The sequence below is a fragment of the Mirounga leonina genome, unplaced genomic scaffold, assembly GCF_011800145.1.
Source record: "Mirounga leonina isolate KUSES-001 unplaced genomic scaffold, KU_Mleo_1.0 Mir_92, whole genome shotgun sequence".
Lineage (NCBI taxonomy): Eukaryota > Metazoa > Chordata > Mammalia > Carnivora > Phocidae > Mirounga > Mirounga leonina.
In genome coordinates this window covers 8,212,160-8,470,388 of record NW_023270852.1, presented here as the reverse complement: position 1 = coordinate 8,470,388, position 258,229 = coordinate 8,212,160, and the positions used below count along the sequence as shown (strand labels likewise).

At 46.0% G+C, this 258,229-nt stretch overlaps 5 protein-coding genes, 1 long non-coding RNA gene and 2 other non-coding genes across 15 annotated transcripts in view; 5 read left to right on the top strand and 3 right to left on the bottom strand.

Annotated features, from left to right (window-relative positions):
• The window catches only part of STK33 (serine/threonine kinase 33), a 158,485-nt gene extending 155,623 nt beyond the window's left edge, over positions 1–2,862 (bottom strand). For both annotated transcript variants that reach the window (XM_034995438.1, XM_034995437.1), the window contains exon 1: positions 2,594–2,862. The gene's annotated coding sequence lies outside the window, so the exon portion shown is untranslated. The remainder of the gene's footprint in view (positions 1–2,593) is intronic.
• Positions 2,863–2,976: 114 nt separating this feature from the next.
• Positions 2,977–4,817, top strand: LOC118004211. Its single transcript, XR_004677513.1, has 3 exons — positions 2,977–3,205; positions 4,306–4,374; positions 4,493–4,817. It is a non-coding gene; the product is annotated as an uncharacterized LOC118004211 (long non-coding RNA).
• Positions 4,818–16,189: 11,372 nt separating this feature from the next.
• On the bottom strand, positions 16,190–72,950 carry TRIM66 (tripartite motif containing 66). The gene is made up of 21 exons (XM_034994922.1): positions 71,977–72,950; positions 65,537–65,843; positions 49,851–49,951; positions 48,248–48,395; positions 47,255–47,387; positions 46,820–46,936; positions 45,436–45,550; positions 44,720–44,866; positions 42,476–42,593; positions 40,170–41,071; positions 38,655–38,816; positions 27,173–27,694; positions 26,820–27,012; positions 24,304–24,364; positions 23,711–23,885; positions 23,146–23,435; positions 22,540–22,666; positions 22,097–22,171; positions 21,577–21,729; positions 20,941–21,159; positions 16,190–20,204 (listed from the first exon to the last, which is right to left on the bottom strand). Exons 1-21 carry the CDS (start codon positions 71,980–71,982, stop codon positions 20,145–20,147), a joined length of 4,131 nt encoding a protein of 1,376 aa, XP_034850813.1. The 5' UTR covers positions 71,983–72,950; the 3' UTR covers positions 16,190–20,144.
• Positions 72,951–74,532: 1,582 nt separating this feature from the next.
• RPL27A (ribosomal protein L27a) lies at positions 74,533–78,101 on the top strand. The gene is made up of 5 exons (XM_034994924.1): positions 74,533–74,582; positions 74,975–75,038; positions 75,478–75,553; positions 76,617–76,791; positions 77,927–78,101. The coding sequence occupies exons 1-5, from the start codon at positions 74,580–74,582 to the stop codon at positions 78,053–78,055; spliced, it is 447 nt and encodes a 148-aa protein (XP_034850815.1). The 5' UTR covers positions 74,533–74,579; the 3' UTR covers positions 78,056–78,101.
• Positions 75,718–75,848, top strand: LOC118004365. Its single transcript, XR_004677558.1, has one exon. It is a non-coding gene; the product is annotated as a small nucleolar RNA SNORA3/SNORA45 family (small nucleolar RNA).
• On the top strand, positions 77,688–77,818 carry LOC118004364. Its single transcript, XR_004677557.1, has one exon. It is a non-coding gene; the product is annotated as a small nucleolar RNA SNORA3/SNORA45 family (small nucleolar RNA).
• A 4,901-nt stretch (positions 78,102–83,002) lies between the features above and the next one.
• Positions 83,003–232,961, bottom strand: DENND2B (DENN domain containing 2B). 6 transcript variants are annotated; one of them, XM_034995459.1, is made up of 22 exons: positions 232,926–232,961; positions 232,547–232,680; positions 185,905–185,993; positions 137,225–137,329; positions 119,024–120,265; positions 115,504–115,640; positions 107,294–107,445; positions 105,563–105,778; positions 104,531–104,627; positions 103,888–103,932; positions 102,711–102,895; positions 101,085–101,194; positions 100,799–100,868; positions 98,007–98,084; positions 97,276–97,416; positions 93,179–93,327; positions 89,444–89,621; positions 89,095–89,136; positions 87,974–88,085; positions 86,964–87,203; positions 86,015–86,101; positions 83,003–85,382 (listed from the first exon to the last, which is right to left on the bottom strand). In XM_034995459.1, the coding sequence occupies exons 4-22, from the start codon at positions 137,302–137,304 to the stop codon at positions 85,348–85,350; spliced, it is 3,396 nt and encodes a 1,131-aa protein (XP_034851350.1). In that variant the 5' UTR covers positions 137,305–137,329; positions 185,905–185,993; positions 232,547–232,680; positions 232,926–232,961; the 3' UTR covers positions 83,003–85,347. The 6 variants fall into 6 exon arrangements, with proteins under 6 accessions (XP_034851350.1, XP_034851352.1, XP_034851351.1 ...); XM_034995461.1 differs by lacking the exon at positions 185,905–185,993 and having other exon boundaries at positions 232,926–232,955; XM_034995460.1 differs by lacking the exons at positions 232,547–232,680; positions 232,926–232,961 and adding an exon at positions 232,333–232,508.
• A 24,753-nt stretch (positions 232,962–257,714) lies between these two features.
• Positions 257,715–258,229, top strand: part of AKIP1 (A-kinase interacting protein 1) — a 7,294-nt gene continuing 6,779 nt past the window's right edge. The window contains exons 1-2 of one of the 2 annotated variants that reach the window (XM_034995066.1): positions 257,715–257,794; positions 258,012–258,229. The exon at positions 258,012–258,229 is cut by the window's right edge and continues 10 nt beyond it. In XM_034995066.1, the coding sequence (XP_034850957.1) occupies positions 258,018–258,229 (212 nt within the window). In that variant the 5' untranslated portion in view covers positions 257,715–257,794; positions 258,012–258,017. The other variant, XM_034995067.1, reaches the window with a different exon arrangement.

Here is a 258,229-nt window from a genome sequence, read left to right as displayed (position 1 = left end):
AAAGAAAGAAAGAAAGAAAGAAAGAAAGAAAGAAAGAAAGAAAGAAAGAAAGAAAAACACTAGAGATCCTTTCTCCATTTTGAGTCTATTTTTGTGGATGGTGTAAGAAAGTGGTCCAGTTTCATCCTTCTGCATGTGGCTGTCCAATTTTCCCAACACCATTTGTTGAAGAGACTGCCTTTTTTCCATTGGACATTCTTTCCTGCTTTGTCGAAGATGAGGTGACCATAGAGTTGAGGGTCCATTTCTGGGCTCTCTGTTCTGTTCCATTGATCTATGTGTCTGTTGTTGTGCCAGTACCTTAACTGTCTTGATGATTACAACTTTGTAATAGAGCTTGAAGTCCGGAATTGTGATAGCACCAGGTTTAGTTTTCTTTTTCAACTTTCCTTTGGCTATTCGGGGTCTTTTCTGATCCCATACAAATTTTGGGATTATTTGTTAAAGGGTTAGTATCCAAAATCTATAAAGAACTTATCAAACTCAACACTCAAGGATTAATCTAATCAAGAAATGGGCAAAAGACATGAACAGACATTTCTCTAAAGAAGACATACAAATGGCCAACAGACACATGAAAAAATGCTCAACATCACTCAGCATCAGGGAAATACAAATCAAAATCACAAGACCTCACACCAGTCAGAATGGCTAAAATTAACAAGTCAGGAAACGACAAATATTGACGAGGATGTGGAGAAAGAGGAAACGTCTTACACTGCTGTGGGAATGCAAGCTGGTACAGCCACTCTGGAAAACAGTATGGAGGGTCCTCAAAAAGTTAAAAATAGAGCTACCCTACAGGAGGGGAAGAATGAAGCGGGGGAAATCGGAGGGGTAGACGAACCATGAGAGACGATTGACTCTGAAAAACAAACTGAGGGTTCTAGAGGGGAGGGGGGTGGGAGGGTGGGTTAGCCTGGTGATGGGTATTGAGGAGGGCACGTTCTGCATGGAGCACTGGGTGTTATGCACAAACAATGAATCATGGAACACTACATCTAAAACTAATGATGTAATGTATGGGGATTAACATAAGAATAAAAAAATAAAATAAATTTAAAAAAAAAATAGAGCTACCCTACAACCCAGCAATTGCATTGCTAGGTATTTACCCCAAAGATACAAATGTAGTAATCCGAAGGGGCACCTGCACCCCAATGTTTATAGCAGAAATGTCCACAATAGCCAAACTATGGAAAGAGCCCAGATGTCCACCCACAGATAAATGGATTAGGAAGATGTACACACACACACACACACACACAGCCATCAAAAATGAAATCTTGCCATTTGCAATGATGTGGATGGAACTAGAGGATATCATGCTAAGCGAAATAAATCAGTCAGAGAAAGACAATTATCATATGATTTCACACATATGTGGAATTTAAGAAACAAAACAGAGGACCATAGAGGAATGGAGGGAAAAATAAAACGAGACGAAACCAGAGAGGGAGACAAACCATAAGAGACGCTTAATCATAGGAAACAGAGGATTGCTGGAGGGAATGGGGTAAATAGGTGCTGGGCATTAAGGAAGGCACGTAATGTAATGAGCACTGGGTATTATATAAGGCTGATGAATCACTGAACTCTACCTCTGAAACTAATAATACACTGTATGTTAATGAAATGAATGTAACTAAAATAAATTTTTTTAAAAAGGACCAACTTTTTTTGTAACCTCAGTGCCAATTGTAACCTCAACGCCAAGCATGTAATAGATCCTAAATAAATGTTGCTAAATGAAAAAACAGAAACGAACAAAGAAACTCTAGAGATTTACGGGGGCTAGAAATTTAAAGGTGTGAAGCAGCCGTGTACTGGTTGTAACCTGAAGCCATGCGCCTGGGGAAGTGCAGAAAGCAAGGGAGAAGTTTAGGTTCAAAAGCTGTTGGTGTTTCTCTCCATTCACAGAGCCCTCCTCCGACGCACGACCACCCTATTTTCCAGTTGGATATTGGAGCTGTTTGGTGGTCAAACAAAAAAAGAAGGTCTGTCTTAGCTGGTGCTGTGGGACCAGGAGGATGAAACCACTGGTAGCATGCAAATATCCCTAATGCCTAACTCTCAAGTGCTTTACATTCATGGTTCGCAAAGCAGTTTGACAGGCTCCAGCAAGCCCACGACTTTGTCAGAAATTACAGTCTGCACTGTCGGATGAGGAAAGAGGTAAGAGTGCTGAAGTTACCTTTCCACCTAGCCAGTAAGGGGCTGCTCGTAGGCCATACTAGCTCCTCGAATTGCATCTACTGCGTGCAAGAGGCTAGATCCAGTGCTGTACCATATAATGAGGCCCTACCAGGAGCCAGGCGCTAGGAGATTAAAAAAGAGAGAGAGGGGCGCCTGGGTGGCTCAGTCGGTTAAGCGACTGCCTTCGGCTCAGGTCATGATCCTGGAGTCCCGGGATCGAGTCCCGCAGCGGGCTCCCTGCTCGGCGGGGGGTCTGCTTCTGCCTCTGACCCTCCTCCCTCTCATGCTCTCTGTCTCTATCTCATTCTCTCTCTCAAATAAATAAATAAAATCTTAAAAAAATAAAAAAGAGAGAGAAACCTGTAAGGACATGCTCCTTTTCCCAAATCACACTTACCCTACAGTCAGTTCGCTTTAAACCTCCAAAAAGGGTCAGGTCCCAGGATGGGTGAGGTAAGAAGGTGGAGCTGAACGGGACGACCCCACACCTCGGACACCCGGGGAAAATGGGGTCCCAACGGCTGGGCCCGGGGAGACACTGGGAGGGGAGGCGGGCCCGCCCGCAGCGGGAGGCCCTGCGGCCCGTTTGCCGGCGCGTTGCCATAGCAACGGCCCGGACCCTGCGCTGCGGCGACGCGGGAGGCCACTCACCCTGCCCGGGGGCCGGCCGGCCGCAGAGGGGCGCGCACGCTCGGCGGGGGCGGGGGCGGGGAGTGGGGGGGCAGCCGCGGGGGGCGGGGCCGGGGGGGGCAAGCGCGGAATTCCGCCCCTGGAGAAACTTGGCGGCCGGCGGGGCGGCCGCGGAGAGGTGGACGGGGGCCGCGCGGGGACACGGCGCGGCGGCTGCGACGAAGCCCCTTCGCCCGGCGGCCGGGCTGGGGAAAGGCGCCCGCGGGCCCGGCGCGCAGTCCTCTCGGGAACCGGCCGCGGAATCGTGGCTCGGGGACGGAGAGGCGGCCACCCGTGACACGAAATGAAAGCTTGCTAACAGTGCCGTCCCGGCACCGAGGTGAGGCCCAGCGGCGGTTCCCAGGCGGAGCTCGGGCGGCGGGGGCCCCCTGGGCGCCCCGCGGCGCGTGCGGAGCTGGCCCCCAAGATGGAGAGATGACCCCGCCGTCGGGGCTGCGCGGAGGCCCGGGGCGAAGGGTGGTAGCGCTCGTCGCCGACCCGAGGACAATTCCCAGAGAGAAGTTGCAACTCTCTTCCTACTGGCCTAATTATTTCAGGCAGATATCCTGTAAAATTATTTGATTAGTAGCCAATAACTCGGTACAGCAGGTCCATTCATTTTATTGCTTAGAAGTGGGGCTACCTTTGGCAACTGGTTCACGCTGTCAGGTTCCTTAGAAAACTCAAAGTGGCCCGGGGGGGGGCGGTTTACTTTAACTTCAGTTTTGCAAATTTAGCAAGCGTAAATAATCCCCACCACATCCTGAACTGTAGAACTTTGGGGCCTTGTTCTGGAGAAATACAGAACTGTTGTTTAACAAGGGTCTGGAATAGCCTGCAAGAATTTTCTCCTCGTTCTTCCCCCTCAACGCTGCCCCATCCCAGCATGAGTAGTGGCACAATGTCCCACAAAAGAAGATGAACTTGGCCATCTGTTTCATTTAACTGTGAAGTGTACAGATTTCTCTTTAATCAGCAGCGGTGATTCCAGATCATTACCAAGAAATACATTTGAAATGTTTACCTCTTTTTTTTTCAAATTCAGTTTCTTAATTATATTTGAATAAACAAACTATAGCTGAATGTCATAAACACTTACCCCCATTCACCTAACCGCAGTGAGAATGTCAATTATGTATTCATTAACTTAATAATTTCTGTCTTATATTCGGAGCTTATCCAGCATGAAGGTGGTGTTGTCATAAAGCAAAATAATTTTTTATATTAAATAAAAGTTTCAAGAATATCCTCTGGGGTCAATATCAGTTTGGGGATACTTTATGACTTTGAGAAAAAGGTTTGGATTACTCTCAAACCTCCAGAATTTACCTTACATGAAGAGTCCTTGCCTTCAAATAAAGATTCAGCAATACCAAGAGGGTGTGTCAATGTACCCAGGAGAAACCAGTCTGAATATGGCATTTCTCTTCTGTGTCACAGAATTCTCCCCACTCTGCCCAATGAAAAGCCTGGTTGAGAGAAACTGCAGTTAGGACAATTATTTGAAAGGTATGCAGATGACCCTTCCCCTATGTCGTCTCTGGGTTAGTGAGTCCCGAACCTGACTACCTATCAGAGACATCTGGGGAGTTCTGTTTGTTTTGCTTTATCTTGTATTCAAATACAGGTTCAGGTTTGAAGGTTACACTTACAGGAATTCTGATTCGAGAGATCCCATGAAATCATTTTCAAGAGGTCTTCAAGTGAGCGTGATGTCAAGCCAGATTGGAAACCACTGGACTATATTTTAGCCTGAGTCAAGCCAGACAAAGACCACTTTATCATCACCCTTGCAAAATTGCCCATACCAAGTCATGCTTTATCGTTATGCCATCTGCTTATATTAAGAAATGCTGTTAAAGGGCGCCTGGGTGGCTCAGTTGGTTAAGCAACTGCCTTCGGCTCAGGTCATGATCCTGGAGTCCCTGGATCGAGTCCCGCATCGGGCTCCCTGCTCGGCGGGGAGTCTGCTTCTCCCTCTGACCCTCCCCCCTCCCATGTGCTCTCTCTCTCCTCTCATCCTCTCTCTCAAATAAATAAATAAAATCTTTAAAAAAAAGAAATGCTGTTAAAAAAGAAATACGACATTATTTTATAACTCTGTAACAGAATCCTACCAGATTGCCCATCCCAGAGTTTCCCAAACTTTTTAGACCATAATCCACCCAAAGAAATACATTTTATGTTATCATCCAATACATATGCACCTATACCTTTAATAACTGAAACAAGTTTTATAAAATATCCATACCACATGCTATGCACCCAGATATTTTTATCTCTTTTTAATGTTGGTTTAAGCCCATTAAACAGTTTCTTCACCCCCTACATGAGTGTATTTAAAAAACAGCAGAACGGTGTCTTTTTCTGGAAACTAGCCTTGGATCCTCAGACAAGGTAACTAGGCCACCAGGCTACAGTCGATTGCTCCAAGTAGGTACCTGATTCAAGCTGAGCCAATCATCTCTCTCTCCCAGGAATTTGGAAGTAGGACTGAGAGATTTCAGTTTTTCTCTAGGTAGCTAACATGGAAACAGAGAAAATCAGTTGATGTCCACAGACATGCTTCCCACCACATGGCCTGGAGAAATACAGAAGACCAGGCTGCAAGAAAAATGTGAAAAGAATAGGAAGGATGAAAAAGATCCACAAAGAGAAAGGAAAAGAGACCAAAGAGAGTTCTGACAGTTTTCTATCCCCGATCCTAGTATTTCCTGAAATGAGCTGCATTCCTAGAATTCCATGGAATATTTCAAATCTTTATATTAAAGTGCCCTCTTTTGCTTAAGCTAGTTCAAGTGGCTGAGTGTCTGTTATTGCATCCAAGATGGATCTAATTATACTAGTTTTATACGGCTGTTGTAACAAATTATCATAAAGTTGATGACTAATACAATCACTCTATGTTCCTTACAGAAAAGTCCACACAAGAAATGTATTTCCATCCTGAGTGCCAGAAAAAAAAAAAAATCTTTTTCCCCTTGAAGCACTGACACCTCTTTTCCTTATGAAGAAAACATACCGTGAAATCGGTCATACTTCCCGGCTCACCTTGGCTTCCAGGAAGATAGGAACGAAAGTTGCAGCTCAACTCTGATAACTTTGCTGAACATTATGGCTTGCATACCAGCATTATGACTTTCCCGTGTTCTCTCTCTTCCATTTTCCCTCATTTCTACCTTCATCTTTTTGTATTTTTTCCTTGTATTGACTGTATTATTTTAAGCTGCTTCCAATACCGTGCACGTACTATTTCCTCTACCTACAAGGATCTGCCCCATACCTCCCCAAGGCTGGTTCTTTTTCATCATGTAGATTTCAGCCCACTAGCCACCTCCTCAGGGAAGCCTTCCCTGACCCCTATATCTAAAGTAGTCCCACCTCGAAAGTCAATCACATTACCCTATGTTGTCATCTTAACATCACCTAAAACAATCTTGTTTATTTTCTTTCTTTCCTCACCAGAAGTTAAGCTCCAACCTCTTTGCTTATTGCTTGTTCCCAATGCTTGGGACAGTCCCTGGCACTTAATAGTTATTTAATAAAATATCATGGCATTAGTAAATGAAAGAATGGAAGGAAGGAAGGAAGGGAGGGAGGGAGGGAGGGAGGGAGGAAGACTTTGTAGAACATGGTAAAATATAGACGAATAAATAGGTAGATAGGTAAACTGGACAAATAGACAAATATTCATTTCTAGTGTGCAAATATCACTAACATTTGTAGAGAGGACTCAGAGAAACTACACGAGGAAATAAAACACAACTCCCTAAAATGTGTACATATAGGTACTGGGTTTTCCCGGGAACACTTGATGTAAATGCCTTAGAGAAAAAATTTTTTTCAAAGTTTTCAAGTGGCTCGAGGCAGCTACATTAAATATTATGGTTAGTTACCCTAGCTGAAGTCGTCAGTTCTCGGTAAGGTAATGGATTGCAACACCATGACTACCAACGTGACAAACTCTCGATACTGCCAAGGGAACTGAATCTATTGCAGGGGTCATTACTACACAACAATCTTCTCTCAGTCCCTTCCAGTAATTATTAATGTCACTGCTGGCCACAAGCATTATATGCTGTTTACTTAAACCCTCCATGTGGTAACGTCATTGTTAAAGTGCAATATCAAGTTTCTTGTCATTTAAGGAAGAGGGATCAGAATTGAAGTTTGTCACTATAACAAAACATAGAAGCAATTAGTACAGTTTGTTCCAGGGTTTGCTGGCCCTGTCAGTAAAAATTCCAAAGTTTGGGGGGAAGGGATAGACTTCAGTTTTCTTAAGCCAAGAAGAGTTGCTTTATGCATTAATTAATATGTATCTCTCTTATTCAAAAGATTTCTGAGACACTCAACATCACAAAAACCATCCTATAATTTTTCTGTTCTATAAGATAAATTCAGAGATGTTTAGATCATTATGTGTTATCTTAAGATTTCTTGAATGGGTGCATGTCCTTGAAAAGTATATAATGCAAAATGTAACTTTTTCTTAATGAGATCTATCTTTAATTATTGGTAGGATCTACCAATTTATACAAATCTTTCCATCTTTTCTCTTCTCCTACCTTCACAAAAGTAGAGGTGTACCTTATCCCCACGGTTCAAAATGAAACATTTGACAATTAACTCAGTTTTTCTGATTGACTGAGGATGTCTGACCCAGCCTCCTTATCAAATAAATCTAATTAAAGGTCAGGTTAGTGCACACCAAAACTAAATTAATGTTTATGGACTGGAAGACTTGACATTGTTAAGATGACAATAATCCCCACATTTATCTACAAATTCAAAATTTCAGATGCCTTTTCTGCAGAAATTGACAATCTGATCCTAAAATTCACAGGGAGATGCAAGAAACCCAGAGCAGGGAATACAATATGAAAAAGAAGAACAAAGTTGGGGGGCTCACAATTCTTAATTTCAAACTTACTATAATGCTACACTAATTAAGACTGCCAGACTAGGGGCATCTGGGTGGCTCAGTTGGTTGGGCATCTGCCTTCTGCTCAGGTCATGATCTCAGGGCCCTGGGATCGAGCCCGGCGTCAGGCTCCCTGCTCAGTGGGGAGTCTGCTTCTCCCTCTCCCTCTGATCCTCCTCCCTACTTGTGCTCTCTATCTCTGTGTCTCAAAATAAATAAAATCTTAAAAAAAAAAAACAACACTGCCAGACTGGCATAAGGATAAACATATAGAACCAATGGATAGAACTGAGAGTCCAGAAATGAACCCATGCATCACTGGTCAATTGACAAGAGTGCTAAGATAATTCAATGGGGGGAAGAATAGTCTTCTCAACAAATGATGCTGGGCAAACTGAATATCTACATGAAAAGGAATGAACTTGAACCTGTACTTCATGCCATACACATTGGCATATCCATACAATGGAATTTATTTGGCTATAAAAAGGAATGAAGTACTGATACATGGTACAACATGGATGCATCTTGAAAATATTGTGCTAAGTGGAAGAAGTCAGATGCAAAGGTTCATATATTGTATGATTCCACTTACGTGAAATGTCAAGAATAGGCAAATCTATACATAGGGAAAGTAGATTATGTGGTTGCTAGGGACTGTGAAGAGGTGGGGAATGGTGAGAGACTGCTAACAGGTATGGGGTTCTTTTTAGGGTGATGAAAATGCAGACTCGACCTCCCTCTCCTCTGAGAAGGTCTGGGTGAGAGTCAGGCCCAGGCAGGTCCCTGCATGGGGATGAAGGGATGAAGTCTCTCTTATTCACATTTGAAGTGTATGGAGCCCGGGCAAACACCACCAGAAGTCATCCCAGGAAGAAGTGCAGGGTCAGACTTGGGGCCAGTGTCCTACCTCCCTATCACCAGACATCCCATGTTGCTGATTTAATGCAAAGGAGATCATTGGAAGATTGGAAGGACTCCTGAGGAATCAGGGGTGTCCAGCATGCCAGACTCAGGAGAGAAAACGGATTGTGTCACTTCCAAGAAACTGTCGGCAGAGGGAAAGGATAGTGAGGCCCTCCCTGTCCCAATACTGCCAAGGCTCTTCCCATACCCAGCCCAGTTGAGCCCCCCAGGTACCAGATGCCTCGTCAGAATGGCTGGGGAAACCCAGCCTGAGCCCGATGACTTCCAACGAGCTGATCCCACAGATACCCTCAGGCCCCAAAGGCCAGAGTTGGAGTGAAGACAGGACTCAGAGCCTTCCACTGCTTCTCCACATTCCTTACAGAGGCCTCAGCACCTTTCCCAGCCATGGACAGAGTAGTTCTACCTCTTTGCAGCTTCAGTCTCAGCCTCAGGGGCTGGAAGCCAAACTTAGTCCTTTCAGGAGAGAATGACTGAAGCAAGGGACAGCAGAAGACACGCTCGAGTGAGGCAGGACGCCAGCTCTGAATCGGGCAGCAGAAACAGGGCAGGCAGAGAAGGTGCCTGCAACCACCATCCTTCACTTTGGTTTTGCTTCTTACATGTTTTTCTGGAAATAATTTCAGTTACAGAAAAGTGGCAAAGATAAAAATAATAAAAATAATATCCAATAGTAACAAGAATAGTTAAAAAGTAAAAATAGTAAAAAAAGAATCTTTACCCAGATTCACTTATTAACATTTTACCCCATTTGCTTTATTTATATGTATATATACAAATATATAATTTCTTTCTAATTTCAGTATATAAAGTATATACTCCCAATATATAATACATACTTTCTATATTTAAATATACATATAAATAAATATATATATATTTCCTGCACCATTTGAGGGTAAGTCTCATACACTATGGCCTTTTACTCCTAACTACTCCAGTGCATATTCCCTAAAAATAAGGATATTCCCTTATATACCGTTACATAACAACAGTACAGTAATCAGCTGTAGTATATTTAACATCGATACACTAATGTAGTCTACTGCCCATATTCCAGTTTTGTCAGTTGACCCGATAATGTCCTTTATAGCATCTCCCTCCACTACAGGACCCAGTCTAGTCTCAGGTATTGCATTTTGTTCTTTAGCCTCTTTTAATCTGGGACATTTTCACAGTTTTTCTTCATTGTTTGTGACACCATTTTTTAAAAAAATCCAGTCCCCTATCCCCTGGCCCTTATATGACATTTCTCATTTTTAGCTTGTCTGATGTTTTTCTCATTAGATTCAGGTTGTGCATTCCGGGCTTCAATACTGTATAAGTGATGTTGTGTCCTTAACAGTGTATCACTTCTGGACTCACAGCACGTCCATCTGTCCTCATCCGTGATGTTTGTTTGGTCACATAGTCAAGGTGTGGATTTCTCCACTGTCTAATTACTGTACATTTTTTCTCCCTCACAACTAATGGGCAGTCGGTAGAGAGACAAGACTGTCAAATACCCCGCTTCTCATCCAAGTGTGCCTCTGGAGTTTGCCTGTACCCACTTTTTCCCTTTCCCTAGAGCTAAAGGAGCGCCGCTGGCGCCACCTAGGGGCTTCCGGTACATGCAACAAGGGGAATGCACTGTGCGTCCTCTCTCACTCCTGCCACCTGCCTGGTGCCCAGGAGCTAGTTCAGCCTGAGACATTTTGAAAGAAGAGCCTATAGAGACCTGAGTCACAGAGCCTGAGTTCTAGTTCTAACATCGCCACGAACTCATGAGGGACCTTGGACAAGTTCTTCCCCTTCTCAAGACTTCGGAGTGCCCGGTAAAATGGGAGGTTGGATGACAAAGACCTGAGCCACTCATTCATCCAACACATAGCTATTGAGCAACTATAGGCACTGTTCGAGGGTCTGGGCTAGATTTCTGCTCTCGGGAAGCTTACATCAGATGAGGGGTGATCCAGACAATAAGCAAGAAAACAAGTGACATAAAAGGAAAAATAATATAGTAGTAAGTGCTAGGATGACAATAAAACAAGATTGTGAGAGAAAGTGCTGGGGGTCCACTTCAGATTGGGTGGTAGGACAAGCTCTTTGAGGAGGGGGCTTTGAGCTAAGACACACAAGATCATATTTGAAACATTCCATGATAAAAGCTTTTATATATATATATAAAAGTGTATATATATATATATATACACACACACACACACACACACACACACATACAATATAACTTTTTAGTGCAAAGTTTGGAGAAAAGACAAACAACCACTGGCAACATTCTAATATATTTATATCTTTTTTCTTTTATTTTATATATAATTCTGTGTTCTGCTTTTTTTTTAAATTGGCATCATCTCGTATTTTCCATGATGCTGTTCTAGATGCATGCTTCATATTTCATTTATTAAATTTTCCCTTCGCTTCCCAAGAACAGTGTAATGAACACCCATATACCCCTCATCTACCTTTACCAATTGGTAACTTTTTGCCACATTTCCTTTAATAATACAACACAGAGTTCTTCTGAACCCTGAAGAGTTGCAGGCAACATGACCCTTCATCCCTAAATACTTGAGCATGTATCACTGAAGAACAAAGCCATTCTCCCCTGTAATCACAGTTCAAATTATCACGCTCAGGAAATTTCATATTAATACAAGTTACGGACACATACTAAAATTTTCCCACTTGTCCCAATAATGTCCTCTACAACTGGGTTTGTTTGTTTGTTTTTTGATCTAGTATCTAGTATTTGATCTAAGTACCAGGTATTTTATGTAGTTGTTCTTTTCTGTATTATACACTTAAAACTTCTTAGACAGGAAATTTTGTCTTAAAGTGAAATGATAGAATTTTAGTGCTTAGTTTTGAAAATTTAGGCCATTCTAACTGCTAGTGAAAATCAACCCAGTCTAACTAACACTAAAGACTAGACAGTGTTACCCTCCTGTCCGGTGGGGAGACTGCATGAAAGTTTCAAACAAAACACAGAGCAGGATTGTTCAGTGAGCCTTGGAAATATTATTCATACAAAAGCATCTTTTAAGAGGCTGTGCTTCAGAAGGTGTTATGATGTTCTATAAAAGGTAATCTACTCTGCAAATCTGTTTGCTTGTATTAATAATTTATTCCTCTTTTGATAATTTTTTAAACTGACGTCTCTGCTGTCAGAAATAAGAACTTTGGAATTTTCTTCTCCGTTTATGCATCCCATTACTCTGTTGGATTCTTAATCCAAACGAAGACTTTGAGAATCTTTGTCTCATTTAAAGTATACCCTATAGACTCCTTAAATATAATTTAAATTATATTCTATTAATTATTTAACCATTTTCTACAGGCTTTTCATTATTTTTAATACTCTACTATAACAAACCTTTATAATGCCTAAAAAACATAAAAATTTAAAATAACAAATTCAAATAACATAAAAAATAAGTTTTTAATATCATCAAATATCCTGTTAGCATTCAGCTTTTCCCAATTATCTCATGATATTTTTAGTTTCTTTAAATCAGAATGTAAGTAAGTTCCATACTTCGCAATGGGTTTATATGGTTTTTAAGCTCTCTCTCTTTAAAAAAAAAAAAAAAGATTTTATTTATTTGACAGAGAGAGACACAGTGAGAGAGGGAACACAAGCAGGGGGAGTGGGAGAGGGAGAAGCAGGCCTCCCGCCGAGCAGGGAGCCCGATGCAGGCAGGACTCGATCCCAGGATCCTGGGATCCTGGGATCCTGACCTGAGCTGAAGGCAGACGCTTAACAACTGAGCCACCCAGGCACCCTGTTTTTTCTTTTCTAAACCAGGTTTTATCCATGCAACTCTATCATAATACCATCCCATTAGCATGGAACATGTGGATGCATGGAAGAAATCTAACAATAATCTTGATTCAGAGCTGATACTTAAAAATATGGAATGCTTCATGAATTTGCATATCAGAAGCAGTGATGTGTACAACTTCCAAGATACAGGTTTTGAATGAAATTGCTTATTTCCACTTCCTCTCTCTTTACCCTTCCTCCAGACAGGAACACAGATAAGCTACTGCTCAACCACTTCAATCCCACAGATGAAAGTGACACCCTAGAGAATGGTAAAAACAGACCTTATAAAGAACCTGGGTTCTTTGACAATCTCACAGAGCAGAGCCATCTACCTACCTTAATCTGTTTGCTTACCTCTGGGACTATTAACCTGAAAAAGAAATACATTTCTATTTTTTAAGCCCCTTTCTTTGGATCTTTTTTGTTGTCATTACAGCAGTTGAGCCTATCCTCTTATACTGAAAACAGAGCTTTATTTCCCCCACTGGACTGAAAGGATATTCCTAAGCTTCCTGGGGGTTGCTGTACCCCTGGCCTCCATCTGTGTAGGAGAAATATTGTGAAATGGTTATAAAATTAACAAGGGTTTAACATTTAGACACTGAATAGATATTTATTTAGGTTTTCTTATTTTTAAATTTTCTTAGGACTTATTTTTATCAGGCCCTGAATACTCTTCCTATACTGCCCGGTGGATAAAACAATCCACAGGCCATGTGTGCAAAAGGAAGGGGTCTGCTGTAGGCCTGCCTGCCAGTGTAGGGCTTGCTCTGGGGAGTGGGCTTGCTATAGCAGCTTGTTGTGGAAGCTGAGGAGTGGGGAGTAGTCAGGCTGTATGTCCCTGGGACCTGGAGAAAGACAGCATTGGAGGACAAACATAGCAGAAAGCTCGGAACAGGCATGGGTAATGTTTTGGGTATTTGGGCCACTCTGGGAAGGGTGGGGGTCAGAGAGACTTCCAGGTCTCGTCTTAAGCATTAAAAGTGATGATCATCTGGGGTGCCTGGGTGGCTCAGTTGGTTAAGCACCTGCCTTCGGCTCAAGTCATGATCCCAGGGTCCTGGGATCGAGCCCCACGTCAGGCTCCCTGCTCAGCAGGGAGTCTGCTTCTCCCTCTACCTCTGCTTCTCCCACCCACTCATGTGCGTGCTCTCGTGCTCTCTCTTCCAAATAAATATTTTTTTAAAAGTGATCATCCTTCCTTGAAACACAAACTTCTCTGATACCACATCCCCCTGGTTTTCTTCCTAGCTTCCGAGATAGAGACTACATAAGGAAGAATATGTTAAGGGTGCTGGGGACTGGCTAGTATGTCAGGTGACATCGAGACACCGAAGTGTACATGTCCAATAGACAGCAGGACTCTGGAGCTCAGAGAGTGGGTCGCTGACTTGATGAGATTCTCCGAGATCTCTGCATCAGTTAGGGTGCTTATTTCCAATGAAAAGAAACCAATTCTGGTTCATTTAAGCAGAAAATGATTCTATAAAATATTTGTTGAGAGAGTTCACAGAATTGTTGGAAAAGCGAGAGAATTAGGAGCTAATGGGTCTACTGTAGAAACCAGCACTGCCATCAAGCACCAGGGGCTTCAGTTCATTCTGCTGCTCTCGCTGCCATGGAAACCTTGCCTCACTGCAACCAATACCATCACCACAGATGTCTCTGTGGTCCCTGGTGTTTTTCTTGTTGTTGTTGTTGTTTTGTTTTTTTTAATGACTACCATTAGACCTGTATCCTAGCTACAGGGCATGCTGATAAATCAAGATTTTAATATATTTAGCTACAGTGGTGAAGAGTGAGCTCTGCTTCCCAAGACTCCTGAAGTGGGGAATTCTGCCCAAATAGGAAAGGGGTTCAGATTCTGTGCAGTCCAAATGAATGAACAATATTCAAAACAACGTCCTTCTCCCCCAGATGGCTAGAAACCACAGGCGTAGACCAGGCAGAGAGGAGAGCTCAGGCTAGGTGACTGGGGGATGGCACTTTATAAAGGACATCCTTGAGGTATGAAGTGCCTGGAAGTGGTGGGCACTCAGAAGATGGCTTTCCCCTAACTCTGCCTCAGACTCATTGCCTGAATCTTGAGGAATGGGCTGTGTTCGTGCAACAAGAAGCGCAGAGTTGAGTTCTTCCCTGGATGGAAGGTTTCCCAGTCTATTCTTGCCCACCTTGTGTTCTTCATGATGTGGAGTCTAGGGGCAAGAAGACCATGAAGTAGGTTCGACCATAATTACTGAAGAAACACTCCAGGACACAATTATTGGTAAAGAAAAGTGCTATTTTTTTAATTTGTTCTTGAATGTGTAAGTCCTTTTAAGATCAGTGACATTTCCCTTTACAATATTCCTCCCTCCTGCCCTCAACCACTTGGGATCCAATGGCCACTTCTGGAAAAGGCCCAAGAGGAACTCACCCTAGATATCCAAGAAAGAGGTGCAGCTTGAGGAATGGGCATATGGCTCAAGAAGCAGCTCAAAGCTGCTTTCCTCAAAGCAGCTCAGTCTAGCCTGTGAGTCCCTTTGTCCTGCCTTGGCCAAGACTCCCCAGCTATGTCCTACCCCCATTAATTGCTCCCGGTGGGGCCTGAGCTTTAGAGTTAGAATCACTACCACCAGCTTTCCAGTAGCACAGCCTCTGAGAGATCACTGTTTTCAACCCCCTCCCCCAACCAACTTCATAGATGGGGAAACTGTACCCAGTGTCACATGGCTCATAACTGGCAGAGCCAAAATTGAGGTGTTCAGCATCTCAAATCAGGTCACTTTCTACTATCTCACCCCACCTCCAAGAAAACACCCGACATCTGCGTCCAGCTCTAGGAACAGCTGGAGCATGCCGGGGCTGATATCAGTACAGATGGGACAGACCTGGCCAAAAGAGGCCCAGCTGAAGCAAGGGATGAATCCCGGCACTTCTCAGTTTTCCCTCGACCAGAACAATACCAGTGGCAGACAGCCACCCTGCCAGGATCCTCCTCCTGACCAGTAGCACAATGACCCATGCATGGAAACGTGTTTTATCATGATCCCCAGTGCCTCACCAACTGTGGCTGGCTCTAACAGGTATGGGGATCATGGCGACGAGCTGCCCACCAGCCTGGGAATCCCATTTACCAAACTGCTTCTTGGTAAGACTCAATCCACATTCTCAGGCTGATTTGGATGGGACCTCTTGGCGAACATAGCTAAAATCTGTCTCCATACCACACTGGCAAAGGCAGAGGGAAAGGCTTGCAGATGCTATCCTCCCAGGAGAGCTTATAAACATGACTGGCATGGGGAGAACAGAGTCCAGGGAGAGAAACGGACTCAAGGAAAACAGGCGGACCCAGAGGGTGGGGGGCAGGAACAGCCAGGCTTCCTCCTGACGGCCCAGTGACTGAAGAGGGGAGACCGCAAGGAGCTGCAGATGTGTTCCCTTGTCAAGACTTCAAGAAAGGCTCAGCCTATGTGGCCGAGAGGTAAGAGAATAACCCAGACACCTGCAGTGTCAGAAAAGCCATGTGGGGCGCCTGGGTGGCTCAGTGGGTTAAGCGACTGCCTTCGGCTCAGGTCATGATCCTGGAGTCCCTGGATCGAGTCCTGCATCGGGCTTCCTGCACGGCAGGGAGTCTGCTTCGTCTTCAGACCCTATCCCCTCTCAGGTGTTCTCTCTCTCTCATTCTCTCTCTCTCAAATAAATAAATAAAATCTTTAAAAAAAAAAAAAAGCCATGTGAAGGGGTTGTCTCAAAGAGCAACGGGTGGGTGGTGTGAAATGTGGAGACGTCAAGACAGTTGAGGACTGAAAGGTATTCTTTCGATTTGGTAACTGGGTGGTCACTGGTGACTCTTATGAAAAGCTGTGGAGGGTTGAAAAGTGAAAAGGATTAATGAAAAAAATCCTTTTTTAAAGAAACTTGGCTAATAAGGAAAATGGGTAAGGGGCAACCGACTCTAAGAAGCTTTGTTTTAGTCTGGGGGAGACCTCTGCTTGTTTGGAGGCTTTGTGGAGCCACTGATGGAGAGGGAGGTTGAGGCCCCAGGAAGTGGGAACGGTGGGATAAGGGATAAGTCTTGGAGGCCATAGAGCAGGATTCAAGAAACAGAGCACCAAACGGGAGCAGAAGGCAAGGATCTGCGGAGGGATGCAGACACAGACAGATGGGAGGTAGAGAAGAGCAAGTGGGCAAGGAGGTTCTCACTTTAGGGACTCTGTTCTGTAAAGTAGGCAATGGGGTCAGTCACTTGCTGAGAGCAAAGATGAGGGGCATGGACAGATAGCAGCATAATTACAAGCCAAAGATATACCCATCAATGTTGACAGCCCAACTGAAGGTGTCAACTATGAAGCTGTCATGCTTAGCAACCCAGGAGGAGGGATCAGAAAATAAGCAGATGCCAAAAATGGAGAACGGTTGACAGTTTCAGGGCAAGGTTTGAGTTGGGGAGGATAAGAAAGTTCAGGATCCTGATAAAAATGTTCGTGTGTGATGGGCCACGGGTTTAGGCTAGGGAGAGGAAGCAGCCCAAGTGAAGGCTGAGACAAAGAGAGGAGGTCAGGGAACTGGGCTAAAGGAGCAGGCAATTTCAGTAAACAGCAGTGAGGGAGTGGGAGAAGAGGAAGCATGGGGGAGATGATCCCGAAGGAGCAAAGTCTCATTTCAGGAATTCAGGAGAGAAGACTACAGGTGACATGACATCACGGAGTGAAAGAGAGCAGAGCAGAGCCTGGGAACAAACGAGGAGAGGTCTAGGTCTCAGGAGCAAGGCAAAGACCTGTTGCCACAGTGAGCCAGAACCCACCAAATCTTTGAGCAGAGCCTACAGAGGGTCAGGCAGCTGCCACTGTGGGAGGGGGACCTGCAGAGGGGGTGTAGTTGGCAACTGCTAGAAGTCAGGTAGGGCCAGCCTACCCATGTTCTGGAAGAGTACTGCGCAATTCATCCTGCTCCAGTTTTTGCACTAAAATCCCCCTCATATCCACTGAAGCCACTCTGCTCTCCTATTCCTCAGCACATCCAAGGAGCCCCATTTCTCCACTAGGACTGCATTCTGTACTGTGAGGACCCAGAACTCACTGTATTTCCATTTCATGACTTAGTCAAGGGCCAAAGGACTTGACTGACTTCAAAAGGGGCCATTATGGGAGTAAGTCAAAAGCAGGATCAGCTCAGACATTAGCAAATAGCCAATGAGGTCAGTCACTCAGCTAGCAGCTTTTTCTTTTAATTTCTAAAAAGTCATGTTCTGCTTTCTGCATGCAAAAACAAAATAAGACCATGACGCAAAATGCTGGTGTTAAGTCCACAGGAAAAGCCCGGGGAGGGGGGGCAGTGGTGTGGGGTAACCAGTGCAGGGGTGGTGTGGTGGGTCACAGCCTCGCCCCCTTGCAGGAAAGGACACCCTACGACTGCTCAGGTGCCGAAAGTGGGCCTCTCAGCATGCAGGGTCTCTGCGATGGGAAAGGAATATGTGACTCTCTACCACATTACTAAGATCTCCTGGCCCAGCACGCTATACGTAACAGAAGGGAAGCCAAGCAGTTAGCCAGGCAATTCTGCTTCGTATCTGTGGCCTCCAGTTGGTCCTGTGGAAGGATCTCAATCAGATTTGAGGCTGACACAGCCCTTACCTGACTGTCTGGCACATAGCACCATGATGCTCATGCAGGGGAGGTGGGGGTGGGGGGCCACAACAAAGAAAAGATGACCAAGAGCATAAATTAGTGAGGTAAGTACAGAGAGAACCTTGCCAAGTCAACTAAACAGGGGAAAAGATTCAAAAATTGAAAGGGAAGTAGCCAATGCCCAATCCAGAGAGTCATGTGCGCCCCAAAGAGCAGAGGGCTAGGTCTAAAGATTGCCTGGCTACTGGCTCATTAAAGACTTAGTTACCCCAAACTCGGAAACAGGACTATGGAAGCCCATCTGTGCAGGAAAGCCTGGCAAGGGCTGATGAAAGAATGGTGGGCCAAGGGCGTGGTTGGCTCTGAAGTGAAGACAGCCTCCCAGCCTGGGTGTCGAAGGAAATGAGCAGTACCACCAACTGACAAGGAGAGAAGAAATATTTTCTCCGAGCAGAATGTTCCCATTGACAAAGGTCCTACACACAAGAACTTCCTTAAACTTCATCTCTTAGCAAAAATAAAGCCATGACCTAAGACTCCCTTGAAATTAGCCAAGCCACGACTAGACCAGAGACAGCGGCGTCTGCAGGCCAGGCCACGGGAGTGCCGGCTCTGCAGCTCCCCCAGCATCATCAGCAGTAGCTTCCTTCTCAACTGAGTCCTTGCTGGCGAAGTAGCCTGACCCCCAGCAACTGCCTGGGCCTCCTCCTCCCAAACACCCCGCACGGACCATGAAGAGCCAACTCCATCCGAGATGCAGTCTGGAATTCCCATGCCTGTGGCTTCCAGAACATTTCCCTCTGCATTCTTAGTTGCTTCAAGGTCACCAAAGGACTCTGGCTCCTCACCTCTCAGTTTTCCCCTTCTCCACCCTAGACAGAACATCTCCCCATGAGCGGTTGGATCGGGCTCCTGGTTCACCCTCTGGCCTTCTCCAGCCTCCAACAGAAAAGGGTTACCATTAGAGTCTTGGCTTTTTCTGGGCTGCGGGCAGCCTGGGGGCAGGCGAGTCAGAGCACTCACCTCTGATCTTTGGCTCTGTGAAAGTGGGGAAGCTGGGGACTAGGATCTCTAAGAGGAGGAGAAGCCCAGCAGGGTGAGCTGGTTCTGGGTCAGCCTCCTTGGCCAGCCCCTGCCTCTCAGGTTTCCCAGGTAGACTCAGAGTCCGAACCTCCGAGTGGAGACACCAAAGGGATGGCCACTGACAGTCACTCCTAGGAAGGCAGATTCTGACACTGAAGAAGAGCTATGAACCCAAAGTCAGTGGCACAGAGGACAGGCTCTGCCAGTGAAATCTGAGCCTGAAGCTGTCAGCGGCCCCTGCACAGCCACCCGGCCCCGTTGAGAAGGCCATACCACCTAGAGCACAGCAGCCACCTAAGTCAACATCGGGAGAGGGGGCATGAGAAACAAATACCCTGAAAACCGTTAGAACCCAAATAGGCACCAATTGAGACCTCTGGCCTCTAGAAGCCTCCATTACCCTGCGCAAGGCAGCGTCCTGTCCCGGCAGGCCAAGCAAAGGCAAACAGTGACAGTCTTTGGCTGTGCTGGGCCAGGGCTCATGGGCCTGCCGTATGTCAGAACCTCTCTCCCTTCTTTTCCTCCCCTCGAGGCCCAAGAGGACTTCAGATATATACATTGCTCCCGAGCCCTGCACGCTGAAAGGTGAGAAAAGTCTGCTTTCCTCAGCAGAGAGAGTCACCAAGGAAGTTAGGTCCTCCCGAGCCTGACCGGGCGTGGGCTCATCAAGTGGACCCTACACATCTGATTTTTCTGGTAATCGGGAACACCTCCCTCTTTGCTGTTTATTACTGAAATCTTCTCTGTAGTGGATGCACTATGGCTCCCAAATGAATGCTGTAAAATGCAAACGGCAAAGAAGAGCACTACACAGCTCGACAAGACTCGTCTCACATCCACGATCCGAAGAGAATGAGCTGAAAGGTGGGGAGGAGTGGTCGACAGGATGGGGCACCAGCCACCAGGCTGCTCACACCTGGGAGACACTGCTGGCCAGGCGGAAGGACATTCGTTTTGCTCTTTCGTTCTCCTGAAAGGAAAAAAAAATGTGTGGCATTAACATGGCCCAGTGTAACACCTGTCAACGTGAAGGCCCAGTGTCCAGACTGGGGCTCCCCAGAGCCCAGGTGTTCTACTCTAGCCCAGGAATGCAACAGCCACTACACACTACGGTGTGCCAAGCACGGTACGCAACAGGGGGCGGCTGGTCGGGCCCGGCACCCAGCAGCCAGGCGGGGCGGTTCCGTGGAACGAAACAGTACCGAAGTGATGTCTCGAGTCTGCCCATGTAGGACCAGACCCAAGGTCAGAGGAGCGCTCTTTGCTGCGAGCAGCACCTCTCCCTCCTTCTCTACACCAAGGGGATGGAAATACGCCTTCCTTCCTCCCAAACCCAAGCTGAGATCAGACACTGAGACCAGGTGTTTCTCCTCTCCTGGGGATCACAGTACAGAATAACCAGCACTGAGCTGCGAGTCGGGAGCCCTGGCTTCTCGCCCTGATTCTGCTGCTAATTGGCTGGGTGACCTGGGCAGGTACATCCACCTCTCTGAGTTTCAAGTCTCAGCGGTAATCGGACTTACTGAGCCGCACGCTGCCCTGCCTTCACCTTAGACTAAGGGGCTGGGAGCGACGGTTCATTGTCACCACTCTCCTGTGCCTCCCGAGCAGTCTGGCTTTAGGTTGCCCTGTCCGTGGTGCTTGGGTGCCCCCTGCCTGCCCAACTACCCCCCGCACCTGCCCACCACCGGGCAGCAACTCTTTACCATATGTCGCCGCCGCCTCTTGGGCTGGATGCCCTCCTGCACATAGGGGGGCCATGGGAAGCCCTGGGGAGTGGAATACCCACTCTCGCTAGACACCTCCTCGGAGTCTGAGTCCTCCTGCCTTGGCTGGGCAAAACGTTTCTCCGGGTAGATCTCCTTCAACCAGCCCTCAAAGAACACTTCCAGGCAGCGGCCGGCCTCCGCAACTTCTGAGTCAGGCTGAAGGGGAAGGAGAGCAGTGATGGTCTGGCCCATTTCCGCCAGCCCATCTCTACCTGGCCCCTCAAGAGCTGGCTCTACAGAGAGCACAAAGCCTGGCTGGTTTCCTGGAAGTCTAGAATGGGACATTTTCTCCTGAAGACTCAAGACAACCAGTTTAGTACCATCTCTCAAAGCAGAAGTGGCCCTGACAGTTACCCACAGATGGCCAACCACTACCACTGCCCCCTGCTTCCTCCTGAGTTCATGCTGAGACCCAAGTGCAGGAGAGCGCTCATTAACACTCACTACGGGGAGCCCCACAAAGTCTGCTCCCAGGTCCTCATGGCAACTCAGGACCAAACCTGATATCCCCATCCAGCCAGGAGTCTCGGGGTCCCTGGGAAATAGGGGAGAGGGAAAACAGGCAAGACATACATAATTAAACTTCGCACAGTTCCAGAACATGAGGCGGACGTCGGACACCACCTCCTCTGGGGTGGTGTAGTGAGCTGGGTCCTTCTTTTGCAGCTTCCTCCGGATGATCGACAGGTCCATGGGCCTCTTGATAATCTGGTAGTAATGCCGGGCCTTGGGGGAGGAAAGAAGGGGAAGCCAAGCAGGAAGAGAGAAAAAGTGGAGGTACAGATAAGGAGGGAAAGATGGAGAATGAGGTGGAACAGAAGTGAAAGAACACAAGAAAGGGAACGGCAGCAAGAAGAAAAGTGGAGAGAGAAGACAAAGGGAAGGGGAAAAGGAGGACTGGCTCACTGTCCAGTCAGGTGTGGCGCAGCGGCCGTGGGGTTGGGGGCTGTGGTGGCCACAGCGGGGTCCGCTAGCCCAGGCACGAATTAACCCGACTTGCAGTGGCCATGTGCTGAGCCCGCCCCGGGTACCCCTGGGACCCGCCCCAGGCCCAGGACCTCGGGAGCCGGCAGAAACGGGCGGCCCTCCTTACCAGCGGGCTAACGGGCTCGTGGAAGGGCAGGCTGAGGCTATTGCAGCACAAGGACAGGACCAGCTTTTCACACTTCTGCAGAAACCAGAAGGCAGCAGGTTACTTTGCCCCGGCCCCACCTCAAGAAGGACTGAAGAGAGTGACCCCGGAAACTCCAGCAGGGTCTGCTCTGTCCCGCAGGGCATGGGCCCCCACCAGAGGAAAACATTTGGCAGGAGGGGGTTCCCTGCAAACACCCACGGGCCAGGCTGTCAGGCATCGCTCAGCAGAGTCGCTCATGCTCTAAGGCAAAAGACAAATACCTCCGGGTATTTATGACCCATACCTTCCACTCATATGTCCTACTCATGGAGAGGCTTCCCATCGCCTCAGAAAGGCCTCAGCTGCTGGCATAGGGAGGCTGCCACAGGCAGGAAACATTGTCCCCAGAGACCCCTCCCTACCTTCTGGTCACAGACGCTCAGGCCAGGGGTGGCCCGCATCCCAGGCTGGCAATAGCGGGCATTCTCACAGTCGTATTCCATCTCGGGCTGGGTCAGGCTGCGGCACAAGGTACACACCCAATCTCCCCTGCAGAGGCAGGTGAGGCCCAGTGAGGCCTCAGCACATGGCCCAGAGCCACCTCCCCTGTCCCTCTGCTCCAAGATACCCAGGGCGGCGGGGGGGGGGGGGGGGGGGCTGGCGGCGGAGGCGCAGTGGCTTGGGAGACTCGGTCCCTAGCCATGCCCTGTAAGGAATGGCTTCCTAACCACCAGCTTGAAAGAAATTCAGTAACTCGGGATGGAGTGAATCCAGAAAATCACAGGACTCAGCAAGGGGCTGCGACAGGAGTATGGGGACAAATCTGTGTGTGTAGGAGGAAGAAAGGAAGCCACTCAAATCTCAAACATCGCCTATCAGTGCGCACAAGGCACACAGTAGTGGGGCCACTGACTCCCAGCCTGCAGTTCACAGGGGCCCAGACCAGGCAGGAAGCCCAGCCCAGGGAGCTGCGCGGGCCTGGGAGAGGCCTCCTGGAAGAGCGCCCTGCGAGGACCCGCACGGCTCACCCCGGGAAGCTGAGCAAGGCTGGCAGGTGGCAGGAGAGGTGGAACACTTTGGGGCAGCGATCACAGCACAGCAACTCCCCCCCATTGAGGCACACGGCGCAGAAGTCCTCGTTCTCTATGGGTACTGGGGGCCCCTTCTTGGCTCCAGGGGTCCGAGGAATCAGTCTTTGTTCCTCAGGAGATGCGCCCTCCGCCTCTGGGGGCTGCTGCCCAGCCAGAGAAGTGACAGTGACCTTTCTTCCCCCCAGACTTGGGGCCTGGACGGCATTAGGCAGGTTGTTCTGGCTGACCTTGGAGAAGAAGGGAGTCGGCAGTCAGAGCACAGCACCAACAAGTTGTGGAGGGTGGGAGAGGATGGACTCACCAGGCCCCCGGGCCAGCCGAGCCCCAGGAACGCTGGGACAGCCCCCTCACAGCCAGGGGTAAGTCCGGCCAGGCTGCAGCCCCACGCAGACCAGACTCGGGACAGGGCCAGCGCCAGAGCCGGAATTCTGACAGAGGCAGAGAGAGAAGAGGGGCTTCCAGGGTGGGCCAAGTTCAAGGACAAGACAGAGCAGAGTGGTACCTTAATGGACATGCTGGAGGACTCAGTGCCACACTCAATGATCAGCAGGAAGCTCCCATCCTGCTCATTCTTCTGGGGCTTCAACTTGAACACCGGCATCTCTCCTGAGGAGGCCGCACAGATCTTGAGCCGCTCCAGCCGCACGTAGGGAATCTTAGGCTCACTACTGAAGGGCCTGTGGCAAGAGAGACACCTCTGGGTCTCTGGAGGAGCCTCCTCTGACCCCAGCCTCTAAGTCAGCTCCTCCAAGATCCCACATGCCGCTACTCCAGATCGCAGTCCCACCCTGTGCTGGCCCACGTTTCACTCTCCTGCCCCAGGGGAGCGCTTTGCTCAAAGAAAGGGGAATTCCTAAAGAGGGAGGACCTCACACAGAGTACATGCCCCCTGCTGCGGGAGCCAGGATACCCTCCCACAAGATCCCAGACTCCCAACCACACAGATCCCACTTGAGCATCTGGGAGTTGAAGAAGATGGTTGCAGGTAAACTTCTGCTTCTAGTTAAGTCATCAAGGATGCCGACTTCCTGTGCCAACCTCCCAGGACATGAAGTTGGAGGGTGAGAGAGGGAGATTGGGCCAAGAGCCTGTTACCTGATACTCTGGTTCTCTTTTGCATCCAGCTCCAGGGCTCCTTGCTCAAAACTCTCATGCTCTAAGGCAAAAGACAAATACCTGTGATGTACATTTATGACCCATACCTTCCACTCATATGTCCTACTCATACCGTTGGCCACACACCTGTCACACAATTGTTACCCACACTGTAATCATTCATAATGGTGGCATCCTACCATGGCTCTCCTTCCTGAGAGGGGAAGAAGGTCACCTTCTTTTAAAAAGACAAACAGGGACACCTGGGTGGCTCAGTCGGTTAAGCATCCAACTCTTGGTTTTGGCTCCCGTCATGATCCCAGGGTCCTGGGATTGAACCCCACGTCAGGCTCCACGCTCAGTGGGGAGTCTGCTTGGGATTCTCTATTTCCCTTTCCTCTGCCCTTCCCCCCACACGCTCTCTCTCTCAAATAAATAAATAAAATATTTAAAAAGACAAACAGAGGGGTCTCTGAGTGGCTCAGATGGTTAAGCATCTGTCTTTGGCTCAGGTCATGATCTCTGGGTCCTGGGATCGAGCCCACGTTCGGCTTCCTGCTCAGTGGGGAGCCTGCTTCTTCCTCTCCCCTACAACCTCCCTCCCTTACTTGTGCTCTTTCTCTCTTTCAAATGGGAATAAATAAAATCTTTAAAAATAAATAAATAAATAAAAAGAAAAACAGATATGGGGTGCCTGGCTGGCTCAGTCTGAAGAACATGCGACTCTTGATCTCTGGGTTGTGAGTTCAAGCCCCATGTTGTATGTAGAGATTACTTAAATAAATAAAACTTAAAAAATATTTAAGAAGTTGGGCGCCTGGGTGGCTCAGTCGGTTGAGCGACTGCCTTCGGCTCAGGTCATGATCCCAGGGTCCTGGGATCGAGTCCCACATCGGGCTCCCTGCTCTGCGGGGAGCCTGCTTCTCCCTCTCCCACTCCCCCTGCTTGTATTCCCTCTCTCGCTGTGTCTCTCTCTGTCAAATAAATAAATAAAATCTTAAAAAAAAATATTTAAGAAGTTAAAAAGTTAAAAATAAATTTTATTTTATTTTATTTATTTATTTATTTAGAGATTCATTTATTTATTTGAGAGAGCGAGAATGAGAGAGAGTACATCAGAGTGGGGAGGGTCAGAGGGAGAAGCAGGCTCCTCGCTGAGCAGGGAGCCTGATGTGGGACTCGATCCCGGGACTCCAGGATCATGACCTGAGCCGAAGGCAGTCGCTTAACCAACTGAGCCACCCAGGCGCCCCTAAAAATAAATTTTAAAAAAACAAACAGATAATACTCAGAGGCTATCTAGGGATGAGTATTGGGTCAGGTGCTGAGGGGCCAGCTTCTCATCTTCAAATTAGTTCAGAAATCTCTTGTTCTCCATATACTGGTGTTACCTGCTCTCAGCTGTCATTCTGTCCAGCCTCTGCATTTTCAGCCCAGTGCTGGGATTTTAGTACTGCCTGAGAGTCTAGTTCATACTCCATAGGCAAAAGGTTCCCTGCCGCCCTGCCCTGAGTGGTGCAGTGGAGCCTGTGTAGATGGGCAGGAGGCGGTGTGCGGAGGAAGGAGGGAACTAGCATTGACCAAGCATCCACTCGGCACCGGCACTGTCCTAGGCACTTTCCATGGGCAAGCCGGGTCCAAAACATTTAACTGCTTAAAATTTAGGGTCCCATTACTATGCAGTTAATAAGAACCAATCATTGTTCAGTTGGTCTTTCAGTCAGTGCGAAAAAACAAGGAGAAAAATTATTTCCTTTTTGTTTATTAAAGGTATAGGAAATAGAGTGGTCATTATGGACTAAATACGTATCATACACTAAACAGAACAAGTCCCAAATCCTCACTCGGTGGTTGCTTTCAAACTCCCCGACGAGCCCTCGCCTATGACAGAAGAAAGGAAGCCCCATTTGAGGAGGTGGTGTGGGTAGCTGAGAAGAGAATCAGAGCCAGTGTCCACTGGTCCAAATTCCCTTTACTCTGGGGCACAACACGAATCCAAAGGACTGCCGGGCGCGAGGCAAAGCAAGGCCAATTCTCGTTACTACTAGCAAGTGATCTCACTGTAGTTATTTGTCCCGGTGGTCTATGAAGTAGCTATGATTAGCCCCATCTACAGAGAAGGAAACCAGCTCAGAAAGGTCAACCATAAAAAGACAGAACTGGTTTTCTAAGTGACATATACCTGACTCCAAAGTCAGATACGCTCTTTTCCCTAAAATATTTTGCCAAGGCTAGCCCTTCTGAGATGAGTGCTCCCTGCTTCCCCCGCCTCTGACCCAGACCTCCAGAACTCTTTGCATGGAAATGTTACACGAGGCTAAGTCCCGGCCACAGTGAGGGAAACAGAAGAGGTCCCAGTAAGTCAGTTCTGGAGGGAAGAAGTGAACGGAGCCTGAGAGAAACGCTGCTCCCGCCTGCCCCTAGCCTGCCTCCTGCCCTGCATCTGACCCGGCAGTGCTGAGCTCACGTCTGTGGCCAGCACGGGTGACAGGCTGCTCTGCTGACCTGTGCCTCACCTTTTGGGTTCTGGTACTGCTGCAGAGCCATGGATGTGCTGACCGCTGGCGCCAGGGGAGGTTTCTTCACACAGAGGTTAATTGGCTCCTCCAGTTCTGCAGGCATAGCCACATCCTTGGAAACCTCCAGACCCGGGGTTGTGGGGTCTTGTCCCAGAGAGTCAGTGAAGCGGGTAGAATCCTCACTTTCCATCTTTCAAAAGCAAAAGGCCAACCAGAATCAAAGAAATCAAGCGGCTTTGCTGTTAGTAGTCATAGAGCTATGAAGCTAAGGCCAGGATAAGCCCTTCAGGGGCCACCCTGTTGCCCAATGATGAGCAGAGGCAGTTGAATGTCATTTCCCCGGGACTTACCTTACACAGGGCATTCCCAAGAGAGGGGTCAGCCCCATCTGCAGGGCACAGGCTCCCTCCAGCTCGGCCAGAGCCTGGACTGCAGCTGGAACCACTTTCCGGTTGCATGTCAGCTGCTGGAGGCATGCTCTGCAGAGGACAAGTCGCCAGACTCGGCACAGTCTGGGTGAGACCGGACATCGGGTTGGGCCTGGCCGGCAAGTGATTACTTCCTAGGCTTGGGATGGCCTGGGAGGAATCACTCATCAGACCGGGCATGGGCTGGGGCACGCTGCGTACGAGGCTGGGTATGGTCTGCAGATGACTGACTGTCAGGCTGGGCATAGCCTGGTTTTGACCGCTCATCAGGCCGGACACAGTTGTGGGCGTGCCGCTCAGCAGGCTTGGGACCATGTGGGAAGGGGCAGCAGTCAGGCTGCTCACGCTCTGGATCTGTGGCTCTAGGGTCCTTGCCAGCCTGGTAGATGACAGCTCCATCTCCAGCGTGTTGGAAAAGCCCATGATGCTCACTGAAGTGGAATGCTGCAGGAAGGAACACAGGGCAGAGTCAGGCTTTTGGCAGGGGATGGGGGAGGGGTTGAGAGATGCAGCCCGAGAGAGCGCCCATGCTCAGATTTCACTCTGGCCTCAGAGTCTAGGAGCTGCAGGGAACTCAGACGACACATGAAGTCCTATTCCCAATCCCCTATGCCAAGGAGGCTGCTAGGCTCTGACAGAGAGGCGGACACAGACTGAGGACACTCCTGTGCATGTGTGTTTGTGAGACAGAGACGAAACTGTGGGAGAGTGACCACACACACACACACACACAGCCACCATCAGCCCACACGCCTCACCCCCTATCCAGTACCTAGGCAAAGGATCAGACTGTGGGACTGCCCTCCAACGTCACATTCCCCTCTGACTACACCACTAATGCTTTCTCATCCCTTCAGGCATTCCTGCGGGCTAGTTTCTGCTACATAAAAATGGAAGGAAGTCCAGAAGGCTCAAACTCTGATCTGCCTCAGGCCTTCTCTAAGATAATGCCAAGGCCCGAGGGGACCCAATCAGTCCTGGGGAACCTGGGCCAACTCGGCCCTTTACACAGGCCTGTTCAGATCAACTCCAGAACCATTAGCATTAAGGGAAGGCTTTGACCAAGAGATATGAAAGTCTTTCCTAGCCCCACTCGATCTGCCAAAGACCTTCTAACTGGAGGCAGAGAACATCAGAGCAGCTAGGTCTTAATATAACCCAGTCCAGACAATCACTGGATTAGGCCATAACTTCCCAACCCCAAGAATTACTTTCTCCTGTCTAACTGCTTGGTGATGTAGGGAGAAGAGACGTAAAGGTTCACAAAGAGAAGTTAAGACATACAGATTTCTGCACTGGATGCACTCTGTTTCTCAGATTGGAGAAATATATTTGATGGAGGGGGGACAGTGAGAGACTGGTTCTAAATGTAACCTTTAGGAATTTAGAAGTTTGATATCCCTGCCTTTTTTTTTTAAGACTAAAGATAGAACAATTTGACATCTTTTGAAAGTCAAAGGGGAAACAGAGTAAACCTCTCTAAGCTTCCAAAATCAGTGTCTTCAGCCTTTCCCTATGAGTAACATATTCAAATTTCCACAGGAAAGTAAATACTTCAAATATCTTCTCAAGTTTCACTATAAAATTAGCAAAGCCATTTAATGGTGAAGAAAAGGCTGTCCTCACCTCAGTGAATGTCACTCCTAGTCACCGAGTTCAAGTCAGATGCTAGGAGGGGAAGCATTAGTGGGGCATCCCTCCTCCCTCACCCAAGCTAATTCCAAACCTCATCACATTCTACCCCTTAAACAATTCACACATCTTCCCACTAATTCCTCTCTCTATTGCTGGTGCCCAAGCCTGGGTTACACTCCCGTATTTTCCCAGACTACAGCAGTAGCCTCCTCAGTGGAGAAATATTTTCAAAACACAAATCTGACCACATCATTCCTTTGCATGAAGCCCCACAGTGCACTCCATCGTTCTTACGACAACTGTGAAAAAGACTGCCCATCCCCTGTCCTACTCACACAACAACCCTCCCATTCTCTGAGCTCCAGCCACTCAGACATTTTTTTCAAACCCTGAAACATGCCAAGCTCTCCTTTCACCTACAACCTTCATCCCCTTCAAACAGACTGCGTCCCCTCCATGGAACATTCTCCTATCCCTGCCCCTGTACCACTTACATCCTTCTCAACTCAGCTCACCTCTGATTTTTTTGTATCAAAGCCTCTTTTCATTCTGTGGCCCAGACCCCATTCCTCCCTTTTACATTCTTTTAACTCCCTTTTTTTTTTTTTTTTGCTGTATTTTAATAGTTGTGAGACCATTTGATGGATCTCTATTTTCCCCATAAATTGTAAACTCCACTAGGGCATGGATTTTACCTATTTTGTTACCCACTGTATTTCTAAATCCAGGAGCAGTGCCTGGCTGAATAAATGAATTCATGAGCTGCTTAAAATTAAAAAAAAAAAAACAAAAAACAACAAAAATGTGTGACTGTTCTACAAATCTTAAACTAAATAAATAGCAGCTTTGTTCTATTAACAAGGGGGTCTTACGTATTATTGAGCACTTATTACATGCAAGGAAATTTGCTAAGTGTCTTGGGTACATTTCCTCACTGAATCCTCATCACAAATGTTAAAGGGTGGTTGTGAAGGTGACAAGAATGAATCCAGGTAAAGGTTTAGGACACTGTCTGCCACATGGCAGGTACTCAGTGACCCCCAGCTACTGCTGCTGCCCCCCAGTGTCGTGACTGTTAGTGTTGTTCTTGTGGCCCGAACTCAGTAAGGCATCTGAAGCTTTTTATGTAATTGAACACATCACTTTGTAAATTTCCATTTCCCTTTATTTGTGCTCACACATAGAAATGCAACTGATTTTTGTAGATTGACCTTGTACCCAGAGACCTTGCTGAAGTCGCTCGGGGAATTTCTGTGCACACAAATCATGTCATCCGTGACTAGTTAAGTTTTACTTCTTCCTTTCCCTGCATGTGTTTTTCAGCCTTACTCTGCCAGCTAAGTACGGGAGGACCAGGTCAAATGGAAGTAGTAATAGTAGCCATTCTAGTCTCATTCCTGATCTCAGGGGATCCTTTCAATACTTCACCAACTAAGCATGATATGTGATGTGGGATTTTTACAGGTTAAGAATCCAGATCTCCGGTGCCTACGCCACACTCTTGACTGTGGCCTGTCTGTCTAAGCCCTTCTCTGTATGAACTCCCCCCTCCCACACTCTGCGCTTCAGCCTCTGTCCTTCCCTCGCCTGCTCTCCTCGACCTTCTCTCTCTTCCTCTCCTGTTTTTTTCTTATCATCTCTTTCTCTTCTCTCCCAATGCTTTTCCCTTATTATTTCACTGTTTTAGCAAAGTTTATGTGTTCTATTCTTAATTCTCAATTTTAAAGGCAGACAAGCTAAATATAAATGCCCTTTGTCTCCCCAAAGAAAAGTTTGTTTTTTCTATGTTCCTTGGTAGTTCAGTAGTGTTCAATAAAAAGGCTCCAATTTGCTCTACAGTCTAAGTCCTAAGATAAGGAATATCGAGGGGAAGGAGGTCTGGGGAGACTACTCAAAGCGAATTGGGTAGATTAAGCATGGAAGAGCTATCTCAGACATGCCGTGACCTGCCTCCCTTGGCATCCCAGCTGTCCTGGTTATATGCTACCACAGCTTTCTAAGATACTATCTTTCCTTATCTACGGACAGGAATGCCGGTAGATGGCTGCAACCCCTTTTGTAATATATGACAGTCTAATCCTTTGAACTGGTTTCTTTCACCCTTTCCCCATTTGATATGTATATTCCCTGCAGCTCTGGTGGTCATCTCATCTGCCAATGACATAGATGACTCTATGAGATTCTTGGTGCCAAGCATGAAGGGCACCCAGGTCTACCTGGGACAATTCCAATTGTTCCCATTCCAATAATGGTCAGGTGCTATATGTCACAAAATAGGCACAACATTAAATTCCTACAGACAAGAACTCCCCAGATTAGAGGTATGCTATCTCCACCTCTATCTCCAGATTAGAGGCATGATATCTTTGTAGGATATCAACTCCCTTGTCCTGATTACTTATTGCATATCATGAAGTGTGACGTAATACAATGATAGAGGAGGGCATGCAGACTGAGCCATGGAAGAACTATGGAAATTCTATCGCAGTTTATTTTGAGCTGGGCCTGCTGAACCTGCTCCTATAACACCCAGCACACAGCACAGCGTCAATAATATGTCCTAAGATCCTGCAGACTAGACTAGTCTTCCTCATGTCCACATCCACAGCCAACATCCAGGAGACCAATTCTATCAGGAGGTGGGAGGAAGCTCTGGTAGTGGTAAAAAGAACCTGAGAAATATCCATGGGAGAAGTCTGAGAAGGATCTCAGAGAAAATGCAAGGAAAGTGCCAGCCCCACCCTATTTCTACAGGTTATACAAATACAGTGGCATTTCGGGAACATAGGTACACTGTGTGTTGGTATTTTTGATACTTCATTTGGCTCTCTGGAGCGAAGAGGTACAAAATACAAAAAGTAAAGGAACTATTTCTTGTGCAGGAAGAAAGAGAGGATCGAGAACCTCCATCCTACTCTGCTGCCAGGGATACCAGGTGAGTAGGGAGAAGGGGAGGGCCAAATTTCAGGGCTCGGAAAGGAGGCTGGGTCTCCAGGGACTGGAAGGAAGGACGGGGCTTCCTGGGAGCATGCCAGGCTTGGGAACATGGCCGCACTTGACATCTGGTGCCGCACACACAGGAGGAGCTCATCAGTCCATGGAGATGATGCTGCCTGCCCTCTCTAGCACCCAGGATTGTTCAGAGGTCAAATGAGAGGAGGCAAAATGATATGGCCAGGTGTAAGGTCTGTATAGGCAACCACTTCCAAGTTGTCAGCTACATAACAGACACCTCGCCTTCTTCACATACAAAACCTACAGATTTCATGAGGGAAAAATATGTATTTTGAAGTTTGCAAGTGAAAATAAACTATTTTCTCGTTCAGGGGAGGAAGAGAAGTCAAAAATGCCAAAAACATTCACTCCGATAATCAGCTCAGGTCATCGCTGGGGTACGAGGGGAGCTGCCCTGAGCCTCCTCACTTGCATCTCCTTACTTGCTCCTAATTTTCTCTCCTTTCCCCGTAATTGTATGTTCCTATCTCTGTCCCTTTCCTCTTCTTGTTTTTCTTCCTTGATCGCTGTTTGCCACCTGCCTGACCTGTGACCTGTCTGAACCACCTGCCTCCATACGTTGCCTGACCTGTGACCTACCTGGACCGCCAGACCTTCAACCTCTTCTACTAGTCATTATGCAGTTCTTCACCCACCTAGCCTGTCTTCTGTTTGACCTCTGCTCTTCTACCTGCCGCCTCCCTCCCCATCCTCACCATTCAGATCTTGTTCTGGAAGTCAATGTGCTTACATTATTGAGATGATTGGTACATGGTGTTGTCAAAATTCAGAGAAAGCACTGTTCCTTCATTCAACAGAAAAGGAAACTGAGACACAGAGTGATGACACAGATTTCCCAAGCTTATATAGGCCAAAGACTAGGAATCTGGGCCCAGCCTTAAAAATCTACTGGCTGGTCTTGATTTTGTGTCATTAGCCAGAAAGCTAGTAGTCTAGTAAGACATGAAAGAGAAGTCAATAAACAGACACTTAATGCACTTGCCCTGAGTTTAATATAAATTCCAGGTTCTTACAGCAAGATAATATTGCTGGGGATAAAGTAGCACAAATAGGGTGGTGTTCCACAGAAATTAATTTTCCAAATATCTGAAACATACCTCTTTCAGTAAAAAATGCAATTGGCTTTAAAATATCTTGAATAGGAGTACTTCTAAAACTCTACACACCACCTTGTCATAATAGAGTACATGGAGCCTCATGAGACCATTCTTTAGTGACATAAAGGAACTTGGATGGACCTCTATCGCTGGAGTGGGCTGTAGTTCAGTGATGCTTTAAGGCCTGTAGGGCTGAGCCTGTACTTTCACCGAATGACCTCCCAATGTGGCACTTGTCCAGGTGATGTTTCCTGTCTTCTCCCTTGTCATTAGCTGCATTACAGAAGTCCTGACTTCTTGCTTCTACTCTGCTTACTGCTCTAATGTAGGAAAATGAAAATTTCCAGAGGAAACTATATAACTAAGCTTGTGGTCAAGACCTCTGACTAGACACCTGAGCATGGACTTATGATCTCATGCCGAATAGAATGTGTGGGCTTTGTGACTTCTGTTCTCGTTGCTGCTCTGAAGCTTCGCCTGCTCACTTCTGGTTTTAGGATTTTGCCCCAGTAGATAGAATTATCACAGACTGACCACCCTGTAAACATACAGAGAAGAAGGGAGCAATGACTTGGAAACTGTGTCTTGGAAACACAGAAGGCCTTCACTCTGGTTGAAGGAAACAGATAAGGAGACAAGGATTGAGGTAAACAGATTTGTGAATTAAATCTTGGAATATTTGAGTGTTTCGACAGCTTCAGATCAGGTAGACTGGCTGAACATTAGTAGATCTTCAAACAACTGAATCAGATACCTGAGGAAAGAACTAACTTTCCTAGCAGGTGGTTTCACGAGTTGATTTTTAATAGCAAAGTTGTTGTTCTTAATGACAGTGAGCACTCCCCCCAGCTGAATGAAAAGCTCTTGTACAAATTAAGGCTATTCCTGTGGATGCAACTATGGTAATATATGCTAACTGACCAGAGTCAAATGGGAAAATATTCATGGGTGGTGAAGAGAGAAAAACTGAAGGGTGCCCAGCACCCTGATGATTCAGGGAAGACAGAAAAAGCAAAGAGGATCCCAGAGTCTGAGGGGGAAGGAAGAGAAAAGAATGAGTGGAACCCTCAAAACCCAAGCCTTGGAGACCTAGGAGAATGAGACCAGAGATATTTTTGGCCAGGCCAGTGTAAGGAAATTTAGGGCCCAGGAACAAGGACCTGTTTTCTCATGGACCAGGAGACCTTGACAAAGATCTTGGATTTGGTGAAATGAGTGAGTGAAATGAGTGAGTGAAATGAGGCTAGAACTGAGGAAAGAGCCTAGTTCCTAGAGGCTGTAAAATTCAGGGAGCCAGACCTGGGGAATACTTGGCTGGCCTCTGAACAGGACAGAGCAGATCTCTATACAGTTCTGCAACTGCTGACCAGAACCCAGGCTGTGCCCTAAGAAAGCCTCCCGAGGCCTGGGAGGGTTCTGAGCAAGCTCTGCTGTTGAGGCCAGGCTTTGAGGGAATGATCATTGCTGGAGTTGAGAAGCCATGATTTGGCCCACAGATGTGGATCTGGAGACTGTGAAGGCAGGACACCCTGTATTTCCTTACGTAAGCCGGGATTTAGAGCATGAGTTTAAACAAGATACTTCCCATCTCTGGGCTTCAATTTCCTCCTCCACAGGTTAATGTACCTCTGAGTTATAAGAATCAGATTACGAGCTCAGGCATCAGAGTGCTTTGGTAATGATGTGAATGCTCTTCGTGTGAGTCATTATCCCATCCTCTTCTGCATCACTCTTACTAACATGGACCACAGGAATGCCTACTGCTTAGGCACTATTTGCTAAAAATACATCTCAGACTCCTCTGAAGCCATAAGCAGTATTCTGGTGGTCTCTCAGTCCCCTGTGGGGGATGTGGACCACATGTGAGCAGAAGAGAGGTCCCCCTCGCAGCTGAATTAGGGCTCGGACAGCTCTCTGTGATGCCTACAGCCTTGACTCCACGAAAGCTTTGAGGAGGAGAGCGTGTGTGTTTTTCAGCAGTCGACTTGTTCAGAAATACAGATGAAGTCGTCAAAATGTCTTCCGGTTTCCACGGGGATGTAAGACCTTCTATGGTCACGCTGTAACTGTGGTCTCTCTTCAGGGTGGCTAAACCAAGATGAGGCAACCACGAGGGCCAGACAGATGTCAAAATTCATTCCAGAACACCCTGCTGAGCGCAGGGAAGGTAGTGGGGGAAGCTGCTTCTGAGACTGCAGAGCTCAAGGCACCAGAAAACCCATTCGAAAACTTCCCTATCTCACTTTTCACCAGCAGCTCAGTTAGCACCAACTCGAAAGTACGTGTGCACAGTGGCTGTGCTGTAACCGAAGTCCTCCTCATGGAGATGGAACATCAGTCGGCAGCTCAGAGCGTGAATGAGTCCCTGCGGAACACCCACAGAGGAGCCTGGTGCCGCAGCTTCCTCCGGTCCGTGGCCTTCACACAGACCTCTGACTTCCCCGGTCCTGGCAGGTCAGAACAGGCTCAGGAGTAGGCTGGAGGCTAAAACACTTCGACCAGACAGAGATAACCAGACGAGGCTGGGTCCTAAGCCCTCTCCCTGGCAGGGCCTCGGGCTACTCCAACGAGTGTAAAGAAGAAAATCCAGCAAGTCGGAGGCCAGATGGAGTCCTGGTTCTCCCACTGCAGTGCCCAAGGAGAGGCAATCTAGCCTAGCCCCTGGGGCACTGCCACAGTCAGGAACCCATGCTCTGGTCCTAACTGTGCCAATGTTCTGCTGTATAGCTCCTAGGTGGGTCACTTAACCTCTCTGTGTCTCAGTTTCCACATCTTTCAAAGGGGAATATGAAAGTGGCTTCCTCATAGTACTTCTAGGATAAACAAAGAGATAAAATGGAATAATCCATGTAAAAATCTAAGGGAACAGGTAGAAAAATGCTATGCAAAGTATTATCACATTCAATGATAAGATGCTCAAAATGTTGTTCGGTGTCCTCAATCGTCACGCCCTCCACCATACCCAATCCCAGCTTCAAGGCAATGAATTCCCTCAAAAAGAAAGCCCTTTTTCTTATTTTAGTAGCTTTGGGTCTAACCAGTACCTCTCTCAGCCAAGTAGACCCAAAGGCTCCTCTGGGCCAGGATGGCAACACTGAGGTTCCTTTTTTGGGGAGTCCAAACCATGAAGAGGCCTATAAAACATCAGGAAGGGGCCAGGCCACCTGTCCCTCTGAACCTCTCCCTGAACCCAGGTTAATAAGGGGCAGGGGCAGCTCAAAAAGAACAGTTAAGAGCTCCTAGGACCTTCACTAACCCCACCGCCAACCGATAGCCACACAGTCGGGTGGCATCCCCTGATGCTCAGAGAGCCCTGTGGGCCAACGCATGGGCAGCACAGACTCCACGTTTGCACATGGCTCACCTCCTTTCCTCTGTACTGTGTATAGGAACAGAAGCAAGCCCCATTAAAGAAGCAGCGGCATTTTCTGCATGGCTTCTACTACCCCTTGAGCACTGGCAATCCCCGTGTTTCCTTCTGAACTACTGACATCCAGAGCTAGCTACCTTCTGGGCATCTTCTTATGTAGCTTCCACAGGAGAACACCAACAATTCAAATTTAACTTTTTCCTCCCCCCAAATAGGCCCTTCTTCCCATGCTCCCATCTCAGTGAATGGCAACCCAGTGGGCAAGACAGACCTGGGTGTCAAGCCAAAGGACTTTCTCTCCCTCACTTCCTATCACCAATCAGACTCCAAGTCCAAAAGCTTCTGTGATCTGATCTCTTGAAGTCTACGCTTCCTCCTTATACCCATTGTTACAGGTTCCATTCAACCTTTCCTCGTTCCCCTCTGTACTATTTTGGTCTCCCTTCCTACAGCTAAAGTGACCTTTCTAAAATTTAATTCAAACTATATCCCTCCTTGCTAAGAATTCCTCCCTTCACTCCTCACAACCCCCAAGACTGAATGCTAAACTCTAGAGCATAATTTACAAGGCCTTCCAAGTACTCTGGTTCCATTCCCATTCCCCAGTCCACCTCATGTTCCCACCAGGCCAAGTTATCTGAAACCCCCCTAAGTGCCCCAGGCTTTCTCTCATTTCTGGGCCTTCCTACTAGCCATTCCCTTTGATTATTTAGTCTAACCCTCTCCCTCATCCCCCTTCAGTAGCCTAACTTCTTCATACCTCAGCTTAAAATCATGCATGTCCCCTAGGAAGTCCTCTGTGAACAGTTTTTCCAGTGTTATGTGCTCCTTCTCTACACCCCAGTGACTATCCCAGCACTTTATCACATTTATTGTTGTTGCTTATTTAACTGTCTCTCTACTAGTTTGTAACCTCCAATGTGAGACTCTTATTCACTGATATGTGCCTGACAACTAGGAAAACATCTGGCACACACTAGGAGACAAATCTATATTTTTTGAATATTGAGTGAATAAATAACTGGATGGATGGGTAGGTAAGTAGCCCAAGTATAAAAAGTTAAACTCATGAGAGCCACAAAGGGCCCATTTATAGCATCTCTATGGCCTCTAGGCCAAACCGTTTCTGACAGGGCAGGACAGGCCCAGCACAGACCAAAACCCACCAATACCAGAGGCCTAGCCAGATTTCAAGAGCCACCAGGGATTTCCAAGTTACAATTTCATCTTTGCCATCCCTTACTTTTCTGAAGTCTCTTCTCATGTATCACAGGGATAGACTAAGATATACGTGGCGATGGTGCTGGGGGAAACACGGTGAGGGGCAGGTACACAGAACAGCTGTGGAACTGGGGCTGCAGAGCCAGAGCCTTATTCAGGGCTGAGTGTGCAGGCTGAGGGGTACCCAACACATGACACAGCTTCAAGTGCATGGCTAAGAGGAGGCGCCAGGAGGCCCGAGGGTACCAGACCAGAGAAGGCAACAGGATAGTGGAACAGGGCCAAGAAAGACAGGGAGGGCCAAGTGAGGTTCCAGCTAGGAGGATGACAGGGGGGAGGGTGAAGGGCAGGGATAAGGGGAGGACAGCCGACGAGTTGTGGGGTTCTGGCTGATGGCCAGAGTAAACGAACACCTGTAGCAAGCAGGTAAATTGGTGGACAGGAAGGGCTCCAGCAGCTTATCTTCAAGAGCTCTCAGCAGCCCTAGCTGCTCAGCTACCCCCGGAGGACACCCCTGCAGACCACTCACCCGCCAAACTCCACTGATGCAAATTCTCAAGCCAATCAACTTTGGGTCATGCAGCCACATAAAATATTTTCCTCATTTTTGTTGCAGAGAAAAAACAGTTCAGTCTTTGGATTCTGACAAACCTTGTTTTAAATAAATGTCAGCCCTCTCATGTACTAGCTATAGGGCCCCAGACCTCAGTTTCCTCAGCTAGAAAATGGGGACGGCCCCCTCACAGAACCGTGAAGCCCCAGGCACCATTCCAGGCACAGTGTAAGTGTGTCATAAATTGGCTTTCTTTCCCTTTTCCTTCCCCCTTCCATTCTAAACGAAGCCCAGTTGGTCCCGTTTGAAGTGTGCGTGCGGGAGTGGAAATGGGCGTGAAGGAGGACCTACGCTGCTGACTCATTAGGCCAGAAGGCCTGAGTCGGGGCTGTGTAATATCCAGGGATGGAACGGGGACACTCCTTCCCCCACCCAGTCATCCTCATCCAGGCCCCTGGGGTCTTGGCTGGCAGTGGGTCCCTTGCGGTCAGGAAAAGCAGGCTCCATTAGTACCTTTCTCACCACATTTGGAGAGGGGTGCCGGATGGTGCCATCCAGTGCGGGTGCACCGGGAGCGGTTTCCTCCCCAGGCACCTGGGGCGAGCTAGCAGCCGTATTCTTGTCAAGAGGGAGAACTGGCTTTGGGCCTTCCGATGCCGGGGGCTCCTCTGAAGCCTGAAGGAGCAAATAAGAACTTGGGTGGGTTTTCCCGCAAAGAGCAACAACGGCGGCAAAGGCTGATGCCCACCCTGCATTGCCTATTGTCACCAACTACGCATTGTGAACTGCTGGAAAATTTTTCAGAAAGACCCTCTCTTCTAAACTCTTCGTGAGACTACCTCTTAATATGACAGTCTTAGGACAGAACCCAGACCGAGAATTCTGGGCTAACTCTGTCATATTCACCAAAGCAATCCTAACATGTTTGACTTACATTTCGCCTGTGGTCCTCAATGAACCCTGGACCTTTCTCTGCCATCCTCAGGATGATTTCCTATCTCCTCAAAGGAACTGAGCCTCAGAGGGAGACATTTGAAGCAGGATCTGACATTGTCAGTGCTAAAGCATAAATGGGAGGCCTCATATTTTATAATAAAGTAAAAGTCCATAGAGCTGCTTTGAAGATATAAATGTGATTACAGATTTAAAGGAGACACCACGGGGGGAAAAGTGAGAAAGGATAGGGAGAAGGGGCTAGAATGGGAAACTCTGGAAGAAAAGAAAAGCACGGGTTACGGATGAAGATGTGGAATGCAGCAAAGATCCCAGAGGTACAATCTGCACCTCCTCAATTGGCTCTTAGCGGAGAGAAGAGAGGAGCAGTATTCATCACCCGCCTAGGGAGAGAACGAGGCCTCTCCCACTACAGTCAGCAGACCGGGATCCAAGTCTTGGCTCGGTCACTCAATGTTCTATGATCTCTAGGCAAAGTGCTTGCCCTCTCCAACCCTCACTTCTGTGCCTATAAAAAACAGATGGCAATGCCTACCTAACACTGTTGGTCGGATAAATAATACAGTATATACAAAACATACCTAGCTTCGGAGGTTTGAAACAAATTTTAAGTCTATAGCTATGTGGTGTTACAAAGATGCGGCCCACTAGTATCTGATGCATACCCTCTCTCCACTCCCTCAGCTCTCCCCTTCCATCTGAGAGTCATACGTTCCCCACAAGGGAAGTGGGAGGTTACAAAGATGAGACAGCCTCCCTTCTGTCCCAGCAGTGGCAGGAGTCTGGCACAGCTCAGAAGGTTCTATGGATGGACAAGGTCCCTAGTGTCATCTGGGAGGGCAGGGCTAAGCCAGGCTACTCTGGAGAGTACTGAGCCCAGATCTCTGCCGGGACTACTGTGTTTTCGGGAACTTTCCTGAGATGGGCAGTAGAGTCCAGGGAGGACTTGAAATGTGAGTGCTGAGTTCAAGGCCACCCTCAGATGAAGAAACCGTGTTCCCGTGCCACCCCGTGATCGGGGAGGCTGTTTTTGCCGAGACATGTTCCCTGGCCCCAAGCCACCCTGAGGCTCACCTGCACAGCATCCTCTTGGCTCTGGGACTGGACGGGCGCTGGCTGCCTCACAATGTAGTTGATCTGCCCCACAATGGTTTGCTGAAGATGCTGAGGGGATTTGGTCTGGTTCAGTTGTAGGCTGGGCTGTTGAGCCTGAAGGAGAAGCTCCAGGTCCTTCTGCATCTCCTCCAGCTCAAATTTGTGGTGCATTATATCCACGTTCTGGGAACAGGCAGGCCCAGGAGGGCTGCCACGCTGACTCGAAGCCGGCTGCTGGGGCGGAGGTAGAGGTGGCGGCGGCTGCTGGGGTGGAGGTGGCGGAGGGGGCAGGGGGGGCAGCTGCTGCAGCGGCGGCTGCTGGAAGTGGCTGAGCTTCAGCTTCTGGTGGTGGCCGAACTGCACTTGGATAGAGGGGGTCTGCAAGGGGGGCTGGGCATGGGGCCCTTGCTGAACATCCTGCGGGGGCACGATGCATACGGGCTGGGAAGTCAGCTGCGGCCCGAGCCGCTGGGCTGGGTTCTCGTGCTCCCCGGGCGGCTGGCTTTCCAGCCAGGGCTGCATCAGCTTTGGGGGCTGAGGATTGCAAGCCAGCTCCTTCTCCCTGGGCAGCAGGGGAGAGCACTGCAGAGACCCCAGTTGCTGCAGTGCCATCTCAGAGGGCTGCCTGAAGCCGTGGGCTGGGTGTATGCTGGGTGGGGGGACCTGGCCTTTGAGGGAGGGCGAGGCTGGGGAGCAGTGGGAGCAGCACGCAGAGGAGGAACACAGTGCTGGAGACTGGAACTTGTGCGAGGGGTGGCTAAGAGTCTCTTGCGGAGCCACTGGGGACTGGTGGCTTTGATAAAAAGATGACGGTCCCTGTAAGCTTCCATAAGCAGGAGTAGCTGCCTGGGACAGCTGTCCACCTTCAGTAGTTATACAGCCTGGAAATTCAGAACAGAGAGTGTTTCCAAAGGTAATCTGCACTTGTTGCCCACTTGCCGCTTCCTGCTCCTGGGACCAAAGGACATCATCCAATAAACCTGTACCAGGTGCAGAGATTAGCAAATTCAACCCTGATCTCCAAGACTCGGCCTAGAATGCTGCCAGCAATAGAATGAGTGTGGACCTGTGGGGGCCAGGGCATTTGAGAAATTAGCTCAGCTTTTTCCAGATGCTCAGTCCTCACTCTGTTTGTATCCCACTAGAGAAACCATGGGCTCCTTCAAACAGCACCCACTCCTTTTGAACAAAGACTCAAACAAACAAAATAGACGTTGGGGCTGGGGAGATAGCATGCTGGGAAACTGCAAAGGAGAGAGCCCACCCTGGGACAAATGACCAAGTCTCCAAATATAGGTCTGGGGGGTTGTGTTTTGGGCAAGGAGGACGGAAGTAGTCGGGGAGCCCCAACATCATGTCAGTGACAAGTGCTAGCTTCATCCTGAGGTCTCCCGGGCCTTGCACATGAGTCTCCAGCTCAGTCTTGTGGCTTCTTCAGCTCATTGTTTTGATGAGGCTTACTTGGGGCAAGACTCAGCAACTTGAGGGCCAGAGGTGTGTTCTATTCACCTTTGGTCCCTTAGTGCCCAGCATGGGGTGCGGGCCCACAGCGGGGGCCCACCAAAGGTCTGTTGAATTAAATCAAAGGGGAAAGAGAAGCAAAATATAAACCTAAATATTATGCTGCACTCTGTCAAGTTCAAGGAACTTTCCTGGACATTAACCACCCAGATGAAGGCAGCCAGTAGCCATTAGCATAACAAACCTACATCAGGCCAGCAACACAGGTACAACCTCAAGTTGTCTACACTCTGCCTAAGACTGAACACCAGGAAATCACTGCAGCAGGGAAGCTCAGAAATTATCTGCTTATATCTCAACTCCAAGGGGCGGGTGTGTGACATGGCCCCTTTCCCTCCCTCCCTCCCTCTCTTTAATGCTGATACCCATTTTGTGCCTACACACACGAATACCCCTGTAGGACCACAGAGACACACATTCACCTGCACTGCCATCCAGCATTCTGGAGAACAGGGCCACTGTCTTGTCTCCTCTCCAGCAATGAAACCAAGGTAACAGGGCATTCATGCAGAATGGAAAGCTCAGATTTCAACTGGTCCTGTTACAAGAGTCCTGGGTTGCCACTGCTATTGAAGTTGTCCCCTCTCCCCAACCCCCCCACCCCCAAACACACACACAGAGGTCTGTGAGTGACTCCATGACCACTGGCAGTCTCAGGGAGTGCTTTCTCTTGGGCCTACGCTGACCTACCCAGTAAGCTAAGCAGATGTGCTCCACTCATTTTTAGTAATATGTAAAAGCCCACAGGGTGGGCTCTGGCTCACCAAGGGAAGCCAGCTGCTTGGTCCAGAAGTTAGGCTCCCAGGTGAATCTGATACTCCAGGGGGAGCCCGGATCTGTGTTACAGTTTGTCTCTAGCAATCGCTGCATCTGAAACACAATCTGACAACAGCCCAAAGGTCATTTCTGTGGACGTCGTGCATCTGAATGACAACTCCCTCTCTCTCATTCTTCGGACAGGTTGAAGGGCTTGGAGCCAGGGGTCTTTAGCCTCAGGTCTCCCATATGCTCATTTCCTTGTACCTTGGTACCTTCACATCCCTTCCCCTGCTCTTGTCCCCTCCCCCCACCAGCTGATCCCCTTCCTCTTATCCAGGTTTCTGGATTCCCTATACTCTTATCTGTTTCAGGCCTTGAATGGTTGGTAATTCTCCCTCAGGATTACCTGCCTGGTGGCCCTCTCAAGAGTTCCATTCATTCTACCATAACCTCAATGTAAAAGCCTGCTCTGAGCTCCCCACTGCTGTCCTTTCACCCACATGTAAAACTCCCATCCTCATCAACTGCCCTCCTCTTCCCTCATCCCTTGCATCCATCTCCTATCAACTCTCCCATGTATCCAGGACTTGGGCAAGTGTCCAACTCACCCTGCCAGCATCTAGTTAACCAATGTCCCAGTCACCGTCTTGGCCTCTTCTTCCTCCATCTCTTTAGTGCCAATCACCTTCACCTCTCTGTTCAGTTCGAGTAGCATACCCAGACCTCTTCTCCATCTAGAGACCTTCATCTGCAATGACTGACCCCTGCTCTAACTAGCTCTCACTCTTTCTGAGCATGCTCTCCAGCCTCACTGAACTCCCCAAGTCCCGCTCCATCAGTCCCTAGGGCCAGCCCAGCTTCCCATCATTTCCAGTAACAGTATCACTAGGGCCTAATTCCCTCCGCATCACGACTGTCCATTAACCTTAGGTCAATCCAGCCATCCCAAAGCCATGTTATCTGGGGTCGCTTCAGTGACCACTAACCTCGGGGGCACCCTGCTGTCTTTTTTCTTATCATTTCTTTTCTTGTTGGCTTCCTCTTCCACTATCCTCAGTGATTAAAGTCCTCACTTCTCTCCTCAGTTCCACTTATCCAGTGCCTAACTCTCTTATCACCTCCTACTTCAAAAAGGGTAAGAGACACAAAAAACAAACTGTCCCAAACTGGCACCCTGCCTACCTCCAAACATTATATGGAGACCTTCCTGTCCTCCCTCCTCAGAGGAAGTCTTGCCTTTTATGTTTAGGCTCAACTGGTTCCCTCTGCCTTCTCAGTATGCTCACTCTACCACATCTCTCTTTTCTCTATCATCAACCTCTTCTCCCAAATACACTTGTGCAAATGTCTTCCATACTTAAAATCAATCCCCCAACTCTGTCTGTTTCTCAAGCTACCTTATTTCCTTTCTTTTCACTTCTGTTTCTACTTCCTCCCCTCCCCTCAGTCCCCCCATTCTAGCTTTTCACCCTCCTGTCTTGCTGGGATTTCTTTCAAAAGATCACCTGGGACCTCCTGATTCCCAGATCTCAAAGCTTCTCTTCACTACTCATCCTTTTTTACCTAGGTAGCAACGATAACATTGACAGCTTGAAATTTGAAATTCTGTTAATTTCTGTGCACCACCCCCTCCTACTTTTCCTGCGATCCATCTTGGACTATTGCTTCTCACCCTCCTTCATTCTTCTTCTTCCTCTGTCTATGTTGAGAATGCTAGTATTTCCCTCGGTTCCAGATGTCTTGTCTTCTTCCTTCACACACTCTTCCGAAGTGACACCACCAATACCCCAGTGACTCCCACAATGCTATCCCCAACCCTGACTTTCCTTTTGACTTCCAGACCCATCAGTCGAAACAGATTTTGGACATCTCCTTTGAGATGTCCTGCAGGCACCTTAGATTCAACATATCCCAATATAAACCCCACCAATTTCTTTCAAAATTCTCGCTCCTTCTCCTGGTCTTCACCACCCTCACATCTTAATACCTCAACATCATCCTCAATGCCTCCTTCCCTCTTAGCCCCCATTTAAACACAAACAACTGTCCGTGGGATGTCCAGAACACTGCTAGTGTCCAGGCTCATGCCCAAATCCATGACCTAACACAGAACTACAAAATCTCCAACCTGACTTGCTTGAAGGAAAGCAAGACCATTTCAGTACCTGTCCTTGGCACTGTGGGGTTTGGTAAAAGATACGTTTCACTTACTAACCCAAAAGCAGTGATTGATGAGTTGGAGCTCTTACCAGCTCTTTGCTGAACAGGAAAGGGACACTGGTTTTGCTGCAGACAGCCCAATTGATGAAGTTCTGCACATGTTCAAACTGACGGTTGAGAACCATGATGCTCTGTAACTGCTGTTCCAGCTTCCGTTTTCTCTCGTTAGTAATGCCCTGGGTGTGGACAGAGAAGACAGAGTCCCTCATCCTGTTCTTGGACTTCAGTCTACCTGTTTGGGGAGTCTGGTGGCCCCGTGTCTCAGTGTGAACCCTGATGGGGTCAGACGAGACTGTGCCCCAGAAAGGATGACAGTGGGACAGACTGCTGCCATGGGCGGCAGAGGGACACAGGAAGGAAGGGAGCACGGTGGGTGGATTTTATAGTGCCAATAGGGAATGGGTGATAAATGAATGAGGACATGAACAAACGTCCACATCTCTCGGGCATAACTTGTTTCACGGCCCTCTCTTCTGAGGCTAGAAGCCTGCACAGTCCAGGAAGGAGTTGCCTTAAAGCCATAGCACTGATGGGAGTTTGAACTGACTTTCTGGCCCTTAACAAGCCATGCTTCCCAAATGAGACTGGACATTTTAAGATATAGGGAACAGTAGAGAGCTATGCAAACTGCACATCCGAATCCAGCTCAGGCATCTCTGAGCCCTGGGACTAGTTTGATATGTGCCTGGTTTTTGACCTAGGGAGAACACCAGCCCATCCATATGACCCATCTGTCCTCATATACCTCCAACTCCTCTATGAGCCCGTTGGCCTGTTTGTTCAGCTCATTCATCAGAACCATCTTGGCCATTTTGATTTGGTTTTCCACCTTCCTTTGTTGATGTTTCACCTCAAAAATCCTATAAACAGAACAGGACAGAGCATGGTGAGCTCCTCCCTCCAGGCCTATGAGAGCCTAGAGACAGAAAACATAACAGCCAACAACTTAGAGGCTGCCTATGAAGATCAGGGCCCAGCAGGCACCAAATATAAAGAAATGAGAACCTTCCTCCACCACCCTAACCTTGGTACAACCCAGCCTACTCGATCTAAGTGGGCCAACGGCCTGAAACTCAACCAGGTTTTCTCTAGGTAAAGCTCAGGTCCACACCCAGGTCAACCCAGCAGCTCATTGGTTACACAACATTGGAGATGGCACAGAGAGAGTGAGTCATGTCATCTGTTGTGTTAAAAAGGTGGATATCCATTAAACAATGCCATGCAGTAAAAATAGCATGGGCAGAGACAGAAAGTAGACTAATGGTTGCCAAGGGCTGGGGATATTGTGGGGAATGGGGAATGGACTACTAAGGTGTATCAGTTGTCTTTTGGGAGTGATAAAGTGTTCTAAAAGTAAACAGTAATACTGATTTACACAACTCCATGAATATACTGAAAACCACTGAATTGTACATTTTACAAGGGCAATGTTATGTTATATAACTTATATCAGTGAAGTTTTTTTAAAAAAAGAACATGGGCTTTGAAGTCACACAGATCTGGCTTCCAAATCCAGTTCAGTCACTGACTAGCTGTGTGATCTCAGACAAATCACCTGCCCTCTCTGAACCTCAGTCTCCTCACCCGTACAATGGAGATAATCCAACTCAAAGAATTACAAGAATTGTACAAAATCATGCATGTAGATGCCCTACCCAGTGCCCACCACATGATGAGCTCTTAGTACCTACTAATTCCTTTTCCCACATTAAATATCAATGGTTCCATATCACTTGTAGATTTATACAGAACACACTGGGAAAGGGTGGATAAAGGGCAGATTGCCACTGACTTACTGCATCCTCGTGATAAACCCAGAATCTGCTTTATGCCCTCGTTCTCGAGGACCTACCTCTGGCTATGTCATGGCCACATTCAGAAGGCATGTGCTTAGGCCCAAACTCACACTGATCATCCTGACTGAGCTTGGTTCCATCTACCAAGTGATGACCCAAAGCCCTTTCAGTGGCCACAAGACCTCTAAGTTCCAAGACATATGCCTTCTGGGACATATGCCCATATCTGCTTAACCTCCTGCATTCTTCATAAGTACTACATCTGATAGCCTGGTATCAGGATCCAGGAGGTCAGGAAACATAGCATTTCCAGCATTGGCAAGGCTGTGTTACCTGTCCTCAATTTGTTTTGCAGATGTCTGTAGACTAGATTTCTTATGAGCCACCTGTGTAGTCACACTTTCTAGAAGCATCCTCTGGTTTTGCAAAACTTCTTCAAGATGTCTGCACCTAAAGAAGGAGACAGAGAAAAAGCTGAAGAGGACCGAGTCTTCTGAGCATCCCAGCCAAGCAAGAACCTCCACTGTGCATTGTCTCAGCCAGGCCCACAGAAGCTAGGATTACATCTAGGGAAAGTGCTGAGTCTTGGCCCTTCAAGCCTTCTCCAGAGAAGGCCCACAGTGGAAGCAGAGGAAAAACTTCGGCCTCAGGGCCCCAGACTGGCATAAGCAGGGAGAACATTTTGACATGACACACTGGGAGCCCAGGGCTAGCAAAGCAGAGCCCAGAGACCTCCTGAGCCCCCTTTGGGCAGCCAGGCAGCCACACCTGTGTTCCTTGTGATCCACCATGAGGCAGCTATGGCACGTAAGCACATCACAGGTCTCGCAGAATAGCTTGAGCACTTCCTGTGTGTGTAGAGGACAGTACAAGGCGAAGTCTCCGGAACCACCACTCACTCCTGCCAGAGAAGATAGACAAAGTGGGCTTCTCTTGCTGGGGAAGACTCTCAGGTAAGCTCCACTGAGCAGCCCTCACCCTCAACTGACACAGGGGAGACCCAGAGTTTGGAGGGAAGGTGGTGCAGACAGGAGAGGCCTCTCTCTGGGCCAGTGAGGCTTTAGGAGCCCAAGGAAGAATGCGAGCTGAGCCGGGCAGGATTTGCCCAGCTGTGCAGAAATCACACATCGCCCAGCCCCAGGCGCCCCACTGCCTGCCCACGGCTGAGGAAAGTGCTTGTTGCTGCAGCACGGATCTCCTGCAGAGTGGTGAATCCTCTAAAATTCACCCTAAACCTCTCCACTCACCAGGATGCTGGTGGGGGTGGAATGGGGGGGGGGGCTCCAGGCCAGATCACATGGATCATTAACTCCGGTTCCTGTGGGTGTCACAAAGGTAAAACCCCTCCCACAGTTCAAAGACCGTGGGCAAACACGGTCAAGGAGACTGTCATTTAAAACAAGCGGCACTGGATAGACAAATGGATAAGCCCTGATCTGGGCTGTTTAATTAGGCAAGTCACTAAACAGAAGTGAGGCATGACTGCTCTAAATGGAGGTGAAAGTAGGGAACTCAGCTAGCTCCCGTGATAATTCATGACTACTCCTCCCCGCACATCTTGCTTACAATCCCCCTCCCCTCTCCCTCCCCTCCGCAAGAGAGAGCCCAGCATGAGCTTGTCCTCTGGGAAAGGCTGGGAGGCCACCCCCTACCCGCACCCCCAGTAGGGAAACAAGGTGAGAAAGAGCCACTCTCCAGAAGTCTGCAGTCGGGGTGCTGCTTCGGGGCGTGTGAGCCAGCGAGGACTGCAGGGAGAGCTACCTGGCGGTCCCTTGTGGGCCCGGGAAAAGAGCGGGCCCCCGGGGGCAGGGCTGTGCCGGTGCTCCTCGGTGCACGAGCTGCACAGCCAGCGGTTGCAGTAGGTGCACAGGATGTGCGCCACCCTCTTCTCCTTGCACTCGGAGCAGTTCTGCAAGCACAGAGGTCTGCGGTTACTGACCCGATCCTCCTCCAGGGCAAGGTGGGGGGGGCGGCCTCTGTGGAGGGCTGGGAGCCTGGAGGGCTGTTCCCTGGAGGGCAGTGAATTCTGGAGAGCCGCATGGCGGCTTGTGAAGCAAAGCATCCTCTGTGGCTAAAACAAGAGGGGCCTCAGGGGCTATGCCCCCCAAGTCCCATGCTGCAGATGAGGACACTGAGTAAGTAAGGCAAAGGGGGGCTCCCCGCATATGGGGTGGCGGCCGGTCACGGTCAGTGGGAGATGCTGTGATAAAAGGCCACAGCAAGTGCTAAGGAAGCAAAGTGGGGTTTCCCAGGGGCTCAGCCTTGGAGGTGCCAGGAACTAATTTCATGAGGAGGTGACTTCTGATTGGATAGGGAATGACAAGTAGAAGTCTGCCAGGCAGACGAGAGAGTGAGATGGGAGAGCACAGGCAAAACAGAAAATTCCATGTGCCTGCAAAAAGGGGGCAGCCACAGTTGTGGGAGTACACAGAGAGATGGTCACATATGGCCGAGAAAGAACAAGTACAGACCAACTCTCAGAGCCGTGCTTCCACAGCTGGGGCTTGCTGCGCCCAAGAGAACCTAGTCCTCTCCTAGACCAGATGTTCATTCATTCGGTCAGCAAATATCTTGCAGGGCTGATGTAAAAACATGAGTAAAAAAGGAGATTTGGAAAAAGTTGGCCTATCTGGGCCTGAATAATACAGGCCGTCAAAATGACGTGGATTCTGACAGTGCCCTCGTGCTGGCATCTGACAAACCCACAGTGGGGGAAAAAAGAAGAGAAATACAAGTTTTACTAATTAAACTATGAATTCCTTGAGAGTTAAGAACATGGGTGTCCATCTCCCTAGCACCCAGCCCAGGGCCCGGCATGTACCAGACATTCAATAAGAATTAGATACAGGATCAAGTAAGTAGATTGGCCAAGTGGATCAAATGCAGTGGGGCAAGGGTACCCCAGAGGAGAGAGGAATAGGAGGTGCTAGTCGGTAAGTGATGTGAAATTTTAGAAACTCAGGAAGAAGGTATTAGTTGCTAAATACGGGCAAAATTGAGGAACCCATTTAGTTAAGCTGGTGTTTAAGTTTCAACTCAGCGGGAGAAAAAAAGGAAATAAAAGCTCAGTACTAATATTTTCCAGTAAGAGCTATAAGAGAGAGAAAAAATACCCCCATTTTACTTTCCCCAACTCAAATATTTTGATACTCTGTGGATAGAAGGAAGGAAGGAAGGAAGGAAGGGTGGATGGATGGAGGGGTGGATGGAGGGGTGGATGGAGGGGTGGATGGATGGATGATTAGGCAAATTGATGGGGGAGTAACAAGTCAAATGAAGTGATGGGTGAACAGGTGAATTTATGAACAGGGGCCCCAAAGATCTCTGAAAAGGATCAGCTATTTCTTTACTTGTCTGGACTTACCCTGGCCATCTTGGATCGCCCAGTAGAAGCACACAGAAAAAAATGTTCAGTTACATCCCTGGTAAGGTATACTCGCTTACACCCAGGACAGGAGATGAGTTCTGGGAGAGGGGCAAAAAAGCAGAGTCAGGGCAATATGGCAGATTATACATAAGGCCTAGACATGAGGCTTTTTAATACACAACACCAAGGTATATGCCAATACCACTTATGCCAAAATGAACTACATTTGACGTCATGGCCTGCACTTACCATCTGGGTACTCTGGACATGACCATCCCAGTAGGGGCCAGCCCTACAGACCTCCTCGCTGGTCCTACCTTCCTGCCCTCCTCACAAGCTATTCTATCACAGGCCCAGCCCTGTTCTGGTTCTGATAACTGGGTGCCTTCCTGCTGCTCCCACTCCTCATTCCCCAGCTCTGAGAGCCCAGCTCCTGTTACTGCCTAAGTTCCAGGGTTTCGGTTTAGCCCAGGGCATAGATCTAGCCACTAAGGTTCCCACACAGCAGAACAACTTTAAAGATCTCACAGCTAGAGCTTCGAGCAAGCTCTCCCCAGAGAAAGCAAGGCCTCCCTGCCTGCTCATCTAGGAGGTATTTTTCTCTTACTACCGCCAATACCAATCAGTCTGCCCATGGGGCTCAAAGAGTTTTCGCTGGGCCTTCTCCATCCAGCCATGTTGCATGCACTGCACATGTGTATCTCTCACCTGTGAACATGAACATCTTGTCCTACCCCCTTTCCCTAGAGAAATGTAACTGTCTCCAACACTTTCCTCAGCATAGGGGGTACCGGGACTATATAAGCATCATGGAGACGAGAGTGCTCTCTGGGCCACCTCAAGAGCAGGAAACCCACTGCATGCAAGGAAATGAGGCTCCTGAGTAGGGTCAGGTGCCTCTACCCAGGCATGAGGGCCACCTGGAAAGCGGTGGCTATGGTAGCGAATGCAGCACGACCACCACAATCTTCTCGGCCCCATATCATCGAAATGATACAATGGCAGTTGCAGTCAGACCAACCAAAGTCTAAATACGGGGTTTACCAACGAGTGACCTTGGTTGGGCAAGTCAGTTAATCTCACTTAGCTCCTCTGTTCTCCAGTTTCTTCAGATGTAAAATAGGAAGGGAAAAGAAGAGTTGCCTCGAGGTTTAAATTCTGTAATCCTTGAGAAAGCACCTGATCCTCCACAAATGTTGACTGAATTCAAAAGATTTCTCATATCCCATTCAGGGCAAGGCCAGGACCTCAATTATCAATTCTCCCAGGTGATCAAAGTCAGAGCCGGAGAGGTCAAGCGAAAATATGGCCATAAGTTCTTCTGCCCCTGCATCCATGCTTATCCAATCCTAGCCATTAAAAGGTGGGGTCTATCCTCCTCCCTGGGAAGCTAGGCGGCCTTCGTGACCTGCTCTGGCCAACAGAGCACCGCAGAAGTGAGACTGAACAAGTTCCAAGCCTAGACCTCAAGTGGCTTTGGATTCTGCTCTGCTCTCAGAACTCTAAGATTGTCCACATGGACAACCCCAGGTCAGATCTGCTGTAAGATGAGAGACCAGGCAGACCAATGCCTTGGTTGTCTCAAGGGCTCACTCACAAACCAGTTAGCCCCAACTGACTCACCAGCTGAACCCAGACACAGGAGTGAACACAGCCGAGGTTAGCCAAGCCCAGCCAAGCCTAACCAAGCCCTGAAGAACCACCTGGAGAGTCCCAGTCCAAATTGCTGACCTATAGAATCATCAATAAAATACAGTTTTTGTTAATTACTAATTCTTGAGTGTCTCATAATGCAGCAAAAGCTAACTGATCCTGCAAAAATCAAAATCCACAACATCATGCAAAGTAATAATTCAATACTCTTTCTCCCCTACCCCTCCCTTAACCTCCCCACTGAAGAAACTCTCCTCAGCCTTCACAGAGCCATCTCCTAGATAGTCTCCTGCCTGTCAAGAACAGTGGCCAGAGGTGAAGAAAAATGCTCTTCCCTGGGGAATCAGGTGACTGTCCCTCCCTTCCCCTTGGCTCGTCCCGGGGAGACCCCACTCATCTACCCTCGATTCAGAAATGCTGCTCTATCTGTTGAAAATGATTTCCACAAGGCTTCTAAGCCCCTGGCAGCAGATGCCCAAACATCAGTCTCATTAGCATCATGAAAAAAGAAATAACTGAAGAGATCAGACAAGGCCTCATAGCAAATCCTCCACTGCCCCTGGCCTTAAATGCCAAAGTCCTCATCTTGGTACTCATGGACCCTTCCAAGCTGGCCTTACCTCTCTCTAGTCTCATCTTCCACTTCACCTACCACACACCCTGTGTCCTTGCCAGGGCAACTATCTCTGCTGTCTTCTGAATATCAAACCTCTGCCTAACGCTGTTCCCTCTCCCTTCCTTTTCAGATAAACTCCTATTCATCCTTTCAAACCTGTTTGAATGTTCTACCTCAGAGAAGCAGGGTTGATTTCCCTCAGGATGAGTTAATTATTCCCTCTTCTGGGTTCCCACAGCACCCTGAACAGCCTTCTAGTATGACAAATATCGCATTGCATTTTAACTATCTGTTCATATGTCTGCATACAAAAATAATCCACAATTGGCACTAAAGGATACTGCGTGATTTTTAGCAGATTGGACAATTTTATTTCTTTTGGGTTTGGGTATCCCGTGTGTATTCCTTGCACTCACAGCCACTGAAAGTAGTAAGAAGTCATCTGGAAGCTTTCAGGGTGATGAGAAAAAAAGCCAGCCAGGATGATAAAGAATCAGGTCCAATCCAGAGCAGAGGTGCAGTGCTTGGGAAAGGCTGTGTCCTGGGAGATGTGGGTTCCAGGCCCAGGGCTGGCACTATCTGTGTAACCTCAGGTAAGTGATCCCTTTCCCCCTGAACCTTACTTTCTACCTCCTTAAAATGAAGGGAATAGGAATAGCAGGGAATTGTGGTTTATCCAACCCTCTTCCTCTGCTTCCTGCACCCAAGCATCAGAAATATTCCCCTGGGCAAGACTGGATGGGGCAGAGAGCCAAACAGTGACCTGCCTATCCCCTTTGTGAGCAAGTCAGGGGACAGGCTTATGGCTTAGGAGAGGCCTACATCTCAAAGCTCATCCCACTGAAGTGGGGCAGCTGCAGCAAACAGCAGAGCTGGGGCACCATGGCGGTGATACGAGCAGGTCCCAGGGAGGCTGTGGGGCCCAGAGTGGACACAGAGGACATGGGCTCTCTTTGGGTCACAACATCTTTTTTTTTTTTTTTTAAGATTTATTTATGTTGAGGGGGGGTGCACACATAAGCTGGAGGGGCAGAGGGAGGAGAGAGACTCTCAAGCAGACTCTGTGCTCAGCACCGAGCCTGACATGGGGCTCAGTCTCACAACCCTGAGATCACAACCTGAGCTGAAACCAAGAGTTGGAAGCTTAACCAGCTGCACGACCCAGGTGCCCCAGGTCACAGCATCTTTGTCCAGAAATTCTTATCTTCCTTCAGAAGGTCCCTAACCCCCAACAAGCTGTGTTAACTTTGAGCTTTTGTTTCAAGAGGGTTCCCCATTCTTCAACATGAATACCAAAACAAAATTTTTTTTAATTTTTAAATTTTTTATTTTTTATTAGGCTCCACACCCATTGAGGAGCCCAATGCGGGGCTTGAACTCTCGACCCTGAGATTAAGACCTGAGCTGAGATCAAGAGTCAGATGCTCAACTGACTGAGCCACCCAAGTGCCCCCAAAGTTTGTTTGGTTTTTTTAAAGATTTTTTTATTTATTTGACAGAGAGATAGAGAGTACAAGTAGGCAGAGCGGCAGGCAGAGGGAGAGAGAGAAGCAGGCTCTCCGCTGAGCTGGGAGCCCGACATGGGGCTCGATCCCAGGACCCTGAGATCATGACCTGAGCTGAAGGCAGACACTTAACGACTGAGCCACCCAGGCGCCCTGCCCCCAAAGTTTTATTTGAGATAACTGGGATACATGAACCCGTATGGCTGCAGATATATATATAAAATAACCAAACATCTGCTTATGATATTTAATGCTTAATATTTAATACTTAGTTATTAATACATATTTAAATCACATATTACATAAAATATTTATATACACTTCCCTTTCTCTACTTGGATTATTCAAATAATAGCCTTAAGCTTTTATTTCATACACAGGAATATCAATTCTGAGCAATGTAGAGCCAGGACCCAAAGGCCACACACAACCATCCCTATAGGAAGTGGGGCTTCTGCCTCCCAAATGAAGAAGTCACAGGCACCAGAGTTCTCCTGGGGATCTAGGGGCCTGGGAGAGAAGCTCTGAAAGCCCAAGGTATCCAGTCTGCCTGTCATAAGAGTGAGCACTCTGGTCCCTGGGAGGCGTGGGGCAGATGATTCTCTTACCACCAGTCCCTGCACCAGACCTTTATGTGTGTTATTTCATTCAATCGTCAAATCACCTCTGAGAGGCAGGCATTATCCCCATTTCATAGCTGGGGAGACTGAGACTCTAAGAAGTTGCCACCTGGCAAAGATCATACAAAACAGGGGCAGAGCTATGATTGGAATCCAAGTCTTTCTGATTCTAAAATCCAGCCCTTTCCATTATGCTATAGCTCTCTAATTCAAGTGTAAACAAGGTAGCTTTGTTTTAATTAATTTGATAATTTTATTGTAAGTAAAATATCCCATAATAATGATCAGACTCTAATAATGACCTGAACCCAGCCTTGGATTATGGGAATCCAGAAGGAAGGAGCTGGGAGCCAGCCCCATCTGTGCTTCAGGTTTTAAGAAATACGATCTTTGGGGAAAGGTAGGTGAAGAAGATTTCTCCACCTGGTAATAAATCTGGGGACAGTTTCATATTATAGAACCAGTGGTTCTCAAACTTTGTTACATATTTGAATCCTATGGGGCACTTTAAACATCCTGATGTCCAGTCCATATCAACTAAATTGAAGTTTCAGGAGGTGGAATCCAGGCATAAGTATTTGTTAAAATTCCCCAGGTGGTTACAATATACAACCATGTTTGAGAACCAGCACCTTAGAGCATCCCCTGCCCCTGTACCTGAGCCTGATAGCTCTTTCCCCGTACCATGCAGCTGAGAAGGGCTGGATCACCCAGTTTTAAAGAGGCTCCTCAAAGTTAGGAAACATACGGAATGCAGCTGTGATGTATCTCCCCTCTGGCAGGGAAGGGAGGAGGGCAGATTCCTGACAGACAGCAGGGTGTCCTGATACCTGGGTACCCTGGGGATTGGTGGTGAGTTGGAGGACACATCCTGCCTCCCCTAACTCCCCGCTCCACTGAAGGACCCACAGTCTAAGGGCTTGGGAGGCCGCCTGAGCTTTGGGACTACAACCACTGCTGCTGGGGCCTAGAGTGTGCTGAGCTCAGCACTTAGTGGGGCAGCAAAGGAGGGGGGGTCAAGACTGGGTAATCCACCCTTCAGACATGGACAGCAGCGCCAAGGCAACCTGGGGACCCGGGGCCTAGGCTGGGAGAGAAACCCCAAGGTTTAAGAAAGCTAGCATTGGGTCAGCTCAGCCCACCGGGTAGGGACACATAAACCCCAGACACATAAGCCTGAGCCCGGTGCTCTGCAGCCCACCAAGGGTTAAGAAGCCCTTCATTCTACAGCTCCTGTCCATGACTCCAAGGAACTTTACAGCTGGGGCCCAAGCTCTGACTCCCACAGAGCAGTGGCATCCTCGGAAGCAGCCTGACGCTCCCTGCCAGGTCTCACCTGTAGAACCAAAGCTGGACAGACCTAGCTTTTTGCATGTAGCCAGATCCCTCACCATACAGATGGTGACATGGAGGCTCAGAGAGAGGGAGGGACTTAGCTGAAAGCCACGGAGCCCTTGTAAAATATAGGTACTTCCTTGAACCACTGAGCAGTCCCTGATTACCCACCTCTGTAACCACGAGCAAGACATTCTACCTCCTTATGCCTCTGTCAGTCACTAGGCAAGGAGAAAAAAAAAAAAAAAACCCTCTGGTGGTATCCTCTGGCATGTTGGCCATCCTCACTACCCATTCCTGCCCTCCCACCCAAGGGTAGCCCAAGGTACTAGGCACCAGCTAAGCCCCCCACCACACAAGCCCCTGCAGCCTTCCTCTAGCCCGTAACTCAAAGCAGCAACCCCGTCTAGAAACACACTGTACCCACTCCCGAGATGCCTAGTCCCTGCTAGAAAGACAGACTTCGATCCTATGGGGACTGCTGCTCCTGCGCCTGGCTGCCAGCAGGCTTACCCGTGGCCCTGCTGCCTTGTGATGAGAGCAACACCTGGGAGAGAAGTCAGAAGAGCGACAGGTGAGACCACCACAGGTCCCAGAGGACCGCGCTCACCAAGTGCCCGGGCACACCCACCCTGCGTGCTGCAGCCGACTGGGCTGCAGGCCTAACCCTTGGGAAACTGGGTGCTGGGTGGGGTAAGGGGAGCACCCTGGGTCCTCTCCTTTCTCTGATGCATCCTCAGCCAGGGCTGCATTTCTCCAGCTCACCTGAGACGCTCCTGCAAGAAAAGGTTGGTTGACTCCTCCTGTTCCTGTTTATCTCGAAGGCTCTGCAGCAATTTCCCAAACTGAACAGCAAGAGGGAGACCTCAAAGAGGCGACTCTCTTCCTAGCTGCATCTCCTTCCTAATCCTCTGGGTGCCTTGGAATAGAAGCTCAGAAGGAAGAAAACGAGATTTTCAACTTTCAGGAACTAGCTCTGCCGCCCTCTGCACGGCTCAGGAGGCCATCACTCTCAGCCTTTTAGGACTCGATCCAAAAATCCTTCAGCCCTCCATGTTCCCCAAAATGACAGTGCTCATGTATGGCTGGAATCTGCCGCGATCCGGCAGCTCATTTAAATAGAGCTCATCACAACAACAGTGTTGGTGGAGAAGTGAGTAGCTGCAGGGCCCTGGGGACCCCCTGTTTATACGTAGGAAGAATGATGCAATCTGGGTATCAAAATAGCAATCCAGAACGGAATAACAGGCTCACGCAGCAGCGCGGTGTCTGCACACCCAGAGCTCAAGTTGACACACTCTGTCAGCCCCACACTGCTGCAGCACGCAGATGCCAGGCACACGCTCTCACCGCATCATTTTAAAAATCAGCAGGAGCCCGAGATAGCCCTCCGTGCCCCCGGCACGGAAGGAGGGTGTGGGGGGGGGAGACCTTCGACAGACATTAAAATCTATCTCCTACACACTCACCTGCTCCTGCCACTTCACCTGAAGTCCTTATTCTGTGACGTCACAGTCAGTTGCCATAGTGACCAATTGTCCGTCACAAGTGGAGGATTAGGACTTCGGATGGGGAAGACACACATTTATGATGCACAAAGGTCCTGGAGGTGTCCCTTGGCAGCTAACTCTACCATCCCTGCCCCCACCCTGGGGAGATACAGTCGAACTCAAGCGGGGAGAGAAAAGGGAAGGAAAAGCAGGGTCGAGTTGGAGGGAAGACATTAGGAGCAGGCAAAACTACAAGTACAGGAGAATTGTAAAAGCACAGAGCATAGGAAAATTGCAAAAGCATGGGTGGGGAATGGCAGGGAATATGCTTGGAAAGACTGGCAGGAGAGTAAGCTCCCTGAAGGGCCCTGAATGCTAAGCTAAGGAACTTGACATTTATCCTAAAAGCAGAGGCTCTGGAGAGGGACAGAGCTGGGCTTTATGATTATCTTGATGAACAGGGGACTGGGGAGTCAGGGAGAACTTGTCCTGTTTAGCAGCAGTGGGATCCCGAACAAGGGTAGCAATGGAAAGAAAGGGACAGAAGAGTTGTTTCAAAGAGAACCAACAGGGCATGAGCAAAAAAGGATGTGGGAGGGAGTGGTGGTGTGTGAAGAATAAGGAGTCACATGGAGGGCTGTCAGAACCAGAGGTAAGAGCAGGGAGAGGGTGGGAGAGTGGTTGCCAAACCCCATCTCACATGTGCCCTACTTTCTCTGGTATCCATAGCCTCTTTAGGTCAGGCTGCATCCTGCTTTGCTGGACCAGTGATTCACCAATCTGGAGGGTCTGTTAGAAATCCTGACTCTACCAAATTCAAATCTCTCGGGTGTGGGTGTGGGACCAAGAATCTATATTTTTGGCAAGTTACCCCAGTGATTCTTAAGCATTCAGACCGGCACTGGCTCAAGGACCTGTAAGCTGGAAGCAATGGCCAGGACAACTGCAGGGACCGCCCAACAGGGCTTTCTGCATCCAGTCTTGTCTCCTCCAGTCATTCTTCTCACTAAGCCAGAATAACTTTCCAAAAATACAGATCTGATTGTATTCCACTGATCAAAAATATCCAGTGTCTCCCCACTGCTTATAGAATAGCTGAAATTGGTCATGACCCTTCACAATGTGTCCCCAAATTTCCCTTCCAGAGTTCCCACTGCCTTCCTTCAAACAATCCTAGACTGTGGCCAAAATTAACTCCGTCCTTTTCCTCCTGCCTTGCCTCCATATGCCTCATCCTAATACTATTCCCTCCCTGCAGTTCCCTTCCAGAGTCTGGCCCTGTCTGGCTCCTACACAGATATTCCTACTTGATGCCACTCACAGGTTCAAATCCATCCAATTTCCCCAGGCAGAGCCTAAACCAGTGGTCAGAAAACCACAGCCTGCCCATTTTTATAAATAAAGTTTTACTGGAACACAGTCATGCCCATCAACTCCCGAATTATCTGCGCTGCAGTGACGGCACTGAGTAATGGTAACAGAGCCTGTAGGACCCACAAAGCCAAAAATATTTACTATCTAGCCCTTTACAGACAAAGTTTGCTGGTCCCTGGCCTAAAGCAATGGCTACTTCAATTGTTCTAGCCTCACCTTTGGGGGTTCAATCCTGGTAATGGGGATCCTGCTTATTTCCAAGTCTACCTCCATCCCTGTGTGCTCGAGTTCTGATAACTGGGTCATGCTTGAGCCAACCTTCCATTTGGCACACTTGAACAAGAAGAGGGTATTGCAGGAGGAGGGAACGTCATAAACAGAGGATTGCAGATGTCAAAATGTGAGGCCTCTAGGGGAAAGATTGGTAAAGCTGGTTCATGGAGAGGAGTGACAGAGATGAAGCTCTAAAGTTAGTCTGGAGTCAGATCGGGAAGAGCCTTGAAGGCCATGCTAAGTGTCTGTTCTGAACTGTAAGTAATTGAGAGCCTCTTAGGTAGCTAGAGCTGCAGGCCCACAACAGAAGAGAGTGATCAGGGTTGAAGCTAGAGGATTTGAGAGCATAACGCACAGAGGCAAGAGGTAAAGTGAGGTTAGGCAAGGGGATCCAGAGAGTGTGGGGCAGGGCCAGGTGGCCCATCTGAGCCGGAGTCAGAACACAGGCATGAAAGCTAAGTGATAGGCTGAGGCAGGAGACGGTGGTCCACAGCTTTCAGAGCTCATGTTCATAGGACCACCAGACTGCGAAACAAGCTTTCGGGGCCAAGAAAGAGCCCATATCAGAATGCAGAAGGCACAGGTAGGATGGAACTAGGCTCATCTCATCTGATAGACAGGCACCTCTATTTCTTTCACTTCAAATCTCAAGAGTCAATCCAAGGACTGTACTGACATACTCCATGCAAAACCACTGTCCCCATTTCCAACTGGGTCCGGACAGAGAGACAATGGGAGAACCAAGGGCAGCAGCCTACTCTAGGTCTGCAGTTCCTACTGGCCCTCAAGTCCAGGCAAGCCCTGGGTTGGCAGGCAAAGGAGCTGAATTTTTTTTCAGGCTCTGTAATAACTCTGGCATTCAGCAGAATTCTAAGGCTTTCTGGAATCCTGATGCTCCCTTTATGTAGTAAGGGATCAGAGATAAGCTCCAAAGCTCTTCCCTGCTCTCTAGCCTCCACAGCAGTCAACCATGGCTGGTCCCCCTTGAATGAGAGAGTTCCAGTAGACAAGGGGCCCTCCCAAGACCCTGTCCATCCATCACGGCTACCCTGAACTGAGGGAAGCCTCAGCAAATCTACTCTAGCTATATCCTTCCGAGCAGTGCTGGCAGCAGCTAGCACATCCCCCAGAACGCAGCCTGCCTCCTTCCCCGTACCAGGGGATTTGTTCTCCCAGTAACAGGCACCGTTCTGAGGTGCCAGTGCTACTCCCGGGGCCCTAGAGAGCCAATTAAGGTGAGGAAACTGTTCATGAACTAAAAAGCCATTGTGCTGATAGGGTTTGGGAGCTCCAGCTTCTGCACCTGCTGCACACCCAGCTCAGTCCAGCTCAACTGCCAGTCCTCCACCTAGGAGACTTGAGTCACTGCCCACAACAGACCCCACGATGGTTGGAGACACTGTTCAGCACCTGGACTGAGCAAACAGCAGTCACCTTGCCTTCCAGGCTCCTATAGCTGAGACCTCACCCGCCCCCTGCCTCCCACCCTCACCCCAGGCCATTAGAGCCCCTCCACCTGAGCTCTCATTAAGATCATCATTTCTTTCTCTGACTCTGAGGTTGTAGCATCTTGCATCAGTTCCCTCTCTTTGGATCTTCCCAAAGTCCCAAGGCCTGCCCACTGAGGGACAGAGATTGCTCCCCCTTTCCGCATCTGTAGTTTACAAGAGACATGCTGTCACCCATCATTAGCTTCAGGAAGCATGAGGCCATGGTGGTTGTTTGGGGTTCTTAGAGCTCTCCAAGTCCAGCCCTGAAAGCCAGAGAAGACCTGGGATTGCCCAGTCAATTGGTGCTGGAGTCCAGACTGAGCTCCAAGGGCCGTGACTTCCAGACCAGGGCTCTGCCCACGTCTCGCACGTCACCCACATCGATAACAGGAAAAGTAAGATACTAAACAAGTAGATTCTAAAACTTTGATATCAGAATCAAGGTCTCTCAGCTAGGATTTGTCTTTCAGTAGATTTGAAAAGGAAAAATAATGTCCCTTTTATTTACATGAGGAAGTAAAACAACAACTAGAGCTAGGGGAGTCCTGAGAATTTTGAAGACAAATGCAGCACATAGTAAATGTCAGTTTCAGGCAGCCTGTCCCTTCAGAGCTTGCTACATTAAAGTATCACTTTGCCACTCAGTGGCCAACTTCTCTGATAGAGTTTGACCTGGGACCATTTTCAATTAGGCTGAAAAGCAAATAGTCCCACGTATATTGGCTCTGGTTGGCTGAGTACACCCATTTCCCATATCCAGCCTTTCTGCACAGAGCCCGCAGCTCCAGTCGTCCCGCTGCATGGCTAAGCCATTGTGTGCTCAGCACATGGCTGCCTTCACTCTGATCCCCATCACTAGCTTTTGAAGACCTTGCCCAGCTGGTCTCCTTAGAGGCGGAGACCTAACACAGACACATTTCCTAGTGTGACAGAGTTGCTGGGGTAAAATCTCTGCGAGGCCGTGGCCGCATTAAAGATGTGCACCTGAGGACTCGGGCTGCAGTGCTGGTTCTTTCCTCAAAGATTCTCCATGGAGTCTCCCCATCCATTCAGTGATTCCAGATGAAATCTTCCTCTGAGCAGCGTGCTCACAGTGCAGATCACAAGCTTTGAAGACAGGTTTGACCTGAACTGGCACTTAACAGTTGTTTTAGACCTGAGACATGACATATTCACAACACCCAAGGTTTTCATCTGTAAAATGGGAATAATACCTAATTATAGGGTTGTTGTAAGATTTTAAAAAAGATGATAAAGGCACAAGCACCCAGTACAGTGTCTGCCAACCAGCAGGTGCTTGATAAGTATGTTTGCCCCTTGCAACCTGAGAAATAGAAAGGGCAGCGTCACAAGTAGGACAGTCTGCCTCCCATATAAGAGCCATGGGAGATCTCTGCAGTTTCACTGATTCAATCATTTGTTCAATAAATATTCACCGAAGCCCCCATCCTGTGTCAGGTTCTGTGTTGGGCTGGGGGGTGGTAGAGATGAAAGGCCCAGTCCAGTTAAATCAGATGTCTCCCCTCGTGCCAGGTACCAGCGCAGAAGTGTAGGCCTGGGGAGGCTCCCCTGAGGGATCAGAGCTGAAAATCAGCTGGACAGGCCCTGAGCCCAGGCACCCAGCCTATTCTACACAGCAATGCTCAGCTTTGCCCAGCAACCAGCAGGCCTAGATTTATAGAAGTGGACTTACCCCATGCACTGTTGGCCCATCTGCCTGGAGGCACTGATGCTAGCTTCTTTAGCTTCTACCCATCTCCTCTCTAGCTGCTCCCATATTTTACTTTTGAAAACCCCAGACTGGCAGAAATAGGATAAGCATTTTAGCAAGTCTGGGCCCCTACTCTGCTGGATAAAGTGGCAGTGCTAAAAGCTCTTTCCAAAGAACCAGACTCCCAAAGCCTGGCTTCTCAAATTATGGACCTATCAAGTTCAGGTCTTGGGTCTCTCACTAGACTTACCAGAGATAGACGATAGCTCTCCTTTTCATAAGACAGCTCATTTGGGTACCATTCTTTCAGTTCTTCCAAAAAACATTCAGTAAGCAACTGACATCCACCAGTCCTGGTCCATGGAGAACCTCCTAGAAGTATTGCTTCTTTGCCTGAACTTTACAATCTTCTCTTCACATCCACACCACACCGTATTATTATCATCTGTCTGGTTATCTGCCCTTCAACAGAACAGGAGTTCCTTGAAGGCAAGGGCCCTGTCTTTTCATCTCTGTACCCTAAATGCCAAAGAGCCTGGTACACAGAAGTCAAATACCCGTGAAGAAGACAGACATACACAGACAGACAAACCAACTAACACTCACACAGCATAGAGTCCTAAAATCTCCAAGTAGTCACGGAAGCTGATTCTACTCTTCACCCAAAAATGCAAATATGGAAGGTAACAATGGCCTGGCCAGACCATAGGACATACTAAAGAATATAAGATGCCACATATTTAAGAAATTGCCTCTCTTGTTCCAAATCAGGCATATTCACATCTGACCAATTTTTTTTCCACTTCAGTTTTAAAAGTTCTAAAAAATAGTATTTTCTCATGTTTCTTGGCCTCTTACTATCTCCTATGAGCAGTACAGAATGTTCTACATATACATGATCACTTAATCTTCCTAACAATCCTATAAGGTAATTACCACTACCACCATCCCCGTGTTCTAGGCGAGACAACTTGCCCAAGCTGCACAACTAGTAAGTGGCAGGCAGATTAGAACTCACACTCTGATGCTCAGACATTAACACCAAAGCTTATGCTTTTATTTTCCATTACACTCGGAATAACTTGGCGAATAAACACAATGGTTCTAATAATTGTCATTAGTATGACTTGGTTTTCTGACTTTAGAGCCATACAAAGCCTTGATACATGCATAATTAGTTCATGTTAAAAAAACGAAATGAGATCAAAGACTTAGACATAAGAGTAAAACTATAAAACACTTAGAAAATACAGGGGAAAAGCTTCATGACAATGGATTTGGCAATAATTTCATGGCTAGGACACCAAAAGCACAGGCAATGGAAGTAAAAATAGACAAACTGGACTTAGCAAAATTAAAAACTTTTGCACATCAAAGAACACTATTAATAGAATAAAAAGACAACCCATGGAATGGGAGAAAATATTTATAAATCATGTATCTGATAAGGGTCTAATACCCATAATATATTTTTAAAAACTCCTACAACTCAACAACAACAAAACCCCAATTAAAATGTGGGCAAAACTGAAACTCTATACATTATACAACAACCCTCCATTCCCCCCCCTTACCCCCCAGCCCCTGGCAGCCACCAGGCTACTTTCTGTCTCTATGAGTTTGACTACTCTAGGTACTTCATGCAAACAGAATCATAGACTTTTTGTCTTTTTGTAACTGGCTTATTTTATTTAGCATAGTGTTTTCAAGGTTCATTCATGTTGTAGCATGTGTCAGAATTTTCTCCCTTATTAAGGCTAAATAATATTCCACTGCATGTATATACCACATTTTGTTTATCCATTCATCTGTCAATGGACATTAGGATTGCTTCCACCTTTGGCCATGCAAATAATGTGGCTAGGAACACAGGTGTACAAATATCTCTTTGAGTCCCTGCTCTTAATTCTTTAATTCTCTCTGGATATACCCAGAAGTAGAATTGCTGGATCATATGATAATTTTATTTTTTAATTTTTTGAGGAATGGCTGTACTGTTTTCCACAGAGGCTGTACCATTTTATATTCCCACCAACAGTGTACAGGATTCCAATTTCTCCACATTCTCACCAACACTTATATTTTCTGTTCTTTTTTCTTAATAGTAGCCATCCTAATGGGTATGAGGTGGTATCTTGTTGTGGTTTTGATTTGTATTTCCCTAAAGATCAGTGATATTGAGCATCTTTTTGTGTGCTTACTGGCCATTTGTATATCTTGTTTGGAGAAATGTCTATTTAAGTCCTTTGCCCATTTCTAAATCAGGTTGTTTTTTATTGTTGAGTTGGAAAAGGTCTTTATATAGTCTAGATATTCACCCAACAATGCTGGAACTTTTTAAGACATATTTAAGATTCACCATGTTTATAAATTTAACTTAGGTTTCCAAGTGTCCTTTAAGTAGGAACATTTATTTGCTAGGCAACTGAAATACTTAAAAAGAAAATAAAATACATTTAATTTATAAAAGCAAATATTAGCTAGGTTTGTAAATATGTTCAAATATTAATAAAAACCCCTTTAAAGTTGTTAAAATTTGCTACATTTATAAATAGAGTAAGACGTATAAGTTAAAAAGTTTTAAGGAAGGACGAAATTTAAATTTAAAAATCAGATATTAATTTTAAAAATCAAACTAGATCATCTTTTCTGTGCTCTAAACTCACAAAAGAGCCCAAGGAGGTCACACAGCTTGCCCAAGGGTTTAGAGGGCCCCAAATTCATAGCTAAAGACAACTGCGCTGCTATGATGCTTCAAAGCACCTAGCCTTGGGCTACAAATCACTTTAATAATACTGCAGACAACAAAACAGAGATGATGTTTCTAAACGCTCTCAACTTGTTAGACCTTCTCATTCTCCAAGTTCCTTCAACAGAGACTGAAACTCCGTTACAGGCCTGTGCTAGAATGCTGAGCTGAAGGGACCTGGTTCACGCCTCCAAGGACTCACAGTCCTCCATGAGATTGCTCCCTAGGAAACCTGATATTCGGAGCAAGACACAAGCTCCAGGGCACCTGGGTGGCTCAGTCGTTAAGCGTCTGCCTTCGGCTCAGGTCATGATCCCAGGGTCCTGGGTTTGAGCCCCCCATCTGGCTCCCTGCTCGGCAGGAGGCCTGCTTCTCCCTCTCCCACTCCCCCTGCTTGTGTTCCCTCTCTTGCTGTGTCTCTCTGTCAAATAAATAAATAAAATCTTAAAAAAAAAAATTAAATGGTGAATGGTTCACTAGTCTGTGTGAGTCTGTTCAAAGTCAGTTCCCGACCAGTCCTAGCGGGGTAGCAACTCTCCCTCTGCCTGGGAAGTTTAGTGAATCTGGACAGTGTCCCCTCCATCTGGGGAGTCAGCCAAACCTTGAATCAACACCCTCCCAGATTTCTCAGTTTGCCACCAACTCAAGGAAATCCCAAACATGCCAAGTCCCAGCTTACAAAATAGATATAGTAGGCATCAGGAGGATTGCTTTGTCTCACAGATTCCCCAAAGAATTGCGTTCGGCAATGAGTCTCCCTTGGGCATTTGAATTCTGATTCTTTCTACACCTGAAATTCGGTTCCTATGAAACAGAAAGAGACCGGTTATGTGGAAGGAGGGGAACGGGCGGTACTTTTGTACTTACCATCTGGGACAGTCCCGAGAACCTTGGCCACCTGCCTCAGCTCCTGCACCAAGCCCTGGAAGCAGTCTTTACAGAGCGAATGCTGGCCGGGTAGGAACCGGGCCCCCACATTGTCCAGGTCCTGTAGGCACACCGAGCAGGTCTGTACCATGGCCTCCATCTGACCACTCGTGTGTTTCTGGTCAACGAGTGGCAGCCCCATAAAGCTCATGCCCGTATCGGCGCCCATGCCCCTGTCTGGGCCCGGGGCTCTTCCAGTGATATCCTCAGGTGTGAAGCAGCGAGTAGAGCGAGCAAGCTCCACTCCCTGTAAGTGAATCACAAAGCAGAGGGATTCATTTCTTTTGGGTGGGGGATGTTCCTGGACAGGCCAGGGAGGACTCAGAGCGCTGGAGGCTCGTGCCCTGCAGCCCGCAGGCCTCAGCCTCACAACCTCACTTGAGCCCAGAGAGAGAGAGACTTCAGCATCTCCACCCTAGAAAACAAAGCCTGCAGAGGTCTGCTAGGCTGTGTGTTTCTTACAGGGTTTGTTTGCCTTCAAAAATGTCTACCTGTGCTTCTCTTTATTAGTGGACAAGCTTGAGCCAAGATTTCATTTTGGAAAAGAGAAGGAAATGTATTAAAAGCCAAGTGGTATGCCAGGTGCTTCCTAAGCTTTATCTCAGTCCTCACAACTACTCTTGGAGATAGAGGCATTACGATACTTTTACAAATTAAATAAAGCCATGAGGGACAGGCTGGGGAAACCGAGGCTCAGAGACTTGTACAAAGACAGATGGTAAATAGCAAAGTTCAAATTCAAATTCAAATTCAAAATCAGACTCACATCCTTACTAGTGAAATATTTCTCAAGCTGAGGTCCACACACATATTTTCATGAGTTCCCTCCAATTTTTTTTAATTAGTATTCATTCTGATAAGAAGGTTTTAATGTATCAATATTCTTATCCACCATCATGAGATTTTAGAGGCAGTGCTAAGAGTTCAGGAGCTAATTCACACCATGCAGTATTAGTTTGTCTCAGGCTAATGAGAAGAGAAAAGGGGCAGCCTTAATATGTAAATGATGCATTCTTGCCACGTGAAGGCTCAAGAACAGTGTGGCACGTGGTGATGACTGTTTCATGGTACTTGGAACAGAGGAAGGAGGTGGGGAAATTAAGCCATCATCATCGCGGCAGACGTTGGCCAAACCCAGCCACACGGGGAACACCACATTCAAATTGTACTAGCAATGCAGTTTAGCAACACATCATCTGCAAATGAAATCAATATTGTTAATTTGATTGTTTTGCTTTTTTTTATAACTTGTAAACTGTATTCAGTTTTATACTCGTATAAGAGCAAAAGAAGTGACCTGGTTTTATATTTGTACTTACTTAAGAAAGAAAACAAAAATCATTTAATTCAAATCTGGAGCTCTGTAATTATTGCAGATTTGATTGAACTTTCATTTCAGGCCGTAGTTTTTGAGAGCCAAACCCATTCAGGACAAAGAGTGACAGGGCTAGAGAGGCCCCACTGCTTGGGGGCCCAGCAAAATGTCACTAAATAAAATAATGGATGTACTTTCACCCCTGATTCAGTCTGGGGCTCTAAGAGCACTTACTTCCCAGAGGGCAGCATAGTAGCCCTGTGGAGGTAAGGGTAGTCTGTCTTCGAAGGTTCAAGTGTAGCTGAGTTTATTTCATTAGACTCTGAGAATATCAAACTCTTTGGTCTCGAACTCCTTTACATTTTTTTAATTATTCAGGACCCCAGAGATATTTTATTTATGTGGGTTCTATCTACTGCTATTTACCATATTATAAATGAAAACTGAGATAACTTAAAACTATTAATTCATTCAAAAACAATAAACCTATTACATGTCAACTCGAATAACATACTTTTTAGGAAAAAATTAACTATTTTCAAAAAAATAAATTCAGTAAGAAGAGTGACATCATTTTTCGTTTTTGCAAACCTCATTAATGTCTGTCTTAATAGGAGACCGCTGGAATCCCATACCTGCTTCTGCAGTCAATCTACTCTCTGTCGTTTTGTTTATGGTGTATGAATAAAATCCAGCCTCACGGGGCTGTACAGTTAGAAAAGGTAAGACAATTTTTAATAGTCTTATCAGGTAATTGTGGACATTCTTTGATTCTACAAGTGGTAGCTTCTTAAAGGTTGGTTGTAATGTGGAATCTGAAACTACATCAGTGAACATTTCTTACCGTTACATTAAAATCCACTAGCCTATCTTGCACTGTGAACTGCTCTTTTACCCAGGCATCATTTTATAACACCAAGCATTTGCCATTTGGAAAATACTGGTTCAATGACTTATGCAGATGCTCCAAACATTGACGTTTCATTAGACAATAACAAAACATCATACTCGTTCACATCGCCTCGAATCTCATTGAAAAATTCTTTACGAGGAAGATGTCAGACTCAAATAAAGATGTCAAACTCAGCTATACCTTTACCAGAATTTTAATTTTTGCTGGGAACTCTAATTTTATCATTGGCAACAAATACTGTCAGGTTTTTTTCCTTGAAATGACAAGCTCACTTCATTTTTGAGAAAATAGCTGCCAAATTCCCAAGGCTGAATAACCACAGTCTGTTAGTTGTTCTTTCAAGTAAAGCTGGTGTCGTACAAAAAACAATAACAACAACACAACAACAACAAAACCAGGCTGGTTCAGCTTGCAATTCACACTACAGCACAAGTGCAGTTCCTCACTTTGATAAGTAGAAGTGCTTTATGCATTCTTCCAGTTTCTTCACACGGAATTTTAAAAGCATGTGTGTTCAAGGACTGATATGTAGTGAAACATTTACTGCTTCGTCATGGACACTCCTAAGTGAGACAGGCTTTTCCCTTCCCTTCCCGTCCTTTCTCTTTTCCTGCAAATGCCTGGCAGTGAAGAATACAATGACTTATACCAGCACCTTCGGCTTTTTACACACCATCTCTGGTTTTTGCTCTGGCACCACCAGGCCAAATGCCGACCCAGTGAAAAGGGCAGATAACATCTTAGTATTCATATAAAAATGGTTTTGACCCCATGGACACTTGTGATGCTGTGGATACTTGTGACCCCATGGACACTTGCAAAAGAGTCTCAGGGACCTTCCCCGTCCCCCCTGCCACCCACCCATCCTAGGTCTACAGACGGCACTTTCCAAACCGCTGCGTTAGGCTTTAAATAACAACTCTGGGGATTCAAGGAGGTGGCATGGCTTTCCAACGCCAGTGGGCACTACTCGGGATGAGTATATATAAATATTTCATTTCCGTCTTAGAAGAGCAATTGAAGTGACTCTATGAGGGTAAAGGTTAAATTAAAGGCACAGCCAAGCAATGGAGTCTCTGATTTGAGGACTGGGGAGGGGGGGGTGGTTGTCAAATGACATCTCTTCTATCCCCTTGCTCTGTCTGCTTTTCACTACCCCCTTAGCCCTTCCCTCTCCTTCCTATCTCCTCTGACCTGGGGAAGGGGATAGAGGATGGCAGAACGTACTTAAGCCAGGGGTTGCAAATTCAAATGCCTACAGGGGCCAGCGATATAAATAGTGAAGTACTCCGCCTAAAAGAATGTGGGTCCAGTGTTGCCAAACCTTAGTTTTCCAAAACGCCAGAAATCCAACTTTTTACTTAAACTCTGAAACGTTGGCAACTAATTACATTTTAAAAACATGAGAAAACAGCATGAGTCAAACAAAATATACCAGTCATCAGCCTGCAACCTCTCTTTAAGTCCCGGAGAAACATGGACTAAATGAAACATCATGTGAAAGTCTGGAAGGACAGAAAACCTCACGTATAAAATTACCTTGCTCACAAAATCCTCCTTGGAACACCCCACAGCCTGATCTGGTTTCTACAACTTGGCCAAGGAATAGCAGAGGGAGTCATTCCATGCCACCCTGGGAGTAAGAATTTCCAAAGACTGTTTGCATGCATAGGACAGAACAAATTGATCATCAAAGCAGTACTCCTTTCTGGCAAAAATGGGGAGAGAGACACACTAGGTAATGAGAGAACATCCACTCAAGCTAGACGGTGTTGAGTGTTACATATTACCTGTGTCCCTGTTTACTGTCTGTCCTGGACACAGTCCTAGGACAGGACTTAGTCTTTTTTGTTCACCCTTGTCCCCGCTCCTCACTGCCTGGCACGCATATGTAGTCTCTGAACATAGCATGCACTCAATAAATATTTCTAAAAATGAAAGAATGAATATCAGCGTTTTTCATTATACAAACAAGAAAACCAAGATCCAAAGAGAATATGCTGTTTGTTCGTATCATTTGGCTAACTGGGAAAGGAACCCAAACTTCTGTGTTCTTTCTGCTAATTTTATCATCTGAAATTAAATGAAAACCCAAATATTTAAGCCCTTCCTTATTGTGCTATTGGATAAACTGCCCTTCAGGATCCTAGAATTCCTCTCTTCACATCTTGCTATTCTGAGTTTAATGGCAACAAGGTTTTCCATCCTAGCTTCCAACAAAACTTCTAGGAGTGCATTTTCCATGTAGTACCATGATATTTTTAAAAAATCTATCCAACACAGTATGGAAAGACTCCCAGAAATTAGATGACTTTTACTTTGTGCTGAAGACAACCCTGTGGTCCTATGGATTTTCTTCTAAATGCCATATTGCCATAGATCAACAACTACTGATAGAGGCAAAAAAACAACCACAACAAAAACAAAACAAACAACAACAACAAAAACCCCTGAGCCTGGTGTAGTTGAAAGTGGTAATTATACATGCTGCTGGTGCATAAATTGCTCCAATCCATTTGGGGGGGAAATAGCATAAAATGAATTTTTATTTTACCTTGCTCACAAATGTTAGCAAGGTAACATCTGTGTTAAATGTTCATACCCTATAATAAATATATTTTATTTATTAAATAAAATGTTCATACCCTATAATACAGCAATTTCACTCCTGGGAATTTACCCTAGACAAGTTATTCAATAGAAGGAAAAAACCACATACACACAAATGCTCATTGCATCACTAGTAGCAAAGGACACAATAAGAACAACAACAACAACAACAAAAAAAAACAAACTACAGGAGAAAATGGCTTGGTAAATTATAGTACCTGCTGAAGATAAATTAGTCTTAAGCTGTTAATAATAACAATCATGAAGACCAGGTAGTGATACAGAAGAATGTCATGGTATTAAATACAAGCAAAATACAAAAGGATTTGTGTGCTATGATCATCAGCTTCGTAGGCAGCTATGTCTCCGTGTAGACAAGAGCTGAAAGGTAATATTCAGACATAAAAACAGCATTGGCGGTATTATGATTCAAGATGTTTATACTTATATTTTTTAACATTTCCTTTAATGTTTCACTGGCTTTTCTATTACATGCAATTTTTAAAATTCTTTCCGAAATAAATTTGGATTTCTGAGTTTTTCTAGAATTCTCACTTAAAAAGAACAGAAACCCAGGCTCTTCCCATCTTAAATGAACAATCCTCTACTTGAAAAAGGAAAGCAACATAATATTTCCAAATGTCCAAACCTAAAGATGGAGAGCAAGCAAACAAGGCTGGATCCACCCATGCTGTGGTTGCTATCTGAAGGACTGCTGGAACTCAGGAACCCAGAGAGGAGAGGAAGAAAGAGGGATCACAGGGCCCTCTTCAGGGTGGAGGTGTGTTCATAAGGTCCCCTGGAGAAAGGTCTGGGGTACCAAAAACGTCAGCACATTTACCTGTCTCGCCAGGTTGCTGCCTGGCATTATCTCCCTTCTGCTCATTTCACAGGTATTTTTTGAGGCCCTGACTCTCTGGGGGAGCCCAAATGCCTGAGATGTATGTCACAAGGCCACGCTCTACTTCAAAAGAGATGTCACAGAGAAGCAGGCCTCTCAGAGGTCATGTCTCAGGGTCATGTTCCGTGTGCCTGAGTGGAGAAGGACAGGTCACCAAATGCCTAATGTCTGGATGCTACTCAACTTTGCAGATATAGAACTCAAACTTCCTTTGCTCTCTCAGAGCTAGTCAACCTAGGGAAACTGACCTACACTGATGAACAGCACATGAGCCTTATGTTAAAGCTATAAGATTGCCTTGGGAATGAAAGGGAGCCTGCTAGAAACCAGAGCCAGACAATCGCCCAGGGCATGCCCTCTTCCCTGGAGATCAAACCACCAATGAGAAGAATGTTAGGTGAACACAGAACCCAACACAGAGTGCTGATCCACTTAGGGAGAATTTCCATTCAGATGGATGGCCTGAGGGTTAGGCCTGTAGCTCTCTCTATACCCATGGAACCTGGCAAACCTACCCAGAAGTAGTGCCCATGACCCAGAATCCTACCTCTACCCCCTGGACAGTCTTGGTCCTTGCTCTAGGTCCTCCTTACAGGACACTTGATGGTTACCTTTCATTCCCAGAGCTCTGCCCCGCTTACCTCCATTCACAGACCATGTTCCCAAGGGTAGCTCAGTTTATCTCTTGTGCACCTACTGGCCAGATTTGATTCAAATAGGGGGTGATCTCTTCTTGGGCCTTACCCCCCACTCTCAAGGCCCCTCTTTCTGCTGGTCACAGGCAGTATGTGATCAAGGACTGAAAGACTGATGAAGACCATAATGCTGTGAGGTCAGAGAGGGAGTGGTCACTGAGGTAAAAGCAGATCTGTGGACTGCAGAGTTCTGGGAAGAAGCAGAATATAAGGTGGGCCTTAAAGGTCGAGGAAGATTCAGGATATCTGATCAGGAAGAAGATGAGCACTACAGGCATGAGAAATAGCACCAGCACAGGCAAAGAGGCAGAAGAGATGTATCAAGTCTGGCTGCAGTAGAAAGCTCGGGTAAGAGGAGAAGCTGAAGTTGGTTTGGAAAGGCAAGTGGGCTGTATTCTGTTTGTAATAGGGAGCTATCCAACTTTTTGATCAAGTAAGTGAAAGGATGAAAGTTACGTTTTGGGAAGACTAACCTGGCAGAGGTGTGAAGGATGAAGGGATTGGAGGAGAGTTAGAATGCAGGGTGACTCAAGGTAAGAAACATGATCAGGGTCTTAATGAAGGCAGCGGCACAGGGGCTTAACAGGAGGAAGCAGATTTGAGATGTAGAACAGAAGGATATGGTGACAGTGTGTATTAGGGGAAACGAAGGCTTGGGAACAATTTTCAGGTCTCCGTGACATCACTATCTAGGTGGACAAGGGTGCCATTCGCCAAGATATAGTATAAAGGAGAAGGCACCGGTGAGCAAGGAAGATTGAAGTCTTTTGAACACGTTTACCAAGTTTGTCTGTAGAATGTCCAAGGAATAATAATCAGAGATTAAGTAAATACATGAGTGTAGAGCTCAGCAATAGAGATGTGAATTGAAGCCACTCAAAATAAGCTCACCCAAGAAGATTGTGTACTGTGTTTATTTATTTGAGAGAGAATGAGAGACAGAGAGCACAAGAGGGAAGAGGGTCAGAGGGAGAAGCGGACCCCCTGCTGAGCAGGGAGCCCGCGGAAGATTGTGTACTGTGAAAAGTTAAGAGAGGCAAGGACCAGAGGCTGAAAAAGATCAACACTTAGATGGGGAATAAAGTTAGAAGAACCTGAAAAGACTGAGAAATGGCCAGAGAGTTAGGAAAAAGGCAAGAGTTTCTATAAAGAAGGGAAAGAGGTGAAGTACAACAGCGAGAACAAGTGGTAAAAGGAATGGGAAGAGTTGATTCAATTTGGTATTTGTTTGATGATTTGAGTAAGAGTGGTGTGCCTGAGGGCTAGATTGCAGTGGATGAAACAATGAATGGGAAATGAACAAATGGAGAGAATTCAGAGTACTCTTTTGGGGAGCTTGGCTGTAAAGGAAAGAGCAAGGATGGTAGGTAGAAAGCAGTCAGGGAGAATTTAGGGTATTTTAGCTAAAATATATTTTAGCTGACAGGAACGAGGCAGGGAAAATACAACACAGAGTAATTGAAAGAATGGGATTTTGGACACCGGTTGAGACTTGAGAGATGGCTCGTCCACTGAGTGAGGTGAGAGTAAGTACATTCAGTCACTTAATCATTTTTTGAACATGTACTACATGCCAGGAACTGGGAGTGCGTGGGTAGAATAAAATAATCCTGAACCATTAAGGAATTTGGTTGGGTAGGGAAGACAAATGTGGTCGACAATTAAATGTACTAGGTTGTGTGGGGCACAAGTGGGGAGAGTAAGCAACAATGACCGAATGGGTCAGAGAAGTTTCACAGGGTCGAGGTCAAGCAGGGGTTCTCTGGTCCAGGAGAGAGGATCAGGCCATGTCAAGTAGGTTCAGGTGAAAATTAAAATTTGGTGGTTAGAAAAAGTAGAGTCTGGATTAAAAGGACCATAAAGCAACCAGGTGTATACAGGTCCCTGAAGTATGAAGGATTGTTCAAACTGGGGATGCCCAGGATGATAGCACAAGGGCAAAGGTGAAATTAAGACCGAGCACCCCCTCCGGAATGTGGGTGCGCAGGTGCCGGTGGGTGTTGGACACCTAGGGAAGGACTTCAAAGGGAGCAGAGCGAGACACCCGGTGGGCACACTGAGGGTCAAACAGTGCCTCGCGAATCCTCACTGCGGCCAGAGGACAAGCAAGCAACAGCTACCGCCAGGGCCGAGCAGACCACAAAGAACGCGAGGCGCGGGGGACGGTTCACAACTGGGGCGTTTGGCGAGGAGCTGAGATACGATGGCCTAAGCGGGTTCCAGCGCCAAAGCGCCGCGGCGGCGTGCACCACACAGCGCCCCAAGCCGCGGATTCCGCGACAGCTTTCAGCCTCTGAGCCTGAGGGAAAGAGGACTGCGCGGACAGGGAATCTCGGCCACCACCGCCACCGGGAAGGAGAGGACACCCCACAGAAGGAGGCGGACGGCCGAGCTTGCAGTCACGCGAGACCAGCAAGACCCGCGAGACTCAAGAGACCCCGCCCTAGGCCCGGCCTCCCTGCCGGAAGTGAGTCTTGTTGGCTCCGCCCCCGTTATCGGTACCTCGCGAGATTTCGCAAAGGCCTCCCTTTTCCGTCTGGGCTGCCGACATGGTAGGTGGTTCTTTTTGTGCGTCCGCTTCGTTGGTTGTGCAGGCCGCGAGCCTTACGCGCGTTGCACCCCAACCACCTACCCTTGATCTTCGCCCGGTTTTCCAGGCCGCGCATGGCGAGCCTCAGGGCAGGGTGGCCGGCATGGGCCCCGTAGTCTGGGGCCGCGTGTTCTGCCCGGGGTTCGGATCTCCTGAGACACGCGGGCTCGCGCGCTCGGGCGCCGCCCTGATGAGGCCGCCTGGCCCTGGGCCAGGCCGTAACATCACCTTTGCTGAATGTGACCCGAAGCAGATTCCTGATCCCCCGAGCCTACAGACCCTTCGCAGACGGTCAGATTCGCTCTCTGTCCCACCTCCCTTTGGCCTTATCACCAAGCACCTTTTTCCATACAGCCATCCAGACTGAGGAAGACCCGGAAACTTCGGGGCCACGTGAGCCACGGCCACGGCCGCATCGGTAAGTGCCGGCATCCCATCCTGGTCGGCTTTGAGCTCTCCCCGCCGGGTGCTTACCTAGCCGGGAAGTGGGTAGGGTGGAAGTGGGGGTTCGCTTTGTGCGGTCAGTCGGATTGAATTTGACTGTTAGCGGTTGATTTTTTTTTCTCTTGGGATTCTCTACCGTACTCCACTTTTAAGAGAATTGCACATCAGTTGGGGCGAGGAAATTTGATTGGGGCAAAGTGTTAATTTGTCGAAGGCACGGAATACTGTAGATAGTGCTGTGATGTGGAACATTACAAAGAGATGTTTCACCCGGAAACTTGAGGAAATAGCTGTGCTTAAAGAGGAATTGTAGACTGGGAACAAGGTAAGAAATACGCAAAATTGTGGGAAAAGGAGAAGAATTGAGAAGCTGGAGAAGGCTACGTTAGCCATGTAGCTTTGTATTCTTGCAGGCAAGCACCGGAAGCACCCAGGAGGCCGGGGTAATGCTGGTGGCATGCATCACCACAGGATCAACTTTGACAAATAGTGAGTGTTTCTTGGCCTATACTTGGACTGGCACTGACAGTTTGGAGTTAGGGGCAGAGGGCTGGCTCAGACACCTTCAGTGGGAAGAAAGCCTCTTAACACTGAAAAACCTTGTGTTGCTGCGTTTTACGAAGTTAACATTTGATGCGAACTGAGAACTTGTCATCGAGGCTAGAGTCACGCTTGGGTATCAGCTTATTGCCTTAGTGTGCTAGAGTCCTCGAAGAGTAATTGCTGACCTTATTCACTGGCTGTGACCCTCATGGCATAGTCAGTCACCGGGTTAGTGACATCAGATTAACTATGCACCTGCTAGATTCACTTATGCCCCCAAATTTGCTTAGAAAATCTCTTATTACAAGAATGTGTAGAATTTCCATAAAATGCTGTCAGGTGATCTGGAAGACGTCTGGTCTTGGCATTGTCTCTGACTTTTTTTTTAAAGATACTATTTATTTATTAGAGGGAGAGAGCGCATAAGCAGGGGGAGTGGCAGAGGGAGCAGGAGAAGCAGGCTTCCACCGAGCAGGGAGCCCGATGTGGGACTTGATCCCAGGACCCTGGGATCATGACCTGAGCCAAAGGCAGACGCTTAACTGAGCCACCCAGGTGCCCCGTGTCTCTGACTTTTTCAGTGACTTCTGGTTCCATGAAATAAGGCTAGTCTCCTACTCCTGAACGTCTTTGGTGGCTTTTTTTTTTTTTTTTTTTTTTTTAAAGATTAGTTTTAGGGCGCCTGGGTGGCTCAGTTGGTTGGGCGACTGCCTTCGGCTCAGGTCATGATCCTGGAGTCCCGCATCGGGCTCCTTGCTCAGCGAGGAGTCTGCTTCTCCCTCTGACCCTCTCCCCCCATGCTCTCTCTCTCTCAAATAAATAAATAAAATCTTTAAAAAAAAAAAAAAAGATTTGTTTTAGTTCAACAGTGAATGGAGTACCTGCTATGTCACTGTCGTACACCAGTGAGCAATTTACACTATAACTGGGAGAGATGAACTATGAAGATGATACACGTCACTTCTTAATTGGAGTCAGGTTATGAACGTGATTGCCTTTCTCTTCCTAGTCACCCAGGTTACTTTGGAAAAGTTGGTATGAGACATTACCACTTAAAGAGGAACCAGAGCTTCTGCCCAACTGTCAACCTTGATAAACTGTGGACCTTGGTCAGTGAGCAGACACGGGTAAATGCCGCCAAAAACAAGACTGGAGCTGCTCCTATCATTGATGTGGTGCGATCGGTGAGTGAAGGAGTATTTGTTGACCCTGTGGTCCATGCCTCTCAGAATTCTGGATAATCTAATGTATTTGATCTCCTACCTGGAATCTCTACCCAGTTACCTACTAGACTATTTCATCTTTTGATAGAATTTCCACAGGTAACCAAAATTGAACTGTAGTTCAGTTGTAATTCACGCAAAATATTTGAAGAAGAAGAATCTTTCCAATCCCTCATTCATTCAGTTACTTTGTTATTTCTTGAATGTTTCCCAGTCAGTAATCCCATCCCCACAGTTTCTGCCCTGATTTGTACAGGTTTGCATTTCTGGCCTAAGCCTTTGGCAGTATCTCCCGTCAGCTGGCTCTGGTCCCTCTTACACAACCCTGCTTACAGGAGGCACGGCTCCTGGCCATCTCTGTCCCTTACAGAATAAAATCCTAAGATGTTTGGTTGTTTTATGGATCTGCGTTCTCTGAAAGAGATTTCCGCACACCCCAAAACAGTGATGACAAAGCATTTTTTTTTTTTAATAAATCTGTTTATTCATGAGAGGCAGAGGGAGAAGCAGGCTCCCCACACCGAGCAGGGAGCCCGATGGGGGGCTCTATCCCAGGACCTTGGGATCATGACCTGAGCCAAAGGCAGACACCCAACCAACTGAGCCACCTAGGCGTCCCGACAAAGCATTTTTGTACGTTTTTTGGAGTCCTTGTGTCAGTTTTACCTCCCATGGGTGTAGAGGTAGTCTAAACCCTAAAGGGGCTTTTGGTTAAGTTTTAAATCCCTTGTCCCAGCCTACTTAACAGTCCTTGAGCAATTTTGATGGTGAGGACCTTCTTGGAACATGGTTGGGAATGTGGTCTGTCTTTTTGCTTATAACGCGGTAATTGAATAGGATGGGGTGGGTGTGCTTTGCTTGAGGCTAGAGTCACATCCTGACACATCTCTTGTCCTGGTGTGCTAGAGTCCTCAGAGAGAATCTGCTGGTCTTGATTCACTGGCGAGGGCAGTCAGTGCCCCCGGTAGTGCCCAGATCAGAAACATGCCCTCCCAGCTCCTAGATGGTGTAGACTGGGAGGCATCTTTCTTCATACCAGGGAGTTGGTATCTGCTGTGGTGTGTATTAAAGTTTGTGTTTTTTTCTATTCCTCTAGGGCTACTACAAAGTTTTGGGAAAGGGAAAACTCCCCAAACAGCCTGTCATCGTGAAGGCCAAATTCTTCAGTAGAAGAGCAGAGGAGAAGATTAAGGGGGTCGGGGGCGCCTGCGTTCTAGTAGCTTGAAGCCACGTTGGGGGGGGTTCATTAAATGCTAACAAGTGCTTTTCTCTTCTGGTCTGGGTGTAAAGTCTTTAGCACCCCTACCTCCTTACCTGTACATCAGAAACCCACCTAACAGATTCTAGGAGTAAGGGTATGAGGGCCTGAGACCCTCTGCCAACTCCCCTCAGAAAGTGTGAAAGAGAGCACCAGCACTTAGAGGACTTGGCCCAACACCTAACTTGAACATTTTCATTTATAAAGTGAGAATGATAGCACATGTAGTGGAAAGGCCAGTTTGCATTGTATATTCTGAATTTACAATGAGGGGGAGAACACACCCTTTAACTGTAATATGTGGCTCAAAAGGGGAAAACTCAGGGTTTGTTAGGTTTTGTTAAAGTAAGCTCTCCACCCAACATGGGGCTTGAACTCACGACCCTGATTAAGAGTTAATTGCTCTACCAGCTGAGCCAGTCAGGCACCCCAAAAGGGAAGACTCAGTTTTGATGGGGCACATTCTAAAGAGTGGACAGAGTGATAGGATTAAAGTGATTGTGAAGGATATAATTCCTGAACCTAAAAAGTTTTTCCTCCTTGACCGCCCCCATTATTTACCATACTGTTCCAGAATCTTGAGATGGGGCCCAGCAGTCTGAATGTTAAACACACCAGGGCTTTTACACATGAAAGTGGTTTGGAATCTAAAAAGCATTTGTCAGGATTTATGTATCCCTGTGCATTAATGTTCAAAGAACTACATCATGAAATGCTAAAGAGTCTAGTCTGAAATGTATTTAGCATAGAATTTGGAAAAAGCTAGAAGCTGGAATTGGGTTTTCTAGGGTTTGTATCTCCTACAAAACCATAATGATGACCAATGCTCGTGTGCAGATAGGACCTTCAGATCTCAGGGTAAATTGACTTAACAGTTTTTCTAGTTCTTTCCAAAACTTAGTTTTCTTTGGCCCAAAATAAAAGTTGCTTTCTAGAACCCTGTCCAAAGGAATAGGATGATGCTTAAAATATAACTAGGTTTCGTTTGGCAGTGTTGTTAACATAGTCCTCTGGGGTGATACATGGGCTGGGAACCATGAGTTTCTATGGGACAAGTTTGTGACAACCTTTAGAGGATTTTGCAGACCCTCAAGTAAAAGGAAACTGGACAGCAAACTTAGCTGATTTGGTTAAGTGCCAGGAAGGTTTTACTCAGTTGGACAAACAAATGAATAATTTGGATGTGATCTTTGATGGGCCTGATGGAGAAAGGTAAAACTGGTTGTCCCTTAGTGTCTTTTGGAGGACATCTAATATGGAAGCTGAGGTCATGGATCTGAAATGGGTTGTAGTTAAGAGAATTTAATGTCTAATTGGTTACAGTTAGACACTGAAGATACAAACATGCAGAGTATCTTAAGATTCAGATGGGGTTTGAGTTTTTGATCTAAACCTTAACAGCTGTGTGTGGCTTAAGCTTAGTCCAATTTTCTCATCTTAATTGAGGATTGTGTGGATTAAGTAAAATGGAAGCATTTACTGAACCTTTTTGACTTATATTGTGAACGATTAAGGGGGCAGACAAATTAATCCCCTTGGTCTGATTAAGTCAAGGCAAAATGATCCAAGCAGAGGGAAGAGCAAACATGCTAACCAGTTCAGAAAAGTTAAAATAAGAATGTAGTTAGGGGGCGCCTGGGTGGCTCAGTTGGTTAAGCGACTGCCTTGGGCTCAGGTCATGATCCTGGAGTCCCTGGATCGAGTCCCGCGTCGGGCTCCCTGCTCGGCGGGGAGTCTGCTTCTCCCTCTGACCTTCCCCCCTCTCATGTACTCGCTCGCTCTCATTCTCTCTCAAATAAATAAAATCTTAAAAAAAAAAAAAAAAGAATGTAGTTAGGGACTTGGTTACAGTGGGAGTTGGGACAAAGAAAATGGGAATGAGAAAACGAGGAGTAGGATTCAGAAAACCCAATGGACAGGACTTGGCAAGTGGATAAACTGGGGTGGGGCTGACAGCTAAATGGTTAGGCATGGACAGGTGGGATTTAGTGGACCATACATGAAAACTAGTCCCTTAGTAGCCAGTTTCTTACCCAGCAATTCACTATTAGCATCACTATCCATAAACAGGACGGGGTTGAGTGGGATAATACTCATTCCAATCCTGTATGCTGATGTTAATATTGCCAAGGAAGCCAGGAGGCAAAGCCATACTTTGATGTTACAAGTGAAGGGTGCAGACCTATACTGACCACTTGGCTTTTTTGATGGGACCAACCACAAACCTTACGTTTTGACTTTGTATTTGCGTGAAACGGACCACTGCTGAGATTAATACAGAGTCCACGCTGAGGAAACCAACGAAGCTGCCAAGCTTTGATTAGTCTGTCCTGCACGCACAGAGGCCCACGCTGCTACTGGTCTCTTTAGTGGCTGATACGTGCACAGGGTTAATGGAAGTCCTCACAAAAACGGAGAGCAGAGCTTTGTTAGATGCCCCTGTACCTCCGTGGTCTTCATCCATTTGTTTACCTCTTCAAACCGGTAAAGTCACGTCACCCAGCACATGAGGTTGACATGCTTATTTTCTGTAAGCTTGAATTGCTAAGGATGTCTGTCTGGCCTAATGTACATGTGCTTTAGATACATTTTCATCCAAACCTCGGAGCTGCAGCTCTAACAAGATCAGTTGGCGATATCGGACCCGACCCCATTATCAAAATCCGCTAAATCGAATTTAAGCTTCCAATTCAAATACGCGTATTCTTACTTGATGGCTAAGCCAAACGCAGTCAGCCCCTGGCCTGAAAACAAGCCGAAGGGCGCACCATCGGCGGAAAGCGTGCAGCGTTGGAAGGCGGACGACGAGGATGGCAGCGGCCAGAGCCCTGAAGGGCCTGGCGCTCCCGCGGCTACCCTGTGGTTTACACTGTCCGACCTCTGCGACGCCGTCGCACAACAGCCCTACTGGTCAGCTCCTCTCGCCTCAGGCCCGGAGAACCACTTCCGGAGCGTGTGAGATTCTGGTTCCGGGGTCACGTTAACCTTGCCCACTCCCACGACCGGAAGTACGCTCGGCGCCGGGTCCCTCTGTGGGCTCAGCCAGTTCCGGAAGGGGCGGGGCCGGACTAGTCGCGCGGCGGAGAGACTTTCCCAGGCGAGGCGGAAGGTTAAACTCGGCCGGCTCCCGGTGGGCGTGGGCTCCTTCAGAACTGGGGGCCGGGCCAACCTTGCAGCGCTTGAGGTCGTGCTTAGGCCGCGCTTACGGGAACATGGAAAGAGGGGAATTTCCAAACTTCTCAGAATTAGCTTGTTAATTAGTTGTCCAAAAGATGAGCGCCAGCTACGATGTTCAAGGTACCTTGGACACCTGCTTGTACATACATGGAAATGGAAATGTTCTGGGAGAACATAAAACTGAGAAGGCATTTCTTCATGAGCTGTGGGAGGTGAGGGAGATGTATGTTTTGGTAGTTTGCGTTTCTTGCTTAACCAAATTCATATTTATATTAAAAGGCAATATAAATGGACAGAAAATAATTTCCAAGTTACCAGTAACTTGCCAGTACCGAAAAGTAGTATTTTCTCTTGGTCTAGAGTTTTCATGACTTTTTAAGTGACACCCACTCCCACCTCCATAGGCAAATAAACAAGATGTTTTGGAATGCATACTACCACTTTGGCTCTAGAAACTAATTTTGTGGTATCACCCTTAGTAAGAATAGAAGTTCAAGTGTATGTTTCATTCTGGCTCTATTTTACAGCCCAAGTTTTGTTTTCCCACTTTGTTTTTTAAATATTGTTTATTTATCTTTATAAATAAGTCACTTTGGGTTCAAGTTACAAGTCTCCATGTAAAATAAAGGGTATTATTTTTAGCAAAAATTTGAACTGAGCTGTGATTGTAATTAGAATGATTTGGGGGGAGCCCTAATTCCAGTATGAGCTGGAGTTGGAATAATATGGTTTCCAAGGGCACTCCTTCAAAATATTGCCTTTAAGAAGCCCAGACTCCTCATTTTGACACTATAGTTTACCAGAACATGTGTATTTAGTTAAAAAAAAAAAAAAAAGCATTTAGGAAGATGTAATGGCAGCCCGCCCTGCTCTAAAAGTCACCAAACTAATTAAGGAGAAAACCCAGGGCCTTTCTCGACTCCATAATAGAGGAAGGCTGACATTCCGTAGGCACTGGGACTTCTGGGAGAGGGGAGACAGTATTGTGTTGCCCCTGAGTCATTGCCCTAGGGTTGTCAGAAAGGCAGTTTAAAGAGACTTGCTCTCAATAGTGGCAAAACCATCCTCTAGGGGGGGCAGTTTGGAAATGAATGGGGCAGTTTTTGTTTGTCACAATCATAGAGGGGAAGCAACCAAGGTTGCTGAACATCCTGCAATGTATGGGTTGATTCTAAACAACAAAAAAATCTAGTTTAGGTCTACCTCCATTTTATACATAATAAAAAAATCCCCCTCCCCCGGCCCCCCGTTTTCATATACTTCTCTGTTTTCCAGGATTGCAAATGCTGCTTTAGTCAAGGGAAAGCTCATCCTGTGTTTTGCTCAGAATATTGCCAAAAGTTGTTCAATTCTCTGGGGCGCCTGCGTGGCTCAGTCAGTTAAGCATCTGACTCTTGATTTTAACTCAGGTCATGATCTCAGGGTCTTGAGATTGAGCCCCACGCTGGGCTCCATGCTGGGCACAGAGCCTGCTTAAGATTCTCTCTCCCTCTCCTCTCCCTCTGCCCCTCCCTACCCTCTAAAAAAAAAAAAGTTGTTCGACTCTCTTACCAATGGTAACACTTAGTAGAATCTGAGTTGCTAACACAACACACTTTTATCTGTGCATGTGTAGCTGCTGCCTTCACAGTAATTCTATGTACAGGTGTAAGCATCTGACCTCATTATATATTCTAGTATATTTGTACCCAAGCATTTACATATTTAAATACATGTTATAACAAAATACTTCCTTTTATTTCTCCCCATTTACATGAAAGTTAAGGCGTGTTTAGGTTACATTATCTATGAATTTCATTTCAGGATAGTAAGCTGGTGGGGGGGGGGGAGTTAGAGTATTTGCTGTAGAAAAGGAGAGTGCTGGATCCGACAGGGTTAAGAACCATATATTTAGGGGTTGAGAAATCATGTGAAACAGAACTTGGAAAGAAATCCTGACCACTTTTTGTGAACCCCATGCCAGGCCCCCTGGACACACCCTCCTCTATATTCCCCCAAAGTCTTCTGTACCCTGCCCATAGTACTCACATTGTATGGACACTTGGCAGCCCATCCAGAGCCATTATGTGCCAGTATTGATTTTCTGAATTAGGAAGAAAGCTGTGGCCATCGTAGGAGGAAGGAATCCTTAGGGTTAATCTTAGGTATCTTAAGATTTTAAAGATACATAAAAGTTTCAAAGTTTATTTTAAAAAAAGCAATTTATACCTATATCTCTTGTGATCTGATCACATGTCTGTGAAGATTCTTTGGAGTCATGTTAAAAAAGAGGGGAGTGGGAGAAGGAAAGGAGAAAGAAATAGCACCTTTTGGAAACTGTAATATTATTATTTGATTGTTAAGGACTCTACTTCTATGACTGTCATGAAGCCCAGGCTGGGTTAACAGTAATGAGTCCTGGAGGTAACTACACCCGACCTTGGAATTCCTGGTGATAAGCACTGTCTTCTCTACCTCAGCTGAAAACTCAGATTCATGAGGCCTCAATCTCTGCCTCCCTACTGGAAGATGCCAAAGCCAACTATGTAGGAGGCTTTTTCAGAGGAGAAGACGACCTTGTCTTCCCAGAAGACAAACCCTCTACCTTAGGAGGCAGATAGCAACCTCAAACCCCAGACAGGTTGGGACCTGCGTGGGCCTCAGTGGAAATGGGGAGAAGGAGGGAAGGGAATTCAGGATAGGACTGTCTCCTGTTTAAGTAGGCCAGGGTGGAAGGACAGGAAAGATCTACTCCTTGGTTCAAATCCTGCCAGCCCCAAACTGAATTCCAGTGAAGAGTTCCATTTTACTGCCTCATATCTCAACTTGGAAATTTTCACGGTCTCTGGGTGGAAAGCCTAAGCCACCCATATTCCCCGCCCTGCTTCTCTTCTTGCTTTTCCATGGAATATTGCGGAAGTTTCTGCATGCAAACCTAGGGTTCCAACAGGAGAAAACTAGTCACAGAATGACAGAAGAGCTATAGGCAATGGGCCAGGGTTATGAGTAAGCCTGGGTTGGCTTTCGCTGAGCTTCACCCCACCAGTGTCAGGATACCCAATGATATCTTAAGGGCTTCATACTAAATAGGAAAATGTTAAGATTCACCTAACAGTGGAGTTGAAGCACTGAGCATTCTTTCCATCACTGGGAACACTAAGACAGTCTGAACAGTTGAAGAGGCAAGCTGAACAAGAACAATGACAAGGTATCTTCTAAGACCAGTCATAATGGTTCAAGCCAGAGAATTTGATTTCAGGGGAGGTAAGTGACTCACACTGACGCTAAACTCTCAATGAAGTCCTCAATTCCCTGCATGATGGTGTTTCGTTCCTGATTGGCCTATCTCAGCCCATCCCCCAGGAGAGAGAACTCTAGAAAATGAAGCCAAGGAACACGTAGGGCTCTGGGCCCAAACAACTGTACACTGTTTATTGAGAACACCCGTAGATGGTGGGAAGGAGGGATGCCCTGTACCGCATCGTGGCCACCACAGACTGGGAGCTGGGCCCGGAGAGCACTGGCACTGCCGGGGGTGGGGGGTGGGCTTCCCGTGACTCACTGACCATCACAAAGGTGGGAGAAACAAGAGAAGGCCAGGCCGGAGAGCCTGGTACCACGCTGCAAATGGGGATTGATTGGCCTTTGCCTTTCAAAAACAGAGGGTTGGGGAGGGGGACTACTAGAAAAAAATAGAAACTCTAAGATTAAAAAAAAAACAAAACAAAACAGCATCTGCTCTCCAGGCCCAAGACTGGCAGCAGGGGCCTCAGGCAGGCAGGCCAGGAGCCTGCAGGGGAAGATCAGTGGTTCGGCTGAGACAGTCAGCTGCACATAATTGGCCAGTCGCCAGCACCCAGCCCCTTGGGAATATACAAATATTTACCAGATTCTCTTTGCTTGTTACAAAAAGAGATAAGAAAGCTTACAGCAGATTATTTACAAACAGTATCCTGGGATATCGTGAAGGCAGAGGTGGGCTGGCTTGGAGGGTGGGGTCTGTGGGGGGAGAGCAGCCACAGAAGCCCAGAGGGCCCCAAGCCGGCCCCCTCCCCAGGCTCCAGGCTCGGCAAGGCACTGGACTCCGTTACTGGAAAAGAGGCTTAATTCTTCTTGTGGAGGAACTTCATTTTGTTGCCTGTGGGTCAGAGAGGGCAAGAGTGAGAAGGTTTCAGTATCAACTCCTGTAACAGCCCTAACCCTCTCAGCGGCAGACAGGGCTATAAAGCCTGGATTTCAGCTGTGACGGGTCTGATCCAGGGCAGGGAAAATATGCTAGAGCTCTAATTAGGGCACTGGTATCAATCACTCTGGGGCTGTGGGCAAGCTATTTAACTTCTTTGGGCCCAATTTCCCTTTAAACAGAGACATGCTATGATTCCATGATTTAGCTGGCTGAGCTCTTTGAAGGGAGTAGAAGTTTTCAGAGAAGGGCACTCCGGGACCAAGACCTTTGTAGACCCCTTTATGATCTAGAGAAAAGCTCACTGCCCCTAGCACCCTCATATACACTCAAGAAAGAGCACATGGAAAAAGACCTGGTTTATGTAAGGATCTGTAGTTTCTCCTGGTTCTGCAATTTGGTAAATACTGTGCTAAATGCTCTTGGAGGACTGGGCTGGGAACCTCTTCACCAGGGGATCTCTTACAGTTCTGTCTACAGCCCCAATATAAATACCCACTGGCATTGGTTTAGAGTAGTTTGGGTACAGATCCCCCAGCCCCAGCTTCTTGCTGAACACCTATTTCATCAGTGACCATGCTACTTACCCAAACCTCGGAGAAACTTATTCATCCCACTCTGCTCAGTGTCTGGAAGTTCCTCTAAATACTGTTCCACTCGCTGCTCAAACAGGCCTGCGGAAGAGGAGGAACAGGGAACAGAACCGTTATTGCGGGAAGGGAAGGGGCGGCCTATTGGGCACAGAGAAACCAGGATCTGCAATTACAATTTACGGGAGCATCTTATTAGAATTCAGATTATCTCATCAGAACTATAATTAATAACATCTCACTGTGCTCACTGCTGAAGCAAGAGGCCCTCAGCACCTCCCAGTGCATGTGCCTGAGCTGCATTCCATAAGACAAAGATGCCACTCCTTGTTTCAGAGCTGGGCGCCTTCTCTAGGTCCTCTTAGATCACTCTACCATGTTGTTCCAAAAGGCTTGTTAGACTAAATGGACAGTATTAGTGGACAGAAGATGTAATAACCCTGAGGTTAGACAGAAAGATCTTGAGATGTAAAAAAAAAAAAAAAAAAAAAGTCCTAGAGTGAGCTGAGCTGATGAAGTAACTAGAGACAAGGTGACCTTCTATTCTGAATGGAGGCTGCCACCAACCTCAGAGAGCTAGCTCAATTTTCATCAAGGGCTTCTCCAACCTGTGGTTCTTAGAACCCCCTAAATTGCTCAGTCTGGTCTTTTTCTCTGAAGAAGAAGAGCATCTGAAGAGGGGATGGGCTACCAATGGCACGCTGCCTGGGGTGGAGAGGAGCCCTACCAGCCACAAGGCTCCAGCCTGTGCACAGCCTTGGGAAGGCATTTACTGTGACAGGAGGAGAAGAAAGCTCCCTTGGCAGTTTGTATCAGAAGAAAGGGATGCTAGGAGGCCTGGCTCTAGCTGATGGCTAAGAGCTTCCGTCACGGTGCCCAGTTATTCAGGCCTGCTGGTAGCAGAAGACGGCCCACAGCACCCAACCCCAAGCTCTTCTGGCCTTACCCTTTGCCCGACACTTTCTTAGCTCCCTGTCTTGGATGAAGCCTGCAAACATCTGAGACTCCATAAAAACCTCAAGGAAACGGCGGATGCTCTTGGAGGCCACAGACTTGCGGAAGGCCTCTCGCTGAAAGGCCCTCTCTCCCTTCTCGCTCTGAGTCAGGAAGAGGGAGTAGTGCCCAACAGTCTCCACAAAGAACCGGATAAACACCTCCGACACCAGCCCATTGAGGGTATTACATTCTGGAAGAGAAAAGACAAATCTTTGAGGTTCGGGTCAAGAAACGGTCATCTCCAACCTCCAACCCCAACCTCTAGCTGTTATTGTCTCCCTCTCCCCAAGAGAATTTCTAGCCAGAACCACTTAATCTGTTTTTGAAACTTTATCTCTTGTGCTCCTGGGCTTGTAACTAGCCCCTGAGCTGGAAGGTCAGAAACTGTGCTCTGCACATGGAAGTTGGCAAATATTCACTATGTGAATGAGAGTGGAAATCAGAGACCAGAGGATCACTTTCCCCATACCCGTCACCCTTGGTGGTATTCCTGGACTTCACAAGAAGAGGAAGTTCCCTCCATCTCCTGCAGGGACTCAAGGCAAGGCCCCTGAGGGAGGAATAACTAGCTTCCTATCAGCAAGAAGAGTCTAGGCGTTGCCATATATCTTTGGGTTTTCTTTCTCAAACCTTCTGAGGTAGAGAAGAATTAGAGGGAAGAGGGTAGCTTTCTAGCCTGGGCCACCCTACAAGTGCCCCCAATGTTGTTTATGTTTCTCAACTCCCTCTGACAAACTACCACAGTACTTCTCTCTCCTCAGGCCCATTACTCCCTGAGCCCACTGGTAGTGGGGCTAGAGAATTCTAGGCTGGCTTGAGACCAAGGTCCTATACCTGGAGCCTCATCAACCAGAAGGGTCTGGTGTATAGAAACAGGGTCCTGGTACCATGAGGCCCGGGGCCAGAGCAGAGGGAGTCCCGGGGCCAGAGTTGATTCTGCCTGGGGCAAGCCTCACTCACCATCATCGGAATCGCTGTCAGAGTCCTGGGAGATCAGTTCGTTCTTCCTCTCTAGAGCCTGCTCCAGAGCCGCCTGTAGCTTCCTCGGTAACAGCGTGTCCTCATCATCCATCTACAGGGGAAGGAAAACACACAGTCATCATGATCACAGACACTGACTGAGCACTTACTATATGCCAGGCCATCCGAAGAGCTTAAATATATAATCTTACTCATTCCTCCCCCAAATCCTGATACAATTATCGACCTCATTTTACAATGAGAAGCTGAGCAGAGAGAGGTTAAGAAACTCATCCAAAGTCACACAGATAAAAAGTGGTGGAAGCCATGGCATTCACTGTCCAGGACCAGCTTGGGGTTCCTCGCCCAGCACCCTGATGAAGCCTCCCTGGCTCCTCCATCTCCAGCTCCACGATGGGAAGCAGAGCTGGCTCAGGGCAGGGAAACGATGGCCCAGCCTGTGTCTCAGGTATGAGGTTAGGCTGTCGTTCCTGTCTCTGCATTCTGGTTCCGTGTCTGTACCTTGATCCCTTGTACCCAGGAGTGGCAGCTGTCAATGGTGTGTAACAGACTGTACCTTCCCAGAGGGTACACCAGTGGGTTGTGCTCCTTAGTGGAGAGCCGGGAGGATTTCCATGACTAACAAAGGCTTTCTGAAGTTACAATGATGATTGCAAACCTTGACATTCCATAGCATTCTGTGCATGATGTGTCATCCCCCAGCAACATTTCAAGGCAGGTGGTGTCACCATGCCTGCTTTAGAGATGAGAACTCTGGCTCAGAGAAGTTCAGAGGCCCATCTGACATTGTGTGGCTCAAAGGTGGCAGAGCCAGACCTCAAGTGTTCAGACTTCCAGGCCATGCTCTTCACACTCCCACATTCCCATCACACTGGATGATCCCAACCAGAAAGGCAGATCCTGCTGGGGTCAAGACTTCCCAGATCAGCTTCTCCCTCCCCACCCTTGTCTAGTCTGTGAATATGGAGCCCAGAGAGCTCAACAAATAGGCTGTGAAGGTTGAACAACGTGTATAACAGTATTGGGTGCCTGGGGGCCTGCATCAAACAGGCACCTACCCTAGGGCAGGCCATATTCTCTGGTGTCCTGCTCTTTCTTACCTGTCGGATGAATCGGTCGGATCCCAGATTCACCATCAGTGCCTAAGAGAAAGAGTCATTAGTGACAGTGATGCAGGGAATGAGCCCCTGCAATGCCCTCTCTAGGCCTCCAGACCTCCTGGATTCCCAGAGTCAGACAACAGGAATAACTCCAACCAGGGATAGAGCGCCCAGGGAAAAGGGACAGGAGCTGGGTAGAGAGGCCCAGGGGCCACAAGTGAGAAGATCCCAGTGGTCTTGGTCCCTTCCTTTCCCCCTCTGCCCCTCCCTCCCTCCTGGGAGTTTCTGTTCCTTCGGTCCCTTCCTTCCTCCACCCCTCACCCAGCTGGTCCCCCAGACAATGGCCCACCTCCTCCACGGGCAGCTCCTTCAGTTTGGGGAGGGAGCTGGAGAGCAGGCCAACCAGGAAGGGTGTGGGACAGCAGACGATGTCAATCATGGAGGCCGGAAGGACAGGAATGAAGGTGTGCTGCCAGGAGAAGGGGTAGAGCAAGGCTACCACGGCATGGGAGCAGCTGGAGAGGGTACTGGTAGACAGACAGAGACAAGCATCTGAGCCCAGGCCCAGGACCTTTGGGGAAGGGGAGTTCAAGCATCCTTTCATAGGTTAAACCACCCAGTGCAACAAAAGTGCTGATGGAGTTCAGGTCAGGATCTGACCCTGCAGACTGGTGAAGCCCCCACATTCCCACCACTCAGAGCCTCAAGGACACTGGTACTGACCTTCTTTGGGACTCAACCGAGGAACAGCCATGAAGGTACATAGCAACACTTAAACTCACAAACGACTCACATACATACCGCCAAGGGCCACCCTAATCACAGACAGGCCTAACCTGGTGGGGAAGTATCAGCTCAAGCTAGGGAATATGAAGGCAAGGGGAGCAAGAGTCGATCACAGATTTGTAATGTGTAAGAGCTGGAAGACCCTCAGAGGTTGTCTTATCAATTCTACATGTTATAACTGGGGCCACAGCTACTAAGGGTCAGTTTCATAAGGGGCCAGCCTGGGACACAGTTGTCCTGTCTCCCAGCCCAGTGTCACTTGACTACTCTGCCGTCTATCCAACCCTTCCTCGCTGTAATCGCAAAGAGTAGTCTGAGGACCACTGACCGAGGTGAGGAGCCCGGCACCATTCCTACCAAGCTGAAAAAAGTGCCCACGCCCATGTTTCTTCTCAGGCTCCAAAAAATAACCTAAGGTCTCAGTGGGGTCATCCCTCTCTTGGCCTAGATGGGGCTCCGGGCCTCTAGACCCAGCAGCACTCCAGGACCAGCCATCTGAGCAGAATGACCAATGCAAGAGGGGAGGAAGACTTCTAGGGTGCTAGCTAGAAGGAGCAGAAGTGAGTGTGCACTCCCCATGTGTGTTGAGGGCTGGTGTGGGGCACTGGTAAACACAGGAGACACACCTGGCTTGAACAACCCATCTGCTGGGAGGAGAATCAAAGGCCTTCCTCTGGGGACCATATTATAGATGAGGAGGCAGAGGCCCACAGTCAAGTTCAGTTTTAAGCTTGATTTTCCCACTCTGACCCTCTGCCTCTATTAGTCCCACCTATTAGCCACAATAGACTCTACTTGATGAGCTCCCTCAGGAATTCTCCCCCTTTCCTGACTAATGCCCCACCAGTCAGAGAACATGGTTCCAATCCATGACAGAAACAAACCCCCTTTTCTAGAAGGACCCCTGGATGTTCACAAGTGTTTCATCAGCCAGTGCCTTGCTTGGCTGTCCTGCCACCCTACAGACACCTAATAGTGCTGGGCCTTGAGGCAGAGACACAGGTATCCTGGCTCTGACAGCCCCTCTCCTGGGGACAGCAGCTCCCCACACCTCGAGCAGAGCCATCTGCAGAAGATCTAGAAAAGGGCTGTCTCAGTGTTGAGGGACACACTGATCTCCACCTTCCCCTCCAATAGGCCTGGCTCTTTGGAGACAGAGGGTTTTGTAGAGCCCCTAGGGCTAATCACTGCAGCGCACCCCTTCCATATACTCAGACATCAAAACTAGACCTGGAGGGACAAAGGATTTGTGGACAACCTAGAATGTGAGCAACAGAACGTGAGCTGGCTGGACTCACTAAGCCCTGACCCAGTCCAGACCAGGTGCCATCACTGGGCTGCCCACCCTGCCCCTCTCCAGTCACAGGCAGACCCTGAGGAGAGTGGGTATCTCTTCTTAGACCCAAGAGTGGCAGAACTTGAATGCTGAGCCCGGCAAAGAACAGAGCCCTGGGGAACTTTCTTTCCAGAATGGTGCAGGAATGTGCTCAGAGCCCTACTGGAGCTGGGCTACGGGAGGGGGTGGCAAAGAGGAAGCCCTGAGTGAGGGAATGGAACCTTCAAGAAAAAGAAACCTCAGGGTCTAGGCTTCGGTAGGGACACCACAGTCTGGCCAGACTAGAGCCTCCCTCGTTGAGGGACAGTGAACACGGGTGGCAGGGAGGCAGCAGACAGGGCTCCACCGGGCTGCTGTCCTGAGCCCCTTCCTGAGGGACAGCAAGACACACACAACTGTGGGATACAGAGACACTGAGGCTGGGGCGGGAAGTGAGGGCCATTTTCATTTCTAAAGCGGGCCTTCTCTGGAAAAGTCAGCAGCCTGGCATTTCCTCCTCTTCCTTCTCCTGGGCCAAGGGTGGCCTGGCATCCCGCCCAGTGCCCCGTGAGGGCATGCAGGAGTCCCTTTCTCCTGCTCCCCTCAGTAGCCCCTCACACAGACAGAAAGGAAGACCCCAGAGAGCCTGGGCCTACTGAGGACCAACCTGAAAGAGGACTGTCCTTTTCTGCCCCTCCTATCAGCACCTGGCATATGGTACGGCACAGAGCAGGTGGGTTAATAAATGCCCAAATGACATGAATTAATTCCACCATTCTAAAGAAACCACTTCTTCCCGTGATGGATCCTCTGACCAAAAAAATACGTAACATGTTGCCAAGATCTCATCCTCTACTTGCCTGTCCACTCCCCACATATACTCCATGCTATGGTTTAAGTATTTGTGCCCTCCAAAATTCCTATGTTGAAACCCTGAGCCCCAAATATGAGGTGGGGCCTTCGGGAGGTGCTTAGGTGATGAAGGTGGGGCCCTCATGAATGGGATACATGTGCTTATAAAACAGATGCACAGAGCTCCTTCGCCCCTTCTACCACAGTGAGAAGGCTCTGGCTGTGAACCAGGAAGCGGGCCCCCACCAGAACATATTCATGCTGGCACCCTGAGCTTGGATGCGCAGCCTTTGGAACTATGAGAAGTACATTTCTGTTGTTTACAGGCCACCTAGTCTGGTATTTTGCTATAGCAGCCTGAATAGACTGAGACACTTTCTTGTAAATCTTGACTGCCTAGGAGAGCTCAACTCCTTCCACAACACCCCATGTTCTGTGACCCTTCTACCACGCCTCCCATAGCCACAACCAGATCTTGGCATCTGGAACTCCTCTACCTCTAAAATCATAAATGCCAACATTTCAGACCAAGACCTATGATCCATCCGGCTCTTTTCTTATTCCTCCTAAACCAGCTCCCCTGCCTCACGGGCACCTCCTGTCCCTGGACATCTTTTCCCTCTCCTGGTTTGACTGGCCAACCTTCCTGCAACCACTCTGCTCCCCAGCACCCTCACTGCCTCACCTTGTCCTTCTCCACAAATCCCCAGGTGACCTCTCCAGTCATGCCCTAACTGGCTCCTCCCTGGGGGGCTCAGCGCTCCTCTGACGCCTAGTCAGTGCTCTTGCCCCTTCCTCACGTGGCTCTGCCTAAGAGTTCATCACTCCCCTCAAACTCCGCATCCCACAGAGATGGCCCTGCCTCCCCTCCCAGAGGAAGTGCAGCCATCAGCCAGAAATCTCCTTATTCCACCTTTCTCCAAATCCACGTATTTGCATCTGCACACTCTTGGCTGAGGCAAAAGAAGACATGCCCCACTTCTTCCCTCAGGCCAAGTCCTCCCTTGGGTTCTCAATCCTGCCACACCAATACCACAGCAGCTGGCACATAGTAGGGCTCATAAATACATGTCAGATTAACTAGTGGACGTGCCTTCCCCGTCTTCTTCACCTGGCCCTGCTGGGCCTTACCTGAGCTTATCTGCCACAAAAATGACTCGGCGCTCCAGCAGCAGCGAGGCAAAGATTCGGATGAGCTGGCGCACGCTGAGGCAGGTGAAAAGGCACTCGAAGTCCACGTGCTCCAGCCGGGAATCCATGGGCCGCCGCAGCTCTAACACCTGTAGGAAAGCAAGGGGGGAAGTGGGTCAAGGCAGGCGAGGTGAGTGTCACTCCCGGGAATAGCCAGCCCTTCCCTTGTGCCTTTCTTGGGCCTGGCACAGAGATTAGACAGGCTGATAGAGACAGAGGCCAGAATGGTAGGACAAACATGACCTCTGGAAGGAAACTCGAGCAGGAAGGGGAGAGGACATGGCAACAAGGACACTAGCATTGCCTTCTGAGGGGTTTCCCTCCCCACCCTCCCTTTTCCAGCTTTCTAATCTACCCCACTATGCAATAAGACCCAGTCTCCCTCTCCCCTCAGACCACAGCTCTGTTCCCACAGTACTCAGACACCTAGCCTGTGAGCAAGAGGGCTAACTGGAATGTGGGGGAGGCTCCAGAGAGAAGCAGTTGATGAGCCATCCCTCAGGCTCCCAGGAAAAGGAGGAGAGGTGAATACTCTTACAGATCAGGAGAATAAGGAGACCACACAGCTCCATCTGTGGGGTGCCCCCCGCCCCCTGGTCCATCTCCCCAAGCAGAGGTCTTGGCGCCCATGCTGACCGGATCCCACAACCAATCACTGCTCCCCAGGCCATAGGAAGACCAGCATCTCCATATCCCTGGGCTGCCATCTCTCAGAAGGCAATGCTAATGTCCTTGTTGTCATGTCCTCTCCCTTCCTGCTAGACTTTCCTTCCAGAGGTCATGTTTGTCCTACCATTCTGGCCTCTATCTCTATCAGCCTGTCTAATCTCTGTGCCAGGCACAAGGAAGGCACAGGGAAGGACTGGCTATTCCACCACCATGCCAGGAAGCAGGACTTTATCAGGGCCAGACCTAGCTATCCTCCCTCCAGGGGGGTTGCAAGGCCACTCCCAAGGTCAGTGCTATGCCACAAAAAAGCCACTTCCTTGGGGGCAGCCCTGAGGGTGAAGGGTAGCAATTGACCCTAGCAGTGAGAGCAGGAGGAGCTGCTGACGCTCAGGCCAGGCCTAAGCAGCTACCACAGGGGACTGCCTAGTCTTCTCCTTGGTCTCTCAGCGCATGTGGGCAGCAAGGGTGTGCAGGCCTCCTGCTAAGTAGGGTGAAAACTGACGTCCCTTGCAGAGCCCATGGTGTCAGAGCTCTCTTCCAGGGGCTTTTACCCCACATCATCTCATTTATTCCTCAGGGTCGAAGCAAGGGAAGTTAAACTCCTAGCTCAATATTCATCCCTCTGGCTCCCAGAGAAGCAGCAAACGGGGCACAAGGTGCCCTAACGATCAGCAGACACTATCTTTCCCACCGATGGTGAACTCCTAGAAGGCCCAGGGATGAGCACAATGCCATGCCCACACAAAATGCTCAGGGAATGTGGCCTGAAGGAAACCCACACCACACGGACACCAGAGGCCTCTGTATGAGCCCCCCGTCCTTGTCCCCAGAAGTCACAGTGATGCTCCCCCACACCCCTCCACCCCCAAGAGCCTCACGCAGTCTGACAGGCTCAGCTCTGCAGCACAGCGCCATCCTCCTACGACCCCTGGGGTCCAGGCTCCCTGCAGCGAGTGAGAATTCACAGAAGCAGCTGGTGGGACCTGGGCCTCTTCTCATGCATCCCTGCCTTCAAGGATCGCAGTCCAGTGGGGCCGACTGAGTCAAAGTAACCCCAGCTGTGAGACTGGTGTCCGGACCGAGGAAGCCATGATTCACGTCTGCACGGTGGGGGCGGAGGGGGGGCCCACGAGGGTGGAGAAGAAGGGCAGCAGCCCCAGTGGAGGCAGGGAGTGGTCAGGGCAGTGGCTCAGAGCCCAAGATACTTCGTTTGGGCTGTCCAAGGAGAGAAGGGAAGAGTCTTCAAGGCAAAAGGAAGCAGGGTTCAGCGACAGTAAGCAATTCAAGTCAGAGTGATGAGAAGTGAGGCTGGTGAGAGTGGGGCCGTCCCGAAGGGCTCCCAGGCATGCTGCTGGGCTCTCGGGGCAGGGCCAGCCATCCTGCGCCAGACCTCTCAAAAAGCCTAAAGTCCCTCCAGAGGAGGGTGGGGGAAAAGAGGCTGAGAGAGAGCCCTGAACTGGCATTTGCGCCACTCCCAGCACACCCTGTGTTTCTTTAGTCAGACCCTCTCCTGCTCTCTGTAACAACGAAGTCATTTCTTCTTCCCTCTCCTAAAGCCTAGCACCCACCTCTCACAGAGGATGACCTTCTTTTCCATTTTGAGAAAACCGAAGCTATCAGATGAGAAGCCAGAATCCACAAGCCATGGCCCTTCCCTGCCATCACACAAGGAAGGGCCCATCTCTCCTAACCGAAGCCAGTCCTTCCCTGGATCCCACAGCCCTGCCGCCTCCTCGGCCACAGTCTGACTGTCCCCTCCCTCTCCTGACTATCCGCTTTCACCTCTGCCTCCGCTGGGTCATTCCCACCAGCCTCCAGACGACCATCTTCCACAAACTCCCCCCTTTCAACCACTGCCCTCCCCCTTCCCAAGTCCTCTTCACAACCAAGCCTCTCGAAGAGAAGTCTATGCAGGCTATTTCCACTTTCTCACCCCTCTTCACTTCTCAACTCACTCCACTCAGGTATCTGGGCCCCTCAGTTCCTGCTCCACTGAGATCCACTCTTGTCAAGGCAGCTGGCCATTCCTCATCCTGACCTCACCTGAGCACCCCTTCCTTCTTAAGATGCCCCCTTCCTTGGCTTCCAAGCCACGGCCTGCTATCCCTCCTGTCTTCTCACTCCTGGGGGTTGCTCCTCCTCTTTTGCAGGATCCCCAAACGTTGGAGTTCCCCAGGTCCAAGGAGGACCGAGTCTGGGCTCTCTTCTCTTCCCTATCTACACTTTCTGCTACGAAACATCTTCTCTTGGGTGCCACCCAGGTATCTTAAACATAACACCTACAAAATCCACTTCCCTGCTTCCTCCTCGGAGCCCACTCCCTCCACAGGCAGTACGCCGGCAACTACCCTGAAGCTCGAGCCAAAAAGCTGGGAGTTAGCCTTAAAATCTCCCTAACACTGCATATAAAAGTACTTCTGATCCTAAGTCTAAAACGTATCTCAAATCCACCCACTTCTTACCTCTTCTACCACTCCTTAATCCAAGCTACTATCATATCATCTCCTGTCCTACTGTAGAAGAGCCTAGCAGGTCTCCCTGCTTTCACTCCGATCCACAATCTCCACAGCAGCCAGAGTGAGCTTTTAAAATTATCTCTCAGATCTTATAACCCTGCTTTAGATAAACTCCAAAATCCTTAACTTGGCCTAGCAGGCACACTGTGATGTGGCCCTCGCTGCCTCTCCTGCCCTGCTCACCACCCTTTCAACCATCTTGGCCTTTTTTCAGTTCCTTGTCACTTTGCCGACATGTGCCTTTGCAGGTGCTGTTCCCTCTCTATCTGGAATAACCTTCTCCCATCCACACCCTTCTCTTTCAGTCCCCCTCCCCCACTTCATTTAGCTGACTCTACTCACCTAAGTCACCTTCTCAGAGGAAGCCTTCCCGGGCCCCCTAACCTAGAGCAGGTCCCCTGTCACACACTCTTACTCCCACGCTTGCACTTGGCACTTAAAATGTTCAGGAATTATCTACTTAAAAGCAGACATATGTATTTAATATTGGTCTCTCCCACTAGATTATGAACTCCACAGGGACAGAGCTGTGGCCTACTTCAACTTCATGGCTGCCCCAAGGTCTGGCGCCATCCCTGACTGTGAGAGGGCACTGTCGGTAAAGAGCTGATGAATGAATAAAAGGAGGGCAGGTGGAATGTCGTTGAGTCCAAGCAGGTCAGGGAAGGCCCCCTAGGAGCTGCAGGGAGTTGGGCCCCAGTGACAGTTCTGTCATTCACTTTTCCAGTCCTTACTGATTAGCTGTACACACACGGTGAGCAAGGAAGGGGCCGTGCTCTGCCCCTCCCAGGGACTGCAGCCTTAGCTAGCCCCCATCCATAGTCTGAGAGAAGAGGCAGCAGAAATCCCTACCTCATTGCCAGCACCTGGAAGAAATGTCTTCACTTTGATGGTCTTCCCTGGGGCAGGGAAGGGCGACTCCATGAGACTTCTCATGAAGGGATAGACCAAGGCGGCAGAGATCCCACGCCGGCGCTCCACCTCATCTAGGACCTGTGCCCAACCACCGGCAGCCCGAAGAGGAAGGGTGTCAGGACGCTGCCCTTCCCTACCTCCTGGGCAGAGAAGAGGGCAGCGTGGCATCTGACCAGCCGGGGCCAAAAGCTAGGGGACAGGAGGACTGTCTCGCCAGCAGCTTTACACTCTAGCCTTCCTGCTTCCCTTGGCACTCGATGACTGCTCTGCTCACTAACTCGTCCTTGCCTCACACCCAGGAGCTGGGCAAAGAAAACACCACCTGTAAGTCGGGTCCCTGGGCACTTGGCTTCCCCAGGTGGGCGGGGGGGGGGGTCTCTGTCCCCAAGGACTCCGGCTCTGCCCATGGCCCAGGGTGGACTGCGACATTGGCAGACCATGTTGGTGCAGGAGCTGGGGAGATGCCAGCTGGCCAGATGGGGAGCCAGGCTTTGGAACAGGAAAGAGTCCAAGAGCTCCCTGTACTTGCTCTTGCATTCTCTTGCTCATGCCCGCTCGCTTGCTCGCTCATGCACACAGGTGGTTTTCTCATCTGAGCTGACTATAGATACTCCTGTGGGAGCTGTCAGCTGGGGAAAGGGGAGGGAAGTAAGCCAGAGCCCTCTTACCTTGGAAAACAAGCCGAAGCAGCCAAGGCGGCTGATGACACAGTATACCTCCGGCAACCGAGGCCCTTTCCCACTCGGCTGGGTCGGGATGAGGCGGAGGAGAGACAGACAGATACAGAGAAGGCACGATTACTACATCCGGCTCCTTTCCTGGGGAATTGAGGACTAAGGACTGATCTTCTAGTGGACGACTGCAAACCTCTTCTAAACCGCTACTCAACCAGGCCCCCAGAGAAAAGGCTGACACTCTTCGGGGGCAGGCTTCAGCCTCCACTGGGTCTTCCAGCCCAAGGTGCCAGACTCCTGCCGAGTTCCTCCCAGGAGGCCGCTGGCGAAGGAGGAAGCAGCCTGGCAAAAGCTAGATGGTGATTCGTGGATTTACATGGCAAAAGCTGGGAATCCAGAGGACACAATGGTCATGAGAGGGACCTGTGTACATTCCTCGGAGTAAGCCCCCCTCACAGGGGACATTCTGTAAAACATCCCCATTCTAGGTTCCCCTTGCCTCCCTTCCTTGATCCACCCCACTCTAGTAAGACAAACTGAACAGAGATAAGGGCGGCAAACTACTATTTATTGAATGTTTACCATATCTGAGGCCTGGGCTTGGTACTTTACAAAAAGCCTGAGAGAGATAGTACACGGGCACTATCATCTGCATTCTATAGATGAGTAAACTGAGTTACAAAAAGAAGAACTCATTGCCCAAGGACATGCATCTAAAAGTCATGGAGCCAGGAGTCTGTTTTGGCCTCTGATTTGCTATCTCACCGCTAAAGCATGCTGCCTCCTGACAGGACAGAAGGGAAAGGGACGCAAAGACAGAGAACAGAAGTGTGCTAGAAGAGGAGAACAAAGGAAAAGGGGGATTGAAAAGGTGAGTGGCTGGAGGAGATGTGCCCTGAGAGCTCCCCAGGCCTGGAGCCCCCAAATGCAGGTTGGGGTGACGCCACCAGAGTCTACGTCTCCAGCAAGGGGCTGGCAGGGCTCTGTGGCTGCCTCTGGCTCAGAGGCCTGAGTGTCTGGCAAGGCCGAGTAGGGAGGGAGCACAGAGCAGGTGCTGGCCCCTCATGCAGGCTGCTAAGCAAATGCAGATGGGCCCATTTCAGTTTCCAAACCTGCTGGCCGAATGTCACAGATCTAAAGAGAAGGCAGAATCTGTTTTTGTCCATATTAGGCCTGAAACTCACTCCTCTCTCTTTCCCTCTCCCCCGCCTCCTCTAAAGCCCCAAGTGATTAAATCAAGTATGTGGGATTTGGGTTAGAATCATTGTGTCCAATCTGCAGGAATGCCGAGCTAGTGCCAGCCCCCTTGGCAGGGACCCAGCCCAGGCCCTCTCTGAGCACGCCAGGACAAACATGCTCTTCCCTGGGGGCAGCAGGCCCGCTGCAAAGGAGCAGCTCTGCTCCATCACTATTCCTGCAAAGGCAGCCTTCGGAATGCTCGTCTCCAGGCCCAGGTGAATCTGGGGCATGCTGGCCTCTGCTGGCTCCCCACCTGGGATCTGTACTGCTCCACATTCCCTTAGCCCTACTCACCGGGCATTCAATATCCAAATATCCCCAGACTACCCTTTGGGGCGATCCAAGAGTATCAAAGAACTTAGAGTCAATCCTGGCTCTGTCTCTCACTGGCTGTGTGATCCTGGGCAAGTTATTCCCCCCGAGTCTTGATTTCTTAATCTATAGAAACTGACGGACATAGTACTACTTCATGAACTCTCCCCTAAGGATTAAAGAAGATGACATACCTAAGGCATCCAGCCTGGAACATAACAGGTCCTAAATAATAGTTTATTCCCTTTGTCTTCCCTTCTACATTCAAAGTCTGACCTCCTCTACTAGACTATCTAAAATTCCTTGAGGATTGGATGGGATTCATGTCTAACTCCTTTTTAGGTGCATTTAACATGTTGCCTGACCCTCAACAGGAGTACGGTATGTGTTTCAGAATGAATGAATGAATGAATGAATGGCCCAGAATCCTTCATCTGGGGTCCCTGCCTAGGATCCTTCTCATCTGTGCTTAGACTGGCATCTAGTGAGTCTTTGTCCCATTAAGGCATGAACCATGAAACACTGCTGACACCCCAAACCAACAACATCCTAGTGAACTCCAGGGGAGAGCACAACAGGACTCCCTCTTTACCTTACCTCCATCTGATTATTTCCCAGGACTAATGGGAAGGGAGACGGGGAAGGGTTTCTCTCTCTGTAACATGGCTTATATTTTCAAAATCCTCCCTTTCCCCTGTGTTCAAGGCATCTCTCCCAGAATCCCATAGAAGGTACTGCTCTGTCCCTCCTCGGCCTCCAACACTACCAGACCACGGACAGGATGCCTCCTCACGTCAGCTGGCCAGGTATGGGCATGAGGAAGGTTGTCCTCCACCCCTGTCCGATGCACACACATAGCTGGGGTGATATGATCCCGCACTCCAGCAACAGCACCAGAGCCCAGAGCCCGAGGGAAATGAAGGAGAAGAAAAAGTGTAGGAAAGTTAAAACCATAGGACAGCCCAGTAGGAGGTGATCCACTCTCTCCTCTTACCACAGTTTATCTTAGATCCTGGGGCCTGAGCAGAGGGGTCACTGTGAGTCCTGCCATCCTAGGAGTGCCTCATCCGGGTGCCTGCGTGCGTGCGTGCGTGTGCGCGTGCATGTGTTGAGGGTGGCCTCGAGGAGCACACAAGGAAGCAGAACGTAGAATCCCACACAAGCCAGAGTTGAGGAAGGCGCACACACACATACTGTGCAGCCCAGTCCCCCCAGGGCTGCACGGCTCTACTCACCAGTAAGCGCCTGCAGTAGCCGAAGCGCCTGCTGCCGTCTTCCCCAGTCAGCATGAAAGAGAAGGTCTCACTGGAACGGGGAGGGGCCTGGCGTCAGGGAAGGTCAGAGGACCCAGGAAATAGCACCCCAGAAGAGGGAATGCCCTCCCAGGGAGGAGGTGAAGGGCCAGCTGGCGGGAAGAGCAGAGGCCAGGATGCCGGCATGTCCTGTGCAGTTGCCCCTGCCGTGGGAGTCACGGAGCCGATGCCCCCTTCCTGCCTCCGGCCAGACCGGGCCAGGCCTCACCTGCTGTACTCTGACACAGGGAGCCAGTCCTTGGCATCAGGGAAGCAAAACTGGGGGATGGCCTTGAGCCTCTCCTCTGCCTCCCGCATCTGCTTGGTGGGTCGGTCCAGCTGCAGGGAGAGGGATTTGGGGAGAGACAGATGAGAGAAGACATGGATCCTGGGATGGAGGGGGGTGGCTGAGAAGCATCTCCTCCCCTAAGAGCTTTAGATGGCATCTGGCCAACTGGCATGCTTCTCAGCAGTCCTGTCCCCATTCCCGATTCTTACAGAGAGGTCTGGGTGCGAGCTGAGACATCATTTATTCATTCAGTAGGTGCCAAATGAGTGCTTTCTATGTGGCACCTGGCACTGTGTCACGCGCTGGGGCTACTGATGGAAGACAAAGTGGGTAAGGTCCCTGTCCCTGCACATTCTGGTCAGGAGACTGAGACAATTGACAACGAAATCCCCAAGGGTGCCACAAAGGAAATAAAGAGGGCACTATGACAGAGAGAACTGGACATGGGGATGGATACTTTAGGTATCTGGAAAGATCTCCTGGAAGAGGTACTATCTGGGCAGAGAATGAGGAATGAAAAAAAGCCAGCCACCATGTGTAGAGCTGAAGAAAGAACATTCCAGGCTGAGGCAGAGAGCAAGGAGGCTAGGTTGGCTGGCTGGTGATGGACAGGGAAGGTGTGGTAAGAGGGAAGGTAGGTGGGGGGATGGAGAGTGACAGCTAATGGGATACACAATTTCTTTTTGGGGTGATAAACATGTTCCAGGGACACCTCGGTGGCTCAGTTGGTTAAGCACTCGATTCTTGGTTTCAGCTCAGGTCATGATCTCATGGTCGTGGGACTGAGCCCTTTGTCAGGCTCCACGCTGGGCATGGAGTCTGCTTCATATTCTCTTCCCCTCTCGCTCTCCTTTCCCCTCTGCTCCCCCAACCCTGCTTGCTTGCACTCTCTCTCTCTAAAATAAATAAACTCTTTTTAAAAAAATGTCCTAATATTGATTGTACAACTCTGAATATACTAAAAGTCATTGAATTGTATACTTTACTTTTTTTTTAATTTTTTTTTAATTTTATTTATTTATTTGTCAGAGAGAGAGAGACAGAGACAGAGAGAGAGCACAAGCAGGCAGAGGGAGAAGCAGACTCCCCACTGAGCAGGGAGCCCGATGTGGGGCTCGGATCCCAGGATCCTGGGATCACGACCTGAGCTGAAGGCAGACGCTTAACCAACTGAGCCACTCAAGCATCCCAAATTATATACTTCAAATAGCTGAATTAAACAGTATGTGAATTAGGTCTCAATACAGTGGTTAAAAAGAGAGAAATAAAGTATGAGAAGTACCTGGGGGCCCTTCCGCAGGCCCCTTGCCATCCTTATAAGCAATTTGGGTTTTATTCTAGGCATACTGGGAGGTGTTCTCTGCGCCCTCATCCTCTGAACAAGCACTGGCCCAAACCCATGCCCCGGAAACCCTCTCTTCCCTGCTAGCTGGCAGGCACCATGCTCAGGGCTGTCGCAGCGAGGTGAGTGGCTATGGCAGGAACAGGATCTCTCTTGCCCCAGAGATGGGCCAGGCAGACAGAAGGTGCTAGAGGAGGGGTGGGATGGGGGAGAGATGGCCTCACCTTGGGAAACTGGTAGGAGACTTCAGGGAGGTAGGTGTTTCGAGATGGCTTCTTCTTGAGGGACACCACCACAAAGTACTCAAAAAGCTCCCGCTCCTGCCACTCGAGCAGTTCCAGCTCCAGAGTCCGATAGCTGGGTGCACGCTTCAGCATGGACTGGATGTGGACCAGGCGCTGCGTGTGGGCTGGGGGCAGGGTGTATGTCAAGGCTCAGGCAGGCTGGACCATCACAGACCCCACATCAGCCCCCTTCCACCCCAGTCTCAGGCTCTGCCTCTGTGGACCACCTCTAAGCGCAGAAGCCTGGCCTGACACCCTCTCGCAGCTGGGTCTGGGGCTGAAGTGGCAAGAGCAAAGTGTCTACGCCTGTGCAAAGGCTCTGCCCTGCCACAGGGAGCTGCTGCGCTGGGCCTTCTGGAGCTTCTGGAGGCTGGGCGGGGACTGACAGGACTGCCTAAGCCAGGCAAAACCCAGGCACCCACCTACCCCTGCCTAGTACCAACACGAACCTCCACGAAGGCTTTGTCCTGGGTCCCTCTCAGAGTCCTTGGACTTGGACCCTTTGTCCCTGTCCCCAGCCCAAAGTCCATTTGCCCACTTGCCTGGGGGACCAGTGGAGGACGGGAGGAGGGAGCTAGCTCTCACATACTTTAACCATCCAGGAAAGTCTAGACAGGTTTCCCAGTAGAGAAAGAACAGAGATTTAGCCAAGGCTGCTGGAACGGGAAGTTTCCAAAACCTTTTCAGGGAGGTGTCAGTCCTCCTCTCTATGGATATGGGGCGTAAGTGGTCTCAGGGCCTCCAGAGGACCAGTTTCCTCAGGCTGGCACAATTCTTACAGCCAGGAGAGGTACTTGTAATCTTCTAAACCCACCTCTGACCCTCCAGATTTGCAGCATTTACCAGGCAAATCTAGCACCCAGTTCTTGTGGACAAGACCGTGGGGAAGTCCAGGTGAAGGGGGACGTCTGAGTTCAACCCTCCCAGGGCTGCCTTGCACGCAGTAGGAGGGGACTCCCCTACAGCTCTTAGCTCTGTTGGCTGCTATCCTGCCTGCCTCTTGCCTCTTCAAAGCAGGCCACCTGGGGACGTTGGAACTCTATGTGCAGAAGAAGGGGGGTGACTCTACAGCCAGGGCTGGGAAGGGATTCCGTGCTCTCGGGGAGCCACGCCTCACCTTTGAACCTGTCGTCAGAGTCGCTCTCGCTCTCACTATTCTCATCTGGAAAAGTAACAGTAGGAGTGCACGCTTGCTGAGCCGCTGCCCCACAGCCAACGTTTCCTGCGCCCCCCTCCCAGCTCTTCTCACGAGGGATGGATCATACCTCTTCTGGGCCCCCCTGGGCCCAGGGTCCCTCTGAGCTCAAACCACAGGTGCTAATCACTATACAAACCCCTATCCATCCAGTCCTGCTCTGGGGGAAGCTGCTGAAGGCCTGAGCTGGAGGCCGAGCCAGCAGAGAGGCCTACAGGCCTGGATCACAGGGCCTGCCTCCAGGACGCCAAGATTTGAAATGGGAAACAGACCACAGTTCTCAGTAAGTCTGGCCTTTCCTTTTGCCAGAAGCAGATTCCCACACCCACCTCCCTCATCAGGGCCTCACAGCCCAAAGCCTGAACTAACCCATCCCATGGTTTCCTTCCCTCTTTGGCCCTCCCCTTCTATGGGCCACTTCTTGGTTGGACTCTACCCTCCTAGAAGGCAGGAGGATCCTGGGATTGGCCCACAGAAGGATAAACTAAAGCTAGATCATGCTTCTCCCTGTTCCTACTGCCCAAGGGCCCCAGACACCTGAACCAGCTCAGACATCAAGGCCTACCTCTCAGTGATGCTGTCTCAATGCTGGACATTGACAGTTTTTTTAATCTCTTCTTTCCCCTCTTGGCATTATAGATGGAGTTAATTCTTTGGACAAGCTGGGTGAGGAAAGCAGAGAAGGTGAGATAACCTTAACATCAGCTGCCCCTATTTCCAAGAAGGCTGATTAGTAGCCCTTTCGTTCCCTCAAGGTGCACACTTTCTGCCCTCCCCATACTGGACCCAGTACTGGTCTCCCGGCTGCACTAACCCCAAGTGCAGACAGGCCGGTAGCTCTTCTCTCCCTCGTCCCCCTCAGTGGTCTCCTGCCCCTACACAAGGATGTTAAACTTAGCTCCCCAGAGGAAGGAACTGTGATCAAACTACGCAGGATGGGAGCTTCTGGGTCCCCAGAGTCAATGAACCAACGGAGACAAAGAGCCTCTCAGATGTAATAACAGGAACAAGGACTGGAGCCTTTCCCTCTAGGCTATAACCTGGGGCCACGACAGGAAGGAGCTAAATTCCCAATATACCCAAGCATTGTTTGCAGGCTAAAAATACCATTTGGCTAAATCCTGCCGCTTTGGGCTGGGGATTTGGGTCTGACCGCCTGTGTGTGCAAATCATTGCTGAAAACTCTCAATTCTGCGAGTCAGAGAAAGGAAGACTCAGGTTTGAGTCCTAGGTCCTTCAAAGCCTGGAAGTGTTTATGTGTGCACAGAGCTCTCCAAGTGCACACCTCACACTCACTAATGGGGAGTCTCCTAAAGGACTGGTTTCCGGTCACTCGAAGGCATGGAGTGCTCCTTGGGAGATAGGCCTGCCTGTCCCTCCTCTAACGTCTGTGCACCCACGAATCACTTAATGCATCTTTGGTAATAAGACAGGGAATTAACCAGATGAAAAAGAAAGGCCAGTGCAAGGGCGCAGAATTTATTCAAGGAGAACTGAGGAAGCAGCCCCAGATTAGGGAAGGAGGGGAGGGAGAGAGCTGCCCACCTGCCCGCCCACCTGCCCAGCCAGCCCCAGGCGGCTCCCCTGGGGAGGCTACCTTAGGAATGCGGCGGGCCCTTCGGCTGGACAGCAGCTCACTGGTGGTGCTGAGGCTGTCCTCGTTGAGGCTGGAGGGTGAAGACGGCAGGCTCAGCTGAGCCAGCAGCAGCATGTCGTCATGGCTGTGCCTCTTGGGTAATCGTGGCAGCCGGTGGCTCTTCCTCTCTGACCAGTGCCCACTGCGCAGGGACTGGCTGCTGGGTTTCAAGGAGAGCTGGCATGGGAGAGAAGATGGGGGAGAGGGGTTCAGCACAGATGCCTTGGCTGGCATCCCTGGCTCCCCTGAATCCCACCCTGGAATTTCCCTCTGCCTGGGTTTCCTCTCGTAAGACCTCAGCTGCTAATCAGCAGGTCAGGGCTAGATGAGATATGGGCTTCCATAAAGGAAGCTGAACCACCTCTGCCAGAAAAAAGAAAACAGAGGCTAAGAAAACTGGGCTCTCATCTGAGTGGAAAAGAGAAGGACAAGCGGGAATTCTGGGGGCTCCTCCTGAGCTTTGGGACAAGGCTTAGCCTTTACTCATTATTCAGCCTGGCTGATAGAGCTCATCTCCCTCCCACAGCCCCTGATCCAGTCCTAAAAAGCTTCCTTAGCAGGGGCCATAATCCACATGGCAGCCTGGCCCCGCTCACCTCTTCCAGGCAGTACATAAGGGCTCTGGGCCCTCACTCCCAAAGCCTGGCAAGGTGGGCCTCACAGGTGGCTCCTTCACTGCAGCTGCCCCTCCCCAGCCCTGATCTACTCCCTCCGTTAAAACCAGCATCCTTCTGCCCAGGCACCTTACTCTCTGCAGATCCTGCTCCCTGCTAGAAAGGCAGCACCCCTGCCAACTCGGCCCACCTCCCACCCGCTGTCTGCATCTGGCATCGTCTCTCATCCCTCTTCAGCCAGTCCTCCTTCCTCCCGTCCCCCAGCATCCTCTTCCCACCCAAGCCGGCTGGCCGCACAAATTCAGTGGAAGCCTGTTTGAATACAGCACATGAAAAAGGTGAATCTTTTATAAAAATGATTACATCATTCCAAAGCCAGAAGAAATCATTTCTATATTCTCCAGCCAATGTTATAAAATGTCTAGGTCACTCCATTTGCAAACAGAATTAGAGTTGCCTGGGTAGGTCCGAGAAAGCGCCTCCCCCTTCTCTTGCCTCCTGTCCACCGTGGACAAGGCCAGAATGAGCTCAAGTCTAACGGTCTCCTTTGACTCTCCATCTTTTTTCTCATTCTGCCTTCTATCAGTCCATTCCTTGAATATTCAGTCTTTTATTCCCTCCGATACGAGTAGCTCCAGGTCTGGTAGACACCTGTCTAGCTCTCCAAATCTGGTTCTTGGGCCTATGCCTGGCCCCCAAATGCCAGTACTGAGATCGTTTCTGCCAGAGCTGCCAAATACCAAGACTCCAACCAGGGCCCCGTCTTCCTGCTACCCACAGAAGGGGAGCAGGAACAATGACAGGCCAGGAGGCAGCCGGGGCTCATGCCTCCGTGTTGTAGCACAGAGCTCGAGTAGTAAAGGGGAGAAAGGAGGGCAGGGTGCCCAGGGAGCACCTCTCACTTGCCCACAAGGATTTCAACATGGCAGAAGTCCCTGCATGCAGAGCTCTTTCCTGAGGTCACCTCCTTTGCCAAGCACTAGTGAGGGAAAGAGTGTGAGTGGAAGCAGGCCCACATCCTGGTAGGACAGGCCTCCACTGTGGCCCTTGTGCTGGCCCAAGTCGGGGCTGCCATTACCTGAGTGGGTGGGTTGTTGTACTTCCTGTCCTGAGGACCCCACATCCTGTGCAAAGAGTCCAAGGAGTTTTCAGACAGTTGCTGGGATTTTCGTCCTGCTCTTCGGCTCTTTAAGTCCACATCCTCATAAGGATTCTCCTTGGGCAGATCTCCTGCAGAGGGGGAGAAGTCAGAGACTGGGAGAAGGGAAGGAGGAAACACACTCACAAATAAACAAGCAGAATTCCTGTGAACCAAAGAGAATGGCTTCTGCCTGGCCCTTCAGCCCATGAGTCATACAGCTGCCCGTCTGCAGCGGGGAGGCTACAAACAGATCCCGGCTCCAAGTCCAGAAGCAAACCACCCACCCCCAGTTCAGCTCAGCCTCGTCTGGCCTCTGCTTTATAAATTCAGAGATTGCACAAGACTGGTTCAGCTACCCCTGCCCGTGCCCAGCCAGAGGACAAAGCCAACACCAGGCTTCATTCCTTGGCTCCAGTCCTCCCGCTGTGAAAGCCCCAGAGATGTACAGTTCAAGGTAGGAAAGGCTTTCAGAGGTCACACGGCTGTCCTGCTACCCATGCTCCCTGAGGACGCACTCTGGGGGCTGGGCACGGAGGAACACTACCGAACTATAAGGAGCAGGGGGCTGCCAGGCCTCCCTCTCACTTCCTATACTGTGCACCGACTCTCTCTGGGCAGCTCTGCCATTTGGTCCACAGGTAACCCCACACCAGAACAGGGCTGAGCCAAGTAGTGACAGCTCAGTCATTATCTGCTCCATGCACCGCTCTCACTACAGGGCCAGTCTGTTTCTTCCACCGCTGGCCTCGCAACAAGAGATGGTCTTCACTCCCCTTTTGGGACAAGCCCTCCTGCTGTGACACAGGGGAGGTGTGAAAGGCCCGATAGCCATCTGTGCCAAAGAGGTGAGAGTGGGCAGTTTGGGCTTCTCAGGACTAATGGCTAAGAGCCCTGGAAGCAGGCACCATACGGGCACTGCCAGCAAACCTCAGGGAGCAGAGAGCACAGTCCCTGACCATGAAAGCATCTCCTTCCCAGGGCCCTACCTGCCTGCCCCTTTCCCCACAACACAAACCTGGACTTCCCTACAGCCCAGAACATTGTGCACCGGGTCAGATCCGTGGGCACTGCGAGTGAGCGCGGCCATCTGCTCCCCTTCCCCGGTCTTCCATATCCTCCCTGCCACATGGATGCCCCTGTCTGAGGCTGGGGACCCGGCAACCGGTGACCAACATGTATATGCTACCCTCTACTAGGGGCGGCACACACGAAGAGAACAGGGCTCACTCCTCTTCTCTCTGTTCAGCAGCAGGATGGAGCCTGGTGACCGCTGAGCCCTGCAGATGCCCGGATGTGTCTCACGCCCCAGAGGAGTTCAGATACTACTTCTCAGGGAGCAGGCAGAGGAAAGAGCTATAGGACTAGAAATAAGGCCACTGGGAGTGTAGGCTTTCCTAAGATGGGACACAGGAGAAAAACCAATCCTTAAATGCTTACAGAATTCTCGATTTCCAAAGTCAAGATTCCCCCCAAACTGGGGGTATCTACTTATTACTACCATGGAAAACTACACTGAATTTAGGAAATGCCTTCACAGAGGTAGGGGGAGGGAGGAGGTGTGAAGGAAGGATTTCTGTCACAGCTAATCAAGCTGCCAGGGGAGCAACACAAATCCCTTGAAGGTCTAGGTCAAGAATGGGTCAAGGGCGCCTGGGTGGCTCAGTTGGTTAAGCGACTGCCTTCGGCTCAGGTCATGATCCTGGAGTCCCGGGATCAAGTCCCGCATCGGGCTCCCTGCTCGGCAGGGAGTCTGCTTCTCCCTCTGACCCTCCCCCTTTCATGCTCTATCTCATTCTCTCTCTCAAATAAATGAATAAAATCTTTAAAAAAAAAAAAAAAAAAAAGAATGGGTCAAGATAGGATCTGGGACTGGATGAAGTGATTCCGAGCACCAAGCAGAGTCCAGGCCCCAGCAACTGAACAGACGTTTTCCTGTAACACAGCCATGCTATAAAGATGACTGGTCTCCATTCCAGAGTCCTGACTAAGCAGAGCCAGCCCAGCAACACTGCTCAAGAAGCCAAGCATCAAAACTGGCATCCAGCCTACCCCACTCTGGGCACTTAGAGAGGAGGCAGGAGAGACTCAGTACTTCCTGGTCCCTCTCCAATATATAACCTGTATTGATGACGTGGGGGGGAGGGGGGGAGGCTGGGTCACGGACTCAAGAATGCCAGGACACAATCTTCCTGACCCTTGGGAAACAGGACCAGAGCATCACTGTTCAGATGGGGGCAGGAAGAACATTTATTCCAAGCTCATCAAATCCAAACTTCCTTGGGCTGGATGACCAGCCAGAGTACTTATCATCATCCCTGAACCAACAGGATGACCTTGTCTCAGCTCCTTTCGATCAGAGTTTCTCCAAAGTACTGACATTTGGGGCTGGATGACTCTTGATGATATAGACAGGGACGTCCATGTGGCAGGGAGGATATGGAAAGACCGGGGAAGGGGAGCAGACGGCCGCGCTCACTCGCAGTGCCCACGGATCTGACCCGGTGCACAATGTTCTGGGCTGTAGGGAAGTCCAGGTTTGTGTTGTGGGGAAAGGGGCAGACTCTCCTGTGCATTTGCGGGATGTTTAGCAGCAACCCTGGCCTCAATCCACTAGATGACAGTAGCATCCCCTCCGTTGTTAAGAACCAAAAATGTCTCCAGACACTGTCAAATGTCCCCTGAGCAGATGGACAAATCCATGCATGGATGGACTTGGGGGGAGAGAGGGAAGGATGGAAAGAAGGAGGGGAGGGGTAGGGAGGGAGGATGGGTGGATGGATGAAATTATCCCCCTGCCCTGTTAGGGACCACTGCTTTAGATAGATGTTTCTAGACCTCCTAATAGATTCTGACTGCCGTGACATAACTCCCCAGGCAAACTCTCTTTCCTCCATCCTTCCTTCCTTCCTTACTTCTCCCTCCCTCCTTCCTTCTCTTCCTTCTTTCTTCCCCAGGAATCAGAGCTTTGAACAATGATACAAAAGCCAAAGCTCCAAGAAACAGATGTAGGAGACTGAGGCCCAGGGAAGTAATAGATGCACAACATTGAGGCACATCAATGACAACCTAGGAGAAAACAGTTGGGAACACCAGGGTCTCACTACTAGGGCCTCTGGAAACAAAATTTCAGGAAAGCCTCAAAAGCCTGTTCCTCCTGCCTTCCCAGCCTTAACACCAGCCTCTTTCTTCTTCAGCAATGTTTAAAATCCTCTCTGATAGAACCAGGCCACTCATCACTGCTCCAAGAAATGACTGCTGGCCGCAGCCCAAGCCCTGCCTCCCCAGCTTTCGCTGGGACCTCAAAGCCCTTGTTCACCTGCTACTCTCCATGTCCTAGATTGGTCCTGGCCACCGTTCTGGAGCTGTCTCATGGACGTACTCCCAGTCATCCTTCCAGGGAGTAAGGATGCTCAGGGGATGGGGATAATATGCAGAGACCAAGCAGGCCCCGAGGAGAACCACACCTGAACCTGCTGAGAGAAAATTAATCCCAAAGCAATGGCTCAGAATCAGGAGAGGAGGAAGGCTGGGGAATAGGGCTCAGATCTTCCTTTGGGGGAACAGGACTACAGCAAGGCTGGAGCAGCCACAGCTGAGTGGAGAAACACGGTGAAGAGTTAGCAGGGGCGTGGATGGGAGACAGGAAGCCTGGCAGACCACCAGACTGTCACCTGCATTCCCACCCACACAGATTCCTCGAGGGCGATCCGCACTGACTGCCTGACGAGAGAAGAGGGAGAAGAGGTAGGCCCTCTTCCCCAGAAGCCTGGCTCTGAGCAGCCCCATCTTATCAAGCCCAGCTGGGGGAAGCCAGAGGTCTCAACCCTTCCCAGCTTTGCTGATGAGATATGGAACAAGGGCATCGCCAAGAATTTCTGCTTTGCACTCTTTTAAAGGGGCTTGTCAGAGCCCAAACTTATCACACTGATCCTCTTGAAAGAAGAAAGCAGCCCCACCCAGCCCTGTCCCATTCCTCCCCACAGCTCCTTTGGTCATTAACCACACACACCAAACAGCACTCACACACACACAACTAGAAGAACCAGTTAGGAAAGAGGTGTGTAAGTGCACAGACACTGAGAATTTCTCTCAACAGAATCCTAAGCTTCCTGACCACACCCTGCCTAGGGCCCTGGGTCTGTAGCTTCCCTGTCAAAACCTCTCCTGGTTCCAACCAGCTGTTTATCCTGGTGCTCAGCCTCTTCCCCTCCTTCACACAGTGGAGAAAGGGCCAGGGTAAAGGCCCAACTCCCTCCTTCCTCCGCCAACACACAGCACATCAGATGCGGAGCTCTAAAGGGCCAACTGTTACCCACCCTCCAAGCCTGGACACCTTTCTCTAACTGCCCAGGCACCGTTCCCCTGGGCTGCACCTCTGGGCTGCAGCCTCAGTGTTGTTAGGTACCCTCTGTTCCTTACTACTTTCCAGCCTGGGGACAAATGAGAGAAGATGACAGAGAGCAGAAGCTCAAAAAGCTTTGCACTCAGGCTGACTGGCCCTGTCCCCAGCTCCCATCCCACTCAAGTTCCTGGAAACTCTCCCTCAGCCCCAACTAGCTGATGGGAGTGGGAATCTCTGCAGGAATGCAGTCCAGGCTCCCTGGTCAGGCGCCGAGGCCACTCCACATAACTCCCTAACAAGCTGCTTCCTTGGGTGCATTTTTAAGTGTCAGGCTCAGAATGCAAATGATTATAAGGCTTTGTGGAATAGCAGCATCTTCCAGGGGCAGATGTCAAATTCGACAGGCAAAAATTAACAGCCCTAGGAAGTAAGGCACTAACTTTATTTTTGAACCCCCCTATTGCAAATTAGCAGGATAAACCTCAGCCTGTCTCGGAATATCCCACCCCAGGTCCCCAGGCGTCATGCCTGATGTGGGCGGGAGGCCAACGAATTCCCCAAGGCCCCTCGTTCAAGTCCACTGCTCATAGAAAAGACATGTTAGTTTCTGGGCCAACTGATCCTCAACCTCTAACCGACCAGAAACTCCAATCCAATCAGCTGGTCCCCAAGATGGAGATTTAACATGGGTGCTCCGTGCCCCCCACAGCCCCATTATCACACACCCAAAACAAAGCTTTGTCTGTCCCTGTGCAAGCAAGGCAGCAGAAGAGTTGGTTAATCCAAACAGAACCAGAAATGACCTTAACCTCACAGAGCACAGGCTGGGCCAAGAACAGAAGAGAAGGCTCCTGGGAAGTCCCAGGCACTGGTCAATCCCAGGCAAAAGTGAAACCGACATTCAGAGTTCAGCAACAAGGGCCCCCGTGAAGCCTCTGGGGGGTCCAAATTCTTGGGCCTGTCTCCAGGGAAGGAAAAAGGGATAGATCAACCAGAATCTAAGAGAAAGAGATATTCTCTCTTATATTTCCCTCTAGCCTCCCTGGTCTAGAAATTTAGCCAGTGCTATTGTGGGGGATACAAAGGAGGAAGCTGTGTCCAGGGCAGTGAACTAACTACAGATGCTGAACAGCCCCCCACCCCCACCCTACAAGGCTGAAGCAAAACCCAGGTGCCTGGGTCACTCCCTGCCCTCCTTCCAACACCCTCCCGAGTACTCCACTCCTCCCCTTATCTGCACAATGCTCCAAATCCACAAGCTAGGTGAGTAGCAAAGGAACACACCCCCACTGCAACTTCATCCCATCCTAGCCCTTACCCCTAGCTCTAGCTCATCCGTTCAGGAAGCAGCTACGCTGCTCCAGGATTTCCTTCCCTCCTCATGCAGCATCCCAATGTGGCAAAAAGACCCCTCTACTGAGTCTGGAGCCTGAGACCCAGACACCCTTGCCTCTCTCCTCCTCTTCTCTCTAAGCTGACTGAAGAAAGCCCAGAGAACGGCTCTGTTGCCCAGGACAGCGCCCCCCAAATTCTCATCTTCCCCTGCTCCACCAGACACAGTCCCCAAACAAGCCCAAACAGAGCCTAGGATCATGGAACTCTGGACAGGGAGAAATGGTTAAAGCATCTCTTTCTCTTAGTTCAGTTCCGTTGATGCAAAAACATGCATCTCCTCACCTGAAATCCCTGGACAGCCCAGACGGGCTGCAAAGCCTTGTCAGAGAAGAGGATCACAGAGTGGGCAGAGACCACCATGCTGGGGGAGGGGGCTAAGAACGAGAGCCTCCCCTGCCCACTGCAGCAGCTGCACTGGGTGCTCCCGAGGGCCCTGGGCAGCAAGAACACATTCCGATTTCTTCTCAACTAGAGGAAACAGGAATGTACCCTGCAACGGGAGTGGGGAGGAAGATGGGGTTGTGCCTCTGACCCCCACAGCTCTTGACCTCAACTCTGGGGACCATGTGTACAAAGCTTTTTCCCAGTGTTAAGGGAAAGGCCTCCCTCCCTAAACCCTTTTGCTGTTCTAGGGATCCCACTCCTACAGTCTTCCTGTTATGACCTAATTTTGGATGGCTATATACTACGCACTCCATTCCTGGGGAAGCAGTGCCTTTGTGGATCCAAGCACTCTGCTATTTCCCCAGAAATGCCAGCCCAGCAAGTTGTAAGGAAAAAACGATGAAACTGATGGCTCAAACCAAATGAGGGAATAGATGACCTCCTCTTCCGAAGATTCCCTAGTCTTAGGAGAATCTGGAGGATTCTCCACTAGGGCCACTTCTCTCTCTAATGTGTTAACTAAGACTACAGTCTCCAGCCTCAAGTCCTAACACAGAGATGAGACAGAACCAGAGATGAGAGAGGAGGGGTCAAGTGCAGAAGTACACTGCTTCTCTTCTCTTGAATGATCTACACTCACACACAGCACATTACTTGAACAAAACTGAAGCACCCACTGAAGAGAATGAGGCCAGAATTAAAATGAAAGCCCAAAATAAACCCAACCCACCCCATTCTGTTGGTTTTTCGTTGACCCTGAAACACAGGTTTGCCAACACCAAGTCTTCCCAATTGGAGGACAATTCTCCATGGTACCTTATCTTTCTGACTTTTGAGCAAGAGGAATGAACCATCCAGATTACCGTTTCAAAGGTGTATAGCAAACAACCCCAGAAGACAGAGAGGAGAGTGTCTCCCCGGAGGGCAGAGGCAGATTTGTTTCCTGACCAGAATGAAGATAACATCTCTTTGTGGGGCAGGGGTTGGGCACGTTTGCTAGCCATCCCCTGAAAAGACTGGGGTTCCTTAAGCTTAGAGCTCCTCAGCTGGGACACAGACCCACTGTGCGTACAGTCTCTACCTGGACCTCCTCCACATTGCCTCATGGGACCTGGGAGCAAGGGGAACCCACGTTAACACGGAGCTCATGCTTCCTGCTGTGCCATGAGCAATAAAGTCCTTTGTCTTCGATCCAAGAGTCTTGTGTCTTCTGTCAGCATCTGTGAATCTGGGGAGGGCTAAACTTGTTTGCAAGCAGAGTAAAATCTCAGATGCTTTTTTTTTTTTTTTTTTAAGATTTTATTTATTTATTTGACACAGAGAGACACAGCGAGAGAGTGAACACGAGCAGGGGGAGCGGGAGAGGGAGAAGCAGGCCTCCTGAGGAGCAGGGAGCCCAATGCAGGGCTCGATGCGGGGCTCGATCCCAGGACCTGGGGATCATGACCTGAGCTGAAGGCAGACACTTAATGACTGAGCCACCCAGGCGCCCCTCAGATGCTTTCTTGACACCACTTACTTTAAGGGAAAGTAGGAGACAGATATTAAGGACCAGGCACTGTGCTAGGTACTCTGATAAACATTTTATCTCATTGAATCCTAACAATAACCCCTTGAAGTATTATTACTATTATCATTATCATTGTTAACATCATAACATCATCATCATCACTTTGTAAGAGAAGACAGAGGTCTGAGAAAAGTGATTGCCTAAGGACACACAACTAAGGAAGGACACACAGCTAAGGAAGCCTTGTGAAAATAAAAAAAAAGGATGATGTGTGGTTTTCCCCTTTTTGTGCTCCCAGAAACCCTTTGGGTTTCAGTTCATTCAAGGTTAGGCTTTAATTTCTCAGCTGCTCAGTCTTTGCTAAGCTGCTTCCTCTGGTGCCCATTTTCTTGAGAAGTTCCAGAAGCTGGGCCAGGTCTGCCCACAGTGAATGAAGTGGAACCTGGGAGTGTTCCTCCTGTTCTTGCTCTGCAGCCCCCAGAGACAAGCCAGCCCACCACCTCTGCCATAGCTTACCCACAATATCTTCATAGGCATTCTCTTCTAAAGTGCTTTTGGATCCAAACTTGGGTTGGCTCTCAGTACCATTCTCAGTTGGAGAAGAGGGGTACAGGGACTGGAGACTGGATGCATCCTCAAACTCAAAGGATTTTCTGTAGATAACAAGAGCATGAGTCATTCCAGCAAAACTAGATTCCGACTGCCTTGTTGGGGGAATGGCCACGGGCAACAGCAAAGTCCAGAGGTCCTCCTCACCAACCAGCTACCAAGCAACGCATCAAGATGGATCAAAACTTACCACTCAAATAAGGAGAGAACGGTCTGAGAGGCCCAGACTGGGTGCCTGCAAATAATACCTGTAACAACTCCCACAGCTAAGAAGGGTGTCGTGTGTCAGATGCTCTATCAAATGCCTTGCATGTGAACCTCATTTATCTTCACAATGCTGCTATGAGCTATTGTGCCATTTTATGAATGAGGAGGTGGAGGCTCAGGGAGATGAAATGACAAGAGGCAGGACTCACCCAGGCTGTGTGGCTCCAGGGTCTAAGCTTTGACCTGGGCCTCCAAGTCCTGGAGCATGTCATCCTTGAGAAGCACCTGCCAGTACCACAAGAATAGAGTACTTGTTCTGCCTCTGGAGTCTCCATCACACCTGCACCATAGCAAGGGCCCCTGATCTGAACAGGTGGTAAGGACTCAACAGTGGACGGGTGGTGCCCAGGGCTGTTTGGGGGTCAGGGAAGCAGTTGGTGGTAGGTGGGGTGTTGGAAGAGGAAGGGCTGAGACTTCCAAACAAACCACACTGCTTCTGAGGTGGAAGTAGGAGGGCAATTTGTAGTCAGAAGCTACTTCCAAGAACCAGTTTCCCTTCAGCTAGTCACCTGCTCCTTCCCACCCCACAAATGGCCATCCCCTCTACTGCAGAATTTTTAAACCACAGCTTGTTAGCTCCTCAGACAGCTTGAGCCCAGAGTACTCTCTCCTCCTCTCCTCCATTAGCTAAGGCGTGACCCCAGCTGCATCCTCTCTCTCTCCAAGGCAGGTCCTGGCAAACCCCCGGGGAGGGGGAGAAAGGAAAGGCACTGACTGAAGACCTCCTCCCACCCATTAACACCTCCCTCTTCTTTTGGGTACCATTAGACATCTCAGCCTTTCTCTCTTGTTTAATGAAAAACTCCTGAGAGTCTTGGGGTGCAAGTCAAGAACTGAAGGTGTCCTAAAAGCCACATTCTATGCTCAGCTTGTCTGGCTACTCTGGAGCACTTGACACAGCTGAACACTCTAACTAGCATTCTCCTTCCTTCGCCTTGTATGACACGGTCAACAGCCTCTTTGGCAGTTACTTTCCAGGCTCTTGTGAGGAGTTCACCTTTTCTACTTGTCTTTTAAATGCCAGGGTCTCTCAGAATTCTGTCTTTAGGATTCTCTTTCTCACTCTGTACTTTCTGGGGCCCAAATACTGATGGCCATCCCTCTATCTACCACTCCTACCATGATGGCTCCCAAATCTGTCTCTGACATAGACTTTCCACCCAGTTGAGTGCAGTGGTTCCTGAATGTAGGCCCACAGAAACTGGTGGTCTGAGATCAAGCTCTCATGGATCTACATACAGTGAGGTCAACATCTTTTGCAGGTAGTTCTCAAGTTAGCAAATAAGACACAAATCATGTTCAGCCAAATTACCCTTGAAAATCCCTCAGGAAGACCAACACACTGTCTTGGATTAAGACTAATATTGTCAGTTTCTCCACAGATTTTTTTTAACAGATTTCTTTTTCTTTGGTTGAATACCCAAAGAAATATGGCTTGCATTTTTTTAAATAAAAAGGTATATTAAATATAAGAATCATACCTGACACAATAGAAACAAACTCACCTGCTCCTAGAGGGAATATGCTCACTATGTGAACAGGCAAATAAAACAGTCTGTACTTTTTGAATGGTCTTTTTTATCCCCAAGAGCACAGATTTTTAAATTTCCGAAGTTACTTCTTATGTGAAGTGGCCCTACCATATATGGTGTGTGTGTGTGTGTGTGTGTGTATATTATGTATAAATGTAATGTGTGTGGGAGTATGTGTAAAACCTTCAGGCTGATGTACTCTCCCGCACCCCCCTTTTCCACCTTGCTAACTGCAAATTCTTTGCTCTTCTAAATTTAGTTCAGCAACTCCCTCTATAAGGAGGCTTCGCTCACTCCCCAGCCTAATTTAGCTGCCTCTTCCTTTGGGTCTCTATAGCACCCTACATGGACAGGGATCACGTCACATAGAACAGCATCTAGGATTTATTTGTGCATCTATCTCCTATACCACATCAAGAATGGAAGAATGGAAGAACCACATCTTATTTGACCCTGTGTCCCCTTAACCAGTACAAGGTTTGGTGCATGGCAGGCTCTAGATGGGTGTTTAAAGAAATGGATAAAGAACAAAGCAAACACTCTTGGTAGGCTGTTAAAGACTTAAGAGCCAGTGAGCATGCTGGGGTGAGCCAAAACATAGGATTTCCCTTAGCCAAGGGCTCTTCTGGTCCACGGATCTGAAACTTTCTGATATCTTCCTCTCATGGCTGAACAGTTATCTATATGAGATGGGATATGCTGGATGCAGCCTGAAGTATGGGGTCCAACGGAAGAATCCTGGGAAGGGAAATAAACCTGAATGCCATCTGACTTTGGTTTAGAAGAGAAAGGCAGTGAGGGAGAGAGGGATAGGCCTTCCCAAGGAGGCAGGCTCCCAGCCTACCCCAATTCAGAGAATAAGACGCCAGTCAACCTTCCCAAACCCTAGCAGCTCCAGCTCCCGGTCACTATAGGACAGCCCAGGTAGTCCAGGGTCAGGAATGCGGAGACTGACCAGGAAGACAATGAGAGTGTCAGCACAGGTCATTCTTGGACATGGTGAAGAAGCAGTAAAATGTTCTTCGACTCGTTTTTCCATCAGTCTCCCCTTTCAGGATCCAAGAATCCCCTCTCCCTATAGGCCCAGGGTCCCTAAATGGCCAGGAAGCCCTCAGGAAAGAGAAAATCACCTTAAATGTCTCAATACTACCGTGTTAAGGACAACATGCAGTATTCAGATGATGATTCCCTCAAAGAAATAAGTTTCTAATGCTGGCATTTCAGGTGGTCATGAGGCTAAGATCCTACTACTAGTCTTCAAGGGACTGCCCATTTTATCTAAAAGGAAGGTGGCCCTCCCCCTCCCCCAGGGACCAAGGAAGTTCCAACAGCGTTCAAGACACAGCCCAACTTTCCCCCAAAGGCCAAATCTAGCCCACACCTTCAGTAGACAGCATTTGGAAGAACCATTTTCACCCTCCCACTCACATTTACATATCCTTATCCCGGCAAGAGCAGAACAATTTCTTTTTCATCTAACTCAGGTTACCGCCTAACAAGGATTCACTGCTTCGGGACCTAGGAAGCACTGCTGACTGAGACCCACAATTACAATCCGCTTTTGCATCTTCAAACGAGGAGAAAGCCACTGTGCCCGGCTGTTAAGACACTGGAGGAGCATTCGTTACCTGCTCTGGGACTTGCGGTGACCACGCATGTCCTTCTTGGGTCTCCGGGTGACTGGTGGGGCTGGGGTGGAGGGCAGGGGGGGTGGAGCAGCAGGTGTGGGCGAAGGAGGTAGACCATTGCTTGGCTTATTCTTGGGGTTCTTGTCAGCCTCATATTCAAAGGTGCGCTTGGGTTTGGGGACAGGGTTCACAGCGGGATCAGGGGAGCTCTTTGATGGCAGCAGCTGGGAGCTCGGGCTATTTCCAGGGGTCCCTGGCTTAGTGGAGCCACTGCCTTCCCTCTCCAGGGGTGGGCCTGCCTCCCCCCCAACTCCAGCCACTCCTGCCCGGCTGCCAGTGCTCACACTCGTGCTCCCTGTTGGTTCCTCCAAGGTGCCCAAGGTCCCAGTCTTCCTTCTCCCTCGGTCTACACTGTAGCAGCTGCTGGGGAGCTGGGGGAGTCCCCGGCCTGGCTGCTCCTTCAGGGCCTGTTCAATTTTCTGGATCCGACTCAGCACTGCTGAGCTCTCTCTCCTGCTGCCATGCCCCCTGAGGAAGGCGCTGGGCTCACTCCGGCCCGCCCGTCTCTCTGGCCGATAGAAAGAGTCCCGGACAGGGAGCGCCTCTCCTTCCTCCTCGGTCTCAGGGTAGGAGCACTCTGAGAAGGTCCTGCTCATCCTCCGGAGGCCCTTGAAATCGAAGGCTTTTTCTGAGCTGCAGGGTGATGGCGCCACGCTGGGACAGCCCTCACTGAGCGCCCATTCGCCCCCAGAGCCCTCCCGCTTCTCCCCGCACATGCTCATCCTGGGCGAAGCCTCTCGGCGCCCCTCCCATGCTGAAATCTTCTCCCGGATGCCCAGACTGTGGGCACGGGTGCCAGTGCGGTTCAAAAAGAAGCTCCGTGGGCCAGCTGTTGGCCCTAGGGATGGGGTGCTCTGGGCAAGGGGGAGGCAAGCAGCTACTCCCTCTACATCCTGGGCTACCCCTTGGACGTTCTCCTTCTGGTCCTCTCTCTTGCACACTGAAGGGCTTCTGTCCAAATAACTGAAGTTGGTGGCCTTGAGGGGACAGATGGGTGGTGAAGTGTCTGGGGAGGGAGCTTGAGGATTTGGGGGTGAAAGATCACGGGGGTGCCAGTCCTTGAGGAGCAACCGGGAGCTGGAGCGGCTTGGGTACCTGCAGGCTGACGTTTCACTATCACTGAGCGGGTAGATGGGACTCCTCGGTGGGGAGAGAACTGGAGGTGGAGAGACTGACTGAGACCTAAAAGCAACAAAAACAAAAAAAAGGAAAAGAAGAGAAAATGGCAGTGAGTGGCCTGACAACCAGAGGCATGGCGTTTCGTTTTGGCCCGCTCAGTATCTCTTTCCTGCAGGGCATCCAAGCTCGAAGTACTCTATTCAAGTAATACACCTTTCAAAGCCGTCCTCAAGGGAAGGAACACTGCTTATTCACGGCCGGCCAAACTCAATGGGTCTCTCTGCCCAATTCGATCCCAGAGGCCCTGAGTGCTGTCTGGAACAGACCAGCTCTGTGTCAGGTCAGAGGATCCCAAGAAGCTACATGGGCCAGCTAGAGAACAGTAAGGCCAGGGGTGCGCTGTGAAATGTTTAGCGGTCGGCCCTCTGAAAGAGAAAGCACAGTTCGGTAACATCGGCCAATCTCCGCAGTATAAATACTCCCACTGCAGCTGATTTCAAGCTGCCAACATGGCCCCACGGAATGTGGCACTGGGAAGAAATGCTGGTGATCAGTTCCCAGGAGCTGCTAGAAAGCATCTCAAGCACGCTACTTCCTGAAGTACCCCAAATATACACCAGAGCCCTTTGCTCTGTCTCCTTAACAAACCCCTGTCTCCCGAGACTTCTGTTACCAGCACAGCATACTGCACCTCAGCTTGGGTCTTGACCAGAATTCAGGTCCCTGAGAGTCTCAAAGAATCAGGGTCCCTCAAGAAAGAGTCCTCTCTATGGGGATTAAAATAAGAATAAAAAAAAAAAAAAAAAGAAAGAGTCCTCTCTGCCCCATCAGCGAGGATGCCCATGGGGAGGAGAGGCCAGCTCCTCAGGAGGCTCTACCCTCCAGCAGTGGCCACTTCTCAGCACTAAATCCACTTGCAGGTCTTAGCCAATAGGGGGAAGAGTTCGAAATAACTGGTTTTACACATATTATTAACTCATTTGGTCTTCACGAAAACTCTACACAATTATTATTGTTTATTATTATCTCCACTTTACAAATGAAAACCACAAAGGCACAGAGAGGCTAAATATCTCATCCAAGGTCCCTCAGCCGGTGAGGGGGGAAGCCAGGAAGGAACTTATAAAATACTATGCTGCCCCTCTCAAGAGGAAGCAGTGTCCTCTGCCATCTTTGTGAACTGCCTAGGCTCCCAGACATAACCTGGCAGAAACCCTCAGAGCCCCATGCATAGCCTTATCTCAAATGTAGCATTTATAAGTAGCAGGGACCTCTTCCCCTTCAAGACCTCTAGACCTCTTCCCTACCAGTCCACGATTTCTTCCAAGTGGAAGGACACATCCTCAGTATCTGGAAGGTGCTCAGTGAATGGAGGACAAATAAAGGAAAAGGTAAAGGTGGGCTTATTGACAAGAACCATGAGCAGACTTCTCTTTCAGTACACTTTTCTAATTGTCTGCTAGGGTCATCACTCTCAACTCTCGGCGCTCTCCACAAACAGTTTTAGTTCAAATACAGCAGGGTCTTGCCAACACCGCACACTACGAAGGCCTACCTGACCCTCATGCCGTGGCCCTTAAAGCTGGGCGGGAGCCTCACAGGCTCCAGAGGGCCATGCCATCCACAGGAAGGCAGCCAGCTGCCCTCGAGCCAGCCTGCTGTCACTACTTGCTCACACACAGAAAACTGGAGCTTGGGTGAGTCAGGGATTGGCCGACAATTCCCTGTTGGGTCATAGCCTCTGGCTGCCCCCGATCAACAGGAAACCTCAACATGCTTAAGTTGTTTTTAAAAGGGCAAGTCAAACAAGAGCCATCCCACGTGTACATGGGCACGGATGGTAGAAATGCAGTGCCCAGCCAAGGCAATGACCAAAGAGACTCTGCACAGCAAGGACGTATGAAAGGAATAAGCCTCAGCACTCCCTAGGGTAGGCAGCAGCAGGGCAATGTGCCAAGCTCGAGCCTGGGGAGATCCCAACCTACTCACAGCGAGGGAGGCTTTAAGTCCCTCATTTATTTCATAGAACCATGGATGCCAAAGGTCATCATCAGTCCAGCCCTGCGAGCCAGCAGTGTCTGGACTCCACAAAGGACTCTGTTTCCGTTATTCTCCTTTGGAGGTGGGAGAAGGTGCCGTTAATAGAAAACAACCTGGACATGTGTTTATTCATTCAACAAATACTTAGTGAGCACCTACTATGTACCAGGCCCTGCTCTAGGTGCTAGACACAAGAATAAATAAAAGAGGCAAAAATTCATGTCTTCATGAAGCTTAAATTCTAGTGGGAGAGGAGAGTCATCTAATGAGACTCAGAATCTCTTAGGAAGCCTCTTGTATATGCCTCATCTCTCCAGACATTCTGATATATGCTCCCCTACGGACGAGTCTCCTCAACCCCCAAGGTGAGAATTCACCAGGCCATGAAGCCACTGTATTTATTGGGGGGGGGGGGGGAGAAGCATAGGTGTGTATGGCGTATGGCATGGCTCCCACAGGTGGGAAAGAAATATGGTAAGGATCTCTGGTCTGTCCGATTCCAGCATGGTTTTAGAACAGATGACTCCCTAACTTCCCTTGGTAGTTCCCGCATGGAAAAATCTCCACAAGGTAAGAAATTCTCTCAAAGCCTAAATACCTAGCCTGCTTTAACTAAAGTTTAGTTTCTCTCCTCTCATGAAGGATCAAATAGAGAAGAGACTGGCCCTTCCCTTTAAAGGTGCTGGTCTTTGTATCATTGCTGAGTTTCGGGCAGAGCTACAGGGGCTCCTTGAGCAGCCTCCCCACACAGGCCAGGCTCAGTGTGTTCGAGCAGCTGGGGATGGGAGAAGGGGCCTGCCCAAGCTGACCTGGAGCCTAGTCATCCCCAGGTTCATCACAGAGAAGGCAGCATTCACTCACTCCAAGGTCCTAGGGATAAATTTGTAAACAATATAGATAAGGCCTTGCCCTCATGGGATTCTCACTTGACAGAAGAACTCACTGCTATCTCTCCATGTTTCTGATTCTACCTTTTTAGGAATGTGACTATAAGCAAAGCCACTCATTCTCTCTGAGCTTCCAGCTTCAATTCCTCCAAATTGTTCTGACTATATCACAGGGTTGTCATAATGGGCAAATGAGACTGGATGTGAATTGATATCATATACTGTAACTCACTATGACTGTTAGTTATCATTAGTATTAAGTTCTTCACCAGGTTATGCTAGGCCAGTTCTTCTCAACAGAGGGTAAAAATATTATAAAGCCTTAGGGTTCACATTTCAGAGTAGCCACTAACAAGTTACATGACCTTGAGCCAATAGCTTTATCTCCTTAAACCTTAGATCTGTAAAATGGAGGTTAAAAGAACACACGTCTCAGGGGATTATTGTAAGGAACAGAGACAACACACATTAAGTGTTGAACCCAGTGGCTAACACATAGTACTCGGTTTTAGCTTGATAATTACTAATATTAACAAGGGGCTCACTATTCAAAATAATCACTTGGCAAACTTTTTCAAAGAGCTTACCTTTGTCCTTGGATTCTAAACATCTGGAGTGGAAGAGAAAGGGAGTAATTTAAAATGGCCATAAATCCTTTGCAGCTCATGATATCAAAAGGTGGATCCAATTTTTCTGCCCCTTAAATCTAGGTTTACCTTGTGATTTGCTTTGACCAACAGAATGGAGTAGAAATTAAACTAAGTCCCAAACTTGAGGCCTCAAGAGGCCTTGCAGAATCCCCCTTAACATACCTGGAATGCTACCCTGAGACTGTCATGTTAGGAAGCCAGTCTAGTCTTTTAGAGGATAAGAAGCCATGTGGAGCACAACCGAGGCCCCTACAGCCAGCAGCCAGCCCAACGTGAGCTGACACTTGGACCCAACTGAATCTGGCTACATGAGAGACTCCAGGAAAAACCAGCAGAGGGACTGCCCAGTAAACGCACAGAAACGTGAGAAGTAATAAAGTAATAAACTGTTCTAATAGTAAAATGATGCAGGTGGGAAAGGTCAGCCATGTGTATAATTGGCCTGCCCTATCCCAATGCAGAAATACTGCCCTGAACCTTCCATTCCCATGCCTCTCTCCTCCACTTGCGCACAGAGCAGCCTCTATGGTCTTGATGTTTGGATCTCACTCTCTCTACTAGGAGCTCTGGCCTGAGAATCTCCTCTGAGCACTCCCTGCAAATGGAGCTAGTTCTGTAATCCCAATAATAGAATCAGCTTCCATCAGTCTTTGCCCCAAGTGGAAGGAGGGCTCAGGACAACCTGTTAACCCAGAAAACAAGGAGCCTTAAGGGGGGCACATGATGGAGACTGGCGATGAGGATGCATGGTTCTTTGTGGCAGTGTTCCCATGGCAGGTGGCATCTCCTGAGCATGGTTGGGAAGGGGTGCTCACTCACTCATACGTACCAATCCCCACTAGCTATCTTCCAGTTCCTCAAATGCAGGCTGGTAGTGAAGGATAATTGTCCCCTGTTGGACAGTGGGAAACTGTAGCCACATGAATGGTGGTGCCTGGATCCAAATACATACCAGGTGCTATTTTAGGCATCATGGATCAGCAGAGACTAAAATTAGACAAAGTCTCTCTATAGGTTATAGTCTAGTGGAGGGAGGCAGTGTGGCTTTATTTGTTTAGAGTGAACAGACAATAAACAAACCAACACTGAGAGATGGATATGGAGCCAATGAAGAAGAATAAAAAAGGGAAAAGGGAGAAAGATTCACAGTGAGGGAGATCAGGGAAGGCCCCTCTGCCGGGGACAATGTGAATATAGCCTTAAGGAAGTGAACAATGAGTTTATCCAGGGGACAAATGTTGTAGGCAAAAGGAGCAACAGGGCAAAGGCTTGAGGCAACTACATACTTACTGTATTCTGGGGGCAGCAAAAAGCCCAGTGTGGACAGAGTCGAGTGAGAAGAGGCAGAGGGCTGGAGATTAGTCAGAGAGGCACCAGAAGACCCTATGGACCAATAATAAGACTTGGGCTTTTACTCTGAGAGAGAAAGGAAGCTCTTGAAGGGGTATGAGCAGAAAAATGATATGCTCTGACTTCACATCAGAGAACGGAGTGCAGGGATGCAAGCATGGCAGCAAGGAGATCACCTAAAGGACACTGCAATAATCCAGGCAAGAGATTATTATGGCTTGGATTAGAATGGTAGCAGAAGAGATGAATCTATTTTGAGAGCTGTGCCAATAGGATTGCTGATGAACTGGATAAAAGGTATGAGAGACAAAGAGAAGTCAAGGATGATGTCAAGGTTTTTGGCCTGAGAACCTGATAGAATGGAGTTAGGGTTATAAACCCTAGGAGTCATCAGCAGTATATAGATATTACTTAATACTATATGACCAAGTATGGCTAGTATCGAAAAGACAAGAAATAACAAGCACTGGCAAGCATATGGAGAAAGGGAACCCTTGTGCACTTTTGGTCGCAATGTAAATTTGGTGCAACTACTATGGGAAACAGTATGGAGGTTCCTCAAAAGATTAAAAATAGATGGGGGGATGGGCAAAACAGGTGAAGGGGATTAAGAGGTACAAACTTCCAGCTATAAAATAAATAACACAGAGATGAAAAGTACAGCATAGGGACTATAGTCAATAATATTGTACTACAAGACACTGTGGTGAGCATTGCATAATGTATAGAATTGTCAAATCACTATGTTGTACACCTGAAACTGGCATAATATTGTCTGTCAACCACACTTCAGTAATAAAAGACAGAAAACTATATGACTATATGAGCTCATCTAGGGAGTCAATAGCTACAGAAACCCAAGGCCTGAACTGGAGCTTTCCAGTGTTTCAAAGTCACATAGAGAAAGGAGTAACCAGTGAAGAAGATTGACTGAGAAGAGCATGTAATAAGGAAAGAAGAAAACCATGAAGACTGATGTCCTGAGACCTTCAAAAAATAGGGAGTGATCAACTGAGTCAAATTTGCTAACAATCAAGTAAGGGGAAGACTGAGAAACAGTTGATCATTAGATTTAGCAATGCAGAGAATGCTATGACCTTGGGAAAAGAGATTTTGGTAGAGAGGTAGGAAGGGAAGCCTGACTGGAAGGAATTCAAGAAAATGGAATGAGAAGTGGAGACAAAGAATTCAGGCATCTCTTTCAAAGGGTTTTCCTAAAAGGGGGAACAAGGAAATGAGGTGGTGGGTAGAGGAGAACGTGGTGTAATAGAAGCATTTTGTTGGTTAGCTTGAGCCAGGAGATATGACGCAGCATGTTTGAATGATGACTGGAATGATCCAGTTAGAGAGAAAAGCTGCCAATGCAGAACGAGAGAGGGCAAATGCAGGAGCAATGTCCTTAAGCAGGCAGTAAAGGGGATGGGGATCCCATGCCCATCTAGAAGCATTGGCCTTAGACAGGAGAACCCCTTTTGCTCTCATTCCCACCCACTTGGGCTGAATGTCTTTTCGCATGGTCTCATCCCTATGCTGTTCTATGCTTCCACCACTGGCCTTTACTGCCTCATGTTTTCCAATGCATTCCACAGAGAAGAGAAGAGGTCCAGATTTGTTCTTTGTTTCCCACTCCTTCAAGCATCTGTACCCAGCTCCTTCCTCAAACACACTGATGTACTTAATGACTGAGTCCTATCAATTCTATAACCTTCACCTTTCTCAGACCTGCCCCCTTCCTCCTCATCCCCTCTGCTACTGCTACTTCCTCAGTTCAGATGTGATCTTTCACCAGGACTCTTAAAACAATCTCTTAATTTCTCTCTCTGCCTTCAATCTTAATCCAGTTCTAGTCAGTCCTCTAATCTTCTGACATCTTTCTAAAACACAAAAATCTTCACGCTTGAAACTCCCCATTATCCACAGAAGGAAGTGCAAATTCACTGGCATGGATGACAAGGCCTCGTGATCTGTTCCCTATTTTCACTTTGTCATCTGTCTTTTCCTACATACAATCCCAAAACCACCCACATCAAACTCCCTGCTTTTCATGCCTCTAGGCCTTCACACATTGTTTGCTTTCCCTAGAATGTTGGCTTGTTCCCTTACATATCTCTGTAGCTCTGCTCTGGAATCTCTCTTCACCCTACCCCCTTTCATCCAGGTGGAGATGGCCAAGTTTTGACGCCTCCACTGCACCTGGAAAAATGTCTTACGGTACTTGTAACATGTTATTGGACTAGATTGTTTCCTCACTTGCCTCCCTTCCTAGACGATGAGTGGACCTAGTTGAAGGTGGTGATGGTGTCTTATTAATCTTGATACCCCCTACTCTTTGCACTGCATCTAGAATTTAGTAGGAATTAATATTTATATTGAATGACTAAATGAATGAATAAAAAATAAATAGTTAAAACCTAGGTCTCTTTATGCCTGCCCAGGATATTCACAGACGCCCCCCTACCTCCCCCTCTTTGTCACATATGATCTGAAAAACAACACAAAAAGTTACACAAAGCACTTAGTGCAGACCAGCATTGGCTGTCAGTTCCCAAAAATCTAGAAACCTGGGTTTCCTCTGGTCCCAGTTCCCTCACTTTCCAGATATGCTCCTGGAAAAGTCATCTAAATTCTCTGAGCCTCAGATTCTTTATCCATGAAACAGAAAAAACACTTGCTCTGAGTATCCATATATACTAGCTGTGTGGCTAAAATGATGTACAATTAAAAAGTCCTTGAACACCATAAATAGCTCCAGGGAGGTAAAAGAAATATAAAAGCAAATACAGCACAGCTAAGAGACACCTATGACTGTGCTCTGATCATCTTTTGCTCTTTATTCTAAAAATCCCAGGCTTGCCCCTGGGGAGGCAGATACTGAAACTGGGCACTCATGCCACCACCTTGTCAGCAGGCAGCCAGATCTGCTGCTCATCAGGTGTGGGTGCCAATACTGCAGCATGTGACTGGCCAAAACCAGCATTTACAGGAGAGGGAGTAAGACAAAAAGAAAAAAGGAGAAAGAGAGAAGAAAGGCGGGGGAGAATGCAAAGGAAATTTAAATGAAACAGAGGGGCATGAACACTCACATACAGACAAATATGTAAGACAACTGAGTAGAAAAGAGAGTATGAACTAAGGGTATGGAAAGAGGTATTTAAAGAAAAAGCAACATGTGCCGTACGTGTATAAACAGACAGAAAGTGAGAGTCAAAATGCAAAGTATGTGCCCTTCTCTCTGGTATTGTTTCATAAGAACACAACCCAACCCTTCACTTAGTGATCTGAGCCATTCTCCAGGAACACAGCAGTAAGCATTCATGCCAAGGGATGCCCCATATATTGCCAAGTGCACCCAAGAACTCTCTGGGAGGGAAGGCTATCTTTAGTCCTTGATGACAAGAGGTTTCTGAACTCAGCATGTTCTAGAGACAGGGCTTCTGAGTGTGTTGGTATCAGGAAGATGACCAAGTTGGAGCCAGTTAGGGAAGATTCCTATGGGTCCAAGAAATAGCCCCGGAGGTAACAAGATGGGCTGTGGATGCCATGAAGTGAGCCTGTCTGCAAATTAAGGTTACACGGAGCCCAGTTTCCAATATGCTTAGTCTCTACGAAACAGGTGTCTAGCCTGCTTCCCAATGAAACTGCCTGGGAGTTGGCCATTCACCATTCTAGGGCTGTTCAATGAAGGTGGGCCCTTGTTGACTCAGTGGACATCAGCATCCTCCCACCACACAGTGACTGCCCTAACTCTGGAGATGACATTCTCACTATATTCCCTCAAGGCCATTATCTGAGGCTCCCAAGGAGGAGAAAGGAGAGGAAGGCTTCTCCTGAGTCCCATTAGCAAGCCCAGAAGTTTGCTCCCCAGGCCAGAGCAGGGGCTCAGCTCAATAACTCCCACTGACATCCCACTCTGGGACATGGTCCTGATAAAAAGCCAAAGAACAGGGTGACACTCACAATTTGGCCTTCCTGTTCCCAAAGCAACCTCATCTCAAATGGTTGGAAGCCCTCAACAGGGTCCAGGATAGCCTCATCCTCCAAGTGGGGCTACATATGGACCACCATCTATAGAGACTCTTGAGGTCAGCCATAGCTTGTCAGAGTAAGTAGAATGGTAACTAGGGTCAGAGCAGAAACTGAGTCATCTTTTCACTTCCAAAAGTACATCTAAGAATCTACCAAAGCCATACCTGTCTACCTTCCAGCTGATTTCTAGGGAAGCACAAAGAGGATCAGTGAGCTCTTCTCTGGGTGGGAACCCCAAGTCCTCTAAGTAGTAGCTGCAATGAACACAAGAGTACTTACAAGACAGAAGTCCTCCCTGTGGCAGGTTAAAAATGATGCCTTACAGGAATATCCCCAAAGCCCTAGTCCAGTAAAAATGGGACTGCCCTATGAAGCAGAACCAGGTACTGTGCAAAGCCAACAGGGAGAGAAATGTAGTTCCAGGAAACCATATTAAAGATACTTGTAATGGTTTTAAAACATGGTCCCCCAATTTTTTGACATGCCTCCTATAAAAATCACCTCTTCTCTTGAATCTGGACTCTGCAACTGCTTGACCAATAGAATACAACTGAAATGAATCGGTGCCAATTTTCAGTCCCAAGCCTCAAGAAACCAGCAGCTTCTACTTCCTATCTCCCATGCTGTGAGGAAGCCCAGGCCATGTACCGAGGGTACATATAGGTGTTCTAACAGTCCCAGCTGAGGTTCCAGAAAGAGCTAACATCAACCCCCAGACATGAAGCAAGACATGTCTAGGTGACACCAACCCCTAATCAATGAGTCACCTTACGCCTTAAAGTCTTTCCAGCCAAGATGCCAGACATCATGGAGCAGGGACCAGCCATCCCTGAAGTATTCTCTGAATTCCTAAGCCACAGAGTCTGTGAGCATAATAAAATGGTTGTTCTATACCATAAATTCTGGGGTAGTTATGTCGCAGTAGATAAGTGGAACAGTTTTTGGTACCTAGAAATTTAGTGCTGTTGAAACAAAATCCTAAATCACTGACTTGGGGACTGAGTGACAGGCTATCAGGAGAGGTTACAGGAAAGTAAGGAAAATGTTAGTAGAAGCTGGAGGGAAGGGGACCCTCGTAAATGTTGAAAAGTTTGGTAATTCTGTCCCCAGTGGCGACAAGGAAAATAGGAAATCTACCTAATTCGACGATCCAGCTTAAAGTATCTCTGAGCAATGCTGCAGGTGCGGTCCGACATCTAGCTGCCTACAGTACAAGACAGAGGAGAGGAGCCAAAAAAGGGACTGTTCCATTTTCAAGCAACACGGAAAGGAAACAGAAACGAGAGAGGGCTTTCCGGGTTAGAAAATAACACTTGTTTCTGTCTCTCTAGATAGGAAAAAAATTCTCAAATTAAGAAATGGCTTCCAGATTGTAGTGGCAGTTTTAGTGTGTGTGTGTGTGTGTGTGTATGCGCGTGGGTGTGTGAACTAATCAGACTGTACACTTTAAAAGGTTCAGTTCAAGTTTAATTATCTGTCAATAAACCGCTTTAAAAAAAAATCTAGAATAGGTCTAGTACTAAAAAATCTTTGTCAAGACCTAAAAAAATGGGGCGCCTGGGTGGCTCAGTTGGTTAAACGACTGCCTTCGGCTCAGGTCATGATCCTGGAGTCCCGGGATCGAGTCCCGCATCGGGCTCCCTGCTCGGTGGGGAGTCTGCTTCTCCCTCTGACCCCCCTCCCCTCTCATGTGCTCTCTCTTTCTCATTCTCTCTCTCAAATAAATAAATAAAATCTTTGAAAAAAAAAAAAAGACCTAAAAAAATGGTTTCAAGCATTCCTCTGAGAATCTTACAGACAGACAGACAAAAGGCCTTCTAATGATTTGAAGGGTGGGCCGTGCAGATCCTCTGTAAATGGTAAGGCTTCCAAGACTCGTGAGAACCCTTGTCCCCGAGCAGTCTCCCAGGGAACCCAATGCGGGAAGGGGCTCACCGTGAAGTGATCTGTACACGTGCCTTCTGTCCACTGCAGTGGGTTATAAAGGGATTCCGAAGAAACCCACCAAGTTTTAAATGAAGTATATCGGCTGGGACTGGGAAGCACAGAGACCATATAAAATGAAGGGAAGACTCTGGACATTTGAAATATTATGGGTATGAAGCCGACGGAGAAAACTACTCACCTGCACAAATGGGCTACTTTTGATTTTGATAGAAAAGGAAGAAGGAATCAGAGTCAGGGCAGAACCCAAAGCCCTAAGCGGGGAGCCAGAGACAAGGTAAATGCCTCCGAGGCAATAAAACCACGACTTAGCCAAGGCTTCGGTCACTTGTGTCTCACTGGATATAAGAATTACAATGGGCCAGTAACTGCTGCGTGGCCTCCGGTTTCCCCCTGTGTGAAGAGGGCTATCTACAGTGGTTATTCTGGGCCTGTCCCACCCGGGTATCTTGGGTGGCAGATACATATTCTCTCTAGTTTACAGGTCTTCACATCAAGAGAAATAGGATATCCTATGCTGTGAGGAAGCCCAGGCCATGTACGGGGGGTACATATAGGTGTTCTAACAGTCCCAGCTGAGGAACTGCACACAATGAGAGAAAGGGACTGCACCCAAAGCGTTTCATCTATACCTGAACCTGACTCACATGATGAGATCTTAGACTTCAAGCTGATGCCATTAACAAGATGAGACTTGGGAACTTAGGGGAGAGACTGAGTGTATTTCACATTGGGCAAGGATGTGAATATTTGTGATCAGAGGGCAGACTATGGCAGATTGCATTTTCCAAAGACAGTGATCATGACCTACCCCATCTCACATGTCCTAGCAATGTGAAGTGGATACTCCTCTCATCAAGTGGCAATTATTTTCCCTCGGCTTGTGTGATGTTGTGATTTATAATAAGAAATATAGAATTGGTCTTAGTCTCATTTCTGGCACAGAGTTCCTAAAACCCTTGGAATTGCCTAAGAGATGACAGTGATCAAGGTGTCTTTTGTCATGTTAATGAGTGACTTTTGGACTACACCTAAGCATGGGGGCTGTTTGCTGGGAAAACCAACCTTGTGATTAGAGGGTTGGAACTTTCAGTTGTTCTCCTCCCCAGAACTCCAGGGAGGGGAGACTGGCTGGAAGTTGAATCAGCCACCAATGGCCAATGATCTCATCAATCGTGCCTATGTAACTGAAGCCTCCATAAAAACCCAAAAGGGCAGGGTTCAGAGAAGTTCCAGGTTGGTGAATCAGAATGCTGCCGCATGCCACTATGCAAGGCCCAAGCTCCCCAGGACAAAAAATCCTTTGTTTGAGACCTCGCCCTATGTATCTCTTCATCTGGCTATTGATTCGTATCCATTAATATCCTTTGTAATAAACTGGTAATCTAGTGAGTAAATGGGTTTCCTGAGTTCTGTGAGCCACTCTAGTAAATTACTGAACCCAAGGAGGGGGTCGTGGGAACCTCTGATGTTTAGCCAGTCGGTCAGAAGCACAGGTAACAACCTGGCTTGAGATTAGCATCTGAGGCAAAGGGCAGTCTACAGGACTGAGCCCTTAAATTGTGGGATCTGATGCTCTCTCTGGTAGATAGTCTCAGAATCGGGCGCCTGGGTGGCTCAGTTGGTTAAGCGACTGCCTCCGGCTCAGGTCATGATCCTGGAGTCCCAGGATCGAGTCCCGCATCGGGCTCCCTGCTCGGCAGGGAGTCTGCTTCTCCCTCTGACCTTCCTCCCTCTCATGCTCTCTGTCTCTCATTCTCTCTCTCTCAAATAAATAAATAAAATCTTAAAAAAAAAAAAAAAAAAAGGATAGTCTCAGAATCAAGTTGAATTGTAGGGCACTGAGCTGGTGTCAGAGAATTGCTTAGTGGTACGGGGGAGCACCCTCACACACACCACCACGTTGGAATTGGGGTGCAGAGCTCTTTACCTTGAACTCAGGCAGAACTTTGTTCTCGCCTTAATCAACAGGGTAAAACAGAAAAGACACCATGCAACTTCGGAGGCTAGGTCATTAAAATGTCATGCATTTCTGCCTAGTTCTCTTGAGATGCTCACTCTTGAAACCCAGACATCATGCTGTAAAAGCATGCAACCAACAGAGGCCACACATAGGTGTTCCGCAGCTGAGGCCCCAGCTGACTGCCAGCATCAGTGGTCAGACATGTAAGTGTACAAGTCTTCAGATAATTCCAGCCCCTAGCCACTGAGTCACCAATGCTGCGAGGAATAGAGACAAGCTTTCCCACCCTACCCAAACGGCGATTTGTGAGCAAAATAAATGACTGTTAATGTTTTAAGCCACTAAGTTTAGGACCGGTTGCTATGCGGCAATAAATAACCAGACAAATATTACTGACGTCACAGCTGGATTCTCGGGAGCATCTCAGGTAACAGGGGGCTAAAGCCACAGGTCCTCCGGACAGGTAGCCTGCCACACTCAGACAGGCTCTGCAGCACTATCTTTTACCCACAGCCACCACTCTCAGGAGATTTGCCCTATCTGCTAGCCCTTCCCCTCTTCCTGAAATCGAAGGCAGAGCGTCCAGATCGGTGCCCACTTTAGCAGTGGGACCCCAAGACCTCTCTGGACTTTACCATATTACAAACCAATGCCTTGCTCAGCCCGGAAACCTACAAATGTGAGTTGAAATTATGGTTCCACTGTCAGTTAACTGTGGGTTTTAGCTTCCTCGCATGTACCATCATGAAACTGAATGAATCCCAAGACCCCTCCAACTCTAACGTTCCAAAAGAGTATGTGCTGGGCCTCAAAGAGTTCCAACAGAGTAGGGGAAATAAGACCGCCATGAAAATCCACCCTATGAGGTACTATGTGATAAGTGCCATCTGGAGGCTCCAAACCACGGGTTCTAAGAGTGAATACAGAGGGGAGGGAAATCCTTCTTTGCTGGGTGGCTAAGAAAAGCACTGGGAAGGAAGTAACACTTGCATCTAGACTGGCAGAAATGTAAGGTTTGCATTAGACAACAGTGAAGGATAAGAGTAGAAAGAAAGACCAGGGCTTTTTATGAAAGCCTTACAAGCCAGGCCAAGTTTGACCATATCATACTTGACAATAGTTTTTGAGCAGGAAGATCCCAGGGATGTTTAGAGGGAGGTGAATGGAGTGGTACAATAAAACAACAGAAGGACCAAGAGAGCTAGCCTTGAGTTCTTTCTCCCGTTAGCTTTGTATTTGGAGGGAGCACCTCTCCCTTTCTACGTCTCAGCTTCCCAATCTGTAAAACATGTGGGTTCGACTGAATGAACTCTAAGGTTCCTTTCAGCTCTGCCCTTCTAAGAGTCTGGGGACTGAGTGGAAAGGGAGCCCAAAGTTGGTAAGACCTACGAGAAAGGTACTTTGAGGTACTATGAGGACTCAAATAGCACAGCAGCCTATGGTAGAAGAGGCTCCTCTCCCAGACAGCTAATCAACTGGTCAATAAATAGTTATCATCTTCCACATACCAGGCATTGTTCCAGGCTCAAGGGAGATGAAAAGACAACCAAGAAGTCTACACTTTTATAGGCACCCAGGTTTCTCACACCTCCATCCAGAGGCAAGGTTCCCAAACACAATACTGATAGCCTGAACCTCCAATGGGGCAGTGACCCGGATGCTAGAGGTTCACAGTGAAAAAGCTGTCCAGGAAATCAGCAGGCATGACGAGTCTTCTTAGAACTGCCCCTGCTGCCTGCCAGGCCTTACAGCACAAGTGAAATCTCCTGAGAGCAACACATAGCAAAGTTCACCCTGTTTAGGTGGCTGAATTAGCTTTAAACATAACACTTCCTTGTTTGCAAGTCACCACACTGCTTCTAGTCTCACCCCAGGTCATCAACACCAACATCATAAAACCTGGCTTCTGAAATCCAGGGGAGCTTGGAGAATCTCACCTCCCACTCCCAGAATTGGGATGCAGCCAAATCTTATGAGCTGGAGTGCGAACCATATGTAGGGAGGGTATATCTGGCAGCTGAGGGTGAAGCAACGTGCCCATGCTGCCTCATCAACAAAGAGAAAGGGAAATCTGCTCCAAAAGACCAAAACCTAGCACTTTGGTGGTCAAATGAAAAGGCTTAGATTTCCTCCTACATACCCTGCCAATCAAAACTGGGCTACAGAGGAAAAGGAAGGAAATATATTAGCAAAATACCCATAAAAGTCAAAAAGCAGAATGGAATACAGGATCTTTAACCCATACTGGCTCAGGTGAAGTCTCATTCAAGTTAAGGACACAAACGCAAATACCTATCTTGCCAGTTCCACAGGGTCCCATCTGCCCTTCCCACCAGTTTTCCATGCCCCAGAGTACCTCCTACCCCCAGAGTGAAACACAGATGCCTCTACTACCCCTGGGTTCCTCTGCCTCCATGTGGATGACGTGGGGGTCCCCAAAGCAGCCATCAAGTCAAACACCCAGCTTTCCCAGGCCCTAGCACCCTTCCACTCCCCAACCAAAGTTCCCAATACACCAAGGAGTCTTTTCCCACTGAGACCCCTGGGCTAGTGATGATAAAAAAAAAAAAGGGCCTCAGGTCACTGCGAAACATCTACTGAAAGGTCAGACTAAGAGATTCAGGTGCCAAAGTCGTTAATACAGGTTGTACATGCGTTGAAGAAAGAGAAAGGATCATTCCTCTTTCTCCCCCATTGTCCACCACAGAGCCTGGTGCCTGAGAGGAAAGCCCTCAGAGCTCACTGACAATGACTTCCTAAATGAACTGGTGATTTACTGCCCTCCTCAGCCCAAACAGCAACTCCCAGATATGGCTGGGGGTGAAGACAGCCAGCAAACCCACCAGATGACACTTTCAAAATATCACCCACGGTCCAGCAGTAGCCTCTGAGAGAAGGATATAGCTAGCCACAGAGGCCTGGGACTCCATGCCAAAAGTCCAGGAAAGAAAATTGGAAGGAAAGCAGAAATATGGCAGAAAGGAAGGGAAATGAAGACCTAGAGGGGAGGCTGGAAGAATGCTTTTTTAAGGCACATCAGAGGCTCAGATATTTACAAACATCATCTATCATGTTATGATGGCAAGCATGCCGGGAAGCTAAAGGAAGAGCAATTTTTAAAAATATTTAAAACATGTAGGTACATATTCCAAATAGAAACAGGTACTTGTCGGTGGTCCTGATTCTGCTTTGTGACTTGATGTAAAACCTGCTTCTCCCACTCTAACCCCCACATAGTGGAAATTGGGCAGGGGGGAAGAATATTTTAAAAAGTTAGGCCTTGACTCAAAATTGAGAAGCCCTGGTGAGAGCTATACATCCATCTTCCAGTTCTGGCAACTTTTATCCCATCATAGGAAGGGAGTTAACATTTATTGAGAAGCTTTATGCCAAAAACTATGCTAAGCACTGACATATATTATCTCATTTAATCCTCACAGCAACTCTGTGAGATACTTACTATTATTATTACTTCATAGATGAGTATCCAAGATTTTGGAGGGCATAAGAAAATGCCCTGAGATCTTACTATTTGGGGAGTAGAGCTTGGGTTTGAAGCCAATTGTTTATGATTTCAAAATCTGTGGTTTTTCTATCATTCTACATTCTACTTTTTAAAAAAAGACCAAACCAGGAAAGTGGATTATAGCTGACACTGACTAAAATTCCCCAAGCTGCTTTGTTTACAGCCCAGCCTAAATTCTTGTAGAACTAGACTTCTGCCTGCAACTTGTGCTAACATGCATAACTGTGTCCCCACCCCGACCCCCAGTGTGGTCAACCTCCCTCACTACAGTGTAGCCTAGCTCAGGCACAGGCCCAAGCTGTCCCATCTTAAGGAAAAGGATATAGCCAGGAGAATGTCAGCTGCTTCTTGCTGGCTCCATTCCTGGAGCTCTAGGCTCCTCCAACAGCACAAAGCAAAGTCTGTTTTAGGGTCCCTTTGCTTTCTCCTATGGACACTTATAGAACTGGGAAATGGCATAGATATTAGAGATGGCTTTTGCTTCATAGTCAGCATGAGCTGGGCCCAGATCATTCACCTGGACAACTGTCAGAGTCTTGATGATAAGCATTTATATTTTGCACCCAAGCCATTTGGTTGCCTCTTGATGCCACCCTCCAGTGAACCCCACTTCCCTAGAAGTGCTCCCCTACCCACCTGCTCAGAGTCCCCCGAGGGGCCTTAGTGCCTCCAGCTCCATGGGTGATGCTGGAATTCTTGTTGGCAGTCATGGTCATTTCTGCTCTCTGCAAACCCAGAACCCTGCAAAGAAATCAAGGCCTATTAGCCAAGTTTCCACAGGCAGCCAAAAGTACCTCAAGCATTTCCAGATGACCTCCAAAACTGCCAAGAGGGTTTCTGTGGCAGGTAGCAGGAACCACTTTCCCACATAGATTTAATTCCATGTGTTATAGCTTAAGAGCCTCAAGGGATCCCTGATCTGGGTTAGGCAATGAGTCTGTGAGCTAGCAGATAACTTATCACTTCACAGAGAATGACAAAACTCCATTTCCATCCTACCTCTTCTCATTTTTTAAATATTCCCAAACTTCAAGCGTGCCATAAAGCCTTGGTAAATTCCATCCTATTTGTATACCTCCTGAATAACTATTGATTCAGTGTTTTTCTTGAAACAACTTGAAACTAACTTGCTTATCTTAAAAGATATAACCTTGTTCTATACAATTAATCATTTAGTCACTCAACAAATATTTACTGAGCACCTATGTCCTAGGCACTGCCATCCAACAAAGAATGAAACAAAGTCTCTGCCCTTCGGGAGATTCAATACAGGAAAAACAAACAATAAGCCTGCACATGTCACATGTGTGTGATACATCAGTGTACATTTATGTATAATTTGTATGGTGATGATAAGTGGTATGAAGAAGAAAATGAAGCAAGGTAGAGGAAGAGTGAAGAAGGTCTGTTATTTGAAAGAGAAGGTTCAGGGAGGAATATTCTAATAGAGTAACATTCGAGCTAACACCATAAAGTTATGAACTATCATATTTTTTCTAATATACATTATGGTATTTAAGTACTGATGAAGTGAAAAATGTCCATTCATGTACCATACAGAGTTAGCAAATATATCATTATCCTTTAGGGAACATCATTTTATGTTAAAATAATAAAAGGAAGAAAAAGGTTAAAACTTAAGAGTACATCCAGATTGGAAAGGAAGAAGTAGAATTATCTCTTATTTGCAGATGATATGATCATGTACGTAGAAAATCCAAAGGATTCCACTAAAAAACTTTTAAACAAATATATAAAGTCAGGCAAGTTTGCAGGATACAGAGTAATATTTTAAAAATCAATTTTACTTCTAACCACTGGCAATGAAAAATCTGAAAATGAAATAAAAAAATTCCATTAATAATTTCAGCAAAAAACCCCCCAAAACCTTAGTATTTCTAAGAATACTTAGAAAAATACTTGGGAATAAGTTTAACAAAAGAAATGCAAAGCACGTATATTGCAAACTATAAAACATCATTGAAAGAAATTAAAGAAGACACAAATAAATAGACATCCCATGTTCATGGATGAGAAAATTCAAAATTGTTAAGATGGCAATATTCGCCAAATTGATTTATAAATTGAACAGAATATCCATCAACTGTAGAAACTGACAAGCTGGTCCTAAAATTTTATGGCAATCCAAGGGATCCAGAATAGCCAAAACAATCTTAAAAAAGAAGAATAAAGTTAGAGAACTCAGACTAATTTCAAAACATACTACAAAGCCACAGTAATCAAGACAGTGTATATACACATAAGTATAGAAATAGACATCAAGGGAATAAAATTGAGAGTCCAGAAATAAACCCAAATGTTCATGGTCAATTGATTTTCAACAAAGATGCCAAGACTATTCAATAGGGAAAGAAGTCTTTTCAACCAATGGTGCTGGGACAACTGGATATTCATATGCAAAAAATAAAGTAGGACCCTGACCTCATACCAAAAAAAAAGGAAAACTGGATCTCAGACCTAAATGTAAGAGTAAAAATTTACAAAAGCAAAGCCTAGAAGAAAACAGGGGTAAATCTTTGTAACATCAGATTAGGCAATAGTTTCTTAGATATGACAACAAAAGGACCAGCAACAAAAAAGACATAAACTGTATTATACCAAAATTAAAAACCCTTGTGCTATAAAAATACCACCAAGAAATTTAAAAGACACCCACAGATGGGGGGAAATTATTTGCAAATCATGTATCTGCTAAGGAGCTGTATCCAGAATGTATAAAGAATTCTTTCAATTCAATAATAGAAAGACAAATAACCCAATTAAAAACTGGACAAAGGATTTGCATAGGCATTTCTCCAAAGATATAATATCATCCAGTCAGCTGATGAAACAATCACTAGTCATCAGGGAAACAGAAATCAAAACTACAATATAGTATTATACTTCACACCCACCAGTATGGCTATAATGAAACAGACAGATAAAAACAAATGTTAGTAAGGCTGTGGAGATACTGAAACCTTCATTTATTGCTGGTGATAATGTACAATGGTGCAGCCATTTTGGAAAACAGTTTGGCAGTTCAGAAAAGTTGTACACAGAGTTACCATATGACCTAGCATGATCCACTCCTAGGTTTATATCCAAGAGAAGTAAAAATACTGTGTCCACACAAATACCTGTACACAAATGTTCATAACAGCATTATTCATAACAGCCAAAAAGTGGAAACAATCCAAATGTCCATCAGTGGATGAATGCATAAACAAAATGTGATACATCCATACAACGGAATATTATTCAGACATAAAAAGGAAGGAGAAGTACCAATACATTCTACAACATGCATGAACCCTGGTGCCATTTTTACAAAATGTAGAGAATAGGCAAATCTGTAGAGACAGAAAGTAAATTAGTGGTTGCCAAGGTTGGGTTGAGAGTGGCAGAATAGAGAATGGCTGTGATCAGTATGGGTTTCTTTTTGAGGTGAAAAAAAAGTACTGGAATTAGATTATGGTGATGGTTGCACAACTCTGTGAATAAACCAAAAACAACTGAAATGTATGCATTTTACAGTATGTGAGTTATATCTCAATACAGCTGTTAAAATAAAACTTAAGGGCAAAAAAAAATTTTTTAAGTGCCTTGGAGAGTGGATGTGAGGGAGAACACAATTGAGACACCAAGCATATTTCCAGTGTGAATGTACACTCTGGCCTGGACTAACACCCCTTCATGGAAGCTGAATAGCAGTTCTCACTCTGACTGGCATTCCCATCACAATGACCAAAATGAAGTGCATTTGGATGTGAGAGTTAAACATATTTATTTACAGCCACTGAAGACCTTAATCCTAGAGGCCATCTTACTTATTAATAAGTGATTAGTCTCAACGACAAGAAAACCAAACCTGAGCCTCACTTCTATCCTTCATAAAGTAGAGAAAAGCCTTCTCTACCTGTCGGGGGAGAAAAAATCTTTATAAACCTAAGTATACAGTGATGATGGTGACGATGATGATAATAATGAGGATGAGGAGAAGTCAATCCTGCCACCCGAGCATCTGTGCACACTGGCTCTCATGAGATCTTCTTTATCTGCCCCAGCCCAGTGCCAAGTTAAGCTTTTGGCATATGGCTGTGTGTGCACTAGAAAGAAGGGGGAGAAGAGGCAGCCTCTGGAAGCTTTCCCAGGCTGGTTCTCAGGGTCCTCAGGGAGCACAGTGTTACAAGGAATCAACTGGCTAAGCATCAGCTTTCAACTGTGCCCATGGTAACGATGGTCACAATAACCATCATAACCCATCAAAACAACACTAGACATGCTCTAGCGGCTCCAGGGCAAGTCCTCAGGGAAAGGGCAGAAGATCTGTGGAAAGACCAGAAACTGAAAGATATTAAAATAACATGATAAAAAATATATTCTTTCTTTCCCCGAATTTCCAATCTAAGGAGGGTGGGCCCACTGCTCAGAAATGCTTTTATGTAGTTGAGTATGAGAACACAGAGTCAACTTAGTAAGAAGGAAAAGTACAGATGACTCTGACATTTGCTTGGGCCGAGAAGAAAAATCCTGTGAAGAGGTAACCATGAGAGGAGTGGACCAAAATTTTGTGTGTGTGTCTTTTTTTTTTATTCTTATGTTAATCCCCATACATTACATCATTAGTTTTAGATGTAGTGTTCCATGATTCATTGTTTGTGAGTGGACCAAAATTTCTACAAGGCTCATGGCAAGGATTCTTGATCACACTTCTGCAAGAGCCCAGCTGCAATTCTCAAAAGTAGCCTAGGAGTTCAGGCATCTTGGGCAGGCACTGCTGAGAACCCCAGACAGGCCCACTCAGTAAGAACAGAGATGCCAACTTGTCATCCTTCCTCCCACCTGCACTCTCTAGGCCAGGTCTATCAGATCAGGCAATAATCTAAGGGTTTGAGGTACTAAGGACCAGGCTAACTCTTTACACCTGAAGCTCAGACTTGCGTACTGCACATGGCTGGCTTTCTGGGGGACACTGCTTCTTCCAGGGCCCTAAGAGCAACTCCAGGCTCTCAGGTATGCTTTCAGCCTGACGCCTTAACTAGCCTGACTGCAAGGAGAGAAGATGCTCTAGTTAGGAAGAAATACCCACTGGGCATGGAGCAGAGAAGGGGGCTGAGAGGCTGTTTCGCTAGTTCTCAGGCCCATCGATGGCAAAAACTGCATGTTTAGAAAACGAAATTGTTCAATTAGCATCTACCACCAGTCACGAGTTGCTCAAAAACCCAGCTCTGACAAATTATAGACAACCATCTGAAGAGTCAGGACTATCCAGAAAAAGGACTACAGTAAGGTATTCCTAGACTTGTTCTACAAACTCTGCATTGAGACAAAGAAACTACCATCCCAGGTACTTGAGGTCCAGTGGGAAGAACACCTGACTTGGGGTCAGATAACTAATTCTAACCCTGCCTCTCTCAACTGATAGTTAAGTGACACTGCACAAGTGAGTTTCAAAGACTCAACTTTCTCACTATAAGAGCAATAATAATAACATGACCTACCTCATGTGATTTCCTGGCACACAGAAGTTTAATAAATGGTTTTTCTTCCAGATCATGCTGCTGTAGGTATTTGGAAAGCAACCAGTCCATTCCCGACCTTGAGTCATTTTCAAATTCCCTGTTACTACTGTCATTCAGTCTATTTGCTCTACGCAAGCACTGCGCAAGGTACTAGGATATAAAAACGTTCAGACAGTCCCTGCCCTGGAGGATATAACTATAAAGGGAGAAAAGTCAAGTAAAAAGTGGACCCCAGGAATGCTTCATAGGGAGGTGACATTTGAAGTAAACCTTAACCTATTTGCTACCCACAGTAAGAGGACCTAAGGAAAAGCAAAGGTACATTTATTAAGACATGTTCCTACATTCTTTATGTAATAGCTGAAGTTATAAGCACTTCACAAGTATTAAATCATTTAATCCTAGTAACAACCCTAAGAAGTAGGTACTATTATTATTTACATGTTACCAAGGAAACCAAGGTACAGGGCAGTTAAATAGCTTGCCTCGAGTCACTTGGCTAGAAAGTGGCTCGGCAGGAGCTTGAGCCGATAGCCGGCACCAGCGCCCTAGCTTGGAGCCATGACTCTGTATTACCTCTAATCATCTGCGAATTCAGCTCTCACAGCTCTGCAAGGTAATGACGATACAGGCCCATTTTTCCAATCAGAAAATTTAGGGTCAGAGAGATTAATGACTGGCCCAAGATCACTCACCTAGTGAAGGAACAGAACAGGAATGTGGGTCAGCATCCACTCACTCTCACATCAATGGGGCACCTGTTAAAAATAGAGTCCCAGGCCCCACCTCCACCTCCTGAATGGAAATCTATAGGAGTGGGACCTAGGAATTTGCATTTTAAGCTAGTTTATATCGCCGAAAGTGTGAAAGCTTGTGTCCTACTGCTTTCTGAGGACTTGGAAAGGTACAAAGGGTCACTACTGACCGTCTTCCTAAGGTCTCCGAGCTATAAGCAAAAGAAAGATGGATGTTCGTTCAGTCCCTCTTCGTCCTCCCACCCCTCAGCTTCTTCCACCCTGCACAGGAACCACCGACCCTCAACAACAAAGGAGCAGGTCCAACACGAGGTCCAGTGAAAGCATTACCAATGTCTCCTCTAAACAGTTCCTCAATTTTCAGGTGTGCTCAGTGTTCTTGCATCTCAGAACAATTCTTCCTGCCACCCACCTCTAGTAGCTAACATCTGCTTCTGCACTTTCTCCTCACTTTCAACTCCAGCTGTAAAAAAAGTTTACAGCCGAAGACATAAGCTGATGGTTTGTAAGAGCAAAAATATGTCTCATCTGGCCTTCTCTTTATTTTTAAGAAATTTGGATTAGTTATCAAACATTTTAAAAAGCGTGTGGGTACAAATAAAATACAAATAAAAAGATTCTGGCCTTTCTCTTGAAAAATTAGAAAATCTGACGTCACTGTCTGCACCAGCAACAGTTGGCTAGGCTGAGTAGAAGTGGCCCATTTAGATGCAGCAAGCTCTCCAATTTACGGCTGTCCCTCCCCACCCAGTGCCTGCAGCTGGCCAGCTTTACTCAGCTCTCTGACCTGACTCTCGGTCAGCAGGTGAGTGCTGCAGCCCTAGCCTGAGTCCCAGCAGGGGAGGGTTAAGAGGTACTGTACCAGGAGCATGCTCCCTGTGGAGCATCTACAAGAAGCCTCTGGACAGCTGGGCCTGCACAGTGCAGGGAAGAAGAGTCTATTCTAGTACAGGGCACCGCTTCTTAGCCACTTGAACCGCCCCCCCGCCCCGCGCCATCTATTCTCCTCACTGCCACTGGAGGAAAGACCTCTGAAAGGCTCCCAACTTTTGCTCAGGCCAGCCTTCATCTTGCAACTCTCTCTCTCCTGCTCCTTCTCCCTATAATCCAATCCCATGACCACAAATGTTCTCCAGGAAGGGCCAGATCAAGTCAGGCTCTGAAAAGCATACCTTCTGAGGGATGCCCAACCTCTAAGAATGAACCTTCCTATCCTAGAGCAAAAAAATGTTGCCCTTGCTTAGGTGATATTTCTAAATGTCTGTGTGATACTGTTCCATGGGCCTAACTGTGGACGTGACAAGATGCTTTGCCCCTGAAGGAGGAGACATTTGAACCCTGAGAGTAAGCATTTGGAAGGAAGCCTCCCATTCTGTTGGGGTTAAAGTTGCCATGTAGAGGAAACACAGACCCTGCCAAGCACTCTGCTTTACTAGTCCAGGTAAGAAGTCAAGACACCCAACAAAGGAAACCTCTAAACCACATGAGAGAATTTCTGCTAACAACTACATTCCACTAATTTCTTAAGCAATCTCCCCTGTGGAAGTGGCAGCCTGGAGGGAAGGAAAAGGTGGGAAAGGGAACAGAGCTCTATGTGTGCCCTGAGAACCTGGAGACTGCAGAGCTCTGTACAGCTGTAGTCTGACCACGGTGAGGTCAACACGCCTACTCCCCCAGCCCAGGGAACACCCACTCGGACCCTCTTTCCCTTCTTACTGACTCCCCCCTGCAACCTTTTCTCATTGCTGGTCCTTGGCCAAGAAAAGGACTAGACAAACCAGCAGCTACCCCAGAGGAGGGCTTAGGCCTTTAATTTTCTCCTTCAAGAGTCCCAGCAACCAACACCGGCACTACCAGCTTCAGGGAGGGTCATCATTAGAATGAGTTCTTTTTTTTTTTTTTTTGAATAGAAAGTTTTATTTTTGATATATTCAAATTTATCAGGATTTCACATTATGATTCATACTCCCCTCCCCATCCAAAGTCATTTTATTGTCATAAAATATCTCTCTACATTTTTTCTATTAACTTTATTTATAGTTTTCTTATGATCAATTAGTTATTGTTCCCAATTATTACTCACCTCTTCAAAAACAATATCATTAACCCTACCCTTGCCATGAGTTCTTTTTTTTAATCTTTCTCTGACTTTTTTTAATTATAATGTTAATCACCATACATTACATCATTAGTTTTTGATGTAGTGTTCCATGATTCATTGTTTGCATATAACACCCAGTGCTCCATGGAGAACGTGCCCTCCTTAATACCCACACCAGGCTAACCCATCCTCCCACCCCCTCCCCTCTAGAACCCTCAGTTTGTTTCTCAGAGTCCATAGTCTCTCATGGTTCGTCTCCCCCTCCAATTCCCCCCCTTCATTCTTCCCCTCCTGCTATCTTCTTCTTCTTCTTCTTTTTTTTTTTTAACATACAATGTATTATTTGCTTCAGAGGTACAGATCTGTGATTCAACAGTCTTGCACACTTCACAGCGCTCACCATAGCACATACCCTCCCCAGTGTCTATCACCTAGCCAACCCATCCCTCCCACCCCCCACCACTCCAGCAACCCTCAGTTTGTTTCCTGAGATTAAGAATTCCTCATATCAGTGAGGTCATATGATACATGTCTTTCTCTGAATGACTTATTTCGCTCAGCATAACACTCTCAGTTCCATCCACGTCGTTGCAAATGGCAAGATTTCATTCTTTTTGATGGCTGCATAATACTCCATTGTATATATGAGTTCCTTTTAACTACCCAAACCAGAGTTCTCAAAAGGGTGAGTGTTTGAGTCTTTCCTTCTCTCTGGCAGATGTCCTGGCCTTGGGCTAAGGTGGCAACGGCTGTGTCTCCCTTTCCTGTCTCTGCCTGGACTAACAGCTCACCCGCTCAGCCTCTCTGCTGTTTGGCATTCCTAGTAAGTTCAGCCATACTGCTCTCCTGCCATGCTGGCCCCCTCTGTCCCCACATGGCTGAGAAAGCTAGAGGGCAATTTTAGCTAGTTCTTCCCTGATGCTCAATTTAATGTTAACTGACTTGTTAACTGATGACAAAAGAGGGTCCCCAGAGAGTCAAAAGCAACGGTGATAAAGGGCCCTAGAAATTCCACACTGGCCATATCCTTCAAAGTGCGCTCCTTCTCTTCCCAAAGTCACAGCTGCTATAAAACCGATGAAAGGGAGTTTTCCAACTGTGGCTGCCACCCAGTCAGACTGTCAATGGCAGGCCTTTCCCTCCCACCCCTCAGCCGATCTTGTCCACCTCAGGGCTTTCAGTCAATCTTCTCACAAGTGTCCCTATTACTTTCCGGAACGCTACTGCACTAACAGGTTCCCATCCAACACACCCACAAGGAGAGGCTGTTCTGGGAAACCTGCCTTCATCTCATTCACGTGGGCTTCTCCTCCTTCATCCCCCTCTTCCTTTTCTGATTCATTTCTCACTGGTTATCTGCACACAACCTGTCTTTGGCTCTGCTGTGCCTAAAAGCAAGGGTTTCCAAGGGAAAGGGGACAAAGTGGGCTCAGAGGTTGGATGGGTGGGCAACAGAAGCTTTAGAAAGGGAGCCAGGAACGATTTTCTCCACTCTATCCCATACTTCCCTCCAAAATGCCAGACCCTGTTTCTCTGTCACTACTTCTATATACCTTCTACCCTAGAGCGTCTCCATTCCAGCCCCAGGTCCTGGGATTCTAGATCCAGAAAACCCTTCAAGCAAAAATGTCAAGGGGATTATGAGCTTCGTCAAGTGGCGAGGAACTGAGATTTGTTTTGCTGGGAAGTCAAATTTTACAGGTCCTGGTGAGGCTGAAATCCTCCTCAACCAGCCATGGGGAAAAGATGGGTTTTTTTCTGTTGTTGTTGAATAATAATCAGAAAAAAATTAAGCTCTTTCCATCTCTTCACTGTCCATTCATCACTCCCACATCCTCTTTCCCAACCCTCCTCCTCAACCTCAAAGAGGCCTATAAGTTTGGGTTTTCAACCTCAACTATTTTCAGTCCCTTTTCCTGCCAGATGGTCCTTCTCCACTTCAGTACAGATTCTGTGGAGGTTGGAAGCTGGGTTTAAATGTTTCCTGAAAGCCTGAAAAGGGGTGAGGGCTTGTTAGGCAATTCTAGGCAAAGGAAATCTGGTGGCTTCCAAGATAGTTTTAGAAAAACCCAGACACGGTCTGGAAACTCAGCCTCTCAGGAAGCAGCTGATCCCAGCTCTGCCAGGACAATGGAGACTACTCTGTCCGATGACTTGGCAACACTTGAAAAAAGAAAGTAGAACAGAGGCTTGCCCCACAAAGAGCCCTGCTCCTGAGGGCTAACCACTGCCCTCTTTAGCTTTCGCGAGAAGAGCCTGTGGTCCTGTCATCATGATGCCGATTCAAACCGATCTCACACCAGCGCCTTCCCTCTGGCCAGCTACGGTCGTTGCCATTTCCTGCGCATGCCAGGGACGTTCATGCCTTCAAGGTTTTGTTCAAACGATTCCTTCTATCTTAATGTCCTCCTCCCCCATTCTTTCTTAAATATTCATTCAAATGTCAACTTCTTCTGAAGCCTTTCCTGATCCTGAATCTTGACCTCCTTCTCACCCCTCCCACGCTCAGCCAGTCTAGCTGAATTCAACCTGACCAATGGCAAGATGCCTCCCCTGCTCTAAAAAACAAACCACCCACAAGCCAACTTTCTCAGAAGGGGACTAGGAAATAGTAAGGACCAAAGGGATTGGCCAAGTCTCAATATTGACATTCTCCTATCTGTAGCATAGGGAGAAGACCCCACCTCTATAATGAGAAAGAACATGGAGACCAACAAGAAGCCATCTACAAGAAACAGAGGATATTCAGAACCAAGAGGGAACACACCTGAGGTCTCTAGGCAATGGGTTAGTTTTTCCCCAACTCTCAGCCTTCAAACCTTTTCCCTTGTCCTTAATCTTCTGATTTTGCTTCCTGTTTCACTGAGAAAACAGAAACTAACAGAACACACCCTCACAAAGCTACCACCGACATCAGTGCAGATCTTGTCACTTCTCTGCTTGAAAACCCTGACATGGCTCCCAATCACTCCAAGTAAAAGCCAAAGTCATTACAATGACTCACAAGGCCCTCATCAGCTGGGGCCCTATGATTTCTTTGACCTCATTTCAACTACTCTTCCCCTTACTCTTTCCACACCACTCCCACTGTCCCCTTGTCACTTCCTCAAACAGATGAGGCACAGTGCTACCTCAGGGCCTTCATACCTACTGTGCCCTGTAACTAGGGCACACCCCCTGAGAGAGCCCTCTCCCTCTTCTCCCAGGACTTTGGTCAGATGTCACCTTCTTAGGGAGGCCTTCCCTGACCACACTGTAAAAAATTAGTATTAACAAAATTGCTACTAAAAAACCTTCCTCCGGGCGCCTGGCTGGCTCAGTCAATAGAGCATGCAACTCTTGATCTGGGGGTTGTGAGTTTGAGCCCCATGTTGGGTGTGAAGATTACTTAAAAATAAAATCTTAAAAAAAAAAACAAAAAACCAGGGGCAGCTGAGTGGCTCAATGGGTTAAGCATCAGACTCCTGATTTCAGCTCAGGTCATGATCTCAGGGTCATGAAATCAAGCCCCACATCAAGCCCTGCATCAGGCTCCACACTCAGCAGGGAGTCTGCTCAAGATTCTTTCTCTCCCTCTCCCATTGCCCCTCCCCCTCCCATACTCTCTTGCACAAGCGCTCTAAAATAAATAAATAAATCTTAAAAAAAAAAACCACAAAAAATGAAAAAACAAAAAACCTTCCTCCATCCTGTTGTCCCTCAGCACTCCTATTCCCCCTTTTCTGGTTTATTTTTCTCCATATCATTTACGGCCACCTAAAATACTACTTTTCTCTTCCACTTATTATGTTTATGTAAGCTAAGGATTTTTGTGTTTTAGTCACAGCTGTATACTCAATGGCTACACAGCAGGCCCTCAACAAATATTTTCTGAATGACAAAACATTTGCCACCAGCTTAGAGTGACCCTCCCTGGGCAGGGTGAGCAGCTTTGGGCTCTGTTATCCAGGCCCATCTTCCAACCCCACCAGTCTTCCCAGTTCAGTCTGACCTACCTGCAACAATCATACCCACTCAGAAAACTCAAAAGGGACCAGTCTCCTGAGCACCCAAAAGATTCAGGGCAGGGGTAGGTTCAGCCCAAGAACTCACCTGAAATTGCTCTCTGCAAAGATTACAATGATTTCCCAATTGCAAAATGCAAGCGTCCTTTCTGTGGATCTTAATGAATCACAGGACCTTCCCTTTCTGATGTCTACTGTTTTGGATACAACTCGTCAGCCCTGTCTGAAGCACTGTAATGTAGTTAACTCTCAATCAGGAGCACACTCTCTGGGGTATTCACAATCTGTCCACAAGATCTTTATGCTCATCAAAAGAGGGAACAGGTTGAAAAAGGCTGGGAAATACTGTCAGAGAAGTAGAGAAGAGGGACAGGTGCAGGCACCCAAGGCTTTCATTCATTTACTTCCTGGAGCCCTTTGAGAACATCTTCCCAGCCAGGCCCCCATGCTACTGTGCTTTACTCTGGTCCTTGTGCTTGAGCAGCTCCCCATCCTGCCCAGGTAGACTAAAAAGGATTTGGTACAATGTAACAAGAACTGTGAAAGAAGTATGAACACAGAGCTCTGGGAGCAAGGAGAAAGACACCTAATCAGGTGGACAGAATGGATTTTGGGGAGGGCTTCCGAAGGAGACAGGGAGTGACACTGGGCTGAGTCTTGCAGGGCTTGGGAAAGATAAAGAAGGCAGAAGAAGAACACTAAAAGCAGAAGAAAAACCACAAGCAAAAGCCAAGGAGACAGACCTTGGAGCAGGCTGAGATTTCTTGAGCTGAACACAAAGAAGCGATAACCTAATGAAAAACACTGATAAATTCAGCTACATGAAATAAGAACTCTGTTCATTTAAAATATGCCATTTAGAGAGTGAGAAAGGGATCTACAGAGTGGGTACACAGGTTACAGGGCTCAGCAGGGCTCAGCAGATCTGGGAACATTTGATACAGAAAGTTTTCAAGAAGAAATAGAGTCTCATACTACAGACCTTGGCCAGATCATTAGGGCTGAATTTCCCTTTGGAGAAAAGCCCTTTGTTTCTCAATTTTGGAAGGTGGTAGAAGAAAGTGCACATATACTGCCAGGCTCTGCTGGCTCTATGCATGCATTTATCTCATTTTTTAAAAGATTTTATTTATTTATTTGAGAGAGAGAGAGAGAGAGACACATACGGAGAGAGCACAAGTGGGGGAGGGGCAGAGGGAGAGGCAGGCTCCCCGCTGAGCACAGAGCCTGACACTTGGCTCAATCCCAGTACCCCAAGATCATGACCTGAGCCCAAGTCAGATACTTAACCGACTGAGCCACCCAGGCTCCCCATGCATTTATCTCATTTAACCTAGCTGTCAGTATTTCTATTTTATGGGTGAAGAAACTGAGGCTCAGGTTAAGTAATTTGCCCAGGGTTTCATAGTAAGTGGCAGACACCGGAGTCTGGAGAGGTTGGCACTGAGCTCTATAACGGATACCAGACCACATCTGCCCCTTGGTCTTTGTCATATCTTGTGGCAGGAAGCCATCCTCCATCCCAAGTACAACCCTGCAGCCCAGCTCTAACTGGATAGAGTTAGAAAAGGATACTAGCAGAGGTCCCACACATGGCCCCCAAATTCTTGGTGTTAAAACCCCATTTTTCTTAAGCCATCTAGTTCAGAGGGCCCTGAATCAACAGAAAATAAAAATCAGAGATGCCCCTCTAGTGCTGCTCTTCAGGCCTTTTCTCTTCATTCTTCCCCACCTAGGGACAGAGGCCCTCACAAACACAGACCCTAGTCAAAGAAAGGCCTTCCCCTAAAAATGCAGTCACACTGGAGCACAGACTGCAAGTAAGGGGACTCTGTCCATCCATCTGTCCAATTTCTTTAAGAGTCATGATGGGGACAGAATTTGCCTCTTTATCCTCCTTTAAACAAAGCAAGTGTTACTTGGCAATTGCAGGTCTGTGGTTCTCAAAACTGTGTGCTGAGGGACCCTAGAGCACTGCAATGAACTCACAGGGGTGCTGCAAAATATTTTATTTTTTGGAGGGAAACAGAGCAATATTCAACATTTGTTGGACACCCCACAAGTTCACACTTTTAACATCAGATTACACTACATTCTTTTCAGTGATGTCTTTTCTTTGTGAGGCTGGGTTTTCAGCAGCTACAGTGATAAAAAGCAAGTACCATGTGCGAAGCAATTTAGAGCAGGAAATGAGATGGCAATATTCACTCTGATTCCAAGATGTGAGCGGTTTTGTCGACTGTAGTTAACACCCAATGTTGCATTAGTTTCAGGTGCACAACACAGCGATTCTACAAGTTCCTAGGATATGCTATGTTCACTGCAAGCGTAGCTACCATCTGTCCCCATACCAAGAGGTGAGATGCTGTATAGGGCTCAGTCCGTCCCATTAGTTAGTAACTGTGATTCTTTAAGAATGAAATACAAATATTTTTCCTTTCAATTTATGTGTATAATTTTTTCAAATGGCTACTCAGTTGTTAGGATATAAGCTCTTTCTACATGGTTTGGACCTAAACGCTTCAAAAATGAAACTTAGGTATTTCTTTTGGCGTCTGGACACTGTGAAAAATTTACTGAAACGCTAAGGGCCCAGGAACTGAGAAAGTCTGGGAACCTCTGCAGCAGGTGTTTTTACATCTCTGCATCAAGGAGCCTAGGAGTTCCCAGGGCAGGCCCAACCCGGCCCCTCAAGGAGGTGGGCAGCAAGCACTCGGGTCTATGGAGGGCACACTCAGGCACACAGCGGCTGACAGAGCAGCTGCACCCCTTCCCCCCCTCCCCCCAATGCCTGAGGAGAAGTGGCTGCACACCAGCTCCCTCTCAGCCGAGAGCCTGGGCACATCTGTGTCAGCTTCACCCCAGGCTCCCAGGTTCTCCTCTGAACTCCCTCCCTAAAAACCTCTATTCAGCACTGACCTCGTGAACAAAACCCCCAAAGCCAGCCCGGGAGCCAGCCAGGCCGGCAGGGGACTTCCACACATGCTCAGACTTGGGCAATGTCCACAAACCAAACCATTAATCCAGAGAGAGGGAGCAATGGGAATCTGAGTGAGGGCTTCCATGGACAGACAGCCCATCCAGAGAAAGGCCAACTGGGCTTTTTGGGTGAAGATTTGCATGAGAATAACTCCTTTGTTCCCAAGGAGTCTCTCGCCTGCTACACTCCCTCCCTCCATTCTTCCCTGAAGTCATAATCCTCTGTTGGTGACATCACTGCAGTTGATACAATAGCTAACTATTGTGATGTCACAAGACTCAACTTCTGTCAGTTTTGGTGAGGGCTGGGGTAGAGAATGGGACAAAGGGCTGGTACAGAATAAAGTTATAGAACTAGAATTTGCTTTTTCATGCTAATTTCCCTGGAAATGAAAAGCAGTGACTCAGAAAAGGAAAGGCAAACCACTGGCAGCAAGGCTGTATGCAGACTGTCGATATCAACTGGAGAGCGGCAGGGGTGAGGGGCGAAGGCAAAAAGGAGACAAAAGAAAGTTTTCACTTCTAGGATTAGCCAGCCAAATATGAAGACGTTCTCAGTCGGGCCAAGTCCAGGACCTTCTCTTTCCATCATCCATCACCTGGGCCCAGAGCAAGCAGAGAAAAACGGAAACGCAGGAAAGGCTCCAGGCTGGAACGTTCCCTGGAACCTAATGTTTGGGATACTGTGTTGAGTTCTGGACTCCACACTGTCAGAGGGACAGACTCGGCTTGGACTGAATCCTGAGGATAGGGACCAGGATGGAGGGGGCACTCAGAGGCATGTCACAGGAGAAATGACTAAAGGAATGGAGAATGTTTACCCTGGAGAAGACAAGACTGGGGATGGAGGAAGCGGGTAATTGCCTTGAGAATTCTGAAAGGCTCTCATGTGAAAAAGGGATGACATGTGTTTTCTATGGCCCCCAAAGAGACCTCAGACATGAGAACATCTAGAATGGACAGAATGAGGGAGAATTTTTTATTCTTAAATTCGAATTAAAGACTTTAAGTTCTTTTTAATGCCCAATGTCTCCATTACAGACGATGCTCTTGAGGACAAGGACTGTCTTGGTCACTGTAGTATATCCCAGATCTTAGAGTAAATAGCACACAGTAGGTGCTTATTAATAGTTGTCAAATAAATGAACAAATGAAGCAATAGCAACGGTCTGCTGAAGTTGTTGGTGTTCACAGGGGCTCACTCTTCCAAAAAGTATTTTTTGAATTCCTACCACATGCCACTCAATTAAGATGCTGGGGATAACAGCAGTGAATGAGGTAGAAAAGGTAGGTCTATTTCCCCTCTTCCCCTGCTTTGTAGTTTATTAGCATAGATGCCATGTAAGGCCCCTTCCATACTGAGATTTCTTGGTTTTAGAGTTGACTAAAAAACTTGAAACTGAGAGAAAAGAGGACCCCAAAGGCCACAGATGAACCCTCCCTACCACCTCTACTGCCACTTACAAGCTTAGAAATCTAGACTGAGCTCAGGCTGCCTTCTCAGCTAGGGAGAGGCCTCATGCTGAGACAGCAGTATGCTGGACCAGACCAGAGCAACTGGCTGGGTATTTATTAAAGCCGCCCCCCCTGCACCCCACCACCACCAAAGTAGGCTCCTATGTGAACCCAGGCTCCCTTAGCCCAGCAGTAGGTAAGTATGGTCCAGCTAGGTAACATGAGGTATTTTAAGATGCCTTCACTTCTCTTTTAAGGAGCTTATAATTTCCCCATCAGCCTCAGGCATTTATCCTGCTAGAGGACATCTGAATGACAACATAGTTACTACAGACCAATTTTCAAAGAAATAATTCCAAGATCTTCTTTGCCTAGCTTGTGCTAGGGCTGTAGGCTTGGTTCCAACTGCTGAGGGCTGGAGAGTTATAACTATAGGTAATGAAGCAGATTATTTAACAATAACGATACACAGATTCACAATATACCAGACATTATCCTCTTCAAAGTAGTTCTTAGAGGCTTGGATGTTTATTCCAGTACATTCTCAAAACATTTCTGAAACTCCCATTTGGAAACTGCCCTCAGAGGCTTTGGAACATGATTTGAATTTTCTCTGAAGGAAAATCTGCATTCTTCAAGGGTGCTAACTCATTCAGAGCCATATGACCAAAAAAAAAAAAAAAACCAAACCCACAAACTAGAGAAAACCATCTTAGGTCAGAATAAACAGTAACTGTCAAGTGTACCGTGGAGCCTTTATATCAAGGGAGATGCATATGGAAACTGCCCCAAATCTCCACTTTTTAGAGTACAGCAGTTACTCACTCTGAGGTCCCAGAGACCTGTGGCTATCTAATAAACCCCAAGAACTTCCACAGAAAGTTCATAAGAACATAGGTTTCTGTCTACCGTTTTAGGGTTTTCCTTTCATGGGGTTCACAAGCTACTCCACAGACTCATTTTAAGAATCCTTATCCTAACCCATTTTACCTTCCTCATAAATGCAAGGGTAATTCTGAATGGAGGTCTACGAGCTCAGCAGATATGCCAATGCTGGGCACAAAGAGAGACTGACTTGCAACAAAGCCCCCTGCTCTCCTGAGTCCTTGCAGCACCATGTTTCAAACTCGGACCTCAGGGTGAAAATTAGTAAAAAGAAACCTCATTTAAAAATGGAGTCAAGAGGCCAGAAGGGGGGCTCTCACAACTGCAGGCCCAACAGGAAGTCCACACTACCTCAGCTACTTTCCTATCCCAGCAGGAGGAAAAAAAGGTTTTTCTCCTCCCCCAGCAACAGCCCGGCCAGTGAGAGACTGTCACAATTCAGCCAATAAAAAGCCACTACAGGGGCACCTGGGTGGCTCAGTCATTGGGCGTCTGCCTTCCGCTCAGATCATGATCCCGGGGTCCTGGGATCGAGCCCCACATCGGGCTCCCTGCTCGGCGGGAAGCCTGCTTCTCCCTCTCCCACTCCCCCTGCTTGTGTTCCCTTTCTCGCTGTGTTTCTCTCTGTCAAATAAATAAATAAAATCTTTAAAAAAAAGCCACTACATTTTGAACCATCCCCCCAACTTCCCCTTTCCCTCAAGAAAAGAGCATCCCAGCTCCTGGGTGGCTCAGTCAGTTAAGCCTCCAACTCTTGATTACAGCTCAAGTCATGATCTCAGGGTTATGAGATGGAGCTGGGCATGGAGCCTGCTTAAGATTCTCTCTCCCGCTCCCCCTGCCCTTCCTACCTCACCCTCTCCCCATTGCGCACACAGGGGGTGGGCGTGCACGCTCTCTAAAAAAAAATGTTCCTCTCCTTTGTTCTTTGGAATTGCCTATGGTTTTGCCGTAGCTTACTTGTGGTTGACAATCCACAATCTACAAACTACTACACTTCACAGGACTTCAGGAGTGTCAGAAATGGTTAAATCCAAGAATGTTAAAGACTCACAAATGCCAAGGGTCCTGGGACTCAAATGTGACATTTCCTAATGTGGTTTATAAACTGGTGCTGGAAACAATTCCCAAAGAGGAACTGGCAGCCACGTTCATTTATTTGTAAGTGCAGATACAAAGAGCAAGCTATGGTCTCAGCATATGTTCTCTCCCCTTTCCCTAAGTCCCCAGTCTCCTCATGGGAAGCACACGGAATACGTCTCTTGCAACCTTCTGGGCCAGCCAGCATGCTCACCAAGCAGCTCTCACATACTAACAACCACCCAAGTCACATCTGACTCATGCCATTGCTCTTTGTAATGAGGTATGACATGTATCTAATCTCTTGTATATTTTCATATGTGTAGCCTACAATTAGGCATTTTTGAGGGATGTAGCTGACTAGTGGTTCTGTTCAGCGACCTATAATTATTCACACAGGCATCATGGCCCATCCAGGCAGCTATCAGGCTGGAGGCACTCCGAGCTCAGACTTCATGGAGGAGGCCACTTGGCTCTAAGGATGTCCGAATACTGGTTAACAACAGGCTTCAGAAGGGCCACACTGCTCTTCCTTGGCTGCACATGGAGATACCCCTACTCCATCCCCTTCACCCCTCTTCTTTATCTACTGCCTGGCTCAACACAGCTCACTCCCAAGCCTAAGTATTGGTACGTTTGTGGGCCCAATGCCCACAAAAACGGACCACTTTCTTGGACACAGTCTCCATTAACAAGGCAATAGCGATGTAAATCAATTACTAAAACTCCCCACAAATTTCTCACCTGAGAAAAAACTGGGTCACACCCACCAACCCACAGAATCCTGCAGTCAGTGCTGGGCATCTGGGCTCTCGGAGCTAACACAGGCCTCTTCTCTGACCCAGCCTCTCCACCACCAGCTCAAGTGGTCTCACTGCTCCTGAGGGCCCGACAGAGTAATTCTCCCCCATGCAAATGTCCACCACCCTGCTTCCGCACTACTTCCCTGACTAGGAAGGAAGAACTGGTGAGCCTGAAGAATCTGTTTCTAGTGACTATTCACATATACACTTGGCTCCAATAAAAACTGGTTTCTTGGGACGCCTGGGTGGCTCAGTTGGTTAAGCGGCTGCCTTCGGCTCAGGTCATGATCCCAGGGTCCTGGGATTGAGTCCCACATCGGGCTCCTTGCTCAGCAGGGAGCCTGCTTCTCCCTCTGCCTGCCTCTCCCCCTGCTTGTGTTCTGTCTCTCTCTCTGACAAATAAATAAATAAAATCTTTAAAAAACAAAAAAAAACAAAACTGGTTTCTTGATTCATTAATGACGGCTCAAATCCTGATTCTAAATATAATCAAAGATGTAGCCCAGGGCAGCCGTGAAGTACAACTGTGGCCCCACACTCAGAACGGCATACACATTAAGTATGAGCCCAATATCTAAACCACAATTACCATGCAAGTTTCCCTTCTTCCCAAGCACTGGCTCCAAAGTAATATAGAGTACTTTATACTTTTCAAAACCACTTTCACATGTTATCTCAGTGGAGCCTACCAAACAAGCCTCAGAGCTTAAATGCAGTAGGGATTTTCTCCAAATTTTTTTTTTTTTTAAGTAATCTCTACACCCAACTTGGGACTTAAACTCACAACCCCAAGATCAAAAGTCATGGGCGCCTGGGTGGCTCAGTTGGTTAAGCGACTGCCTTCGGCTCAGGTCATGATCCTGGAGTCCCGGGATCGAGTCCCGCATCGGGCTCCCTGCTCGGCGGGGAGTCTGCTTCTCCCTCTGACCCTCCTCCCTCTCATGCTCTCTGTCTCTCATTCTCTCTCTCAAAATAAATAAATAAATAAAATCTTTAAAAAAAAAAAGATTGTTAAAAAAAAAAGATCAAAAGTCATGCGCTGTACAGACTAAGCCAGCCAGTCTCCATTTTACAAAGGAGACTGAGCCTCAGGGAGCCTGTCTTGCCCCAAGGTTGCTCAACTAGTAAGTGCAGAACCAGGTCTAGAACTACTTCGTAGCTGTGTGACCTCAGCTCTTCATATGGCAACAATGAACACCTCACAGGGCTTACTGTAAGGATAAATGGACTCATGTATGGAAAGTGCCTGGAATGGTGTCTGGTCCACAGTAAGGATTATGTTGTTATTATTTTATGTTATTATCGTCGTTGTTGTTAATAATTAGTATGAGTATTACCACCACCACCACTAGAATCCCCAATTCCAAACCTAGAGCTTTTTCCTCTCTATCCTGCTGAAGCTTTGCACAAATCACTGAGGAAGTGGCGTCAGATATCTAACCTTGAATGAGTCTAGACTCAATCCTTATAATTTGCCCATGGAACTTAGAACTCACTGGGCTCTCTATCTTACCAGTCCTCAAACTTCTCCGTATTTTTGTGCACACACACATGCATCACCGTTTCCATAAATCTGACTCTCAAGTCTCAGGGCCTCTGACATTACTTCTGCTGTGTGAGCCACCACTCTGTGGCTCGCCCTGCCTGCAGCACCCAACTTTTGCTCACATCCAAGTCCTCATTCATTCACTTCCTTCCTTCAACAATCATTTAATGAGCACCTGCTCTTTATGATGCACAGTACGAGGTCCTGGGGGAAATAGCCTTGCCCTTCAGATACACCAAGGAGAAGTACAGGAGAGTGGGATGCACAAGGGGATGATAGCACAGAGGCACCGAAAAATAACTTTGTCTCGGGCAGCACAACAGAGTTCAGAAAAGGCAATGCTGACATAAGTTTTAGAGAGTGCCCAGAGTTTTCTAGGCAGACAAGGGGAGAGAAGGGCATTCTGAGAGGAGGGAACAGTATTTACACAGAGATACAAATCAGAATCATACAGAGTATATTAATCTCATCATGTCAGCATGGGAGGGCCGCGTGTGCGTATGTGTGTGAGAGAGAGACAGAGACAGCGAGAAACAGAAACAGAACAAGCTATGATAGAGAACAACGTGGGAGGGTGAACCCATACTGCCTGGGGGTGGCAGGCAGCTGGGACAACAAACATCATGTCTGCCTTTCCAGGGTCTGGGGCAATCTCGACTCCCCGGGGATGCTCACAGTGTACCAATTTCCAATGCAAGATCCTTTAACAACTGTTTTCTCTTTCTGTCTTCTCCTCCTTCTAAAGAAGAGCTGTTTTTTCCCTAGCCTCACTTCTGCCCTGCTCTGAGCCCTGAGTTTTAGTGCCAATGCTTTTACACAAATCCAGTTTCACGTCCTGAAATATAATTTCATAGGAATGTAATTCTGAAATGATCTCATTGAAAAAGCACATCCAGCAAAGGCCATGAGCAAACTCTGGGCCAGCCCATTCACACCCAGAGCCAAGGAGATTGCAGACCCCTTTCCCTTAAATGGAGAATGTGCCTGGGGCCCAAAACAAAGCACACCAGCTGCCCACGGACATTATCCTGCCCACAGCCAGCCTGCCTGCTTGCATACTGAGGCCTGGGCCCAGAGAAGTGACGGCCACAAGACACTCCGCGTTGTGCAAGGGCAGACTCAAGAGAGCATCCAAGCAAACAGGCCTCACCACACTGATGTTCGCTGAGTCCCTCAGGAGGACTCTCGCTCCAGGCCCTGAAACACCAGCTCAAACTATTAACACCCCCCTATCACAGTCCCATCAGACAGAAGAATGTCCAGGAGCCAAGCTGCTAGGGACCCACCCCACAGCGACCTGCCTTCCCTAGCTCCAAAACTCAACTGCTATCTGATTCTAGTGAGAGCGTCAGAAATTAGGGTATTTGACTCTGAAACCAGATGTCAAAGCCAGGTCTAGCCTAGTCCAGCAGAGCTGAGACACAGTGGAACTGGGTAAGGAACAATGTACTCTGATGGGACTTTCAAAACTCCTAGCTGAAAACTCTCCAAGTTAGGATCTTTGGAAAAATGTCCTTACTCCAAAATCAGTATACCCCCCCTCCCCCACCCCATGAATTCTCATAAAATGGACCAGAAGGGGAAGAAAAAAAATTAATGGCTTGCAGGTCTACAGGAACTCTCTGTACTATCTTTACAACTTTTGTGTAAATCTAAAACTATTCTAAAATAAAAAGTATATTAAAATTAATGGCTTGTCATGGTTTCCTCTATAAGGAATAATGGAAAAGAGTGGTCTTGGATATAAATTCCACCTCTGCCTCTACTAGCTCGGAGTTCCCCAACCTCTCAAAACTTTGGTTTCCTCCTCAATTAAATGGAGATGACAGTTCCCACCGTGAAGTGTGGCTGTGCAGATGAAGTGAGGCATTGCGCAAAAAGAATTTACCGCCGCCTGAGGTGCTTTCCTTCCGGGCAGGAACCATTTCTCAGTTCAGTCAGCCTTCACCTGGGGCTGGGGGGAAGGCCCTGCCTCCACTCCACAGTCATACCCGTCTCTATGAGTTACAGCCTCTTCCACATAAGCATCACACTTTAAGCCCACGGTAATCGCCCGAAGGGCTGACGGCTGCCCCACAGCGAGTTCCAACTAGTGAAAGCACACCACAGGAAACATGTTCTTCTCCTTCCTGCCTTCCTTCTTCCAGGAGGATCCAATGTCACCTTTATGAGCTCAATTACTTTCCTGAGGCTCACAGAGGTCAACCACAAGGAGAGGCAGAAGTTGAAGGGGCTGAGCTTCGGTATAATTAGCTTTCCACGGTGGGGTGTGGGCAGGAAAGAAATATGTTCTCAAAGTTACCACAAAAGATTCTTCACCCTCAGCAGCACCACGCCATCCACCACCACCACCCACCATCCACACCCTCCCCTGCACCTTGCTCCCCACCTTGGCCCCACATGAAGCTGTGCTGATAAACCACAAATCCACCAAGTCATGCACAGAGTAAGTTCCCCAAAGCCAAGAGATAAGCCCCAAGGCTGGGCATGAAGTCACCCCCAAGCCCTGGTGCCAGGCTCTCGAGCCTCAGCCACCCTGACTCTTGGCTTCATGATGTGTTACCCAGTTTTTCCCCTAGGAAGACTGAGGTAAGTGGACAGGGCCCCATCCTGGTCTTGTAAGTGGATGGGCTAGAGGCCAAGGAAAGAATCAGGTGAAGAAAGGTATGGCTCTGATGTCACGTTCTCTCTGAAAATCACTCACAAGGATATCAGATCCTTAAAAAACTCTCCTAAACCAAAGGAGAAGTCCAATCTCACCCTGAAAATTTAGTGTCCAAATAAGGGAGTAGTCAGTGCTAGAACAGTTAGCCTGTTCCAACTTGGAAAAGCCCTGTGAGAGAAGCAGTTCCCAGGCTTAAGATTCCAGTGACAGGTTGTAACCCCTGGTCGCACTAATGGGCACATTCTAGTGGCTAATTTCTCTGACCTTCCAGCTGGCTGGATTGGAGACACACCCCAGCTGAGGCCAAAGGACATTAGTTCCTGGCAGGGAGTATGCAGAAACTCAGCAGCCCGGCTGAACCAGATAATAGCCCCAACTCCAGCAGCCTCAAGGACACGTTTTGGGAAGCAGAGCCCAGGAAGAAGATGTCCTTGGAGCCATTTCTTATTTAACCAAATAAAAGCCAAATATAGCTAAATATTAAGAGGCTAACTATGTCATCTTCTGTGCAATTTTTCTCTAGCTTATCACCTCGCACTAAATAAATGTGAAATATTACTACTATCATTACTAGTTTCCCTTTATTCTTTCATGTCCAGTCCTCCCTGCTCATAAATGACAGAATAAGCATCCTGGAACATCAATATCATCATGTCATTCCTCTGGGCTTCTTAAGTGCCAATCATACCAGATCCAGATTCCCCAGGTCCTCTAGAACCTTGTCAAATGCTACCAACCAATCATACTGCTCTCTTCTTCCTTCCTCTTCTTCAACCATCCCACATCATACCACCACACCCTCCATTCCCCTCCCCACAAAGACACACAGACCTGCACAGAGACACACATACAAATGCACTTCTCTCTCCAGGCAGAATACGTCCTGCTACAAACATGTCCATTTCTGCCTCCATGTTTTTGTGCTCAAACCACTTCCAGCCTGGAGTACTTTCCTTCCTCTCTGCTTATCATCCAAATCCTATCCAAACTTCAAGGCCCAGTCTAAGGTCCCTCTCAAGTTTAGGTTGGGAAACTGCTCAATCCACAAACAATGACCATGCACTTCCTCTGCGCCAGGCATGAAGCCAGACAGTGAAGACACAGTAAGGAAAACAACACAGCCCTACATGCTGCTAACTTGTGGGAGGGGCTTCAGCATCGACCTCCTTGCCCACTTGAACTGGGCAGGTAGGGAAGTCAACGACCAGACCTCACTGGCAACTTGTTGTGATACTTGTGGGGGAGGAGGTGGGGGTGAGAGATGAAGTCCGGTTGAACGAGGTCTTCATGCCTCCCCCTTAAGCCTCTCCAAGAAGGCACCCAGGCTTGGTAGTCTAGCACACAGTTTATTACAAGAACCATCATTCTCTCTGACCACTTGGAGTTAGTACTGCCTCCTGCTTTGGAGTTTTATCAGCTTCAGAGGTAGGCTGAATGCAACCCCATTCAATAATAGCCCTAGTCGACTACCCCTCCTAAGCCAGGGAATAGAGAGAAAGTGACCAAGTCTCCTCAAGAGTTCCCAGACCTTGTGGCACCGTGATTGCACAGCTGATGGAGGTCACATGGGAGGCAACCCCTTGAGGCCCCTCCAGGGTAATGTGCAATTCTCAGACCCTGACAGTAACTCTATTCCTCTCTCTCCTATTCAAAAAAGGCTATCAGTATATAAGTCAGATTGCTGTTATTATGGGGATAATCTTGCAGACCTTCTAAATTAAAAAATGAGTAACCCATTCACCTGTACCTTGATCCTTTAACTCCTATAGGAACAAATGCAGTATGAGACACAGCCTATCAATGCAGTTTCTTTCTTTCCCCCTAAACAGAAACAGAAAATGTTCTCCAGATGTAATCTTAGATGCCTTCTGGACCCAGGAATAAAGGAAGAGAGAATACCTAGCCCACCCCTAGGTACATTTCCAGCAATGGAGACTCATTCCTCATTACCTACCTTCCTCACAATCTATCTGGACCTCAAGTCTCTAAAATGCTCATCTCACGTGAGACACAACTATTAGCTCTTACGTTTAGCTCCTGCTGGTAGGATTACCCTCCCCAGCAAGGCTGAAGGGGTCTCAGTCCACGCTAAGGAAGATCACAGCTTTCGGGACATTACCCAAAACACCAGTCACATGTTTAAGTGTGCAGACCCCAGGGGGCTTTGACAGGTCAAGACCACCAGAAAGGCCACAGCTGCTGCCGATCAATGTACACCACATGTAGCACCACAAGGGATCAATGAGCAAAAAACCTTAAAAGAAAGGCAGGACAGACAGGAAGAAGCTGCCACCAGCCTTCACATAACCAGCATCTCCCTCGGAGGAGTGTCTGCCTGAGTGAAGCTTCGCATCCAAGTGTTAACAAGCACCTCCTCTTTGACACCTGTGGTATCCAGGCAGCATCTTATCCTACTCAACGGCCCAGGCTCCCCCACTCAGCTACCCTATCGCCAAAGGCTGGAGGAGGACCCAGCACAAACTGAGATCTTCAGAGACTTAGCTACACGTTTTCAGTCCCCTTCCACCTCAGCCCCTCCTCCTGCCCCCGACAACTCAAATTTTCAGTCTCTACATATGTGTCTATGTGCCTGTGTGTCTGTGTTTTATTTACACTACCCATGTCTGTTGTTAGCAACAGAAACAAAGTACTTTAAGGCAAAAAAGGCAAGTCAGCCAACTGGCTTGCTGCTCTCTGTCCTGCTTCCAGCTCGGGGAAGAGGCTGGTGAAGGATCCTTCAAGCTCCAATCTACCATGTGTGCCTACAGCTCCTACGTACGTACAGAGGAACTGGCATGGTGCCAGCTTACCCCAAGCTAGCCACTACTCTGTGGGGCCCCTGCCTTCGGCCCCCCTTCTTGTTCCCTGGAGGCCAGGCCTTGAACACCTCATCCCCTCACCTGCCTGGATGCTGAGTACTATTCAAATTCAGAGCTTCAAAAGCCAGAATTCAGGAAACCTACTCTCTTCTCTTGTACACTAGGCGATTGTAAAGATGAACAGGCATTGCCTCCCCAGACCCAAACTCTGGAGAACCAGCCCATGACAAGGTTTGACTTTTATGCCCTTTTCCATCTTCGGTTTTTCTGCTACTGATAATCTTCCAAGATCTAGTATCAGGCTGCTCAATAAAAGCAATGCTAATTACTGATCACTGCTTTGTTTTCAGCAGAAGGAAAAAAAAAAAAAAAAAAAACAACCCATGAGATGTGATTCTTGCACTCAAGGAGCTCACAGACTAACTTAGGGAGACAAGATAACAGTAGGAAATAATTCAAATGTGAGATACAGAGTAAAAGTACTCTAAAGTACAATGGGTAGGAGTGGAGGGGCTAGAGTAGCTCAGGACAAGTTTTCTGTGGGAGAGGAAATGTGAGCCAGACCTTAAAGGACAAACAGTAGTTGGACAGAATGAGACAGGAGGCTATTTGAGATGAAGAGTTAAGACTATGACTCAAGGTCCCAAGGCAGGAAGAATGGCAAATATCATGCCCACATGTTTTCCCATATTCAACTGAGGCTCAGCCCTGGGAGGTACGGAGGAAAAGGACTGGCCTGACTTGATGAAAATAAAACCCTCCCTCCAGGGTCACCATGCTCTCCAATCCTTCTGCTCCTACCTCAGCCAAGAGCATTCTCGGTGTTTCCTTTTTCTGTACTACTTTGAAATCGTCTCCCCTACAGTGCACAGAATGTAGCCAAGCCAGCCTAACTCCCTCAACCTGAAATATCCTGCTAGAACTCTTGGTACTCAAGGCTCCTGCTCCCACAGTGGGACAAGCTTGGTGCTTCACCCATTGCAATGTGGGTCAGGAGCTTGGTCTATTCCTCTACGGGGCCAGGTCAAGCTAAGTCTGATTCTTTACTCACTAGAACAGAAGAAGCGGTAGGAAATTTTAAGGGCAGTCTCTGGTAAGCCAGGGGAATTCACACTTAAAATCCTTCCATTCACACAATCATACATGCATTCAATTAATACATACTGAACACCAACATGTGTAAATTAATGTGCTTAGTGCTGGCTGGGACACCAAAATGCCTCAGGCATAGGTCCACCCTCAAAGAGCAAACATTCCAGTAAGGTGGTTATAACAGAAACATAAATATAATAAATACCAGGAAGACTATTTTAAGGGCCACTGGAGAGATGAAATGCTGTGGATTTAGGTAGAGGGGGATAACTTCCAACTGAAGAAGCAGGAGGGATTCCTAGAGAGGGCTGCCCTTGCACTCACTGGGCCCGGAAGGTCAAATGGCAAAAGAATAAAGGGGCAATCCTGGGTGGATGGAGCTACATGAGCAATGTCTTGGAGGCAGGGAAGTAGAAGACATATGAAGGACGGCAAGATGTTCAGTCTGATGGGAGTTTAACTGGAAGTAGACCAGGGAAAAGGAGAAGTAGAAAGACTTAGAAATGTCAGATCTCAGAGGTCTTTGAGAACTAAATTAAGGGTCTTGTCTTTTCTCTAGGAAATCATAGAAATTTTCTGAGAAAGGAATGATGGGTAAGGAACTGTGCTTCTGAAAAATGAGGCAGCCCTCAGAAATCCAGGGGCTGTAGCAGCAAAATCTGATTATGGAGCCCACCAGGACTGAAGAGCACAGGAAGGAGAAGTGAGGGAGGGAACTTCAGGTAATCCAGCACATGACTGGAATTCTTGTCTTTGGGGTTTGGGCTGAAGCGGAAAATAAGCGGGCAGTCCTGAGGGCGCTCAGAGGCTCCACCAGCAGGGAGAGGTCAGAGAATCAGCTGTCCAGAGGGGACAATAAAGAGTGGGATGTGTAAACATTCAGAAGACTGGGGAGCGAAGGGAATTTCCAAGCTTAGGATCCTGAAAGTGGAAGAGCTCCAGGTGATGAGGCCAAAAGTATGGTCAAGCTATGAGATGAGACCATAAGAGGATGGAAGATGAAGTCTTTAGAGCTGAAAAGACCGAGGGTCTGTGAGGCCAAAGTACTGAAGGATTGGCAGTATGAACTTCCAAGCAGGAATCCACAATCCATCACACCCTCAAATCTCTAGCCCCTTCACCTTCCACCGGACCTACTTGTAAAGCCCTAACTCAGGATCAGTTCAACCATCAGCATTCTTTGTTCCTTCGTGAGGGCAGCTAAATCCACTGGTCAGAAATCAATATGTCTAAAACGTGTCTGAGAGGTCTTTTAGAGAGACATTGTGAAGTATTTATGGATGAAATGGTATGATGCCTGGAATCTGCTCCCCAAAATCCAGTGGAGAAAGAGGAGGGGTAAGTGGACAAGGATGGAGATAAAACAAGCTGGGCCAAGTACTGATAACTGCTGAAGATGGACGATGGGTATATGGCTGTTCATCTTTGATTCTCTCTACTTCTGTGTATGTTTGACATTTTCCACAATAAAAAGTTTAAAAAATAAAACCACTTAAGTGAAAGATTGATGGGGAACAGTGCCAAAGGTTACCCACAGATTATCTGCTGGTTATAAAATGAGAACTATAATTTTACAATGGAGAAATCTGGCTGGCCCTACCTTAAGAAGTGACCAAATTTAGCATCAATAACAGTGGGAAAACCAGACATTATGTGCCTCTGATCTGCTGCATCATTTATAAAGGTTTTTTTTTTCAAAAAAAAAAACAAAACAAAAAAAACGCTTACCCTAAATCTAATCAAGCCTCTAGATCTAATCTGCAGTTCACAGAAAATACAGGGGAGAGAGGAAGAACCTACACAATACCCCAAAGAAACAATCAGACAAATCCATAAAGTGCCAAGTGAATTCATGTTAAAAAAATTTAAGAAAAAGAAAAAAAATCGTTTTTAAAAATTTAAAAAAAGGAATGCCTAAACCAGAACTCATCATTTCCACTCCACCTCTAATAAAACACTTTCCCTCCTGTACTTTTTCCACAGCCTTTCTCCACTTTTCCCCAACTCTATAAGCTGTCTCTGACTTTCCCTTCTCCTTCTTCCTCCAGCTCAGTCTGTCCCCAAGTCCGGCAAACCCTGTCTCCTTAATGCCTCAGGCTCACCTCCTCCACTCCCCGGCCACTCACTCACCCTGCTTTTATTATCAATTGCTTGACCTTCTGCCATAATCTCCTAAGAACCATCTCCTTGCTCCTACTTTTACTTTTTTCAAGTCTACTTTCTACACTTCAGCCAAAGCGATCCTGCTACAGTGCAAATTTTACCAGATGACTCCAGGGCTCAAGTTCTTCTATAGCAGCTCCATGGCCCACAAGGGAGCGTCCAGGAGCATGGTAAGGAACTGCAGGGCAGGCCCTTGGCAGTATCAAACCACAAGGGGATCAAGTCTTTCCTCTGCTAGTTCTTTCGAACCTTCTCATTTGATTCAGAAGAAAGTCTCCACTCCCTGCTGCTGTCCCAAGCTCTAACACTCCAGGTCTTCAGAGAGACTTTCATAGGCAGCAGTATCTGGCTAAAATTTTTTGTTCTCACTGTATTTACTTTAAAAGTTATCTTGTGTGTATGGCAAGGAATATTGATTTTCCACCTTAAGAGAGTGAGATAACATTTCCTTTTAAAATAAATTTAAGTTCGAACATGAGCAGATTCAAACACTATGTAAATAACAGGTCAGGTATTAAGAGGCCATGGTTATACTGTAAAGATGGTAAGCAATGAATTAAGTTTGGCAAAGACTGCCCTATAGCATAAAATTCAAGTTTCTTTGTATGATTGTGATGATTTCAAAGCAAGTTTGCAAACTGATATTCCTCTTCTTGAACCAGAAAGGCCCCTCTACCTCAAGGAACAGAAGGTGGCCCATGTGAGAGTGCTTAACTTCAAGGCCAGGTTAGATAAAGGCCACGCAACCTCCACCAGCCTCTCTGGGGCACTGACTTTCAAGTCCTGAGCCACCCTATAAGAGGTCCAGCGATCCCTGAGCCCACCATGCTAGAGTGACGCCAGGGAATAATGATGGAGGGTCAGGGGAAGATGGAGTGAGAGCAACAGAGCAGAGGAGCCTCAACTGCTTGAATTTTCCCAGCTCAGGCACCACACATGGGGGGAGTCAGTCTTCTGAAGACTTCAGCACCAGCCACCGTCTGTCTTCAGCACCAGCCACCGTCTCTACATGAGAAGACCCCAAGCAAGACCCCCAAAACCATGAAAGGTAATAATAAAATCGTTGTTGTTTAAACACCCAATATGTTTGGGTGATCTGGTGTGCCATGGCAGACCCAGCCCTTCAAGGCCTAGTTCCTGAGACCTGCCTCGACAGTCTCATCTTGACACTGCTCATCCTGCCCTACTATGCACAGCCAAAATGACCAACCGGTAGTTATGTGCACATAACTTTGCACATATTGCTCCACTCCTCTCTGTCTTTGCATATGCTGATCCTCTACCTGGAATGCCCTTCCTTTGGCTTGGCCACTTAAAAAATAACTCTTCATGGCGGTCAAAAGGAACAAACTTAAAAAAAAGAATCTATTTATCCTTCAAAATCTGAATCAGCATTAGTTCCTCTGTGAAACCTTGCCCTTCATCCTCTTCCCGCTCTTCCCACCAGGGACTTAACGAACCCTTTCCTCCTGGTACCACAGATACAGCGACATAAATGACACTACAGTGTATTGACCTTTTCCGTGCCTCAGCCCCTGAACTACTAAGCTCCTTAAGGACTTAAGGGTAGGGACTGTACATACATATGCAGCCAGTCGACAGGGGCCTAATGAGTGTCTGCCGGTCTGAAGTAGTTTTTCCTGCTTCCTTACTTAGCCTATTCCCGCTAAAAACATTTCCGTCTAAGCTCCTGGCTGACAAGAACAGAAATGAAGCCACGTCGATGCTGCTCTCCTGTATCTTTCAAACCCTAACTTCTCTGGTTGCAGGATTTGACTTCCTCTGGCCCTTGAATAAGGCTTTCTCTTCTGGGTTCACAACCCTTAGGAGCAGCAACCCTTGGCTAACCCAGCCCTGAAAGGTGACTTTTAAAATACAATTAAGTGGGACCTACTAGTTTAGTAATCGGGACATAAATAATTATTCCTCTTCCTTCTCTCAGCTCAAAAATCTTCCTTAATCTTCTAAGCAGCCACGTTTCTTCTCACTTCTTCCTGCTGCTCCCCTTGCCCAGAGTCACACCTTTCCTGGGTCTTGTCCTAACATCCCTTCAGACTTTGGCCCTTGAGCCTCCTCAGCACCAAACACGCATTTGCCTCTCTGCTCCCACCTCAGCCAGGCTGAGCTCATTTCACCAAGTACAATGTAAGAGCGAAGCTTTCATGTCACATTACTTAGGTCTAGTGTGTCAAATATAATTGCACAGAGGATTCACTGCAAAGTTCTTCAGAAGGGGAGTGATGCAATTATCCCCAAACCTCAAGAAAAGGAATCCAGCTGCATTGTGTAAGGATAATAGAAAACAAACAAAAACCACGACTGGCAATCAGAAGACCTGGGCACAATTCCTTGATCTTGATCTGCCTCTTTCACTAAAGACCTTTATATTCCAAAAAATTAAATATGGGTAGCCTCACTCACGAAAACACTGAAGTAAACAGACATTTACCAATTTTATATAAAGAGCTGATTTAGGGGCGCCTGAGTGGCTCAGTTGGTTAAGCAACTGCCTTCAGCTCAGGTCATGATCCTGGAGTCCCTGGATCGAGTCCCGCATCGGGCTCCCTGCTCGGCGAGGAGCCTGCTTCTCCTTCTAACCCTCCCCCCTCTCATGTACCCTCTCTCTCTCTCTCATTCTCGCTCTCTCAAATAAATAAATAAATCTTTGGGGGGAAAAAAAAGAGCTGATTTAATAGGAGAAAGGTTATTTTTAGGTTTATTATCAATAAAATTTAATTCCTACCTCAATCCTTAGTACAAACTTAATTACAGCTTAATTGGAACCATAAAAACACTAGAAAAAAATCAATGAGTTGTATAATTCTGACGAGTGAAGAAAATTCTTCCAAGCATGACACAATATTCAATTCAAAAGTCATTAAGGGGAGAAAAAACAAGCCCTCAAGGAAAATATCATACATTTGCCTAAAGAAAAATTTAAAACACGTGAAAGGCAAATAATTAGCAAAAAAAAAAGTCAAAAATTAAAAATAAACTGGGGGGAAAAAGATCAGCAACTTACACTAATGTAAACACATATGTAAAAGCTCTTACTAAATCTATAAGAAAAAATAATGACCAAACAGAAAAGCAAACAAAGTATTTGAAACAAAAATTCACAAAAGAATAAGCAGAACTGCCAGTGAGCGTAAAAGGTGTTCAATTCACTAAGAAATCCTGGGGCGCCTGGGTGGCTCAGTCGGTTAAGCATCTGCCTTTGGCTCAGGTCAGGGTCTCAGGGTCCCGGGATTGAGCCCCACGTCTGCTTCTCCCTCTCCCTCTGCCACTCCCCCTGCTTGTGCGCTGTCAAATGAATTAATAAAATCTTAAAAAAAAGAAAGAAATCCTAAATAAAGTAACAATAAGAAATCCTTTTCACCTATCAGATTGGCAAAGATTTGTAACAGCCCTGTTGGCAAAGGTGCAGGAGAAACCTTTACATACTGTTGATGAGAATTACATTGATGCAACTTCTCTGGGAAGTGGTCTGGCAAAGTTTACTAATATTTTAAGTGAGTATACCTTTGATCAGCAAATCTTCCCTTCTAGGAATTTTGCCAAAGGTAGAACAAGTACTACAATGCTCGGGCAAAGACAGCTGTAGACGGCTGGCTACTGTGGCCCAGCCCTGCTCAGGACAGGAGAAGCTGGAAATGTGAGTGTCCATCAGTGGGGGCTGGGTTAAATAAAGTATGCTACACCCACCTGAAGAAACCCAATGCTGCTGTGAAAAAGTAATGCACTGACAAGGAACAATAGCCGAGGTAAATGACCAAGTGAAAACATTTTCAGGCGAGTATAATCTTTTTTTTTCATTTTGTGATTATGGCAAAATATATATAAAGTCTGCCATTTTATGCATTTTTGAGTTTACAATTCAGTGCCATTAATTACATTCACAATGTTGTGCAGTCATCACCACAACCTATTTCTGACACTTTTTCATCACTCTAACAGAAACTCTGTAACCATCATTATGCAATGGCTCCCCATTCTCCCCTCTCCCCAGACTCTTGGGAAACCTCTAGTTTATTTTCTGTCTCTGGGAATCGCCAACTACAGATATTGCATATAAGCAGAATCATCCAGTATCCTGTCCTTTTGTATCTGGTGTATTTCACTTGGCACAATGTTTTTGAGGTTCATCCACATTGTAGCAGGTATCAGAACTTCACCCATTTTTATGGCTGAATAATAGTCCATTGTGTGCATATACCGCATTTTGTTTCTTCATTCATCAGTGGGTGAACACTCCGGTTCTTTCCACCTTTTGGCTACTGTGAATAATGCTATGAATATTGGCATATAAGTATCTGAGTCCCTGTTTTCAATTTTGGGGGTTTTCTACCTAGAAGTGGAATTGCTGGGTCATACGGTAAGTTTTAGCTTTTGAATTTGGCTCTCCAACAGCTGTACCATTTACATTCCCACCAACAGTGTGTGAGGGTCCTAATTTTTCCACATCCTTGCCAATACTTTTTGTTTTCCAGCTTCGATTAGACTATACTCTTTTTTTGTAAAAATAAAATAAATGTTTATATAAATGTATTGTAGGGGGAAAAATCCACTGTTACCCAACTGTGAACAATGATTATACTCCTGGGGCATTGGTTTATAGGAGAGGTTCATATTCCAACATATATTTTCCTATTGTGTAAAAGTTTATAGAACAAATATATTACTTTTGTTATTAAAAAAGAAAAAAATCTTAAAAATTAGCCTGAGACAGTTTCATGCGATGCTTACTAATCTGAAATTGCAACACATTACAGTTCTTGTGAAATGCTTACAGAAAGGCCCTGAATCCAAAGTGCAATGACCGGCATCCCTGTCCTAGCTCTGCCACCTCTCTGGGTGCTCTGTTTTCTCACCTCTAAACTCTGACGCACTTGGGACGGGACCAGAGTTCCCAACCACAATGCCAAGAATGGGTTACAGCTGTGCAGACAAAGCGACTCCTTCAAGCCGCAGGGCAGCACTGGGGCTCAGCACTACCAGGAGCCTCCTCCTATTATCCCAAATTGCTTACCAAAATGATCATTTCCTGTGTGTGCAGGGCTATGAAAAAGGTTGGGCAGTGCTAGGTCAGGTAACCTTTCATATCTCTTCCCACACTGAAACAGAATTCTACAGCTGTGCTGAACTAATGAGTGAAGCAAAGAAAAGGGGAGCCCCAGGAGAGCCTCCTCCAAGGAGAGAAGCAAGCACAGACAGTGTTGCAGGAAGTAAGAACGCCCAGGAAGAGAGGGCAGCTTATGTTTATTCACGCAAGCATATCACCGGAAGCCACGGGTCCTGAACTAGATAGCAAGGAGGCAGTGCCAGAAGCACCCCAAAGATACCTGCTTGGGCAGCAGACAAGTAGAACACCTGACCTCTCTGGGAAGAGGCACTGAGGCCTGGATAAGTGAAAGCCAAGTGAAATCCTCTCTTCCAGGTGTTCTCAGCCTATCAGCTGCCAACTGTGGACTTTGCCCTGGAAATTCAACTCCTGGGCTAAAGAGATAATCTCCCAGGCATGTCCTGTGTAAACCTGGTTAATCAACAGAACAACACTCGGTGCTCAGCCTGCCTGCAGTCCCTGAAACAGTCCTGCCAACCAGGGGGTGTGCTAAAGGGCAGGTGGGAGCTTATCCTGACATAAATGTCATCTATCCTAATAGAACCAAGTGCCCAGGATGGGCATTTTCCAAGAAGTCAAACAACTGTTTAGAGACGAGCACTCAGCTGGAAACCTCATCCGGAAGTGATATGGATATCGTGAGAAGAGTCACTGCAACCGAGGGCGCAAGCCTTTACCAGGCTTTGTTGACATTATGGTGGTAAGCCACCCAAGAGATTCTAAAGTATAGACATGAAATTCTAGGTCACGGAAAGAAGGCATATGGATTACATCTGACCCTCACACCCTCATTTGAATCGCAGTGGCTGAGACTCTTACGCAGTGGTTCCCAACCACCAGCAGCACTTAGAAACTTGTTAAAAATGCACATTCTCAGGCCCCACTTCAGACCTACTGAATTGGAAACTAGCTCTCAGGTGAATTGGGGCCCACTCAAGTCTGAAAACCTGAAACCTGGAGTTCAGACCCTCCAGAATTCCCTCATACTCTGCCTTAAATGAACTGTGAGAGACTGGAATACTACCCCACTAGCTACACCTGGTAACAGAAGTTTTCTCCCCACTCCCCCCCATTCTATCTTCCACATGGTCTCACAGGTTTCTTTTCTACCAACCAAATCCAATTGTGTTCCTTCCCTATTTTCAAAAGAAGGACTCCCCAGTGCCTAGAAGGGTCAAGCCCTTTAAGATCTGGCCGAAGCAATCTTCTCAGCCACACCTCTAATTCATCTGTATGTCCCCACTCATGGTAGGGACCTGCTCATGGTAGGTGACGATCTCATGTCTGCTCAGTGAATCAATGCTGAAGATAAAAACACTGTCTAAAGGAATCTTTCCTAACCACATATCTTTTCCTTCAGAAGCAAAGTAGTTACTAAAACAGACAGGGACAGGGGAGACAGGAAAGCCGAATCCCATTACAAAAGAAAATTCCTCTGTGTGTCAAGAATCTATGCTAAAATGAAATTCAATCTTACGCTGCTCTGCCCTTCACAAACTATTCTGTCTAAGCTGGCTGACAAGGCTGAACACAGATCTCATGAACACCGAGGAATAAGAGTTTATAAACAGCCACACATTTTCATTTCAGAATCCTGACCCTTGATTTACAGAATCCAAACAGGATCAATCCCTCAAAAAAGAAGTAGCCACCAATAGAAACTACTCAATGTTCAATTTCCAGCAAGTGAAAGTTGTGGCCTGATAAATTTCTTTCCTCAAACATTTCCAATAAACTTTGAGACTCTAAAGGAGACCTATAAACTAGCATAGTTCATTTACAAATGCTAGTTTATTGAAAATTAAATTTTCCAAAAACAAATTCTATCTTCTTACTATAAAACAGAAGGAATCGTAATCTAAGACATCTGACTACTTGTGGAATATTGTTCATGAGAAAGACCATCACTCTTCCTACCCAAAGAGATGTGATTCAGATTATCTGTTTCCAAGTCTTGCCACCTACCCCACCCTCCCTGGTTTTTGATTTGGACTGGCATTCTTCATATTTAACCAGGTACTCCTTTCAGGAAAGCTGAAAAGAACTCATTCAAATCCACAAACATCCAAAATCTATCCTAGTTCCCAATGGATATAAGAACATGACTAAACAACACATAAATCAGGGGGAAAATGCACCTGAAATCTTTTAGGTAACTAAGAGGAGGTACATTTGGTGTACCAATCAGAGTGGAGGCATAAAAGGGGCACATGCTTTGGAATCATACAGACTTAGATGTGGATTTTAAGCAAGTTAGCCACTCTGAGTTCCTCATCTGCAGACATCAGAGCATCAACAAATTCACTCAAAGGTTATTGTGAGAATTTACTCAAATGATGCAAGTGGAAATGCCTGGTCTAATACAATGCCAGGAATACAGAAAGCATTCTCTATTGATACACCACAAACCTAAAAGCTACAGCAATTTTTAAAACATATATTGCCTGATCCCAAGAATTCCACTTCTTTTAGCTAATTAGCTATGCCTATCCCCACTCCACTTCTTTTAGCTAATTAGCTATGCCTATCCCCACTCCAGATCCCCTCTATTTCCCCATATTCTTTTTCTTGATTCTTCTCTATCAAATTCAGTGTTCCTCTTAGCCAATCATCCCTCTCACATTTTGACATCTTATCCCTAGTTGTGCCACAGGCCTAGAATGTATGCCCCCCACGTTGGTTCTCCAGACTCCTTCCCATGGCCAAACGGCTGTACCTGGCCTAGCCTCCACCAACATCTTACATCCTTATAACCAGTGGCTCCTTATATTCTAACAATGATGACTTCTTCATGTTCTTTCAACATGCCAAGCTCTTTCCTACCTCAGGGGCTTTGCCCCTACTGTTCCCTCCTCCAGAAATGTACGTTCCCCAAACGTGCATATTCACAGCTGCTTCTTGTGCTTGAACTTGCAGCTCAAATGTCAAATGTCACATTCTCAGAAACACTTTCTCTAACTTTTCTTTTAATAGCTTTCAAGTTCCTATTACTCTCCCTCTTTTATATCACCACGAATTCTTTCATAGCTCCTATCACTATCTTTAGCTCATTTATTGATTTGTTTACTTGTTTACTGACTGCTACCCCCAAATACTTTAAGTTCCATGACACACGGACTTTGCTATCTTAGTTATCTCCACATCCCCAGTATATAGAACAGTGCCTAGACCAGAATGAGTACTCAATGATTATGTATTGAATGAATGAATGAATGAATGAATGAATAAAAAGTTTCTAAAAAGAGATGCAGAGTTTCACACACACACCCACACCCTGCTTCTCTGCGTGGTAGCAGAAGGTGGGATCTGAAGGAAAGAATGTAAAGTAAAAAGAGAAAGGCTATTGTAAATAACGCCACTATAAACCACAGGGGTGTGAATATCTTTTCAAATTATTGTTTTTGTATCCTTTGGGTAAATGCCCAGTAGCGGAATTACTGGATCATATGGTATTTCTATTTTTAATTTTTTGAGGAACCTCCATACTGTTTTCCACAGTGCTTGTACTGATTTACAACAGCCAAGATATGAAAGTGTCCATCAACAGATGAATGGATAGGGGCACCTGGGTGGCTCAGTCGATTAAGCATCTGCCTTCAGCTCAGGTCATGATCCCAGGATCCTGGGATGGAGCCCCACGTCAGGCTCCCTACTCAGTGGAGAGTCTGCTTCTCCCTCTCCCCACCTACCACTCGTGCTCTCTTTCTCTCTCTCAAATAAATAAATAAAATATTTTTTAAAAAATAAATAACAATTTAAAAAATAGATGAACGGATAAAGACAATAAAGACATGGTACACACACACACACACACACACACACCCTGGAATATTACTCAGCCATAAAGAAGAATGAGACCTTGGCATCTGGGACAGCTTGAATAGACCTAGAGGATATTATGCTATGTGAAATAAGTCAGAGAAAGACAAATAACATACGATTTCACTTATACGTGGAATATTCAAAACAAAACACAAACAAACATACAACAACAACAAGAAACAAAGTCTTAAATACAGAGACCAAACTGATGGTTGCCAGAGGGCGGTCAAGTGGGAGTATGGGTGAAATAGATGAAGGGAATTAAGAGGCACAAATTTCCAGTTACAAAATATATACATCACAGAGATAAAAAGTACAGCATAGGGAATATAATCACTAATATTATAATAATGTTGTATGGTAACAGATGGTGACTAACGTCATGGGGAGCACTGAGCAATGTACAGAGTTGTCGAATCACTATGTTGTACACCTGAAACTAATATAATACTCTATGTTAACTATACTTCGATTAATTACTTAAATTTTTAAGGCTGAGGAGAAATAAACTCTTGGGGAACACGAACAGTCATCCAACTCCCCTGGTGACAAAACATTAACTGCTCTCAGGGGCTGGGATGATGTCACAGATGTTACAGTCTCCATGGCTTGCTCCCACCCCCAACCCCGCTGACTTTTTCTTATTGTGGTAAATACACATAACTCTATGGTATCCTCCTTTAGTTTCTACAATTTCCCAGGGCTCAACTTATTTGAGCAAGCTATGTAGACATCTGACCTTGGGTATTCTTCTGGCAAAAAGAAGCCTGGATAGCATGGCTTTTGAAATCCACCTGGGGGTCGCCTGGGTGGCTCAGTTGGTTAAGCGTCTGCCTTTGGCTCAGGTCATGATCCCGGGGTCCTGGGATTGAGCCCTGCATCAGCCTGCTTCTCCCTCTGCCTCTGCCCTCTCCCTGCTTGTGCGCTCTCTCTCTCTCTTTCAGTCACTTGCTCTCTCGCTCAAATAAATAAATAAAATCTTTTTTAAAAAGCTTTTCTATTTCTATTTGATGAGCTTTAAATAAGACAAACATCCCCAGTTGTTCCTCACTGTTTTCTTTTTAACCTGATCCCTGCCACTTCCCTTCGGGCATTTCCTCAGAGTTCAACCTGCTGCCCTTCTTACCACCAGACTCCTCCCAGCCAGCTCTCCCAGCACAAATGAGCAGTAACTCACTCCTGGGCAGCAGTGAGGGCTCCAACCCAGAGACACGGAGACCCGGAAAGGACAGTGCTGCCCACACCACTTCAAAAACAGCAATTTAGCTGGCAGTCTTTCCATGGGCGTCTGAACCCAGACGGGTAAGTGAATCAGGGGGTTAGAGGGAGGCAAAGAAAATAAAAAATTTCAGTGCTCTCTTTCCTTCCTAGATTCCAAAGCCTCAATTCTCTAAACACAGCGGCTGAGTTAGTCAAGTCACAGACTGCCAACCAAGGTCACTGCCATTGCCAAGTTCATCTCAGCTGTCCCAGGTATTTTCTCACATACTCAAGCACCACACTTATTTACAGTTGCTGGGGTCGGTTAGGTTCTTTAGTTTCCTTTCCCTATTTGCATCCACTTTGCCAAGAGACAGAGTACTGTACATGCCCACATGGGTCTGATCTTCTTTTCCTCAGATCTTTACGAATGAGTGTAAATACCTAAGTGCGGCTTCTATACCATGTGGTCTTTGCCTCTTTTAGTCGCTCCTTCAGAACACACAGTAGGTCAAAAACTGCTAATCAACTAAATGGGGTGAAGGATTCTGTTACAACTTTGTGCCAAGAAAACCGACCTCCAATAAGGAGTGCCGGGCATGGTTTTGGCAGCCATAAGGACCATCAAGGCTGAGCTTCTCCCCACAGTACAGGGAGCTACTGTAGGGTCAGAGCTCCCTCCTACAGAAGTAAAACTGCAGAAGAAATAAAATGTTTGAGCCTAATCTGCAGAGTGTGGTCTTCTGAAGCAAAAGGAACCTTAAATTATAAACAGCCTGACTCAAAGGGAAAATCTGTGAAGCACCTACTCCCAGGAACTCCCCATTCTGCCCTAGGCCTGCCTGGGTTCAGTAGGCCCATAAATTGGCACTGTTGATATGACCTTTCCAGGATATATTTCAACAAGAGATAACAACAAAGCTCAGAGCTTTGGTAGCACTCAGAGGAGATTTGAGGGACTTAAAACATGCTGCTAAGTTTGGCAGCAAAAGTTCCTGTTTCTTGCAATTGGAAAAGGAAATCTCTTTATAATTACACTTGTAGATAAGATACACCAGCTACTCATGCTACTCATTCTAGTTAGGAACAGATTAGAACCACCTCATCTCAATCCACCACTCCTCTGAGATTGATCTGAGTGATCACTGTGGGGGCAAGTCTCACCTGGGGCTGGGAAGTCAATGTCCCTCTTGGGAAGATAATGTGCCAGGAGCTTCTCCATAGGGCTTACTGTCGTAGCCACTATCACTTGCCCAGAAATACCACTCTTCATTACCTAGCTCCGTCTCTGAGTTTACACTCTCCCTCAGCCCACTTCCTATCTTGTTCTTTTACCCAGGGTTCTGCCATGTCCCTAACTCCAGTGCCATATAATGTAAGTTACTCATCAGAGACGGTCCTTTCAACCTACATGCTCTTTTAGCTCAGATTCCCTTTCTGGTTTATACATGTCTTTGCAAAAGCAAAGTACAAGAGCTACGATCTATGTACTGTTTACAGGACACTTATTACTGCTCTGCTGATACTCGATGTCTGCCCAAGACAGGAAGGAAGGGGGTATTGCCCCAATTTCTCAGAAGAACAAACCAGACAGACCAGCCACTTGGAAACACACTCTGCTTGGCTTACAAGGGAATAAGAAATATAACAGGCATTGCTCACATTTCATTCAACATCAGATAACGAGGTACTATCCTAAGCACGTGATACTTAGGCCTTACCACAACACTATGGAATAGTACTCACAGTTTCACAGCAAAGGAACTGGGGCATGGACAGGCTACACAATTTACCCAAGACCTCAAAGGGAGTAAGCAGCAGAGCCAGAATATGAACCCCAACTGTCTGACCCCAGAGCCCAGGCTCTAAGCATCACTCTTTCGTTAGACGGCTCTTCTCCTAACACACGAATTTGTCGTTGAGCACCACTGACTCACTTCAAACTCTAAGGGAGAGAGAGGGTCAGCCAGGAAACACTGCCATTTTTCTCCACAGAGAGAAGGAAACAGTGACGGCAGTATTTATTCACAGGGCTGATCTGAGTCTATACAGCACGACAAATAAGTACCCTCAACATCTGTCGACCAAAATTTTCCCATCGGCACTGAGTGAAACCCACCTCCTTTCTTACTAACCTGGTAGACTTTCTGACTGGCCAAAGGCTGGAGACTCTTCGCAAGCTGTTACAACCAAGCCCCGTGCATCTGAGAACAAGATCCCAAGCTCCAAGTTACAAGAACCAAGTCAAACGCTTCCTAGAGTCCAGCTGATGGGATTTTTTAAAAAAGCTACTGAAATGTTGTTAAAGCATAAACTATATATGTTGGCCACTTTGGGGAGATAAAATGTATAAAATATTATACTTAATTTTATAGAACTTCAGGGAATCTGTTGGAAAGATAAGATACATGCACTTAAGAATCAAGTCAGAATGTCAATGAAAACACTCAATCTAAACCTTCCACTTTCTAGAAGAGGAAACCGAAGTCTAGAGAAGCCAAGGTTACTTCCCCAAGGTCATCGGTCAAGTCACTGATAGAGCCAGGACTAACACTCAGATCTGCTGACTACATGACCAGGGCTCTTTATATTGCTGTATGGAGGCAGAGGAACTCACAGGAGGGAGAGATCTCGAACAACAATCGCAGCAACAGTTACCAAGAGCATATCTGTGCCAGCAACTAAGCGAAGTGCTTTATATAAATTCATTTAACCCTTGCGACAAACCTTTGAGGTAACATTACTCCCAATTACCAGATGCAGACACTAAGACACTAAGTCCTTTTTCCATTGATTTTTAAAAATTAATTTAACAGGGGGGGCACCTGGGTGGCTCAGTTGGTTAAGTGTCTGCCTTCAGCTCAGGTCATGATCCCAGGGTCCTGGGATCGAGCCCCGCATAGGGCTCCCTGCTCAGCGAGGAGTCTGCTTCTCCCTCTCCCTGCCGCCCCCCCCAACTCATGCTCTCTCTCTCTCTCAAATAAATAAATAAAATCTTAAATAAATAGAATCCGATTTGACTTTCCTGTGTTGTAATCCCAACCTGATTAAGAGATGCCAGCCTTACTCTTCAAAATGCTGCTTTAAGTTGATGATGATAATAAGGGAAAGCATTGCACATTTGCTAGGTGCCAGGCTGGGCTGAGAGCTTTCCATGTATCATTTCATTCAATCCTCAGCACAACTCTCACAAGCTAAGTACTGTTATTATATCCATTTTACAGATACCTCACAGAAAACAGAGGCTCAGGGAGATTAAACAACTTGCCCAAGGTCACACAGCTAGTAACTGTAATGCCAGATTCTAAACCTAGGCATGTGAGACCCACAAGCGCCAGCTCTTCACCACTGCACCTCACGGCATTGAGATGCTCACCGTAAGTGCAAATGGTTCGTTCCACCACACACGCACTGAGGATCAAGAGTCACTGATAGCTGAACAAACACAGGTTGATTCATTTGAAAGCAATCTATAAAACTCGGTTGTCAGAACTGCATAAGGGAGCCTGTGTTCCAAGATACAAGTGAGCACACCAAAATTCACTTCCTCGAACAAGGCTGAAGAGTTCTGAAAACTAGCTGACTATATAGTTTTCTTTCCAATTTTCCTCTTTCTTTTTTCCTATCCCCCACACCTGATGTTGACACTCTCAGAGAAGCTTCGACAGAGACCTAGAACCCTCTCCCTCCTATCTCTAGTCCTTTTTAGTTGGCTCTCTTCCATCATTCAAACAGTGCTTTATATCAGAGTCTAAAAATTGGACGTTCCGCCTTCTTCCCAGCCTGAAGCATGAGATGGTCATTAACCCTACCTGCAAAACCCTAACTTCAGCTGGCCTATGTTTCTTCTCTCTTAATCACAGAGACAGGCTCACTTTGGGGAGGAAATAACTACGATACAATACCTAGTGACAACATCAAGTTCACACTTGATACTATTTAGACCCTCCCCAGCTCTTGGCCCAGACCCTCCATATTCACTGACGAAATGGGTGGACAGACCAAGAGGGCACATTGGCGCCAGAGATGCCTCCAAGCCCAGGAGCAAATGAACAGGGTGTCAACCACAATGCCAGCCTCCCTGTTATTAGGACCTACACAACACGGTCCCCTTGGGTCCCCTGGGGGCAGGCCAACCTTCTGCTAAATTGTGAAGGCCTCCTAGAGCAGCCCAGCTACTGCCTTCTATCTCCCATGCTGTTCCTCAGAACTACCTTCCTCCCCTGCCCCAGTCCCCTTGCCCAGAGCTTCTCTCCTGTTTCCTCCTCGGCTCCCATAACCCCCTGTTCATCTCATTTTCCCAAGGATCAAACAGTCCTTCATTTGATGTACTGCTTCCTATTAGTCCACCTCCAGCTCACCTACAAAGCCCTTCAGTGACAAGTCACGCACAAGAAGAGTCTGCATCTTTGAGAAATGGGCAGTTTCATGACAAACCCTTAGAAACGGGTCAGCTTTGGTTAAGGTATCATACTCTAATTGCATATAATTCACCCTTTATAGAGACAGTACAATCTAACACACAGGCAGTTTTTAGATGAGAAGAATACTGATAATTTTGACAGTATATTAGAGCCAAAAATAATAAGAGAAGGGATCTTTGGAGAAATCCTACAATAAGGTAGTCTAGGCTCATTTAACATCCTCCTCTCCCCTCAACACACATACACATAGGAGAGTTTTCTAGGTCTTACAGGGGGGTTTTCTATCAGGCAATACTCCGTGGCATGTTCCCTAAGACAGATGCACCCAGTATTTCACCACACCCACCTACTGAGATAGATGCACACAGTGCCTCCTCCCCAGAAAAAAATAGATGCTCAGACTCTCCCTCCCCACCCCCAGGAGAAGGCGCTCACTAATGCAAGTTCTCCCTCAGGCTTTATAGAGAAATCTCTGCAGACTATGCCAGACGGTAATTTTTTTTTCCTCTTTCATGCCCTCCTGGCCCCTTCTCCACTTTCCATGGTTCTTCTAACTCAAAGAACTCAATTATCTGCCGGCAGATTTCCCCTTCCCCTCCCCCTGTCCACCCTAAACACCCTCTTCTCCCAAGCTAACGTAGAGGACCAGAAGGGAGGCCAAGCCAACACTCTGCAAGGCTGATGCCTGTACTCCTCCAGGCTCAGATACGCATTCCCTGTGCTTGGCTGCCTCAGCAAACTCTCTTGGGCCCAACACTAGAAATCAGGAGACTCCAGGACAGTGACACATAGGAGACAAGAGAAACAACAGGAAGACATGCTCTTCAGTCTCTCCCCCCCCGCTGCCTGCCTGCAGAGAGGTGCTCTGGCAGTCCCTGACTCAGACCCTCCCACCACCCTCAGGTGCCCAGTGGTGCCCCCCAAAGTAGTTCTTAGAATCAGATTAGGTAGGAAATGGAGCACAGCCTCTCTTACTCCTGGGCCAGCAGTGTGGCCATGATACCTGGAGTCTGGGGTGCCCCTGCAAACTTTATACCCAAGCCCTCCATTCCAGGGATAGGGCAGAGACAGCGGAATTCAGGATGCCCTAGGCCTGTCCTCCAAGGCATTTCAAAGTTTCAACTTCCTTGGATAACTGATTATTCTAATTTTAGAGAGAGGGAGCCCAGTGGGAGAGTGTGCAGGAAGGGGTGTAGAGGAAGGGGGAGAGAGGGAGTGAGAACAGGAATGTTACTTTTTAATCCTTAAAGAACACAGAGGGATCCATCCAACGTGTGACTCAGCTCTGGGAAGCTGGACTGAGGAGGAGTGGGGAACAGCTGCAGCCCCAACCTAAGCTATGGACAAAGTTGCCATCAGGCCTTAGAGGCTTGCTGGGCTGTGATTCGCCTGGGAAGGTGGCTCTGTTGTTCAACAACAAATCTGCCTCTTTAGGGTCTTCCCAGGGGTTTCCTCCCAGAGCCCAGGGCATGGTAGGCAGCTTCCCTGTCCTACGACAGAAGCTGGGGCTGCAGGTGGGGTGCCAGGTCCCTCCCTGTGTTCCCACCAAGCATGCCATGAGCCGTACACACTCCCTGAGATCAGATCCGGGTGTCCTTGCCTGGAGTCTCCCCACCCCTGCTATTCTGTTCCTTGGCACAGTCCCACTGCATATCAAGAATCTCTGCCCTTGAAATTCCCACTTCCTCATTTCTTTCTTTCTTTCTTGTTTCCCTCTAAGCTGTAGTCACACAGGTTCCTGAAAGCTGCCCAGCCCCCAAGGAGCCTTTCAGAGCGCTAACTCTTCCTGCCAGTTAGACGCTGCCTTTCAAACCCAGAACAGGAGAAAGGCCTCTCTGCCCACTCAAAACAGTTTCCCCAGCAGAGCCCAGCAGAATGAGGGAACCAAACCTGACAACCAGAAGCCTCTCTTCCAGCTACTGAAATTTATGACACCATAACTGCCAGGTAGCTAGCTGTGGGACACTGGAAAAGCAAAGGGTCTGCTGGAATCCCTCTCTTCTGTACTAAACACATGAATCAGGTGACCTAAGGGAAAGAAAGTTTCATCTCTGAAGGATCATTTATGAGGCTCAAAGCCTACAGTGAACATCACTCTATTTCCCAACCCAAAGAAAGCACTATTTGTTTCCTTTAATATCTTAAAGGACTTTTTAAAGGTTTTCCTCATTTTTATTTGTAAATGCACAAAAGAAAAGGGCACTTTATAAACTGGGAAACCAGAACAGAGGGGCAAAATGACTATACAGAATAGAGTGGGGTCATCCTTCAACATCTTACATTATAGAGGACTTGACTTACTTAGAATTACTTTCATGAAAATGATCTCATTTTTGTTCTTCCCAAAAGACCTGTTGAAGTAGTTATATCATTATCTTCCATCTCACAGCTAATAACTCCGAAGGTCACAGAGGTTAATGGTCTTGCCGATAGCCACCTTGATGGCAAGTAGCAGAATCTGACCATGGACTCAAGTCTACTAACCCCAAATCCGGTGTTCATTCTGATTTACCAAAAGAATGATCATCGCTAGCCCTCTTCACATATCGGGGCTGGGGGGAGGTGAGCCCCAACCACAGCCACTTGAGCAGAGGAGAACTGAGATTCTGGATTTGCATTGCCTCTTCCTCACATCCCCCAAATTTAATCCCAACCAATAGTGCAATGCCATATCCCCCCAACAAAACAGAGGTTTCTACCAAGCAGAGGATCACTGGAGTGTACTAAAAGGAGGCATCACTTTAACAGTGGCCCATCTGAGGTGCAGGGCCACGGAGTTCACCCTTGTGGACCCTTAGGCCACAATACTGGTGCATACATGTACACATTCACGGAGCCCAAATTGGGGACATGGTCAGTGCTTTTATTGGCAAGCTGACCCGAAGTTAATCAGAAGGCCCCCTCATTGTCTGCCAGAATACAAAAGACATTCTGTTCAGAAAGTTCAAGAAGAAAAACCAAAGAGCCAGGACAGCAGCTGTTCCCTCATCCCACAGAGAAACCAAAGGCATCCACAATGTTCCCTGAGGCCCAGGAGTAAGTTTGAGATACAACATGCCTGAAGCGGAAGCACATCTCCTGATGGGTCCCCACTGCAGGGAGTGTCTGCTGCATGAATCTTCCAAATCAGATTACTAACAACCTAGCTACCCCCATCACCTATAAAGTGCCTTTCTGGAAGGGTTTCTTCTGCTAGGCCACACTGAGCTCACCACACACCAGTCCTCTAGGTCAGAACAAGTTTTACCAAAGCATACGACAAACAGAAGAGGAGTGCACAGCATGGACAGTGCATGCCCTGAGACTGGGTTAAAATATTAACCCAAAGTATCCATCTGGCACAACCACAATACCTCGTGTCTCCACGAGCAAGCTAGCTCTTAGCGGCCACCACTGAGAGCTCACTTGGAGATACCTGTATAGGAAACCTCTTCACAGGCCCCCCAACCCAAAATACACACACACCTGCCAGCCTCCACCCCATATACTTTTTAGGAAAGCCTGTGATGGGCTTTATTAACGCAGGAGAACAACATGCTTCTTTCCAAGTTACCTGGGAGAGAGACCGAGAGTGTGATTCCCAGCTCAGATATCCCTAAGACGGTCCCTCTGTCCTAAGAACTGCTCCAGAGACTGGGAACTCACCACAGGCCCCTAGCTGAGTTAACTGGCTTTTTCTTTTTTTTCGTTACAGGTCAGACATAGCAGCACCAAGAGACAAAACAGACAGTGTTCACTAGAACAAACCACGCCACTCAAAAGACACTGGAGTTTCCGTGTAGGAACCTCAAACACAATACTGGAGTGATGATAACTTGCTTTTTCTATATAAAACACTCTTTCTGTAACATATCCTAAGCCTTTGTGCTAAATAAAAGATGATGATTTCTACAGAAAGTCTAAACACCTCAGGTTCAGCAAGAGTGAGATCAGCTAGATTTGCAAAGTCAAGAAAATTGGCTGTTTCCCTCCTTCTTAAGCTAATAGAATCCAACTGTTGAAGCATGACATCATTCCTGAGCCCCAAACCCCGAGCAGAGAGTACAGACATTTGCCTGCCTCCCAGAAAACAGCCCAAGACTATGGCCAGGAAAGGAGAAAAAACAATCCAAGCCGGAGCTGACCTTACCTGAAAGTCCCGGTGCTTTCCTGCCCACTCCATTCTCGGCAGAGTTTGGCTCACACCACAGTCTGTAAGGGAGCCCAGGGCCCCAAAATCCACTCGCTTAAGCTCCGATACCTGCTGCGAGCTTCCCACAGCTCCTTCCTCTGACCTTTCGTGGAGTTCCTTCCAGCCAAATGAGCAGAGCACTTCTAGCTGGCCAGGCCAGTTGTCATGGAGACCCTGTTCTCGCCAGCCAGCATGCTCCTGTGCTCGCGCTTGCTCGCTCTCTCTCACTCGCTCTCTCTCTCTCTCCCTCTGTCTCCTCTCTCCTCTCCCCCTCCACCCCCCTTCTCTCCCGCTCTCAGTTCTGGGAGGCTTCCACAAAACAGCACTGTCTTTTGATCAGCTCGGGTTCTGCACACATTCCACTCCTCCTACCTCCCTTCCAGTCAAACAAGGGCTCTGGGCAGCTCCTGGGAACTTGCTTCAACAGCTCAGATGGGAGAAGGGAAAGACAGTGAGTGGACTTGTTTTCCTCCCCTCCAGTGTCTCATTTTTTTTTAATTTGGAGGAATCCTGGCCAGAGAGGAGGGAGCTAGCTGGAGCACTTGGGAGGGGAAGCAAGCCTTTCCTCTGGGTCCCAGAGTGCGGGTAGGAGGACCCAGACGCATTGCCTTGACTTGTTTGTGCACTTGGGATTTTCCGGGCAGCACTTGAGGCGGAAATGCATTCACATCCCAGGAGCTCGCCTGGACTGGCCTCTCTGCTTACCTTGCTGCCTGCCCAGGTTGTGGTGATCGCTTTAACCAGTGCAGGGACTCATGGTACTATTGCTGGTGCCCAAGCAGTCTCTCATCTTCCTGCAATGGAGAGGAAAGACACTAGGTCAGGACCAGTAAGAGTCCTGGGCAAGTCCAGAGTCACAGCCCAAGCAACAGACATGACACAAACACAGCCTCATCGCTCTGCCCTGCTCAGGGCCTGCAGCTAACGCCCCGGCTGTCTGTGAGCTGCTGCGACAGCCAGGAATACTGCCACTCCTGTTCAAGAGCTAGCACGGTGCCTGGGACACGGCAGGCCCTCTCAATTCAACCCCCCATGTACATTTCTGCTTTGTGACCTTCTTTTATATGCACTATTCTGTCTGATCCTCAAACCATTTGAAATTCACTGGACAATATTATTACCATTTTATAGATTGGAAAACCAAGGCTCAGAGAGACCCAATGTTTAGTCCACAGTTACACAGCTCGTGAGTTAGGCAGTTGAAGAACTAGGAGATTAGGCCACTGTCTTCCAGTCCAGGGCACTTTCCACTAAAGTACACTACCATCTGATCCTAAGAACTAACAACTTTTTTTTTTAAGATTTTACTTATTTGGGGGCGCCTGGGTGGCTCAGTTGGTTAAGCGACTGCCTTCGGCTCAGGTCATGATCCTGGAGTCCCTGGATCGAGTCCCACATCGGGCTCCCTGCTCGGCGGGGAGTCTGCTTCTCCCTCTGACCCTCCCCCCTCTCATGCTCTCTCTGTCTCTCATTCTCTCTCTCAAATAAATAAATAAAATCTTTAAAAAAAAAAAAAAGATTTTACTTATTTGACAGAGAGACACAGCGAGAGAGGGAACACACGCAGGGAAGTGGGAGAGGGAGAAGCAGGCTCCCCGTGGAGCAGGGAGCCCGATGCGGGGCTCAATCCCTGGACCCCGGGATCATGACCTGAGCTGAAGGCAGACGCTTAACGACTGAGCCACCCGGGCACCACACTAACAACTTTTTTGATAGCCAGTATTGAGATACAAAGCTGAGTTCCCAGGGGAAGGTAGAGAAATCTTTCAGTCATCGTGTGTGAGACCTGACTACCATCCAGTTGGCCTGAAGACTCTATGATAGCATCTATGAGACGTGGAAGGTAATGTGCACAGATTAGAGCGAAAAGTCCTGCCCCAAAGCTATAAATTACCTTACACTTTTCCCAAGTACCCTCATAAATCTTGGCTTATCTGTTCAACACAACTGACCTAAAAGTTAGGACTGGTATTATCATACTAATTTAACAGATCAAAGAAAATCTCAAAGAGAGGTCAAATGACTTGCCCCAGCTCACAGAAGCAGAAAATAACAGACCTAGATACAGCCTTTCAGCTCTCCTGTGTGTATTAAGCAGAGTAGCTGTAGAAGCAACCATGGAGCAGGGGTCAGAAGACCCTGGAAGTGTCTGGCTCTACCACTAACTAACCTCCCAGTTTCCACCTATGAAACCTACCCCATGGGCAACTGACAGGCTGGGATGGGCATAAAAAGAGATGATGTGTGGGAAAGCATTCTCCTTAAATTGGGCACTGAGCTAAGAACTTCATTCATCTCAGTTGTTTTTTACCATGTACAAACAAACAAAAAGCCAGGGCAGTTGGTATCTCTCCCAGAGGAGGACACTGGGGCTCAAGGAAGACATTTTTCAACGCTGCTTCCTAAAACAGTGCCAGAGAGGTCCTGATGGAATCTTTAATGCAGCAATTCCTTGCAGAATCCTTGTGTTTTTATTAACCTCTGATATATCACAAAATTCTCAAAACAAGATTTTAATTGACTTAAGCTTAAAAGGTAAATATTAAAAAAAAAAAAAAAAAAAAAAAGGTAACTACATGTCAGGAGCCAAAGTAGGAAAAGCATCAAGAAAATGCAACAGGAAATAACGGGACGGTATAAACCCTAAGTGGTGGTGGGCCCTATTGCTGTAGTGAAGCCATCAGAGCTTCAAAGGGGGCAGGGACCAATCTCCCACTACAGATGCCCAACCTGAGCCAAACACCACCTCAGGAATCCCTCAAAGGCCCTAGTGTCCCACGTCTGCAAAAGAAGACAGGATGAAATGGCAAGTGCAACACCATCAGGTCCCAAAACTTCTCCCTCTTCCCATTCCCCACAGGCATCCCTCTGTTCTCCTTCTCACTCTGAAAATGCACATTCCACTTCCCAGTAGCCATACTGAAAAAGAAGAGATGATGCCCATTCACTTCCACAAGATAATACTCACAGTTACAATATTAGCACCAACTAACATTTACTGAGCACCTCCCATATGGCAGGCATTCTTCAAAGCACTATGAGGGGCCAGGGGCCGGGGCCGGGGCTGAGTACTGAAGCGGCTACAAGTCTAGTCTCTAAAGTAATCCAGACTTCAAAAAGCCCTCCAGACTGGGCACAAAATGCAGGCCATGCTCCCCCTAGTGGCACCCTGGAGTTCACAGAGATTCTTTAGAGCCTTGTCCTCAGGGGGAAGGGAGACAGTAAGGGCCCCATGATAGAAGAACCAGAACCCCTGCTTGGGTGCTGCTGCAGGTATAAGCTCTTTGAACTAGGCAGGGCAAGAGGACAGCTGCATACCTCCGCTGCCTAGGCAAGGCTGGATTCAGATCAACCCTACTTGACCTCTCCCAAATGACAGGGCTTTATGGGGTCTAAGATCTGTTGAAAGGCACGCATACAATCTTGTGCCAGAAATCTGGGAGACACCCTTGCGTCTTCCTGCCTCTCTCTCCCCATATCCAATCCATTTGCCAATTCCAAATAATTCTATTTCCAAAATGTGTCTATCCATTTTTCCGCCCTCCACTGCCACCTCAGTCCCTTCCCTTGATTACTGAAAATCCTCCTGGATTGCCCCAGCTTCCACTCTTATCCCCCCAGCTCCATTCTCCATGCAGCTGTCTGATGGACATCCGATCCTGTCATTTCCTGCTTGATGCACTTCAATGGCTTCCCACTGCACTTGAGATACAATCTGAATTCTTACCAGGACCTAGAAGGCCCTGCTTGATCCTTGTCCAGCCTCCTCTCAGCGCACTTCCTGCCCTCCACCTCTGTGTGCTAGCCACACAGGCCTTCTTTTAATTCCCCCCAAAGGGCCAGATTTTTCCCAAGCTATTCCCCTTGGCCTGGGACACCCCCACCCCCACCCCCGCCCCCAGTCTGCCTAATTGGCTCTTACCTTGCCTCAACTTGCCTCTCACCTCCTCAGAGAAGTCCTCCATGATCCTCCAATCGAAATGAGGATTTATCCTTCATAGCACTCGCCATAATCTCCAACCAAAATACATTTCCCTTTTCTTAAGGCCAATTTTCCCTGATGAGCTCCTTGGGGCAGGAACCTTGACTGTTTTGCCACCATACTCCCTGCATCTAGGATAGGGTCCAGCTCCCAGCTGGCACTCAGAAGTTTCTGCTGAATGAGTGCAAAGAACCCATTTTGTCTTGTCCTGCAGGAAGAAGAAACTTAGAACAGCTATCTCATGCCACTCATTGTTTCTTTTCATAGACTTACAAACTATAATTACATCTCCTCTCCTCATGTGCCTTGCCTGTGGGCTCGACCAAAAATTCCTGTAAAGTCTCCCTGTGGTTTATTTCCCAGAAATTTCCTCATAAGGTCACTCTTCTAGGGATGCGCTCCAGGGTTTTGTGGCCTCTCCCATTTACCCACTACAGGCACTCCTCCACCAGCGTCACTGCCAAACCGAGCGGGGTGCAGGAATGGCCCAACTCCCACAGATGAGAAGGATCTCTCAGGTCAGCTCCATTCAGGGACAGTAACATTTTTCTCTTACCTCCATTGTGCAGGTCACTGTGCTTATGAAAAATACATTTTTCCTTTAAAAAGTCATCTTATGGGCGCCTGGGTGGCTCAGTTGGTTAAGCAACTGCCTTCGGCTCAGGTCATGATCCTGGAGTCCCGGGATCGAGTCCCGCATCGGGGCTCCCTGCTCAGCGGGGGGTCTGCTTCTGCCTCTGACCCTCCCCCCTCTCATGTGCTCCCTGTCTCTCTCATTCTCTCTGTCTCAAATAAATAAATAAAATCTTTAAATAAATAAATAAATAAAATTAAAAGTCATCTTATGTTTTATAATTTAACTGCGCCCTGACTCTCCCACCACTCCCTCCCCACTGCTCATGCTGTTACCTTTATCGGAGGACCTCCTCCTCCCCAACAAGCAAAATCTTACAAGGCCCAACTCAGTGATCACCTCCCCTGTGAAATATTTCTTGATCTCTTATCAGAATCTGTCTGCTCTGCAATCCCACAGCAGTTTGAAGATGGCTTTATCATGGTATTCATAGCACTTTATCACTGTCACTCATATTCGTAAGGTCATGAGCCCCATAAGGTCTACTAACTTTATTATTTCATTCACAGTGGGCAATCTATTAATGTGTGTGGGATAAATCAATCTTTGAAAAAGACTTTTAAAAGCAAAAACAGAAGCTGTACCCTCCATAAGATGAGTGAATCTGAGTGCAAAACTTATACAGAAACCTAAAAACACAGGAGCAGAGTAAATCTTTTAAAGTCACTCCTTACTTTGGGATCAAAGGAATTCAAGAAAAGTAAGCTGTTGTTTTGATATTACCTGTTGGATCCCAGAAGGCCTAAGAGATGCAGTGTAACTTCAGCCGCCTCTGGGAACTGAGCTCCCAGTTGCCACCAGACTGTGGAGTCCAGCCACCTCTGCACAGGGGGCATCTAGTTCTGCCCAAGTAGTGGAGGAATCCGGAATGTGTCCTGCCTGGTTCTGCACTGGGCTCTGGCTGCCGTGTGAGCAGGCAGGTTTACACAAGAGCCCTTTAGGAAATGCAGGAGTAGAGAAGGATTTGGTCGACTGGAGCCCAGGTCCTGGTTGCCAGGGTGGTGAGATCTTGAGCAAGTCCCTGCCCCCCTCAGGGCCTCTGCTTTTCCCTGCACGTAACAAGAGGGCTGCTGGGCTGCTGGGCTGTTGGAACTAGCTGTTCTCTAAGGGTCCTTACAACTTGAATGTTCTGTCCCAATCACCTAGTCCCACTGATTTCAGGAAGACTTCCTGTTTCAGAGGCTCCAGAGTCTCCTCCAAGACTTTCAGCAGAGCCCCTGGCCTGGGGCTTTGGGAGTCCTCTGCCTGGGACCAGACAGAAGACCAGCCCCATAAAAGGCAGCCTCTTCTGGAGGAGAAGATGGGAGATTCAGACTTCTTGCCTAAAGAAGGCTGAAAAGAGAAGAAAGATGCCAAACACAGGATGCGGAAATTTGGAAATGACCTGGGAAGTGCCTTGGAAGGAAACTGAGCCTCTGCCAGGGACTCACTCCTTAGCCAACGGTCTGAGACAAAGCCGCTTTTACAAAGCAGAGGAATTGGCAATATCTAAGTTCTCCTGGAAGATAATGTGCCTACTTCCAATCAAGCAGTCTCCTCATGGGCTCTACAGCACCTGCGAATCAACAAAACAGCTGTCTCCGTCCAGATGGCAATGCCAGCCTTCTCCTGCTTCTGTCAGGAGCCATATCCAGCAGGACCTCCAGTGCGCCGGCCACTGCTACACATACTCTGCTTCTGCTTGCACAGATGAAAGGGCCGTGCTGTGCTCAAGTCCTGGCATTTTATGAGAGGAAATTCTCTGGGGTCCTTACTCCTGACCTAATCCCACCTGCCTCCCACCCAACACTAAGGCTCTGAACTAAAAGAGTGTGGGATTCAGCCTGTAACTATCCTGGATCCCACTGCCCTGTGACGAAGCAGCTCTTGGACATCTTCGTGCTGGGTTGAGCACACTCTCCTTTGGTCTGTCAGCCTCCCAGCCCTAGTTCACCTCTACTCAGTTCACAACTCTCAATATGAAACTCAAAATTCAGATCCCCAGGGCACAAGATACTCAGTGGCTTGATCCAATCTCTTGGAGTATCTGTCACAATGCTTCCTAGAATCTCTCAAATCCACAGACCACTGACTACTGTCCCTTGTTAAGTCTGAGCATTTTAACACTGGGCCATAGAAACACAGCCTGGGGCCAGGAAAGACCGGACTGAGGAGGCAATATTCCAGACCCCTTCTAAAAGCACCATTTTACCTTTCCAGAATGGGCTTCTCATGCTTACTTGCCTTAGAACTCTGAGCTCAATCAAGACCTTAAACCTGTCACGACCAAAGCTTGATGATAGGGGAGGTAGAGCACTAAGTGGGGGGAAAGGAGATGGGGGAATAAGAAGAATGTGGACTCAAATGGCTTTTCCATGATATAACCAAAAAAATACCTTGAGCCTGAATGAAAAAGTACTCCTCAGAATAAGATCTGGGCAAATATGTGGGAGATGTGGGCCCAGACTGTGTCACCTCCTCCATGCCATCTCCCCTGATTTTCCCTGCCTGGACTGGATTCTCTACCCATAGTCCTTATAACTCATTGAAACAGTCTACTACTCCATTGTTAGCCATGCTCACTGCCTTGTATTTTAGTGTACAAGGCTTATTCAACTTAATTCTCCTACTAGCCTATAAGCCTATAATATTCTTTAGGGCAAGAACTATGTCTTAACTCTGAATTCTAGTTTAGGACTCTGTACCAAGCACAGTTAATACATTTTTAATATATGAACTAATGAAACCAACCAACTAATCAATCTAATTAATAAGGGATCAATAATATCACCACAAAACTTAACCGTTTGGTGCTTAGCACCTCAGAGTGGTCCAGGGTTCCCAAGGTATGACGTGTACAGAAGATGATTTATTATAAGTGGTATATGGACAAACATTTTAAAAATGTTAAATACTTTTATATTTATCTTAATGTTCATAAGAAAAAAACATAACCAGCTATTAACCCCATTTTCACTGATCTCATTGATTAGACCAATGCTAAAGAAGGTACAGTTGACCCACAAACAACGTTGGAGTTAGGGGTGCTGGCCCCCTGTGCAGTTGAAAGTCTTCATATAACTTTTTTTTTTTTTTAAAGATTTTATTTATTTGAGAGAGAGAATGAGATAGAGAGAGAGAGCATGAGAGGGGGGAGGGTCAGAGGGAGAAGCAGACTCCCTGCTGAGCAGGGAGCCCGATGCGGGACTCGATCCAGGGACTCCAGGATCATGACCTGAGCCGAAGGCAGTCGCTTAACCAACTGAGCCACCCAGGCGCCCTTCATATAACTTTTGACTTCCCAAAAACTTAACTACTAAGAGCCTACTGCAGACTGGAAGTCTCACGAATACCATAAAGTCATTAACACATATTTTGTACGTTATATGTTTTATATGCCATATTCTTACAGTAAAGTAAGCTAGAGAAAAGAAAATGCTATCAAGAAAATCATAGGAAAATTATATTGTATTATAATGTATTTATCCAAAAAATCCATGTATAAATGCACCTGCACAGTTCAAACCCATGTCGTTCAAAGGTCAACTGTGTATGTTTTTTGTTCACTTTCAGTTTTGTTTTGCTAAAATTAGTGGGTAGAAGTTTAAAGAGAAATAAGGAACCTACACAGTCTCAAAGTATCTCTCCCAAAATGTTTATTAATTACAAAGGCATAAATACAAAAACTTGATGATGAAGAAACCTAGCAGACTTTATCTTAACCAAGTGATCAAAGGTAACATTACTATTAATAAGACATACTGACATCATGTACCCTGACATGATGCACTGAGAAAGGCATTTTATTTCTGTGGCATTCTTCCCAAAAATCCATACCTCAATCTAATTATGAGACAATATCAAACAAACCTGATTTGAGGGACATTCTATAAAATACCTAGCTAGTACACCCTCAAAAGTCTCAAGGTCATAAAAGACAAGGACAGACTGTGGAACTGTCACAGATTGGGGGAGACTAAGAAGACATGACACATAAATGTAATGTGAGAGTCTGGATTAGATCCTGGAATAGGAAAAACTAATGAAATCCAAATTAAGTCTATAGTTGACATTACACTATTACTAAACTTCTTGTTGTACCATAGTTCTATAAGATTAGGGGAACTTGTATTGTCTCTGCTGCTTTTCTGTAAGTTTAAAATTATTTAAAAATAAAAAGCTCTTAAAAAGCCAATTTAAAGATCAGTAAATAAAAGTATATACAGGGGTGCCTGGGTGGCTCAGTCGGTTGAGCATTCGACTCGATTTTGGCTCAGGTTGTGATCTCAAGGTCATGGGATCGAGCCCCATGTTAGTCTCTGCACTCAGCGTGGGGTCTGGTCGAGATCTCTCTCTCCCTCTCCCTCTGCCCTTCCCCCGGCTCATGCACTCCCTCTCTCTTTCTCTCTCTCCCTCAAAATAAATAAAATATATATTTTTTTTAAGTATATACAGTATAAATCACAGGAATGGGTAAGAATGGCTCAAGTTTGAGAAGAACTAGAGCAGTCACTCCTCACACCCTACATCCAAGAAAAACTGCCCCCAGAATGAGAACTGTGGCTGTAGAAGAATATTTAGTAAAATAGGAAAGTGTTCATTTTATATTACTTTGAGAAGAGTAATAAATTATCCCATTTTGTTAAAAAATATATATCACATATATAACGCATAGAAAAATGTCTTTGTTAAAATAAAAATAACCTATACTAAATAAAATACAGGTGGCATTATTAGATAGTAAATGGGACATAGCTTTTAGAAAGTAACTTGGCTAAATCAATTAAAATGCTCATATTCTTTGACTCAGTATCGTATCCTCACTTCTAGGAAGTTACCCTAAGAAAAAAACTTCCGAAGTAGGACTGGTAAATTTCAAGGATGTTTTGACCAAGACCCAGAGTAAAAAATACGTATGTAATATAGTAATGTCATATGCACATGTATGAGAGAGCATGTGTGTGTATAAAACTGAACCAGGCGCCTGGGTGGCTCAGTCGTTAAGCGTCTGCCTTCAGCTCAGGTCATGATCCCAGGGTACTGGGATGGAGTCCCACATCGGGCTCCCTGCTCAGCGGGAAGCCCGCTTCTCCCCCTCCCACTGCCCCTGCTTGTGTTCCCTCTCTTGCTGTCTCTCTCTCTCTGTTGAAAAATAAATAAAATCTTTAAAAAAATAAAAATAAAATAAAATAAAATAAATAAATAAATAAAACTGAACCAAAAAGTTTTCTCAAAACGGTGTTTATCTTTACCATGTGTGATGCTATCTTAATCTATTTCATTAAGAAAGCCAACAAAGCTTGTACGGCCCCCACTAAATTGATTTTCCAACCCACTAATGACGACCTGCAGTCTGAGAAGCTGCACTGGACTATTGTGCAGCCATTAAAAGAAATGATACAGTCTCCAAGCTGGTGACCACGACTGGCTCTAGGGGAAGAGGAAAGAAGGTGGAAGACTTGCTTTCACAGTACACCTTTTCGCACCGTTTGGATTTACAACACATACATGTATTACTTATTTGAAAATTAACCTTAAGTGATGACTGTGAAGACTTTAACAGCATCAGGCAATGCTAATTGTGCATTACAAACCTACAATTACACTACACTACAAAAACACATACAAGTGAAGAAGGAAGACACTCCAACAAAGTGCTGGGATAGGATTTAAGTCAGTCAACTGGACACCTTCCATCTTTCTGAAAAGGTTCTGACATGGAACATACCACTACTATGGCTTCTAGAGTTTTCCATTCAGAACCTGTAAGTGGGCTAGCTTCAGCACTCCATTCACACTCAGGACTCTCTCTTCTGAGTTCTTTTGCTTTCCCTCCTTCCCCCACCAAACCATTGTTCATCCATTCATATTTTTAATTACATATAAGCTCTTCTGAGCAAGAGGATCATTTCTTATTAGCTTTGAATTCCCAACACGCTATAATGCTGTGCTTTCTTTACACATAGCAAGTACTCAGTAAGTGTTTATTAAATAAGCAATATCACAAGCAAAACTCCAGAACAAAGAAATATGAAAAGTGGCAAGGACATGCAGGAGGAAGGACCAGCCAGTAGAGATTAAGTACAAGTCATACTAAAACATGTTATTATTACTTTCATTTAAAAAAGCTAATATAAAATTATTATAGAGAATAAAGGAGACAATATATGTGAAACACACAGTGATAGATAGCAAGTGGTCTATAAACAATAGTTTGGGGTTTCAAAAATAATATGCATACCTATTTCCATGATATATATTTGTATATGACATGTTATATAGCATATAAATAAACACATCCATATGCACACACATATATCAAAGAATGCCAGGGACACAATTTTTCTGGACTTCAGAAAAACTCCTCTTGATCTTAAGGATAAAACAGAAATACACTGGCAACTGGATGGTCCGGTAACTCAGAACAGCTGGGACCAAACGGTGCTGCAAAATGGATCAATATCAACTAGGAAGAAGTGCTCTGGAACTCCCTAGAAGTTTGGCCACTTCTCATCGGTTCTAGATCCTCTCACGGTTGTTTTTATCAATAATTAGGGGAAGACACGCTTATCTAAAATGCCTATGGCAAACTAAATGGGAGGAATAATTAATATACTAGAGAGAATCAGGAAGAAAGGGCTCCACAAACTGGAATCAGAGGTTAATATAGCAAGATGACATTTAAAAAAAAAAAAAAAAGGATACTATTTTACTCAAGTTTAGAAAAAAAACTACACTAACAACAGGATGAAGATGGTAGAAGTGAAGGAGACTTAAGAAATGGTTCAATATGAGTCAACTGATGAGTCAATGTGATTTTTAGTTTCACTGACTAAAATACAGAGCCCAGATCAAATGAGGTCCATGTCTTTACTCTGCTCCATTCCCATTAGAACAATAGCACGTTCAGGGGAACACACTGTATTTGCAGACCCAGGGGTAAATGGAGTCTTAATAACATCTCAGGCAAGTATACTGAAGGAAAAAAAGGAAATCAAGTCTATGGAGCCCCTTAAGCTGAGAAATAAGCTAACATGTCCATCTGGTTCATGAGGCTCTCAAGTCCTCCTGCAGAACACGAAGATACCACTTTTATCCCTATGGAATCATCTCAGGGGACTGGTGGCTAGATGAGGTAAAGAAAGCTCCTGAGAAGAAAAGCCAGCTGAGCCCTGCCTGATCAGCCCTTTGTCCTTACTGCTATTCACACTGGAACCTCCCATTTGGGGCTCTGACCACCCAAGCTTTAGTAAGGACACAGAGAAGCTCAGGAATCTCAACAATTCTTAACACATCATCTCCCTGAACTATGGTTCATCATGATCAGAATTACAAAGTGATATTTTTAACTATTAGAGTGAATTCTTGGGATCTTTAGCCTTCTATACTAAGTCGTCATCTGATAGCTGTTGGTGAGCAAGGACTCGGGTTTGACTATTCTAACGGAAACATTAGACAGCAGGAATGCAGCATTTCAGTTCCATCAGGCATTGCTGGGATATATACATACCAGCTTATCTCCCATAATGGAAAACTACGATGCTTCTTCTAGGTACCTAAGAAGAATCAGTAAGACAGAAGAGCAGCAGTCCCTCAAAACCCAGTTCTTATCCTAGGAACATGGAAGGAGGCCCTGGTCTGCAGATGAGTGTCACACTAAATAAACTGCAACATCCTATAGTACAAGATGCCATTTTTTTAAACCATTCTCTCTCTTTTCCCCAAGGATAAGAACCTAGGAGTTTCTAGAACGATTAGCTCCTTAACAATACATGCACTAGGAGGGGTGCCTGGGTGGCTCACTCGGTTAAGCCTCCGACTCTTGATTTTGGCTCAGGTCGTGATCTCGGGGTCCTGAGACTGAGCCCTATGTCAGGCTCCACACTCAGTGGGGAGTCTGCTTCTCTCTCCTCTCCCTCTGGCTCTCCCCCCACTCATGCTCTCTCTTTCTTAAATAAATAAATAAATCTTGGGGCGCCTGGGTGGCTCAGTCATTAAGCGTCTGCCTTCAGCTCAGGTCATGATCCCAGGGTCCTGGGATCTAGCCCCGCATCAGGCTCCCTGCTCAGCCAGGAATCTGCTTCTCCCTCTCCCACTCCCCCTGCTTGTGTTCCCTACTAGCTGTCTCTCTCTCTGTCAAATAAATAAATAAAATCTTTTAAAAGAAAATAAAAATAAAATAAATAAATCTAGAAAGAAAACAATACATGCACTAGGTGTATCCCATTTTTATGTAAAATAGAGGGAGTTGCCTTTTGTGTACAAAGAGGTGCTTTCAAACATTCATTCACTTAGAGATCAATATAGAGGAACCTATGCAATAGGGGGAAAAAATTAAGCCCCAGGTTGCAAGGAAGGGAAGATAGATAAGATGATGAGGGGAAAACAGAGGAATGTGAAAGAGAGAAGAGAGCAATTTAACATCCTTGAAGGACAGAAATAGAAGGATGCTTGTTTGGAAGTCTGAGAACAGCATATTTGGGGGAATTCCTGAGCATTACTCCCAAGGATGTCAAGGAACATATTAGAGTACCACTTAGCCTTTTGAAGGAAAGAAAGATTTCAGAAAGCCTATTATTTCCTCAGTGTCAGGGTTCCTTTCCCTGGGTTAACACGATTGCCTAAAGCCCCCGTAACTGGTTGGCTAACGCTGCTAAATGACTGGGAGGCGAGGGGGCAGAGTACAAAAAACAAAGGGTTAAGGACCACTGTCCCCAGCACAGCAGATGCCAGCAGAAGGCTTCCTTCTCCTAAGCTGTGGGACTCCAGAGGCTGTACCTCAGAGATGCTGGCTCTCCTGAAACCTGAGCAAGCAAAGGAAGTCAATCATTAGAGAGTCCTCAAGGTGATGAAAGACTGAAGCCACTCATGCGAATGCAGAACAGCTGAGGTGCGTGGGACACACCTCTTCCAAGGAAAAGGCCTCCAGGAGCTGAGAAGAGGAAGTCTACTTGGGGAAAATTCACCAAGAAGATGAGGCCTGACTCTATGTCCTCCCAAGAGAATAACCACTGCTTATTAAATTCTTGTTTTTTCTTTTCAGACTCAGGGTGTGTCCAGACACAGCCGGCAGAAGCACAGCCAGCAGTCAATCACAGAGGGCCACAAAACGAGAGAGAGCTGCCAGAGTGTGACAAACAAACATGAAGACTCTACTTGGGAGCTGCAGGTTCGCAAAATGCTTCTGAGGACACCAAAGGTGACCCTCATCTCTACTTCTCTTTTTTCAACCATGACCTCTCTCTCTGCTCTCCCCTGATGTATGGGCAATGAGAATGGACATAAGGAAGGAGGATCAGGAGCCAATTTTTTTTTTAAGATTTTTTTTTTATTTATTTATTTGAAAGAGAGAGAGAGAACAAGGACGGAGGAGGGGCAGAGGGAGAGGGAGAAGCAGGATCCCCGCTGAGCAGGGAGCTGGATGCAGGGCTCCATCCCAGGACCCTGGGATCAGGACCCAAGCCGAAGGCAGCCACTTAACCAACTGAGCCACCCAGGCATCCCCAGATCAGGAGCTACTTTAACAGAAAACAAGAACGTGAAGGAAGCCTGAGTGAAGGTAAGGAAAGGTCCAGATTCTGGCTCTGATCACTGGGCGGCAGTCACCACATCAGGGATACAGACAAAGCAGGATATTCCACAGTGATTCCACTGCATCAGGATATTCCACAGCTTTGCTATAGTCATGTCTGAGTTCAACAAAGAGGTAAAGTCACTCCAACACAGGAAGTTGTTTATACAACAAGACGGACAAGAATGGAAAGGACAGGGATGGAGGATGGGGTGATGGACAAGAAAAGCAGTAAAGGAGAAATAAAAGAGGAAAAGAAGGAGAGAGAAAGAGGGGAATGGAGGAAAATGTGTGTGTGTGTGTGTGTGTGTCTTGTTGGAGGAGAAGGGGGGAGAGGAAGTGGATAATGCAAACAGAGCCATAAACATAACTCTGCAAATATTGAGTTCTTGGCTGCTAATTATCACTGCCCACAGTCTACGAACAGCAGAGTTGTGTCCTCCTCAGTAGTTAGGTTCTGTGGTCAGCACATAAGGTGAAAATCACGTGGAGTCAAATTACTCTCAAAATTCCCTTAGAAAAGTACCACACTGGAAACCAGCCCATCTCCCAGCAAACCCAATTCAGTACTTTTCATATACATTTTTGTGCACTCTTAAGAATCTCAGAACTAAAAGGACCCAAGGAACCCATCTTCCTTGTCTAGTAATTCTCAAAAACAAACAAACAAACAAACAACCAACCTCTTAGTAAAATCACTCATCTGGTCTGAATGTTTCTGAGTAAGCTTCATTTTGCTCAGAGATGAGTAATCACCTAATGTCACCCAACTAGACAGGACTCTTCCCTGATCCCACATCCTTCCTCCATGTACTCTTCTCTTCAAATTCCCCTAGGGGATAGAGGGCTGAGACTGGAGGCCCAGTTCTACCACTAAATAGCTGTGTGAGTTGGGAATAGCACCTTCCCCTTTCTTGGTTCTAATCTCCATCTGGAAAATGAAGCCAGACTAGATGAGATGTAAGAGCCCACACAATTCTGAGATACTTACTGAATGAAAAAGTGCTTTGAAAAGTGTAAAGCATTTTATAAACATCCACTCTGATAGGGCAGACATTCTGACATCTTCTGCCTTCTCAACTTCATCCTTCACATCCCATGTCTAGGTCCTACTTGTTCTACTTCTAAATATTCTCTAGGACTTACCCCCTTCATCTCTATGCCTGTTGCTGATGTCCCATACTCTTTAGTAGGTCTCCTTACTGCTAGTCTCTGTCCTCTCCAAAACTACCCTACTTTCTTCTACAAGAGTGATTGATTTCCACAAAATCCCACCTCCACTGCCTCACTTCCATCTCCGATGCACCAAGGAAGAAGCTCCAGGGTTCAAATTCCCAGCTCTGCGCTGCCAGACCTCCCACTTCCAAGGCAGATCATCACAGTGACCCTGACCACGCCACATTCTATGTTCTTGCTCTTCTCCACCTCCAGAACACTTCCTACCTCTCCTTTGCTTATATAAAGTCAATCTAACTTTCAAAGACCAGAAAAGATTCTGCCTACTCCAAGAAAGCTTTCCTATAGTTTTAAGACACAACTTCCTCATTCCTGAACTATAAATATATTCAGTTAGTAACCAAACACAGCTAAGATCTTTGATCCTCTAATTGTTTAACAAATTTTGTCTCTCCCTGAGATTATAGGTTCCTTCAGGCAGCAAACAAGCTTGATACAATATCTGCATCACAATGCTGGTTACCACTGGGGAAAAAAGTACTAAATAAAGGCTGAGAGGCAAGATCTTGGTTTTCTCTCCTGCCCTTGACCATTCACAGGAAATGTTGGGGGGCACCGGAGGGGAAAGAGAAGGGATGGAGTCAATACTCTTCCCAACTCCTGAAGTACCTTCTCCCCTTTTCCTTCCTGCTCTATCTCACTCTATCATCACAGGTTCAAATCCACCTCTTCTCTAAGGATGAGCCTGCACGCATCAGGGCAATGTGAACAGTGGTATTTAGCTCCAGTCTTTTTTTCTTTTTCTTAAGATTTTATTTATTTATTTGACAGAGAGAGACACAGCGAGAGAGGGAACACAAGCAGGGGGAGTGGGAGAGGGAGAAGCAGGCTCCCCGCGGAGCAGGGAGCCCGATGCGGGGCTCGATCCCAGGACCCTGGGATCACAATCCGAGCCGAAGGCAGACACCTAAAGAGGCAGGGCACCCGTGAAAAGGTTCTGTAAGCTGCCGGGGCACAGACACCTGCACGAGCTGTGCCAGCGGCACTGGCAGCTACAAACGTGCTCCTTCTCATCCTCAAGGAGCCAGCAAACTGGGAGGTGAGGCTTGGCTGGCCAGCCCACCTCTCAGACCCAGTGCCTCTGCCCAGAACACTCTAGGCCAGGACCCCTGACAGACAAGAATCACACAGGTATAATACAGATGCAGAGTGGGGAGGGCTATTGTGGGACCAGCTCTATTCCCAAAGGAAGGCATTCATGGCCATCATACGCAAGGTATTCAGCAATGCAAGCAAAACCGAGCGTGTCCAAACCCACCTCCCCACGACTACTGGCCTCCAGCTACTCTGGAACCCCAGCTCTGCAAAAATTCCCAGCTTCCGTGTTCCCCACAGCCAGCTTCCCCCATTCCCTCTCCAGATTTACTGCCCTTTCCATCAGAAATGTTCACCCCCGCCCTCCACTTCCAGCCATCACACACACACACACACACACACACACACACACATACACACACCCCTCCTTGGGTAGTATCTGAGCCAGGAGCCTCTCTCTCAGGCTCATCTCCTGCCCAGCATGTTCATTCTTTTTTTAACAGGTGAAGGTGGCACCTACCTTTAAGGACGAGGAGATGCCAACGCGAACCATTCGGCGTCAACATACCCTGACTGGGAAGACAGCCAGCTACACGGCAACCAGAATACAGATTCTCTCACCTGCCTCTAAGCTCCTTCCTCACAAAAGGCATCTGTTGCACCCATCTCCAGTGCCACAGCAAGATCACAGGAAACTGAGCACCAATCTCCCTCCTCTCTCCCTCTCTTACAGAGTGGCAAGGAGACAGGGAAGCAAGTTGGAAAAAGTTTTAAGAAGAATCAGTACCATACCACATCCCATGAAAAGCGAGCTCCTGCTTCCAGGATGGCAAGAAAGGGCAATTCTCCCTTCAAACTCCTGGCTATCTCCAGTGACTGGCCTCCGTGGAACTGCCTTAATATTCTGCATCACAGAGGTCTGAAGCAACTGCGCCCCGCAGAGCCCTGGAGGCTGAGAGTTGGGCAGAAAGGAATGCAGACAGCTTCCCAGAAGTGCCCTGCTAAGAAGGAAACCAAGAGCTTACCACAGCTTCCTGGGCCCAGAAGAGGATGATCCAGGCTCTCAGGACTCTAGCAGCTCAGAGACCTTGAAGGTCCTCATATCCGAAAGCCCAAAAAAAGAGAAAAGTACAGCAGTGGGAAGACACCCAGATAGAACAAGCCTGGGCTGGCCCCAGACGGCTTCTAGTAAGCAGTGGCTACATTCGAATGTGAGCAAGTCTTAGAAACAAACCCTAAGCTACGCACAGCCCCAGAGAAGCCCAGGGCAGGCCTGGGGTGGGGATGTCTGAACCTCTTAGTGTAAGATTTTGCTGATGGCTTTATCACCTGCTTTCCACGCAGAGGCTTCATTTTTTCCCACGTTCTTAGGGGAGGAGGGTGGAACCAGACCGGGTACCCAACATCTGACAGGAAAGTAAAGCTGGTAAGCAGATGGGCTTCACAGGCTCCAATGGCTCCCAGCTCTATTCCCTACTCTCTCTGTCATGCTTCAGAAGTCATAAAACTTGTTCCATTCCTACTGTGAGGTGCAGGCTTCCCAAGAAGCCCCACCGCAGTTCCCAGAAGCCCACATCCGAGGCAAGGCTAAGCAAAGAGGAAGATCTTTCTCACAGAAGTGCTTTTTCCAATTGTCACCTATTATGGCTTTGTGAGGTTCTCTCCCAGGATAAGCTAGGGGAAGGAGGAGAACACAGAAAGGAAATTAGAAATGCCTTCCTGTTGTATACCAAGTGTCCACATTAAGAGTATCAAAAGAAAATAATCTTAATTTAAAAACTAGTTAAATCATAAAAGGGTTTCCCTTCCAAGAAAAGGACAATTCCTAATACAGATTCTAAAAAAGGCAGATAATGCTTCCCCATCTCATATCCAACCCTCAGTTTGGAAACCCTCATCAGTTGTTAGCATTAACACAAAATGCACAGAGACACAGAAACACACATGCATATTCATTCCTCAAAGCTTTGTGCCCACAGCCAAGGCTGCAAGACCCCTTCCAATTTCAGGTCCCAGCGGGGACAGGAGGGGGCAAGAATGAGACGAAGGCTTTTCCCAAGCAAAGGCTTTGGCCGCCAACAGGACTGGGGGTGGCATGAGACACCCCTACGTGCGTGCGGGAAGGCGGCTGAGCACCTGGAATCTCCCCTTCCTCCACAGCACCAGTAAACTAGCTGATGTCATCTCTCTGGTAGCCACATGTCCGCCTCCCAGTCCCTGGGATTTTGCCTATGCTCACCTCAAAATTGCACAATAAGTGTCTGTAGCTGGTTAGTTCAGTTACTTACAGCCTGGTACAAACGAAGGAAAGGTGAAAGGTTTGCTACTTAGAAGAACCATTAGTTTCACCCTGCCCTGAGGCTACACATTTTATTCTCAAACCATGATCATAATGCATGCTGCTGTTTCAGAGAGGAGACCTAAGATGAGCTCAAACCAGCCCTGGGCACCAGAGAATGGACAAAGAAAGAGGAAATCAGCTATGGAGGAACTTCTCTGGAATTAACTGATGCACACTGTCCCCAGGCAAAAACACATGGATAAGCTTTCCCACTCTGACAGGAAATTCTCAGTCACTTGGAACCTAGTGGAGCTTGGAATTTTATTCAAAAAATTGTTCCATTTTCCCAGTGTTCATTCCACGAGGAGATGCTGCAGTTTACACAGAGAGCACAGGGACGTCTTCAGTTTTCATAAATTGGCAGCAGATTTCTCCCACTGGAAATGTACACAGCTTCAAACTAGAAGCTTTCCATTTAAGACCTGATACAGCATCACAACAAGAATGTATTATTTCCCACTCAAAAATAGGAGGGGATAATTCAATTAACTCCACCAAACAACATGTTTAAAGAATGTGGTCCTGTCATAATTAGATCATGATTTTCAAAGTGGGGGTACTTCTTCAGTCCTTAAGCTAAAGTACTTCCTGAAGTGACACACAGTGGGAAGAAAAAGAGCTTAGGCCAAGGCAGACATGGCACACTCCAGCACCTCTAGCTACCTCCTAGAGACTCAGATAAAAGGCAGGACCACGACCACATCTTCCTGATCTAGCTCCAGGCCCGCCTTGGCAGCACCTCTCTTCCTCTCCATATGACAGGAATACAGGTAGTCCCTTCCAAGGCAGCGGTACCAGCAGGGGCCAAAGGGTGAAGACTATGATCACTCCTTTATCAGTCAGCCATGTTTATGAGCTGAAGACCTTTTCCCAAAGAAAGAATATTAGACATGGTAGTTGGATGCCCAGATAAGCTCATTACTGAATAATATGGCCAAAAAACTGTTGATATATAATAAACCTACAAAAAATACCTGTGTAAATACTAGGAGTAAAACAAAACATAAGAGAAATAAAATTAAATAATTTTTACATATCCAAAATTGTGATCCTAGAAGAAAGACAGATTAATTACAAGATGGGTATTTTTAGGGATTTCAAAAGTCATTCACAAGGACAAGACGTGTAGCACTGATTTTTTTTTTTTTGCATTTTATTTTTTTATTATGTTATGTTAATCACCATACATTACATCATTAGTTTTTGATGTAGTGTTCCATGATTCATTGTTTGCGTATAACACCCAGTGCTCCATTCAGAATGTGCCCTCCTTAATACCCATCACCAGGCTAACCTATCCTCCCACCCCCCCCTCCCCTCTAGAACCCTCAGTTTGTTTTTCAGAGTCCATCATCTCTCATGGTTCGTCTCCCCCCTCCGATTTCCCCCCCTTCATTCTTCCCCTCCTGCAATCTTCTTCTTCTTTTTTTTTTAATATATAATATATTATTTGCTTCAGAGGTACAGGTCTGTGATTCAACAGTCTTAACACAATTCACAGTGCTCACCATAGCACATACCCTCCCCAATGTCTATCACCCAGCCACCCCATCCCTCCCACCCCCCACCACTCCAGCAACCCTCAGTTTGTTTCCTGAGATTAAGAATTCCTCATATCAGTGAGGTCATATGATACATGTCTTTCTCTGATTGACTTATTTCGCTCAGCACAGCACCCTCCAGTCCAGTTCCATCCACGTCGTTGCAAATGGCAAGATTTCATTCCTTTTGATGGGTGTAGCACTGATTTTTCACACCATCTAATTTCATTCCCAAACGTCTGACTTTCCTTTGCGAAGTGCTCTGACGTCATGCTTCTCAGCTATGATTAGGGCTAGGTTTTCCTCCACACTCAAAAAGGCAAGGGGACAAGGAGGGTACTTCCTGAGATAACGAAGCAAAATAGGTAGGAGAGAAAGAGGATGGAAGAAGAGGGTTAAAGAGGATATGAGTGGGGTTTAAAAAAACACCTACCTGAGGGTGACAGTAGGAGCTATGATTGGTGAGAGACACAGAACCAGAGGGCTCATGAGGATCCAGAATTGGGGTGGCAGGGAAGACACAACAGGCATCACCTAACAGCTACCAGGTGGGCCATCTGCCTTGGACAACTTGGTTTAAGATCAAATGGGATGGGGGAAAGTACCAAATAGCCAGCCATGGGCTCACAACCCTTATCAAGGCCCAAGCCAAACCATTATTTTGCCTAGATGATGTTGACATTCACAATGAACACGTCTACAAAGCCTACAGGAAATGCTTACTGCCTGTTCCCTTGGAGCTGGATGATTTGGAGTATCTAGCTATCTAAAGATTACAGGAACTATCCCAGAGTTCTAGGTCACCTAGCTCTAACAGTCCCAGTAAAGTAGAAGATGCCCTCATTCGAGATGTAGGGTCAAGATGGAGTCAAAGCTTACAGAATACAAAAAAATATGGGATGGCCACTCTGGTGTATGTCACAAGGACTTAGAGATAAAGAACTACAGAATAGCAAAGAAAGTCCAGTTGAAAGTATACAGAGTCAATTAAGTAACTCTACTCCCAGAACTATTCCACTCAGTTCTATGTTTCAGCAACCCAAGAGCCTCCCAGGGTTGGGCACAGTATAGTGCATACAGAAACTTATCACTAACCCTGCAGAGACAAGTATCCTCCGTACTCATTGAGAAAAGTTTCTGCTGATTATGTCTGATAAAGGATCACAGGACAGCAAAAGACTCTGGAGACTGTCTTTGTCCAACTCATTCTGCACTGAAGAAACCAATGCAAACCTTTAAATGTAAAGTAAAAGTATAAACTAGGCAAGATCTGATAAAATCCCAGAATTATTTCAGAAGGGGACACATAGGGATAAGGGAAAAAATGAAGTTCTGCCTATCTGAGTATGTGTACATGGGGGCTGTGGTTTACATGGGAAGATGTTAAACTACTTTGCTTCTCCTTCAAACACCTGCCTTTCATGAACACAAAGAGGGCATCTCTCAGTTCTTTTGTCTACTTTTATTTCCTAGTTCCTGGTGAGAGGCTCCCCCAGATTCCCCCCTTCCTGCTGCAATCACCTTTAGGGCACAAGAACTGGAACAAAGCCATACACAGAAGGAGTGATCAACAAATGCAGAAGTTGGACATGTTGGGAAATATTTAAGGTTTCTGGAAACTACAACTTCCAAGGACCATTATCCACATGATGAGGAAATCAAAGCCAGGTGAGGATCTGGGCTGAGTCTCAAATACTCCTGGGGTTATAAAGGAGGTAGAAGGTGGGAGGTGGAATTCTGGAACTGAACCCAGAGAAGGCCAAGCCTCCCACATCCCAAGAGTGACAGCAAACAGGTGTAAACCCAGAGCAAGCCTGGGGAGGGACAAGGCTTAACTTCTCCTGAAGTCAACCTGGTCAAGAAATTGCCACCATTTTGTTATCACATTTTAGACTTTTTCAAAGTGATTATATACATTAATTTTATCTGTATTTGAATGCGTATTTCCTTCTGGTTCCACTAATGATACTCATAGTAATGGTTCTCTACCTCCAGCCTGTCTACTCTCTCCTTGATCCCCCAGACTTACTCGCCGGGTTCCCATTTCATGTCCACCGATTTCCTGTCTTCTTTATCATAAGGTCCCTTTTGACAAAAGAAAATTGAGACATCGAAATGTGCCTTGCACAATATCACACCACAAATTAGTAGTGCAGCAGGGACTAGAATCCAATTCTCCGAACTCTGGTCCAGCACTCTTTCCCCTGACCACAATACCTCTGCTTTAGGAGGAGCATCTGCCCTAGAGCACCAAGAACAAGAATCAAAACAGTTTATCTGCATGGCTTCTTAAGCAAAACAACATAGCCAGAATGTTTGGCAGAGACTAACTAAATATTTCCTTTGTGATCTATGCCGGAGGGGAAGACTGTGGGAGTGAGGTAGGCTCAGTACACAGGGAAACTGAAGGAAAGACCACTGCAAGGCCAGCAGATGGGTGGCACAAAAGGAAAACCCAGTCTTAAACTGAAGACAAGCTAGGGGCAAGGATATCAGATTAAAAAAAAAAAAATGTTGAGATTTTAAAAATAGGATCCTAGGGCGCCTGGGTGGTTCAGTTGGTTAGGCAACTGCCTTCCGCTCAGGTCATGATCCTGGAGTCCCGGGATCGAGTCCCGCATGGGGCTCCCTGCTCTGCAGGGAGTCTGCTTCTCCCTCTGACCCTCCCCCCTCTCATGCTCTCTCTCATTCTCTCTCTCTCAAATAAATAAATAAAATCTTTAAAAAATAAAAAATAAATAAATAAATAAAAATAGGATCCTAGAACTAAATGTGAATGCAAATAGGCTGTCATCTAACAACTGACCAAACAGAAGTCAGAAGAAAATACATGACAGTACCAAGCAATGTAGACAGGAATCTACGGGTGTGAGAGGGGGACCGGGAACTCAAGGAGACGGAGACAGGCTAGAGGAAAAGAACCACTAGCACAGAGCATCATTAGTGGAACTAGAAGGGAACCCAAGGGACCCAAACAAGGTTCTCCAAAAGGAGAACAAGACCTAAGGTCAATCTGAAGGAAGACATGAAGTCACTGTACAGAACAAGGTCCACTGATTTAAAGAATAATCCTCCCTGAATTACCCAAGAGAGAAAGCCTCCCAAAGTCTGAAAGCTATGAACAGAGTGAAAAAGTTATTACCACCAAGTAAAATTCACTTGAGCTTTCCAAGGACTTCTTAAGAAAGAAAACACTTCAGTGGGCAGATAAGATCCCTCAATTATGTCAGAAGCTCTGAAATCAGGATGGTTCAAATGAACGTGAAGAAAAGGGGAGCTAGCACAGAGGAACACCGAGGTCTGAGGCAGGCCTTCTACCACTGCCCCTCTTGTACCCACTGTGAGCCACCGTCCAGCACACAATGGAGTCAGCTTCGGAGGGGGCATAGCTGTGTCTATGCTCTGGCTGGACAGGCTGACATTGAGAGCAAGGTGGAGGCAGCCTCACTGGCAAAGTCAGCCACTGGTGGTCATGCTCCCCAGAGGGCCCACCTCTCCTCTCACATGCCACAACACAGACTGGGGGAAAGGGAAAGAATGAACCTGGAGCTCTTAACCTCGAAGAGTTTACATTTCACTGGAGCAGCCAAGACATTCCAAAGAACAAGGAAATCCTGCATCCATACAACAAGAACCAATAAGTAGTCTGGCCTTTGGGCTTGGAAGACAACCCTTTCTTCGGGGAGAGTACTGACAACTAAGGCAGTGACAGGCAAATGAAAAAAATCTGATTAAGTCAAAGAACAGAGCAAAAGAAAATTGAGGAGACAGATTAATTGCTTCCTGGTTGTGAACCGATCTACTCACTAGACCAAGCCTAGGACACAAGGAGTTAAGCCAAGGACAGTATTTTAATAACGAGGGTAGAGGGTGGGGTGGGGAGGGGGGCAGCTCTTCTCCAGGTGGAAAAATTGAGAAAGCAGACAAAAGGAAGGAGTGACCTCCATGGAAGCAGGGAAATCCCCCATCCAAGGCCTCATTTGTAATCAAGGCAGAAAGGACCAAACTAATGTAAACAGGCCAGGGAAGCTAATGTGCCCTTCTCCAGAGAGGCCAAGGCACACACTTCCCCCAGCATGGCCCTGGAAACACAGAAGGTAGGTGTTCCCTCATACAAGAGAGGCAGGCTAGGAGAGGTGGGGAATTCCCAGGCTGCTTTTAGGCTTTTTTTCTATTCCCAGGCCCTTAGCATTCACAAAAACTCCAGGGCATGGACACCGTGTAAGGGTGAAGCTAAGACTACACTGCCTGGAGGAAAATGCAGTTTGCCCCAAGTTCCCACATGGGAGACTCAGAAGAAAACAACCAGGCAGACCAGCAGGACCACCCCCAAATCTGAGCACCTAGGCCACAGTCCTGTGAGCTTCCCACACCCCTCCTTAGCACCAATGCAATAAACAGCTGCCCTGGAGAAAACAATGGGCCTTTGTCTATGCCTCTTGCCTTTAGATTATCTTGGAGAACCAAACAGGATAATTCCTTCAGAGGAATGGTTCCCTTAAATACTGGTCCAGGACATGGTTTTACCATCTACAGCATCCCTCTCAAATAAATTCCTACCTGTTCCATACTGGGCAGTGAGGGGCCCGTGCAGCCCTCACCCAGACTCTACATGGGAATCAGGGGCAGACAGGTCCTTGCAGCCAGCCCTCTGCCCGTGGCCTTCACCAGTCAGACCCCAGAGCTACCACTGTGCTTCCTTCTTAGCCTGGCCACAGAACTGAAAGCTAAGAACTGTTCTTACTCCCCTTCTCTCCATTCACCAGAATATTCCATATTGAGTGAATTACACTGACTACTGATACTGTTTTCATCAACATACCTGTTGAATGGACTATCAGCAGTAACTGATTTTTAAAAAAAAAGGTAGGGGCACCTGGGTGGCTCAGTCATTAAGCTTCTGCCTTAGGCTCGGGTCATGGTCCCAGGGTCCTGGGATAGAGCCCCGCATCGGGCTCCCTGCTCCGCAGGAAGCCTGCTTTTCCCTCTCCCACGCCCCCTGCTTGTATTCCCTCTCTCACTGTGTCTCTCTCTGTCAAATAAATAAATAAAATCTTACATTAATTAATTAATTAATTAATTAATTAAATTTTAAAAAAAGGTATGAAACAACTGGACAGTCAAGCTTCTCCTAATGCTGTATATCAAATAAAACTTCCAAAACCGACGAACACATCAATAAATTTTATGTTGTAATTTTTCTTAATTCAAAATATTTTAAATCTAGCCTAATTTTGTACAAGATGAGTATAAGGTGCTTTCTTGGGAAGGGCTGCCCTTTTATCCTATTTTTTGTTTGTTTGTTTTTAATTTATTTATTATTCTGGTTTTCAAATGCCTTTTCTTATACAATGTGAAGATAATAGGTTTGAGGGTTTTGTTTATTTCTAGTCTCTTTCCCTGAGAAAAAATTTTAAACCTGGGAATACCATGTTGGTCTCAAAAAACAAACAAACAAACAAACAAAAACTGAGTTTTGTAAAATCCCATATCCTTAGAGTATGCTAGTCTTCTCACATTTTCCTTCACAGGGCTTACTAGCAGCAAATGAATTCAGGAGCCACCTCCTCCAAGCCACCACCAAGGACTAGACGCCACAACACAAAATCCCTTTCCATGAAATAGACAATCTGAAGAACTAGTGTTTCCCCTCAATTCCTCTTTCCTAGCCAGCATTACTCCTCTCCCCAAATGCCTCCAACTAAAGCATTCTCAGAGTTTTTCAGAACAGTTAGCTGGATACCATGAGCTCCCTAATTCAATCCAGAATATTGCTCATTTTCCATGATTTCAGCACAAGGAAGCATGACAGTGTAGTGGAAAGGGTTTTGGAATCAAATAAACCTGGGTTCAAATTCTGGATCTTGGGCAAGTTACTTGATTTCTTCAAGTCCTGACTTCCTCCTGTTTGAGACAATTAGTGAGATTTATGAAAGTGTTAAGTAGTGAATGGCACAGAATAGGTCTCCTGAACTGACTCAGTGCTTCTCTGACAGCATTTCTCTCCTATTGCCCCCCACACCCCCAAAAGCAAGGCCTTACTGGTTATATCCCCTAGCTGTCCTCAACTCCTTTCCAGGCTCTCCTAGGAAAGGCCCAGGACATCTACTAAATAGTATAAATCTTCCATTTCTCCTTCTCAAGAGCCTGGAAGAATGAATTATTAGCTAGCTTGGGGTTCTCTAAGGGCAAGGCTTTCAGCGTCATCCTGGAAAATATTAAAACGTGGAAAAACCACCCATCTCACCACCTCATGTTTCTGTGTGGTATCAAATCAACACTTTGATGATTTCCTTTTGGAGTTCATTCAATCTGCTCTACCCAAACACTGATTCAGGGCTCTACCATTTTGTGGAACAAATATTCTAAAAAGGCAAAAAGTGTAATCAATGTTTTAGGGACTATACACAGTCTTATTTTACAGCACTCCTATTTGGGTCCCTATAATGGGGAGACTCTCTATTAACGAAAGCAAAAGAATTCCCAGTACCAGATGGGCCAGAAGTATGACCTTATGTGCTACCTTTTCTAGGACCAGAGAAATTTTATACAGTCAAATTCTTTATAATAAGGGTGATTTAGTTAAATATATATGTTACATTTGATTTAATTTGCAGAAGTTTGTAAAAGTTTTTCACATAAACAAATTCACAAACCGGAGGGGGGGGGAATCTTTTATTGGCCCAAGGATCTCAAATTTGCGGTCCAAAAATGTAGTCACCCTTTTTAATAACAAGCTGAAGGCCTCAATCAAACATGCGGCCAGTGAGTGGAAAGAAGCCTTGGACTCTAGCACTAATCTCAGCCTGCCCATCACTACTGAGATACAAAACCTGTAAGAGGAATAGACCCTGGCTGGGCCTCTCTTTTCTTCCCTAGCAGAATATAAACAAGAATCTCTACAGTTCTAAGAATGTCTGGAAGACAACCAGTATGGGAAACAGTCACTAGGAAAAAGCACAATTAATGGATCACACTTGTTCTCACTACCTCCTGCCTGCACCCCCCTGCTCCCCTCCGCCCCATCGCCTCTGCTTTCCAGATCACCAAAGTGCACTGTCAGGCTGGCTGTAAATCACCATCCTGCTTATGCCACTCCTGCCATCTCCCGCAAGCTCTCCATGTTCTTTTATACCTCTAGGCCTTCTGCATACACTGTTCCCCCTTCCTTTCCACCTCTATTTTGCTAGCCAACTCCCATAGTCCCCCAAGCTTCAGCTCCAACAGCACCTTCTCTGGTTGCTTTCTCAAATCCTGGGGCATCCTTTCCATCTTTTCCTCTGGTTAATTACTTATATCATACTCTAGTATAAATGTTCGTCGTATTGCCCTAAATGAATTTTACAAAACAAGTGTTCTTCCCATATGTTTAAATTATAAATTGTATTTTTGCATCACAAATAGATTTGTGATGCTTTCTGGCATATTACAAATATTGACATTTTACAAATATTGACATTTTAAAATAAATCTACTATATTACTCTCTTTAAAAAAAGATTTTATTTATTTATTTGACAGAGAGAGAGCACAAGCAGGGGGAGCGGCAGGCAGAGGGAGAGGGAGACGCAGGCCTCCCGCTGAGCAGAGAACTGGACACGGGGCTCAATCCCAGGACCCTGGAATCATGACCTGAGCCGAAGGCAGACGCTTAACCCAGGCACCCCATACATATCTTTTTCAATTCTATGATTATAAACTCTTAATGTTCAAAAAATTTTTCTTTTGGATTGAGCTTTCCTTACCTTTATTACTATTATGCAATTGATCAAAACAATCATAGTACAAAATCGTATTAAATACAAACAGTAAAATTTTATTATAAATGCATTAATTTTTCCATTTTTAGTCTATTAGTTGCAAGGGCCAAGAAACTTTTTCACATAAATAACTAGATAGGAATGAAAGAAATTTTGTTATAGCAATATCAATCTTTGCACTCCTTCTGAGTTATATGCTAAAATTACACAGTGATCTATAATCAAAAATTATTTTTAATTCTCTACCAGCTGACAATTTTTTCAATTTTGTTGAAAGCAAAAGCTGGAACCGTCTCATTTTGGGAAAGGATTTGTTACTCATAGTCATTCATTTTCTTTTTTTTTTTTTTTTAAGATTTTATTTATTTATTTGAGAGAGAGAGAAAGAGAGAGCAAGCACATGAGAGGGGGGAGGGTCAGAGGGAGAAGCAGACTCCCCGCCGAGCAGGGAGCCCGATGCGGGACTCGATCCTGTGACTCCAGGATCATGACCTGAGCCGAAGGCAGTCGCTTAACCAACTGAGCCACCCAGGCGCCCCTTAGTCATTCATTTTCTTAAAAATATTTATAATTGTTCCTTTGCTTGCTATCCTGGGAGTTTTCAAACACCAGACACAGAAACGGCAAGAGTCAGAATGAATAACAGCAATGGCCAAGTGGGAGCAGAGTGACTGAGAAAGGGGACAGCATGAGCACCACTGCCTTCACTGACCTGGAGGCTGCAGCAGTCCGCAAGCTCTCCAGAAGCATGCCCAAGCCATGTGTCTCTCAGGCACAAGCCATGTCTTAGTAGAGAGCTTTCTCCCATCATCGTAAGGCTCTTCCTTCAAGTTCATCTTAACAAAGATGAACTGGGAATTTAGAATGTCATTTCTCTTTTACAAAGTCATTTTCCAAAATGGGGGATTTGTAATTAAGTGATCATTAATTAAATTCACCTTCACAAAATAAAAAAATGCCTCAATTCCTATTGAGGCTGAAAGGGGATCTCAATATATTGAAAAGGATTTCTCACAAATCTCAGTAAATACAGTGCAAACAAAATAGTCTGAAACTATGAAAGACGAATCAACAAGTAAACTTAGAAAAATGAATAAACAGGAAAAAAAATAAGCAAAGAAAAAAAAACTTAGGGTAGGAAAGAAAAACAAAGCTAATCCCTGTAAGGGAATGCCTACCCCACAGTAAACACTCAATCAATCAATCAAATTTACAAAGCAGTTGGCACTGATTCTCATGGAGATGAAACAGACCATCATAACAACTACACACGTGCAGGTTGTAAAAACAGAAGGTCCATCCTAAAGCAATGAATAGGTATGAATGTAATAAAAACACAAGCTACTGAAAAAGCTAATCAAGAAAAAGATATAATATGCAGAAATGAATGAAAGAAAAAGAGAGATTCAAGAATATACAAGTTGAAAATAATGAGAAGGAATGCAGGTCAGAGAACCACCCTGCAAATAATAGAAGTCTGAACAAATGGTCTCAAATCTATAATTAAAAGTTTAATGGAAGCAAACTATCCAGAAAAGAAGATTTTGGTCCAAATTCAAAAGATTTATAGAATCCTGAACAAAATCAACAACCACAGATTAACACTATGACAGTCTCATATTTTTGAAATATAAAGAAAAGAAAAAACTCTGCATATAGAAAAGACCCAAATCTGAATTTCTTCCAATTTTGCAAAGGATACAATTATGGCCAAGAGATGCATATAAAAGTCTCAGAGAAAGTATTTTTTTAATTTCAAATTATTTAACAAGGTGAGACTTCTTGAGAAAATGAAAAAGAAATATCTATTAGGGCTTTGATCTTAAGAAATTTATCCATTGCATATCTCAGTCCAAAATATGGCTGAAGGAACAACTTTAAATGAGACAAGTGTTTAAGTTTAAAAAATACCAAATAGGGGGGCGTCTGGGTGGCTCAGTCGTTAAGCATCTACCTTCAGCTCAGGTCATGATCCCAGGGTCTTGGGCTTGAGCCCCACATTGGCATCGGGCTCTCTGCTCAGCGGGAAGCCTGCTTCTCCCTCTCCCACTCTCCCTGCTTGTGTTCCCTTTCTCGCTGCCTCTCTCTCTGTCAAATAAATAAAATCTTTTTTAAAAATTTAAAATTAAATAAATAAATAAATAAATAAATAAATAAATAAATAAATAAATAAAAATACCAAATGGGGCACCTGGGTGGCTCAGTTGGTTGAGCATTTGCCTTTGGCTCAGGTCATGATCCCAGGATCCCGGAATCTAGCCCAGCCTTGGGCTCCCTGCTCAACGGGGAGTCTGCTTCTCTCTCCCTCTACCCCTCCCCCTGCTTGTGCTCTCTCTCACGCGCTCTCTCTCAAATAAATAAAATCTTTAAAAAAATAAATTAAAAAATAAAAATAAGACCAAATAACCAAAATCAACAATTTCTTATTAAAAGAATAAATAAAATGTTAAATAGGGTAAAGAGCAATTGTCAAGAGTATATTATTAGTAAAAATATACCAACATAAGAGGCAACAGAGAAGAAGGGGAGGAGCGGTATCAGAATATGAAGATAAATTAACAAGTAATTTACACAATGTCTTTAACACATAAGAAAAAGCATACCCACCAAAACAAAGTGTGGGTATTATGTGGATCCCAATTCAAAAATCCAACTTAAGCAAAAGACACCTTTGAGACAATTGAGGACATCTGAATACAACCTGGGTAACAGATGATACTAAGGAATTATTGTTTACTTTTGTTAAATGTGTTATGAGTAGCTATATATTTTTAAAGTCCTTATCAGTTAGATATGCTTTCTGACTATTATTGGGTAAAATAACACAAACCAGAAATGAGGAGAGATAGATAAAACAAAACTGGCAAAATGTTGATAATATTTGAAGCTGGATGAAGAATATATAGGAGTTCATTATACAGTTCTCAGACTTTTGTGCATATTTGAAAATTAAGGGGCACCTGGATGGCTCAGTCAGTTGAGCGGCTGGCTCTTGGTTTCTGCTCAGGTGTAGGATCTAGCCCTGTCAGGCTCTGTGCTCAGCAGGGAGTCAGCTTGAAGATTCTTTCCCTCTGCACCCCCCACACACACACACTTGTGCGTGCACATGCGCTCACATGCTTGCTCTCTCTCTCTCTAAAATAAATGGGTAAATATTAAAAAAAAAAAAAAGAAAAAGAAAATTAAAAGTTTTTCAAATGAGCATATTCAAATTAGCATATTTCAAATTAGCATGTTAGTTAGTCAAGTATCAGGCACTGCCTAGGTATTAGACACAAAGATAAAATGGCCTCAAGAAAGAAACACAGGAAAGCAAGAGTTTTTAACCTAAGGTTCACCCTGGCAAATATCCATGACAAAGTCACAGGTAGTGCTATTACTACTGTGGTTTATTGCCTATATTCATAATTGAAAGAATCATTAAATTTCAGTCTGGGATCAATGAAAATGATGATGTAACTTTTTCCTAACCAAGTTGCAGACCCTCTGAATTCTATCCATGAACCTCCAAGAGTTACATCATTCTGCAAATATTCATTAAATACCTACAAGGCAGCAGTCACTGCTAGGCACTGGGGATGCAAAGGGGGAGGAGAATACCATCTTTCAGCTACACAAATTAACCAGAACAGACAGCTCAGGGGAACAAAAGTCTAGAAACACACCTAAGTATATATATAAATTTAGCATATGATTAAAACTGGCAATTTCAAAGCAGTGGGAAAAGAATGGATTTCTTAACAAATGACATTAGGACACCGGGAAAAAATTAAGTTAGCAGAGTAGTTAAGGGCATGGGTTCTAGGGCTCAACTACCTGAACCCGAATCCTATCTCTGCCATTTTTACTAGCTGAGCAACCATACCTATATCACAGGTTTGTTGAAAGTATTAAATAAGTCAGTACAAATGAAGCATATGCCTGGCATATAATATGCACTCAAAAAATTAGCTATTATTAGTATTATTATTTAATAACAGAATAAGTTCCAGACTGAGTAAAGATTTAAATGCAAAAAATGACATCATAAAAGAGGTACAAGAATATATAATGGATATTTATCTAATCTTGTTGAGGGAAGACCTTTCTAAGAATGACACCACAGGTAAAGAAAATTATTTAAAAGACCAATAAATTTTACTACATTGAATTATTTAAAATGTTTATATGTGGAAAACAATAAAGTTAGAAGATAAACGATAAAGGGAGGGAAGTATAATATAAATATAAATTAAATGGCATTAAGCATATGAGAAAATATTCAACCTCAGTAGCAATCAAAGAAATGCAAACTAAAACAGCAATGCAAAACCATTATAATCTTATCAGATTTGCAAATACTATTTTCCTCCTTTTTAGTTTGGCAGAAACAGCTGGAAACAGGCACTCTCACCCTAGCAGAAGTGTACACATGTTAAAGACTTTTTGGAGAGTGATTTAGCTTAGCATATCAAAAGCCCTTAAAAATGTTCATCTCTTTCATCTACCCATTTTACTTCTATAAATGTATCCTCCAAAAATAATCAGGGAAGGGAACTGCATTAAAATACAGACAAAATGTTTTTACAACAAAAAGTGGGGGGACCAAATGTAAATAACAGATTAAATAAATATTTTGTATTTTGTAAATGGATGTTTCTTTGTTTTACAGTGTTGGTATATATATTCTGGTGTACATATATATATGTAAACAACAGTCATATCTATATAGTGGGATTTGGGGTTATTTTTTTGTTTCTGTTTTCTAATTTTCCTGGAGAGAATATGAATTACTTGTGTAAAATTGGGGAGGAGGTGAATGCCCCATCCATGAGCTCTTGAAAATGATGAGTGGAGGAGAAGACATGTAAATAAGTAATTAACAATAATAATCATGCTTCCAGAGTACAGAGAAGGGCTTGATTCAGCCTGGAGCTGAGTTTTGAAGGATGAATTTGCCAGGGAATGAAGTAGAATATCAAGTACAAAAAAAATGAAAGGGAAAAAGAGCCTATTGTGTTAGTAAACGACACGCAATTTTGGCATGGCAGGAAGGGCGGCTGACTGTTAAGGATTTGAAGTAAAGGCCAGATGACAAACATTTCTGAATGTCAAATTAAATGAGTTTAGATTACCTTGTCAAAGAAGATTCAATAAAGAGCTCTTATGATTCATATACACGAAGATCAAGAAAAGGCAAAACAAACGGAGATACAAGAATGGTCAGGGGTAGGTACAAACTTCTAGAAGGTAGGATAAGTAGGCACTAGGGACATAATGTATGACATGATGACCATGGCTAACATTGCTGTATGACATACAGGAAAGTTGCTCAGAGTTCTCATCATGAGGAGATAAAATGTTTCTCTCTTTTTGCCTTTTTTTTGTATTGTATCTATATGAGATGATGGATGTTAGCTGAACCTATTGTGGTAATCATTTCACAATATACGTAAATCAAAACATCATGTTGTACACCTTAATCTTATACAGTGATGTACAGCAATTATTTCTTTAAAAAACTGAAAAAAAAGAATTCTATTTTAAGTAGTTGTAAAGATTTGAAAAAAAAAAAAAAGGCAATGACAAACGGTAATAGAAGAGTGGTTGGGGGTAGGAATGCAGATACTATCTTGGAAGAGACATAAAGCAACCATCCGGAGTGCTGGAAATATTCTTTATCTTGATCTGAGCGGGGGTTACATGGGTCAATACAAATGTTGAAATCCAGTAAGCTATATGATTAATATTTGTGCACTTTATGTTATTCTTCATAAAAAAGGAAAGAGTTTTTAGCAAGAAACTATGATAATAAAACCATTTTAGAACGATTACTCTGAAGAACAGGCTGGGAGACTGACAAGAACATCCAGGGGCAGGCCTTCTGAGACACTGAGGATGCATTCCAGGAAAAAGATGGTCAAATTTCTAACTGGGTTGGAGGCAAGACAGTGAGGAGGACTTTTGGGAAATGGAACTGCCAAGACTTTGAGTACGATTACTGAGAAAAGAGGAGAAATCAGAGATAACTCTGATATCCTTAAAGGAGCTCATGAATACAGGAGAAGGAAGAGCAGCTTTACAGAGGTAAGTACTGAACAGGGAAAATTTGAGATGCCTGTGGATCATCCAGCTGTCCACTAGCAATGATTATACACACTAACTACATGCAAGGTCATCTAAGTACTTTACACGTATTAATTCATTTATCCTCACAAAGACTGTAGGAGGTAGGCACTATTACTAGCCCTTTTACAGATGAAGAAACTGAAGCATAGAGAGGTTAAGTGACTTGTCCAGGATCACATCTGATAAGTGGTAGAAAAAGGATTTGAACTCAGGACATCTGGCTCAAGAACTCATGCTCTCAGGGTAACCACTGAGATACAAGTGATGTACCTCTGCCATAAAGGAAAGAGTTGAAGCCCTGGAGATAGCTGAGATCACACAGGAAGAGCGTATACAAAATCAGGAATAAAAAAACATGCTTCTCAGTGCTGTTGCAAGGGTTAAATGAGATGACATCTACAAACAAACCCCTTAGCAATACACAAGTAACAGAGTCAGCACTCAGTTGAAGGAACCTATTAAGGATAATTCTTCAACAAAATAGTATCATACTAAAGAGCCTAGGTGAGATTAAAAGAAGTTTAAAGGACATAACAACCAGATACAGTGTGTAGTTATAGGTTCGATGTTGGTATGGAAAAAATGATAAAGATACTTAAGGGTCAATAGGGGAAATCTGAAATATGGTCTGGGCATTAGTTAAAATTAAAATGTCCTGACCTGGAAAAGTGGAGAAAATTGAAAATAAGATAGAATGAAAAATAGTATGTATGATCTTGCTTTATTCTAAAAACAGAATACAAATATGTACATATATATGCCCAGAGAAAGACTGATTAGAGGGTGCACTAAGATATTAACAGTGGTGATCTCTAGGTGATAGGGAGTGAATCTTTTAATTTTTTGTAAGGTACTACAATGCACATATTACATTTTTAAAAGAATCAATTTAAAGTTGAAGAGAAAGATTATTTTATATTTTGTAACTTTCCATTAAGAGCTCAGACACGAATAAGTAAAGCAAATCTCAAACAAACAGTGGACAAGCTGGCTCCAGATGCCAAGCAAAGGAGGGGAACACAACCTCACTTCAGTTGGCAATGCAAAGGCTCAACCTAACACTCTTCTGTATCCATCTTCTTTTGCCTCTCTTTTGTTGAGCAGCTGCCTTTCCAAATGATGAGAAAATTTAGCACAATTGCCTCCCTCTCATTTGTGTCATTCACTGTAAGCAAACAAAACAACAAAGCCCCTCCTGGCATCCCCACAGAGAGCCAATGAAGCAGGCAGAAGTGAAGAGCCTGAGAAATACTGAATACTGCATATCCTGTGTCCACTCCGTAGGCAAAGCAACTTTCAGAGGAAGGAGGAAAGTTCTCATGGAGAAGCCTTTTCTTTGGGATTACACAGACAGAAGAGATTCTCCTGGAAACATTTCAAACTTTATTAAAGATTTCATCAGAGAAATGCTGCCCTTAATGGAACTTTGCAATTTTTTTTTTTTTTTAAGATTTTATTTATTTATTTGACAGAGAGAGACATAGCGAGAGCAGGAACACAAGCCGGGGGAGTGGGAGAGGGAGAAGCAGGCTTCCTGCAGAGCAGGGAGCCCGATGTGGGACTCGATCCCAGGACCCTGGGATCATGACCTGAGCCGAAGGCAGATGCTTAACGACTGAGCCACCCAGGCGCCCTGGAACTTTGCAAATTTAATGGCAAAGAAGTAATTTTCATTTCTCTTAAATTTAAAGATAGGGTTAGGGAACAGAGGCAAGGCAGACAGGGGAGAACCCAGGATGGGCAGAACAAGTGAAGAGGGATGCACCACTGCTGAAACACTCTCCTCGTGGCTAGGAATCCCAGGAAACTGCACAGCTGCCAGATCTACCTGGTAAATTCCAGAGGACCAGTTGAGGACCCTCACCCATCCTCGTTCATCTTCAAAACTGCCTCAGCATTCAGCATATTGCCTCTTACATAGTAAACAGTCAACAAATGAATGCAAGCATAAGTGAACAGTCTGAACTGAGGGTTTATGGTCCGAGCTATATAATTTTGGGGGCTAAAATAACATGAAATAGAACCAAATGTTAATATCAATATCAATAACACTTGATGCAATATGATCAAAAGATTAAAACCCCAATACTTAGCACATTATGAGGTGTTTAACAGGTCCTGCTCAATAAGTATTTGTTGGATGTTAATGCTCCAGGATTTTTTGCAACCCAAACTCTCAGATCCAATATGAGATATTATTTAAAGGTCTGTGTTCTCACTTGCACACTGACTTTTACAGTTTTTCCTTAGAGATGGAAAAAGATTCCTGAGGATGGAAAAAACTTTTAAAGTATCATACCCTGTGCCAATATGCTGGCCTGGTAAGGGTTGTATCAATCTATTCTCATCAGTTCCAGTTGAAAACTCATGTGGCGCCTGGTGGCAGTTGGTTGAATGACTAACTTTTGGTTTCAGCTCAGGTCATGATCTCAGGGTTGTGGGATCAAACCCCGCTTTGGCTCTGAGCTCAATGCACAATCTGCTTAGGATGCGCTCTCTCTCTCTCTGTCCCCCCAAATAAATAAATAAATCTTAAAAAAAAAATAAACTTATGTGGACTACACGAATGGGCCAGGGTTTCAACACAACCCATCCACCCAAAACATTGTGGGCCCAGGAGACGGGTCTTACTTCTGTTGAATGTCCTTAAAAAAAATAAAAAAAATAAAAATCCAGTGCCAGGCTGAGGTCCCTGGATTCCTAACTCTCCAGCCACGTTCACGATGCAGCAGCTCTGACAGAGAGGTCCACGTCCTCTCTTGGAAGCTGCTCCCATTCATTGTCCATCTGCAACTTCTGCCCTTCCCCATACGCTCCACCACGAGCTTCACACCTAGTACAGTATTATCTTCTATCCCTATTTTCCTAACCTGACCCGGGTTTCTTAAGAGGGATTGCCATTTAGATACTAAAATTTCATTTACAACATATACAAAATTGAATAAAGTAAAATACTGGTTCTTATTCCCAAACTCTCTTAGAAATCTGGGTACACACATCTTGTCAGAAAATTATATATCATCTTCAAAAAACACACAATTTCCAACAACAAAAACAAAACAGACTGAAATGTTACTAGGCCCCTAACTATACTAATACCTGGATTGTTATAAGGGCCTTCTAACTCCTCCAAGACTCCAAAGTATTCTTCAATTCTAATCCATTTTCTGTACTACATTATTGGTCACCTTCACTGGAGAGAAAATACAGAACAATATTTAAAGTATTTTCACATGCCTCCCTGTCATTCCAAATTTAAAGTCTCCAAGATAATTCTCAAGATCTCCAGGATCGGGGCTCCTGGCTGGCTCAGTCAGTAGAGCCTGCAACACTTGATCTCCGGGCTGTGATTTCAAGCCCCACATTGAGAATAGAGATTACTTAAGGGGGAAAAAAAAAAAAAAAAAGAATCCTCCAGGATCTGGTCTTATCCAGCTTCTACAGCCTACTATATTTCCCATGGATCTCTTTCATAAACTTGCTGATTAAATTAGGATGACCTAATTTCCATCCCACACAGCCAATATGTTTTCTGCCTCTGGGCCTTTGCTCTCAATATTCCTAGTCACTTCCTACCCCCAAAGCTCCTCCTTGATTCTGAAGGCAGCACTGTATGGAGGAACGAGAACTGACCTAGGAATCAAAATACCTGAATTCCAGGTATGGTTCTAATAAAACCATGTGTACCTTTGGACAAGTCCTATGCTTCTCTGGGTTTGGTTTCCCCATTTATAAGCAAGAAGACTGAACTAGATCATCCTAATAGTCCTTCCTGCTTTAAAAGACAACGGGACATCTGATCTTGGGATCCTGGGATCAGGTTCTGCACTCAGCAAGGACTCATCTTTTTTTTTTTTTTTTTTTAAAGATTTTATTTATTTATTTATTTTGAGAGAGAGAATGAGAGACAGAGAGCATGAGAGGGAGGAGGGTCAGAGGGAGAAGCAGACTCCCTGCCGAGCAGGGAGCCCGATGCGGGACTCGATCCTGGGACTCCAGGATCATGACCTGAGCCGAAGGCAGTCGCTTAACCAACTGAGCCACCCAGGCGCCCAGCAAGGACTCATCTTGAAGATTCTCCCCCTCTGCCGCTTCCCCCAATCACTTGTGCACTCTCTCAAATAAATAAATCTTTTAAAAAAATAAACAACAATAACAAACCCACCTCTACAATTCCTATACACCCAACCAAATTCAATCTTGCCTTCAAGGCCTCCACAAATTTTCTCTCAGCACTCCAGTCCACACTATTTTCTCCCTTCTTTGAACTCATCAGAAATCCAAAATAAATCAAACAGTGCATTCGTTCAACTCAGATTTTCTTTCGTTTTTTTTTTTAAGATTTTATTTATCTGAGAGAGACAGAGAGAGAGAGAGAACATGAACAGAGAGAGGGAGAAGCAGACTCCCTGCTGGGCAGGGAGTCCAAAACAGGGCTTGATCCCAGGACCCTGAGATCACGACCCAAGCCAAAGGCAGACACTTAACCGACTGAGCTACCCAGGTGCCCCTCAACTCATTTTCTAAGCATTTTCTTGGCCAGATATTATGGCAAAGCCCTGGTAATAAATGTAAAACCAAGTAAGACCCAGACCTGTATGTATCACCTGTATATCCCTTTCCCCTCTGCTATTTTTATCCAAGTGAAGTCATGTGAAACATGAACATCAAATGCAAAGGACACCATTTACTCATTTAACAAATATTTAAAGAAAACTTTCCATGTACTGTTCTAAAAAGTAAAGATACCAGTAAACAGATGAACCAACTCCCTCATCTCATGGAGTTTATTTATTTCTGAAAGCAAACAGGAAAAACACACAAATACGTGGTATAATTTTAGGAAGAAAAACAAAGGAAGGATTAAAGATTCACTAAGAGCGGTTTACATAGGATGGTCAGGGAAAGCCTCAGGGAAAGCAGTTGAGCTGACACCTGAATGAAGGAGGGTACAAACTAGCTATTCAAGAAGAGTATCCCAGGTACAGGACAAAGGCTCTGTGACAGAAGAGATGGGGAGGACGGTGGACAGCAGGTGGGAGGACTACAGGCTAGAGCACTTAAGGACTTGGCAATTGGACTCTAAGTGTGATGGGTGGGATTCCATATGAGGGCTGAAGTAGGAGAAAGACATAATACTTTGGTTGCTATGTGGAGAAGACACTGTAAAGGGATAGGAGTAGAGGAGTCAAGACCAGTTAGAGGCTATACAGAACCAATTAAGGGCTTGGCATTCAGTCTCTGTCTAGATTCACATCCTGGCTCTTCATCTTTTGCGCTATGTGTTCTCAAGAAAGCTCATTTCTCTGTATGCTCACTTATGGATATGTCATATAAATTTCAAAACAAAAATTAATATAATGCACTATGCTTTTTCTTAAAGAAAAAAAAATCTTCTTCAAGGAATGATGTAGGTTATAAATTATTCTCAGTACGACTCCATAATCCAACCATCAGCCCCATCTTAGCAGAGACAGTCACAATGGCCAAAGCAGTTACACCACATGCCATGCCATTTTCCCTTCTGACTTTGTATATAAACTTTTCTGTCCCCTCTTTCCTGGAAATTTGTCTGGGCGTAAAGCCTCTCATACCTGGTAACATGTCACACTCAGTGCCCCTACCCCCAGTCCCCATAGCCCTAAATATGTCCAGACACTAAAGCCAGAATATTCCTTAAAAAAAAAAAAAAAGCATCACAATTTAGGAGAAAAAGAGGGAAAGAAAATGGAAATAATCCAAATACATATCCACAGAATCATCTAGGAGGGCTCTTCTCATCAATGTACAGGAATCACAGCGCCTTCAGCTAGTTACAGTGAGTGTTCATAAAATGACCTCAAGTGATAAGCATTCCTAACGGAACAAAGGTCTAAGTCAATGAGGGGAAAAAAGAATTCTAACTTTTTCATTTCTTTACTCAATTTCCACAGTACTATATGCCCTTCAGTTTTCTTCCTTGTCCCATCCACCCATCTCCCCACAGCCACGGCCCTGGTGACCTACCAGGTCCAACCCTTTATATAAATATATTCTTTTTAAGCAATCTCTACACAGAACGTGGGGCTCAAACTCACAACCTTGAGATTAAGAGTCTAACGCTCCACCACCTGAGCCAGCCACGTACCTTCTGATGTGACTTCAACCAAGTCTGAGCCTCTTATCCTCAGGGACCAGTAACAGTGACAAATACATGGGAACTAGTACGTAGGCAACTTGAATGTGGACAGGACTGGGCACATGATACTGCTCCCAAATTGGCCTTCTTGCTCATGTCTAAACCAGGAATAAACCAAAGCTGATAAATGTTATTTTACCAGTATCTCTCAGCAAAGCGATTTCAAATTAATTCTGACCACTGAGGTATTCGTGGGGATTTTAAAAATGGTTTGAGGGGCGCCTGGGTGGCTCAGTTGGTTAAGCGACTGCCTTCGGCTCAGGTCATGATCCTGGAGTCCCGGGATCGAGTCCCGCATCGAGTCCCGGGATCGAGTCCCGCATCGGGCTCCCTGCTCGGCGGGGAGCCTGCCTCTCCCTCTGACCCTCCCCCCCTCATGCTCTCTCTCTCATTCTCTCTCTCAATAACAAATAAATAAAAATCTTTAATAAAAAAAAGAACTTTTAAAAATAAATAAATTAAATAAATAAATAAATAAATAAATAAAAATGGTTTGAAATAAGATGCAAAGTGGCCTTTGCCCATCTCCCATAACTCTACTATCACTTTCTGTATAAACATTTTGGTCCTAATACTATCCTAATTCAAGACAATGTCAATTTCAAGACCTGTCAAAATACAAATGTGGGGGGAAAAGGAGCAAAACAAAACTTTCACAACTGATACTTCTGATTAATTTGACATTAAGGACACAAATGAACCCTCTGATCTTTTTTTTTTTTTTTTTTTAAAGATTTTATTTATTTATTTACTTGAGAGAGAGAGAGAGAAACAGCATGAGAGGGGATAGGGTCAGAGGGAGAAGCAGGCTCTCCGCCGAGCCGGGAGCCCGATGTGGGACTCGATCCCAGGACTCCGGGATCATGACCTGAGCCGAAGGCAGTCGCTTAACCAACTGAGCCACCCAGGCACCCTGAACCCTCTGATCTTAAAACCCATTTTTCCATGCTCTCCCTAGCCCTATACAGTATTAAATATTCATTTGTAAGCTGGGTTTTCTTCATCTCTAGGTCTCTGTGTACAGATTCTGGAGTCCACTGAGAAACAAAAGCTTTGACATCCCTCCCGTACCAGTACAACATTTTAAGAGAACTTCCATCCCTCTTGGGTCCCAGTGTTAGAATCACTCTGGTTTGTGTAGAAGCCCTTTGGGTCTAAGCACCTAGAATCCATCCATGGCCAAACCAGACCTTCAGGAAAACCTTCTCCAGATAGTCCTTACTACCAACTACCCGGTACTTCCGAATGCAGGGGATATTATGCTAAGTGGAGTTCCTGGCAACAGAAAATGTAATCTAACACAACTGACAGCAAAATAAGTAACTGGGCCCTGTTCACTCACTAAAAAATATACCCCCATGTTCAGCCTCCTTGTCAAGGATCATCGCAGCACCTAGACCAGAGGGCAGAGTGATGTACAAACGGCCACTTCTCAACAGCAGCATTCCAATCAGGAGGTATCCAACACACTCACACACACATCCAAAAATAATTTCCCATCTACTTTCTTAACTCTACCCACTCACTGATTCTCAAACACCTAATATGAAGCATGTTCACTGAAAAAAAAAGTAGTGAGAGAACAGACACTTGAAAGCACTAGCCCAGTGCTTTTTCCACAGTGGATATTCAACAAATGTTGAACACAAGAAAGAGCGTATGAATGACAGTAATACAGACAAGTGTCTGACAAAACATTCCAAGACACTGACTCCCTTTTGAAAGGCACTTTCTGCTCCACTCCAATTAGCCTTTAGGATAAGGAAGAATAGGGAGAAGTGGGGGAAATCCACAAATATCTAGATTCAAACTTGTCCTTCGCTCAATTAACATCCAAGATCCCAACTTTACACCAAAGAAAGACAAAAAGCCACCAACATTTATACCTGTACACTTAAAGTTAGTTTCCAGAACACTGACAATCAGGGTTCTCAGCATATTCTAAGCACTATGGCCCTTTATCACAAGAGTCCACTAAAAAAGTTTTTATTGCTTATGCTATTAACAAAGGGTTAGTAGATTCATTCTATCATATTTGCTTGGGGATCCTAAATTCTGGTATAAACAAATGATTCCCACACTTCTAGAAAGGCCCTGATTGGGTTAATCTGTTACTTTTAGTGTAGTCTTCCAAAGGCTGGATTCTTTTTAAGCTCTTAAAGGACTTAGGCAAAATTCTTTTGATAATGTTTTTAGAAGATCATTTCCAGAGTTTATAGACGTTACACAATGATTCACGCTGATGGGGGGGAAAGCACTTTTATTTCCAAAAGGCTCTCTTCACCGAAAGCTATAATTGCTATCGTATCTGATATCGACTTCCTGCATAAAACAAAAAACAAAGCAACAAGTATAATCATAGGTCTAAAAAGAGAGATGTATAAAGAAAAATACAAAGTGCTCAGCTTGGTTAGCCAGACAACGGGAAAGAAAGGATGAGTCCAGAGGGGCAATCTGCACATTTGGTAGCTGCCACTGGAGTCCTTGAAAGACAACTTGTTCATTCTGTGAACATCTGTGTGTTTAAGAGGGATGGGAAAACAGTGAAAGTAAGAAACACTTAAAGAAAACTCAGGCTAACTACAAGGAGATAATCTGTAATCATCAGTCTGGAAAGCTCAGAAAATGTTTCCTAGAGAGGTTATGAAATCTCTTGAGAGACAGCAAATCACTTGAGAGAGATTTAAGGATATTTGGAGGCAGAGTGAGTTAAAATGGTAAAATGGTTCTACCATACTAGGAGATCATATCTGAGTACCAAAAGGATATTCCAGTCACATTTTTCTAAGCATTCAGCTACCTTAGAAAATCTATATCACTCCTTTAATAAATGATAAAAATAACAAATGCTTACCACATATAAAAACATTATGAGTACGCAATGAACCAAAAATGCAAATAAACATCTCTGACATTTAAATAAGAGCAATGCCAAAGTCACTATTTGAGACCCCAATTCTCAAAACTAACCTCAAGAGCATTCTCACAAAAACTCCTACCAAAAGATCACTGGTCAACTAATAAGGAAATTAGCCATTCTCTAGAGGAAATCCTAGCTGATTTTCCTTTCTGATCTATAACCACAGGCTACAGATAAAACAAAATGGCTTTCAGGTGACACAAGATTACAAATTATGAGAAGGAACCAAGGGACTACCAGGGCATGAACTCTGGCTGGACCTGGGGATTACCCTCCTCTAGAAGAACTAGAATAACTGAGCTAAGAGATCCCCCTGACATCAAACTCCAGACACTTCCAAATAAAAGTGGCAAAGCTGGAACTTTAACCCATATCTTTGGAGTCTAAATCCCCTACACTGAGAGGTCACATTCTTCTTTTTTTTTTTTTTTTAAAGATTTTATTTATTTGACAGAGAGAGAGAAACAGCGAGAGCAGGAACACAAGCAAGGGGAGTGGGAGAGGGAGAAGCAGGCTTCCCGGCGAGCAGGGAGCCCGATGCGGGGCTCGATCCCAGGACCCTGAGATCATGACCCGAGCAGAAGGCAGACGCTTAACGACTGAGCCACCCAGGTGCCCTGAGAGGTCACATTCTTCTGAGATACAAAACCCAAACTGGGTCACGTCCTCACACGATTAGAGCTGCTGGTGAGAATTTTACCTATCAAAGCCCCATTCAATGGGGCAAGCTCTCCAGTTAGAGACTCTTTAAGGTAAAAATGGGTACAGAGAACTAAGATCATATTTTGGGTTTACATTTTGTAGGTTACAAAAAACTATGGTTGACTCTAGCATTAATTAAAATAAAAATTCTCTAGTTGACAAACTTGATTTTTCTGCATTTTTTGCAGAACCCCCTTCCCCACTACCTCATATTCCTTGCCTAAAAACCAAGTCTTCAGAGCACTGACAAGTTCAGAGGAAAAGGCCTAGAGGTTGCATAAGGAAGAACCAGACATCTAGATTGTATTCAAAGTGGGAGACAATTCTAATAAAATGGCTCCACCCACTACTGCCCTTCCTGAGCCCATTATCTGCAGAGAATCAAAGGGTCTGGCTATAAACTTGGGTATTCAAAGGCCCTGTAAGCTCCCTAGCTGTGTATATGAACAACACAATTAACTGGTAAGAAATGCAGAGGGGTAGGAAGAGCTCTGCACATCTCTAAATCCTGGCTTTCCCATTCCTTCGAAATTCCACACAGTAACTCTCCAGAGGCCTCTATTGCTCCTCCATAACAAAAAGTGAAATAAATGTGCATTTTCTCTTAACTGGTCTTATTAAGAAAGGTAATCTCAATTCATTTTTCTCTTGGCAGTACCAAATTTTAAAATTCAGCATTTTTAAGAAACAAGGGAATATTGGGGGATGAGGACACCTCAACTTAAATGAGATCTTTAGGGCAGAGGCCCTGGTTTGGGAGCTCAACTTCGCCACCTAGTAAAGGCTCTTAAACAAATGACAACATTGATCTCTGTCCCAGGGTAGTCGTAAAAGAAAGAAAAACTTTCACCAAAGCATTGCAACCCACATGGGGAGTATAAAGGATAAACCGCCGGCTGTGCTGTTCCACATACACGTTCCAGTTCAATGTTTGCCTGGTCAGATCCAGCTCTCCTCTAGATCCCCAGCAGCCCTGTGGTCAGTGCAATGAATTCTTACCCTGGGAATCAAGCTATTGGAGGCTATGGTTAAATGGGGCAGGAATTTAAACACCCAGGTATCTTTGCTACCTTCACGTTTTTTAACCTCCTGAATTAAGAACTACATCTTGCACCTTACCTGTGATAAGCATACCACATTGCTGTACCCTGATGTCACATTAATCTTAAAAACACTGCTTTGCCCATCACTCCTTTTCTCAAAAATCTTTAAAAGCCCGAGAATGTGTATAGGATAAAGTTCCAGCTCCTGAGCCAGAATTCAAGCTGACCAGTCCGCTTCAACCGAACGTCCCCCTACCCATTATTGAAGGCAGCTGTGGAAGCACAAGCTTTAGAGGAAGACAACCAGGAGTTAGAATTCCAGCTGTACCACTCACTGCTTGTGTGATCTTGGGCAGGTTACTCATCTTTTGGATCTCCTCTCTTAAAACAAGAATCCCCTCTCTCTAAGACAAGAATAACAATACCTACTTCATATGACTAGAGGATGAAAGAGAGAGCATGGCATGTGGCACAGAGTAAGATGCTCAGAAAGTATTACTTTTCTTGCCAGCTCCAATCCAAATAAATTATCTACTCTCTCTCTTCTTGGAAACTCTCCCCAGCAACTCTCTACCAGTTTTAGAGCCACACTCTGCTTTAAGGCCCAACTGAAATCCCTTCTCTTCTAGGAAGCCACCCTGGCTCATAATCCTTTTCTCCTCTGAGCTTCTATAATTAATTCTTATATTCTAAGCCAACAGATCGAAGATTTTTATTCTTCTCTTATGTGTCACTCCTCTTTCTCCAATGAGCCCACAAACCCAAGAGCAAAGTTTTTACTAATTATCAACCAATCACTAATTGATCCATAAAAAATACTTTGAAGAGAATACCACTTCCCATATACACGTGAACAAATCTCCCCCATATCTTGCGGAGTTTTTTTTCCAAGGGTAAGAGTTACCGGATAAATGAAAAGGAAGCTTGTATCTACGTAGTCACAGGGGAACACTCAGACAAGCCAGCAGAGTCCAGGAAGCCTTTACTTCACTCCCTGCATTCAACAGACTCCTCTTGAGCTCTTGCTTTGTGCAGTCCTTAATTCAGCACTAGAGACAGACTGTGAGCAATTTGGTCTCTCTACCTTTGATCAGTTTTCTGGAACCTAAACTATTTCTGATTCTTTAGAAACCCCTGTTTCTGAAAATTTTCATCGGTGAAGGGATTCACCTTCTGAAAATATTACTTGGAGGAAAAAAAAAAAAAAGTCACTTGGGTTTTAATTTTGTGGCCCTATCCCAAGATGGCCAGTCCAAGTGTGTGGATGCAAGAGATAACTCAACACTGTCCTAGAGATGAGATAATGACCTCTTTCCCATTCCCAAGACCCTGATGTCTAAACAACAGAAACACCTGCATAGGGATAAAATCAAGAACTAGACTAAGGAAGCATTAAGGCAAAGTCTCTCAGTGAAGAAATGAAGAAGTTGTTTTATTCATATTCAAGTAACTGTAAACAACATTCATATAAAAGATCCCAGGAAAATAATCTCTGTAGAAACAGTTGAAAATGTTCAGTCTCTTGAATTCTACTAAATTACTAAATTCTTGGATAAGGTAGCACAAACACTGGCTAAAGTGTATTCCATTAGTCTTGAGTCACTTAAAAAATACATCTTTAATACTTAGTGCACTTTAGGAGAAGGGCAAAAAAGGAAAGCTAATCATTCATCAATAGTCGCAGTTTAATTTGTTGAAGTGATAGAGTGCAAAGTTAATTTTCCTTTGTTTGAGTTCCGTGTGTGTGTGTGTCCCTCAAGGAGCCTGCATACAAGCTACCACAGCTCCAGGTAAGGGCTCCATAGCCACAGCAGTGCAGCCCGGGCGAGTCCAGGGGACGGGGCGGCGTGCCGAGCCCACTCCCAGGCCCGCCGGGACTGCCAGCAGTCTCCTCTGCGCACCGCAGCTCTGCACTTCCCCAGACCCTGGTCTCGCGGCTCCCCACCCCCAACTGCGTGGCCCCAGCCCCGCCGGAAAGCAGAGCCTGCCCCGACCGACCGCCCGGAGAGCAGTCCCCACCAGCCCCGCGGAGCTGCCCCTCCGCCCTGCTCCTCTGAGCCTGCAGAGGCCCCCCCGAGTGTGGGCGCCCGGCGCGAATACTCACGGAGCTGGAACTCGGCCGGGGCTAGGAGCGGTGAATAGCGGGGAAAGGGCTAGGACGGCAGCGGCGGGCAGGGCGCGGCAGAGCGGAACCGGCGCCCCTCCTGGAGTAAGGGCACGGGCAACCCTCCCTTCCTCCAACCCTCCCCCCCCCACACACACACTCACACACACACAGACCGGCTGGGAAAGCCGGGGCGGCGGCTGGACGCACTTACCTCTGAGCTCCCCAGCCAGCCTGGTCGCTCGCAATGATGAGGGCTTGTCTGGAGCCGTGCAGCCCGGAGGAGGAGCCGCTCCGGGAGAGAGGGCGGTGGTCGGGCAGGCATCCGCGCCCGGGGCTGTGGCCCGGCTGGGGGGAGAGAGATGGGAGGGAGCACGGATTTGAGTGGAGGGGGGCGTGGAGGAGGTGTGCCTCCACCCGAAATGGAGAGGGTGGGCTGCTGGAACCCGGTGGAGGGGTGTGCTCCGAGGCACTGGAGGGAACAAGAAAACCGCGCTAGGAGTACGGAGTTGGGGGGTAGGGGGACCCGGGGCTGGGAAAATGGGGGTGGGAGGCAGGATGAGGAGTTGGCCCTCAAACTGGTCAGCCCTCACCTCGGCACCAACCGAACAAGAATTGTCTGGATCTGGAGCAAAGCACAAGGGGGTCTGAAACTTTATGTCATTTTCTCATACACACGTGACCCCCCTGCAGTCCAGATGGTTTCAATCACTGGAGGAAAAAAGCGGCTCTGCTGGTATGCATGAAAAGCCGGAGTTGGGAGAGTCTGGGAAAAGCTGCCTGTACAGTTTGCCTGCCTTCAAACAAACCGATGAGCTCTTTCCGTTCTCCCAGCCCTTGGCCTGGGGGAGCCCTGCAAAACCCAAAAAGACATGACAAGAAGCTACATTTGGAACTGCAACAGTGGCGGAGAAACTCTGAAAGCACTAGGGCTCCAAGGAGTCTGATCTGAACCAAAAGTTCAGAGGGCATTCAGAGATTTTAAGTATTCCATTGAGCTTGCAAAACCCAAAACTAGAATAGGGTGTCATTAAATAAGCAATGGAATACTAGCAGTGAGAATCTGTGATTTATTGGTGGAATTCTGAAAGACATTGTTAACTCAGTGTGACAATCCACTTGGAAAAGAAAAACGAAAACCACTTAAAATCCAAAGCCGTACATAGTTGGTGGGATGTTAGGAAGTTATGTAAAACCCAATTTCTCATCCCATAAATCACTATAAATAGACCTTGATATTGTAATGCATAAAACTGACTTTTACAAACCTAGTTACAATTTGAAGGAGCAAATGTGCATGAATGAACATAAACACACTATAAGGCCGAGCCATGTTTCAAAGCCCAAGCCAATTCAATTGTCATATATCCTAAAGAGGGACTTACTAAGCTGCAGGACAAGCATCAAAAATAATGGTGATTTTTAGATATATCCTGGAAATAACTGAATTTGTTCATGATAGAATAGAAATAATGGCAAGAAACAAACTGATAAAGTCTATTGTTCCTTTGCTCAAAAAAGATAATAACATAAATTACTAGTACTAACCCTTCATCTTAGTAATAGTGGTGCCAGAAGATACGTTTGGCCTTTCTAGCAGAAGGTCTTATAGACAGTGTGACACAGCTGTCTGTGAGTGAAAAATAATCAGTACTTGGTAAAGTGAATTGGTTCTCCATTAGGAAAACCCAAGACTTTTGTTGTGGAGGCACACTGGAAAATACAGGTGAAAACCTGAAACAGGGTAAATCAGAACAAGGTCTACTCCAAATTCAAAATCTAGCAGCAAGTTTCTCCTCTCGTTCAGTGAAACACTTGAGCCCTTCAGGAGACCAACATATATGGATGGACTTAGCCTTCTCCAATCTTCAGTCTCCAGTTAGGGTGGTTCTGTCCTCCACAAGCAACAAGAGAACTCATGTAGAAGAATCCTTAGGGAACACAAGCCACAGAATTTAATAATGTTCCAGGCAAATTCCACCTGCAGCTCCCTAAGCTCTGGAAGGAGGTTCTTAAGTCTCCCACTCGCAAAACTATTAAAATTTCTATCAAAATCCTGTTTTTCTAGTGAGTGACATCTGTCAAGAAAGCCAACTCAAAAGAAAGCATGGAGGTTTCCTTCAGGCAGAGCCAGGACAGTAACAAGTTTTCACTCACCTCTAGCAGCCACTGCCTCTTATGCGCCCTAACGCAATGTAGGAGGGCAATAACAAGATGCAAACAGTCCCCCCTTTTCTTGGCCAGTGCTATTGCAAATTATGCATAGAACTTTTTTACTCCTTAAGAAAAACCTTAAGTAGATTTGCTCTTTCAGAAAGCAAATTAACATCCCTTAAATTTTCTAAATACAGGGCGCCTGGGTGGCTCAGTCATTAAGCGTCTGCCTTCAGCTCAGGTCACTATCCCAGCATCCTGGAATGGAGCCCTGCATCGGGCTCCCCGCTCAGCGGGGAATCTGCTTCTCCCTCTGCCCTTCACCCTGCTTGTGCGCTCTCTCACTCTCTCTCAAATAAATAAAATCTCTTTTTTTAAGATTCTACTTATTTATTTGACAGAGAAAGAGAGAGCACAAGTAGGCAGAACGGCAGGCAGAGAGAAAGGGAGAAGCAGGCTCTCCATCCGCCGAGCAGGGAGCCCGACATGGGGCTCAATCCCAGGACCCTGAGATCACGACCCAAGCCAAAGGCAGCCGCTTAACTGGCTGAGCCACCCAGGCACCCCTAAAATCTTTAAAAAATAATAAAATAAAAAACAAAAAAGTTTTCTAAATACAGCCTAAATATTGTCTTAAGTCTAACTCCACTGATGTCAGTATAAGTCAGTTAATACTGGCCAAAATTTTATTAGAAACACTGACATCTGAAATGTTTTTAATGCTGTTTTAAACGGTGCTAATTAAGTAATTTGCATTCATCTAATGTCCACATCACTTGACCAAGCTAAGGGAGACGTAAGTTCTGTGAGGCCTGGGACCAGGTCTGTCTTGCTAATAATTACACCATATGTGCTTAGCACAGTGTCCAGCATGAAATAGGTACACAATAATACATAAATGCTGTTTGAGTAAATGAAAAGTAAATATAACCACTCCCCATAGGGTTACAATCCTGTGGAGGCATGTGACTTGTAAACAACAGAATGAAATAACAGCTTTAGGAAGTATACTAGCAATAGAAAAGAGGAAGAGGTAATTAGCATTAGCTGGCTTTGGGCTTTACTCACAATATATATTCAGAAATGTTCAGAGACTGCTACAAATAAAAAGCGTTTATAGGAGGAATTTGGTATATTTAGTGCCTAATTTTGGGATCTCACAGATATACTTTCCCATGTCCCCATTATTCAGTCCCTTCAACACAGAGCCAAGACAAGATTTGAGCATAAACATCCTGGCTCTAATTTGGATAGTATGAATACTGTTCCTTTCATCCTCTTTCATACATCTCCTCCACCCCCAAGCCATTTCCTCTGTACTGTCTTCTGTCAGTCTAATGAAAGTTTCCTAATCTTTAGAAGCAGTAGCTTTGCTTCTCTTTGTCTGGAGAAATACAATATACTCTGATTACATGGTTATATTCCATACAGATGCCTGGCAACACATCTTATAGCTAAGAGTCTGTTTAATATTTTAACTTTGAGGGACTTATGATTCAACTATTTTGTTATATACCAAAATAGCACTTGACATCACAGAGATGGGCTTTACTTCCTTTTGCTATTTTAAATCCTGCACTTAAACATAGTGAATAGTTTGTGTTTTCTGGTTCATAGATTTTGCTTGGGCATTTTTTTTTTTCTTTGAGGGACAAAGGGTTAAGATTTTTGAGGAAATCTTTCAGGTTTGCAGATCTAGTACTCATGAAGCAGTTATTTCCTCCTATGTAGTCTGCCTATAATAGTATAAGTGGTCTTAATTAAAAGGGCAATGGGGGGCTTATCTATGTTTCATGATCCAAATAACCAGGTTTCTCTAAAGCAGGCAACTGGGCAAGAAGGTTGTCCCAGATGACCTTTTTTTCTAGGGCATGCGTTTCCACATATCATTTCCTTTTTTAAAATTTTTAATAAAAATAGTATGTTTTGTTTAAATAGCTAAGCATTTAAGAATGCTAAAGATTGAAATCATCCTAAAATGTTTTTTAGAGAAACTAATTACTAATTATTAATCCATAACTTCAACAAGTACTGTTTAATCCAATCCTGCTTTCCATTCTCCCTACATTTGAGTAGAACCTCATTTCTTTTTTTTTTTTTTTAAGATTTTATTTATTTATTTACTTGAGAGAGAGAGAGAAACAGCATGAGAGCAGAGAGGGTCAGAGGGAGAAACAGGCTCCCTGCTGAGCCAGGAGCCCGATGTGGGACTCGATCCCAGGACTCCGGGATCATGACCTGAGCTGAAGGCAGTTGCTTAACCAACTGAGCCACCCAGGCGCCCGAGTAGAACCTCATTTCTAAAGCTCCCCATATTTACCCTTGAGCTTTTTCCATAAGCTTTAAGACTTAGGGCCAGTTTCAACAGAAAACAACTCTGATCTGTAATCTCCAGAAGCCCAGCATGATGCAGAAGTAGCTACCATGACTGCAAAGGGATGACCTTGTCATTCCCTCTGGCTTTTTACTTTCCAAGATTGTCAAAAGGTGAATATGGCTTACATCCACATAGATGCAACATCAGTAGTATGAATCCTTGTGACTAGTTTTTGCAATCAGTAAAGCATAATAGCATGTACTAGACCACTAGTTCCTAAAGTTGAGAGCCCTTTGGAACCATCTAAGCAGCTTGTCAGAAATACAGATTCTGGTCCTAGTCCCAGACCTACTGAATTAGAATCTCCAAGGTTAAGAAACACTACACTAAATTAATTGTAAGATCTTTGTCAGTTTTACATAGGCCAATTTTCCTTTAGAGGAAAGCCCCTCTATCACCACACTCACACAGGCTTCCCAAAAGGAATCAAGCAAGATATTACATGAATTGAAATATAATATAGCTCTTTCCTTTACAATAAGCAACTTCCTTAGGCACAACTGCCTTTACAGCCTACCTCAGAAAGATAAAATTTCTTAAACTGAATGTTCAAAAAAAAACCCAAAAAACAATTCCTACTAACCAAAGTTTAACAAGATTTTAAAACAGATCATTGAGGAATCAGCATGTTTTGTTATACAAATATAGTGACACTTATAGGCTACTGAAACTATTGATTACATTTCTGTCTTTTGTAATCAAGTAAAATAATCCATAACAATTGACTAAATGTATACTCTATTAAAAGCTACTTAATTTTTAAAATTGTAAGAGATAAGAAGCACAGAACCCAAAATTGTGTGCTAAATTTTTTGACATTGTGACTTTACAAAAAAAACACAAAATATATACATATATATGTAAGATATATACCAGGCTAAAAACTTGAAAAACAGTACAAAAGAATATATAGAGTGTGCCTGGGTGGCTCAGTCGGTTAAGCATCTGCCTTCGGCTCAGGTCACGATCCCAGGGTCCTGGGTTGGAGCTCCGCATCAGGTTCCCTGCTCAGTGGGGAGCCTGCTTCTCCCTCTCCCTCTGCCTGCCACTCCCCCTGCTTGTGCTCTCTCCTTCAAATAAATAAATAAAATCTTAAAAAAAAAAAAAGAATATATAGAGAAAGAGAAGTCTTCCTTCCCACTCTTATCCTCCAATTGCCCTCTCTTGAGGCAATCACTGTAGTTTCTTGTATATTCTTCTAGTGATATTCAAAGGGAATGCAAAATTATTTATATGTGCATAATGCATTTTTGGGAGAAGAGGTCCATAGCCTGTAACAGATAATCAAAGAGGTTAGCAATATCAAAAAAGATAAGAATCACCATTCTAGAGCAAGGTTAAGGGTTCATGCTCTACTCCAGTTCACTGGTAGGATTAGCAGAATTGCAACCTTCAGTTTGCTTATGAGTATTACTATGCACAATTCCAGACTACAAAATAGCTTCAGCAAGCAATGTTGGTTAACAGGCAGATGTGGTTATAAAATGCCACATCTGTTTGTAAATAACTTCCTCATTTTTATGTTTTTCTTAAACAAACCCTCCAATGAATAGTTCCTTCTGTTACTGTGTTAACAGGCTGACAGTGAAAATCTCCAAAGACTGTAGACACTTTTCTCTCACAACCTGAAAATTTTCTTTTGGAATATAAGAAAGATTTTATCTATATCTACATAGAATTTTTTTTAAAGATTTTATTTATTTATTTGAGAGAGAGAGAGAGAAACAGCATGAGAGGGGAGAGGGTCAGAGGGAGAAGCAGGCTCCCCGCCAAGCCGGGAGCCCGATGTGGGACTCCATCCCAGGATTCCGGGACCACGACCTGAGCTAAAGGCAGTCGCCCAACCAGTTGAGCCACCCAGGCGCCCACCTACATAGACTTTAAAGGGGAAAAGTAACTTAGTACTCCTGATAAGAATAATTAACATAAATTACAAGATTATTAATAAAGATCTTAAGAACCATATGTTTTAAGATAAATGTTATTTTTGTCAAGATCGTAAATCTCATTTGGATTTCAGTGATTATTATTTTCTTAAGTGTTATAATTGGGATTTTAACATAAAGCTACAAATAAATTATTAGTTTGTTATTCTCTTTTTCTCTCTCCCTCTCAAAAAAAATTAATAAAAAGGGGGGCACCAGGATGGCTCAGTCCATTAAGCATTCAACTCTTGATTTCAGCTCAGGTCATGATCTCAGGGCTGTGAAATCAAGCCTCATGTCAGGCTCTGCGCTGGGCATGGAGCCTACTTATGATTCTCTCTCCCTCCCTCTCCCTCTCAATTAAAAAAAAAAAAGTTAATGTATTAACTGAACTGTTTTACTTACCCCTTGTTCAGAGTAGAATCTGTGTCCTTACCTGAATACCATGCAATGCCTTTCACTCCTCCCTTCCTAAGTGCATGAGAGATATAATAGATAAAATCAAGGTTTTTTTCCTATAATCAGCTTGCAAAAAGGTTCATCTGACCTAGGTCCTTTTATTTTTTGCTCTATAATGCTATTTGGGGTTTTATTCCAAATACCAGGCTATTTATTATTTATTTAAAGCAAATATGACGATAGCATGATTGATAATACTGGGCAGGCTGGACCGGGGAGAGAATAAAGAATAAGATCAGATGCTGGCTATTCTTCAGATGGACAATAAACAAGAAAAGGCTCAGAAGGCTAGAAGTTCTCCTCACTCGGATCGCTTGCTGAATGGTCCTTTTTCCTTCTCTCAGGAGCTTGAAGATAATTTTTGATTGGGAGAAATTAAAGTCTAAAAATTTACTGATTTGAAACACTAGTTCTTGATCTTTGTTCCAATGGTATCAGTTTTAGATCTAAACAAATATCCCTAGATTAAAGAATGATTTACCTTTGGGGCACGTGGGTGGCTCAGTCAGTTAAGCATCTGCCTTCAGCTCAGGTCATGATCCCAGGGTCCTGGGATTGAGCCCCGCATTGGGCTCCCTGCTCAGTGGGGAGCTTGCTTCTCCCTCTTCCGCTCCCCCTGCTTGTGTTCACTCTCTCTTTCTCAAATAAATAAAATCTTAAAAAAAAAAAAAGAATTATTTACCTTTGTCACTAATTTTGGGCAAAAGCATCCCTGAAATAAGAATTGTGAGAATGGGGCACCTGGGTGGCTCAGTTGGTTAGGCGACTGCCTTCGGCTCAGGTCATGATCCTGGAGTCCCGGGATCGAGTCCCACATCGGGCTCCCTGCTCGGCAGGGAGTCTGCCTCTCCCTCTGACCCTCCTCTCTCTCATGCTCTCTGTCTCTCATTCTCTCTCTCGCAAATAAATACAATCTTAAAAAAAAAAAAAAAAGAATTGTGAGAATGTGATACCTTCCAGTCATTTTCCGTATTACTTCCCAAAAAAAATGAACCCGTAGCAAATGAGAAAAAAAAAGCGTATAGCTATTTATTTATTTCTTTATTCATTCAACATTTATTAAACATCTGCAAAATACTGTTTTTGACATCATGTGGAATAAAAGAGAGTAGGTCATATAAGCATATCTAAAATCTAGTGAGGAAGGTATGTATAAACAAGTCAGAATAAAATATGTGGTATAAAATAGATAAAGAGGAGGAAATACAGGAATTTGCAGAAGTAGTAGTTTCTTACCAAGAACTGAAGGAAGGAAGGTTGGAACTAAACCTTAAATAATTGTTAGAATTTCTATTTCAATAAATAGAAAATAAGGGGAGATAATTCAAAACGAAAGGAATTGCCTCAACTGTGAAATACTAACTTTAAGAACAATGACTGCTCCTCATTTAACTAGAGTAACAGAGGCTAAGAAGGCAAATTAGGTAGAAAACAGTTTGGCAGTTCCTCAAAAAGTTAAACATAGAATTACTGTATGACCCCACAATTCCAGTCCTAGGCATACACTGCAAGGATTGAAAACAGGTGTCCAAATAAATAATTTTGTACATGAATTTTCATAGCACTATTCAGAATAACCAAAAGGTAGAAACAACCCAAGTGTCCATCAATAGACAAACTGATAGACAAAATGTAGTATATTCATATAACGAAATATTATTTGGCCACAAAAAGGAATGAAGTACTGATACATCCTACAATATGGATGAACTTGGAAAACACTGTATATGTGAAAGAAGCCAGACACAAAAGGTCACACTGTATGATACCATTTATATGTACTATCCAAAATAGGTAAATCCATAGAGACAAAAAGAAGATTAGTGGTTGCCAGGGGATGGAGGGAGGGAAAATGGGTATGGGGTCTCCTTTGGGGGTGATGAAAATGTTTTGGAACTAGATAGAAGTGATGGTTGCACAACATCGGGAATATAATTAATGCCACTGAACTATACATCTTTAAATGGCTAATTTTTATGAAGTTATATGAGGGCCTCCTCAACTTTTAAAAAAATATGTAGATATAGGTCTGTGGTAGATATAACAAATGCTTACTAATATTCTTCCCAGTCCCCAGAAGTTTATATGTTCCACTCACCCTGCAGTTAAGCAGGGCCATAGGCTGTGAGCAGAAATGACACATGTCACTTCCAGGTCTAAGTATTTAAGAATGAGTGAGAGGGGCACCTGGCTGGTTCAGTCAGTACAGCATGCAACTCCTACACTTGGGGTCGTGAGTTCAAGCCCCACGTTGGATGTGGAGTCTACCTTAAAAAAAAAAAAAGAGTGCATGCCTCTCTCCTCTAACCACAAAACTCCAAAGCCATGTAAGACAATGGGGCAGAATGGATCACTGAATAAACAAATGCCTCCCTATTGACCCATGCTGGACATGTTGTAGGAGCAAGAAATAGACTTTTATTGTCTTAAGCCAGGGGGTTGTTACTGTAGCATAAGCTAAACCTACTCTGAGAGGATCAGATCTAGGAAGGCCAGGAAAGCAATATTAAGAAATTTGAATCTTATTCTGAAGGGCAATGTTTTTGAGGAAAAAAGTAACATGATATGCATTTGAGGAAAATAATTCTAGAGGCAGTGTGCAGCGTAAGTTAGAAACAAAGACAGTCTTCAGCCTTTGGTGCTCATCAGAAATTGCCTGAGAACTGTAGTCATCATCCAATTCCTTTATATTTCTATAAAGAATAAAATATGTGTTCTCAGAGGGGAAAATCATCTGAGGAGTTTGTAAAAATGCAATGCTGTAGTCCAGGATATCTCTATAGAGATTCTGATTCAGAATCTCCAGAGGTAGGGTCTAGACACTTATAACTGAAAAAAGTTCTATGGGAGATTCTAGACTACAGGTTAGAGTCAAGGAGGAGATGTCTACTAGTTCAGAGATGACCAATGTTACATGCTTAGTGGATTCAAATAAACAGAATAATAGAATAACTATTTTCTTGACAAATGGAATGATAAATGCTTAGGGAGTTTCTGTTAAAATAATCAGTTATGAAAAGGTTACTCACATTAACGTTTGTATAGTCATAGTTATGACTTTGAAAATTTAAACATCAGTTGGGGGGGGACAGTTTGTATGCGTCTATTCTATTGCTAAGTGGCAGCTTACCCCAGCATCTTTGATAGGCTGGGAAACATGGTTGACACGCTAGAGTCAAAGGACTGGAAAGCCAAGCTCTTCCCAGCATCACATCTATCTTGTTCTCCTTCCTTTCCTCTTTTCTTTTCTTGCAGGATAAACTAGCATTCCATTCTGTCTTTAGTTCCTTCCTCCTCACTGAGTATCTAACTCATCAGCCAACTTTCAAGTCATCAAGACTTAAAGAGCCAAGATTTAAGGGTTCAAAAAGTCTGGGTTAATTGGAAGCTGTCACTCTAAACTTCGTGTGTGTGTGTGTGTGTGTGTGATTTACTACCAAATGTGATTTATTAAGAGCCTCAGCTTTCCAGCATACAGATTCTTTTTTTTTTTTTTTTAAGATTTTACATAAGTAAAATTTGAGAGAGAGAGAGAGCATGAGGCAGGGGGAGAGACAGCAGAAGAGGGAGAAACAGACTCCCCGTGGAGCAGGGAGCCTGACATGGGGCTCAATCCCAGGACAGCTCAATCCCAGCTGAAGGCAGATACTTAACCAACTGAGCCACCCAGGTGCCCCTAGCATGCAGATTCTGATATTGTGAAGAAATAGATCTTTTGCCAACCAAAATTCAGTTTTGCAAAAACAAATCTTCAGAGCATCTCAGGAACAAATGATCTCTGATAAAACAGCATTGAAGTTGAATGACAAAAAGTACCTTTACCATTTCTGAAACCCAACTGAAAGATGCAGAAGAAATGGACAGGCTTCACTAAAAACCTCCTCCAATACGGACTACTGCTCAACTATCCTTTTTACTTATTCTTAGTGATTTAGATTCTTTTCTTGCTTTCCACAGCAACTGTTCCAAGTCGGTGTATTTTCAAAACTTCTGTCAGCAGGCAGCTTGCCTTCACTGCTGAAAAAGCAAAGGTGTGACTCCCTCAACATTCCTCTATGTCCTCTCCTATGCTCTCCCCCGCCCCCTCCTTTCGAAGAATGACCTCTGCTATGTTGGATCTTCTGTTTCCTGTATCTCATGTCTTCCTCTTTCTTTTTCTATCCCTTTCTTTCAAGTAGGCTCCACACCCAGCATGGAGCTCAATGTGGGGCTTGAACTCACAACCCTGAGATCAAGACCTGAGCTGAGATCAAGAGGGGGACACTTCACTGACTAAGCCACCCAGGTGCCCCTTTTTATATCCCTTTTGTAAGTACCTACCCAATAGTTTTCTGAAAAAGTATGTATAAGAGGTAAAAAAAATTTTTTGATACTTTCCAAGGCTGAAAATGATTTCAAACTATTCTCCCATTGGACTGACAGTTTAGCTGGGTAAAGAATTCTAGGTAAAAAATATTTTTGATTCAGATTTTACCTTTTTTATGTTTTTTTAAAAGATACTTATTTGAGAGAGAGAGCACATAAGTGTGCTAGCAGGGGGAGGGGAAAAGGAGAGGGAGAGGGAGAGAATCTCAAGCAGACTCTGCACTAAGCACAGAGCCCCTCGTGGGGCTTGACCACATGACCCTGAGATCATGATCTGAGCTGAAACCAAGAGCCAGACACTCAACCAACTAAGCCACTCAGGCAGATTTTAGAAGGCGTTGCTCCATTAGACACATGCTTTCTAATATTGCAGCTCGGGAATATAATGTTGTTTTTTGGTTTTGGGGGGGTTTTTGGTCTCCGGAAGCTTGTAGGATCTTTTTTACCTGAAATTTCATGGTGATGTGCCTGGGTATAGGTACTTTTTCAAACACTGTTCTAAGGCACATAGTAGGCCCTTTTAATCTGGAGGCTCATATCCTTTATTTAGTCCCAATAAATTTCTTATTTATTTTTATAAATTTCCTCCCCTAATTTTCTCTAATTTCTCTTTCTAGGACTCCTAGTTATATGTTGGACCTCCTAGACTGATCTCTTAATTGTCCGTCTCATTATCTTTTTCTTTTACCTGATGGGGAATTTTGCATATTTTTCCTTCTATCTCTTCTGTCAAACTCTGTATCTTATCACTGGCTTCAGGCAGTTTATGCTCAAACTCATAAATAACTTGTCATTCCCCGAAAATGTCAAGAAAGTTAACACTTTTGATAGGCCCAATTCTTCAGTAAAGCCTTCTCCTACCCCTAGGCAGAATGAATTACTCCCTCTCTTTACACCCAAGGCACAGTTCATAGCCCATAACACCTGTTCACAAGTATTGTTCACCATAACCCAATCTGTTGATTCTGCTAGAAAGTGCACCTCTTGAAGGTGTATCCATCTTCAGCATCTAGTAAATGGCAGTTATCGAATAAATATCTGTTGCATTACAGTAATTTCTGGGTTTTTAAAAAGATTTTATTTATTTTAGAGAGGGAAAATGAGTGCACGAGTGCAGAGGGATAGAGGGGGTGAGGTGAAGAGGCAGAGGGGAAGGGAGAAGGACAAGTAAACTCCCCACTGAGCACAGAGCTCTACTCAGGGCTCATTCCTGAGATCCTGACTTCAGCTGAAACCAAGAGTTGGACGCTGAACTGACTGAGCCACCCAGGCGCCCCTACAGTACTTTCAAAAGAATATATAGTATAATATTTGACTATGTAATCATTAGCTAAGTAAAGAATGTAACCAGAAACCTAACCCACTAGAAAAAATTACATAAGCTTAAAAATGCACCTGTGGATATTTTTGATCTTAAAAGATGATCATTTTTATTTTATTTTATTTTATTTTAAAGATTTTATTTATTTATTTATTTGAGAGAGAGAATGAGATAGAGAGAGAGAGCATGAGAGGGGGGAGGTCAGAAGGAGAAGCAGACTCCCTGCTGAGCAGGGAGCCCGATGCGGGGCTCGATCCTGGGACTCCAGGATCATGACCTGAGCCAAAGACAGTTGCTTAACCAACTGAGCCACCCAGGCGCCCCAAGATGATCATTTTTAAACCAAACATTCCCAATCTTATCCAAAGGCACCTTCTTCATAGTTACTTACACATACACAAATTCAGAATTTAAAAAGCTAATTCACTTTTAAATCATCTGTTTACCCAAGCAGGCACCTGAACAGTTTCCTTAGAATACAGAATATAGGGGCACGTGGGTGGCTCAGTTGTTGGGTGTCTGCCGTCAGCTCAGGTCATGGTCCCAGGGTCCTGGGATCGAGCCCCGCATCGAGCCCCGCATCGGGCTCCCTGCTCAGCAGGAGGTCTGCTTCTCCCTCTCCCACTCCCCCTGCTTGTGTTCCCTCTCTCGCTGTCTCTCTGTCAAATAAATAAATAAAATCTTTAAAAAAAAAAAGAATACAGAATATATTTGTTGTTGTTGTTGTTGTTGCTTGGAATAACCAAAAATAAAACAAAAAAGGCAAAAAAGAAATTTCTTTAAAATATATCACCCATATAAAAGTGTTAGTAATGGGTAACCAACTCTCTAGTAATTTTTTCCAGAAATGTTAAGTGATTAAAGAGTAAGGGACAGAAAGACACTCCTGAACACTAACTACTACACAGCTACTTGAGGGCATTACAAGGCTGAATAAAGAATGTTCATTCGTATACAGGGATTTAAGCGCTGTTATGGGCTTTTTGTTTACTTTAGTTTTGGTTTGATTTTCTTTTTAAAACTATGCCCTAATGCCAAATCTTACATTTTTTTTTTCTTTTTCCTGTTGAACTGATGCTATGTTAAGATATAAGCACAAACATCTCATAAGTGTTTTAAATCCATCCAATTGTTTGAGAAGGCATACGTGCTAGACCAATGAAGCCAAAACATTAGAGCTAGGAATTTTGATGAAGATAATAATTGCTTACAGACCAGCTTGTTTTAACTTGCTGAACAAAGAACACAATTTTATACCGCATTTTCATCACAGGCTTCTTCTCTGCATAATTACTACTATAATGAACACTTTTAAAAGGGAGATTATCTACAGGTTAAAGAGTAAGGAAGTTATCAATTAGATTCCATCATCTTCAAAATTTCACTTACTCAAACTTTATATTAATCAAAAAAAATTTTTTTTTGCTGGCCTAAGCACTGTTTTGAATCTTTACAAACCATTTGTTTAGTGTGCACAGCATAAATCTAAGAATGAAGATACTCGGTTAATTTCTTTTTTTTTTTTTTTTTTTAAGATTTTATTTATTTGACAGAGAGAGACACAGCGAGAGAGGGAACACAAGCAGGGAGAGTGGGAGAGGAAGAAGCAGGCTTCCCGCCGAGCAGGGAGCCCGATGCGGGGCTCAATCCCAGGACTCTGGGATCATGACCTGAGCTGAAGGCAGACGCTTAACGACTGAGCCACCCAGGCGCCCCGACACTTGGTTAATTTCTAATGCTGCCCTAGATGGCTCTATCACCTTGGATAATGTCAATAACTTATTTGTGCCTTAGTTTATTTCTAGGACATCCCTCTCTGGCAAAACATTTTCATCTTTCTCACATCTGAAAGCAGAATTCAGGCTCCGTGCCTATGTCAGGAGTTACTCCTTCTCCCATTAAGTTACTTTCATCACTTGCAGGCCCCTGCAATAATTCAATACTCGACCAATATTTGTTAAGGACCTACTCTGGGACAGGCAGTGCGGCGGAGGTGAGGATGAGCTCAGTCTCTGAGAGGACAGTAACACTAGTTTCCTGACTAACAGAGAGGATTGTCTCAGTCATTCTGCTTGTTTCACCCAACTCTGGATTTCCTATTCTTTACTTCCTCTGGAATACATAGCTGGAAGTCCTAAAAATTGCGGTGGTGTAGACTCACAGGATTGGACTGAGGCCATCAGTCAGTAATCAGATTGCTCCTGGGCGAGGCAGTCTGGGAGTCAACATGGTTTCAAGACAGAGGTAAGAAGTCATAGAAGGGACCAACATCACCGATTCACAAGACCAAGATAACTCTTTGTGCATGGTACCAGTGGTGACCCTAGCTTTGCTGAATCATTTTGCCCTTATAACCCAGCCTCTAAGACAGAACTCTCTGGATTCTGACTATGTTGACTTTTGATTCCCTTAATGTAGGGAGCCATTCATCTCAGCCCATAAGCCTTCAGTATCAGTTGTGTAAAAGCAGGGCCATGTCTTCCGACTATGTCTGAAACCTTGTAAATTACAGAAAGAAAGGAAAGGTGGGAAATGAGAGACCCATGTTGTCCAGAGTATCAGGGGGACAAATTCTAATGGGAGACCTTGAATCTGAGACTCCAAACTTTGGCCATGTGCTTATCGTTCCCTATCTACCCATCCCATTGGTGTTTGCATGCCAGTCTCCTGTTCTCTTTGTCTCTGATATGTTGCTTTCTCTAATCCTTGCCATTCAGAAGTCATCTTGTTCTGATCCATGGCCTTGTTCTGATTTTGGATCAGAACAAGAGGACCTAAATTTGCTCATACTTAACTGTAGTAGGTACGTCAAGTTATTATATCTTTCTGTATCTCAAATTTCTTATCTTTAAATTAATACATTTGCCATCCAAAGCTTAAAAATGGACCATGCTCAAAGTCCAAATTTCTCATCTTTAACTTAATACATTTGCCATCATATGCCCTCAAAGATACATTTATACTCAATTGAAATAATATGTATTCTGGGATCACAATAAAGCTATAATATGCTCCTGTATTCCTAACTATATAATAAGTATTAAAAACATTTTAAAATATTTTAAAAAATGGACTCCCTAAAAGGAATTAAAATTTTGAGTAATTTATTTTTTAAAAGATTTTATTTATTGGGGCACCTGGGTGGCTCAGTTGGTTAAGCGACTGCCTTCAGCTCAGGTCATGATCCTGGAGTCCCAGGATCGAGTCCTGTGTCAGGCTCCCTGCTCAGTGGGGAGTCTGCTTCTCCTTCTGACCCTCCCCCCTCTTGTGCTCTATTTATTTGACAGAGAGAGAGAGAGAGAGACTATAAGCAGGGGGAGGGGCAGAGGGAGAGGGAGAATCAGGCTCCCCACTGAGCAGGGAGCCTGACCGTGGGGCTCCATCCCAGGACCCTGGGATCATGACCTGAACCGAAGGCAGACGCTTAACCAACTGAGCCACCCAGGTGCCCCAACTATATTTTTAAAATATAATACCTACCCCACTTCCCAAAACATTTCTGAAATGTTATATGAAAAGAAAAAAAATGTTATAAGTAAATTAAGTAGAGCATACTCTTCAGAAGAAACTCAGTAGTGGGTTCTGTTTCTTAACAAAGAAGGATTTTGAAAATGTTAACAATTATCCCATGATTAATCTTATGGGAAAGGAATATTCTAATTACATTGGCTTAACTCACTTTAAGGCTTTGATGTCTCTGCTAGTGGATTACTAAAACAGATGCATTTTTTTTTAAGAATTTAAAGACACAAGAATTTTCATTGTGCTGATATAAAGAGTAGACTCTAAAGTGTCATATAAAGTATGCTTTTAAAATTTAAAAGAGTTAAAGGAGATTCCTCATCTCAATTCCCAGGAGATGCTGTATCTGTAAGGGTAAACAGAAGCAAATAGTTTTCTGAAATTGTGCCAAGGCTACATGTCAACTGCCTGGCAGGAAATGCTTTTGGAGGGCCTAGATAAACACACGATCATTTTTTTTTTTTAAATCTTCTCCTTTAGATTCTTACAGAGCAAATGTACTGAGTTTAAACTAGCTTCATAAACACAATAAGCAGAAAAGGATTTTTAAATTGTGGTACCTATAGGATCTATGTCAATTAAGTGATCTGTCCTTCATTTTTAACATACATGAACCTCACTGTTCAGAAAGCATAGACTCAATACATGCTTATTGAAATTGTGTTAAACCTTATCTTTCCATAATCTTCATTATGATTTTGGTGAAGCTTTATCTTACGAGAAATTTTCATTTAGCAGTAGCTCTTCCCGGGGTCCTAGGATTGAGTCCCGCATCGGGCTCCCAGCTCTTCGGGGAGACTGCTTCTCCCTTTGCCTCTACCTCCCTCTCTGTGTGTCTCTCATGAATAAATAAATAAAATCTTAAAAAATAAAATAAATGAAAGCAGTAGCTTTTAATATTTTAGCATTATACAATGATATTTTATTGCATTTATATAGCAAAGTGTTTTCAAAATTATTTCACAACCATTATCTAAATTTTAATTTTAACATCTCATTTTCTAAGTGCTAGCATTGAGACCAAGCTAGGACTTATAAAATGAGATGTTAGCATAAAAATTAAGTCAAAGATTACATTAGTCAGAGGACCACATCTAAAACCAATTAGTCTGAAACATTTTCTAGTACATTTCCCTAATGGACCCCCAAATCCAACTATTGTATTTACTAAAATCATCCCTTGACCTCACCTTTTACTTTCTTAAACTGCAAAAAGGATGATGAGGATCTAGCTGTTGACTCAGAACACCTACTATTAGCTGGAGAGATCTTCTGCCTTGTGTCAAACCTAGTCAGCCCTTTTGTGCCTCTTCCCTCCACAAGCCTGCTTGCTCTGTTTGGCTACAATCTCAACCACCCATCTTCTTTACCTCCTTTCTCATACTGAAAGCATCTTCTGCCCCACTCACCTTACGCCCAATCTTGCCCAGTCCACAATAGAGAGTAAAATTTCCCTGGCCCAAGGAACAAAGTAATATGAAAGTAAAATGAAACATAACCTCTCTACATGCCATACCTTGTCCTATAATCAAGTAACTTCAGATAATAATGTGAGCCACCTCAACTTTGGGGTGCTTCTTCACATTCTACAGCCACCAGGCATAACTTCCAATATCCCCCAAACCTGCTCCTTCCCTCCCAAATAGGACAATATTACCTTAGTTACTACTGGGCCTCATAGGGGAAAAAAAAATACAGAAACTTTGTGTGTAGACCATTTTATGTTCTTTCCACAATGTGAAGAGGATGGTGTATGACTAGAAAAAAGGTCACAAAACTGAAGGATACAAATATTTGAGTGTAAACAGCATATTTTAAATAATATAATCACCCTATTATCTCTTAAATTTTTAAATGTATTTCTATTATTTCTTAAAATGGGATACACCTATAATTATAATTAGGTAACCTTACTACAGGCCAGGGCATATAACTAAAGTTTACTCTAAAACTTATAATTCTAACCCTGGAAATTTGGCCTCCGACTTAACTTGTGAGAGCTTCCTGAAATGGAAATACATTCCAACAGCAATATAGAACAAAGACGGGCACCTGGGTGGCTTGGTCAGTCGTTAGGCATCTGCCTTCAGGTCATGATCCCAGGGTCCTGGGGTCCAGCCCCGCATCAGGCTCCCTGCTCTGCTGGAGGCCTGCTTCTCCCTCTCCCACTCCCCCTGCTTGTGTTCCCTCTCTCTCTGTGTCTCTCTCTCTGTCAAATAAATAAATAAAATCTTTAAAAATATATATATAGAACAAAGACTTAATACTTGACCACTGAACAAATAAAGGAATACTGACAGAAATAATAAATTTCATCCTAAAAGAATATATAAAAGTAAACTTAAGAGAGTCAAGAATTGCATTTTAAAAGGCTAGGAAGGATATAACATCGGAAGGGAATGGTAAGATCTAAATATTAATTTTTAAAAAAGCTGCTGCATCTGTCAGGATATATTGTGTCAGTTTTTAGGACATTAAAACTCTACATAGGGACAATTCCAGAATGATGGAGTAAGGAGGTTGGCAAATCATCTGTGGGTGGAAATTGACCAGAGGTACACAACAGATTGAAAAGCATTTATTTTATAAATAAATAAATAAATAAATAATAAAACTGCTGAACCTCTGGGAGGAAAGTGGGCATCTGGGACATCAGAGACCGTTCCCATTCCCTATCCGTGACCCCAGCGCCAACACAATAGTTCTGTTAAGACAGGACAAGCCATGAGGACCAGCAGTTCTGCTGTTGGAGGCAATGACTCGATTTGGTGCCCAGGGTATTGTCAGAAACAAGTGACCTTAGAAAACACATGGTAAACAATCAGGAAAACTCAACATCACAGCTGGCTGAGACTGCAGTATTGGCTGGGGCAAGCAATAGACCAGCCAGAAATATAACAATTTGATCCAGGGAACAAGCTATTCATAGTGGACCTTGATAAACTCTCATGCATGTATCCTGGGTGGTCTGGAAGGTATGCACGGGTCCTAAGTATGCTCTGCCGGAATGTGAGGCCTTGCACACAACAGAAAATAAAAGCTGTAGCAGACTTGATGTTGTGTTCCCCAACCTGTACACAGATCATCTGGCAAACCTCTTACATAACCTTGAGTTAGGCAAAGATTTCCTAGCTACCAAAAGTGCAATCCATAAAAGAAAAAAATTAAGAAAATGGACTTCATCAACATTTAAGATGTTTGTGTTTTGATAAACACCATTAAGAAAATGAAAGACATGACACAGACTGGGAGAAAATACCTAAACATCACACAGCTGATAAAGAATTCTTGATCAGAACAAGAATAATAACTTACAAAAAGCAAGCCAATTTAAAAATGGGCAAAAGATATGAACAGACATTACACAAAAGAAGAAATAGGAATGGCTAATAACTATAAGAAAACGTGCTCAATATTAGTAGTCATTAAGGAAATGCAAATTAAAATCACAACGAGATAGTACTTTATACCCACTAGAATGACTATAATCAAATGATAAACAATAAACAATAACAAGTATTGAGGAGGATGTGGAAAAACTGGAACTTTTGTACCTCACTTATGGAAATGTAAAATGGTACAGCCACTTTGGAAAAGAGTTTGGCAGGGCGCCTGAGTGGCTCAGTCATTAAGCGTCTGCCTTTGGCTCAGGTTATGATCCCAGGGTCCTGGGATCGAGCCCTGCATCAGGCTCCCTGCTTGGCGGGAAGCCGGCTTCTCCCTCTCCCACTCCCGCTGCTTGTGTTCCTGCTCTTGCTATCTCTGTCTCTGTCAAATAAATAAATAAAATCTTAAAAAAAGAGAGAGAGAAAAGAGTTTGCCAGTTTCTTAAAATATTAGACACAAATTTACCATTCCACTCAGCAATGCCACTCCTAAGTATCTCCCCGAGAGAAATTAAAACCTGTATCCAAACAAACCCTTGTACCCAATCTTTCATCGCAGCATTACTCATAATAGTCCCCGAGTGGAAACAATTAAAATGGCTATTAACTAGTGAATGGATAAACAAAATTTAACATATTCATATAATGGAATATTATTCAATTCTACACAGGAGTGAATTACTGATACCTGCTACAACATGGATGAGCCTGAAAAACATTATGCTAAGTGAAAGCCAGACAAAAAAGGTCACATATTGTATGATTCATTTATCCACACTGCCTAGAAAAGGCAAATTTATAGAAACAGCAAGCAGAATAGTGGTTGCCTGGGTCTAGAGGTAGGAGATGAGACTAACTGCATATGATAAGCACAGGGATCTTTTTCAGTTAATGAAAATGTTCCAAAACTGGGTTGTGGTGATGTTTGCAAAATTCTATAAACTTACTAAAATTTATTGAATTGTACACTTTAAAACAGGTGAATATAATGTAACAGTAAATTATACTTCAGTTGAATAAAGTCATTTTTTAAAACTCCACCTGGATTCCAACTATTTATATCTACCAAAATTACCATTCCTTTAATCTCTGATAGTTTTTTAAATGACAAAACTTTTCCCTAATCATTCCTGCTCTGCAATCAATTTTTTAACTTCCAATTTTTTAACAGGTTGTGAAACCTAATTCTCAGAACTTTTTTTTAAAGATTTTTTTTTTTTTAATTTATTTATTTGACAGAGAGAGACACAGCGAGAGAGGGAACACAAGCAGGGGGAGTGGGAGAGGGAGAAGCAGGCTTCCCATGGAGCAGGGAGCCCGATGCGGGGCTTGATCCCAGGACCCTGGGATCATGACCTGAGCCGAAGGCAGACGCTTAACGACTGAGCCACCCAGGTGCTCCTAATTCTCAGAACTTTGATCCATTTTCTTTAATCTATATAATCAAGATGACAATTTTGATAATGAGTTTCTTTCATTCCCCAAAAACCCAATGAGTTGATGTAATCAGGCAAAATGAATGATCTAATGACTCAGTCTATAATACTACTTTACAAAGCTGTAATGATTCTAAAGCTCCCTAAGTCTGCTGAAGAAATAAAAATACCACCTGTCAAATAAAATGATTTATACATTCTCTGGTATGTACAGTATAAATCATTGTCTAACTCTGGCATGATACCCACTTTTACATCATAAGTTTTTAACCCTTTTTTGCCCTCTTCATGTGGAGAAACATAATTTACATTTGCTCTTCACTTAACTTTTTTTCTCCTCAAAAAGTTCCAAACACAGCACCAATCTCTTTCCTCAGATTTCAGGAATAAAGATGTCCTCCAAGCCATCTATTCCCCAAAATATAACCTAGACAATGTCTGTGTGTTCTCTGTAATGTATCTACCCTCGTGAAGAGAGAAATCATGGAAGACTTACACCAACAGTTTGTTTTTCCACTGATGATCAAATTCATTCCTGATCCTATGCCCTCCCTCTATTTGCTGTTCCATTTCCAAGTCTCACTGGTGGCTTTAAGAAGTACCTGGCTTGGGATGCCTGGGTAGTTCAGTCGTTTAAGCACTGGACTCTGAGATCAGGTCATGATCTCAGGGTTGCGAGATGGAGCCCCATGTCTGGTTCCACGCTTAGTGCAGAGCCTGCTTAAGATTCTCTCTCCTTCTCCCTCTGCTCCTCCCCGGTCTTACTCTCTCTCTCTCTCTCTCACTCTAAAAAACAGAACAAAAAACATTTAAAGAAGTACCTGGCTTGGGCTGTGTTTGATCCACAAAGGGCCTGATGGTAGGTCATGTTTCATCATCATTCCCATCAAATCTTAAAAAAGAGAAAAAGGATTCTCTCACTCTGTGGTTTAAGGTTCAAATCTTGAAATTATAAAAAAAGATATGTATAAATATATTTATAAATACAAAAATAAATGCAAAGACTTAATTTCATGTCAGTCTTTAGGCTTTAGTTTCATTCTTTTTTTTTTTTTAAGATTTTATTTATTTATTTGACAGAGAGAAACACACTGAGAGAGGGAACACAAGCAGGGGGAGTGGGAGAGGGATAAGCAGGCCTCCTGCTGAGCAGGGAGCCCCATGTGGGGCTCGATCCCAGGACCCTGGGACCATGACCTGAGCCGAAGGCAGAAGCTTAACGACTGAGCCACCCAGGCATCCCCTTTAGTTTCATTCTAAGCATCTTCTTTCCCATATAATTCTAAATGTGAAATTCTGGGAAAATTAGTTATAACTGAATATTCATTATATTCATTAAAGTATGTAGGTAGATCTTTTTTTAAGAAGCCAACTCTTGGGCGCCAGGGTGGCTCAGTTGGTTGGGCGACTGCCTTCGGCTCCGGTCATGATTCTGGAGTCCCGGGATCGAGTCCCGCATCAGGCTCCCTGCTCGGCAGGGAGTCTGCCTCTCCCTCTGACCCTCCCCCCTCTCATGTACTCTCTCTCTCTCTCATTCTCGCTCTCTCAAATAAATAAGTAAATTAAAAAAAAAAAAAAAAGAAGAAGAAGCCAAGTCTTCTCTGGCCTAACAGGGATCTATTTAAATAAAAAATTAAGTCAGTAAATTCAACAAATGCCTATTGAACACATACTGTTTAACAAGCCCTGGATATTTAGGGACATTTAGGAACAATTTCCACCTTCAAGGAGTTCATAAACTGTTGGGGGAAAATGAACCATAACTACATATAATTTAAATCAGATTGAGATAAGTACCTCAACATTAAAAAAAAAAAAGTCATGGAAACAGAGGTTGCACCTGGAAATAGCAGAAGATTTCAAAAAGTTGACTTGACAAAAAGAAAGTAATGCTTCAGCTGGAATGGAATTGGGGATTGGGAGGTCGTAATAGAATCCTGGGGAAGAAAGCCAAGTGACATGAGGTAATGACATAGTATCAGGTAAGGGAGGACATATTGGGAGACAAGGCTGAAGTCTGATTAAAATAATAATATTAGCTAATATTTATTGAGCATTTACTATGTGCCAAGTACTATTCAAAGCACTTTATTTGTATTAATTTGATCCTCACAACCTTAGGATATACTATTGTTATTCCATTTTAAAGATGATAAAACTGAGGTAGAGAATGGTTATATAATCTGTTCAGAGTTACACAGATTCAGCTAAGTTATGGAGCCAGGATTTTGAAATACATAAATAAGAAAAACAAACTCTGTCTCACCCCAACCACATTCATTATAAAAGCAGTTAATAGGTATTTAAAATATCTCGGGCGCCTGGGTGGCTCAGTTGGTTAAGCCACTGCCTTCGGCTCAGGTCATGATCCTGGAGTCCCGGGATCAAGTCCCACATCAGGCTCCCTGCTCGGCGGGGAGTCTGCTTCTCCCTCTGACCCTCCCCCCCTCATGCTCTCTCTCTCAAATAAATAAATAAAATCTTTAAAAATAATAATAAAATAAAATATCTCTTCTCTTATTAATTCCTGGGCCATACTTCCAGACTTTGCTCAAATGCCTCCTTCTCTAAAAAGGTTTTCTTGATCTCCCCAACTGAAAGATATCTTTCTCCTCTAAGCTTCATAACACTTTGTATCAATCTTATAGCAACAGCTTATGAACAAAATCTTAATATTTGGTTCCTAGCATTACAGATTTTATGTGCATCATTCTCTCTTTTTTATTCTGCTTTAGCCTAAATTCACTTTCTATTCTCCACAAGTCCTAGGACGGTGCTTGGAGCATTATAATGCCAGCTAAATCTGTGGAGCACTTACTTTTTGCAAAGCATTGTGTTAAACATTTTCGAGGAATTCTCACAAAATGCTTACAGCAACCCAATTCCTAATTCACAGCATTCAATAGCTATTTTTAGCCCCTTCTATGACAGATGAAATAATAGCTGCACCTTGAACTCAGTAAACAAAACAGATATGGCCCTCACTCTCAAGAAGCTCACAGTCCAGGAGATTGGTACTTTTGGTATCCCTGAGTACGGAGAAGAGGAAAAGTGAGGTTCGAAGAAGTAAAGTAACTTGTTCGCCCAGAATCACACAGCAAAAAAGTGGCAGAATCTGAATTCAAACCCAGCTCTCCAGACTGGATATTCGGGACCCCGTGCGCCTAACCACTATGTTCTGAAGGAGGCGTTTGATAAACATTATTGAAGGAAACGTTTTATGAAAAATATCCCCATGGGGCGCCTGGGTGGCTCAGTCGTTAAGCGTCTGCCTTCGGCTCAGGTCGTGATCCCAGGGTCCTGGGATCGAGCCCCGCATCGGGCTCCCTGCTCCGCGGAAGCCTGCTTCTCCCTCTCCCACTCCCCTTGCTTGTGTTCCTGCTCTTGCTATCTCTGTCTCTGTCAAATAAATAAATAAAATCTTAAAAAAAAAAATCCCCATGATAATGAAGACTTTTCCTCAATTCCTCTGGTGAAAGGAGAGCAGGAAATGAGCAACAATGCGGTGGGAGGTTGCAGTAGTATCCTGGGGTAGCCCTGAACTGCTGATCAAGCCATCTGCTGAGGAGACTCGCTCGGCATTGAAGATTTCCTAGTGTCCCTTAAAGTGACCCCCACTGAGCAGTATCCCTTAAATGGGTTCTTCCTGAACACCAACGCTTTGCTGTGCGCAGTGTGGGGTAGCAGAGTCATTAATTAGCAGCGAGACCTTGAGCTATACGGTCTACCAAATAACCCAGAGGTGGAGGAGTGGAGTGCAGGGTAACGAGGCACAGCTTCTTATTTAAATGTGGCGCAACTATTCTTGAAAGGTAGGTTCAACTCCACCCGGCTAGAAGAGGCTTCCAAAAATGTGTGAGTCCGTCCTTCCCACCGGAGTGAGGAAACTGCCATGAGAGGATTAGGGGGCTCTACATACAACTCAGGCGCCCCTCAGGCCCTGAACAGCTGCCATCTGGCGGAGGGCGTCCCACTGCCCACAGGCGCCTGGCCAAACTCTTCTCCAAGCGCCACCTTGGCAGCTGCACTGTTTGACCTCTCCTACTCATCTCCTCAAACAAAAGGGTTTTTTACAATAGCGATATTCCAAGATATAAACCAGGCAGCAAGAGTCGCCTGGAGGCAGGTGTCTAATCCCCCACAATTTCTTAGGCCAACGGGAGACCACCTGACTTTACACAGGCTCCACCGTGTTTGACGTTGGAGACCACCGCGAAGGGCGAGGCCCACAGCCCCCGGGCTCTTCGGCTGGAGCAGACAAGCCGCCGCCCCCGCCACCGGCTAGACTCTGGCCCCCACGACCCGCAAGCCGCCAGGCCCCGCCCCTGCGCCCGGCAGTTAGCCCGGCAACCGGCGCGTAGGGGCCGCGGCCCGGACGCAGAAAGAAGGCGTGACCGACGCAGGCCACAGGCCCCGCCCCCCGCCAATGGCCTGCTGCGCCGGCGCCGGGTGCTTCAGGCCCAGCCCTCTCTCTCTGCCACACAGCGCTGAGCGCATGCGCTGAGAGAAGCGGGCTGGTGAGGGCCCCCCACCAAGGGAAGGGGGAGACGGAAATGGAGGGGATCTCCGCGGACCCGCTCGTTCCCGGCCGGGCGCCGGCTGGAGAGCGCGTTAAGGGCAGAGCCCGGGGCGGTGGTCGCCGGGGAGGTCGAAGCTAGGGCTCCGACCCGCAGCTGGAGCAGGGTCGCGGCGGCCCGCTGACCGGCCGGTGTTTGTGTGTATGTGCCCGCGCAGGGAGACATGGAGAACTGTTTGGCGGCCGCGGCGCTGAACGGGGTGGACCGACGTGCCCTGCAGCGCACGGCTAGGCTGGGTCAAGAAGTGCTGGAGCGGGCCAAGAGGAGGGCGGTGGACTGGCATTCGCGGGAGCTTCCCAAAAGCGGCGTGGGGGTCACTTCCCGGGAGCGGCCCTACAGAGGAAGACGGCCCGCAGCTGGCCCCCAGCGCCTTCT

Excerpts from the sequence above, each read along its gene's own strand:
- DENND2B (XM_034995459.1), bottom strand. The coding sequence starts at position 137,304 with ATGACCATGACTGCCAACAAGAATTCCAGCATCACCCATGGAGCTGGA. Across the intron at positions 87,204-87,973 it reads TGACAGCGATTCCGATGATG|AATGTAATACCCTCAATGGG; the intron begins GTGAGTGAGGCT and ends TTTCTCTTCCAG. Across the intron at positions 86,102-86,963 it reads AAGAAAGTGTCGGGCAAAGG|GCCTGTTTGAGCAGCGAGTG; the intron begins GTAAGGCCAGAA and ends CCTCTTCCGCAG.
- TRIM66 (XM_034994922.1), bottom strand. Across the intron at positions 49,952-65,536 it reads TCTCGGGACTGTCCCAGATG|AACTCATCTCCTGTCCTGGG; the intron begins GTAAGTACAAAA and ends CCCCTCTCCCAG. Across the intron at positions 38,817-40,169 it reads GCCAAGAGGATGCTGTGCAG|GCTTCAGAGGAGCCCCCGGC; the intron begins GTGAGCCTCAGG and ends TTGCTCCTTCAG.
- RPL27A (XM_034994924.1), top strand. Across the intron at positions 75,039-75,477 it reads CCACGGCCACGGCCGCATCG|GCAAGCACCGGAAGCACCCA; the intron begins GTAAGTGCCGGC and ends GTATTCTTGCAG. Across the intron at positions 76,792-77,926 it reads TCATTGATGTGGTGCGATCG|GGCTACTACAAAGTTTTGGG; the intron begins GTGAGTGAAGGA and ends CTATTCCTCTAG.